Source organism: Dermacentor andersoni, chromosome 7, assembly GCF_023375885.2.
Source record: "Dermacentor andersoni chromosome 7, qqDerAnde1_hic_scaffold, whole genome shotgun sequence".
Taxonomy (NCBI): Eukaryota; Metazoa; Arthropoda; class Arachnida; order Ixodida; family Ixodidae; genus Dermacentor; species Dermacentor andersoni.
In genome coordinates this window covers 29,499,955-29,753,872 of record NC_092820.1, presented here as the reverse complement: position 1 = coordinate 29,753,872, position 253,918 = coordinate 29,499,955, and the positions used below count along the sequence as shown (strand labels likewise).

General features: G+C 45.6%; 4 protein-coding genes across 7 annotated transcripts; 2 read left to right on the top strand and 2 right to left on the bottom strand.

Annotated features, from left to right (window-relative positions):
* Positions 1-24,173: 24,173 nt before the first annotated feature.
* LOC126535427 (uncharacterized) lies at positions 24,174-25,697 on the bottom strand. Its single transcript, XM_050182308.3, has one exon. The coding sequence runs from the start codon at positions 25,359-25,361 to the stop codon at positions 24,174-24,176; it is 1,188 nt and encodes a 395-aa protein (XP_050038265.1). The 5' UTR covers positions 25,362-25,697.
* Positions 25,698-34,074: 8,377 nt separating this feature from the next.
* Adck1 (aarF domain containing kinase 1) lies at positions 34,075-153,737 on the bottom strand. 3 transcript variants are annotated; one of them, XM_055073115.2, is made up of 12 exons: positions 153,303-153,737; positions 147,129-147,259; positions 137,143-137,283; positions 125,517-125,600; positions 109,402-109,605; positions 77,425-77,586; positions 73,131-73,289; positions 69,306-69,422; positions 60,722-60,865; positions 50,996-51,196; positions 40,134-40,263; positions 34,075-38,298 (listed from the first exon to the last, which is right to left on the bottom strand). In XM_055073115.2, exons 3-12 carry the CDS (start codon positions 137,269-137,271, stop codon positions 38,078-38,080), a joined length of 1,551 nt encoding a protein of 516 aa, XP_054929090.1. In that variant the 5' UTR covers positions 137,272-137,283; positions 147,129-147,259; positions 153,303-153,737; the 3' UTR covers positions 34,075-38,077. The 3 variants fall into 3 exon arrangements, with proteins under 3 accessions (XP_054929090.1, XP_054929091.1, XP_050038188.1); XM_055073116.2 differs by lacking the exon at positions 147,129-147,259 and having other exon boundaries at positions 153,619-153,737; XM_050182231.3 differs by lacking the exon at positions 147,129-147,259 and having other exon boundaries at positions 153,303-153,736.
* A 184-nt stretch (positions 153,738-153,921) lies between these two features.
* LOC126535344 (uncharacterized) lies at positions 153,922-172,103 on the top strand. 2 transcript variants are annotated; one of them, XM_050182234.3, is made up of 3 exons: positions 153,922-154,163; positions 166,541-166,637; positions 167,841-172,103. In XM_050182234.3, the coding sequence occupies exons 1-3, from the start codon at positions 154,157-154,159 to the stop codon at positions 169,084-169,086; spliced, it is 1,350 nt and encodes a 449-aa protein (XP_050038191.1). In that variant the 5' UTR covers positions 153,922-154,156; the 3' UTR covers positions 169,087-172,103. The 2 variants fall into 2 exon arrangements, with proteins under 2 accessions (XP_050038191.1, XP_054929092.1); XM_055073117.2 differs by having other exon boundaries at positions 166,505-166,637.
* An 18,189-nt stretch (positions 172,104-190,292) lies between these two features.
* Positions 190,293-244,394, top strand: LOC126535346 (epoxide hydrolase 4-like). Its single transcript, XM_050182236.3, has 6 exons — positions 190,293-190,573; positions 199,125-199,249; positions 207,081-207,193; positions 211,619-211,787; positions 218,945-219,081; positions 239,953-244,394. Exons 1-6 carry the CDS (start codon positions 190,370-190,372, stop codon positions 240,228-240,230), a joined length of 1,026 nt encoding a protein of 341 aa, XP_050038193.1. The 5' UTR covers positions 190,293-190,369; the 3' UTR covers positions 240,231-244,394.
* Positions 244,395-253,918: the final 9,524 nt, after the last annotated feature.

The following is a 253,918-nucleotide window of genomic DNA, read 5'->3' as shown; positions in this document are numbered from 1 at the left end:
GCCTTCAACTTGCTCGTTTTCAACAACGTGGCGACAGTGGATGCAGTTATAAAAAATTGGCTGAAGGCTTAGCTTGGTTAAGCCTGGAAGATTGCGAAAGCAATACCCTTGGCTGCGCCTTGGTTCGGCTGATGGTGTGGACATGGTTGCCCTTTGTTAAACTTATGGCTATACATCATCCGACATAGCGCAAGGCAGCGCGCCTACCACTGCGAGGAGGCGAGCTGTAGCCCCATTTATCCTCCTAGCGTGACGTCACACCAGCGAGCGCCCTCTCTCGGTAGCGCCGCAGCAGCGGCGCGCAAGGCTTCGCCTCCACCATCGATGCCGCGAGCTGGGGCCCCGTCTCTCGGTCTGGCGTGACGTCACACGGTCACGTGACGCGCAACTGTGTAAGGAGGCGCCACGACCACCGATGGGCCGAAAGTGCGAATAGTATTGCTTTCGCAATAAAAGAGTGCCGCCGCCTGGAACTCCGACGTATCGACCAGCAGTTTGCCCGTCTGCACACACCCCAGCGACCTCTTCCTGTGCCGACGCTCCTCGTCCCAACAACACTGGCGATGTTACCAGAATCGTCCGGCGTGAGATCGAGGCCGCCTATCCGGCTGCCTTCGACTCCAGCCCCTCCAACGCACCTGCAGTCACGGTTTCCCTGATCCAGGCAGTTGTCCGTCAGGAGTTCGCAAGCATGGGTCTACACACCATCTGCTCGGCCCATCGCCCTGATATTCACCCGGCTTCTTCGATTCCACCCCGTCCCGCATCTTCTTAACTTCCACGTTTCCGCAACCCGTTTGAATGGAGCACTGCTGACGACAAGCCCATTTGTTTTCACTGCCATCGAATCGGGCACATTTCTCGGCACTGTCGCAGTCGCTGGAGTTCCCCGAACCGGTCTACTTATACTGCCTACTCTCGCCCTCCAGGTGGCCCTTCTCGTCCCTATGCCGCCCGCTCCGATAATGCCGCCACAGATTCTCCTGCGCCGAACCGCCCCAATTCTCGTTCGCCTTCACCACAACGACGACAATCTCGCTCCCCCCAGCGCCGTCGCTCCTATTCGCCGACTCCCTTCGGACGCTGCTCCCAGCCGGAAAACTAGACGATGCAGCGCCTCGAGGTGACGCTGCATTGCTCCCTAGGCCGCCAAATCCTCCACTGACGTTGCCCACTCATCCGAACCGTCTTGACGTGCAAGTCGACGGTGTTTCTGTATCTGCTCTTATAGACACTGGGGCGCATTTGTCGGTAATGAGCGCTGACCTTCGTAACCGGCTGAGGAAAATAATCACGCCTGCGACGATGCCTGTTGTCCGTGTCGCCAATGGCGGAACAGCCCCCGTAATTGATATGTGTGCCGCCCGCGTCTCCTTCGCCGATCGCTCCGCTATAGTGCTATTCACAGTCATCGCACACTGTCCCCACGACATCATCCTCGGCTTAGACTTCCTCTCCGCACATTCGGCTCTCATCGATTGTTCTGCCAGTACTCTCCGCCTTGACCTGCCTGTTCTGGATCCCGCTGAACCACACCCCAGTCGCCTCAGTTCCGTCGACTTCGTCCGCTTGCCACCTTCGACACTGACTTACGTTGACTTCATGTCATCCCCACCAGTCCCCGACAGTAACTACATCACGGCTCCTATGCAAGACGCCCTCCCTACACACGGGATCGCAGTACCTCATACAGTTTTATCTATTACGGCATATTGCGTCTGCCTGCCAGTGGTATATTTTGGCTTGACGACACAAGTACTGCCACGCGCGATGTCTCTGGCCCAACTTTGCTCATTCGAGGATCACTCTGTAGCATCTATTGCAGTAGACGACAGTTCATGCGATCCTCCTCTACCACCGCAGTCGGCAACTTGTACCATCGCCGACTTACAGAAAATGATTGCGCCCGACATGCCGTCCGAGCACGCTCGTGAGATCTACCGCGTTCTGTTTTCCTACCACGATATTTTTTACTTTAACGATCGTCCTTTGGCCCAAACTACAGCTGTTAAACGTCGCATTAATACCGGCGACACCCCTCCTATTCATCGCTGCCCGTATCGAGTGTCACCAGCTGAGCGTCAAGTTATTCACGCCGAAGTTCGCGAAATGCTTGCCAAGAACATTATTGAACTGTCATGTAGTCCATGGGCGTCTCCTGTTGTACTGGTCAAAAAGAAAGATGGCTCATGGCGCTTTTGCGTGGATTATCGGCACCTTAACAGGGTTACCAAAAAGGACGTGTATCCCCTACCTCGCATTGATGACGCCCTTGACTGCCTCCACGATGCTCGCTATTTCTCCTCATTGACCTTCACTCCGGCTACTGGCAGATTGCCGTGGACGATCTCGACCGCGAGAAGACTGCTTTTGTCACACCCGGCGGTCTTTATCAATTCAAAGTGATGCCGTTCGGTCTATGTAACGCTCCTGCCACTTTTGAACGCATGATGGACTCCCTTCTTCACGGTTTCAAATGGTCCACGTGCCTGTGCTACTTGGACGACGTTATAGTATTCTCCCCAACATTCGCTACGCACCGCGAGCGCCTCTCAGCAGTCCTGGACGTTTTTCATCGAGCCGGTCTGCAACTCAACGCATCGAAGTGCCAATTCGGCCTTCGCCAGATTACCGTCCTTGGACATCTCGTTGACGCGAACGGAGTGCAACCGGACCCAGGCAAGATCCATGCTGTTACGCACTTCCCTGTTCCAAAGTGTGTCAAGGATGTGCGCAGCTTCATCGGCCTTTGCTCGTACTTCCGCCGTTTCGTGAAAAATTTCGCGGCCATAGCACGACCACTAACCGAGCTTTTGAAAAGATACACCCCTTTCCAGTGGGGCGATAACGAGACCTCTGTATTCTCGCTTCTAATTGACCTTCTCACAACGCTTCCCATTCTGGTCCATTTCGATCCTTCTGCGCCTACCGAAGTCCGTACTGACGCCAGCGGTTACGGAATTGGCGCAGTACTGGCACAACGCCAGCGCGGCCACGACCAGGTTATCACTTACGCCAGTAGGCTCCTCTCGCCCGCGTAGCTCAACTATTCCATCACTGAGCTTGATGTCTTGCCCTAGTTTGGGCGGTTGCGAAGTTCCGCCCATGCTTGTATGGCCGACCCTTTTTCGTTGTCACAGACCATCACGCGCTTTCCTGGTTATGCTCACTGAAAGATCCTACGGGCAGACTTTGTTGCTGGGCCTTACGCCTCCAAGAATATTCGTACTCTGTCACCTACAAATCTGGCCGACTACACAAGGACGCTGACTGCCTGTCTCGCTACACGGTAGACGAGCCTGACGACGCCGACAGTAGTACCACCAACGGCATTTCCTCTGTGTCTGCCTTCGCTAACATCGCCGATGAGCAGTACCGAGACCTATGGCTGCGAGCACTCATCGAGCGTCTGCGCTCTACACGTACCGACGCATCCGTTCGCCGATATGTCCTCCATGGCGGCATTCTGTACCGAAGCAACTTCTTCCCTGACGGATCTGATCTTCTTGTCGTGCCAAAACATCTACGACGGACTGTGCTCTTTGAGATGCATGACGCACCCACGGCAGGAAATCTTGGGGTAACCCGCACGTACGACCGCGTCCGCCGCCGCTTGTATTGGCCTGGTCTCGCTCGCTCCTTCCGACGATATGTTGCTGCCTGCGATCCCTGCCAGCGTCGGAAAACACCTCAGGTGCTTCCTGCCGGTAATCTCCAGCCGATCACCGTCCCTCTGGAACCGTTCTTTCGTGTTGGCTTAGACTTCCTCAGTCCCTTTCCCACGTCATCCTCTGGGAACAAATGGGTAGCCGTCGCAACTAATTGCGCCACCCGATACGCTATCACGCGGGCTCTCCCTACCAGTGGCGCCACTGACGTCGCGGACTTCCTCTTGCGTGACATTCTCTTGCTTCATGGCGCCTCGCGACAGCTGCTTACTGACCGTGGTCGTAAATTCCTCTCGAAAGTTAACGCCAACATTGTGCGTTCCTCCTCCATTCAACACAAGCTGAGTAGCTCATACCATCCTCAAACCAATGACCTGACAAAGCCGACTCTTACCGATATGCTGTCCAAGTACGTTTCCAAGGACCACCACGACTGGGACATTGCCCTTCCTTACGTCACATTTGCATAAAATTCTTCCCGGCATGACACCGCCGGATTTTCTCTATTTTATTTACTGTACGGTCGCGAACCGACGTTGCCCCTTCACACGGCACTTCCTCCTGCTGCGATCTCAACAAGCGAGTATGCGCGCGACGCCATCGCCCTCGCCGAACATGCACGCCAGCTTGCCCGTACTCGACTGACGGCCTCGCAAACCACTCAGCAGCGTCAGTACATCGCCCGCAACCTTGACGTAGTTTTCGCCTGGTGCGCTCATGCTCCTGTGGTCGCCCTCTCCTCACGTCGGACTTTCCGAGAAGCTCCTTTCGCGATACACAGGGCCCTACCGCGTGCTGCGCCAGGTGACGCCTGTGACGTACGAAATTGCTCCTGTGCGTTCAACCTCGTCCTCTACTCTAGCATCTAGCGATGATGTGCACGTCAGTAGGTGTCGCGATCCACCCGGGTTCGTGAAGGAAGGGCTCGAGGCACCCTCCGATAGACGGACGCTCCGCAGCGTGGTGGTGCTGAACGATGACTGACCGCCGAGCAGCCGTGTTCGTCAGTGTTTATTGCGGTGCGGTGACCAATGTTGCCTGTAGAGTTTAGCAGGCCACCGAGCCTGGCGGCGAACGAACATTATGCCTGAGGGGGCGTTACATGCTTGCTACACCCCCTTACCCCCAGTTTGTTCGTTAAATAGCAGAAACAAACATCTATGTTCAAATTACCCGGCTCTGCCTCCACCTTAGCTGGCTGTATGGTGCCTGCTATCCAGGCGAGTAACGGTCCGGCGGCCTCCGCCGTCGAGTACTCCGCCTGGGCACCGGTGTTGATGGGTCTGGTGTGGCAACGCTGGGTGCTGCCTGAGCCAGCCTCGCTCCATCCTGAGGGTCCTTAGTGGTCGGCCTTGTGAGTGGTGACGGGCTCGACACCGGTCCAACGAGTGCCGCACCACAGACAATGGTTGCCGCCTCCGAGGTGGGTGGTGCTCCACTGGAAGCGACTGGTGCTGCCGCTAGTCCTCCTGCGGGCTGGAACTCAGTGGCAGTCGAGGGTGCTGGCCAGGTCCCGAGGCGAGGCCCGACATGATCGGCGTGTCTCTGCCACATGGCCCCGTCTGGCATGCGGACGAGCAGCGATGAGGCGCCGGCAGAAGACACCACCTGTCCGGCGGACCAGGACGGAAGTTCCTGGCGAAAACTGGAGCTCCCGACTCTGGCAAAGGCCCGGGACGGCACCCTTGGTCAGCAGCTAGCTTCTGCTTCAGCTGCTTCAAAAGCACTGTGGATTTGAGGTCCGGATGCAAGACGTCCAAGGGTGTCTTGACCATCCGACCCAGCAGGAGCTCACAGGGGGCATGGCCAGTGACATCGTGGGGCATGGTCCAGTACTGAAACAGTATCCGGGCATTCTGCGTCCGGAAATCCCCAGTCTGGCTTTTCTTGAGCTTGTCTTTGATGGTTTGCACCACCCGCTCGGCTGCACCATTCGAAGCAGGGTGGTACGGCGGAACCATCATCCGGCGGATTCCGTTTTTCGTCAGCCAGGCCAGGTACTCTGCGCTGGCGAAAGCAGGACCATTGTCGGACACGATGACATCCGGCAACCCCGGGTGGCGAAGACCTGTCGTAGCGCTGCAATTGTCGCGCCTGCTGATGGAGTGGTGACAGGTAGAACATGCACCCACTTTGAGAAGGCGTCCACCACCACCAGGAAGTAATGGTCCTTGAAGGGTCCCCTAAAATCCACATGTAGGCGGGACCAGGATCTCCGTGGGAACGGCCAGGGGGTGATTTCCACACGACGTGAGGCTCGCTGATGCTCCTGGCAGATTTGGCAGCTCTGCACCAAGTGAGCAATGTCCTGGTCCAGTCCAGGCCACCAAACATGGGACCGGGCCACCATCATGGTCTTTTCTACGCCAGAGTGACCCGCGTGCAGCAACTGCAGGACCCTGGACAGGAGACTGAGGGATCACCACCCTAGAACCCCACAGCAGGCAGCCCTGCTGCAAGCTCAGCTCCATGGCCTTGTGGCTATAAGCCTGCTGCACCGATTCCTCTCCACGGGACATCGCCTTGACCACCTGAGACAGGACTGGGTCCCGGCTGGTCGTTGAGATACCGCAGATCTGGAGAGCACCTCCGGGTATGCGTGTTCCAGCATGAACACTTCAGCAGGTTCTGGAACAGACTCAGGCACCTCTGGCAGGGGCAGGCGACTCAGGGCATCAGCACGTCCCAGGTCCTTTCCTGGACGGTAAACCAGCTGGTAACTGCAATCTACCAGCCTCAAGGTCCAGCGTACCACTGGAGGTGATTCTTGCACAGGAACTGCCTTGTGAGGCCCCAGCAGCCCCAACAGCGGCTTGTGGTCCGTGACCGCCTCGAACTTCCGGCCCCACAGGCCAAACCTTCCTTGTCCAGCTGGCTGTAACGTTGTTCTGCAGCATGAAGCCGTCGAGAAGCAAACCACACAGGGCGTTCCTGGCCATCTTTGTCCCGGTGTGTCAGGACGGCTCCCACACCATACGGCGACGCATCTCCGGTAAGGACAACAGGCTTAGCAGGATCGAAGCGCACCAGCACTGGAGCCTTGGTGATTAGCTCCTTGCTGCACTGGAAGGCCTGGTCCTGCTCCTTCTTCCAGATCCATTGTTGACCATCTCGAAGCAGAAGATGGAGCGGCTGTAGATGCTGCGACAAGTTCGGCAGAAAACTCCTGTAGAAGTTGATGAGGCCCAGGTAGCTCTGAAGCTCCTTCTTGTTCTGGGGCTTAGGTGCCTTGAGCACCGCATCAACTTTGCGGGGAGCCGGGGCTAGGCCTGCCTGGGAAATGACATGTCCCAAGTACTCAACACTGGGGGCTTGGAAAACACACTTTTCCAGCTTGAGCTTGAGGCCGGCGTCCTGTAGTCGTGCCAAGACGTCGTGCAGATTCTGCAGGTGGTCCCCGTCGTCGCTGCCAGTAACCAGGATGTCGTCCAAGTACACCGCCACGTGCCTCATGCCCCTGAAGAGGTTGTCCATCTCCCTCTGGAATATGGCTGGGGCCGCGGCCACGCCAAACGGTAAGCGCGTGTACTGAAAGAGCCCCAAAGTTGTCGATATTGTGACATACTTCCGGGAGGCATCCTGGAGCACCAGCTGTTGGTAAGCATCTCTGAGGTCGAGCTTGGTAAACTTCTGTCCATCGGACAATGGTGACCAGAGATCTTCAATACGGGGCAGCGGGTACTTCTCGACGGTTGCGACAGGGTTGATGGTAACCTTGAAATCCCCGCAGATCCTGACGCTGCCGTCTCGCTTGAGGACTGGTACGATGGGAGCGGCCCATTCAGATGTCTTGACAGGTACCAGGATGCCCTCTCGCTGTAAGCGCTGCAGCTCCTGGGTGACCCCGTCCTTCAGGGCGAACGGCAGTGGGCGAGGCTTGAAACAACGTGGCCGGGTTCCCTCAGGTACATAGATGCCAGCCGTCGTGCCGGCACATGTGCCCACCCCTGGCTGGAACTGAACTTGAACTGGGTCAGGAGACTGGGGACGTCTTGCACCACATGCAGGCTGGCTTCCTGGTACTCTGGCAGACGAACGCCCAGTGCATGAATCCAGTTTCGGCCCAGCAGCGTCGGCGACGACCCCTTCGCCAAGTAAACGGGAAAGGTTGTCTCCCTGTCGCCAAAGCGAACGCTGACCTGTGCCTGACCATGGACCTGGGAGAGTTGCCCGGAGTAGCTGCGCAGCGTCACGTCCGAAGCCTAGACGGACACGCAGGGGAAAGTACGCTTGAAGAGTTTCCCGGCCATTACTGACACGCTGGCCCCTGTGTCCAGCTCCATGGAAATGGGGTGTCCGCAGATTTCGACGGTCAGCATGTATGGCGGCACAGACGACGGTAGAAAGCCTGTGTGCCACGTGTCGAAAATCAGCGGGTCCTCGGCCACGACGTGGAGCCTGGCCGCGGAAGAACATGAGCTTGCTGCCGCACGCCTCCGCCGCGTACCCTTGCGACGGCTACTCTGGCCGCGGGCTTGTGTGGTACCTGGGCTTGAATCAGGCTGCAGCTGCTGTTTGCTGTTCGTCCTCCCCCTTCGGCATACACGTGCCAGGTGCCCAGTTTTCCGGCACGTAAAGCATCGTGCTTGAGAGAACTGGCACTGTGAGGAGGAGTGGGCACCACCACAGCGACCGCAGGTACTGCCCTTTGTCGCCAACTTGTTGACCGCCGCTTCCGCCGACGGTGAGCCAGTCGCACGGGAAATCTCGCCGGCGTCCTTGGCGGCAGCTTCCATTGCCAGCGCTGCCTTCACGGCGTCCTCCAGCGAGGGGTCGGGAAGCTCCAGGAGTCGCGTCTGCATGGCGGGGTTGTTGATGCCGCAGACGAAACGGTCCCGGAGTAGCGAGTCCAGCTGATCCCCGAAAACGCAGGCACTTGCTAACCCTCGTAGCGCAGCAACGAACTACCCGAGGGTCTCTCCTTCCCGGCGGCTCCGGTTGTTGAAGCGGAAACGCTCCATTAGTGTGGACGGTGCTGGGTTAAAATGCGAGCGCAGTATGGCGAGCAGCTCACCCAGCGTCTTAATGTGCGGCGTGGCTGGCTTGAGAAGGTCGAGCAAGAGGCTGAAGACGCGGGTCCCGCAGCTGTCCAGGAAAACGTCCCGCTGTTTGGCCTCGGGTGTGTCGTTTACCCGGAAGAACACGTGGACTTGCTCCTCGTAAATTTGCCAGGCGGACCCATCTCCCTCGAACGGCTCGAGCCTTCCGTACAGCAGCATGGCGGCAGCAACGGGAGGCGGTATTTCGCCGCTCGCGGCGGCGTGGCACGATCCGCGGGTACTCGTCGCCATCCTCGTCGCCAGTGTCACGATCCACCCGGGTTCGTGAACAAGGGAGGGCTCGAGGCACCCTCCGATAGACGGACGCTCCGCAGCGTGGTGGTAAGGATATATATAGTGTAAGCATTATTCTTACACTTCATATATATTGTAAGGAAGATAACGAACGTGCGCACTGGGTCAGCAGCATCGGCAGCATCAAGGGCGCAGCAGAAGCTCGAACTCGGGAACTGCTCGGTGCATCGTAGAACCGGCGGTCGCTACGAACCCCAATAGATCTCCTTTACAATATATATATATATATATATATATTGTAAAGAAGATTTATTATTTATATATATTTTTTATTATTTATATATATATATATATATATATATATATATATATATATATATATATTTAGTGTAAGCATTATTCTTACACTTCATATTCTCATCTGTATGTACTCATCATCACCGTGTTTTGGGGCCTGGTGGTGGGGCTCTCACTCGGAAGAATACAGAGTTTGCCTAAACCTTGTCTGACAAGCGGTTCATTCGTCCTTTTGCTCCCAGTCTCTCTCCAGCTTCACCTACACTACATTCGCGGAGCTCCACTCGGGTCGCTGCCTCTATCAACGGCACTCCACCATGTCCCAAGACTAGCAGGCCAGTACCGCGACATCCACCTTGCCTGCTCCTGCGGGAACTGTAACGTATGGTAGTTCGAGCATTGAGACTGATTATGGCCGATTCTGTTGGGAACGCACACACATTTATTTCAACGAAACTGCAGCCATCTTGGAAGCCCCTTGAACCCCAGGGTTGCCTTCCTTCATTCCAAAGAGTGCTATACATGGACACTACATCATCCCCTCAGGGAAGGAAAAATCAGTTTTGCTTAAACACGAAGTCTTTCAGGTGCCTAGGTCGTTGCCTGGATCGTTGGGGGTACCGCTGTGAGACGGTCTTGGAGCTGCTGATATGGCTTGGCTAGGAGTAGCTATGCTGGGGGTTGGAAGGTCACTGTTACTCGGCACAGCTTCATCATCCAGATATGGCATGTTGGTCGGGTCCTGATGTCGTTCCACTTGAACTGTGCTTGCATCTTTGAAGAAACTTGACTTGCGACAAATCGACACTCCATCTCTGGACGCTGTGATTCTGGAGCCATTGACTTTGGTGATTGTGTATGGGTGTGGGTCATAGTAAGGCGAAAACTTGTTTGACCTGTCCTGTTTGCAGAGGACTTGTTGTCCCACACACAGCTGGTTGTTACTCGTATGCCTCCGAGTGTCGACGTACCACTTGTTGTATGCTTTTCTTTTAGTGTCATTCTGTCTGGCCTCATAGTGAGCCGAGTTGTGAGTACCAGCGACAAGTGTCGGTAGAAGATTCTTCATGGGTCTCCCAAACAGAAGTTCAAACGGAGATTTTCCTGTGGAACTATGGGGTGTGGACCTATAAGCCAGCAGGAACGACTGAAGCTCATTAGTCCAATCCAAGTGGCTGACACAACTTGCGAGTATAGACTTCTTGAGGGTGCGCATGAATCTTTCGGCTTCCCCATTAGCCTCTGGCCACCGTGGAATGATGCGGTGATGCTTGAACCCGAGCTCGCTGGCGAACTCTGCAAAACTCTCACTCTGGAATGGTGAGCCATTGTCTGACTTTACAACTTCTGGACAGCCGAACTGAGCGAAAACAGTGCGCAGTTGCTTGATGACTGTAGGTGCTGCAAGAGTGTGTAGGATGCTAACAACTGGGTACTTGGAGAAATCATCCACCACTGCCATGGCATACTTGCCATCAGGGAAGGGGCCAGCAAAATCTAACGACAGTTCAGTCCACGGGCCTCGAGGCAGCTCCTGGATTGGCAAGGGATCTCGATGGTGTGCTGGTGTGCTCGCTTGGCATGCCAGGCAACTCTTAACTGTCTGGTCCACTAAAGAGTCTATCCCTGGAAACCACACTTTCTCACGCAACAGCTGTTTTGTCTTGACAATGCCTTGGTGTCCTCGATGTGCAAGATGCACCGCCTTAGTGTGAAGTTCTGCTGGCAGTACTATCCGCGTGCCTCTTAACACAAGGCCTTCTTTGGAGACTGACAGTTCTGTCGAAACGCGAAAGAAGGGCATCAGAGTTGTGGTCTTCCAATCTTTGCCTAGCTGGGGTTGCTTTAGGCTTTCTTGAGCGAATTCATCACCGGGTCAGCGAGCGTTGCTTCGGTTACCTCCTCTCTGGTCATGGCACGAGGCAGGCTATGAGACACAATGAAGTTCACGTACTGTTCGGCGACAGACTCCATGCACCGAAATGGTGACGTGGAGTTTACTGGGTGTCGGGACAAGTAGTCAGATGGCTTACTTGGACCACTAGTGTGTTGCACTTCATAGATGTATTGTTGAATTCGAAGTGCCAAACGCTCCAGCCGTGCTGAAGGCAGGGAGCGAGGGTTGCTGAGAATGCTGACCAATGGCTTGTGGTCTGTCAGTAGGCAGAATGCTGTCCCATACAGGTAGATGTGAAAATGATCAATTCCCCACACCACGGCCAGCATTTCCCGTTCAATTTGAGAGTAGCGTGCCTCCACAGGAGAAAGCACGACTCCTATATGCTACGACTCTGGTTTCGCTTCCGGATGTCTGCGTGAGAATGGCACCAAGGCCATGAGGAGCAGCATCTACAATGAGTGTGATGTTCTTTTCTGGATCGAAGTAGGCGAGAGCTGTGGCCTCGGAAAGCTTTCTCTTCAGTTCGTCCAGGGCGTCTTGCTGTATGTCTGTCCAACACCAGTCATCTCCTTTGGCCGTGAGTTTCCTGAGTGGTTGGGTGAGGTGGGCCAAGTTGGGTATGAACCGACCACAGTAGTTAACGAGCCCGAGGAGACTCTTCACTTCAGTGGCGCTGGAAGGTGGTGATGCACCCAAGATCGCAGACACCTTAGTGGGGTCCGGTTGCACACCATTGCTGGAGAACACATGCCCGAAAAATGTAAGTTCCCGTTGGTAGAACCTGCATTTCGTGACGTTCAGTGTGAGACCACTTGCAAGTATGCATTCCAGTGTGGCCTTCAAAGCCTTATCATGCTCTTTCTCAGTCTTTCCATACACCAATATGTCATCGCTTACGTTGAGCACGTTGGGGATGTTAGTTAGAACCTGACGGATGGTGTCCTGAAACACTTCGGCTGCTGAGTTTATTCCGAAGTTGAGTCTCTTGTATCGGAAGAGCCCAGCATGTGTGGAGAAAGTGGTGATCACACGGGATGATGCGTCAAGTTCTAGTTGGTGGTACCCATCTTTCAGATCGAGTTTAGAGAATAAGATGGAGCCGTTCAAAGCAACAAAGATGTCGTCCACTGTGGGTGTGACATGTCTCTCACGCTGGATAGCTTGGTTGGCACAGCGCATGTCAACACACATTCGAATGTGCTCGGGGTCATGTGGCTTCGGTACTGCCACAATTGGTGATACCAGGCGGTTGGTCCTTCAGTCTTTTCGATTATGCCAAGGGACTGCAGCCTTTCGAGCTCTTCTTCCAGTGGCTTTCGCATAGAGAAGGGAATGCGTCTGTGAGGTTTGGCTACTGGTTGAACACTGGGGTCGACATGGAGGTGCACCTGGAAGTCCTTTCGACAGCCCACTCCCTTGAAGAGGTCTGGGTAGGCCATCCTCGGATCCAGTCTGTTGGTAACCTCTCCCACACTATACGTGATCTGGACTAGTCCTAGACGGGAAGCTGCAGAGAAACTGAGCAGTGGTGCACAGTCTCCAGACACAACGTAGAGAGTTTCATGGCTGCTGCTCTCCTTGTAGGTCATGACAACATCAAGCTTTCTAAGTAGCGGTAAAGGAGAATTTGCCCCATAAGCAAATACTTTCTTAGATGTCTTGGACAGCGTTTCCTTGCTTAAACGATTTTTTAAGCTGTTCGAACCGACGACAGACACGGTAGCGCCAGTATCAATTGTAAAACGGACGTCCTCGCCATCAAGTTTGACGTCCACCTGTGGAGATCCCGTGACTGCGTGACAGTGAGAGGAGGTCATGAAAACGTGTTCGTCACTGTCAGGGCTGCTGTCCCGCACGACTGCGTGTACGGCTTTGTGTGCTGACCGACACACGCTAGCAAAGTGTCCAGTTTTGTGACACGCAGTACACCGTTTGCCGAGAGCGGGGCAACTAGAGCGTCCCTTACTGTGAGGCCATGGTTTTCCGCAGTTGTAGCATGTCGCGTTTGCCCGTTGATGGCGCGGAGGCTCACGAGTGCGTGACGGCTCTTTCCCATGGTGCTTCGGCTGATGAGGTCGCGAGGTGCGCTCGGAGTTTACTGCAAGTGTAGACGCTGACGCCGAGTTTTCCTTACACTGCCGGCTTTCTTGCTCGATCACAGATATGTCGTGCTCGACCTCTTCAAATAACCTGCCTTGTTTGAGAATTCCTTGCAAGTCGAGGTCATGCTGCATGGCATACCGGCGTAGACGTGTCGACGTTGTAGACAGCAATATTTGATTCTTGATTTCGGTGTCGCCATCGACGAAAGCACAGTGCCTAACAAGCTGTCGTAGCCTGGCGTAAAATGCGTCGAGCGACTCATTTCCATTTGCTTGGCTTGACGGAAGCGGTAAACCTCGAAGGTAGTATTTACTCGGGGTGCGAAATAGTCATCGAGCTTCCTACGCGCTGCAGTGTAGAGAGGAGTTGCGTTACTGGAGCCACCGGTGCTTGAAACGGTAGACGCAGCTGCGGCTGCGGGAGGATCGGGTAGTGCACAGTATATGTCATACACTTCTTCCCCCACGTAGTGTAGCAGTACGGCCGTCTTCCGGGCATCGGCTGTGATACCGCAGGCTGCGATGAAGTTTTCGAAGCGTTTCACCCACTTCAACCACTCGGTGCCGACGTTGTTGGCGTCAGTGGCACGCGCGTCGAAGAAAGGGAACGATGGAAGCATGTTGTGCGCCATACCGCAAAGTAGAAGTTTCGACAGAAGTGTGTTGGTATCTTCGTTCTGCTTAAAATCGTTGCTTGGCAGCCTTCACAAAGTTCAGGCGCATCCTCGTCGCCATTGTAACGTATGGTAGTTCGAGCATTGAGACTGATTATGGCCGATTCTGTTGGGAACGCACACACATTTATTTCAACGAAACTGCAGCCATCTTGGAAGCCTCTTGAACCCCAGGCTTGCCTTCCTTCATTCCAAAGAGTGCTATACATGGACACTACAGGAACCCCTTCTTGGGTGGTCACCACCCCTCAGAAGGATGCACCAGTGTTTGCTGGGCTTCCAGGTGACGACGTTGAAGACTGGTTGGAGCTATACGAGCGTGTGAGTGACTTTAAACACTGGAGCGAATCTGCAAAACCTGCTCACATCGCCTTCTCCCTAACCGGCGTTGCAAAAACTGGGTTTTACAATCATGAGCTAGATTTCATCAACTGGAGCACCTTTAAACACCACCTACACCAGATTTTCGCTAACTCGTCTGTTCGCTCTGATGTCGCCAAGAAGCTTGCTGAGCTTGTTCGGCATGCACTCAGGCGAGTCGTACACTTCATACATAGAGGACATCCTCGCCCTCTGCCGCCGCGTGAACACCTCGATGGCAGAAAGTGACCGTGTATGCAACCTGCTCAAGGGTATTGGGACTGTGGCATTCAATGCTCTTGTAGTGCTGAACTTCACTACCGTCGCAGATATCATCAGTACGTGTCAGTGCCTCGATGAGCTTCATATGATCCGCTTACACCCTGACACATCTGATTTCAAAGTGTCCAACTATAGCGAGCTACGTGCTTTGATTCGCTCCATCTTCCGTGAGGAACTGCATGCCAAAGCTTCGTCAACCCCTCCCGAGCTCAATATGACGGCTCCTGGTGGCAGCCTACGCCATATAGTGAGCGAAAAGATAGCTGCCGTGACCTGCCCACAAGTCTCGAGCCCGCACCATATCCCTATGCCAACTTACGCTCAGGTTGCCTCTATAGTGCCGCCTTCCCAGCAGCCGCCACAACAGACACCAGCACTGCACGGGTCCCTGAATGCTATAACTACAAGACCACCACACCTTTCATCTTACAATGTATAGGGCCCACCTCGACCGGTTTGCTACTATAGAGACACCCGTGACCCCATTTCAAGGTTTTGCCGATTCCATCACCAAGATGAAAGGCGTGACTATGACGGGTTTGAAAGGGATGAGTTTTCTGGTCCTATACCAGAATGTCGGCATTCTTACTGCGATTATCCACGACGGTCTCCACCTCCACAGGAATTCCACACTGCTGGTTCATTGCGTTTTCCGCGTCGTCGCTCTGCACCACCGATGCAGCGCTCCTCTTCCCTTCTTCAACCGGCTACTTCGTCCTCCGATCACCGGTCGGAAAACTAAATGGTGCAGCTTTGGGAGGGAAAACTGCATCCTTTGGACAATGTGAAACTTCCTCAGAATGCCCGTCAAATGTACTTTTGGTGTGTGTTGAAGGTGTCCCCACTGAAGCCATGGTTGACACAGGAGCATCGCTTTCAGTTATTAGTACTGGCTTGAGTTCTCGATTGCGAAGTGAAGACACCGTATAATCGCCCTCCCCTTCGTTGCGCTAATGTAGTTCTTGTTCAGCCCTCCAGTGTTTGCACTGCACGTTTTCATTGATGGCATCCTTCACTGCATTCAGTTTTTCGTGCTATCTTCGCGTACCTACGCGATGATTTTGGGATGAGACTTCCTGTCCTCCGCCTCTGCTTTCATCTCTTGCCGCCAGCAAACTATTTATATGATGGACACTGAATCTTTGTCAGCTGTCGATGCTCACAGCCTACGTTTCATCATGTCTATGGACTGTTTTACTCCCACGGGCAATGAGCATATTCTAACACTGACTTCCAACACTATTCTTAATAGTGATGTGTTCCTTGCGCCGAGCGGTCCCTGCATTTCTGGTGGGCTTAGCATTACTCCTAGCCTGGTGTGGTTTCAGGACGGTAGAGCATTCGTCGCTGGTCGTAACCCTACTTCTTCGCTTGTTGTGCTCTCCCAGGTAACCACTGTGTCTTGCTTTACTGACACCAAACCTCTTTCGCTGGTAGCGCTTCACACCAGATGACCACCTTTGTCTACCACACCTGATTATCATGCTGCTGCCGCTGCTTTAATGGCCACAATAAATCCCGATCTGAATGCTGCGCAGAAAGAAGACCTAGCTCTTGGCACTACTGCAAAGAACAGCACCTTATTTGACATTTACTCCAAGCTTCTGGGGCGCACTTCAATCGCAGAGCATTGCATCTAAACAGAAGGCAGTTGGATAGCACGCTGCCGCCCGTATCGCGTGTCTTCTGCACAATAGAAAATCATTGCGGATAACGATGATGACATGCTCAAAAGAGACATCGTTCCGCCATCGTCCAATTCTTGGTCGTCTCCTGTTGTGTTGGTCTGCAAGAGAGACAGCTCTGTACGATTTTGCGTCAATTACCGAGCACTTAATAAGATCACGCGCAAAGACGTATATCCGATGCCAAGAATTGACGATGCCATTGACTCCCTCCAGGGTGCAGATTATTTCTCAGGTCTAGACCTCCGATCAGGGTACTGGCAAATACCCATGCACGAAGCGGACAAGGACAAGACAGCCTTTGCAACACCAGACAGACTTTATGAGTTCAACGTCATGGCCTTCGGTTTATGTAACACTCCTGCAACATTTGAATGCACGATCGACACAATTTTACGTGGCCTTAAGTGGAAGACCTACCTGTGTTATTTAGATGACATCATTATTTTGTTCTACAACTTTTCACCAGCACCTTGAGCCTTTGGACGAAGTTTTCACATGCATTTCCAACGCTGGACTCCAACTCAACACAAAGAAATGCCATTTTGTCAGAAAGAACATCAGTGTTGGGCCACCTTATCAGTAAAGATGGCGTTCGACCAGATCCCGACCTTGTCTCACTATATATATATATATATATGGGGTTTATACCATTCTGAGAGGCATCCAATGTTATCTTCATAATCCTTCTAGGATCGAAGATCGCCAGTACAGGATCTTCGCTCGGACTGTCGCAAATTCTTCAGCGCGGTTCTCTGTCCACTCAAAGACGCGATCTTTCTTTATCAAGTCGTGAAGCAGTAGCGTTCGGTCTGTAATTGATGCAAGAACTTCGCAAAACAGCTTACGACACTGAGCATGCGCTTTATTGCTTGCTTGTCACCCGGCAGAGGTGTACTTAGCAGGCCGGGAGGGTGGGGTTCAGGCGTATGCCATCTTCCGATATAACGTTGCCAAGAAAAAAGAATCTTGCGCGCACCAATGATGCATTTCTGTGGATTATTTGTTAGGCCAGCTTTCTGTGCCACTTCCAGTATCACTCGCAACCTTTCATTGTGCTTGTGTCTTGTGGCGCCCCACACGATGACATCAACGTACACTGGTACTCCTGGCAGTGTCTCGAAGATTTCACAAAGAGTCTTCTGAAACACTTCTGGGGCAGATGCTATGCCAAAGGGCAGCCCAAGAAAGCGGTAACGACCAAAGTGATTTGAGAAAGTGCATATTTTTGATGTTTCATCATGCAGCGGTATCTGTGTAACCCTGAATTACACGTCAAGGCGTGTAAAGAAACGTGGCCCCGCTAGTTCATATTTAATGTCATCGCGACGTGGCATCTCGTAATGCTCGTGCTTCGACTGTCGTTAATTTTTCTCGCATTCATGCACAATCTTAGTTTGCTGTCCTTTTTTTTAACAATCACCAGAGGACTCACCCAATCCGTGGGCTGGTCTTCGCACAGAGGCAACAGCAAGGAAAGAGGCACATGGCAGGCTATCTGGACGACTGGCACAGCTTCTTCTTGAAGAACCATGCCGTATGGGCACTGAATACACCCAGTCACAGAGAAAAGTTGTCAAAAATTCTTGAACCACTTCATCGCCGCAGCCCATTTCCACATTGTTCACGGTGCGTGAGAAGAGATCAGGCATTTCGCTCGCTCGCAGTCCAAGTATGGCCGGTCGGTCCTTCACGAAAAAGAGATTGATCTCTGCCTTCTCGCTCCTGACAGTTACTGTGGTAATATATGACACCCAGATGCTTGACGACTCCTCCGTTGTAATTAAGCTTGTAGGATACTGTTGTAAGCTTGTAGGATACTAAGCATGCCGTAGTGGGGGAATCCTGGATAATTTGCACCACCTGGGTTCTTTAACGTGCACCTAAATCTAAGTACATGGTTGCTTTGGCATTTCGTCACTATCTAAATGCGGCCACCGTCACCGAAATTTGATCCCGCGACCTCGTGCTTAGCAGACCAACACCATAACCACGAAGCAACCACCACGGGTGGCGAAGTGTTTGTCACAACAAAGCAAGCATGCTTAAGACGTCAAACTCAAAGTAAGTTAACAAATCCTTACCTTATGCCACTTAAGTGGGCAAATACAGCCGTAGATGTTTTTCAGCTGTCATTTGTAGCTGCATTACTTAGAGCGTGCCTTGCACCTCACAGTTTTAGAGGTTTTGGTGAATTGGCAAGTACGTGTTTTTTTCTCTATTGACAAAGTGCCTCGAGCATATTCTAGTATTGTAATTCGGGCTCGAATGTGAGAGGTCATCACTCCTGAAACATAATATAGAGCAATCAGCTAAGACTAAACAATGCGAAGACTGAACAAATGTGCACTAGCGTGCGCGAGAGAACTGATAATTTGCTAAAACTCGACGTGTGCTGCGGTGCACTTAACCTTAGTTCTGTTACATTAAGCGCAAGAAAACATCGGCATGAATGAGCCCGGTTCCAGCAGTCACGTCTTGATCTTGGCGCAGAAAGAAGCTGCACGTTGACGTATTAATGCACAACAAAAAGCACAGTGCGTACAAAGCTCCAGCACGGAGCGCTTACGAAGCTTGATTTGACACGTAACAAATATTGCGTGTTGGTCTTGGAGTGAGACGAGCTAAACGACTATTAAACTTATTTACAACACCGAGAATCAGTTCACGCGTTTTTATGCAGGTGTCGCTTTATTGTGCATTTTTACCATGGCCACTGCTGGTTCTTTATTTTTTGCTGCTTTTTGCATTTACGTCTTACTTCGTTTAACAGGAATTCGCAAGAGCGACACGAACCGCGATGATCCACTTCAGCCGCCGGGTGGCTTCCCACGGTTTTGAAGGGAAGTGATACAATTTGATGCTAGCATCACCTTAGCGGTTGTGACAATGCTCAATGCAGTAGCATCTGCGCTCGTTCTTTTTGCTCACACTTCCCACAGAGGAGCTGTCGAGAGGCCGCGGTGAATCCTTTGCGAAATTGGAAAAGAAAGCTTTCAGGCGGGCCTGAGCACAGTATGGACAATGGTGAAATGGCAGTGAGGGCCTACTCCCGGGTGCTTACTGCTGCTGCTAGGTTGCGCGACATGTACAGCCAAACTTCATTGCAGGGTGCCTATAGACATGACAGTGGCTGCGGGGAAACTGGTTGAAATTAAGGTACGGTGACATGACACCCTCACCCCCCTTCGGACCGCCACTAGCCTTCGCCTTGCTTTCACATTCGAGCATTCCCTTTCATCCATGCCACTCTTTTGGAGCCCAACTCCTTGAAGCTTTCTGTTCCGTGGGAAAAGGGCGGGGGGGGGGGTAGTCAGAAAATTCTGGGGTTGGTATCGACCCCCCCCCCCCCACTCTGGCAACACCAATGCTGGATGGATTGTGCTGCCATTTCCATACAATACCTAGTACAGGGTTGCTGTTTGAGTGCCGAAGAGACTGGTGCGTGTGTGTATGTTGGGATCCATCTAAGGTAGTATGTATGGTTTGGGGTAGGAGTTTGTCTGCAGGCGATGTTGCTGACTGGGTCCTGGGGGGCGGAAGTTTCTGTCTTTCCAGTCTTTGGTGTTGGAGGAATTTCGGTGTATGTAAGAAGCAGGTCCATACGCATAGCTGAGGGAGGGTGCGATATGTCAGAGTCGGTATTCTCAGGCCAAGGCGCGAGCGAGCTCGTTGCCTTTTAACTCCGCAGCGGTCTGGTATCCACACAGTTCTCACGCGGATGCACGCGAAGCGGCTGGCAGGATCTTGTGGCGCACTGCACCAACTCGTGCAGCATGGTTAAAGTGTTCCAGAACACTCTGGCATGGTAATGGAGGCAGATACGAACTCGCATTGGCAAACATTTCACACCGTCTAGGCATCGCTCGTTAAGAGGAACTTAGCAACGCAACTGTCATGATCGATTATTCTGCATGGAAAAATCCGTCCAGAAGGCAGAATTTTGATAGTTATGTTTTTTTTCTCGTAGCCGTAATGCATAAGTTGACACTGTTAAAGGGGAAATGACACCTAATTTTAACGCGAGAGCGTTAAGGAGCTCGTGTCGCAGAAACGCCGGTGTCGTCGGAGTCTGTGTCGGCGGCGTTGGCCGTCAGCGATAAATCCCGGGAGGCACTTCATGAATAAAAAAACAACTTGCAAGATGGGTTGGGTGGAAATCGAACCAGGGTCCCCGGAGTGCGAGACGGAGACGCTACCACTCAGCCACGAGTTTTTTTTTTCTTTATTCACAAAATGACATACATACATAAAAGCCCGTTGGGCTACTTGGACCAACGTGACAAGCTAAAATTTCTTGAAATTCACTAATTCATCAAGAATACCCAACCAGTCAGGCGGATCTGCCTGTACACGATATATCTCGCGTATGAAGATAATGCTTTCAACAAAGTTTTCTCGTGCTGAGCGCGCATTCACATCGGCGTGCGTTACCGCCATCCGTGTCTTCCAAAGACTATGGAGGCCCAGGAGCATTATCATGTCGTACGGAAAGCCCTGATGGCTGTCTACCGGCAGGAAACGTATACCCTGTGCTGTTATCGGCAGTTCCTTTTTAAGAGTTCTTTGCAAGACGTCCCAATAAAAAATTGCATCCCAGCACTCAATGAAAGCGTGCTCAATGGTCTCCGGCTTGTTGCATAGCGCACAGTTTGTCGTCCATGGTACAAATATTCCTTTGTCGGCTATCCATGTTTTGACCGGAAGGGTAGATGTATGCAATTTAAAGAAGAACGACTTTACGCTTGCTCTCACTGGCATCCTTTTAACTCTTTTTAAAACATCTTGTCCTGGGCCTCCATAGTAATTCATTCGGTACAATGGCACTGGCATCATAACTTCAACTAAATCCTTGTAAAGTTTCTTTCTTGTTACTGTGCTCAGGTACTGAAGGGAAAACCAAGCTTTTAATGTTCGAAGGGAGTCGACTACCTCTCGCAAGTAGCCTTTAAGCCGATAGTGTACAGGCTGTGCACTAGACACAATAAATTCAGGCAAAACGCTTTTCAAACGGATCTGGATCATCGTACGCAAGAATGAATCACTTTGATCTCGTAAGAAGACAAAACGAGAAACAATCTGTCGTAAGAACAAATGCGACAATCCAAGACCACCATCTCGAACAGGACGAAACAAGTTGGTACGGCTGACCCTTTCCCAAGTGGAACCCCAGATAAAAACAGCAAATACTCTGTGTATTTTCTGTACATTCACACGGGTCATCGACAAAAATTGGAGAACATACCACACTTTGGCAATTAAAAACAAATTACAAACCGTTGCCCTTGCAAACATTGACAAATCACGACCCTGCCATCCTCCGGTTTTCTCTTTTACGCGCGACGTCTCTTCCTCCCAGTACTGCGCGGCACTCTCGTAGTGCTCAAGCGGTACCCCCAAATATTTCGTAGGAGACACGGACCATTGTAAATTGGCAAAGACAGACGGTGTGTTGTCCCAACTTCCGTGCCAAAATCCGATGCTCTTGTCCCAATTGATCTCGCATCCGGTTTGCCTGCAATATCTTTTAGCATCGCTTATCGTCTCTAGTACACTTTGGCGATCTGTACAAAAGATTGCGACGTCATCAGCATATGCAAGCACTTTAACATGGGACGATTCAAGCTTATAACCATTGATTTTTTCGTTACTTATTAGAGATAAACAGAAAGGTTCTAAATAAATTGCAGAGAGCAGCGGTGACAATGGACAACCTTGCCTCACTGATGATCTGAGTTTAATGTTCTCAGTTAATGTCTTATTCAGCACGATATTTACTATGCAGTCATTGTATATCATTTTTAGACCATCGAGTATAACTGTGCCTATGTTAACGTGTTCAAGGATACAAAAAAGAGCTTCATGTGACACACGATCAAATGCCTTTGCTAAGTCCAGCTGCAACATAGCGACCCGTCCGCCAAAAATGTCACAGCACTCAAGAATACTACGGGCTACATGCACATTTGTAGAGATAGAGCGACCTTTTATGCCACATGTCTGGTGTGGTCCGACTAGAAATGTGATGACGCTCTGCAGTCGTTTTGCCAGCACTTTCGTATAAACTTTGTAGTCGGTGTTCGTGAGCGTTATCGGACGGTACGCGCCCACAGTTAGCAGCGTAGCATGGTCGTCGGTTTTAGGAATCAGCACCACGTGAGCAGCACGGAAAGAGAGCGGCATTTCTCCCGTTTCGTACGCCTCCGTGATGACTGCGTGTAAAATGGGCGCCAGTTCATCGGCATAAGCTTTGTAGAATGCGGCACCGAGGCCGTCTGGCCCAGGTGTCTTCCCCAGCGGTAGTTCAGTTATTGCCTGTTTTATTTCGTCTACGCTAATGGGTTTCTCCAAAAGGGCTCGAGTATCACCATCTAACCGTGGCATTAAATCAAGGGTATCCTGTGTCAACGGAATGCTCCCACTTCTTTTTACACCTATTAAGTTCTCGTAGTGCTCGACAAATGCACGTTTAATTTCTTCAATGTCGCTGGTAATAGTGTTCTGATACGTAATTTCTCTGATTTCATTTTGTGTTGCGTATCTCCTTTCGTCACACAATGCGCGCTTATTAGGAGTTTCCCCCAACCAGATCTTCTCAGCTCGCGCTCTTATTACTGCTGATCGATACTTTTCGACGTCCATAGCCTCGAGCTCACCCTTAACTTCACAGATGTCTTTACCGTATATCCCGGGATTTGAGGTTTCCATGCTGATCATAAAATCAAGCTGGCATTGCAATTCCTTGGTTTTTTCCCTTTCTTTATGACGGAGCAGTGTCCCCCTTTCGATAGCTATCAATTTGACTTCGTTCTTGAATTGGTCCCATTCAGCCGCACGCGACTTTGCTGCAATGCCGGCCACGCTTTCTATTTTTTTCTTTACTTTTTCGTTAAATATCTCGTCACCCAGTAATTTAACATTAAACTTCCATAACTGCCAATTGAATTGCGTTTTCTTTTTCTTGCCCCCAACCGTCACCATTACAAGACTGTGATCACTAAAAGAGACATGCTTTACTTCATACTTAGTGCACATGCTCACAAAGTCAACCGTGGCGTACACTCTATCGAGCCGCGCACTGCTGCCACGCTGGAAGTGTGTGAAAACGGGTCGATTTCCATTTGAAAGCAGCCAGCCCAGGTCCTCCAAATCATTCTCTTGGATTAGTGCATCTAGTACCTTTGCACTTTTGTCGCGGCAAAGTACAACTTTAGCTCTGTCCTCTGCCATCAGCACACAATTGAAATCACCAAGCATAACAATACGTTTCGAACACTGCAGGTAACACTCGATTCTTTCGAAGAAGGTTACGCGCTCAGTCGCGCTATTCGGTGCATAAACACAGATCACTCGCCAGGGGTGACCAGAAAATAAAAAGTCTATAATAAGCAAGCGTCCTGCTTCCGAGATAACAATGCTCACATCAGAGATGCCTATGTTATTACGAATGAATATCGCGCAACCACCAGATGTGCCCACAGCATGACAAATACAAACATTGTAGCGCGTTCGAAAGGTTTCCACCATGCGGGCCGTCTGATCCTCACTCTCGATTTTAGTTTCTTGCACTGCGACTAGATCTAAGTCATTTTCCAAAAACAGGCGGCTCACTTGGTACTGCCTTCTCCGGGCCGCTAAGCCCCTGACATTCAGTGTGGCTACTCGCATTGGCTTTTCAGTTTCACCGTGCATATTATGTGAGGAGCAAACGGGTCGCACAGCGCTCACCTCTGTACATGACCGCACAGCATTCGTATCATTGCAGACGGCCATTCCTTGCAGTGTCATGTCTGGCACATCTGAACCCTCTTCGACGGACGGTTGCCGGCGCGACAATCCATTGCCGTCCGTGCACTTGAAAATCTTGCGCGACATCTTGTACAGGCACCCGTGAAGTGCAGACCCCAGCGCCTACTTCGGCGCCGCGTCCGCCTTGCGTTTATCTGGGGGAACGCTGGGCTTCAGCCCGGATGGTGAGCGTCGTACCGGTGCCGCTTTCGCAGGCGGCTCCTCGGCGTTCAGGCCACCACCCGGGTCGTCGCCTTTCACCGTCTCGATGTGTGCCCGCTTATTCGACGATGAAGTCACGTCGGTCTCCATTGCGCTCGGCGCGTTGGGATCCGTCGATGTTGCTGAGTCTTCCTTGGCTTTTTTCGACCGGTGCAGCGCGTCATTTGACAGGTCAGGCTGCCTTTCTTGCAGTGGCTGCTGTTTGCTAGGCACCGAAGTAACGGCTCGGTGCAAGGGGGCGGGGACCGTTGCCGGGGGCGTTGGTTGTGGTTCCAACTTCGCGTTTTCCACTGCCGCCGTTTCCTCAGCTTCTGCCTCGTCCATGACGAGCTCAGAAGAGCCAGTACTCCTTATGGGCCCTGTGACGTTCGCGTATGTAGGCGCACACTGACTTTCGTCATGACCGAAACGTTTGCAGCGCGAGCATCGTGGCACCCGGCACTCTCTGCGAACGTGACCTTTTCCCTGGCAGCGCAAACAAAGCGGCGGCCTTCCAGGCACCACTAATAAAGCAGGCTCTCCGGCAACACGCAGCTGGTGCGGGATATCATCACTTTTAACGCCAGGCTTCAACTTGAGATTCACCAGACGCGTAGTGGAGCCCTTGTCTGTCACGCCCTGTGCGCGCCAGCGCTCTCGTGAGACTTCCGTAACTTCGCCGTACGGCGCTAAGGCCTCACGTACATCTTCATCGCTGACGTTATGGAGGACCCAGTGCATTTTAAGACGTAGGTCTTGGTTGTTGGGATCAACCACCAGGCATCGCCGGCCCTTGACAGTAATTGTTGCAGCTGTCAGCAGTTTGTTGACGGCTTCCGAGCTCTTCATTGTTACGGCCCACACGTGGTTCATTTGAAAAGCTCCCAAGGCGACGACCTCGGGGAGCACTTTCAAGCTGGCCAGGGCGTCACGGTAGTCCTCAACTCTGTACGGCCGAGCACGGATATCGCCATGCAAAAACACAGTATTAAAAACAATCCGACCTTTCGGCAGTTGGGGCAGCATCACTTGGTAATCCTGGCTGTCTTCATCAACATTCCTGTTTCCGCGGCCAAGATGGGCCGCTGATACCGCTCCTTCGGAGCACATGATAGCACGTCCTGCCCCTTCGGTAGCCAAGACGCGTCCCTCAGCCACGAGTTCGATGCTTCAAAGCGGTACAAAAGCGCCTCTAGTGAATGCGATGTTGCCTTAGAAACGAGCCGTAGAAAGTTATATTGACCCGCCGTGTTTGCTCAGTGGCTATGGTGTTAGGCTGCTGAGCACGAGGTCGCGGGATCGAATCCCGGCCACGGCGGCCGCATTTCGATGGGGGTGAAATGCGAAAACACCCGTGTACTTAGATTTAGGTGCACGTTAAAGAACCCCAGGTGGTCGAAATTTCCGGAGTCCCCCACTACGGCATGCCTCATAATCAGAAAGTGGTTTTGGCACGTAAAAACCCATAATTTAAAAAAAAAGTTATACTGTGCTGTATATCGGTAATTATGACCATGTAACTTACAGAAGTCGCAGTTACACGAGTAGCGAAGTGCGTTTCCGCTTCATTTCTTCTGCGCTTTCCGCACACGCAGAGCCATCTTGCGGCAAACACAGAAGACCCCCTCCTCTCAATGTACGGCGCTGCCTCGACAGGTGGCGCGCCACGCACGCATTGGTCGTGGCTCACGGACGCTCCTGTGGACGAGGCTTCAGCGACTTCGTTCGTAGCTAAGTACTCTTTTATCTTTATTAGCTAGTGTTTTGAAGTGTTTTCTTTTGCATGGAGTAGGGGCGCAAATTTTGAATTTTTGGTAGGAGTAGGAAACGTACCGGCTTTGTCTAGGTCTAGTCTAGTCTTTGTCTAGTCTAGGTCTGGCGGCTCCCTCGTTAGGCCTAGGGGGTATTTCTTTCAGCTAGCTCTTCGGATTCTTACATGGAGTAGGGAGTGATAATTCTTCGTTTTTGTTTGGGATAGCGGTCGAGGTCGGGTTTGCGTGAGTGATTTGGCGAACTTGCTCGTTGGGCCTAGGGACGTAGGCCTAGCGATGAAATCGAAAAACGTGAAGGCAGCGGGGGACGGGGAGCAAGTGCAGTGCGACGAGTGCCTGCGCTGGTGCTTCCTCGACGAGACTAAATCCCAGAATTTAGCAGACGCGGTGGGGTCTAGCTTCACGTGCAGGTCGTGCGAGGGCGTCAGGGAAGCCGTCCAAAAACTGGAAGGGAATTGGGCGGCTAAGTTTGAAGAGCTTAAGGCAAACCTGAGGGAGGAGCAGGAGAAGCGGGTAGCACTGCAGGCGAAGGTTGAAAATTTCGTCAAGGTGGAGGCGGCCCAGGCGGCGCAGTTGGTGAGGACTGTGGCCGAGCTTGGGGAGGCGAAAGAAAGGAACGCCGAACTGCAAAGGCGGCTCGACGCTCTTGAGACTCGGGCAGCGGATAATGTCGGGTCAGGACACCAAAGCGAGGGCGAAGTGGGAGGCAGGGAGCCAAAGCAAGCGGTCGCCAGCTCGCCGCCGGTGAATCGGCGTAGCTATAGCGAAGCAGCGCAACACGCCCCGAGTGAGGCGACGCTGCAGCCACAGGAAGCCGGGAAGCAGGGAGAGGTAGGAGAGAGTGAAAGGGTGATTATCGCTGGCGACTCAAACATGGCTGGGTGCTCAAAAGCAATTGTGGAGAGGGTGAAAGGCGACAAAAGAGCGGCGGTAGGGACATTTCCAGGGCAGACACTGGGTTCTGTCATGGAGCGAGCAAAAGAAAAGCTCACGGAAAATGCCCACGTGCGCAACGTTGTCGTAGTAGCAGGTGGGCTAAATGACGTCCTGAACAGGAAAGGGCCAGGACTAGCCCAGCGCTTGGCGAAGGGGGTGGACGACTTGCGCGAGCTATCCCCTCAGGTGCAGATCGTGGTTTGCACGGTGCCGGAGGTGCCTGTGCGTGACAGTCACGTACAAAGAGCCGTAATGGCTGCCAATGAGGCAATATGGAAAATAAGCCGAGAGAAAGGCTTTGAGGTTGTCGAAGTAAACAGGGAAGTGAGAAGTTGTGGTGGTTTTATACGAGATGGGATCCACTTCAATTACAGGCTAGCACGAGGAGTGGGCTGGCGACTTGGGGGTCGCGCTGTTGCTTTTTTAGGGGGCCCGCGGTCGCTCAGGAGGTCAGAGTAGGTAGTAATAAAGAAGGTCCCCTAGGGGAACATCAGAAGAGCATGGCCGTCGATAACAGAAAAAGGAGGAAAGCAAGAACAAGAGCTCGCCATGCAATAGGCTACATAAACATGCAGGGCGGCAGAAGAAAGGAAAAGTGGGCAGAGATTGAGGAGCAGTTACATAGAGAACAAATAGGGGTGTATGCGGTTACAGAAACGCACCTTAGAGACTCAGAAGAGCCGCCAGTTATTGAGAATTATGTATGGGAAGGGTGCAACAGAACTAAGTCGGAAAGAAAGGGAGGGGGAGTCGGAATGCTCATCCATCAGGGAGCCAAATGGAAAAGAGTAAATTCACAATGTCAAGAGCATCTTTGGTTATCAGGTACAATGAGTGGGAAAGAAACTTGGCTTGGAGTTACGTATTTGTGGACCGGAAAAAATTGCACAGAGAAGAATAAAGAGTTAGTGGAATGCATAAGCGCTGATATTAGGGGTTTCGGGAATGGTGCTGAGATAGTCCTATTAGGTGACATGAATGCCCACATACAGGATTTAGATGGCTATACCGACAATAACGGGAAGTCAATGCTAGACCTTTGCGAGCAACATAACCTCGTGATCGTGAATACAGGGCCTAAGTGTGAAGGACAGATCACGTGGGAAGTGGGAAACCGGCAATCGACCATTGATTACTGTCTGATGACAGAAGGAATTCATGATAAGTTGAGAGAAATGGTCATCGATGAGGAAGGGTTTAGCAGCATAGGGAGTGACCATAAACGCATCATTTTGAAAATGGGATATGTAGTTGGGAAAGAGAGCAACGAAAGCAAAATGGCCAGCCCAAATTTGAACGCTGAACAAATAGCAAATATAGTCACTAGAATGGAGGAAGAAATTGGCAAGTCGCCAAGTAAGGGGTGGGAATATGGTGAGCTTCTAAGTGTAGTAACGACTGAAATACGGAAAGAGAAACATGTTCATTGGAAAGGAAAAAAGAAACCGAAAAGCTGGTGGAACAAGGAGATACGAGAAGCCATCGCCGAACGACAGAAAGCATCTCGAGAGCACAGGCAGGCAAAGAAGGCGCAGTTGCCACAGGATGAAGTAACCAGTAAATGGGAAATATACCGGGAGAAAAAGTCTATGGTTCAAATACTGGTGCAAGCAAAATTAAAAGGTGAAAGTGAACGTTGGTTGTCAGAAATACGTGAGAAAAAGAAGGCCGCACCTAGAATATTTTGGAATCACATAAAATTATTAGGCAGGAAGGCAACAACAATACAACAACATATCCTAGACGAAGATGAAAACAGACTGGAAGGAGAAGCAGCAATAAATTACATCCAAAAAGTAACAGCCGAATCTTTCCAAGGCAAGGACAAGGTTGTATTTGAAGAAAAAAAGAGCATGAAAGAGACCCAAGGGGGAAAGGAGCTAGTGCTTACAAATTTAAACTGGAAGAAAGCGGAAGAGAAAATTCCTAAGCGCACAGCCACAGGGCTAGACGAGGTTCCCGTTAGGCTGATAAATGAACTGGGACCAAAAAGTAAGGAAGCTCTCGTGAAAGCAGTTGAAAAAACTTTAAAAGATAGACGAATACCAGACAGTTGGCGACAAAGTAGAATGAATTTAATTTATAAAGGTAAGGGGGAGAAAGACAGAATTCACTCGTATAGACCGTTGGCCATTACATCGGTAATATACAGGCTAGCAATGCAGGCAATCAAATTAAAGCTTCAAGCATGGGCAGAAAATAATGACATTTTGGGAGAGCTTCAGAATGGCTTTAGAATAGGTAGGCGTTTGGATGATAACTTGTTTGTTCTTACACAGTGTATTGAAATATCAAAAGCAGAAAGCAGACCGTTGTATGTGGCCTTTTTGGACATTACAGGAGCATACGACAACGTAGACCGCAGCATTTTGTGGTATATTCTGGAAGGGGAAGGCTTAGGTAACGATTATATACAGCTTTTGAGAGAGATTTACCTAGAAAATACTGTTTGCGTTGAATGGGAAGGGATGAGGAGCGCGGAGAAAGTTCATATCAACAAGGGACTGAGGCAGGGGTGCCCTTTATCCCCGCTGCTGTTTATGATGTACATGGTGAGGATGGAGAGGGCGCTAGAAGGAAGTAATATCGGGTTTAATCTCTCATACAAACAGGCAGGTACAGTAATAGAGCAGCAACTCCCAGGTTTATTTTATGCGGACGACATTGTGTTGCTCGCAAACAAGCAAAGTGATTTGCAACGTCTGGCTAATATCTGTGGACAGGAAGGCAACAATTTAGGTTTGAAATTTAGTGTTAGAAAATCAGGTGTTATTGTATTCAATGAAAACAGTGAACAGACAGTGGAGATACAGGGCCAAGAAATACCTCGGGTAACAGAATATAAATACCTTGGTATATGGATAAACGAAGGCAACGGATATATGGAAACACAGGAAAAAACTATAACAGTCAAGGGGAAGAGAAATGCAGCCATAATGAAGCACAGAGCGCTATGGGGATACAATAGGTACGAGGTCCTCCGAGGTATGTGGAAAGGGGTAATGGTACCAGGACTTACTTTTGGAAATGCGGTTGTTTGCTTTAAATCAGGGGTACAATCAGGACTCGACGGGAACCAAAGGTCAGTGGGTCGCCTCGCATTGGGCGCGCACGGGAAGACTACAAATGAAGCTGTGCAAGGGGATATGGGCTGGACTAGTTTTGAAGTGAGGGAAGCTCGCAGTAAAATTGAGTATGAAGAACGGCTGAGGAATATGGAGGAAAGTTAATGGGCTGGGAGAGTGTTCAGGTACCTGTACAGGCAAAACATTGATTCACAGTGGAGGAAAAGAACTAGGAAGCTTACCAGCAAGTATGTGGCCTGTGGGGTGGGTAACACAGCAACAAAGGTCAAGCGGAAAGTCAGAGAGGCTGAATTAATCTCTTGGGTGGCGGCAATGGAAAAGAAACCTGCCATGAGTAACTACTTAAGAGGAAAAAACGAAATCAGGAAAGAAACCATTTATGATAACTCAAAGGGAAGCTCATTACCTTTCGAAGCGAGATCGGGATGCCTTAGAACACGCACCTATAAAGCGAGATATAAGAAGGAAGAAGAAGCATGTGCTTGCTGCGGTAAAGCTAGGGAAACGACGGAGCATATTTTATTAGAATGTGAAGACGTCTATCCAGCGGTCGATTTAGGCACTGGCCTCCTTGAAGCCCTTGGGTTCAGCGGGAGCAGTGGTAAAGCAAACAGGTCCGCAATAGACATCAGTAAGAGGCGATTGGAGGATTGGTGGAAGAAAAGTAGGGAAACGACAAAAGACGGAGACGTACAAAAGCACAGTTCGCAATAGGGTATCAGAAAATTTGGACGTGGTAGTTCATAGTGGGGTTTTTTTGTTTTTTCATTGGTTAACCTAGGTAGGATATTAAGCAGCATAGTAGCAAGAGCTTGGTGGCGCAAGCCACCGCCCTGTTCCAAAGGGGACGCTCATAACATCCATCCATCCATCGGGGCGGATGCGGACGAAATTGTGTTGCTCGCTAACAAGCAAAACGATTTGCAACGTCTGGCTAATATCTGTGGACAGGAAGGCAACAAATTAGGTTTGAAATTTAGTGTTAGAAAATCAGGTGTTATGGTATTCAATGAAAACAGTGAACAGACAGCGGAGATACAGGGCCAAGAAATACCTCGGGTAACAGAATATAAATACCTTGGTATATGGATAAACGAAGGCAATGGATATATGGAAACACAGGAAAAAACCATAACAGTCAAGGGGAAGAGAAATGCAGCCATAATGAAGCACAGAGCGCTATGGGGATACAATAGGTACGAGGTCCTCCGAGGTATGTGGAAAGGGGTAATGGTTCCAGGACTTACTTTTGGAAATGCGGTTGTTTGCTTTAAATCAGGGGTACAATCAGGACTCGACGGGAACCAAAGGTCAGTGGGTCGCCTCGCATTGGGCGCTCACGGGAAGACTACAAATGAAGCTGTGCAGGGGGATATGGGCTGGACTAGTTTTGAAGTGAGGGAAGCTCGCAGTAAAATTGAGTATGAAGAACGGCTGAGGAATATGGAAGAAAGTTAATGGGCTGGGAGAGTGTTCAGGTATCTGTACAGGCAAAACATTGATTCACAGTGGAGGAAAAGAACTAGGAAGCTTACCAGCAAGTATGCGACCTGTGGGGTGGGCAACACAGCAACAAGGAAGGTCAAGCGGAAAGTCAGAGAGGCTGAATTAACCTCATGGGTGGCGGCAATGGCAAATAAACCTGCCATGAGTAACTACTTAAGAGGAAAAAACGAAATCAGGAAAGAAACCATTTATGATAACTCAAAGGGAAGCTCATTACCTTTCGAAGCGAGATCGGGATGCCTTAGAACACGCACCTATAAAGCGAGATATAAGAAGGAAGAAGATGTGCTTGGTGCGGTAAAGCTAGGGAAACGACGGAGCATAATTTATTAGAATGTGAAGACGTCTACCCAGCGGTCGATTTAGGCACCACTGGCCTCCTTGAAGCCCTTGGGTTCAGCAGGAGCTGTGGTAAAGCAAACAGGTCCGCAATAGACATTAGTAAGAGGCGATTGGAGGATTGGTGGAAGTAAGGAAACGACAAAAGACGGAGACGTACAAAAGCACAGTTCGCAATAGGGGATCAGAAAGTTTGGACGTGGTAGTTCATAGTGTTTTTTTTTTTCATTGGTTAACCTAGGTAGGATATTAGGCGGCATAGTAGCAAGAGATTGGTGGCGCAACCCACCGCCCCGTTCAAAAGGGGACGCTCATAACATCCATCCATCCATCAATCGCGGCTGTGCGGGGACCGGTGCGAGGCGCGTCGCGGCCCGACTCCCTCTCCCCTGACGACGCTTCGCCGTGCTGCCTCGCGGGTTGCAGAATTAAGCGTCCTTCCTTTCTTTAGATCAATATCTGTCTATCTCTCTGCCCATGCCGATCACGACGTTTGGCTGACGTAGATCGTTTTCCCCTCTGAGACACCGAGTTCTTTGGTTCGTTCCGCTTGCTCAGGCGCACGTTTCGTTGCCGCACCGAACGCTGCGTTGCTCGACGCTCACCGCGTGATTGGTGGGTGAAAAGTCCGATGCGGGGCGCCTCGTATCGCTGCGCCGTAGCGCATTGTCTTTACCCACGGAGGGAGGAAACTCAGGAGAGACCCTGACGTCACTCTTTGTGAAGCTAAAGTGAAGCCGGAAGCTGGCGTTGCTGCTGGCGTTGCTCCGCCTATCGGGCCAGCTCTCCTCTCTTGTTTACATTTCTCGCGAAACCACGCCGCGCTGCGCGCAACCGTGCTGCTCGGACCCGCGCGCTCCGCAGCAATACTAAACAATCGTTAGCACGTTAGCATGATTCCGCCAAAGAGGACAAAATTTCCCGCGGATATTCCTTCGTCCGTTGCCATTGCCGTGGCGCGGTACATTGCGTACAGCGTTGCATGCGCGTTCATTTCACGAACTTTAGTTCCTCCTGTCCCACCTGGCCACAGCAACATCCGGTAGAGCACGGTCCAGATAACGCAGTGCAACAAAACACGGAGACCAACGCAAACCTGCCCGCACGGCGCCTTTGCCACGGTACGAAACCTACGGAGTAACACGTGTGAGCGCACAGAACCAAAACAGAGCCGCCATTGTGGCCCGAAAGGCGTGGCCGCTACAGCAAAGAAATAAAAAATCAGCAAAAAGGAGGAGAACGTACTACGTCACCTCCTCCACACTTTTCTCCTAGCGCGCGGAGGGGGTAGGGCCTCTCAGTTTCCTTCCTCCATGTCTTACACCCCTTGGCGGGTCGACGGGAACGCTGTCACGTTCCACTCTTGAAGGCGAAGCTTAAGCGTCCTACAATTTTTCTATCAATCTGTATTGTGTGAGGTAATCTTTGTGCGTTCAAGAATGCGTTGACACTTTAGCGCATTTCAGCCAGCACATCATATATAATTGATTTATGTTATATTACACTCGAATGGCATAGCAGTGGAGGAACACTGGCATGCTCGCGAGCCGTGACATCACAGGCTGCGTGCTTGCCTAGCGAGCACATATATTCCAGCGAAGAATCAGTGTGTCAGCTCTGTGCGCGTGCAGGAAACTTCTGTTTTGTTCAGCTTGCCATGGGAATTGTTCAACTTGCAGTGGCTGAAACAATGCCACCGCGGCGCCTATGTACCGCTGTGGGGTGCCAGAGCAAACGGAGCAAGGAGTGCTTTGTATCGTTGTTGTTCCCCAAGGAACCCGTCAAGCTAGCGTAAGGCTTGGAAGATGAATGTGGGCAGGAAGGAGTGGTGCTTATCTCAAGTTTTTGTTTTGTTCTTAGAACACTTCACGCCATCTGCAGACAGCTATAACGACAATTTGCACCTGCTCGCCGAGCTTGGCAAACCTGTGAAAAAAGTGAGGCAGTGGCCAGACGCGATGCCGACCATGTTCGTGCATTGACCAATGTGGTAGGCAGTGCACCAGCCAAACGTGAGCCTTGCAATTTCTTTTAATCTATATTGGGTGCAAGAAATCAAGTAAAGATTCAGCCAAAGCATACATTGTACAAAATCACTGCGCTACGGACGCATGTGCACGGGCACTTGTTTACATATGCCACATGCAATTACAGAGGGGAAAAAGAAAACTGGTGGGAACGTGCAGCAGCTTAACAAAATCGTAGTTTTATTGAGTATGGATCTGAGAGGCATGCATGCATGGAATGCATGCGAGCAAACAATCTACGGACATAACAATTTGCATTATGTTAAGTAGCGCCAGACTTCGATCATCTCCCATGAACGGCTGGCTAAGCAGCGCGTATACGATATGAAATAAAGCTATCACAAGAGTGCCGAGGGGCATCAGCAGCATTTCGTGCAACACCAATGTCTCCATCTATGTTCACCACGTCAAAATGCGCAGCGTATACAATGCTATGGCTGCTTTTGCTGCTCAAACATTCGTTGCTCACTCCTTCACTCGAGGTTGGCAATGTCAAAGACATGGCCCGCGATATTTCGAGCAAATACGGCAACAAACAGCAGCAATGCTCCGACCTCACATAGTGGAGTGGCTGTTTCTGTAGCAGACGGTGGCTCGGTTACGGTGGACTAGAAAGGGACAGTGTAGAGCGCGGAGGCAGCGACGCATAGGGGCATCTAACGCCGCCGGTGGTGAATGGAGCGGCAGTGCTGCAATTGCTCACTCTTACATGCAGTTGCCTGTTGTGTGGCTAGAAAGCGCCTATTAGGTGGTGTTTCGCCAGCTTTTTATGAATGTATGCTGCCTTTCAATTCGTGAACGTTTTAACTCTTGTCAGCAGCAACGAGTTCGGATGATTCTGTGCAACATTATTCGTTTGTGCAGTTTTTTTTTATTGCGATAGCAATTATATGGAGACTCCAATGCATTTCTGTTGTTGGCGTCGCCGTGCGCGTTAAGCTCTATGTGTGAGTGAAAGCGTGCACAGGAAGCCGAAAATCAGGGTTCAATTTCGCCTGTGCGAAACAGACAAAAGTGGGGAGGAAGCGTGCCGTCTTCAGTTGCGTGCAAGGCATCGAGGGGATGAGAGGCAGGTGGGGCAGCATTTTACTCTGGCTGCAACTTCACGTCTGGAGAGCTGCGCGTGTTTGCGCGACCAGATCTTCAGAGCAATCTGCGCTGGGGACAGAGTCCAGGTGCATCGGCGACTCGTGGCTTTGTGCGTGCTGTGTGTTCTCTGTGCTCACATTGCGTTGAAGCGATAGACAGCACGAATGTCACTTCATTCGCTCCTGCTGCTGCATTTCCTCACGCTAGTGTTTTGACCGTGAGTTACCGCGGTCATCAAGTGATGTATTCATGTTTGGTTGTGCGTGCGACACCATGCTTGTTAATTCAGTTAGTATGCCTATGTCCACAAGTTTATACAGCCAATAAAACTACTATTCTTATTTCATATAGATGTCCACTAATTTGCTATCACAATCGATGCTTCACCATTCAGGCAAGACTGCGACTTTTTCTTTAAGGGCGTAGCATAGCTAATGCGCTGTTGAAAGGTGTGCCAAAAGGAGAACGATCGAGCGTACAATGTAACTCCTAATTTAAACTTAGTTTCGTTGTTACGGGGCTAGGATTTGCTGAAGCAATGCAAGCAGTGGCACTCCTGTATTGTACTTCATTTGCTCTTGTACCCATTACCACAGCAATGCTGTCATAGCATTAGTGTGGAAAACTTTTCCAGATATCGATGTTCTACGCCTTATACCACCTCCTGTGTGCGTTTCCATACTCTGCGATGCCTGCATAGTGAGCATTTAGTTATATATTGCACAGATCATGAGCTTGTGCCCTTTTTGTGAAATGCTGTACTCTGTTAACCTGCTCACCAAAGCATGGTCGCCATAAATAAAGCAAGTATAGCTGCTTTGTCATTTTCGCGAAGCTGGCATTTGGCTTCCGGCATCACTGTTGTGCTAGTGCTTTCCATCTGCTCATTCGTGTTTATTCTGCAGGCATGACATGATTTCTGCAGTTTAATTTCAGTGTCCTTTCCAGAATAAATGACTTCCGCGTATGTGACTACTTTCACACATGCATGCACATTTTCTCGGCTGCTTTTCAATTCGTGAGCACTTCAACTAGCTTCAGCAGCAATGAGTCCAGCTGATTCTGCTCTATGTTACTCCTTTGTGGAGTTCTTTTTCTTCGAGAGCACCATTTTATGTGCTGTTAAAAGGTGTGCCAAGGTGAGAATGGGCATACAATGTAACTGCTTAAATTATATTTACTTTCAATGTTGCAAGGACTAGCTATGTTTAATTCCCTTGTCGTGTACGCAGCCACTCGGTTGCAATTATGTACGATAAAAATGTGCCCACTTGCGATCGTATAGACTGCCATTCGCCCTCAAGCTCTGTAAGCTAAACAAACTCGATCCTGATTGCTGAATGTGTAGAAGTGATAATTTTCTACCATGTTGAAAAAGTTCACCTGGATGATACTCAATTGCGCTTGAAAATGCCCGTGTTCTCGAGAGCGTGGCTAGATTCTTGCAGCGAGGACAGACGCGCTGTAGCTATTTCAGAGACCATTTTTGCATCTGTGGCAAATAAACAACACACATTTTATTTTCTCATCATAAGCAGATAATAGAGACTAAGCAAATGAAGTGCTTATGTGTAAAAATCTGAACCAAATCTCCTGCGCGTGCCAAACATATATGTGCGTTGCAGTGGATGTCACCGTTTTCTCTGCTTCTTTTCAAGAGTGGGTGATTGCAGCGCCGCTGCTACTGGCGACACTGCCAGAGCGACATGGAGAGTGCCGCCCACTGCACTGCCCCTTCTAGTACACTGTGGCTTAGTTGCATGCAGCACATGATGTCACACATGGCATGGAAATATGGCAGTTGGCCCCGGAGGGCAGGGCTTAGAGCGGGCGAGTTCTAGCTTATATTTTCGACAGAAATGGGCTTTTACTATGCAGCATTTACACGTGTATAGCCATAATAGACCCTCTACTACAATTTCTCATGGAGAACCGCAATTGCTGGCTGACCGTGTCATGCCTCATTTAGGTCTACTCATTGTTATGACCAACATATTGTTATATGTGGTATTGTTATAAACGGACTGCATTGTACATAACTTCCAGTGTGATTCCGTTTTCTGATATGTTCACTCTCAATCAAGCCATAAAACATACACGGAGTAAAGGTAGTTTGAGGACTGTATTTTCATAGCATTTCAATAGTCTAGAGCTTCTAGCACCAAAAAAAAGGGTGAAGGCACTTAAATCTATGTTGGCATGGAGATACTTGTAAACAGCACAGTAAAAAAAATATCAAGTCCCAGGGTTACTTCCTTGAGCCTTATGTCTCAGCCAACTAACCCTGAACGAAACTAGTAAAACACACATATTTTGTATACGCTCTTTTTCCTGTAGTGTGAAGCAACACTGCCTGAAATTAAATTGAAAGCTAGTTCAAGAAAATGTAAAAGAAAAAGCAACAGTTAGCGACAAGAGGACAATGGTATCAGACAAGAAGATGACAAGTGCACATTTTTCTTCGTGTGACAAACACTTCTTGCCTGAGAACAGCAGCCCTCTGCAACATGAGCATGCAGGCCTTGCGATGTCTTTGCAAAGCCACTCCAGAAAGTTCAAACCTAGTGCTTTAGAGCCATGCAACCAAGGCACTAAAGTAAATGTGTTTCACACATTGTTGCGACCCAGCGCAAACTGTGACAAGAGTTCAGTACACTAAATACAGAAAAAGAGGTGAATGAACCTCCTGACATTTTGATACAAAGCACAATAGTGTTCCCTGTTTTGAGCTTTCCCATTCCAGTGCACCGCTTTTGAGTCGAACGTGTGATTTCACTAACAGTCTTAAGCACGTCCACACTCCTTGCATTTCTTAGCAAGTCTCTGCTTCATACCAGCACCAACCACAGTAACAACAGATGTGACGAGATTCTTGAACAGAAAATATATCATGTTTCTAGGTGTCCTATGATAAGTGCACGGGCCTCAGGGTCCAAATACCCAAGTTCTTGATGTTTTCCCAGGGGACACACATTCTTCCTTGTTCTCAGTTTCTCATGCTGACCCTGGAAAATCCAGACCAAACTGGTCAGGCCGGCAGTCGCAGAACTCGCACGTGCTCCACTCGAGCCTCACACCAAGTCCCTCGACCTGAACAGCCTCCCAACGAGCGGTCTAGTCCTGAGCCAAAGGTACGTCTGGTACATGGTGATGGCCGACTGTGCGAAGCAGGCACGTACCACCACCACCATTCTGCTCCACCAGTTGGCACAGTGCTTGAGCTGGTCCTCGTAGACAGCACGCACACAGCACCGAGACATGGTGATGAATGACCGTGCTGCTCCTCGTGTCCCTGAAAGACACCAAAGACAGCACCACTGGAAGTTGAGCTTGTCGCTATGCCTTTACGACAGCAAAACAGAACAAAAGATGAGACACCAGTGAGCGGACATTAAGTGGTGCTGTGTCCTGCACCCTTATTCATTTCGCACCTTTCATTTTGTTTTACCACCAATGTCAAGACAGGCAGAGAGGTAAGACATCTAGCTATAATAAAATGTTCACCCTGACTAGCTAAACAAAAAAACAAATAATGGGACATCTTTGCAGTGAACTATGATAGGAAGGGTAACCAGCCACACACTTTTATTTTTGAAGGTGGCTCCAGAGAGTGCCACAAAGATATGCAATCTGGAAGGCAAGCGGGCACCAGCGATTGCCCTGGAACAATTGATGAGTCATGTATAAAAAACTATGCGCTTCACCCGCAGAGAGCCCGTCCACGTCTCATGCCACAACAATTCTTGCCGAGTAGGCACATAAAAACTTTCCGTCAAAATGCACGCCCGAAGAAGCTTCTGACCTGGGCCAAATTCAAAGAGTGTAAACATAAGCTTGCCGAAGCTGCAAGAACAACAATGCGCATCTCTGGCCGCTCGGACACCACCAGGTTGGCGTGCATCAGTGTCTCGTGCTGCAACCCTTCGGGCCTTGCATCACATTTTGATGTCAATTACAGTTGAGTCTGCCTAATTATTCAGTTAGTTATTCAGTTAATTATTCAGTTAATTATTCAAAATTATTTTCCTATTAGTGCGTTTTTCTAGCGCATTTAGGACATATGAACGAGGTTCTACTGTATATCACTACCATTGCCTGGGGCACATTGTCTTGCAGCCACAAGTTTCCCATTAAGCCAATTTCACTTTTGACATTTTGATGTGTCTGCATATGTGTTGATGCCACATGTCGGTATGGCTAAACCCTCTGAAGGAAAACCATTGCTCTGACTGCAAAAGCAATATACTTTTTGACTAGATAGTTGGTGCTTAACATCTGGTAATTTCACAAATACCTAATAGGTTCTTTAACACAAATTCACAGCTTCTGTACAGCTGCTTCAGAGCGTTTAATGTCAGCGTACATAAGCAATCAGAGACTAAACAGAGATCTTGGAACTGTTACCTTTTAGAGAAATTCAGCACAACAAAGCTATCTTCAAGAGAAATCTACTGCCTCAAGGATTCAGATTTAGAGCAAAACATCCGAGAAATTACTGCCCCGATTGCAGCTTTCCTTACCTTTCTTTTCCTATCGCAACACATGGAAGCGTAAATCCAAACAAGACAGAGGTTGACAGGAATATGGAGAATCAAAGGAATTAACTGTGGTCGAGCGAGGAGTGTTGCTGAAGCCAACGTTTCAACTAAAGGCCTTCCATCCACGTGCCACCACTGCTTTTGCTAAGTAGCACCAATCTTTGATGTGCACCACTGATCCATGACTTTACCCTCACAGCAGTTCTGCCTCCACAATATCCACTCCCTGGGTTTCCATTTACCGTATTTCTGCTTCCGGGATTTATGGTTCCTGAATTTTCGCTTGTTGCATGCTTGCTCCTCTACACCGCTGCAGTAGCAGATGGCAGCGACGTTGCTTCTGCATGGAACCAGAAGCTGATACTATGTAGGTTCTGCCTGAAATCGGAATCTGAGGAGATGAGCGGTGGAGGAGGAGGGTAAGGTGGTGGTACTTAACTCCTTCAGCGGAAATGTGCATAACGGGTTCATACAAGGGGACTTGTCTTTGTCACAGCAAAGAAATGTTCCCTCGTTGAAATGAGGCTCTAGCGACACTCCTTATTCTACCACGCCTGATACAAGTTAACTGAGTAGCAAGGCCACCGACCAAGGCTGGTCTCGATGCCTCTCAGCAGGTCGTTGGTCTTGAAGATGAGCAGCATCTGCCGAGGGACCATTCCCAGGATCTGGGAGATAAGTGGGAAGTGCTGGCTCGCAAACTCCTTGATTTCAGAACCCTGCGTATGAGGACAGGGTCGTGGGACAGAGACAGACGAAAGCACGCCATTGGTCCACTGGCCAGAAGAACACTGAAACAGCAGCAGACTATGTTCAACATGACGCCCAACAAATGCAGACACACAATAGTTGATTCATGCTGACCATGCAGCACCGAGGAAATTGTGTTTTTCGCACTTGTGCTTCCATTTCAACAATTAGTGCTTTGCTCCGACCTATGTCAAGACTACGCCGGTACAAGGGAGTTTTTCAACTATGGCAGTTTTCACTAACCACACTCAAGACAGGCCAGGGTTGTTTGTTGCTGTAAAAATTCAGGTTAGCTGAAAGCCTCGAGCTGACATGTTCGCATAACTAAATTCTTTTTAATGTTTCAACTATGAAACAACAATCAAGCACTTACATATTTCAGCTTACTCAACAGTTGGCTTAACTATGGTCAGCTTGCAAGAAATTACTGTACTGATACCACAGTTTGTTTTTTTAACTTCTGTCACTTTTGGGTGCCTGCTTTATTTTTTTATGGGTTCTACTCACCAACATCCATCTATATTCATCTGTAGGGAACCCTTGTGAACATGCCCAACACCAAAAAGCTGTTTACTGCATTTGGCACAAATTTTGAAATTGTCGCATTTAAAAGAGTATATACGTAATGGACCCAGTTGATCATTGTAGAGTTAGCTTTCCCACCAGACAGTCTACCAAGCTAATGGCGGCGTAGCCATTTTTTCCAATCGGCACGCACGAGCACAGTTTTCGTGTCAGACGACATGAAGACATGCCTCTCATAGTAAAACTATGCGACAAGCCCCAATACCTGCAACTAGCACAGGGTCTTTGGTTGAACCATGATCACTGCAGCCATTATTTGGACAAATGAGCAATGCGGAGAAGCGTGCTTACAAATTGGGAAAATGGTTGTTTTGTGGATTCGAGAAATTTTGATGCTTTTGAAATTTTGAAAAAAACAAAAATGCAGGATACAGTATCGTAGACTTCAGTTAATTTGACTCCAGCTAATTCAATTTTTCAATTATTTCGACCCCGACTGAAAGTCCTGCCGGCGCCCATAGATTTCTATGGGCCCAAAGTTTTGTTATTTCAATTCTAAAATTGGCTTTCCGTGGATAATTCTTCAAACTTGACTGGTCAACACACATGCACCGGACCCAAATCGTGAGCTCTTTAGTGGTAGCATGTGCCTAAGCTGTGCTTAGGAGACAGTGAATGCATCAAAATCCGTCATCCTCTGTCGAAAATGCCTGCTTTCTGTCTTCGGCTTCGTTCACACTTGGGAAGCAGAACGTGGGCGGAAAGGCCAAAGCGGGCGGAAAGCCTTTTCTGGACAATCTTTTCGCTGCCTGGTTTTCCGCCCGTTTTGCCGCCTAGGCGAGCGGATTTTGTCAAGTTTTTTCCACTTCCACCTTCTCCGAGGCCAAGTGTAAATGCATCTTTCCCTAGTAAGATTTTCAAATGAAAACACTAGCTCTCAATGAATGATTACGGTCCTTTACTTACTTGATTCTAACTCACACCTTTTTTCTTCCCAAGAAAATTATCCTGCAAGTTGCCTGTGCGGTGAAATCAGACACAAAACCAAAATCTGTTCGCAGCCGTCTTAACAACCAAACATCAGAGCCAGCCTAGTGAGCATTATCGCCAACACAAGCTGGCGACACTAGTTCTCGCGTAATAGGCATGTGGCGTCACTATGATGAGCTACCTACAGTATTTGACTATGAAAGCTCATTCTAAAAATAAGTCACTTTACATGCTAAACTAACAGCGACAAGTACGTGACTTGTTTTTGGAATTCAAGAAAATTGCATGCATCCCAGAATTAACTATGGATGTGGCCAGTGTAAGCAAGGGCCACCATCCCATTTGCGACTGTTCCAGAGTCGTTTGATAAATGCAGAATATCAAACGTCCAAGAAACCGTACAGAAGACTTGTTGTGGTTCACAGACATAGATAAAGTGCTATCTCAGGGTTACGACGATGAAGATTAAGCGTAAATAAATTTCTGCTCTCAGAAGTTTGGTGGTTTCATTTATTTCTTATTGCCAGAGTTGGAGGCATGCTACATTTCTCATGCTAAAAAATTGAGTGTCTGTTAGCTTTCTACTTTGTTTAGAAGCTCCAGTGTAATTTCTACATTATTTCTCTACTCTAAACACATAGAAAGTGAGTGCACGTTCGATTCCGGGGCGTGTTAACACTTTCCTGTCCGCAGGAAAATAGGCAGTTGTTGGGTAGTCTAGTAAGCGATTTTTTTAGTGCTACAGCAAATACTTGATATTACAAAAAAAGTATGGTATCAATATGTAGAAGAAGGAATGTGCTTTCTAATCATATTGCTACACGCGTGGGGTATTTGATTGTTTGAACGAAACGAGGCACGTGGGTGCCATCACTCGAGAAAAGAGCAACAAACTGGGCTCGCGCTGTGAATCTAACCAGTCAGCGCTGCAACTGCTCCTGTAAATACAACCTGTAAATAGTTGCTCGTCTTACTGACTTGTCCTTACGTCTTACTGACTTGCACAACAATATTATTTTCAACCAAGCGTTTATTAACACTTCTTTAATAATAAACTTTGCTACGAAAACAAACAAGCTCTCTAGAAACATTGATGCTGCTTTGCACCAAGAGAACACTAAAAAATTCCGAAACATACATTTTGAACAGAAAGGCTATATACAACATTCCTGCAAATATAAGCTATAAATCTGTAGAAGTTCTATATATACATAGAAAAATTGTAGCCCTAGTGGCTATCGTGCTCGTGTGGCGGCTCTTACGAACTGCCGCACAGCACTGCGAAGCACAATAATTGCGCATTGCCGAGGTCCACTCCTGGCCACCTTCTTGCGCAAAACTACACCCTTTGTGCCATCCCTGCCAAGTAGTCCTGCTTAAATGACTTTGACACCCATATAAGAACTGTAACCATTAGAACACACTGGATATTTTTAGATCCGAGTGCGGCAGCAACGAAACGGTTCGGAGTAGACAGCAAAAACCTGCCAGCGGACACCCGTTGACGTACCGGGGCTATTTGACTCACTTTTGCAGTCCTTGCTAATGTCCAATGAATCAAACTCGTCCTCCGAGTTTGTGCTGCTACGACCATCAAAAACTTATGATGCAGACTCATTGGAATCCGTTGAGCTTCGCCATTTCCGAAAGGCATCTGTGAACGACGTGGACGCCATGTCGGAAGTTACGAGCGGTCGTCACGCCCGACTAGAAGGTGCTTTAAAAATCTCCCACAGTGAAAAAAAGAAACACGAAAGCAAAAGTAGAAAAATAGTTTTTATTTTATGCGCTGGATGATGCTAGCTGTCCAAAAGCAGCCCAAGTGCTGCAAGATATGAGGTTGAAACCATCGATAACAGGCTATCGATGGGTGTACGCACAGACAGGAAAGTCAGGTGAATACTGCCACATGAACGGGTGGTATGCTTCAGCATGTTTTCTACCTCTTGCAGAAGTATGCAACACTGGGCTAGTTGTTTAAGAATGATGAAAAATAGTAAAAACAGTGCAAATGCGACAAAACGCAGAAGAAGCACACCACAGGTCCTGACTGACAACTGATGGGTTATTACGGTGGAGCAATAGAAGAAAAAGCACAGGGGGGGGGGGGGGGACCGACATGCCATCGGTAAGTCATTGTGGCATGGTTTAAGGGGGGAAGCAGCCTTTGAAAACCGAAATATTGCGAAAAAGTCTACTTTTGGGAAATCTTATATTCGGACAGTATGTCTTATAAACTACCATTTCTGTAAATATCAACGTCCAAATCATCGCGAAACTATTTCCAATAAAGTTTATGAAAAAAAAAATGAAATTATGGGGTTTTACGTGCCAAAACCACTTTCTGATTATGAGGCACGCCGTAGTGGGGAACTCCGGAAATTTCGACCTCCTGGGGTTCTTTAACGTGCACCTAAATCTAAGTACACGGGTGTTTTCGCATTTCGCCCCCATCGAAATGAGGCCGCCGTGGCCGGGATTCGATCCCGCGACCTCGTGCTCAGCAGCTTAACACCATAGCCACTGAGCAACCACGGCGGGTAATAAAGTTTATAATGAGCCATGGCAGCACTCGAGCGGCGAGCGAGCGCTCAAAGTACCCTTACTTGGCGCGAACGGCATTTCTCCACCGTTCCTCCGAGCGCCGCCATTTTGGTGTTGTTTGGTTCGTGCATTCTTGTGCTTTTTTTTCTTCCGCCACTTGTGGCAGCGGCGTAAATCACTCATGATTGGAGGGCTCGCGAGAGCTTTCAAGTTTTCCGCGGCTGAGACGCGAAGCTGAGATTGGGCGAAGTGTGCGCTCCTCAAGGATGCAGGGGAGCCCGCGACTCCCATTGGCTGCTGCGTGCGATGATGTAGTGGTCTCCTGCATAACGCATCCGGGCGTCGTCTGCTTCGGCTCCTCCATCGCCGGCGCCCTTTGTGTGTTCCGCTTGTCATCGTCTATCTTTGCAACCATTCGCATATTCTCCAAGTTTCTACAGTCTTTAAGAGCCGATTTTCAACCGTCTTTACGAGACCATTGTTGCGTTTAGCCTGCCAATTGTTGTGCGGTCGGCCACGATGTGCCCAAAGAAACTCAAGACGCTACACGCTTCCTTGCACCGATACAAGAAAGCGTTCTATGAAGCTCGCCCGCATGGCGAAGCTTGCTGCTCGCCGACGATGATCGCACCAATGGTTCCTGTGGAGCAGCTTCTGCTTCATCTACGCAAGAGCGTGGTTGCGTCGACGCTTCTAGCAACGTGACTCCTGCTCAACCGGTGAAACGGTGAAAGAATTTGTCGTGACAGGTGTGCCTGGTGTCTCGTGCTCATGGACAGCTGCTTCCACATCCTCTCTTTCATCTGCCTCGGACAGTGCGATCGCGTCGTCCACTGTGCACTTGAAAACACGTTTCCCGACGTTTGAGGAGAAAGAGGCGGCGGATAAAAAACGCGCTGCTATGCAACGAGGACTTGGCGCTATGTCAGCGATGGTGCGAAAATTTCAAACAATGGAACGTGATCCTGATGCTGCCCCCGCTACAAGTGAAGGCGAAAAATTTCTCCTTGTACACATGGATACCCTAGGCGACCTGCTATCCGGGACCCCGTGCATGCAGTGGTGCTTCGCGACTGGGATGAAGGTTCAAGGAGGCACCCAACTTGGACTTAAAACTTGAGCTGCTATGAACGTGTCCCATCAGGGCCTGCATCATCAGACTTTTCAGAAGCACTTGAAGAAATTCAGAGAACTGCAGACACACTGCGTAGACAAGCTCTATGCAGAATCTGCTTCTGCTGTGAAAACCACCTACAAGGAAATGGATCCATAGTTCAGCAAGGATATCACAGTAAACTTTCATGGAACGTGGCATAAGCGTGGCCACACATCCCATATTGGAATTGGTACAATAATTGAATATCATACGGGTCTCATCTTGGATGCCATTGTTTTATCGAACCAGTGCCTTGGTTGTCAAGTATGACCAACGCCTGGAGACCCAGGTTACACAAGCTGGCAGGAGGATCATGTGTGCCAGAAAAACACTGACTCTAAGACTGGGAGGATGGAGGTTGAGGCAGCTGTCATCCTTTTCTCATGTTTGGTGCCAAAGTACAACCTCTGTTACACAACGCTCGTGTCTTACAGAGGTAGTGCCACCTTCTCTGCCCTTGTGCAAGAAAATGTTTATGGACTGGTCCCATTTCGAAAGAGGAATGCCTGAACCACGTCCAGAAGAGGATGGGGACAGCACTGCGGAACCTTGTGCAGGAAAGTGACAAGGCTTTAGGAGGAAAGCGCAGGCTAACAAAGGCCCTCATCGACAAGTTGACTCACTATTATGGCTAGGCCATACGGAACAATTCCAACAATGTGGCTGCAATGTAGTGTGCAGTGATGGCATCGTACCACCACGTGACATCGACGGACGAGGATCCTCACCCCGACTTGCGCCCTGAGGGTGCAGACTCGTGGTGTCGTCATAATGCCAGCAAGAGTGATGGTGTGCCACTTCCAAAGCATCGGTACAATCTTCCAGGCTATGTTGCAGAAGCACTGCTACCTGTTTATAAGCGCCTCTCACAGGCTTCTCTTCTGCAACGCTACCGGGGAGCAAAGACAGAATGCATCAGAATCATTTGACTCTGTGCTGTGGTCCCCGATGCCCAAAGAGCAGCATGCGTCGCTGATTGCTGTGGAGACAGCACTGCATGAGGCAGTTTTAAGATATAATGCTGGCTGCCACAGGGCCACCCAAGAGCTATGTTCATTAGTGGGGCTAACACCTGGCCATTCAACAGGCAGCCGAGAAAGATTCTCTGCACTTGAAAAAGGCCAAGAAGCGATCGCAAGAGAAGGTGGAAAGGCAGCAAAAGAAGAGAGTGCCTAAGGACATCTCCAGTTACGCTGCAGGGTCATTTTAGACCAATATATGTGCTCAAACTTTCAAAGCTCATTTTCTCAAAATGACTTTTTTAGCTGGTGAGGCTGCTTGTTCCAGCCATATCTCTAACGCTCATCACATTTCCACAAGTTTTTTTTTTATTGTGTATCTGAATAAATTTCTGAGGGCAAGACAAGCCCATTTTTTATATATATTGTGTCTGTGATTTGTGATATTTAACCAAAATTTGATTGATAAAATCTTAATCACCAACACTAAATGCAGTAGTCTGCTAAAATTTTTCAGCAAGGAAATTTAAAGAGGGCTCTGTCTTGCCCTGAGGTATCCATCTGGGAATGATCATAGTGAATTTCACAGTTGCAGCACCCTCTGAAAATTCTCCAGGCCTGGAATGGGAGAACCACGTATACCATTCTTACATATTGATGTAACTTCAGAACCAGTGAACATAACTGCATGAAATTTTGTAGTTTTACTAATGCTTTTGCTATGAGTCTGTCCTGAAAATTTCATTAAGATATCTCAATAAACAAAAAAGTTGGTATCCGAGGGTAGCCTCCCCCTTAAACAGGTGGGGTGAAAGAGCAATCAAACTAAATAAACTAAAAGAAAATCTCAAAGAAACATGCTCAGAAACATGTGCACTGAATTTGCATGCACTTTCAAGGTACCTAACCTCTTTTTCACTGAGCGTTAAGGAAGGGGCGCTTACACAAGCTTCACCTCTTTGGCTAATCGCAAAGGCATCAGCTATCAGGCGGCCATGAGCACCTTTATGGCATCCTATGTCCTGGCACTTTTCAAAGTCTGGAATGCGCCCACATACGCTGCAGCGAAGTGCCACGTTGCTACCTTGTTTTTGTCAATGATATTGTAATGCTCGCCGAGTCGCCGGCTTAAACAACGACCTGTTCGTCCAATGTAGGTCTTCTTACAGGAGAGTGGAACTTCATAGACGACATTGGCCATACAATTAATAAAAGGCCTCGAGTGCTTTGTGGTAGACGTAGACTTCTTGGGCCCTTCAACATGGACGCGTCTACATAGTTGACCGAGCTTGTTGGGGGCAGAAAACATTACTTCCAGACCCGATTTTGGGGCAACTTTCTTGCGCGAAATGCCATCAATGTACAGAATGACGCTCATCCAACAGAATAAGGCTCATCGCATTCCTGTTGTCTACCTCTTGTTTAATTCAACCGGCAGGATAATTTGGACAATTTGGACAGGCCCGTCATGACTGAGTTAACGAAATTCGACTGTATTTCTTTAAAGGGAGACGTGGCTTTTGAAATCAACTTCACTATTCCTTCGTGGATTTCGATGAAAATTGGCAGAGATAGTGGTAATGTTTCTGTAATGTTACAGAAATTTAAAAGTTTTATCTCAACAACATTTTTATTTACAAACTTTTTCTCTTTTTAGGCTTGTCCCACGTCTGAGTGATTTACAAAATGTGATAGAAGACTCATTCGAAACACCTCGAGTTTCAGAATGAATGGCTGAGGGTGCAATCTTTTTCAATTTTGTTGTATTCATATCGTCATTCTTTAAATTTTAATTTTATTGCGATAGCAATTATATGGACACTCCAGGGGGGGGGGGGTATTCTGTAAGAGTCCATCTAGTGGACTGTCCATTTCGGCCGCTGGTGACTCGATGCAGCTGTACGAGAGAGGAGGAGACGAGCGGCCCTAGCCAATCATCGGTGGCCGAAATGGACAGTCTACTAGGTGGACACTCACAGTATACTCCCCCAGGTGCATTTCTAACATCGGCGTTGCTGTGATGTTCCGTATAAAGACTAAGAGTGTATAAAGACTAAGGGTGGCACGCTGTACGCTGTAAGTACTAGCAAGAGCTTTCGAGGGCATGGTGGCTAAATCTCGAGCGTGCCACCTTCTGAGCCGCACAAGTCACCGGGAGGAGGGGAGGGAGGGCGCTTTCTACTCCTGCAGCTGTTGCGTATGGGGCGGCCGAGCGGGCCCCACCTTGAAAGCGATTTGTGATGAGGACACAGTGCACCGAGGGCTCATAGCTTCGCGTGCCTCTTCGCTCTCGCCGCTTGGTTCATGTTGAAGCGAGAAGCAGCATGAAGGTCAAGTTGCTCGGTGCTGCTGCCATGCTTCCTCACTCCAGCATTCTGACAGCAAGTTTATGTGTTCATCGAGTGAGACGTGTTCATGTTTGCTTGTGCACTTCTGATACCATGCTTGTTAATTTAGTTAGTAAGCAAATGCTTACAATCTCATATGGCTGATAAAACTACTAACCTACTTCATATAGCGGCTATCTGAATCGATGCTACGCCTTTCGGGCGAAACTGCGACGTTTTATATGGGGCGACTGCACAACAGGCATCTAGACTGTGAACAATTAGTCGAATCATTAATTCAGAAAATGTGGTACTAGAAAAGCAAGAATGTCACACCCTGGACTGCACTTCAATGAACATAGTAAAAAAAAATGAAATTTTAATAGACCTGCAGTCGCAAGGAAATCAGTGGAACAAGCTGAGCAGGAGGCGTGAAAAACAGTTTTGAGAAAATGAGCTTCGAAGTTGTACCTTAGATTTTACTTTATCAAAGAGCACCAGGATTGTACTTGTATATCCTATCAAATGCGAGATGCTTCTAGAGCATATTGCCTTATGTCTGAAGTACCTTGCTTGCCTTTTTCCCCTCAAAACCTCTTCCTGCACTGTCCTGTGAAGAGCATGTTGGCCAAGTTGCATACCAAATGTTGAACAATATCCCACAAAAGCACAGCGTGCCTCCCAAATGTATTTGCATGCTGCCTTTTCATGGCTGTCTCTGGTGGAGCAGGGAGGCTTACCGGTCAGCATGCCTCACATAATGTCTCTGTCGCATTCAATAGCATGTTTCTTTGTCTTTTTTTGTAGCAGCGACCAGATAGTTAAATGAAGGCTTCCAGTAGCATTTTGATTTTTTTTTTTCCTAGGCTGACGAGCTAGCTGCACATACGAAAGGCACTGGTACAAAGGCAGCAATGCAGCTCAAACATGCATGCCTTGCAAGCCAGCACTTATGTGGAGGTTTACCCTGTGCTTTTTGTGGCCTGGTGTTTGCACCAGCTACCTTACTTTATGAGAACATTGTAGTGTACCAACTTCTTTCTCTTCCAAACCCTGTGAGGGCCTGAAGAGCTTAAGGAATGCAATGGAAGATTGCTTAAATATTGTGAGCATAGCTAAATGCGACATTCTAGGTCCCCCACACCCTACTTTTTTTTTCTCTAAGCATTAAAACTCACATTTGAACTTTTAATTTTTTTGGCACCTTCACATCAGACAAACACTTTGGGTGTGAAATTGAAATAATGAGGAAGAATATATAAACAAATAAATAAAATAAATGAAATAAAATCAAAGCCCGACTTGAGTGCGCGATGTGCTTGGCCGTGAATCTCGAGGGGCCGATGTGAGAAATGCCTAGCGGTGGGTCCGAGGAGTTGGGTGCGATGTGCTTGAATGCCAAGTCAAGGCTTGAATGCCAAGTCAAAGCTCCAATGCACAAAATGCCTAGCTTTAGGCCCAAAGAGTGCGCATGCAATGTGCACTGTCACGGGTGCGAGGATTGCATGGGCAGTGTGCTTGGGCATGAAGTCCGACACACTGATGCTCAAAAGGCTCCGCATGTACGAAGATTCCACATGGGAAGTGCTCGGTCAGAAAGTCCGCGTTGACGATGCTCAGAATGTTTAGTCACGGGTCTGAGAAGTCCAGAAATGAAGGGATCGGACCCGCTTCTGCGACGTTTGCGTCACGCCCGTTTCCACACTCTGAGTTTACGGTGGTCGAGATGTTAAGAGCACATGAGGACGTGCAAAGAGCACACGGTGCCCCTAAGGAGCAAGCGCCAAACGAATGGAAAAAGGCACTGGAGTCACATGGAGGATGTGGCCAATCGAAGACTCTAAAACAACCTTCCATCTTTTGCTTTTCGTACGCTTGTGTCTGTATGGAGGAGATAGCTGAAGCAGCAAATTTGAAGATGGAGAAATGCACTTTCTGACAAAAAATTTGTTAGAGCAATTCAACGTAGTTTTCAGAGAAGATATCTTGAAATCAGATAGGAAAATGAGTTATAGAAACTGAATATGTGATTTTCAAAAAATCAGACTGTTGACCATTTTTCACTATGTGAAAGCCACGTCCCACCTTAAAAAGTGCGATAAAAAATTTTCATGCCAGTGCTCTTTAATGTTCTCACATCTGCCCTGCAACACCGTGTAGAACCCGCATGTCCTGGCCAAACATCCCCGGCCCACGTTACCTCTGCCTGGGTCTGTTTCTGGCGGTCGATGCCCTGAGTGATGGACTTCCACGAGCGGCCCGACACAATGCACGACAAGATCTTGTAAAGCTCGCCAGAGACGCCCAGCTGGTTGCCCCAGTGCTTCAGTGACTCAAGGTCCCGCCGGATCAGGGATAGCCACAGGTTGGCATACTGCAGCCGAAACTGGTCCGTCAACTCCTGCATAGCACATCCAGACGGCAAGAGATGAATAGACAATGGTAAGGCAGGGCGGATCAGATTCCATGTCATGTTCCAAGTATGCTGAGCTTTAAAGCGCGCACTAGCGAAACATTGGCTTAGCTCCTCCACTCAGTCTTTGTTCCAGATTATCTTATAGCACTCACTGTTGTGCCACTTCAGGCGCTAGCCAAAATTCTTTAGCTCACACCAACCAGAAAAGTAGATTTTTTCTATTACACAATACCAGGGTGTCTACCAAGTTAGACATTTCCAAATTCCCTGAGTGACACAGAACTTTGTTTTACGTCAAGGCAGGCTGACACCATGTCGCCCGATGCTGTCACTCTGTAGTAAGCATGTTAAAAAATAAAAAAAAACGACTTAATCCAGTTTTTATGATAAGAAGTAGCGCTTATTTTGTTCAATAAGAAAACAGGAAGGGCTAGTGGCTAGTGAAATGCTCAGCAAATAATATACGTGCGAAAAAAATGGTAAAACCAATTGCGAATCGAGTCGACCATTCTCAAATAGGAATAAAAAGGAGATGCGTACAGAAACAAATATTTTCGAATATGAGCTATTTGTATCAATTGATTACAAGCTCATTGGTATGACGTCCGAACTTTGTAACAAGTGAGATTCTCTCCCAACAGCTGTTAAGTTACCCTCAGCTGACCACACATACCCTCAGCCTGTGCACAACACCTCAGTGTAGTGTTTCATTGCTTGAAAGAGTTTATTTTGGTTTGAATGAGAGACACCTGCATCTCAGCATCAGCCAATACATTTTTTTAAAAATCTCAAGCTTCTTAATACAAGCAGCAGCATGACGCTTCCTTTCCTGTTCATTTCTCAATGCGTCAGTCCTTTATGTTCTCGTCCTCCTTCCGATGCACGTTCGCTTCACAAACCATTTGAACCATCCTTTTCGTCAGTTGTACAGTGAACGTACGATTTTTAGTATTTCCTAGGGGCCGCGAAAACATCCGGAAAATCAGGCAGTTCGACAAAATAAATGCATGTCTTATACTGCCCTTAAGGGCTCAAATCGCCATAAGCACAGGCGAAAAAGCTCTGTATGCATGCCAGTATACTTATTAGGCATGTCTGTGCTCGTACTGTGACAGGAGATGGCGAGTGTACGCATGTGTAGTTAAGTAAGAAATACTGTGTCCCATAACAACTGACCCTTCCGATGCTTGTTATGCTTCACCGCAATACTTTTGCGTATGCTTCACTATGTAACAATGCTGTACTAAGGCGAAGATAATATTCAGGAACCTGCCTCATGCAACGCGCCGTGCTTTCCGAGCTTCGAAGGTAATAGCGAGGACCACAAAGACGGAGTCGCATTGCTGACAGTGGCGAATTCTTTCAATGAAAAACAGGGCACCGAATGGCAAGAAGCTTAGCAGCGAACGTCAAAGTAGCTGGGAACGACAGAAAGCTGAGCTAGTTGGTAAGGATTCGTTATGCAAAAATGAAGTGAGGCGTGCAGACAGGACACAAGAGTAGAGAAGTGGACAACACGAACGCCGACTATCAACTGAAGGGACCACTGAGGCGAAAAAAGAAAGAAGACACAAAATTCATCTGCGCATGCTCAGGAATGGTAACACCACGTGTCAGTCGGGTACACGTGCCGGTCTACGTGAGAGATAACTGTTAAGGCACCTAATCTCTTCCTTATGTAAAGTAATCGAAGGCTGACTCACGCACGCACTTCCACCATTATAGATATGCCATGCCTCTACCATAAGACGCGTATCTTCATTCTTATGCCTGTACAATATCACACATTCATCTAACTCTGGCGTGCAGTTACAATCTCGGCAATGTAGCAAAAGATTAGAAGGCGATCCACCAGTTAACAACCTTTTATGTTCCATTAGCCTCCGATTCATACACCGTCCCGTTTGCCCTACGTAGAACTGGCCACAGCTAAGGGGAATTTTATAAACCACATCCATACGACAGTCAGTAAAACTGTTGTTCTTATTGTGCTGCACTGGACAAATATCTGTTTGTTTTTTGCCTTTTACCCGCTCCCTTTTTCTCTGTACGGCAGCGCATATCTTACCTAGCTTATTGGGAGCAGGGAAAGCAACATTAACATCATATATACTTGCAACTTTTTTAAGCCTGTGCGAAAGTGAATGAATGAATATACGGAATAGCCACTACTCTTTTTTTGCTATTACTGCTTTCTCTAATCACGTCCGTCCCTCTCGAAACCGACTTCTTTAGGCGCTCAGCCACAGTGGCCACTGCTACACTAGGATAACCTGCTTCTAATAGGCGCCGGACCTGCGCATTAAAACTGGCGCTCATTTTGTGCACGCAGGATCTGGTGAGGGAAGACTTAAGGCACGACATGGCAATTCCGTTTTTTACTACTTTGGAATGCTTGGATTGAAAGTTTAGCAATGGCTTCGAAGATCTTGGGGAGTACTGCCAACAAACATGATTTTGTTCGAAGATCAAGGAAATGTCATGAAACTGAATTACGCGTCGCTGGGGAAATTCCTTGGTAAACTTTAATCCTCCCCCATAAAGTTTAAATTGCTCACTTACTGAGGTAGCAGCGGAATCGAATTCTTCCCTATCGCAGAAGATCAGGTAATCATCAGCCTAGCGGAATATCTTGATAACGCTATCATCTAAGGCTTTCTCTAAGCAGTTGTCAACCTTACTCAGGTAAATGTTGCTAAGAATAGGGGCAACCTTTGAGCCAATACAAGTGCCTGATTTCTGCAGAAAAACGCCATCTCTCCACCCAATCAGCGTCGACTTCAAGTACATTGAAAGAATTTCTAGAAAAGCTCCCGTGGAAACACCGCATCTGTCAATAAAAGCCGACTCTTGCACTTGTTCTTTAATGCACTCATTTACGGAATTTAGCAACCCGTCACGCGGCAAAGAATAATAAAGGTCTTCGATATCCATACTAAAAGCTGTACAATCACCAGGATTTTCCTCTCTCAAATACTGAATATAGTGCCTGAGAATTACGTAAGCTAATGGGGTCTGAAAAAACTGGTGAAGCTAAGCAGTTCTGTAGGTAACTATAGCGACACAGACTTGACACGTCCCTTTCTCTGACACTATAGCACGAAAAGGAATTTCTTGTTTATGGGTCTTGGCCGAGAAAAACAGTTCTAAGGTGAGGGATTTAGCTTTCTTGACATTACAGATAACCCTATCAAGATTATGTCTTGACAAGAGGTCAACCACACGTTGCTTAACTACCGAAGGCTTGAGTTTTACTGGCTGTAAATTCTTTTCTATGGCTGAAATTGCTTTTTCTGAAAACATGTCATCTGGCATAATTACGAAATGACCTTCCTTGTCAGATATTACTGGTCTAAGTTTATGCTCCACAAGGTAATCAACTAACGGTCGGACAGGGTCAGACGTCTTAAAATGAGAATTTGATTGTTTAATGCTAGCAATGCAATCCGAAATACAGCGTGAGCATTCTTCTTCTGGGACGAACCTGGTTATGCAGCGCGGTATGCTTAACACGTCAACGGGTTTTATGTTAGGCTTAAAACAGTGCTTAGGACCTAAAGCAAGGGTTCTTCTATGGTTATCACTTACGATGGCGTCTTCAAAAACCAGTACATTATTTGACGGTGACTTATTAGAAAGGTGTTTCCTCTTACTTTGTTGAAGCTCCGGAAGTTTCATCCTCCATAGGAAGTCCGCGTGTTTCACGGCTAACTTATTCCAATCGACGTAGGGGCGGTTCCAATGGCGACCGTCTCCCAGGGCCACACAACGGACACTTAGACACTCCTGGTAGAACCTAACTTGGCACCATGATTCAGCGGAAAGAATAGCTCCAATCCTCCTGGCATGCCCAGTTGATGGTTGAAGGAAGCCACACATCATTTGAACTTCCAATGGGACGACACGATTACGACTAAACCACGACATGACTCTAGCGCGTAACATACATATCGCAATTAAAGAAGCTAAAGAAGCAGGATTGTGCAGATAAGTAGGGGAACATGGAAAACGGCTCAGAGTACTAGAAATGAAGCTTAGAACGACAGAAAGCTGAGCTAGTTGGTAAGGATTCATTATGCAAAAAAGAAGTGAGGCGTGCAGACAGGACACAAGACACAACGGTGCCCCCTTCAGTTGATAGTTGGCGTTCGTGTTGTCCACTTCTCTACTCTTGTGTCCTGTCTGCACGCCTCACTTCTTTTTTGCATAATGAAGTAGCTGGGCCTAGTGCTGCCACGATGGCGGCTACGGCTGCAAGTGGATCTGCGTGCAAGAGCGCCGTTCGAGGCGGTAAAGTAATCAAAATGGTGGCGGTGGTGGCTCTGTTTGATTAATGCCGTTTTGGACCTGCAGTCACGACAAAATGTGCGGAAAATTGGACGGCGAAGGGTTCTCGCGTCCAAAATTTCAGACGTTGACTCTATGGGGGATGTGGTGGCGCCGCGAAGCTGTCAGAATTATCGAGCGTCCAGAAAGTCTGTCGTTGACTGTAGACTGGCACCTCCTCCAGCCGACGACATGGCGTCAAAGTAGATTAGTTATGATTCCTCTTTGTTACTTGAGCCAGCATTACCACGACTTTCGTTCCCTTTCAATAAAATTACAGCTAATTTTCCCTGATAGAATCACAAATTCCCAGAGTTTTCCCTGAGTATTTCCTGACTATTAAAAATCCCCGACAATTCTCGGTTTTCCCAGTTGGTAGACACCCTGAATACTGTTGTTGACTTTCATTACATTATTTACTTCTGCATTTTCTATCCCTATTGGTAATGAAGATATGTATGTCTAAATAAATAAACAAACAATAAGTTGATTTCCTAAGACAAACTTAGGCGTTGGTTTGGTGTGTGTATTTCTGCATTATTTCATACTAGTTTTGATGTATACCTTTGTATACATCTGTACACATAGTAGATGTATACATTTATCGTCCACATAGCGATATACCGTACAGCAACCTCTCATTCCCGACGCCATTGATTGATGCACAATCGAGCAACTCTTATGGATTTACACGGCGGGCACGAAAGCGTCATGGCCAGTTGTATGCATTTGTGCAGATGGGGAATGAATAAAAGGGGTAGGGGAGTGGAGAGCGAGTGTTGCGCGAACTTACCGTGACCCTCTAGATTTCAGAATCCGACAGGTGGCAAATGCCAAACATGACAATGGAATGGTGCATACGACGCCTGCTCTTTACAGTCGGCACTGGCTACGCACGGAGTGGTGATTTGATTCACATGATGTGCAATCCTTTCGTTTGTCACGCAGATTGGCCTTACGATAACTCACCTGCCATAAAGTTCAGCTAGCCCTCTCCATTTTAGAGAAATACCAGAAAGCGGAACTTTCTATGCAGCAAGTAGAACACTGCTATAAAACACAGGTCCGTTATTAAACTGAGAACCTCATCGGTATTCAGCACAACGGAGCATCTCTAACTAATCAGTTTCAGAGGGAAAAAAAACAACACTTGATTATATGCAACAGAAATTCTATTCATATAAAGAATAGTTACTTTCCAGATGTACACATACTAGAACTGAACAGTAATCAGTGCTGACATACTAATTTGGAGTTTCCTTTAAAATGAATAGACTGTGCTGTATATCTTTATCTATATGTACACAAGTTACTGATAGCTTGCTACATTCTTGTTATGCAATGCTAGGAGTCTCCGAGTGTTTGCAGCACCTTGTTTTCTTGCTCAATATTAGTAAGCGTCAAATTCTGTGAAAGTTTTCTGAATATTCAATTCAATATTAGATTCAAAATCTACTATTCAGTACTCGCACAACCCTGCTTCCATTTCCTCTAAAACTAATAAATTAGTGATGTTATGTTGTACTGAATACCTGTGAGGTTCTAAGTTTACGAATGCACGTGTGTTTTTCATCAATTTATAATTCATTGCATAGAAAGCCTTTCTTTTCAGTTTTTATTTGAAATACAGAAGGGCTGTCCCAGCTTCCCAATCCCAGTTGGCTTTTTGTAAGGTCCATGTGCGCAACAGACAAAAGGACCGCATGTCACATGACTCAATTACCACTACACGTCTAGGAGGTGCCAACAATAAAGAGCAGGCGTTGTATGTGGTATTTCATTGTTGTGTTCGGCATGATTTGCTAGATGTCAAAGAATCTGAAATCTGGCGGATCACAATAAGTTCACACGATGCTGCCATTTACATTGAAAGAATAAACTTCACTTTATTATTTCCATACTTTGTTTTGCGCCGTGTTTTGTCTGCAATTAGTCTTGTTTTTTAGTAATCAGTGTAGTGTAACTCCTCAGATTTCAAAGACCAACTCGCCCCTCTACAGGCCTGCTCTAAGGTCATGGTCTACAGGTCAGGTCTACAGGTCATGCCCTAAAGCTATGCCAAGACTATAATGATAACCACAGTGCAGAGAGAGAGCTGTATTCATCTCTACAGCAATACCTTTTATAATGCAAAGAAATTGCAGTGTAAGAGTAAGGACAGCCGCACACTAAAATTTGATTTTTGCCCCTGTTTAACATGCTTTGAGGTACTTTGTACACAACTATATGAAGTCAGCATCAAAAGTTTGCAAATTGCGCAATGTAAAAAAAAAAAGATAAATATTTCTGCATCCAGCTATTTGTATTTTTGGCTTTTACAAGCCCACAACGTAGAGCTGTATAGTTTTACTGGCTATGATAACAAACTGCTCTGAGATTAAAGGTTTTCTTGGATTGTCAGAAGTGGGTCCATACAGTTATCGTAGAAATAAGCGTCTTTCTGAAATGAGTGCGGCAGAGAAGCTGCCGGTAGAGCCTAACTAAGCTTGCAACGATATGACCTTGCATTAGGGAGTTTTTGTAAATGTCTGCCTCAAATCTGCATGGTAATGTGTTTACTGTAGCAATGTGCAAATGACTTTCAAGCTGCATCGAACACGACAGGTTTCCTGTGAGCTTTTTTCTTGCCCACATATCCCCCCAAAACTTATTAAATAAGGCGCAACACTGAATTTGCTTCCTTACTTCAAGGTTAACAATGCATTAGTTCTATGAATTAGTGTTGGGCACTTAAAAGCACTTCGACAAACCGGAAATTCTGTGACGTCAAATTTGATTAGAGGTTTGACAGTGCAAGCAAGCCTGTTTTCACATCTAAAATTTCTTATTTATTTTTACACATAGAGTGCTGCAACAACTGTTTGATCTTTTGGCGCAGTATCAAATGTATATCTGTACACCATGTGATCACAATTTCAATTGAATTCATAAATGAGTATAATGAAGCTGGCTTTGAACACATCAATGCAGCATCCAGGATAAGAAGGAGCGAACAAGTTTCATTAATTTTTTACAGAATGGCCGTGCCTGCACATATAATGCAGCATAAAGACGCTTCTAAACCATTAATACTTGCAGCAGGTGTTTGCATGTTCGCCGCATTTCGAGCACACAAAAAAGCATTACAAAACAAGGGCATGAGAGGAAGACCGCGCGCTATAGAATGTGCCCCTCCAAATTAAATTTACAATCAGAACGGTCACAGGTTTCTTTACTCCTAATGTGCGAAATCTCTCCTGCATGACTGCACGTTGGAACAAAAGAACGCAGTCCAAACTACAACTATGGGATCTGCTGTTCTGATCAATGAGGGTTGCAAGGAAGGTGCCCACTAATGGCAAATTATGTGCCAACAGTTCAGCACATATATTACAGGGCAATTCTAATGTGTCACAGTGGCACTTTCAACAACCATGCTAAATATTGTGAGAATGGACATTGTCTGAACTCATTTTTCATTCAACAGCCTCCTTGAGAAAGCTCCAGCCCACACTGAACTGCAGCACAAACAACAAGAGCGCAAAGCGAGGATACGAGGGAACCTCCACCAGATAGAAATGCAACAAAAGACCAAGAGCAGCAAATGGGGGACCAGCAGCATCTGTTTATCCATGGCTATGGCCTTTCCGCTGACCTCTTGGATAATGACGATAGTGCGCTTTAAGTTTTGCTTTGTTTTACTAGCTAGGCAGCATGAATGGAATGACGCTTTCGTTCTTATGCTTTTTAGATGGAGGCTAGTCACAACTTTCCACTAAAATGCCCTTTCGGGGCACGATAGTGCAAGGGGTTGCTTTTGGTGCAATTGCCACAGCTGTTAAACCACTGCATATCCATTTGAACCTCGCAATAACAATATCGGCAGGTAATGCGAAAAAATTCACCTTCGTGAGAATTTCGTTGTTGTGAAATGAGACAGCACATATACGTAATGCATCGGAGAACGAAACATTACTGTCAAATTCCGTTAGCCTACTTTGGCAAGCTTTACTCGAGGCTATAGCACCGCATTGCCGACAGTACAAAGTGTGCTGTATGCGTCGATGAGCACTGGCAGCACTGCCATGGACTCTCGGTCATTTGCTTTCGGAGATACGATCACTTTTGCAAGATTTTTGGTAACTCTGCACTGGAAGCAGAGCAACAGCACTCCATGAATGCAGCAGCATTTCTCCAGCACACGCTGTTGCCTGTAGGCACCAATGCGTCTGGTGCTGAGTGCGAAAGTGATCGTATCTGGTGCACCCGAAGGTAGCCAATAAAGATTACGGCCCCTTTGTGCAAATCTACGTCCGGCAGTGAATCCGCATGCGATGTCTTGTTAGGTGGCACCAAAACCACCGTTCTCAGGAGTGCGTATTCCCAGGACGACGGCTCAATCATGGCTCGATGTGCGGCACTCGCTGCTGCGACCGCATCTCAAGTGCCATAAAGAATTCCACGTTGGTGGGACATGGATTTCCTCATTTCTTGCTGCATTTTTCTCGCCGAGGCGCACATTACACACTGCATTTGATGTGCATAAACTGTCGTCACATGTCGGTAACAGCATGTTGCCACTTCAAATGGGCGATAAACAAACAACATGGCGGCCATGACGTGTTTCCGGCACGATCGCTGCTGGCACTTGGTTGCTTTTTAAACAAAAATGGCGGTGCCCACGCCATTTTTGTAAGTGTAATGAGGTGGTTTTTCCGCAATTTTAGTGCAGAGCAATTGCACTTGAGCACATTTTGGAGCCTGCTAGCCTTGCATGAGTACGAAATATTCGGGGTTTCGTTCCGGCAAATTTATGTGGGACTGTAGTATAGCGACATTTCGTTGTCGAGAGATGCGAAATGCATTGAATTCTATGGGGATACAAAAATATTTCGTTGTCGCAAGAATTTTGTTGTTGCAGGTTTTGACTGTAGCAGCCTATACAGGGCTGTTTCAGGACTAGTTTTACAGAAACAAGAACAAAGAAAGGAAGAAGAGAAAAAGCCTGCCTCAAACCTGCTATGACTCCTAAACTGTACTGTTAGTGCAATATCAATTGGTACTGTTAGCATTACAATACTGACAGTATGAGTACTGTCAGCCTACAACAATGGGAGTACCAATTCTGCCAGTATTACAATGCTGGCAGTGCCAATGCTGCTAGCCCCTGTAGCAATTGACGGTGGGAGTGAGCCCTGCACCCACCGTGTACAGCCCGTGATCCAGCAGCACCAGCATTGGTCCTGTGTCGCCCTGTCGCACCAGCAAGTTTCCCGGGTGGGGGTCACAGTGCACGTAGCCTTGCACAAAGATCATTTCACTGTACAGCTGACCCAGCCGGTTGGACACCTGGGAAGGAGGAAGGAAGTGATGCCTAAAGAGCAACAAGTTTCACTGTGAACATCGGCTATGAACTAGAAAATGAGTGACTCATGCTCGTTTGCAGATCAACATCTTGGTTCAGGCATGGAAAAATATAATCTAGTCGACAACTGATAATTCGGACTCCACAGGGAACATAAATGAGGCTGAAATATTGAATGTCCTAAAGAAATATTTTTTGTTGACACTTTAGGGTGCATGTGCAAAAAAAAGAAAGAAGTGCTTAAACCATTGCCGCATGCACTTCCTCTTGCATGCAACCAAGCACGTCTGTATTTCTGCCAGTGCCATTTTATCACTACTCCAGGACTTGAAAGGCTCGAGTCAGATCCACCTGTGATGGCTATGCAGCACGTGGCCCACCACCATCCAAGCCAGAGTCACTGTTTGACAACGAGAGCACTCGTTCAACTATTTCGTCATTGTCCATTTCGGCACAGGTCGTCCATGATGTCTGCATTCGAGCTTGTTATAATAGGTGGCAGTTCAGGTTCGTGGGCTGAGTCTTTGGGCTCGGCACCGAAAGCAAATCTTGTGTGATGGAAATAATTACTGAGGTTGTTCTGCTGAACTGCTTTTCATGTATCGGCAAGAATGCTCACGGACGACAAGTCCACACTGCTCTTCATGAGACTGTCCAAGCACAGTAAATATGACTCAGAAGGGTTTGGGTGCAAGCTAGTTGGTACGGATCATTCATATTTAAAACAGCGCCAAAAAACACGGACAAGGGAGGACACAGGACACAGCGCTCGTCCTGTGTCCTCCCTTGTCAGTGTTTTTTGGCGCTTTTTTAAATATGAATGAACAGTAAATATCATGAGGGGCAGCAGGTGAGAACAATAGAGCACTTTTAAAAGGACCCTGAAACGATTTTGACGATTTTCTACAAATGTACTGAGTCGTTAGCGTAGGTCCTTCTGATCATTATTTGACGCATCTAAGTGCTCCGCGTAAAGCGTGTAATTTATTATAAGGTTTTAAAAATGCACATCGCTGCCGATCGCAGCACACTGCGCAGCGGAACTTTAAGCCGCCCCTACCCATATGACGCACATCACCCATATGGCGTCAGTGGGGCGAGCTATCTCATTGGCTGACCTGGACGCATGATCGATAATTTTTCCGAGTCTATGGTAAACAAATGATGTTCGTAATAGAATGTTAGTTAATTTGTTTTTATAAAAAGAAAGTAACATAAAGAGAATGCACAAGAACAATTTTTCAGTACAATTAAGCATTTCCGGCACACAGCAAGTGTCGTCTGCTTGTGCTACAACGTGCTCAGTCTTTGACGAGAGCTCCGCCGTCAGTGTCGGTCTGTCTTTTCCCGAGCGCTATGATTCGACTTCGCTGCGTTGTGGACTGCAAGCGTAGCGACTGGCAATATGTCAAGCTGCGACATCGTGTCCCTCTGCAAGCCAGTAGACGAGCGGGCTGGCTGCAGTGCATCGGACTGCCGCTATCCAATCGGCACCAGGATTTGTGCGATTGCGGCCGTCACTTTACACCGGAAGCAACTAATGCAATAGCGTTTCACGAGTCCGGTATTAGGGTAAACGCCAGCGCAAAGGGGACAGGGCCTGGCTGTGTCCCCTTGCGTGTCGTTTCATGGGATGAACAGAAGCGCAAACGTGAATCGTCTGCACGGTGCAGCCACCTGGTGGCATAGAGCTCAACCAGACACAGTAGCAGTAACAAAATGTATTCTTCAATTCTTCTTTGCTGCTGATGTAAATTTTTCGCAGGAGTAATCATTAACACATTGTTTTTTTTAATGTTTAAAATGTTTTACACTTGGTTAGCGCAATATTACCTCTTTCTGTGGCTGGTTAAGCACTGCGCCAACGGGTGGCTGGACCGTGGAGACCAATCAAGCAGCTCACGTACGTCTACACTAAAGTTCCTTCATCAGCTTTAGTTTATGCTTCCACCGTTCCGTCGAAACGTTCCGCTGGTGTGTGGTTAACAGAATACCAGACATGTTCGGCCCTGCGACAGAATGCTCGCAACGCACGCTGCTTCGATAGCTCTCGCTTGGGGTCGACAGCCAAGCGGCTAGCGGAGAGGTTTCGCGCGGGCGGGGGCGGGCTCCAAAACAACCGGAAGTGGACGATGTGACGTCGCATCGTGACGCAGAACCAGTGAAGGCGGAGCTTAGCCGCAATAACTCGGCGAACGAGTTGAGGAGGAAAAGCATGGCTAGGGAGGAGGGTAACTTGTAATAGCTTGTAGCTCCATTAATACGTAACGCCTCACTTAAATTGTGGTGCGAATGTTCTACTTAAGCTGTACCCTACGCATCTACAAAATTTGTCCGAACCGTTTTAGGGGCCCTTTAAATTTTTGATAACACCCTGATCCAACTGCTGGAAAATGCTGGTTTTATTCAGCGGCGGGAATTAGATTTCGATCGCTTTACGATTGCTGAGCAGGCGTGGGCACTGTAGTTGTCAATGAACAGCAAGGCTTTGAGCTACTGAGACTCAAACTTTCAGCCTAACTTGTGTATGTATACTTCAAAGAAACAAGAACCGTTGCATGATATATGCCTTAGCGGGCCTCTTTGATTAACAGTCCCCGACAGTCCCGAACTGCTTCTTCGGAAGCCCCGCCCACCAGTCCCAGAGCTGCCAGAATCGCGTTTATTTTTCACGGACCGGAAGTCACTGACTGTCTGCGGAGTCTCAGAGCTGTCGGCGGATATTTGCTTGAACTTATGCAAGCAGCTAGCAGACGACTGCTGTCTTAAAAAGATGTGCATGGCATTTGACGCCATGCTGTGAAGGACGCTGTGTGGTTCTTCGTACTTTGCGCATTCTAGGCACCAATATCGTGCACTCAGCTATTGCTTACATTACATCAGTGCTTCCTGTGCCATCATGCAAGTTTTTACGAGGTGTCTAATTGCTGCAGCTTTAGTGTTTGTGTTTTTTATGAGAAGAGCACAGCAATCACGTGCACACATTTACTTTCCTTGATGTGTTTGACAAAATCTGTCATGCTAATTGCCATATGTGCAGTAAACAGGTACATTTTGCTGTTCAGGTGAGTGAAACTGGTGGGTGAAGAAGCATATCCTATTGCATGTGGTTATTTCATGCCAGTAGCTGGGGTCGAATATAATCAAACCTTTGCCCATTGCTGTTGACATACAATTGAACCTCGATATAACGAAGGCAGTAAAATCAACAATTTGCTTCGTTATATCAAAATTTCGTTCTATTGAAATTAGACTCTTATGCAAATAAGTACAGTCACCGATCAATTTTTCTTACACAAAAAGGGGCTGTTCATGTCCGCGGTAGCAATAATAGGTCACCCTCAGCAAAGAGTCTCTGTTGCAGGATATCTCGTAGTCTGCACATGAACCGGTCACACAACGTAATGTCCAAGGGAAGCATTGTTGCGTTGGCAGGTGATGCTATTGACGTTGTCTGCTCTCCAGCATCTGCTGGTGCACTAACCATTGTAAGTAGAGTCCCGAAGTTGCAGTCGGCGGCCAGGGTTTTCAGCGCCACGACCTAGGCTCTTACCGTCTCTCCCTCCAACTGGTCACGTTATTGGAAGCGAGCTCGGCTGAAGACCTAGCATGGTCGCAAGTCGTGTTTCTGAAGCACTGCAACAATGTCGTCGTAAGCCACTTCAGCTGGGCTGCTTGGCTGCTCCAGGGCACAGACGCTGTCATATGTCTGCTCACTGCATAGCGTCAGCATGTGTGCCCTCTTCTTGTTGGGGTCCGTGATGCTGTTAGCTTCAAAGTAAAACTGGAGACATCCAAAACACTATGTCCATGATGCATCATTGAACTCCGGTAGTCGGCCCAGTGCGTGTGTTGCCATTGCATAGCACAGATGCAGGTCAATGTGAGCTTGAAGTTCACTGCCTCGTCGTCAATGTTATGTCCTCGGTAGCTGTAATAAAGACGTTCAAAACATGAAATGTAGTTCATTTCACAGGGACTTGCGCACGGCACAGTCTGAAGTCATCTCCAGTTGCTCTCTGTCTGGCGCCTGCTCTTTGTGTCTCTCCAAGAACCGCCAACAGGGAGAAAGTCTGGAGACGGGGAGAGCATGTGCCATTGGCCGCTGGTCAAAGCGGAAGAAGAGGATCTCGTAGATGTAGCAGGGGCTACAGAATTTTCCAAATGTCAGGCAATCGAGAAAAGCAAATTTGAATGAGAAAACAATTCACTTTGATAAATTTGGGAGTCGGCGGCAAATGATACGGTTTCATGGCACGTACATCACAGTACCTTCTCGGCGGCATGAATTACCGCATTTACTCAATTGTAACAACGAAACCTTTTTTCATGATTTTTGTTGCCTGAACTCGACCGTCGCGTTAAGTTTGAATAACGGCAAAATTTACAATTTTAAATCAAGTATTCTAAATTCTACGGATTTCAACGTTATGTCGACAACCCATACATTTACGTCTCGACTCAATTCATAAAGTCAACTGAAATCAAAACTTTTTTCGAATATGCACCATTCCGGCTATGCTTGTACAAGACTGGTGTTACGGTTACGGTTGCTGCATTACCCTGTGGCCTTTTGAGATTTGACTACGTCAATTCACAACATCATCGCTTCGAGAGAAAAGTAAGTTTAGTGGCCGAGGGCCTGGGAAACTCTGCTGCGGCTCGGCGGCTTGACGTCAATGAGTCAACAATTCTCGGATGGTGGCCACAATGGGAGGCCCTTTGTGGGCCCGGTCAGAATGGCCTCATAGTGGCCTGGTACTGTCCCCAAATGAAATGGTTTGCCGTCTTTTAAGAAGTACTTAATCTCAGACAATCTCGACGGCATGAATGGCTTGATTCTTGGGCAATCACTTTCGGAAATTGTTTCGCTTTCACGAGACTTGACTCGTTTCGACACTGAACTCCACGATCTATATGGCCGACAGCACTCTTGGCACTGATAACGAGCTTGGCACAGAGCCAGAAACACTTGTCCGGAACGCCTTCGGTGCTGAGTCACGCAAATTTTCGTGAAAGTAAAACTATTTCCCAATGTGATCGCCCGGGAATACCACCCAAGGAAATTTTCGTCCCCCTCTCAGATGACGATGACAAGTGAAGAGAACTCGTGTCCAAATCAAAACTTGAAAAAAAAAAAAAAAAGAGGTACCATTTGTCTTTCCGTTCATCTCGTGTTGCATTCGCAGTTTTATTTCTTTCTATTTTGCGGACTGAAAAGTCGACCCTTGCGTTACAATCATGGTTACGTTACATTCGAGCAAATACAGTAAGTGAAGCCAGCCACGCTTTTGCGTGCACTCCGCCCCCATGGCTGACAGCGTCGCTTGCACTGGGACGACGCTATCAGGAAAAGTGCCAGCCGCGGGGAGTGAATGCTTCATCTGCCTCTCGCTTTAATTGGTCACTGAAACTTGAGATTACACAACCTCCAATACTAAATGTATGGTAAGACAGCTTACATGGTGCCATGCCGTGTCGGCATGCCCACTCCTTGCATACACGGCAGATTACCTCTAAAGCAGGGTGCGTGGCTGCGTACGCACTCAGCCGCGCTTACAGCCATGGTCGAGATGTGCACCAACATCCCCCTGCCTCCTGCGCCCCCTCGCATGTGCTTGATTGCGATAGCACGAGCTCGCTTCCCTACTGCTCTTTCCTACTGCTTACGCAGGAAGGCGGCACTTATGAAGCCACAACATTTCTTTTCTCACCCTTGCACACAGTGCACAGGGCATGATACGATGTTATCGCACTTGGACTTTATACAGAGGATGGTGCGGCTCCACTTCGGCAGTTGCTCTTGTCGCGCGGCGCATGATTTCATAAGTGCATTTGCAACCAGCTGCTTGTAAATCAATCATTTGACCAATTGTGTCCGCGGAAGTTTCCGTTTATTATCTTGGCATTCCTTTGCAGCAGCAGTGAAATTTTGTTGTATTGAAATGGCACACAAACACACTTTGTTATACATGACGTTTTATAGACAAGAGGTTATGAAAAGTTAAATACTTTGTTATATCGAGAAATTCATTATATTGAAGTTCATTATATCGATGTTTAACTGTATATGTTCATCCCTTCTGTTGCAAAGTTCGAGTGTTTCCTTTTTGACGTGCAGGATTAGTAGATGGTGTACACGTGCTCTGTCCTACATACATGTCGGGCCTTGCGAGACCGTCCCGGTCTCGCAAGCTTTGAGGATGTCGACGGGTGCTTTCTGCGTGAACAGCGATGTGGCTGAGCAGCGGTTTAGCTTGTGTCCGTGTGGGAATTCCGCTGAAGTTTCACTGCCAATGAGCTAACATAAACACAGCGGTTAAGTTGCACGAACAGCAAGAGCATGACATAAACTGTGCTTAGCGAACACGTTCGATGTGTTCAGGCTGCGATCCCAGTATGCAACCTTTATGGTTGTGTCGGCGACATGGCCGCTGAGACTGCACCACTTTGGAGACCACGTTAATGAATTCGCTGGGTAAGGGACTATCCACAAGTAGCTAAGCAAACGACGGCAGCAAGGAGAGTGACTTCCGGTCAGGGTGCTTTCCAACAAAACCGCACACAGCCCCCAACAGCTGGATCACGTGACTTTGACGTGCTCTTCTGTCAGGGCTAGTCAGATGGAAGCCACAAACAGTTTGCGGACAGTCTGGGACTGCATAATCAAAATTAAATTATGGGGTTTTACGTGCCAAAACCACTTTCTGATTATGAGGCATGCCGTAGTGGGGTACTCCGGAAATTTCGACCACCTGGGGTTCTTTAACTTGCACCTAAATCTAAGTACACGGGTGTTTTCACATTTCGCCCCCATCGAAATGTGGCCGCCGGGACTGCATAATCGAAAAAGCCCAGTCTAAGCTTCATAATACATGGGCACATACCTTTCTTCTAGGGGTGTGCGAATACTGAATAGTAGATTCCAAATCGAATATTGAATCAAATAAGAAAAAAAAAAGCCGAATATTGAATCGAATATCAGAAAATTTAACACAAACTTTTATGCTTCCAAATTTTGCACAAAGAACAAAGTGCTGCACATGCTCAAGAGGCTAATCACATTACTTAAAAAGAATCTTGCTAGCTATCAGCAACTTAGGTACCTATGAAACGAGATGCATGATATGCTCTTACTCTTATTAAAGGGAACACCAAAATTATAGTATGCTAGCGCTGCTAACAACTCAGTTGATATATGAAGTTTGGAAAAAAATTTTTTATCTATAGAATGTCTGTCAAATAGTATTAAGTGCTTTCTTCTCTCTGAAGCTAGCTGAAGAAATAGTGAAGTTGAGCATAATGGCAATCTTCTATTGCTTAGAAAAGATTGCTCTCCAATTTTCTTCCAAAAGATAGGAGGGTTTTTCCATCTTTATGGCTGGTGTTATCCCCCAGGTTATCGTTATCTCATTAAGGCCAATCTGTGCAACAGACAAAAGCGGGGAATGCACATCACGTCACTTGGCACTGCTCCATGCGGTGATCAGCACCACACGCGTCGACTACATTTAGCGTCGACAGTAAAAAGCTCTCAAATCGAGAGGCCCATGGGCTAGTTCTCACAACATCTCTCCCCCCTCCATTTTTTTTGTCCGCTTCCATTTGCCGTCTATGTAAATGCATCTGCAGCTGCAGATTAGCGTTCTGTCACATTATATTTTTGAGTCCTCCATGTAAACCCAAACCTACTCTTCTGAGGGGTCACTCAAGGCTACGAAAAGAGACCATTGTGTGCCTACAAATGGTGTTTGGAACGAGGGGCGACTGTGCTATGTTGGCGGGTAACTGTATGGTATTTCACAAATATGGCGGCCAGGAACATGCAATGGTCATCCCGTGCAGTTGCTTTCATATTGCGAGGCAGTTTGTCGGCTTTCTGAAGGTCATGCGACCGCTGTGGATAGATCGGCGTTGATTTGGTCATTGATACCCAATGACGTAGCTTTGATTGGACCTAATGACCCAGACAGCGTGGCCAATGGTGCGGTTGTGACAAAAATTTGCTGCCGGCCAGTGTGATAAGGGGCGCAAACCTTCGTAGACAGTTTGTCGCTAACAGGTTCCTACGAGTGGCTCATCAGTGATCGGTCACGTGATCATGTATACAGGTTAGGTTGATGGCCATTGAAGCGCTGTCTGGGTCCACAGTCAACTAGCCAGCAACAACTGCGGGCATGTGTGCAAAAGTTTGTCTGCGTTCTCGCACGTGGGTAGAAAGCTTCGAACTCCATATGTGAACAGTGAACCCGCCTATTCGTTTCAAACAGTATGCCTTCCAGTGGCTGATCGCCGGAAGGCGTTTAATCCGTAACTATGGTGTCTCTGACAGCCCACAGATTGCTTTAGGGCTTTAAACCACACGCCGCATCTTGCTCCCATTTCTAGAGCTACACTGAGATTCAACATGTCAAACCAGCCAACCTCCATAGGCGATATGCCATTTTTCTCCATGTAGGCCTTGTCGTTGACCTGGCCACCCTCGCAGAACTGCATGGTCATAACACGCCTCGTAGTCAGGTCCCAGTGGATTTCGGGCACCTGCAGTCACCAAGAAAGTGCACAGCACATTGCATCGCTTTGCGCCGTGTGGCACATCGAAACAAAAAATGGTGTAAAATTCTAAATTCAATGTTGCCACGTTGTAGTCACAGCAAAGAATTCAACACTGCCAAAACTGTGACAGGGAGGAAATGGCTTGTCTGCCAGACATACTGCTTGCCACAGAAAAGAGGCATTTTGTACACAAATACTTTCACGCAATTCACAAACCATGGTCCATGCTGCTCTTTGCAGCTGCATGTCTTATGAACTTATAAACTTTTTTTTAGTCTGCATAGGGCAAAAAAAAATAAGCTACTTTAACATTGTCACGTTCCATCAGCCTTTTCAAGTTATGCGAGATTTTCTGCAAGTATGGTATGACAGCTTTTCTATTCCATTCATTGTATTTGTGTGCCGGTTTCAAACATTTGTTCAAAGTTAGCACTCGTGTTGCCATTCTCCTCCTTTGTCCCTGTTTTTCCAAATGCTTCGTGCCTGTTCCAAGGCTGTAAGTGAAGAATTTAAAAGGTATACTATAGAGAACAGCAAGTTGAGCTGCATTAAAGGGCCCTGAAATATTAAAGGGGCCCTGAAATGCTTCTTGAACACAGTACGAAAACATTGCTGATCTGTAGAAGAGGCTCCATTGAACGTGTGAGCCAAATATCTTTGCGTTGCATGTAGTAGAGAATTTACAATCTCATGTCAAAAGCAATAAAAAAATCACTTGCTCTCACCTCCGCAATATCATGCAGGGTCATGATATGAAGCATCATCACATGCAGCTGGACCCACCAACAGCTGATTTCGTGATCGTGCAAAGATTCCCAGCAATACTGTTAGTGCTAATGTTGAGTTAAATAAATGAAAAATGCATACGTCTACAATATCAAATGGTGAGAAAAATTATTTCATCTTTGCACTGCCAGTCTACCCATTAAAGTTGCAAGTAGCTGGATTTTCTGTGCCTGGCCTCCGAGATAGCAGCGGCACGCTGCATAGCGTAGTCTACCGTGGCCGCCAGAGGGGTGCCGCGATGAGCCCTCTCGCCGGCGAGACACTCGACTTTTGGGCGGGGCTTTGCCCCATTGGCTTCTCCCCTGTGCAGCTTCCAGCAAGCTAGCGATGGTGAAATCGGAGAGAAAGCCTCTCATCGGTGCGATAACTACGTCTAACTCTGCCAATACTTGAAGGATTCGAAAAATTCTTCTTGCAGGAGTTTCATGAGGAGACATACTTTTGAGGACACTCTGTGATTAGTTAGAAAAATTTTTCAGGGCCCTTTTAATAATGAACTGCCCTTCTCAAATGACGTTCGTCAATACTTCGTCTTTTAAAAGCAGGAGTATGTCCTGTGTTGACAGATGTGGTCTGAAGCCAAACATGGTGTCAGGCATTAAGTTGTTTTCTTCAAGATGACGTTGGAGTCTAGTGTTTACTAATCTTTCGAACACCTTTCCTAGACATGATGTAAGAGAGATGGGCCTAAGGTTTTCTAAAGTAAATTTCTTCCCTGGTTTTGGAATCATGATTATCACAGCTTTTCTCCTTTGCTTTGGACCGACTCGAGCTTGTTTATGAGGTACGACTGATGCAGGCTCCAAATAAAAGATGCTTAATGCATTTTCGAACAAACCAGTGTCGTATAGGCTAATGATTTAGTGGACTTGTTTCCCGAGTAAAGGCTAAGCCTAATGTAGCCAATGGTTTTACATGCACTACTAGTACTTTGATGTGTTGATTCCATGAAATGTTTGAAGATAAATGAATTCCCAAGTATTTTATTGTGTGTGCATGTGCAATACTAATGCCGTTCATCAAGCAATGGGTAAGCCTCGGGTTATACAGCCTTAGTTTTTGAAACATTTATGTATTTGCATTTGCCACTGCTTACACAAGTCAGTAATTTTCGTGAGGTCAGATTGCAAAGTGTCAGTGTCGTCTATAAATTGTGCAATCATCTGCAAATAGTCTTACTGCAGCTTTTATATTAATGCTGATGTCATTGACATATAGCAGGAATAAAATTGGTCCCAATACAGAGCCCTGTGGTACCCCAGATTTTACTAAAGATCGCAGAGAAGAAAATTCATTAGTAGTTACAAATTGGTACTGGTTAGTTAAAAAGTTACTAATCCAATTCATAGGCCTACTATTTATATCAAAATAGCGAAGTTTCATTAATACACGGTTATCAGCCACCTTGTCAAAAGCCTTGCAAAATCAATAAGTACGGTGTCTATTTATGATGAGTTGCTAATAGCTTGGTACAGGTTAGAGACTAGCTCAAAAGAGTGACCCAGTTGGAGCCCATGTTGGTTAATGAAGAGAAGATTGTGCTCTGTTAGGTATTTCATAATTGCTGATGACATAAACTGTTCTAATAGTTTACATGGAATACTGGTGAGTGAAATAGGTCTGTAGTTAGAGACAGATGATGGGTCACCGGACTTAATGATTGGAATTATTTTAGCTATTTTCCATCCGTCAAATATTGTTTTGGCTTGCTGGGAACACTTATCGGGAATAAAATTTTCGGTTCCATGGAGTTTAAATATTCCTACACGACATATAAAAAACATACAAAACAAAAATATCAAACAGACATGCATGTTTGATCTTTCGCGGAATTACCCAGTAATAGGTTTGTCGCTCGAACAGAATATTTAGATTAAAGTTCCATTTTCTGAATTTCATATGAAAACTTCATTGCCAATAGATCAGTTTGATGTCACGGATATTAAACAATTTTTTTCATGTATGGACAGCTGTGGCCGAGTAAATGTTTTTAAAACTTGCCAAGTTTAGCCTTTTGATGTCAAGTTGTGATGTCGAGCTGAGCTGGTGAAGGAAGCTGCACTGGTGAAGGCTTCACTCATCTATCATTTTTGCCTCTTTTCTGGTTCACGCTCGTTCTGGTTTCTAAGCTTCTCCTCGTGGTAAGAGCTTTCCCTCTCCTTTCTTTCTTTTTGTATTGTAAAAGGGTAATCTACTAGTGGCACCCCAAATAATTTTTTGTCTTTAGTGTCCCTTAAGGTTATTTTTTGAATTGTGAAAGCATTGAATTGAGAGTGAAAAGTGTAAAGTCAGATTCTATTTAACTGGTCACTTAAAGGGCAACTCCGGCGACTTTTCGATGTCCACTGATCTTAATAAAATTTTGAATATATCTTCTCTTTTGCACTCTGATTATCTATGCCAAACTATATGGCTCCAAGTCATTTAGTTTTCCTGAGTCAGGAAATTGTCATTTAAGCAATGACCCTAAGATTGCCACAATTGCCACTAAGATCGTTGCTTGAATTGCCACTGTCTAGTTTGAAAACTCTGTAAAGCTCCCTGTGTCATCAGGAGACAGCATCAGCTTCACTTCTTTGGCGTTAGCACCGAGTGTACTGCACGTTTACATTATGGTAGTGTAGGATCTGATGTCATCGATTCATCTTGACGTCACGTGAAGCCACTACCAATCTCGGTTTTCTTATCTCGTTTAGTGGTTATCTAAAATTATTGATGAATTTCCAAGCAAATTGAATCACCTTACCAGTGACAGGACTGTCAATGCCATTTGAAAATGACAATATCTTAATATGGTAAAAAAACGCCGGAGTTGCCCTTTAACCCTGAAGAGGTGTTTGTTGAACCAAGTTTGGAAACTCCTGCTCTCGGCGTTAGCACTTTGGCCACCAAAGGTCGGAGACCTACCTCGAGCCAGGGGAAGTGGGCGAACATGCGATGAACTCGCTCCGTGTTGTGTGCCTCATTGACAAAGTCCAGCTCCAGTGGAAGGTTACGCTTGGTCTCCTCTGCCAGCCACATGAGCGAGAACTCTGGGAAGATCTTGGCCACAATGTTCACCAGCAGCTGTGAGAGAACAAGAGAAAGACAAGATGCACACGACTGTCTCACACTAACAGAAAATTCGGCTAAAGATTCCTATGCATATCTGCGAACTATTATCAAGCTGCATGTTTTTTTGCACTTCTGCCATGATTCTTTCAACTTGTTCTCAAAGTATTAGTTTCTAAAAGCTAGTTTCTAAAAACTTACAAAGAAGCTTGAGAACAATTTAACGACCGCACAAAGAGCGATGGAACAAAGAATGTTAGGTGTAATGTTAAGAGACAGAAAGAGAACAGTGTGAATCAGAGAGCAAACGGGGATAGCCAATATTCCAATACAGTAAAACCTCGTTAAACCGTACCCGCTTAAACAGTAGTTTCGTTTTAAAGGTAGTAAAGTATAATCCCCGACTCGGCGACTATTGAACATAATGTGTCTTGTATCCGCACAAACCGTACCAGCTCATTGCGTACGCATCGGTTAAAACGTAGCGTTTCCACTTTTCGGCGCGCAAACACGGCGGCGTGTCGTCTCCATTGGACGGCCCGGCAAAACAACAAGCCTCAGAGATCGAAACAATGGCCTCCAAGAGCCCTGTGCGTTTACGCGTGAAGCCACATCAACATCAACATTATTTCAACGCCGTGCCAGAGAGCGCCAGTAGGTTCTTTATTCTATGGAGCGCTGTGGAGTCATGCAAGCGAGGACTCGCGTAATGCAGAAGCTCGGATAAAAAAGACGCCGGGTGCTCAGCATAGAAGAAAAATTAGACATCTTCCATGCTATCAAACATGACACAAAGTTGGCGCTGGCACGCGACAGGGATCTGCTGTTGACTACAGTGTGTGGCATTTGGAATGCGAAGAAGTTGCTCAGCAGCGCTGCTGCGACCGCGAAGAGATGTCGACTACGAGGTTCGACTTTTCGCCATCATTGCATCTGTTGTTGCCGAAATGTCGACTAGCGACACTGATGAGGACGACACAGAAAGCGACAGCACGGGCGATTCAGGCCCAACAGTGGCAGAAGCTGCGCATCACGTCAGCCTCATGAATGCAATCCTCGCGACGAGAACAGGGGCGCGATAACGCAACTATTCCAAACGAAAAGTATTCCGAACTCCGGCACCTGGCAATGAAAAAGGTGCCCCGGGACTTCTGCAGCACTACTGCCCGTGTGCACAGAGAACACGTAACGCCAACGAGGAATCTGCCATGCGAGTGTTTGCCGAGAAGAGGGGGCTGGCTGAGAAACTGGCACGCAGCTTCAGTAGGTTTGAGGCCACTGTCGTCATGCTAGGCCGTCGCGGCATAAAACGAAAATAACACTTTTGTCGCGCGAAGTGAATAAATACTGCATGTTTTTTTCCCTTTCATCGCACTCTCTCTGAGTTCCGTTTTCGACAGGTAAGTGGGCGATCTCATGCTATTTCGGTTAAACAGTACTACCGTTTAGTATGTACTTTTTCCGAGCTCCGGCCAACTACGGTTTAACGAGGTTTCACTGTACACAGTAAGAGAAAGAAATGGAGCTAGGCAGGTCATGTAATGCGTAGGTTAGATAACCGGTGGACCATCGGGGTTACAAAATGGGTGCCAAGAGAAGGGAAGTGCAGATGAGGTGGGGTGATGAAATTAGGAAATTCACGGGCACCAGTTGGAATTGGTTGGTACAGGACTGGGGTAATTGAAGATCGCAGGGAGAGGCCTTCATCCTGCAGTGGTCATGAAATAGGATGATGATGATGAAGAAAAGCTTTCTGCTTGGCCACTAACATACAACAAATGTAGTAACGCAGTAAAGCCTAACAGAAAGAAATACAATTGAGCGGGTTGATAACCCATACTTTCGATAGAGCAGCTGACTCAATCAGAAGACATACAGTCATTGTCGCCTCGTTTGTATTGGTCTTTGGATCATGTGCAAGCTGAAAGTTTAGTAGGTTCACTGGAATTCATCAGGCACAGACATGAGCCTCCACGATCTCTGGCATGGAGCAATAAGCCATAATGAGGATCTCGTAGATGATTTGGCTAGCTAGCTAATGGCTGCGAGACCGATCTATAGGTGGCAGCACTGTCGCCACGTTAGTATAGATAGGCAGGTGCCAGCATGGATGGAAATGTAAATGGTGCCGTTTTGCTATTAGCAAAACTAATAAACGAGCTGACTGCAGTGAACTGATAATATGCTGTGGTCTAATGCCACATTCTGCCTGAAAAGTGCAGAACGTTTCTATTATATATGAAAGAAATGCAAACTGTCATTCAACTAAGGACTGTCACATAGGAACACAGCCTGTGTTTCGGAACTTCCTTGATCCTTATGCGAGTATTAGTCTTGTGTTCTGCCTACTAAACAAGGTATGTCACTGCCTGTGACAGCATGGTTGCAGAATCGCCGTGGTGGTACAAACATTATTTTCACCACAGTAACATGGTGGTATACCAAATGTACCATTTTTACTCGAATATAGGTGGAACACGAATATAGGTTGATCCCTATATGTTAAACTCACCAAGAAATAAAAAAAATATAATTTGAAGATAAGTCGACCAACATATTTTTAGAAAAATGTGAGCTTTGCTACTAAATCTCACTAGTCAATGCCACCAGCTGCATCCTCGTCGGAACTAACGGAGAAGTCGTCCTCATCAAACGCTTCGCAAGTGTCCTCAGCACCTCGAACAACCTCACCCTCCAGGCCGTCGAGTGTGTTAGATATGCATCATTTCTTAAAGCCAGTCTCGATAATCCCCAGACTGACCTTACAGGAAAAACGACAAAGAAACTCTATTAGCTCGGTGCTATTGCTAGCTTTGTTCTTGGAACACAGTCGACGTCAGGTAATTCAACCCTGATGGGACCTTCGAAATCAATGGAATTATCTGGCAAGTCAAATTAAACAAGATGTAGAGAAAACGTCAGAGCACACCATTGATTGATTTGGCAGTATTTGCCTGATTCTAACTTGCCCCACAATCAAACACTCACCTGATTTTTATGTGTCAAATGCAGAAAACTAACCTAGAGATAACTTTAAAGCTCCCAAACAAATTAGCAATCTAACATGCACCCAATTTTATAGCGAGAAAAATGGGCAAGGGTCTTATATGTGTTGCACCATGGCGACTGGTTTCCTTCCGTCATGTTCACCTCAATATATCCATTATGTGGTAAAGCATAGAAATGCCATGAAAGCAGTCTTGGGTTTTATAGATGGCAATTTGGTGCCCAATTTTCTTGAAAGAAAAAAAAAGAGAAGAGAGAGAGGCTTGCATTAGAATCAGGTAAATGTAATCACACATGGTGAGCTACGGTTATTGCTTGAAAATATTTCCAGGGCAGGCTGGAAATAGGCGTTTTTGACAAGAAATATGCATGTTCATAGTCCTCTGAGCTGCGCCGAGACAGATGCTACTGCCAAAGGGGCCGCTATGGCGGTCACCACAGGGGTCAGAAGCATGCATGCTGTTTCATCAAGTTTGAATTATCGGGCGAAGGTCATTTTTAAGACTGAAATAACGCAAGTTCTGGCTCATAGAAATGCATGAACACAAGCCAGGACCTTCGTTCAGGATTGTATTAATTGGAGTTGAATTAACAGAAATGTGCTATATGGGTCAATAGCTCATTTTGGTTAACAGTCTCGAAAAAAAAGGTCGACATATATTTAAATAAATATAGCCATTTACATTTTGGGGCTGTGGTCCTTTACAATTATTTTGGTCGACTTGCATTTAAGAAATGTCTTTTTTTTTTCTTTTTCTGACCTTCCATACTTGAGGGCTTGGCTTAGAATCGTTCAGCGAAATTAAAGTAAATACGGTAGCACAGTTTCTCATACTGAACATACCACAGCTCACTGACCATCTCCAACTACGTTGTACTTGATTTTTCCTTATACAGTACATGTTGTCTGTATTTACATGCGTGTATATATGTGTACATATGTAGGTGTTAATGTGTGTGTATAAATGTGTGCATATACCTGAATATGTATACTATGTATGTGTACATATATGCACGTTTATGTTACTTGAACGAGTGTAAATTCGAATCTTGTACCCACCCCTTATGTAATACCCCTGAAACTGGGGGTCTTTAAGGAAAATAAACTGAACTGAACTGAACACATGTTTGTAGGCATACCCACCTCCATGGTGGCCATATCGACGAGGGAGTTTCCCAGCACAGAAGGGTGTTGCACTTTGACAGCCACCGTCTCACCAGACGAACGCAGGGTGGCTTGGTGGACCTGAGCCAGGGATGCAGCCCCGATGGGCTGCTCCGAGAAAGTGGAGAACACTTCCTCCGGCTGTCTTACAGTCCACGATAGAGCAAGAACAAGGGGGGGAGGGGAGGGGGGCCACAGTTAGAGGACGGAATAGCACTATGCACAGTGCAGGAGATGATAGAAAAAAATCAAGGCCCCTATTTACAAAAACCCCATTAGAGCATTCCCTTACTGAAAGGCTTTTCCCGTGCCAATCATGATAGCGATAGGTGTGATAACGAGACCACTTGGCAATGGCCAGTCTTGGACATCATGTGCTTAAACAAAAGCTTTTTGTATATTGTCGCAACACAAAAAAAAAGAACAGGGTTGTTGAGCACTATTCAGGAGGCACAGCGGCAGGCTACTTTCTTAATACTAGGCGCGACCATGACTTTTTCTTCATTGCGCCTCGACAAAAACGCTCATGCACACTCACATTGTCCTCTTTTTCATCGGAGTATAGGTGCAGCATTTGCGTCTTTCCGAAGAAAGCATCATTCCAATGTGTAACTTAAGCGTATGAGGGCAGTGTACAACAGCACAGAGCACACAACAGCAAACGAAAAAAAAAAGTTCGACAGGTAAGCCTTTATCCGTACCACATGCGCTACTTCAGGTAAGTGCTTACGGTGACTGGAGCTATTGTCACTGTCAGGAATGACCTCGCAATTCACATCGCTCAGGTGGTGGATGACTGTGGACGGCCCAAAGTACCGTCTTAGCAGTTTTTCGTAAAGTCCACAACGGTGTATCGGTATCCAGCCCCATACTTTGTCACCGGGAGTGTACAAAACCGATCTGGTCGAGGATTCATCTTAAAACTTTTTGTGCACAAACAAACAGGGATGAAGAATAGGAGCAACACAAGGACGAGCGCTTTCTAACAACTGGTTTTATTTTTGAAGAACCACCTGCTTAAATACCCACAGATCTGCGCGATCTAGTCAAAAGAGCACGTCTATAGAACATATAACACTTGTGATAAAAAAACGTGGACCAAAGCCACCCGGTCAACATGAAAACAGTAAGGTGCATGAAACAACCACTTACAATAAATGCATTTGCAAATGCATATTATTGTAAGTGATTGTTTCATGCACCTTACTGTGCCAGCGGGTAGATGTCTTTCTTTGTGACCTGGTTTAATTTCCGGTAATCGATGCAGAATCACAAACTGCCATCTTTCTTTTTGACTAAGACCACAGGTGATGCTCAGGGACTTTTCAAAGGCTGTATCACATCATCCTCGAGTGTTTTCTTCACTTCCTTTTGAATCTTTACGTTCCTTTGGAGCGTACATGACAAGGACTTTGCCGAATCGGCCATGTAGCATCATCTGTGATCATACAGTGCTTGGTCAGTGGTGTTCATTTGACCTTTGACATAGTCAAAAAGCAACCTTCGAACTGGTGTAGCAGCTCCAATAGGTGCTGCCGCTCGTGGGGCTGACATCAACAAACAAAGGTATCAAGGGCATGAGAGTCATTTCTTGTAGAGTGAAACAATGTTTTACTTGGGTGACGTATGCAATTAACGCTGCCCTTTTGTATGTGACGGTGTTTGTTGCTGAAGTTTGTGAGAAGGACTTCTGCATTCCCATGAGTCATGTCGAGTACGCCTTTAGCAATGGAAACGCCTTGATGAGCAACAGTGCAACAACTTGCTCCACGATCACATCCCCGTGATAGGGTTTCTTGCATGATACAGGTACAAGGCGGCAGGATCATGGCTGAATGGTCGCATCGTCGGCAATTCACAAACAGTCGCATTGCCCATCATTCATTGTGTCGGCATATGGGCTGGGAGAAAACGTTACTATACGTTTCAGAATGTTTATCTATTTATTTATTTATTTATTTATATTTATTTATTTATCATACCCTCAGGGCCAGAGGCATTATAGAGGGGAGTGGTACAAAAGAAAATGTGGAACATAGAAAGTAAACAAAATGCAGAGATTAATATGAATAAAACACAATGCTAGAATACAAGACTTTTTTTCTATATAATGTTAGCTGCTCTGTCACAAAAAAGAAGTTCCTGGTTGCAGGGAACTCGAAGAGTGATCTTAAGGTCAGCGGATATATTAAAACGTATAAATACCTCGGCATAACCTTTTCGACTACCCTAAATTGGTCACATCATGTCATTAACTTAGCCAATGCTGCGAATTGAACCCTCGGTTTTCTCCGCCGGAATCTAAGACTTGCTCCCCCATCAGTAAAATTGTTAGCTTATGTTACATATGTCCGCCCTAAGTTAGAATATGCATGCTCTGTCTGGGATCCTCATCAACATAACCTATCTAATACACTGGAATTAATTCAAAACCGTGCAGCCCGGTTTATCTACTCTGAATATTCTTATCATGCAAGCGTGTCTGAACTAAAATCCCGTGCCGGTCTTACTAATCTAGAATCGCGACGTCTTATTTCTAGACTGTGTCTTTTTCACAAATTCTATCATTCACCACTCCACATTTCAGCTATATTACCAGCTCATCGTCAGTCCAGCCGCATTAACCACAACAAAGCTGTGTATCCTCCCCCGGCGCAGACTACCTCTCATCTATGATCATTTTTTGTGAAAACCGCCAGGGACTGGAACGGTCTGTCTGCCGACATCACGCACCACTCCGACACTCATCACTTCAAGTCTGCTCTCGAATCACTGTTTTGTTAAAGCCCATCCCTCATGTAATACCCCATCTGTGGGGCCTTTGAGGTATAATAAATAAATAAATAAATAAATAAAACCAACAGAGCCGAGGTGGCTAAGGAATCGGCCATTGCTCTCGCAATGGCTTCCACACTGGCCATGATAATAGTCAGTGATTCTAAAACCGCAATTTTAAATTACGCATCTTCAACTTCAACTTTATTAATTCTTCTAGCATACATTAGAAATGTCCTCCTTGGCTGAAAACTGCCATAAGCAGCTTGACTGGACCCAAGAGGCGTTGTTGTACATGGCAGGGCGATAACAGGGAGTACTTTGTAACATCAAACAGTTCAAAAGCAGTTCAACCCCCACAATAACAATTGTAACATTTTCAAATATAAGCCTCTTGAAAGGATAACTGTCTTGCGATACCGAAACAGACAACATTCAAACATATATGATAAGATTAAGAAAAAAAAAACCATCAAAGGGCACCACACAATTAGAATTGTTATACATGAAATATATATGTTTACATGTGAACAAAATACATCTTCAATTCCCTGCAAGAAAAATTAGTAGTGTAAGCATAATTATTAAGGATTTTTTTTCGTAAATTGTGTTTAATGGATTGTAATTTGTATTCAGTGCGAAAACGTGGTACATACCAAGGATCAGCGTTTCTTAGATGTGCTGGTATTTTATGGTGCTGCAAGGCCACTATGGGTGTAAGCCAATTCCTTAACTCTTCTTTTGCGAAATAAAACATATGTAAAACGTGATATTCGTAATGGCGGTCTACCCATATAACTACGTATTTTTCTGACAAACTTTTTGTCGTCGATAAGGGATTGGTACTGGCAATGTGCCGGAGGAGCACCTTCTGTAATATAATGATTTCATTCATGTTTGTTTGTGTTGTGGTCCCCCATACTAAGCTACTATAATTAAATTGGGTGGTAACCAATGCATGATAAATTTATAGCTTGGTTTTTATCGGCATGAAGAGCTCTACAGCGAGCCAGCACCCCGGCTACTGTGGAAAATTTACTGTGAAGTTGATTAAAATGAGCATCCCAATTTAGATGACAAGGAAAAGTTATACCAAGTATTTTATGTTCGTTAACTAGCTGAATAATTTTATCTAAATAAGCTATTGAATCTTCCAGTTTAAAAATTTTATTTCTTGCTCTAAAAAGAACAGCTTTCATCTTAGCAGGATTAATTCAGATTCCATTTAACTTTGACCATTCAGACGGATTACGTAGCAGTGCATTACACCTAATAATTAGTTTGTTTGCATTATTTCTAGTAAAGACTAAAGTGCTATCTGCATATACAAAGAAATCAACTGTAGCATCAATATTTACTAAGTCATTAATTTATAAGTCAAAATAGTGGGCCCAAAACACTCCTTTCAGGCACCCCATTTTTAATTGACAAGAAAGAAGATTGGACATTATCGATACATACATATTGAGTCCTATTTTTCAAGTATGGCTTCATCAAGGTGAGGGGACCGCCGCAAACTCCATACATAGAAACTTTAGATATAAGAATGTCATGATTTAGGCAATCAAACGCCTTGCTGAAGTCAATGAAAATCCTGAGGGCGAAATTCCCCATCGTCTATAGCTAACACAATACTTTCTTTCAAGGATAAAAGAGCTGTTTCCGTAGACCTTCCCTTTCTAAGCCAAATTACGAATTTCTTATAACGTCATGTTTGTCTACAAATTTTTTTAGGCATGTAGAAATAATTTTTTCTAGTGCTTTGGAAAAAATTGGTGGTACAGATACTAGCCGGTCATTGGAGACTTTATTTACATCACCATGTTTGAATAACACCAATATTCTAGCTCGTCTCATACGATCTGGGAAAGTAGCCAACTCTATTGCTAAATTGAATATGTTCACCAATGCATGAGCGAAGGGCAAGTGTTCCATAACGTATTTTATTGGCTTGATTTGTAAATTATTGATACCTAATGCTTTGCTGTTATTTAAATTTATTATTGTTGTAAACACCTCATGTTCATTTGTTGGTTCCATAATTATAGTATTAGTAATACTATTATTCAGTGAATAAGTGACTCGGGGGTCATGGCTGTACGCTATGCTTGTGTTCACAAAATGAGTATTAAAGTGGTCAGCCAGTGCTTTACCGCTAAGTTCACAATTATCAGTTATCGATTTGGGTACTTTGCTTTTAGTTTCACGACCTAAGATGCTATTTATTACTTTCCAAACCGCATCCGGACACTTCTTGTTAATTTCATAAAAAGCACGTTGATAGTAATCTATTTTTGCTTACCTCGGTATTTTATTCAATCTATTTCTTTCTCTCTTATATTCCGCAAGTTTAATTTCTGATCTCGAGTGCAGGAAAGCATGATAAAGGCAGTTTTTGCTTTTTATCAGCTTGACATGCTTGTTTGTGATTCGCAGTTTTCATATCTTTTTTTGAACATCTGACCTGTCCGAATGAAAAATGTGCAATGTAAATGCATACAAAAGCTTCAAGAAACTTATTATATGCTTCCTTTACGTTCTTTTTTCTTAACACGAAATTCCAGTCGTGCGTGATTACAGCCTCACTAAATAAATCCAGTGTGTCATTAGAAATGTGTTGATAAGTAAGTAATTCATTGTGTTGTTTGTTACTCATAGAATACACTACAATAACTGGACAATGATCACTAATATCATAGGAAATTGTACCCGTAGTACATACAGGTGTACTATTTGTAATGAGAAGGTCGAGGGCACATGAAGTGGAAGGAGTAACCCTGGTTGGTGTAGTAATCAGATTAGTAAAGACAAATGAAAGTAGTAGGCTGTTTATATCGTGTACATACTTATTATCCTCCAAAATATTTATGTTGAAATCACCTCCCGAGACAAAATGGACATTTTCGACTAAGCAGAATTCCAAAAGTTTACTAAAACAACATAAAGATTCTCGATACTGCTATTCAGAGGGCGGTACATTACTGACAACACCCTCTTGGTGTTATTTACAGTTAGCATTTCATAGTCATGATTTATGAATGAAAATTCTGGCACCATTTCATTATCACAATTATTTTTAGCATGAAGGGTGACACCGCCTCCTCGACTATTCTGACGGTTCATGTAAATGAGGTATAGCCTTCCAGTTGAACAACATCGTAGCTGCTTTGAAACCAAGTTTCAGATATCATTATTACATCAAAATGAAACAAAAATTCATTGAGAAACAAGTAATGCTGTCGCGCTTGCCAACAGCAGAACGGGAATTGAAATGCAAAACAAAGGAAAAAGCACAAAAGCAACAAAAGCGCCACTGCTTCAAACTCTTTGCGCCCAGTCGCGGCCTCCGTGCCAAAAGAGAAAGGGAGAAATCGCGCGACTGCGCGCTGTTCTTTTTCGCAGCCGTCGGTGGGGCGGCGTTCATATTGAGGCGAAAGCCTTATGCTCGCAGTCGCGTCCGTCCGTGCGCTGGAATCGTGCCAACTGCGGCTTCTCCTCCACGCAGCGGCACAACCTCCTCCCCCCCCCCCCTTAGCAACCGGCGCGCCAGTGGGGGGCGCAGCTGCGCATAGCAACCGTGACGTCACACAGTAGCGGTAGAACGAGCGCACGCGCGTCGGCGGTGCAGCTGCACCGCCACTGCCGGCGCTCTTTCACCGACGTCTCGTTGCAGTCGAGTGAGACGCATGGCTCCGAAGCGGCCCAGTGATTCCGCGCCAAGCGGTTCGGGGAAGCGGCAGCGGACGCCGGATTCCCCCAACACCAAACGCCAGAAGAACAAGGACCGAATGCGCATGCGACGACTGAACATGTCACCAGATGCGAAAGCAAGGGAGGCAGAACAGAAGCGCCAACAGCGACTGATTAGATCACCGGGTACCAAAGGCAGGGAAGCAGAACGAAGGCGGCAGCAACGACAGGCGATATCGCCAAACACCAAAGCGAATGAATTGGATTGCAGACGGCAGCACCGACTGGCTATTTCACCGCACAGCAAAGCCAGGGAAGCGGAGCGTAGACGGCAACAGCGTCTGGCTTTCGCCAAGCACACTTTAGAATTTAGATTGTGGGGTTTTACGTGCCAAAACCACTTTCTGATTATGAGGCACGCCGTAGTGGGGGACTCCGGAAATTTCGACCACCAGGGGTTCTTTAACGTGCACTTAATTCTAAGTACACGGGTGTTTTCGCATTTCGCCCCCATCACTTTAGAATTTCCAGTGTCTTCGGTAATTTTCGTATCAACCGACGCGGGTCGAAAATTGATTCGTAACAACCGTTCGCTAGCACGTTGCAAAGTAGGGAGCTCGGCCGGGAGCACAGAAAAATTCGTATCATCCTGTAATTCGTATTAGCCGTGATCGTATCATCAAGATTCCACTGTAAAACCATTAACTGTAACAAACTAAGTGCGGTTAGGTAGAAAGAGCTTAATCACCATTGGAAGGTTAGGATCTAGATTTAGTTTATTTTATTTGTACATGAAAAGTCTGTGGCAAACCTTGTCAAACGGTTTAGGGAAATCTAAGAAGATGTAGTCGGCAAAAGAAGAGCGATCTAAAATTTGATGTAGCTCATGAGGGACTGAAGCCAGTTGTGTTTCACATGAGAAAGTTTTGCAAAATCTGTGCTGAGCTGGGGTGCAAAATGAATTATACTCAAGGAATTTAACAAGTTTAGAAAAAATTATAAGTTCAAGTAGTTTACAACATGTACTATTCAATGAAATGGGACGGTAGTTACTTGGTGAATTTTTGTTACCCGACTTATTTAGGGGAATCACCTTCACGATAGTCTTTAGGTAGTGTGGACGTATCTATGGTCTGCTGAAAAATCTTTGTAAGAATAAGTGAACAGCCTTAGTACTTTTAAGGAATTGTGTTAATTGAGTCATAGCCGAGAGAAGAGTTAATACCGAGGGAATTAATTAGTTTTAGGTCACCAGACATTTCAACAATAATTGGAGGCATTTGTATATAGTTGTATTCAAGTGTGGTAGGTAGAACACTTTTACACTTGGTGGAAAAGTTTTTGATGAAGGTATCGTTTAAGAGAGTAGCACATTGCTTGCGTGGAAGATGGGAACCCGAAGGGTCGTCCAAGGCGATGTGGTCACTAGATGGAGGATTGATAGTTTTTCAAAATTTTTTAACGTCATTTGTTAGCATTGATGGAAGAGTGGTAGACAAAAATTTATGCATAGCAACCTTTATTGCATTTAAGTAAGTATCAAACGCTAATTTGTAAGTAGCCCACCTCGATTCGGTGGGTGAGCTGCCAAGCGAAAAAAAAAAAAAACATTTCTTTCGGTTGGCAAGGTGCCTGATATAGGGACCATACCAGGGCGCTTGTGGATTTAGAAAAGTTTTGAAAGTTGGTATATGCTTGTTGGTTAGTTCGTTTACTTTAGCAACGAAGAAGTTCCAGTTAGTTTGGACTGAACAGCTATCAAAATCAAAAAGGAAGTCGTCTAGAAATGAGGTTAATTCTCTGTTAATTGCGCCAAAGTCGGCCTTTTTGTAATCGTGTATCATCTTCCATTGTTTAGTGGTTTTGCAACTAGTTGAGTTGAAAATGAAATGAAGAAGACAATGATCGCTTATGCCAGGTAAATGTGTGATTGAAGACACTCGCACGTGTACTTGTTTATCTTTATCGGACGACCATGTTTCACTGCCTAACAAATGTTATCGCACAGCACAGGACAACATGCCGGTGCAAGAAACAACCCAAATCCCACCGTTCAAGCTGGTTTATGGCAGGAACCCGACGACAACTCTCAACGCCATGCTGCTGCACGTCACCGATGAAGAGAATCTCGATGTCACCGCCTATCTCCAGGGCACCAAAGAAGCCCGACAGCTCGCCTGACTATGGATCAAGAACTAGCAGTGTACCAACAGCCGACACTACAACCCCTGACGACGCTACGTCGAGTACCAGCCCGGCGACCATATTTGAGTATGGACCCCGATACACCGATGAGGACTCAGTGAGAAACTATTGCGACACTATTTCTACAAGATTACAAGACATATTGGCGAACTGGACTATGAGGTTGTGCCAGACGGCATTTCGCATGCACAGCGAAATGCCGTCTGGCACAGCGCCGCCCATGATCTAAAGTGGTCTATGTGATGAGTCTTAAGCCCTTTTACACACGCTGACGAACTTCCTTATTTTGTTGTTTCTTTGCTACGGGTGTTTTTGTTTATTACTTTTGTTTGTTTGCAGCATCGGGTTGATGCTTTTTAAGAGTGGGGTATTGACATGTGTACTTGTTTTTTTTATCTTTACCGGGTGACCACGTTTCACCACCTAACAAATGTTATCGCATAGCGCAGGACGCACCTGCATGTATCAAAAGTTTCTGGAATGTTATCGACGGTTCCATCCACTGTCTGTCATTGAACCTTGCGTAATCTGAATGCATGTATGTGCGACGTGGAACTTTGTGGAACTTTGTGGAAGACACGTGGGTCCCAGTGATTACTCTGGAACATTCAACGACTGACATAAAAGCCCGACACGCTTGACCCGCTGATCAGATTTCCAATGATTGCCGACTGTGTTCGCCGCTATCGTTGCGCTTTAAGTGTAACTTGCTTTTGAGGGCACAAGCTTGCCCAATAAAAATTTAGTTTCGCCATTTACAGTTTTGATACTGTGTTCATCACAGTCACTACCACGTGACACTGTCAAGTCAGGGTGAGAGGTTAGAATTAAGTGTATTTGCTACCTTAGCAGAGGATCATGTAGGATCCCTAACGAGTTATGAAAGCAAAAACACAGAACAAGCGTATAAAAACTCCTTAGCCTGTTGTGAAAAGGGCGACAGCGAGGGTTGGTCAATGTTCCCCGTAATGTTTGGAAAGTTGAAGTCGCCGAGGACTACTATGGGAGACGAAGGAAAGTGATTGCATACATGGTAAACAGTGTAATGGAATTCATTGGCAAGACGACGTAGAGGGTGGGCGGCAGAACACACCTATTATTACGGCTTGATGATCAAGAGTAATGGAAGCCCAGACAGTTTCCAGGGCCCTGATAATACTGATGGGAGATGAAGGTATGTCTTCTGATATGGCCGAGAGAACACCGCCACCTCTGTGCACAGTGTGATCGCAATGGTATAAGATGTAGCCCTGTGCGCAATGAAAAAAGTTCAACGTCACTGACATGAGGTGGCAATCATGTTTCGGTTGAAGGGCCCCTGAAACGGTTTGGACAAATTTTGTAAATGCGTAGGGTGCAGCCAACTTTATTCATTCGCACCACAATTTGTGTGAAACATTTCATATTGTCGTCAAACCTTGTGTTATCTGATTTCATTGCGTGACGCAAATGGTGTAGAACATTGTGGAAGGCATGCAGGTCCCAACGATTAGTCTGGAACATTCGACGACTGCTGTATAAAAGCCGACGTGCTTGACCCGCTGATCAAATTTTCGATGATCGCAGAGTGTGTTCGCCGCTAATGTTGTTCTTTGAGTACAGCCTGCTTCGCCGGATCATCGTCGTCTTCGCCGGAAATTTCAACGATCACCTTAGGCGGCTTGCAACAGTACTAGAGGCCATCAGGTCATCAGGGCTTACTCTGAAGCTGGGAAAGTGCTGCTTCGCTTACGAGGATCTTCTGTTTCTAGGCCAAGTCATCAGCAAATCTGGAGTCCGCCCTGACCCGCAGAAGACAGCTGCCATCACAAAGTTCCCACAGCCCATCGACAAGAAGGCAGTATGTAGATTCCTTGGCATGTGTGCCTACTGGCATGTGTGCATGTGTGCCTACTGACCTTTTCAGCAGATCGGGATGGACTTGCTGGGACCGTTTCCGACATCAACTTCCTGAAATAAGTGGTTCGTCGTGGCGACGGACTATCTCACCCGCTTCGCTGAAACTAAAGCTCTACCGAAAGGCAGTGAAGCCGAAGTGGCGAAATTTTTCGTCAAGAACATCCTGCTGCGACATGGTGCTCCAGAAGTCCTCATCACCGACAGAGGAATGGCTTTTACAGCAGAGCTCACCCAAGAAGCCATTCTGCAATACAGCCAGACAAGCCACAGGAGGACAACTACCTACCATCCGCAGACGAATGGTCTCATGTAGCGCCTGAACAAGACCCTCGCCGACATGCTAGCAATGTACGTCGACTTCGAGCACGAGACGTGGGATGCAGTCCTGCCGTACGTAACATTCACTTACAACACGGCGCTACAAGAAACAACACAGATCCCGCCATTTAAGCTAGCTTACGGCAGGAACCCGCCAACGACGCTCGACGCCATGCTGCCGCACGTCAATGACGAGGAGAATCTTGACGTCGCCACCTTTCTCCAGCACGCCGAAGAAGCCCGACAGCTCGCCCACCTGCGGATCAACAACCAGCAGCGTACCGACCGCCGACACTACAACCTCCGACGACGCTTCGCCGAGTATCAGCCCGGTGACCAAGTTTGGGTTTGGACCCTGATACGCCGACGAGGACTCAGTGAGAAACTACTGCGACGCTATTTTGGACCCTACAAGGTCATCCGACGTATTGGCGCACTGGACTATGAGGTCGTGCCAGACGGCATTTCGCATTCACAGCGGTGCCGCACACGATCTGAAGTGGTCCACGTGGTGCGCCTTAAACGCTTTTATGGACGCTGACGATCTTCCTTATTTTGTTGTTTTCTTTGCTGCGTGTGTTTTTCTTTATTCCTTTCGTTTGTTTGCAGCATCGGGTTGATGCTTTTTAAGAGGGGGGTATTGACACATGCACTTATCTTTATCGGGCGACCACGTTGCACCGCCTAACAAATGTTATCGCACAGCGCGGGACGTGCCTGCATGTATCCGAAGTTTCTGGAAAGGTATCGATGCTTCTATCCGCTGTCTGTTGTCGCCGAACCTTGTGCTATCTGATTTCATTGCGTGACGCGAATGGTGTAGAACTTTGTGGAAGGCATGCAGGTCCCAACGATTAGTCTGGAACATTCGACGACTGCTGTATAAAAGCCGACGCGCTTGACCCGCTGATCAGATTTTCGACGATCGCCGAGTGTGTTCGCTGCTACCGTTGTTCTTTGAGTATAGCCTACTTTTGAGGGCACAAGTTCGCCCAATAAAACGCCAGTTTCCATAATCACAGTTTGGCTGCCTTCTTCACCGTCACTACTACGTGACAATATTAAGAGAGCTATGGACGATTACAAGTTACCCTCCTCCATAGTGATACACTTTCTCCTCAAGTTGTTCACCGAGTGACCAGGGCTAAGCTCCGCCTTCACTGGCTATGCGTCATAATGGCACGTCGTGTCGTCGACTTCTGGTTCCCTAGGAGTGCGCGTGCAAAACCTCTCCAAACTCTCCGCCAGCTGCTTGGCAGTCGACACCAAACAAGAGCTATCGAAGCAGCAGGCGTTGCAAGCATTCTGTCACAGCGCCGAACGTGTCTGGTATTCCGGTAACCACAGGCGTTTCAACGGAATGGTGGAGGCATAAACTCAAACTGATGAAGGAACTTTAGCGTAGACATACGTGAGCTGCCCGATTGATCTCCATGGTTTAGCCACCCGTTGGTGTAGAGCTTAACCAGCCAAACAAAGAGCTAATACTGCTCTAACAAAGTATAAAACATTTTAAACATTTACAAAGACAACACGTTAACGATTACACTCCTGCGAAAAATTTATGCAAGCAGCAAAGAATACATTTCATTACTGCTACTATGTGTGGTTGAACTCTGTGCCACCAGGTGGCTGCACTGTGCAGACCATTCACGTTTGTGCTTCTGCTCATCCCGTGAAATGACACGCAAGGGGACATGGCCAGGCCCTGTCCCCTTGCACTTGCGTTTACCCTAATACCCGACTCGCGAAAGGCTATTGCCTTAGTAATCTTCGGGTGTAAAGTGACGGCCACAAAAGCGCAAACCCTGGTGCCAATCGGATAGGGGCAGTCCGATGCGTTGCAGCCAGTCTGCTCGTCTGCTGTCGTGCAGAGGGACACGATGTCGCACCTTGACATATTGCCAGTCGCTACGTTTGCAGTCCACAAAGCAACAAAGTCGAATCATAGTGCTTGCAAAAAGACTGAGACCGACTCTGACCACGAAGCTCTTGTCAAAATGTAGCACATTGTAACATAAGCAGACGACGCTTGCTGTGTGTCGGAAGTGCTTAAGTGTAGTGAGAAATTGTTCATGTGCATGTCCTTTCTGTTACTTTCTTTTATAGAAACAAATTGACTAACATTCCAACTATTACGAACATGATTTGTTCACCGTAAAGGTGGAAAAATTAATGATGACGCATCCTGAGCAGCCAATCGGATAGCTTGCTCTAGTGACGTCAATTGGGTGATTTACATCATATGGGTAGGGGCGGCTGAAAATTCAGCTGAGCAGTGTGCTGCGATCAGCAGTGATGTACATCTTTAAAACCTTATAATAAATTACACGCTTTACGTGGAACACTTAGATGCGTCAATTAATGATCAGAAGAACCTACTCTAATGACTCAGTACATTTGTACAAAATCGTCAAAATCGTTTCAGGGTCCCTTTAAGGCAACAATTTGGGTGTCACATGAGTCTATCGCGGATGATAAGGGGTCGTATTTATTAAGAATGCTGCAAACGTTGGTAAACAGGACTGATGTCGCATGACGTGATGACAATGAACAACCACTACCCCTCGTGTTTTCCTGCGATGATGCAAGTGTCATATGTGGTAAATGATTGTCAGTGTTGATTGTGTTGTCACAATGTGTCACGAATTCTTGAACGGAGGCAGCAGTAGCATTAAAGGAATGGCACTTTCCATTCAGATACAGCTTGTCATGACGAAGCTTGAGAGGTTCAGAGAAAGCCTGGCTTTTACCAAAATGGGAAAGCTTCTTTCTAGCGATGCGTGTAGCAGGCAAAAAGTCTTCGCTTATAGTCATGCCTTTTTGTTTAAACAGGTTCAGCAGAGAAAGAAGCCTGCAATGACTGCACTATGACTGCACCGTGATCTCGCAGAAAATCCATCCACAAGACAAGGCCTTTGCAGCAGTCGAGAAGAATGACAAAAGTGGCAACGAAGCTGGAACCACAGATGTGGATCCGGGCGGTGAATGTTCCTGTTGGTGTCATAGCTAACTTGCGGCACTTGTTATGTGAGGCCCTGTGCACGGCCTCTTCACTTTCCTAATGCGGTTGGCGAGCTCTTGCCGCATAATCGAGAAGTCTGTGCCAGTGTGAGCAAGTGCAGTGACATGATGTCCATCCACCAGAATGCCAAGATCGGCAAGGGCAACGTCGTCGGCGTGAGCATTCACCGTCATCATATTCTCTTTGCGGTGAGCGTGGGGGGTATTTTCGGCATTTCAACAAAGGACAACCTGCCCCCCGGAGTCTAGGCACGGACTAGGCGAACGACCATCCCTGCCAACATCAATGGTGAAACTCTGGTGGTTTGGGAAAGTGTAATGCTCAGGTGACAGGGACTGCCAGCGACAATGTGGTGAAGCTGCTTGGTTGGGTGACAGCTGATCACTGTTGGGGGTACGACGGTTGTTGAAGTGCAGAGAAGCGGCAGGGTGAAAAGCAGCTGACTCCAGCATCTGGATGGGGCCAGTAACAGTCAATGTGGCCTGGTTCCCCGCAGTGGTCGAAGCAGAGTGGTCAACGGTTGGCTGCGCACCACAAATTGGCATGGTGAACTGGAGGTCGTCTCATGCACTCCTTTGGCACCATGGCACGGGAACAAGCCGTGGCTGAAATGGCACTACCGGCAGTGAATGGGGAGGACATTTGACCATGTTGGCATAGGTCAGCGGACGTGCCTCTGGACATGGGGTTGGTGAGGAGAAGGCTTGCTGCAACTACTGGCGCATGACTTCGGCAACAGAAATGACTGGCAACTCTGTAGGAGGAATGCCGAGGGCTCGCAGCTCTTCACACAGGATGTCTCGAATCATGTTCCATAAAGAAGTCTGGTCAACAATATGAGCTGCGGAGTTTAATGGTGTGTTGTTGGGCTGGCAGTCAAAGTGGCAGTAACGTTCCTGAAGTGCCCCCTCAATGACAGTCACTTCTTTGATGAATTTGTTGACCGCTGTTGGCAGGTTTCGTACAAGGCCGGCAAACAGCACCTTAATTCCTCGCATAAGATGACGCACTTTCTTTGCCTCGGTGATATTGGGGTCAGTTTAGCAAAACAGACAGGCCATATCTTCTGCATACATGGGGACCGTTTCGTTGCGTTTCTGTACCTTAGCCTCAATAAGTTGTTGCGCATAATCTCGCAAAGAAAATCAGAAACTGACAACGAAAACTGCTTCACGTTGGGAAGATCGCTTCCCTGTTTGCGTACCATGCACGAGTGCTGTTTTCTAGTACGAAATATGCATGGGTGAGTTTTTGTTGTTCGTTCAAGCGATTTACCAGAGCAACACGTTCGTACTGGTGAAGCCAGTCCTCGACATCTTCAAAAGCATCACTGTGGAAGATTTTGGGGACACGAGGGTGTTCAGCTGGGAAAAGGCTAGTCGCTGTCTGTAAAGGAGGGAGAAGCGCCGATGGTGTAGCCTTGCTGGTGGGAGCCGCAACAGGAGGGAAGTCCAGGCTCAGGCCGAGCAGACACAGACTGAAACGGTGGAGTGGAGTTGTTACAAGAGGTGGAGCTTCGGGACTGGGTGTTTGGGTCCGGATAAGGGTTACCCACATGAGGTTGCAGGCTGCAGCACCTCCACCAGTGTCGCAACGTCAAAAAAACGTGGCTCATAAGGCACTGTTCAGGAGGCACAGCGGCAGGTCACCTTTTTAATACTGAGCGCAATTGCGACTTCTTCTTCACTGCGCCTTGAAAAAACGCTCATGCATACTCGCATTGTCTTCTTTTCCGCCGATGTACAGGTGCGACAATATGGACAGTGAGGATCATCAAACAAGTGCTGACTGTCAACTGAAAAGTCATGGATGTGAAATTGTGCTGTGTAGGTTTAATAGTATAAACGCAAGATGATGCGTAAACTAACAACTGTTCGATGACCTTCAGAAGGCAAACTGTACACATGTCCACAAAGAACAAGCAAAAAAGAAAACATGTGAAACACGCCTGCTTGTTCATAGTCAGTGCCACTTGCTTTGTCTCGATTTAGCAATGTGATTTTCTTGTCCCTCAGGGCAATAAAAAGATTTGCCACTTATTTCTGCTATTTTTGCTGACCAACACTGTAGCCTGTTCTAACAATGCTGTACTACCATATCTTGTGCAATGCATGGGAACGTTCCCTGTTGACAGTAGTTACTTGCACACATTATTGTGTTTTTTTTGGCACTCACTGACATATGGCAAAAGCCAAAATGGCACTTTTCAGGTTTTAAAGTTAGACCAGCTGAGCGTATTGCTTCGAAGACCATCTTTAGTCTCCGTAAGTGTTCCTCGAACGTTACGGAGAAAACAATCACGTCGTTGAGGTAGACCAGACAGGTTTGCCATTTGAGGCCTGAGAGTACAGTGTCCATTAGTCGTTGAAACGTTGCCGGCGCAGAACACAAACCGAAGGGGAGCACCTGAAATTCATAAAGTCCGTCGGGCGTAACAAAAGCGATCTTCTCATGGTCTCTCTCATCAACTTCTATTTGCCAGTAGCCGCTTTTCAAATCCATCGACGAAAAGTAACGTGCGTTTCGTAGCCTGTCCAGTGAATCGTCAATACGCGGTAGCGGATAAACGTCTTTCTTTGTGATCAGGTTGAGTTTTCGGTAGTCGACGCAGAAGCACAGGCTACCATCCTTCTTTTTCACCAATACGACAGGCGATGCCCAAGGACTCTTAGATGGCCGAATAACGCCGTCGTCAAGCATCGTCTTCACTTGTGTCTGGATTGCCTCGCGCTCTTTCGGTGCTACACGATAAGGATTCTGCCGAATTGGTCTGGCGTCGGCTTCGGTGACAATACGGTGCTTAGTGAGCGGCGTCTGGCTAACTCGTGACGTGGATGAGAAGCAGCTCTTAAACTCATCGATGAGCTCAAGAAGGCTGCTGCGTTCGACGGGCGATAAGGTGGGACTGATATCGACCACAGGGGCAGGCATAGCCCCAGTGAACGTCGCGTGCTCCACTGAGAGGCAGTCCTGTATTGATGTAAATTCGTCGAAGCAAGCAACAGCCGTGCCTTTAACAATGTGTCGACGTTCCCTGGTAAAATTCGTCAGCAGGAGTTCAGCACGTCCGTCGTGTACGTTAATTACGGCCCTGGCGATAGAAACGCCTTGACTCAGTACCAGTGCATCGATGTGTTCAGCGACGCCAGTCCCAGTGTTCAAGTTGTCGCAGATTACAGGCACGAGGGAACAGCTTCGCGGCGGAAGCATGACGTCGTCGTCGGCGATACGTAAGCGGGGTCGCTGGTGTTCCGCGGGGTCAACGTTGTCTGAACTCGTAGAAAATGTGACAACGAGGTCACGGACATTAATCACTGCACCATACTCTCTCAAAAAATCCATCCCCAATATAAGTTCTTTACAACACTCAAAGGGAATGACGAGGGTGGCGACGAAGGTTGCACCGGCGATTACTATTCTGGCTGTGCATTTTCCAATCGGCGTCATCAACTGGCCACCGGCAGTTCTGATGTTGGGCCCGGTCCACGGCGTCTTCACTTTTCGCAGCCTGTCGGCCAGCTTGTGACTGATTATCGAAAAATGCAAACCAGTATTGACGAGAGCGGCCACTTGGTGGCCATCAATGCAAACGACAAGATCGGCGCTGACGGCGTCGGTTACAGGAGGTGTGGTTGGAGTCGTCGGAGTTGTAGAGTCGTCGATTGTCGGAGATGGGGGCTCTTGGGTAGCTAGCCGGTTTGCAACCTCACCCCCAGAGGTCGCTGCGTCTAGTTTCCCCGGCGCGGGCTAGGGGACCTGCCCCTAAAGGCGTCAGAAAAATCACGACGGGTCGGTGGGGTGTAACGAGCCGGAGATGGGGAATGCGATCGAGGCATCGTTGAACCTTCTGGCCGAAAGTTTGTAGAATTTCCGTCGCGGCTATGTGCAGCATCAGACACAGGGTAACTGCAGCTGGAAAATTTTGGATACCCAGCCGCGCGGTAGTGGCACACGCGGTAAACATGTCCTGCTTCGCCGCAATGAAAGCATAGCGGCCGGCGGTCAGCGGTGCGCCACAAATTGGTCTTTCGAAGCGGGTAGCCGGCAGAGGATTCACTGTAGAAACGAGGCGCAGCGATCGACTGGCGGCAATACGGCATAGTTGGCGGCGGCTGTGACTGTCGAAAATAGGGCGTCGGGGGTGGCGGTGATGGCTGCGTCGTAGTGGTCGACGGTGTCAGCAGCATCGAAGTGGCAGGAGGTGGACGGCAGACAGCTTCCGCGTAGGTCAATCGTCGCGGCACCGCCTGCCAGTCAGGCGACAAAAAGGCCTCTCGAACTTCCTCCCGAACGATATCAGCGACAGAAGCCACCGCTGGTGCCATGGGAGAGATCCCGAGCTGCCGGATCTCCTCTCGCACAATCTCTCGGATGACTTCACGTAGAGACGTGCTGCAGCTCTCAGGTAGAATGGAAGCATTCACCGGCGAGCTCTTGCGATCATATTGGCGGTACCGTTGCTGTACTGCCCGTTCTATAGAGGTAGCCTCCTTGGTAAATTCGGCCACTGTCGTCGGTGGGTTCCTCACGAGCCCGGCAAACAGTTCCTCCTTCACTCAGCGCAAGAGATAGCGCAACTTCTTTTCTTCGGCCATCTCAGGGTCTGCTCTGTGGAAAACGCGGGCCATATCTTCTGCAAACATGGCAACGCTCTCGTTTGGTTTTTGAATACGGGATTCAAGTAGGTGCTGCGCGTTGTCTCTTCTGTCACTACTAGTGAACGTGTCTAGCAGCTGGGTGCGGAAGGCATCCCACGTGGTCAAATTTCTCTCCCGGTTCACAAACCACGTCCGCGCACTGTCTTGAAGCGCAAAATAGACATTAGACAGCTTTTGCTGGGAGCCCCAGCCATTATAACTGGCGACACGCTCAAATTGGTCAAGTCAATCTTGGACATCCTCAAAAGCGTCGCCGTGGAAACTTTCTGGTATCTTAGGATTCTGCAGCGTCACCAGCGATGGAGTTGCAGTAGCCATGGCGGAAGTAGGTTGACGCGTTCCAGCAGGGTCCTGCAAAGGGTTGAACTCGAGCGTCAGGCCTAGCAGGCGGCGACTGTACCGGTGAACAGGAGTTTCGATGAATGAAGGTGATTCCACTTTCGAGGTATGGCTCCGCGAAGGGGTGCCGAGCATGAGGCAATCCTACCCAGCACCTCCACAAGTGTTGCAGCCTATTAGGAGACTGGAAAGCCGGCGTAAAGGACATGTAAAAGCACTTTTATGGGAGCAGTCAACGCGACGTCGTTGTCGTCTCCGTTTCTTCCACTCGCGCGCCACTTCAGCGTCGTTCTCATCGCCTGGCACATACCCCTGGCGACCATATAGGATATGGCAATATTGACAAGCTTTCCTAATGTATGAAGCACCAAGGAAGAACACATTTTACGGACAATGCGGAAGTACCAAAGGGAGCAGGAAATAATTGAGAATTTCAGCATGTTATCCAGTAATTTTAGTCACTGACAATCAATGAAGCAGTGCTCATTAGGCTTAGTGGGTTAGACAGTGTGCCCTTGGCAAAACTTTAGCACTGGCTAATGTGATAATGTGCTGCAAGCTGTTTCAAAGAGCGCACCATATCCGTACGAGTGGCTCATCAGTGATTGGTCCCAAGGTCATGTGTACTGGTTAGACTGGCGCCTGGTTAGACTGATGGCCATTAGGCAATGTTCAGGCTCATGGGTGAACAGCCAGGCAACTATCACGGGAAGGTGCAACACGTTCGCCTGTGTATTTAAAGAGCCCCTCACCAGGCTCTACTGCGAATTTTGGTTATACATTTGGAATTGTAAAATGCCATTTAGGGATCAATTTAACGAAACAATTTTTCAGATTGGTTCGTTATTAAAGGAGATAAAAGAAATTGAATGCACCGCTACCACACCCACCACACGGCGAGCATGACTGCCAACAGAGACACTCTCTCCCTTTACCTCGAGTGGCATCCGCAAGAAACACTCCTTCCCCGCCTTCTCACACACAGGAGCCAAGGGACCGCATCAGGTCCCCAAGATGAGCCCTGCCACCTTTCATTTTCTTCTCCTCCTCCTACAGTGCTCAGTACACCATAAATATGGTCGCTTGGCGCAAACAACGAAGAACGGGAGGGAACAAGGGGAGGGCCAACTTTCGACTGTTTATGTTATATTGTATACCATCCAATATATACACGCAAGCGAATGCGCAACATATGAAACAGCTTGAACCGCGCAACAGCCTAATCACAGCCAGCTATCAAAAAACCTTCTTTCTGCATGAAGAAGTGGCACTGATGTGTCGCTAATACAAGATGATGATGATGATCATCATCATCAGCCTGGTTACACACACTGCAAGGCAAAGGCCTCTCCCATACTTCTCCAACTACCCCGGTCATGTACTAATTGCGTCCATGTTGTCCCTGCAAACTTCTTAATCCAATCCGCCCAACTAACTTTCTGCCATCCCCTGCTACACTTCCCTTCCCTTGGAATCCAGTCCGTAACCCTTAATGACCAACGGTTATCTTCCCTCCTCATTACATGTCCTGCCCATGCCCATTTTTTTTTCTTGATTTCAACTAAGATGCCAATAACTCGCGTTTGTTGCCTCACCCAATGTGCTCTTTTCTTATCCCTCAATGTTACACCCATCATTCTTCTTTTCCGTCATCCTCAATTTAAGTAGAACCCTTTTCGTAAGCCTCCAGGTTTCTTCCCTGTACGTGAGTACTGGTAAGACACAGCTGTTTTACACTTTTCTCTTGAGGGATAATGGCAACCTGCTGTTCATGATCCGGGAATGCCTCCAAAATGCACCCCAGCCCACTCTTATTCTTCTGATTATTTCAGTCTCATGATCTGAATCCGCGGTCACTACCTGTCCTAAGTAGATGTATTTGCTTACCACTTCCAGTGCCTCGCTATCTATCGTAGTGTTTATTGGCGCAAGAGCCAATCGCTATCTATCTATCGTAAACTGCTATTCTCTTCCGAGACTGTTAAACATTAGTTTAGTTTTCTGTAGATTGTTAGACCCACCCTTCTGCTTTGCCTCTCCAGGTCAGTGAGCATGCATTGCAATTGTTCCCCTGAGTAACTGAGCAAGGCAATATCATCAGCGTATCGCAAGTTACTAAGGTATTCTCCATTAACTCTATCCCCAATTCTTCCCAATCCAGGTCTCTGAATACCTCCTGTAAACACGCTGTGAATAGCATTGAAGAGATCGTACCTCCCTGCCTGACGCCTTTCTTTATTGGGATTTTGTTGCTTTCTTTATGGAGGACTACAGTGGCTCTGGAGCCGCTATAAATACCTTTCATTATTTTTACATACGGCTCGTCTACACCATGATTCCGTAATGCCTCCGTGACTGCTGAGGTTTCGACTGAATCAAACCCTTTCTCCTAATCAATGAAAGCTATATACAAGGGTTGGTTATATTCCGCACATTTCTCTATCACCTGATTGATAGTGTGAATATGGTCTATTGTTGAGTAGCCTTTACAGAATCCTGCCTGGTCCTTTGGTTGACAGAAGTCTAAGGTGTTCCTGATTCTATTTGCGATTACCTTAGCAAATACTTTGTAGGCAACTGACAGTAAGCTGATCGGTCTATAATTTTTTCAAGTCGTTGGCGTTCCCTTTCTTATGAATTAGGATTATGTTAGCGTTCTTCCAAGATTCCGGTACGCCCAAAGTCATGAGGCATTGCGTATAGAGGGTGCCCAGTTTTTCTAGAACAATCTTCCCACCATCCTTCAACAAATCTGCTGTTACCTGATCCTCCCTAGCTGCCTTCCCCCTTTGCATAGCTCCCAAGGCTTTCTTTACTTCTTCCAGCGTTACTTGTGGGATTTCAAATTCCTCTAGAATATTCTCTCTTCCATTATCATCGTGGGTGCCCCTGCTTCTGTATAGATCTCTATAGAACTCCTCAGCCACTTGAACTATCTTATTCATATTAGTAATGATATTGCCGGCTTTGTCTCTTAATGTAACATCTGATTCTTGCCTATTCCTAGTTTCTTCTTCACTGCTTTTAGGCTTCCTCCATTCCTGAGAGCATGTTCAATTCTATCCATATTATATTTCCTTATGCCAGCTGTCTTACGCTTGTTATTTAACTTGGAAAGTTCTGCCAGTTCTACTCTAGCTGTAGGGTTACAGGCTTTCATACATTGGCGTTTCTTGATCAGATCTTTCGTCTGCTGCGATAGCTTACTGGCATCCTGTCTAACGGAGTTACCACCGACTTCTATTGCACACTCTTTAATGATGCCCATAAGATTGTCGTTCATATCTTCAACACTAAGGTCCTCTTCCTGAGTTAAAGCAGAATAGCTTTTCTATAGCTTGATCTGGAATTCCTCTATTTTCCCTCTTACCGCTAACTCATTGATTGGCTTCTTATGCACCAGTTTCTTCCGTTCCCTACTCAAGTCTAGGCGAATTCGAGTTCTTACCATCTTATGGTCACTGCAGCGCACCTTGCCGAGCACGTCCACATCCTGTATGATGCCAGGGTTAGCGCAGAGTATAAAGTCGATTTCATTTCTAGTCTCGCCATTCGGGCTCCTCCACATCCACTTTCGGCTATCCCGCTTGCAGAAGAAGGTATTCATTATCCGCATATTATTCTGTTCTGAAAACTCTACAAATAACTCTCCCCTGCTATTCCTAGAGCCTATGCCATATTCCCCCACTGACTTGTCTCCAGCTTGCTTCTTGCCTACCTTGGCATTAAAGTCGCCCATTAGTATAGTGTATTTTGTTTTCACTCTACCCATCGCCGATTCCACGTCTTCATAGAAGCTTTCGACTTCCTGATCATCATGACTGGATGTAGGCGCGTAGACCTGTACGACCTTCAATTTGTACCTCTTATTAAGTTTCACAACAAGACCTGCCACCCTTCCGTTAATGCTATAGAATTCCTGTATGCTCCCAGCTATATCCTTATTGATCAGGAATCCGACTCTTAGTTCTTGTTTCTCTGCTAAGCCCCGGTAGCACAGGACATGCCCACTTTTTAGCACTGTATGTGCTTCTTTTGTCCTCCTAACTTCACTGAGCGTTATTGTTGCCCTCTAATTCCTCCAATAGCACTGCTAGATTCGCCTCACTATATAACATTCCAGTGTTAAATGTTGCCAGGTTCAAATTCCAATGGCGGCCTGTCCAGAACCAGGGATTCTTAGCACCCTCTGCTGTGTTGCAGGTCTGACCGCTGCCGTGGTCAGTAGCTTCACAGCTGCTGGGGACTGAGGGCCCGGGTTTGACTGTTGTATTCATATACAAGGTTGTGGCCAAGTACTGCACCCGGGTGGCCAATCCTGCTCTGGTGAGGAAGTGCGTTACCGGTTCTGGTCACCGAGATCAGGCCGAACTCCAGGCCTGTTTATACAATTTTATCAGCACGCGAATTTTTCTTTTTTTAATCCAGTAGAAAATTGCGTGGCACCGGGATTCGAACCACGGTCCTCTGCTGCGCGAGGCGGATGCTCTACCTCTACACCGCCACGATGCTCGCTCTTTAATATGAAACACCTCTAACAATTCACGTGCCGTGGTCTACCTGATCTGTCACTAATACATGATAATCCTGGCTCTTTAAATGAAATGCCTCTGACAATTCACATGCCGTGGTGTCCCTGCTTTTTCGAAGAACCTTGTTCCCTCCCATCCTTTCTTGTTTGCACCATGTGACCATATTTATGGCCTACTCAGCAATATGTACTTCTAGAATGTACAGTGGCAGCATTGTGTGTTCGGCATTGGGGGATTTACCAAAGTCACATTTCATTGTGAGTGATGTAGCTAGGAGTACGTTTTACATCACAGCATTTGAGCGTGTGACCTTGGTTATCTAGCTGGGAGTGGAACTTTCGCGAATGGGAGGACATGCAGAGTTTGGTTTCAAATTTCAGCAGTTTTCTAGGTGCGCAGCGCTGTAATGTTTTGCAGACACAATCATCAATGCCTGATGTATTTGCTGTGCTTCTGTTAAAAAGGGCCCTTTATGCTCACGTATGGACAGAAAGCTACGAAATGCCCAAATTTGCATGTAGGAGCACGTGTACCCGACACTGTGTGCCTTCTCATGGCTGAACAGCCTGACCTTTGCACATACGTTTGCATTTTTTAAAAGCACCCCTTTTGTCACAGTTCCCTCCATCTGCTTTGTGTTAATCATTTTGATCAGTCATGTAAACGTGGATGAACCTTGTACCGACAGAGCTTGCGCCGACTTACAGCTCACTGTAACCGCTTGCCATGGGAAGGATGTGCGCATTAAGGCACCGACCCAGGCCGGATCATTCAAAGAATATACCTAATACAGTCGACAATAGATAATTCGCACAAGCTCAATTATTTGGACAGCTTCACAGGATTGCCATTGACCCCACAGACTTAATGTATAAGGACAAGTAAAATTTTGGACACCTTACAATGCCGCCGTTCTATAATTCAAACTACGCCTGCACAAATCGAGCAGAAATAGAAATTTTTGGTGGAGATGTGCACAACCCTAGTTATCGCAGTGCAGTACACATTTAAATGGCAGTGTGTGAACACCAAATAGTACATTGAGAGTCTAATAAAAAAATAAAAAACAAATATTGAATCGAACATTGAAAATCTGAAAAATGTTCACAAACTTGTATGCTTATTAATTCTGGGCAAGAAAATATGGTGCTGCCCATGCTCGAGAGTCTTCTAGCATTGCATAGCAAGAATGTAGCAAATTATCAGTAAAACAGGCACACAGAAATCAAGATATACAGTACTGTCTACACTTATTAAAGAGAACACTGAATTAGTATGCCAGCACTGATTAGAGCTAAGTTTTATTATATGAAAGCCTAGAAAAGATCTTTTTATTATAAATAGAACTTCTGTTGAATAGAATCAAGTGCTTTGTTTCTTCTGAAACTAATGAATTAGTGATGTGCTATTGTACAGAATACTAATGAGGGTTTTAGTTTAAAGGGACAATAAAGGCAAAAAATATGTCAATCTAAAGTGCGAGAATCTCAAAGGCTTCAATATTATCATTAACAGAACCTTAATAATCCAGAAATTGAGGTAAATGCAGGACACAATTAGAGACTCCACTGGGATATTCAAGTATCTGTCTGATGAAAAAGGCACTCCTCATTTAATTTCTGTTGCTAGGACTCAACCACTCGTTATAAAAACATCATTGTATTGCATTATAAGCCAAAAGTAAGGGTTACTTATCCAGTTCCATTTCACTTTTAGAAAAAAAAGAACTCACTGACATTAGACTTGACAATGCGGGTGGTTGAAAGGTTTCGTTTCCACTCATCTCTGCACCGCTCTCGCTTTCGGGTTTCAGTAGTTTCATCATCGCGTAACGTTGCGCTGGTTTTGCTGACTCACGAAACTTGCACAAACTGCAAGTAGCAGAGAATTCCAGTTTCATGTGATGTTGCGGGATGCTTGAACGGTCTACACCACTTGACCAAAAGCAGCTGCAGCAGTGAATCCGCCACTCTGTCTTGGCTTGGCTTCTCCATGGCCGCGTGTTTGAATTTTGTGTGAAACACCAAACCACTGTCTGTCGGGCACTGTTTTACTCGCCGATGGCAGCAAAGGGCGGTGATGGCATACACATCACTATTCCTCGGTTGGGTGGCGGGAGATTTGAATTTTGAAAAAGGTATTGGGACCTTCAGATGTGAATTTTCTAGTAAACTAAGTCTTTTCTTGGCACGAAACAAGTGTTGCAAGGTTTCTGGAATGGTATTTCAACAGTCTGCGTCAACTTAGTACTTGCCTTTAGTGTCCCTTTAATAGCAGACCAGTGCTTTGTGGCAATCGTTTATTTATTCCATAGAAAGTCTTGCTTTCCATTTTTTGTCCAAAATGCAGAATGACTATCTCAACTTTACCGCAGGTGCGATGGGCCAATATGCATGACAGATGAAAGGACCGCTGATAATGTAGCTCTATTAGCCAGTACAGACAGTAAAGAGCAGGCACCATACGTTTCGTTTCACTGTCAGGTTCGCCATGATTTGCCACCTGTCAAAGATTTTAAACCTGCAGGGTCACAGCAAGTTCCCACAACACTCCCGCCTTGTTTATTTGCCATCCACACCAATACATGCAACCAAAAGATGACACTCCCGTGCCTGCCCTGTAAATCCAAAGCTAATCTTCTGATGAGCTGCTTGAAGATACAAACACAAAAGATAGTGACAGCGACAACACTTCACTTCGTGAACGTGGGTTACGCGCAAGCGTATGGACACCGTGACGTGCATAGCGAGCACCGCGGTGTTAAAAGACAAATGGAAAGGGCGCAAACACGGTCATGCCCGTTGATCTCGACGGTGCAATGCCTCGTGTGCCACAGGGAATGTGGAAGCGCTACACATGCAAAGAAGAGACACTGTGAACATGCACCGCGAGCACCGCTGAAGCACGTTAAAGCGTAAATGGAAAGGGCGCAAACGTGGCGATTCTCTTCTCTGCCTCCAGGCGCCTTCCTCCTTTGGCTTCTTGCTTCCCTCGTGGCTTCAAACATAATCTTGTGGATTCCGATTACGCTTATGCGCAAAAAAAAAGAAAAAAGAAAGAAGAAAAAAAAAGCCGATGTGTGTATGCAAATTGCATTGGTAACAGGAGACCGCCATTCCAAGTGTCGTACAGGTCTGCATAAATTAGGCACCAAACCATAACTTTAGTCGATGACGCCCGATGCAGAAACACTGATCAGGCCTAATGGGCAAGACAGGCCGTCCGTGAATAAAATTTGTTGCCAGCCGATGTGGTAACAGGTTGCAAGCCACCGCAGAATGGTTGCTGCTAGTATGGTTGCCGCTAGTATGTGTGGGTTAGATTGATGGCTGCTGAAGCAGCATGAAGTTCAATCTGCATGCCTATAGGCGGCTAATCGGCTAAATCTATACACTTTATGAAACAGGCACTGCTTCTATTGCTGTTCCCTCTTCCCATGCTGCATTATAAGTTTGATTGGTCCTGTCAACCTGGACGAACCTTGCACCTATAAAGGCGGCCCCGGCCAACGCAGTGCTGTTCTGCAAATTGTGGCGTTCAGCCGCTGTGTGCACGATCCCTGTATCGGGCCGACATCGGGCCAACATTGGGGGAGCACCCAGAGTGACAAATTCCACTACTGTGTCAGCCGGGGCAGCCTGTCCACAGCACCTTCAGTGCTCATGTCGCGCCGAAAACAAAGCGAAACGCTCACTTCGGCAGGATCAAGCAGGAGGGGCTCAGCGGTGCTTGTGACATGTCGTACTGTGCGAGTCTCTACAGTGAATGTACCGAATACTCGAGAAATCAAACAGTAGTTATAAGATACTCAAATCAAATTTTTCGAACATTCACTATTCGATTTTATTCGGTGATGTTCAATATTCACGCACCTCGACTTACAATGGCGCTACGCACTATGCCACAGGCACTGCTGAGCAGATAGTTGAAGATATTTATCGTGACAGGGTTAGCCAAGATATCATGGTTGCACGCCTTTCAGTGGTTATACTCTTTGCCGAGCCTGCCACCACACTTCCGTGCATTTTCAATGCTTATCTGTATATGCACAACCGCAATGGCGCTGAGGCCGGAATCATTGGTAGACCCATCTCTGCGCTTTCAGAGAAAGTGAAAGATAGTGTCACCTGGTAGTGACGGTGAAAAAAGCAAAATGGTGAATGGCGAAACTAGCGTTTTCTTGCGTGAACTTGTGCCCACAAAAGCAAGTTACACTCAAAGGACAGCAATAGCGGCGAACATGACCGGCGGTCGTCGAAATCTGGTTAGCGGGTCAAGCGTGTCGGGCTTTTATATGTCAGTCGTTGAATGTTCCAGAGTAAACACTGGGACCCACGTGTCTTCCACAAAGTTCTACATTATTCCCGTCGCACATACATGCAATCAGATTACGCAAGGTTCAATGACAGACAGTGGATGGAACTGTCAATAACTTTCGAGAAACTTCCAATACATTGCAGGCGCATCCTGCACTGTGTGATAACATTTGTTAGATGGTGAAGCGTGGTTGCCCAATAAAGATAAACAAGTACACGTGTCAATAGTTTGCGGCACAGTATGGGAAATTTATTTTTACTGCTTGTGGAATAAGTAACTTGTTTTCTGGAGAATCCACTATTCCAGACTCCTGATTATTCTGACTTTTAAGCAGTGCCTGTTGAGTCGAATTACAGATGGATGACTGCACTGTATGTAGTAATTTACTACCAAATCAAATTAGTCGAACATTCACTATTCAGTTTGTAGTCATATATTCCAACTATTCACACACCTCATCCCCAGCTCCTGGCATCTAATAAAGAGGCCCAGCATACAAAAGTCCAAATCTCATTGGTGAAGCAGTCAATTAAGTTCAGTCACTCAGATACCATAGTACTATTGCCATGACACGACTCTCATCTTTCCCCTTACAAGACATGGCAAACCAGTGTGACTCTGGTGATTTGAAGGACCAGCTGCTACTTAAGCATATGCTCGTTGTACAGGCCTTTAACATGGCTGTGAGAGCACCTGCTTGTCGAAGAAGCCTCACCCATCTTCAACAAGGCAGCGAAAATCATCAACTATGCCAAATGCATAGTGTCCACTACAAAAATGCATAAGTTCAGAGAGCTTGTACAGCTTAACACCGCTGCACTTTGTCAGCGTTCCAGGGAGTCCTCTGACACGTTGCAAGTCTTCACACCTCCTCCCAGCACGCAAGCCTCACTGGCAAAGCATGTCTCCATTGAGCATCCAGAACACTGCCACATGATCATCGCACACATTAGCTAGCTCTTTCAACTGTGACTATGAATATGCTTCAAGCCACAATAGCACAGCACACAAGACCTACTTTGAGAACTCCAAGTGGGGATAATCTACCGGGTAACATGTAGTCCTTTCTTACACTTGCCACGTCGCAAGCAAATCGCCAAACAGGTGTCCCAGGTTCTTTCAATTGCTTTAGTCACCTTGTGATGGATCAATGGTTGAGGAAGTCAGCCAGTTGCAACTGGCTCTACTACTACCAATAATTTATGCCGATGTTGAAGCAAGTTATGCAAAGAGTCGGAAAAAAAGTGAGAGGGGGTGTAGCTGCTCCATTTTCTCCCTCTCTCCACTCGGAAGGACACAGTTGACTACTGTTTGACAAGGTAGTATATCAAGCGTCAGCTTTTTGTGCAACCCATTTTTAGCCTGTTCAAATGGAGGTTGATGAATAAGCCAAAGAAAATATCAATATTTTTCATGACAATGAGCAAGGATGATGTCCAAATTCATCAAATGTTGCATGTAAAGGATGAAAAATGTGGGCTCGAGTGGGTCCATCGCTTTTTGAGAAGACTGTTAAGACCTCAAGGACTGAATAATCAGAACACCCCTTTACCGAGTGCGAAAAATGAAAGCACTGATTATGTGTGCTGTGTTGTGCTATGTGACCACCAAATGACTGCTAAAATGGTATTGATGAGTTTGGGAATGTAATTCGTTCACCAGATTTTGACTGAAAATCTAGAAATTAAAAAGGTTTGCATCAAGGTGGTGCCAAAACAACTGACTCCGGAGCAGAAGTGTGCCAAAAAAAATGTTGCACTACACTCGAACCCGACTATATCGAACCAGCTTACATCGAATTATTCTATATATCGAACAATTTCTGAACAGGGTCTAGTTACAACAACTATATATAGCAAAAATTACGCTTACAATGAACAAAAATAGCAGCGACTCCCGATATATCGAACTTAAAGCGGTGAAAAAGTGCCCCCAGAAGTTGGCTTTCCCTCATGGTGGTGAGTAAACCTGGTGGCGCGGCTCCATCCAGGCACTCTCCCTAGCGTGACCGCGCTGCCTCGGGTGAGCCATCGACACTCCCCAGCAAAAAATGATCCTGGCCCGCCCGCAGCGCTTGCTCAGACAGCCAATCAGAGGCTCTTGTGCCCTCGTCATGCAAGATGGCGCAAGTGCGAGTTGTCTTGCTGCTTTTCTGGTTCATTGTGTTTGTGCCTTGTGGGCCTTCTCCCGCAACGTTGCCGTGATGAAGCAGAATTCGCCTTTCGTTATGAAGCTCGAAATCATAAATCGGGTCGGACACGGTGAGAAGTCGTATGTCCCCGCAGTGTGCACGATTCCGAGGAGCACTCTCAGCACAATCTTGAAGAATAGGGGGGAGATTAGGGCTAAAGGGGCCAAACTCGCACGGTGCCCGACGTGTACGCACGGCCGTGTACAAGTGGTTCATCCGAAATAGCTTCAGACATGCTGGCTTCCGCGTGCTCGGTGATGACTGTAAATTCTGATAATGCGACGAAGCTGTTGCCGGTGTTGCCGAAGTTTGGAGCAAGCTGTCAGAATTTCCGGAAGCTGTTGACATATCAATGGTCGACAAGTTTGTGAGCGCAGACGACGGTGTCGTAACCACGGGAGGACCGGGAAACGAAGACTACATTGCTGACAGCGTACCGAGCACAAGTGAAAGTGGGCACAATGAGCAAAGCAACGACGGTCCTTTGCCCACATCCTCTGAGGTGATTGGTGCACTCACACTAGTCCAGTGCGTCTGCGCGAATGAGGAAGGTTGCGGCCTCAGCTGCTCCAACTCCTTAGACAATGTGGGGAAGTGCATGTGTTGCAGGCAGCGAAACTGCCCAAGCAGAAGGAAATACAGGACTATTTCATAGGAAACTACGCTAGTTTCATCAATAAAGACATTTTATAAATGGTATGTGCTTTTATGACATCCGATTCTTTAGCAGGCTTATATCGAAATATGCTCTATATCGAACTGTTAGGCATTTTTTTGCAAATTTGATATGGCAAGGTTGGACTGTAATTGTAAAACTTGTCACCAGCAACATCGAGCTGAAGTTGCAGACCAAGAAGTGGAAAAAGAAAGTTGAGCTGAAGCCAAAAATGTGCAGAAGAACAAAGCAAAAAGCAGTCCTGTTGATTGTGTTTGTTGACTGCCATGAAATTTTGCACCATAAATTTGTACCCGAAGGTCAAAGTGTCAATGCAGCTTTCTACATGGAGGTCCTGAAGTAGTGAAAGATCATACGTGCCACGTGAGACCAAATTTTCCTAAAGAAGAGCACTGGGTTCCGCACAACGATAATGCCCCTGCAAACTCTGCATTGATAGTTCTTGGCAAGCAATTCCATCACTGTGCTCGAAAGCCCTCCCTACTCACCAGATTTAGCCTCCTGGGACTTTTTATTTTTGTTCCCTAAATGTAAACTGGTGCTCTGGGAACAGCACTTCAGGGATATGATGACCGTTCCAAAGGAAATGACATTGAATTGATGCTGAAGCAGTTGACAGAAGAAGATTTACAAGGGGACTTCTAGCAATAAAAGAGGTGGAACCAGTGTATTGTGTCTAACCAGGAATAATTTGAAGGTGACCGCATTGATGTATCTTAAAGTTTGCAAAATTACTTTTTTTTTTTTCAAACGTACTGCACGAACTATTGGGACAGAGCTTGTATACTATGCTCCTCAGTTTCCACTCTGTCAGAAGGCCTGTTCTGGTAGTGCTTTGCTAAGCCAATATAGCTAAGCAACCTGAATAATAACCCTTCTCTGAAACTGTTGAGAGACTGTTCGAGCACCCTTATTCGCCTCTTTGGTTGCTTTCAAGTTCTTTGTTGTGACTGCTGATATTCATTGTCAAATATAACAAAATAGTTTTCTTCACAGATGTAATTTTGTATTATCAACTTGAACTATACAGCAATATCTCACAGCTCAATGGCAAATTACAATAATTTCCGACTTCTCTTAGAAAAAGAGTTGGGTGTCTTCTACAGAGGCACGGTCTTCCCTGCGACCCAGCCTCCAGATCTGCTCTGAACTCTTTACTTCTAGTCCTATTGCCCTGGTAACACATTTCACCACTCTATCAGCTGGCCACAGCTCGGCTAATGGCATTAGCCACTCTAGTAGACCACCCATTACCTGCTCGGCGCATTACATGACCTGCCCAACCCCCTTTCACGAAATGTGCACGAGTGGTGAGAAGACGGTGTCCTCACGTCTTGCCCGAGGTCCTCGCGGAGAACCTGGAGGATGCTGTGGAGTGGAGAGGCTGGTGCCTTGCTGTGCAGCACCCTCAGGGTGCGGACGTACTCCTCCGGCAGCAGGTAGTCCAGGGCGCCCACGTGCTGGCCTACCTTGACAAAGGCACCGCCGTTGATGCAGCAAAGCCGCAGAAGCCGCTCTGCTGACCGCTGGTGCACCTGCAACCAATGTGTCAATTGAGGCACGGACCAAGGGAGCACTCAGCTCCTCGACCAAAGCAACGGGAGTTTCGGCCGTTTCCAAACAATTGCGAGCTGGAGTTTTTTTCTTTTTTTTTTTCCGAAGTGCAACAAATTTAGTTTCTGTCTAAGTAGCACATTAGCAGGCTTGAAATTCAAATGGGGATGTGTGTCTGACAATTTACAAAGATTTTAATTTGAAATTTCAAACAACACTAGAACTTGCACTGAATGTGAACAATTAGTGTTCCTCGGCAACACGGTCTCTCCCTCACTGTCATCCTTTAACCCTCCGAGCGTTAAAGACGTAAATATACAGCACTGCAAACAAGTCCCAAGTGATTGACGCTGTACATTTATAACGCCATCGGTATGTTTAAAGAGTGCATCAATTTTTCAACTCTCTGTTGCCCAGAAAGTGCTGTGCCACCCCGTGCGGATACCAGAAATCTTTATTCTTTTCTTGCCCTGTAGTCTTTTAGTTTTAATTCCACAGCTTGTTTACACCGGTGCCTTGGCAACCACTCGTGCATCTGCAAGTGCGCGGGTGCGTGGCAGTTAGCCTTGGTTACATTTTGCAGGCAGTTTCGGTGTGTTGTGCTCGCAAGAACTGATGTCTGTCTGGTTTCTAATCTCTCAAAGGGTCACCGTTATATGCTCGCTCCTTTATTGCTCACAGGGTGCAATTACATATGTTTACAGGCAGGCACTGGTATTACAAACAATGCCACCGTACATGAATGATGCTGCCATGCCTGCGTTTCTTTTCTTGAGACTTGCAAGAACTGATCGCCCCTCGTTAGCGAAGGAATGAATGGTTACTACAAGCTTCTGACTGGTTTGGTTTTTCTGACGGGGGCACAACCATTGGGTTTTCTTGCGTGCATTCACACAACTCGATTACAGTATGGTCATGTGCATTGGTTGCTCTTCTACAAGCGAGTCAAGCGGCGATTCCTTCGATGCAGACTATTGCCTAAGTGCCGGATCGGAATACATATCCATTCCAGTGTATCTACTTTTATATCCTTATTATAACTATTTATGCAAGCCCATCTCCATTCATGAAGTGAGTGCCATAGCAGTCCTGCTACATGGAAAATAAATGTGGCATGCGTGTGATCTGAGGCATAGATTAAAAGATCAGTGCTTCAAATTTTTTAAAACAGGGTATCGGTGGCTTCAGCATGATTCAAGACAAGAAATCCACTAATCACTTTGCTCTGTCTACTTTAGAAGTTGCAAGACCTTATAGTTTACATTTGGAAGAGCATTTTTCTTGAAACCTTCTTCAAAGCTTCCCAACTCTGTTCCTAGGGTGGACAGAGAAAATACTTTGGTCTAATTGGATTCCTTGAATCATATTGAAGTCACTGAATGAATTATGGGGTTTTACGTGCCAAAACCACTTTCTGATTATCAGGCACGCCGTAGTGGAGGACTCCGGAAATTTCGACTACCTGGGGTTCTTTAACGTGCACCTAAATCTAAGTACACGGGTGTTTTCGCATTTCGCCCCCATCGAAATGCGGCCGCCGTGGCCGGGAGTCGATCCCGCGACCTCGTGCTCAGCAGCCCAACACCATAGCCATATATTGAAGTCACTGATACCCTGTTTAGTGAATGACAGGAATTGATCTTTTGCAAACTTTTCCATAAAATCTGGTACATAATGCCACTTATGTACCCCCATCTGTTAGAGAGAAAGCAAATTTTTAATTGTGGAAAGATGGAAGAGAGGTTGGTCTGGGTGAAGTTCCTCCGGCCTGCTACTCCACGCTGGGCAAGGAGATAGAATGTGAACAGCAAGGAGGGTGGTGGTATGGCAAACACAATGATGAGAACTGCACAGCATATTGTTTCTGTGAATCATGTACTTGCACACTTCACAGCACAGCACAGTCATCTTCGCGAACAGAGGTAGGTTACTTCAGAGTAGTAAGGAGACTGTCTATAGCTTGCGTAATTTTTGCAGCTGTTAGCGCCACTGGCGTACTTAAACCAGACAGTAGCAGCTGCAGGGCATCAATTAGTCGTTGCAGGATGGCTTTGATGACAGAGTCAGATGGAGATTTCTCGGTACACTGTCATTGACTGAACTGATAGTTAAAGGCCCGTGTGCCTGGTGGCAACTCTGGCCATACACTCAATTCTGGGCTTGCACTGCTCGCTTGAAGCAATGGCTCGGAGAGATCCATCTATGCCAATTTGGCTACCGTCTGCTGGACCTGCAGCATTGGAGCGAGTGAGCTCTCGTTTGGACTTACAGCTTGTCCAAGTCGGTGACTCAATCGCCTTGTCCGGTGCTGCACTGATGCTGTCACCTTTTTGTGACACTTGTCCTGCTTATTTGGTTGAGTATTTTCCCCTCCATTTTCTGTTTGGGACAATCCCTGGAATTTGCCTCGTGTGGGCCATTGCAATTCAAGCACTTCATTTCTTTTAGTGTGCATAAAGATATGTGATGACTGCCTGCCCAGTGGAGGCATGCCATCTGGCCTGTGTAGACAGTGCTGACATGGCCTAGCTTTACACTTGCGACACTACAACAATCGGGGCATATAAGGACATACCAAGTGTCTCACGTAGCCCACCTTGACATGATCAGGTAGCGTGCCACCCTCAAAAAGAAGCTGGACGATCGTCAAGCGGCCTAAGCAATGAAAGTCTATGACTGTCACTGTTGAAGACTGAAGCCGTTGGAACCCTTCACTACTGATGTCAATCACAACATCAGAAATAATGCCTGTCCCAGTGCAACCACTGTGCACAATTAACAACCCGACTTCTACATGTCCTAGTGTGTGCACGGTTTTCAGTTTTTTAGGACGGCCTGTGTTGCTACTTCCACTATGACGTTTTTCTTGGTGTTGAAACACACTTTGTTAGTTCCTTTTTGGAACCACATTAACAAGGTGGGTGTTTGAGAATCTGCCTGTGTATGGAATTGAAACTCTTAAACATGTCAAGAGGCACAAAAGTAATCCTGTAAGTTGGAGTAGGCGGTCCGTCAGGGCCCTGCTCAATCGTGTCTTTAGTTGTCCTGCAGTATCTCCTCTTCAGTCGCTTGCCCTCCTCCACCACGGTGGAGTCGTCGTCGGAGTCCGCAGGCTAGCTGTTAGACAACCAGAGACCAGACCTCTCCATGTGGACGTGACGAGCCTTACACAACATCACTAGGGGGACAAAGTGCAAAGAGGCATGCTCAACGCAAGCGATCATGCGTAGTCTGTCATTGCCTCGAACGGCTTCTCATCCAAGAAGCACAATTAAGCTTCCACTGTATCAAAACTATTGTAGCAAGGTAAGAGGCTATGATTGCTCAGTTCACTCTGTGCGGCACATGGGGATACAGGAAAGCAAACGTGAATGCATGCACGGTCAGCTATTGAGCATTGGACAGTGATGCCGGAGGGAAGGTACAGACTCCGAAATGAGGCTGGAATGGCACATCCCCAGGGATCACGTGAGCGAATGGCCCAAGTCACACGCGAACCAGAGATGGGTGGTCTAAGGGGTTACCACACTGTGAAGCCCGCAGAAGGAGTTTTCCCACATTGTTCAGTGGTTCCGGGAGAAGAGACACCGGAAACATCATGAATGATTTTGGACATTCACAATCCAGTAAGAGCCATAAAATATCGAAATCCTTAGCAACCCGATGGAAGTCAGTGGAACTTTATGAAGCTTCCATGCAACCAAGGAAAGGACAAACAGGCGAGCACTGAGATTTCATATGGAAAGAAGGTGTGCCCAGGACATGTGTTAACCACTTTCCTGCAACCAAACATGTGCTTGTAAGACAAATTGCAATATTGTAGCCTATGGGCATCTTTTTTCATCTCATTATCCTCTTGTTGCCTATTCAAGGGTACACACAGTGCAATAAGTTGCGAGCTGCCAATGTGCCCTTAGTAAACTACAGCAGTTAGCAGTCAGCAGTTGTCCTCATCCTGTCTATCTCTATCCTCTGCCTTGCATTTGTGTTTTACAGAAACAACATAGCCTTAAAGGGGCCTTCAACCACTTTTTATCGTAGTGAAGAAAGGCATCTGAAGTGAAAATAGACTACATCAGAAGTACTTCGCCGCAAAAATTATTTCAATGCGTTCAGCAGAAGCGGAGTTATTGCCAGTCAAACACGGCCTCCGCTGTGCTCCAATTCCTTCTTTAATGTATTGCACTGTGAAGGCTATGGCGGAGTGGGGCATGCCCACAACACTCAGCCTTCTAAATATTGCCATGGTGTGCAGTTCAAATTTCACTTTGGATGTTAACGTAGATTCCACGGCTCCTGATTTTGGTGCCTATGATGTGCTAAGTGTAAGCCAATGCATTTGTCCTCAGCAAGTCCCAGTGCACTTAGCTAGTGAACTCGTGGTGGCACCCCGTGGCCGCCGCAGTATGTACGCTCCGTAGCAGATCGCAGCTGCATATGGGAATCCGCTTTATTATGAAATAAAGTGTCCAGAAGAGAGTGAGGAGCAGGCTTCTGGTTGAAAAGAGAGCGTTTCAGAGAAAGGTGACTTCGCACTCTGCTTGCGAGTTCCACACACCGTGTATGACAGCAAAACTTGGCTGAGATGTTCACAGCAGCATACGCTACCAGCAGATTATGTTATTTCACCAAGCCCAAGGGATAGTTCAGGACCCCTTTAAACGACTAGCAAAATGTACCCAAAAGCAAGTTGGAGTCGCCTGCAGAGCTGTGGTAAGATTAACTACAATTTCCAACGTGTACTTGCAACAGTGCAAAGCGTGTAACCGCTTCAGGCAAAAAGTTAAGCAACTTCAACCGGAAGCCACTGGGCCTCTGAATAACTCTTACACGACGTTTTAAGCAAGCTGGTTGCTGGCATTGCCTCTGCAGCGTGACATGCTCGGGACGAGCACACAAACAATCACATCACGCCTGAACACTGTTGGCTTCTCTCGTGCTCTTGGGACAAAGGAACGACAACACACTAGTGCAAACAATCACAAGGGCATTTATTCCACCTTTCATAGATCAATGCCTACTAGCCGAGTTGCTATCCACAAAACATGCCGATGGGCGTGCGACAAATCTGGAAAGTCCGATTCACCGCGACCGGATAACGAGCGAATATGTTCGCCCCATGCTGGATCCCAACGCCTGGTCGTTCGCGCGTACGGTCACGCGAACGGTGGCGCGTTCGAAGGTGGCCACACGAGACGGTCTCGCAGAAGCATGGATCGGCGCACGCGCGGGACGTCCGCCGCGCTCGCCGTCCTGAACCCAAGAGGCAGCGTCTTGTCTTTCCTGTACCCAAGTAACCCTGCCGTGAGGCGGCGCTAGCAGCGCAACACTCATGCCATCTCTCGCACTGCGCTTCAACCACTCCGACCGCCATGGGCACCAGGCCACGCGGCGAAGCCGCACTGCAGGAGACGGGAGCTATGCGGGAAAACAAGATATCAGGGGACGCGTGAGAGTCACGCATCCCCACAACACACACATACAAAGGTGAAATGACAAACGGAAACCAGAAGCACTGCAACTACTGCTGAACTGCTGCAATTTCTTGCAGGGACAACTGACAATGACGATAACCAAGCAGTGCTTTTTTTCTATTTATTTATTTATTGCTTCAGCTTAAACAAAAAATTGCTTTTCCTAAGAAAGACCTTTTCTTAAAAAAAAAAAAAAACTAAATCTAACGGCAAACCAGAATGCATGACTTTCAATTGTGGAGGCAGGTATATTGCGGAGGCAAACCTGGCAGCCTTTACTGCTGTTGCTCAGATAACATACCCATATGATTAGTACAGTATTTACTTCAGCTAAAAACTTTAAGACTGTTTTAAAATGAAAAGAATGCCTGGTGAAGAGGGATGTACTCATTACATGCAGGATAAAAGTACTTTTTATGCTGGGCTTCTATTTCAGGACACTGGCCAAGAACATTGAGGACAGTAAGAACGTCGCCACACCTATCACATGTCGGAGGATCACTTCAAGTAAGGAGGTAGGAGTGTGTTCCATAGGTATATCCTATCCTCAACCTGCACAGATGCACTTCCTTGTGCCTTGTCGTTTTCTCAGAGATCCATTTCCCTATTCTTGGTTTGATCATATGTAGTTTACTTGACACTTCAGTATCCCGCTGCCTTTGCCAATATTTCCGCAACTCCATGTGCAGGAAAAGCTTTAGGTCTGTGGGAGGGATAGCTATCTATGTTTGTGTCTGTATATACAAAAATTAATGATGTGGCACTTTCGTCTGCAGCTACATTGTCTTTTATGTCTCTGTGTCCGGGTGCCCAGCATACTATGATGACTTGCTAGCCCATATAAGCTGAGCATAGCAAGTCGTACAGTTTGTTAAAAACTAGATTCTTGTGTTTTCGTAGATTCATTAGGGCTCTAACGATGCTCAATGAGTCTCTGAACACAATTGCTTTTGCTAGATTCATTAGCTGTATGTGCTTAACTGCCAAGAGGATTACGTATGCTTCGGCTGTGAAAATACTTGTACGCGGATTTAGTGCACCGGATACTGAACAGGGGGTCCCAAAGCTGCGCAAGCAACGCCAGTAAGAGATCTAGACGCGTCCATGTAAAATTCTGCACATGAATACTTCGCTGAAGTTCGAGGAAGCACAAACGTATACGAGTCTCAGGTACAGGCTTGCAAATCTCAATAAAAGAGACATCGCACTCAACAGACTGCCCCTCCCAAGGCGGTGGAAGCAGACTGGGAGCCACTACTCTTGAGGTACCATGCCTGTTTCTTCAGCTGACGCTTCTAAATGCAGGGACAAAGGAGTCGATAAAGCCTGGCAGCCGATATGCTGCTCATAGCGGAATGGGATAGGTGTCCTATGTCAGCTTTTAGTTTTAAGGAGTAAGATAAACTTGAATATGTTCTTTGGAGATGCGGGGACCGTTCATCTGACTCGACATACAGGCTTTCCACCGGGCTAGCCTTGAAGGCACCTGTAGCAATCAAGATACCCAGATAGTGAAATGGGTCTAACATCTTTAAAGCACTAGGTGTTGCAGAGTTCTAAACTATGGCTCTGTAGTCAAGGCATAAAAGCAGTGTGTCGGAGCAGAACAAAAGCCAAAATGAAAACTGAGAAAAAGAAAGGATATTTTTGTCCAGAACGAGAACGCAACCAAAACATTATTTATTATTTTGTTTCGGAGTGAAACCGAAATATCTTTGATCGGTTTTCGATTCAAGGAGAAAGTTGGCAATCCAAAACAACCGGCTTCAGGAAACTTCAGAACTAGTGCATATATCTCAGGCAGGGATAGTGCGAGTGGTCGAGTGCTCCGCAGTAGTAAGCCTGCCACTTGGTGCACTAGGAGATCGGCGTTGTAGGAAAACCCAGGGCTTGCACACTGAAAAGCTCATCGTTTCATCTTCTACAGGTACAATTCTTGGTTACTGAAGTTTTATGGTTCGTTTAAGTTTCCTTTATCGGAACAGTGGTCTCGCATTTCAGCGAGTACATTTGATGACGTGCTGCTTCTGAGATCATGTTCAGAATTCAGAATTCACTTATTGACATATTTTGATTCCGTTCTTTTTTTTCCATGTTCCTTGGGCTACAGTGCAGGTCGTGACATTCTCACTTTCTTATCTTGACCCTTTGTAAGTTTACGATATGGCTATTTATCTACCCCGAAAGTGTGGTTGATGCAAAGGTAACATAAAAAATGGCACTCCAAAAAATTTGTGTTGCGAAAAAAAAAAGCAAGAATGTCACAACCTTCAGCAGGCATTTAGCTATGCAATCGATACTTAACAAGCCCTCTATCACATTTTATAAGTTTCCCAGGCTCTCCAGAAACTTAGAGGGAAAAAAATTCTTCTTAATAAAATTCAATAAAATGTTCTCAAGATGTTGCTCTGAAACTTTTGTGGAAGCATCAGGGAGACATTCTAAACACTTGTACCAATTTTCATCAAAATCCATGAAAAAATAAGAAAGTTGATTTTCAAAGCCACGTCCCCCCTTAAGTTTCTTTTATCAGAACAGTGGTCTTGCATTTCAGCGAGTACATGCGATGACGTGCTGCTACTGAGATCACGCTCAGAATTTATGATTCACTTATTGAGAAAAATAAATAGTTTTTAATGTTACTTTGCTTCAAAAATTTTGACATGCAAACCAAAACAGTTATAAACTGCTACGGATCATTTTTCAATGGAACAAACCTTAAAGGGACCTTAAAGGCAAATAGTAAGTCAAGCTAAAGTGATAGATTAGTGCTAGAGAATTCCTAAGGTGTCAATATTATTGTGAACAGAGCCTCAGTAATCAAGAAATTGAGATAAATGCAGAACCTGGTTAGAGTCTCCCCCAGGACTTTCAAGTACTTGCCCGATAACGAAGGCACTCCTACTTTATATTCTGTCACTAGTGCTCAACCACTCGTTATAAAAACACTGTTGTATTGAATTATAAGGCGAAAGAAAATGTTGCTTGTCCAGTTCTATTCCATTTTTCGAAACAAAAAACTCATTGGCTTTACCTTTGACAATGACACGGGCGATCGAAAGGTTTCGTTTTCGCTCGACTCTGCGCCGTCCACACTTTCATGTTTCAGTAGTTTGGTCATTGCATAATGCTGCCTGTTTTGCTGGCTCACGAAACTCACACAAACTGCAAGTAGCAGATAATTCCACTTCCATGTGATGTTGCGGGATGCCTGAACAGTCCAAGCCCACTTGAGCAAAAGCAGCTTCAGTGGCGAATCCGCCGCTCTGTCTTGGCTCAGTATCGCCACAGCCGTGCGTTTGCGTTTTGAGCACAAAACCGTACCGCCATCTGTCGGGCGCCGTTTTACTCACCGATAGCAGCAACGGGCAATGATGGCTTATGCAACGTCACCACTCCCCGGTTGGGTGGCAGGATATTTCAATTGCGATAAAGGTATTGAGAGCCTTCACATGTAATTTACTCATAAACTAAGTCTTTTGTTGGCTCAAAACAAGCATAGCGAGGTACCTGTAATAGTATTTAAACAGTACACGTGGACTTTGTCTTTGACTTTAGTCTCTTTAAACCATAACAAAAAACATTTGGTTCTGACACCCTGCGTATAAGGCTTTTGTATAAGCTAAGGAGGCATCTCCTGTCACACTTCCTCATGATGTGCTTGACAAGAGCTTCAGCAAATTCACAGCCTTCAGGCGCTTCGTTTTCAGATACTCCAGGTGCGAGACAAAATTTAACTTCCAGTCTAAAATGATAACCAAAAATTTATGTTCACGGCTAACATTTATTCATTCTTCCTTGAGATCCATCACAGAGGGCGCACAAGCTTTTTTTGTGGGTTTAGTCTAAATCCATTCTCGTCCCTCCATTTGGAAATCTGGTTGAGGCCAAGCTACACCTGTCGCCCGCAGATAGCAAGATTACAAGGTTTGAAACTGATTTGCACATCATCCACATACACAGAACAGAACATTGTGCACGGTATGACAGTACCGAGAGAGCTTATTTTTATAACAAATAAAGCACAGCACCGTACACCACCTTGTAGTACACCAGTCTCCTGCATAAATGGACGAGAAAGGACGCTGCCAACTCTAACACAGAATGTGCGATAAGGAAGATAACTACGAATCACCTCAGCAAGTTACCTCGCACACCCACTTCAGCCTGATCACGAAGGACTCCAAAACGCCAAGTGGTGTCATAAGCTTTCTCCATGTCTAAAAATACCGATAAGAAAAACTCTTTATGGACAAAGGCATCACGGATATTGATGTGGACAAGGTGATCTGTTATGGATCTACCTTCCCTGAAACAGGACTGTTGGGGATCTAGTGTTTTGCTGCTTTCAAGAAAATGGGCCAGGCATCGGCTAGTCATTTTCTCAGAGTTTTCATAGGCAAATTGTTAAGGCTATAGGCCTATAACTGCTGGCTCAAGTCGGGTCTTTGAGATTAGGAATTATTATTGCCCCTTTCCAGACAGCCGGGATGCACCCACCACAGAAAATCAAGTTAAAAAGGAATAGCAGTAGGGTTTCACATTTTAAGTGTTCGATCATGTCGTAAGCTATTCTGTCTCTTCTTGGCACCGACTTGTTACAACTCAGTGGGGCCTGAAACTCGGCCATGTTGAATGGAGGGATGTATGATTCATTCTTTGTTATTTTCTTATCCAGGGACGATTGCTCTGCTTGCCACTGGTATTGTAGAAATGCATCTGCGTATTGAGGGGAACTGGAAATATACTAAAAGTTAGTACCTAGAAAATCATTGTGGTCTTCAAGAGTATTTCTATGAATGTTTACTAATGGTAGAGGATGGGTTTACTGGCTGCTTAATTTGTTAACTCTGTTCCAGGCTTTTCTTTCATTTGTATAAGAGCGTATGCCTAATATGTATTTTTGCCAGCTTTCCCTTTTGGCACAGTGGCGCGTTCCTCTACCCGCAGTGTCGGTTTCCTTGAAGTTATTAGATTTTTTGCGATTGGAGTCATGAAGGTGACCCTCAAGCCTTATTTTGCGTTCTTTGCGTTTCCCTACAATCATCATTCCACCAGGAAACACGCCCTTTAGAATGCGATCCTTGTGTTCCTGGGATGCACTACATTCACAACAAATGCTGTGAAGTATGCCACTGCATCGTTGATGTTGGGTGTACAGATGTCATTCCAGGTTAAGTGCGAGAGCTCTCTGTATCGTTTCCAGTCGGAAGAATCAATTTTCCACTGGGGAATTTGGGGAGAGGTTTTACCACATTTTGTTAATGTTAAAACGATCAGGAAGTGGTCACTCCCTTAAGGGCTTTTGATGATGTTCCACTCCAGAGATGGCATGAGTGAACTTGATGTGATACTTAAATCTATAGGTGAGTATGTTTTGTGTGCCACGATGTAGAATCTTGGCACTTTTCTTCTGTTTAGCAATTACGCACCTGTGGAGAAGAGCAAGTTTTTAAGTAGGCGCCCTCTCATGTCATGAGTCACCCCACAGAGTGCTATGTGCATTTAGATTTTCAAAACAATATACGGTTCAGGAAGTTCAGTGATAAAGCTTGGAAAGCCTGTTCTGGAAAGTTGATAATTTGGGGGATGTATGGAGAGCATATGGTGACCAAGTTCTCAAAAATCACCACTCAGGCTGCGACTGCCTCAAGGGGAGTTCAGAGAACTAACTGCTGACAAGCAACACCTTTGTCCACTATGATTGCAACACCACCCGACAAGGCAAGTGCATTGTCACGGTCTTTCCAGAAAATGGCGTATTGCCTGAAAAAGTTTCTTTGTGTTGGTTTTAGGTGTCTCTCCTAAACGCATTGCACCTTTGGATTGTATATGTGTATAAGTGCTTTAATGTAATCGAGGTTGTGGATAAGACCTCTCAAATGCTAACACAAAACTTGTGTATCCATATCGTTAGTGTTTTTGTGCTGTGTGTCAAGGAGGAGTCACGTTGGCTCACAAAGCCTTTCCAGGTTCCGTAATCCACGGTTTGTTTGTCTTGCAGCGGTTGCGAGAAACGTGCCGCTCCCAAAGCACTGTCTGCGCCGTCTGCCTTGGAGTTGTGTCTATCGACTACTGGGAGCCGCTGGACTTCCGCTCGTTAGAGCAGGGTGTTTTCGGGCTAGGCCTTGCCTCAAAAAGAAGGGCCTTGGAGGCCACCAACTCGGAGGTCGATGGGCCCTCCTTCAGAGACGCGAAGCAGAACTGGCTGCTGTCACCCGGGAGCTGGTGGCATTGCTGTGATCACACTCTTTGTGGGCCAAGCAGATGCCAGAGTCTGCTGCGGCACTGCCCCCTTACGTGTCACATCAGCATTCCCTGCGGTATGGAGAAAGGATATGCGCTTGCACGCTTCTTGAAAAGAAATTTTTTTTTTTTTTCATTTTGATAGTAATAACATCTTTCTTGTTCTTCGACGTAGGACATGATCGTGAATATGCTGCATGGCCACTGTTGCAGTCTGTACTAGTGCAGACTACATTATTCAGAAGCGTGTTCACGGTGATCGCATTTTGCACACATCAGCCATGGCAGCTTTGAGAACCATGAACAAATCTTTGGCACTTGAAACATCTCCAAGGGTACAGGATGTACAGTCTTACTCTTATCTTTGTGTATCCAGTTTAAAGGGATTGTGACTGCTTGCTCATCGCAAAGGTCAAGATAAACCACTTTGTAGGGATTTCTTTATTGGCGCGCTTAATCTTTATTCTTATGTGCTTGAGTGACATTCTGTTCTTTCCAGCCCTCTAGGAACTCTCCTTCGCTAAGATTCAATAGGTCATTATCAGAGCTCACTCCTTAGCTTGTGTTCACTGACCTAAGAGAGTGTCACAGTGATTGCCGAATGCCACCAGATCTGAGAGCTCATCATGTTGGTCCTGGTTGCAAACCTCAAGGAGGAAGTCGCCATTGGCCATTTAGTCACTTTGTAACCTGGACCCCATGTGTTGTTGAGACATTTAGAAATGCAGAAAGTCAAAATTGTCCTAACAGTCGTTTCGGGGTTCAGACTAAATCACGTTGTGGAGTTGTTCGACTGTTGTGCATCCCCTTATGTTGTTTTTCCCACATGGCTCTCATGTCTCCTGTAATCAGGCTTCTCCCTGTAGCTAAGTGCCGGCGACGATGGTGTGGTTACAGCATATTATGAGAGATGGCATGAGTGTTGCGCTGCTAACGCGACCTAACGGTGAGGTTCGTCGGGCGCGACAGGGAGTAGGCTCTTCCTCTTAGGCTTGGGGTCAGTGAGTGGCATGGACGCTCCACGCCTGCGCCCATCTATGCTTCGCGGGACTGTCCCGAGAAAAGCTTAGGAGCACGACACCTGAATGGACCAACACAATCATTCGAACGCGCCATTGTTTGCATGAACATACATGCGAACAATTAGACATTCGTGTTCAGCATGCGGGCAAACATATTCGCTTGCTATCCGGTCGCTGTGAGTAGGACTTGCTCGATTTGTGGAAAGCCCATTAGCATGTTCTGTGGATAGTAATTTGGTTAGCAGGCATTAGTGTAGAAAGGTGCACAATAAATGCCATCATAATTGTTTGCACTACTGTGTTGTCGTTCCTTTGTCGCAAGAGCACGTGCGAGATCCCACAATAAAAAAACATGGGATTCTTTGTATTTGAAAAAAAATTGCAAGTTTTCTTTGGTGCACCCTTTTTTCATAAGAGGACTATCTTTGAGTCGGGGGAATGATGAAGGCATCAAGTGTACTGGTTTTGGAAGCAATGCCAGCCGCCCACCCCAAAGTCCAACAAAGGGGATGTGACAAGATTTCTGTATAAACAAAGCCTTCCATCACCAGCTGTACACAGCCACTACAACCCAATAGGCACAACCAAGGTTGGTTATAGCACACAAGGTTAATCCTTGATGCCTAGAAGATCGGAAGCAAGTAGAAGAGGAGAAGACTGGAAAGACTGAAAGTGCGAGGAGAGATGAAGATTACAGAGGATGAAAAAAAATAAAAAATCACTGCCCAAGCACTCCGTACAGATGGTTAACCAGCAAAGCTGAAACATGCGACCCCAGTGTTTATCACCGGGTTGATCCTGACGGTTCCCTAAACGACGGCTTGGTAGGCTGCTGGATCTTCGGTATGCAGTTGCTGATTGCACTCGGCTGCACGAGCCTGTTCTTGTGCTCGAGCTGCAGCATTAGTACGGCCTAGACGAGCTCGTTCCCGGTTCTGCTCACGGCTTTGCTGGCACCAAACGCCTGCTGATGCAGACACCCCTGTGATGGATGAAAACAACTTTATAGAGAACCCGGCAACGTTTAACGACCCGGGCTCAGGTCTTCAATGGGGGGACTTCGAGGCCTTGCCTCGTCGCCACTTCTCAGGCTCTCTGGACTGCCCACTCCTGTGTCTTGAGCTTGGAGCTGCACAGAGCGGCAGCCCACTTCTACGCAAGAGCCTCCAGAGCTACTTCTACTTTAGCTGCTATCAGAGGATACTCCCACAACAAGTATGAGAGCATCGCTCTAGTTGCCTGACGAAACTTGCAAAGAGCAATTGGGTATTGCGCAGGGAAAATGCGCCGCATTTGCACCGGACTGGAGAAAGTGTGTGTTTGCAGTTGTCGTAAGACGACTGTCTGACAACGTTTCAGTTTGGGGTGAGGTGGGGACAATATTCGCCTGCCTATGTGGTAGTGCTTGGTGATGTTGTATCTGACAGCTTTCCCACGTGTTTCATACCAGGACATCCGAACTTTAAGAGAGGGTCTCCGACTATGCGCAGCAGGTCATTCCTCATGCAGAGCTGTGTGCTACCTTGTTCAAGTTAGGGGGGCCCTTGTCAGTGGGGGTGGTGACGTGCGCTGGGAACCACAAGGTCGCAGTGCTATTGAAGTGCTGTCAACCAGCTTTTCTTAGGATTTGGAGAACTTCGGAGCAAATGCGCCTCTTTGCGTAGTTACGGACTGCGGATTGTGAGCCACTAAGAACGACCTCGCAATGGGGGTCGGTAAGCACAAGCGCAATCGCAACCTCTTCCACTGTTTCTAAGTATTACGTGCTAACACTACATGCGTGTGCAAGCTGAGATTCAACGTCTACGACTACCGCTGTGAACCGGTGTTCTTTTGTGTATTCTGCCACGTCTATGAAGCGTGTAGTCCTCTTCCCACCAAAGAAGCACAGCAGTGCCTTGGCACAGGCCTGGTTTTGGCCCCCAATATGTCCGCGTTGCATGTTTCGAGGGATAGAGGCGACGGTGAGCATGTCGCTGATGTCGGGTGGAATGACCGCGTTGGATGGGGTAATTGAAGCAGAGTTTCTGCAGGATGTACCGACCCGTGGCTGTCAGGGACATGCGTTCGAGTTGCGATACTCTTGGTGCATCCACGATTTCCTCACGCGTGTTGTACACCCCCAGCTGCAGCAGACGAGCAGTGCTCGTGGACTCCAGTAGGCCAAGGGGGATGTTGTAAGTCTTGCATATAAGGGTGTTCAGTTTCTCCCTTTCAGTGACATTCCAGTTGTGACACTGCCTTAGAGCGTTTCCACACCTTTAGGATGTGACCACTCACCAGCATTTGCTGACGTATGCCGTAAGAGCGGTGATCGAGGTATCATCGAGGTTTCGTAGAGTCTTGTTCATAATCTTGTCGGGACCAGGTGGTGATTTGCCATTAAGGTCGTGGAGTCTGCGCAGATCTCAGACTCGTGGAATTCTTCATCGAGCATTGCATTTGTATCGCCGGTGTAATCTCCGTGTTGAACATAGGGTCGTCGAGGAAAGTACTTGTCTAGCAGGTGTGTCATGCCCCTGTGAGAATTCAGCCATGTAACTGTAGTTGGTGGTGTAACTGTAGTTTGTCTCTCGTCCCTTTTCGTGCGCTAAAAACGTAAAAGTTATTGTACAGAATGCTTAGCTTGTCACCAAGCATACACTAAACACTCCAGCCATAGCGTACATATTTCTGTACACAGTCAGTGCTGTTAAGTGCTGGTAAGGGAAGACACATGGATATAAAGCGTCGGATAAATTGAACCCGTGCCATACTCAAGGTAGCTTCATTTCCCTTTATTGTGCACAGCCATGCCACATGCAACCACTTTAATGAAGACACTAACACGTTCAGTATGGCACCTTCTGTTTGTAATGGTGCAATAAAAGTTCTTTTTCCTGAAAATGCTTGCAGCCAATAATTAACTTGTGCGTCTGCTTCAAATCAATGATTCTCTTTATGAAAAGACACAACACAGCTGAATTTACAATCGGCTGATATTTAATCACTAAATGAGCGTCCATCCAAAAAACCAGAAAGCATCATATTACCACTTTGACTTGTCTTCAATGGTGTCTCAAACAACATTGTACAATAAAATTTTGCAACATTGACAGATTCATCGACAGGTTATCACAATCCAAGATGCCAGGGGATAAGAATGCTCACCTCAGAGCGTGCCTTGGCGTATTCCTCAGAGTCCTGGTCCATTCCCAGGGTGGCCATCTTGTAGTCGTATGCTATCCTGGACACCTACGTAAAAGGGATGAGGTGTCATGACAGTGTTTGCAACCTAAGCCCCAAGTTTTGGCTCAGCTCAGACAATAGAGCACTCGGCAAATAAGACAGAGTAAATGTGGAATACTAGATGGTGACACAAATCTTGTGACCATAACCAGGCAAATACTACAATACTGCAAAGTCATAATAAGTTAAACTCACATTAAAGAAGCAAATTCTTGACCAACTATTTTATTTATGCTACTCGCACTCATGACAGCCGACATTCTAGCCGAGATGACAAGGAAAAAATGGAGTTGGGCAGGCCACATATTTAATGCGTAGGGCAGATAGCCAACGGTACATTAGTTATAGCATGGGTGCCAAGGGAAGGGTGAAAGTTAGATAATGCAACAAAATGATATAATTTGCAGCTGGCGCAAAACAGCCGTGGTGGCGAAATGGTAGAGCATCCGCTTCATATGCGGGAGGGCACCAGGTTTAAATTCTAGTGCCACCAGAAACCCACCAGTTCTTTTTTTCTAGTGGGTAGAGATGTACTATGACCTGGTGCTCGGTTGTTTATATGGGTTCTCATCTCGAAAGTGGGCCCTATAGAGATTTGAGAAGGTCTCCCAGCACCCCTTGTCCCCACCAGAGCTTTGGTGAAATAATCGAGCATCCCTCTCACTTTTTACACTTTTGAAAGCGGGCGCTGTTGGCTGCATGCTGAAAAATCCAACATGACAACAGCAGAGACAAAATTTTTCTTTGTGAATGCATTAGCCACATAAGTAATGCTTTTCTTTATTATGCATTCCCTATTAGCGCAGTGAGGATTGTCTTTCGTGCCTCGCCGAAAAAAATGGTAGCAGATGATAAACGGGGTGCGCGATACACGCTGACATTGCAGAGAAGGCTGGCGGCAGTTCCCACCATAACAAACTTCACATTGTACTTCTTGCATCATGCCCAGTTCATTGGGACCGCATAATCATACTTGAAAACACAAAATTAGCTTCCTTTATTTAACCTAAGGGTGAGGGATTCTAAAGTACTATAATTAACCGTGCCTAACGATGGCATGCCTTATGGCATGAAATTGTTGGATTATGAAATACTAAAACTATTGAATATATTGCTCCCTATAACAATATATATGATGGGATCATTTTTAAGTTTTATGGAATTAAAAAAAATCACCTGCAGCAGATAGTATAATTTTTGTCCTTGAGCTGGATTAAGTGAAGAGGCAGACGTTACTAGTATGAGAAATCGAAGCACATATCTAACAGAACTTCACTATTGAACATAATAATTAATTACTTTACAGCAGATAATGCAATTTACTAATTTACTAATGAATTTCCAGGAGGACACCAGTTTCTGAGATATTTCTTCGCAAAATGTGAGACGAAATGCATAGGCATTTCAGTTGCTTTTGTGCTCCATCACATAAACGAGTGTTTTGTTAAAAAAAGCAAGACGAACAACAGTGCATTTTTATGGCTAGTTTGAGGACGCATATCCCCAAACTGGTGCAATTCTGGAAATTCATTCCAGGTGGATCTTACACCTTGCAAGCTCACTGTCTACAATTCCTAAATTGCAAAATGTGCCGTAAAGTAATTAATCAAAAAGTTAATTTGTGACTATTTGTTAACTAGTTAAATATGTGTCGATTTCTTTTTAATTTAATTTTACGTAATTTCCACCTCTTTGAACAACCCAGCTAAAGGACTAGAGTTCTGTTATGTGCCACAGAGAATTTGTAAAAATTCTGAAAAACTAAAAAATGATTGCCTATTATAGGAAGGCGCAGCTATCATTAGGCAAGCTATGCAAGGAAAAAAGTTATTAAAAAAGGCACAGTGCAGGATACACTCTTAAGAGTTACAACATTCAGTCTTCAGAACTCTGACAACCGAACACAGACGGTTTTAAAAATTGGATCTTACACAGTGTTTTATAAATCTTATTTTTTTTCCTCGAGGCTTGGCTAACATTAGTGGGAACACACGGCACATGTCCAGAAGCTGTCGAATTTTATCATGAAATCACCACTTATCCTATATACGTTGGTGCAAACAACCTTCAGGAATGTCAGCAGTTGGCCGAGCTGGTGACCACTCATTTTGGTAGTGGTTGTCCGGAGCAGTCGTTCTGCTTTTAAGGCGAAAGCCTTTCTAGGCTCATGGTGAAGTTTGTGCCAGCAAACATGATGACTGGAGTGTCCGCCGATGCGTCATCACGCCATATGAAGACAGATTAAAGAATAAAAAATAATTGATAGTGACAGTTAGTGAATGATAATGTTGTAATAGAGATAGGTGGAGGTTAACAGTGACTAGTGATAAGTAATAATGACAACTACAAGTCGTAATGACTACTAATGACTCCAAAATGACCAATATGTCTAATGATGGCTTGTAATGACCACAATTGGTTAGAAATGATTAGAAATGTATAGTAAAGACTAAAATAACTACTGACTACGAAATGACCAATATGTCTAACGGCGGTTTGTAATGACCACAATTGATTACAAATGACTATGAAATGACCAATATGTCTAATGATGGCTTGTAATGACCACAATTGGTTAGAAATGATTAGAAATGTATAGTAAAGACTAAAATAACTACTGCCTACGAAATGACCAATATGTCTAACGGCGGTTTGTAATGACCACAATTGATTACAAATGACTATGAAATGACCAATATGTCTAACGACAACTTGTAATGACTACAACTGATAAGAAATGACTAAAAATGCTTAGTAATGAACAGTAATGACTAATGACTGAAATTACTTGTAATGACTACTAATGACTGCAAAATGACCAACGACAAAATGTAATGATTACAATTGCTTAGAAATGACTAAAAAAGCTTACTAATGACAAGTAATGACCAATAATGATTAATAATAGCTGAAATGACTTGCAATGACTACTGATGACTACGATAAGACCAACATGTCTAACTATTGCTTGTAATGACCACAATTGATTACAAATGACTAAATATGCTTAGTAGTGAGCAGTATAGACTAATAATGACCGAAATGACTTGTAATGACTAGTAATGACTACGAAATGACCAATATGTCTAATGACAACTTGTAACGACAATACATTAGAAATTATAAAAAATGCTTAGTAATGGCCAGTAATGACTTGTAATAACTACTAATGACCATGACGACCAATATGTCTAACAACGACTTGTAATAACCCCAGTTGATTACAAATGACTAAATATGCTTACTAGTGAGCAGTATGACTAAAAGAAAGAAGAGAAAAAGAGGCAAAGAGAAAGAGGCAAATGATCAGAGGAGGAAGACTAGGCTTTTGACGTTCACCTCTTAAGAGAGATCTCAAGAGACCCTGTAATTTCTTGTGTTGTGATTTCGTTTCGCGCTTCAAGCATTGAAAACAATACTATTGAACATAGAGGGCCATTACAATACCATCACAACACTGCCTTAAATGTTTTCTATCGGCATGTATCACTTCTGACGTTGTCTGTCCATCTTATTTTTAGGCTCTTTCAACGTAACGAGTTACACTAGCTCACACTCCCTAGCAGGAGCAAAAAAGGCGAGACTTAATCGATAGGTTTAAAATAGGGGTCCCAAAAGTTTGGGGCCCCAAAGACCTTTGCGCAGGTATTAGCGTTAGGCCACGCGTGAGTGAAGAGTTTTAGAATAGGGCTTTGCATTTGTGGATAGCACTTCGCACTACCAGCGCCACTCTGGCACCAAAGAAAAGCTACTCATCTTCATCATCATCGTCAGCCTGTTTTATGTCCACTGCAGGATGAAGGCCTCTCCCGGCGATCTCCCATTATCCCTGTCCTGCGCCAACCGATTCCACCTAGCGCCCGCAAATTTCCTAATTTCATCGCTCCACCTAGTCTTCTGCCGTCCTCGACTGTGTTTCCCTTCTCTTGGTATCCATTCTGTAACCCTAACGGTCCAACAGTTATCTAACCGGCGCATTACATGACCTGCCCATCTCCGTTTCTTTCTCTTGATGTCAATTAGAATATTGTCTATACCCATTTGCTCTCTTATCCAAACCGCTCTTTTTCTGTCTCTTAACGTTATGCCTAGCAATCTTCATTCTATTGCTCTTTGTGCGGTCCTTAACTTGTTCTGAAGCTTCTTTGTCAGTCTCCAAGTCTCTGGCCAATATGTCAGCACTGGTAAAATGCACTGATTGTACACCTTCCTTTTCAATGATAATGGTAAACTTCCAGTGAAGAGCTGACAATGTCTGCCATATGCGATCCAACCTATTTTTATTCTTCTATGAATTTCCTTCTCAGGATCAGGGTTCCCTGTGATTAATTGACCTAGGTAAACCACTCCTTCACAGACTCTAGAGGCTGCCTTGTGATCTTGAACTATTGTTCCCTTGCCTGGTTATTTATCAATATCTTTGTCTTCTGCATATTAATCTTCAACCCCACTCTTACACTCTCTCTGTGGAGAGTGTAAGTTACTGAACAGGGAGAGTGAAATAATTACTGAACCCTTGTGTGTCCCCTATTTTTATTCGTCATACGAGGTTCAAAGCTTGTTTCTTCGGTATCTTCGGTGAACTAAACAGGGCACCTTGTTCATATTTGGGGAAAGTTAGAGGCACGATATGTGTAAGGTGTAGGCAACTTTCCAAATAGGTGGGTTAAGTCCACCTTTTTACGATAGGCTACGGATGTAGGTGGACCAGACAATTATTATATGGTGTTCTACGAGCAAACTCATACTGCTGCCTTGGTATATGTAGTTTTGAAGAACTTGTTGTTGGGCAAGTTGGTTTACCTTAGCAAACACTTTCTGTATGAACTGACAACCACAGAGAGAAGTCGTTGTTTCATGCTCGCTCTGTGGTCGTCAGACTGCACAGTTAAAGAAATGTTGGCATTGGCATAATTACAACTCAGGTCAGATTTTGTGAACAAAGGGGGAATGCTATATCAAAGTTTATATGCGATGTTAAATGCATGTTGATCAAATACAGCTGTTGAAAAAAAAAATTTTCTTAAATTAAAAAAATTTTAAGCAAGCGTTCGAAAGTGCCAAGCTGCCGTTATCAGGTACGTTTCCCAAATTCCCAAGAGTACTCTGCATTCCATAAACTTTATATGTAGATGGAATGGACAGAACATAAATGGAATGTGTTGCGAATTTTTAATGTTTATGGCTTACTAGAATGTTACGAATAACTACTGCTGCCTCATTCTAGGGGGGTTTTTAATTCGAGATACATATATTGGGTTCGCCTGGTGTCCTCAGTAACTTAAATGAGGCAGCTTCTTTATGTTTGGCAATAGTAAGGACAGGGTAATGGGTGATGTCTAGGCAGCTCAAAGTAGGTGGGTAATTCAGGCTGTGGTAATAAATCACGTATGTGTGTGCACTACAGCGTCATGAGTGTGTCTAATGAACGGGACAGAATGTAGCCCATTGCTCTAGCAGAACTACAAATGCCACCGAGATGAAATTTTAGTGAAAATGAGTGGAATGCTATACAAAATCTATGAGCGGAGTTACATGAGTGGGTTCAAACACAGTTACTTAAAAAAATAAAATACCTTATTCAAGTTCTAGAACGTGTGATATGGCCGCTATCAGCTATGCTTCTCATTGTCCCGACATAGCTGTAGGTTACATGTTTATATTTCGTGGTAATGGGAGGGGTGATGACGGTAAGTGCCATGTCTGACAAAATTTTTACGTTCCTGGTCCAGCTGGAAATAATTACTGAACCCTCGTTTCATTCTTCCTATTTCCATGCACCAAAACACGCTCATAGTTCATTTCTGCGAGGTCCTTGGTGAATTTGTCAACACACCTTGGTCATAATTGGCAAAAATAAGGGGCATGATATGCGTAACATGTAGGCTAAGTGCAAAGTGAGTGGACAAATGATGACATTGCAGTAAATTACGCATGCAGGTGCTCTGGAATTTTATCAATGTGTTTTACGAACAGAGCAGAATTTATCTCACTGCTCTGAGAGAACTGGGAATGAAACCAAGATCAAATCTAGCAAAAATTCAGGAGGATGCTTGGTTAATGATCTGGTGAAGTAAAATGTGTGTTCATGAATTACTGGCTTTCAAAAATTCCTAATAAGTGCTTGAAAGCATTGCATGCAGGTAAGGTTTCAAACGGAACCGTCATATGCGAGTGTAATCACAGGAAACCAAAACTCTTTTCAACTGCTCGAAATAAACAGCTTTGCTGGAAATTGTTTTGTAATTTTGCAAGGTCACAAACATCTGCTGATGTTTTCTTTTGTTTCCTCTTTGTGAATATTTAAGTCTTTTATCTTGGCTGTACCATGTTATGCATAACCTCGACAATACTATTGCTTTGACTAGCAATAAATTTGTAGTGTTTACTTGTACACAAACAGCATCATAAGGTGAATCATTAAAATTGGAGCAAATGTCCATCTTTTATATAGTATGCTGTGCTGCTAATTGACATCAAGAGAAAAAAATGGAGCTGGGAAGGTGATGTAATGCACCGGATAGATAACTGTTAGACCATTAGGGTTACAGAATGGGTACCAAGAGAAGGGAAGTGCAGTCGAGGACGGCAGAAGACTAGGTGGAGCGATGAAATTAGGAAATTCGCAAGTGCTAGTTGGAATCAGTTGGCGCAGGATAGGGGTAATTAGAGATTGCAGGGAGAGGCCTTCGTCCTGCAGTGGACATAAAACAGGCTGATAATGATGATGATGATGATATACAGTATAAAGAGGGTTGTATAGTTTGTGTTTTGTCACCACCTGCTTTAGAGCCACGTTTACGCCGCAACTACTAACAGCTGCAGAGGGAAGGCCTACTCGGTATGACGATGCGCTCAACTCTGTCAGCAGCACTGAAAAATATGCAGCAGAGCTGCCCGTGTCCAACACATTGCATCATCACAATGAGCAACACCAATTACCCTTTGCCGCAACTGCTTCCACAGCCACAGTCAATCGAAGCATGACCTGAGCTGACGTTAGAATGCACAGAATACTTTGTGTCCTCCCACATTCCACAGCAAATCAATGCATGAGGCAATCAACGCAATCAATCTTTGCTGACATTGGGACAATTGCATCTTGGTATACTTATGCAACTTTCAATTAATTGTTTGGGAGCAGTCGAACAGTATTAAAAGCTCCTGTAAAATATTGTTCAAGATGTATTACAAGCAGAAACAGGCTAAAATAGTGATTATATAACTTCATTATCACCGTTAGAGCATACTCATGCTTATAGTAACACTTTGTTGCTGTCCTGCATGACCTTCAAAACTCTGCCAGAAGAGTCTAAAACAACTTGTCAATGGTGCTTTGAATTTTGAACCTACATCATCCTTGGCAAGTGGATATGTAGCAGCGAAATGTCACATACACGAGTCATTATTCGTTAAAAGGTGTTCTGCTTATTGCTGCCACGTTGTAGTGGCAGTAATCAAACACGGCCGAAACTGAGAGATAACAATATAAGTCTTTATCGGGTGAAGATGTCCCCAGAAATACAACCAACCTTGGTATCAAACCGATTGTGCTCAAGTACATGCAAGAATGAACAGCAGTGTATATTTGCACACCATCTGACTAGAAAGGACTCTCTCACAATAAGAATCACCCACAACATTGCGAAAATTTCAGATGCAGTAGGCACATCTTGTACTAGGTGATAACTCTATACCAGCAATAATCCAGCAAAAAACAGCCATTGGCTCACTCACTTAGTCTGCAATCGACTGCAAAGACTCAATTATTAACCCTTTGAGGGTCGATTTTTTTCGCCATATGCAACCGCCCAGGGTCGATTTTTTTGAGTGCGGATCCCAATTCTTCATTGGGACTTAGTTCGAAAAAAATTTTCCGCAATTTTTCTAGGGTGACCCTAAAGTGAGAAAAAAATATTTTGTGTTGGTATATATGTACTCTTCATTCATGAATAACAACAATAAAAAAGGAAATAAACTTATAAGAATAAAAAATTTGATGCATCTTTATACACATAGTTCAAGGCCTTGAAAATGCACACACGAGAATATTTTGCAAGTCTCAAATGTTCCTGCTCTTACACTAATATGTGCGTCCATAGCGTAATCAAACTGCGAAGGTGCACGCACTCAAGAAAACTGTGTGGTTGTGTGCTCATCAAAAAATCAAAAGTGTGATAAACTTCCACTAATCTTCACCTTATCACCAACAAGAGTCAATAAGTTTTTGCGAGTGTCAAAAAAAAAAAAGAAGCAACGGAAACGTATGCACAGTGGCATCCTTCTTATGCTCACCTCTGTGAGCAATAAACGAACGTGACAGAGGCGATCGCACTCTGAGCGATTAGTGACGAGATAGCCATCAGTTAAATGCGAAAACACCCGTGTACTTAGATTTAGGTGTACGTTAAAGATCCCCAGGTGGTCGAAATTTCCGGAGTCCTCCACTACGGCGTGCCTCATAATCAGAAAGTGGTTTTGGCATGTTAAACCCCATAATTTAAAAAAAAAAACATAGCCATCAGTTTTGCAAGTGCAAGAAGCCGAAACCGCGCGCGGAACCAAACCCGAACCGCCGCCCGCCCGCCCACGTGCCAATGCGCGAGCGGTAGTGTATAGACGCGCAGGAGCAAACTAGCGCTAAAACAAACCATGGAACGAAAACCGAGAGAGGGAGGTGCGCGAAAAAAATTCCCTGTATTCCCACATAGTGGCAGCACATGACAGAAAAGAAAAAGTTAGGAAATTGGCACGCTTTTTAAACGTACACACGGCACCGTAAATATATGGCATCGACCATTCTTGGACTTGTTCGCGACGTCCTATATTTACGTCATTGACCCTCGAAGGGTTAACACAACGCTGCTCCCATACCTTAGACAAATGTGCTGGCTAAATATCACATGTGCATTGTGGGCAATTGCACATGACGCGTGTGTGATAACTGTGGTTGAATGGTCAAGCCACATCTGCCACCTTGGCTGTGAACAGTGCTGGCCAACACTCACAGGGTTAATATTCCAGACATGCACAAATGCCCAAGAATGCGTACGGCAGGACTGTTGCTTCGGTAGCTTAATAGGTAGAGTTCTGAATGCGTAATGTGGAAGATGTCGGCTCAGTCCCCCTGCAGCAAGCTGACTTTTCATCCAGTTTCATTTCCCTTCTCCTTGTTATTTCGACACATCAAGAAAACATAACATTTAATTTTCCCCTATGCTTTCCCTGACTAGCTCATGTTTAATATAAATGATAAAAATTCACGCATTGCAGGATCCAGGACAAAATCCTTAATTGCCACGAAAGCAGAGCACATGGCATAGGGTCTGCAGTCCACAATATCACCTATGCAAGCACCGTATCAGTCCAGTCTTTTACAGCCCACATATACTAACTGCGCTGAAATTCTGCCTTTGCAGCGAGCAGCAGTTGCTGCGACGCCTAGCTTATCAGTCCTGTGCGCACCTCGAGAACCCTCTCTCCTTCACACCTATGTGCAACACCAGTAAGGCCACTCCTACTGTGAAAGGCGGCTCGGTGGGAGACAAAAGATGCAAGAACAAAAGGCTTACGGTGATGCCACCTTGAAGTTGCAGCAGTAGCTTAACGCAACACCACGGTTTCTAACGCAGCATTCTCGGACCCAGCAAGTTTTTTATCATTAAAAATGGACTGCATTTCATTCTAAATGAGATTAAGACTGCTCTTAGCAAGCTTCAAGGACTTCTAGCAGGCCACAATGACCCAAATATTTAAAAAACACTTTGTCATCTGTGACATCTCACTGATGTACTGGCTCAGGGGCTGTGGCACAAGGCTTGAAAATTGAACTCCGTTTTTACTTTTAGATATGAGCCCATAACCAAGACATTAACTAGAATAGAGCTTTGAAACAAAGCTCTATCGGTCTAAATTGATTCAGTATTTCTCTTGAGTGTCCCTTTGAAAAAGAAAGTGCAGTACAGTCCCCAACCTTCACTGCATCATGCCACTGCACCCAAGAGGCCCATAAACCAGAAAGCTGGTGAAACAGGTTAAGCAATGCCACCAGATGTTCACTCTCTCCTATATCTAGCTGCAGGAATTTGCACAGAACTCCCCAAGCTTATTTTGCAGAGCCCACTGAAATTCATTAAGTATTACCTGGCGGGAAATCTGGCACCACCGTCTATGCAAGTTTCCTAACTGACAATGTGCCTACATGGGACTACTAGGTTGTGGGTGTGCCAGGCATATTATGGAACATGGCCTGGTTCAAAAGAAGCTCATGCCTGCATAAAGAAGGCTCTCTCGAAATGAAATTTCCATAAATGTTTTTGGCTCACCTATACCACATCTTTCAGTGCAGTTTACTCCCATTTAGTACAAGCAAGAAAACAAAACACACAATTACAACTGACAGGCTGTGAGTGCAGACCTTGTCATCTTTCTTCAGACTATGGCGGCCCACTGTTACCGTTCATGTCTGATAAAACTGTACAACTAAGCAGAAGTCTGCATGTTCCATTAACACTTTTCTCACATAATATTTCACAAAATAGAAAATAAAGAACAACATTCTACATGTGGTTTTAGAACGAATTCAATCTTTGTGAAAGACAGAACACTGTTCACCAGACAAATCTTTAAGGTGTGCTGGCACTCCAAGAAACATGACAATTTGAAAGTATACTACTTCTCGGCATTCCACCATTTCTCAGCATTTTATTTTTCTCTCAACACAACAACAGAACAGTGCCGGTTTTATCCCCTAGATAATGATCAGAAACTCTATGGTAGCACCCATGTCTTTTTTTGATGGTGACAGCACATTCGTGAGGTTCAAACAATTCATCCTGAACAGAGTGTCAACACCCATCTTGGAAGAATACAGAATGTCGCAGGAAAGAACAACAGCAATGACATATAACTGCACAAGTACTAACACTCCCTTCGCTGTATTTTGTCCCACCATGTACTGTCATCATAGAAGATAAACTCTGACCAGCTTCACCAAACAGGAGCCCATTTTTACGTCCAATGCGGCACGACGACCTCGCCCAGCGATTCTCCAGTGGCCCCTGCCATACACCAGCCAACGCCCTCCTGTGCGTGTAAACTTGTCCCACCACAGTAAACCAGTGGCCCTAGCCACTGGTTTACTGTGGTTTACCACTGGTTTAAGCCAGTGGTTTCGACCCTAGCCGCAGTGGCCGCATTTCAATGGGGTCAAAATGCAAAAATACTTAAGCACTAAGACTTAGTTGCACATTAAAGAACTCCAAGAGGTCAAAATGGGCTTCAAGTCTCCACTACAGTTTGCCTTATAACCAGATCATCGTTTCGGCACATAAAATCCCAGACTTCAAGTAAATTTATTTAAATTTATGTATTTCCTCACACCGCCGATTCCTCTGCCTTCCTCGACTGCGACTCTCTTCCAGTAGTCCACATTCTGCAGCTACAACAGAACACTGGTTATCTGCCGCACGCATCACATGACCGGCTTACAATAGCACTATACCCTCAAAGCTATGTAAGCTTCCTGGCCCATGACAAGTCCACTCACCGTGGCTGCAGCGCGTCCAAAGCGCACAATGCCGATGTTGGAGACATCCCACTGGTTGTTGCGCAGTGCCAGATAGGTGGCACCAGTGGTGCCAGCCAGGGCACCCACTTGAAAGAACCGACGCAACATGGCTGGACGCAGCTGGACCCCAAGAAGCAGCCACAAAAGAAAAAGGTAAGAATTAAGTGTCAGGGTAAACTCTTGCAAAACATTGCGACAGCCTACGGCAACGCAGCAAGCAGTGGAATGTGATAGGCACATCGTTAAAGAGGTACTGACACAAAAATATTATGTTCCGCTCTCTTTTTTGTTTGCTTTTGATGCAGTTGTGAACTCCATAATCATGGTACGAAGCCTCAAATCCTTAAGAGAGCTAGAAATAATTACAGCGCCCTTGTGAAACTCAATCAAAACATGCACAAAGTGCAGCATGGCTTCAGATGTTAAAAAGACTATTCACGTCAATGAAAAATGGAGGTGGTAACACAAACTCTTGAGCTCGCCTGTCAGCCCAATGTAATGGTTGAAGCCCAGACAGTGACTGTGTTGCCAAAAGCTGCCTCCTTTCAATTGTGCGCGTGTCGGAAATGCAGGGGAGCCTGCTCTCCCGTCTTGTCCTGTGTAGTGTGGAATGGCACTGGTCTTTAGCAGCAAGGTCATAGTGTGTGTGCATGTGTATATAAGCATCAGTGGTACATGGCAACCCAAGACCACCACATAATTTTGGTGATGTGAATAGTCTCCTTCTTTTACACCACGAAGCCAGACTGCACTTAGTGTCCATTTTGAGCTGGTCATACTGAAAGGTGGCATAATTAATGGTTGCACTCTCAAGGAATTGAGATGCCCTAGTGTAGTTACTGGGTCGACAGTGTTACAAAAAGTCAGGTATAAAATAGCGCAAAAGACAGGGCAGAGTGCAAGATAGGCAAACACCATTGCTAACTTGAGAATAAACGTATACACTGTGAATGTTCCCAGCATCCACGCTATTTTATTGCCCTTGACAATGCACACTTCCGAGGTTAGATGGAGAGATGGCACCACCATTGCTTGGGATTCTTCAAGCTGGCCAAGCGCTTCTGAATCCTTTGCTTCCTCTGTCTCTGCAACACTAGTCATGTTGTATCTGGCCCTCCCTGCTCCCCCCCTCCAGACTCCAGTGTCAACACACTCTGCATTTTGTTCCGACTGGCGTGTAACACCCTGTGCAAAAAGGTTGATCGAAAGACCACGCCTAATCGAAACGGAGCATGGATCCCTAATTTGCTATGGGTGTCTTGAGTGGTTGCCAGTCTGGCGGGTGCCCCACAGTGAATACGGGCTCCTTTGTGTGTGTGCATGACAAGAGGGAGGGCCGCCTTCCACGAACTGTGCGACTCAAGGGGAGACTCCTTTCCGCGAACCAAACTGGACCCACGGGTTGCCACCAGTAGAGGCAAGCACGTACAACGTCACCTAGGAGAGAGGGAGCAGCCACCCATCACCCACCGGACTCAGTACATGTCACGTGACATGAACAAAATCTCGCCTACGATGTAAGCGGCCCCAGAATGCATTTTTATTATTATTCTCTTCTTTTATATCCTTCACCAAACGTCGAATAAACAGTGCAAGTTTCGCACTAGAAATCCTCTCGCCCCTGCCTGGTCACCATGGTCTACCGGATGCCTGCAGCATGCCGACAACGCCACACTACCCAGCAGTAACGCCGGTCAAGGTTTGACTAACTGGTGTCGTAACAAATGGTTGGCAGTGGGGGGATACACTACACTGAAGGCCCCCACTTTGGATGATACCTAAGAGATCGTCTCCTCTTTGTCCTGGTGACAACTTCGGAAGGAAGGTGTCAGGATTCATGACTGCATATGGTGAGTGCACGGCTTTTCTTCACTGAGATATCACTTAGCTTTACATATTTTTTGGGGAAGTACAAGGCAGTGATTTTTCTTTTTCGTTGACGGAAGTTTTGAGTACGTCGAGGTTGTTATAGAGTGAAGAGTTGGCAGCACTAAGGGCAGCCATGAACTTGAAAGCACTAAAGAAGCCGGAGTTGTTTAATTTGGCCAGAGTTTGGCCTCCGAATTGCCGAACCGAAGAGAAAGCTGGAGATTATAGAGGCGATCGAAGCGATCGGGGCAGACGACGACAAACTGAAGGAATGCCTACAGAGCACTGCACATAAGGAGGAAGAGTGTAAGCGCCTAGAAGAAAAAGAAGAGCACGAGCAGGCAGCACGTGAGGCCAAAGAAGAGCGCGACCGTGTTGCACACGACACACTCGAAATGAGGTGCCTAGATATTGAGCTTCTGAAGGCTCAAAATACTGAAATACCTAGCACAGGGGCACGAGAAAGCGAGCACAGAATGACAGACTTGATGGCATCCTGTGCAGTAGGAGGGGACATAGGTCTTTTTCTGGTGCAGTTTGAGCGCGCATGTGAGAAGGCAAAATTTGCGAGAAACAAGTGGCTGCAACGGTTGCTTACGTTGCTGCCACATGAGGTAGTTGATATCATTGCCCACATGGGGAAAGAAGAAGCAGAGGACTTCGATAAAGTCGAAGTGAGTCTGCTTAAAAAGTATATATTATCAGCAGAAGCATTCAGGCGAAAATTCAGGGAGGTCAAGAAGACCAAGAGTGAGTCATACTCAGATTTCGCATACACCTTGGAGGTAAACCTGAAAGAATGGCTCAGAGAAGAGGGTGCACTCGGCGATGCCGAAAAGACAATGCAATGCATTGCATTAGAACAGTTCTTCTGCCAGAAAACATCAAGTATTGGGTTCAAGATCGGCCAGGCGTGGACACTATCACGAGAGCGGCCGATCTCGCTGAGGAGTATGTAACTCGCCATGCGTTTGAAGGCAAAGATGCTCCTAAGAAGGAGATGAATAAATACAGACCTGACAAGCCAGAGCGATGGTCAAAGTCGAGTTAGTATAAATCCAAGGAAAGGTCAGATTCAATGAAAAATAGGGACGAGAACAGCAAGAGAAAGGAGGAGTCACCCGTACAGAGGGCAGAAAGGCAAAAGAAAAAAGCTTTCAAGGCAAAGAAACCAGTAGTTTGCTACAACTGCCAGCAAACGGGGCATATCCCCGTGGGGTGCAAAAATAGCAAAATAGTGTTGATGTCACTAAGTAGTAACGAGGAAAATCTGAAATTGCTAGAACCATACATTCGAGACCTCATGGTAAAAGGCAAACCGTGTCAGGTGCTTCGCGACTCGGCAGTCACAGGGTAGAGGAAGGCCAGTTGACGGGAGAATGTGCTTGGATAAGGCAAGCCGTGGAAACCTTCAGTGTTAGTCTCCCTGTGGCAAAGATTCGCGTCGAAGGCCCTTTTGGAGTACTGGACACTGAAGCCGCCGTCTCCGCACCTCTCCCACCGCAGTATCGATATTTTTTTTCTAACAAATCCGAGGATTTGCTGCGACGCAGGGGTATCGGGTTTAGTGAGGTGAAGGGCGCTCGCGGTCAAGGCAGAGTATGAATGTCCAGTGGTGGAGGAAACAGGTTTGATGGAGGATTCGTCAACCAGCACCAAACAGGACAGCCCTATAGAGGATATTGCAGAAAGTACACTAACTAATGAAGAGGTCAGGAAAGCGCCGCAGCCTGAAATGCCTTGAGAGGAAGAATGCAGAAGTTATTGAAGGTAAGCCCTGCCACATTTATTGCGGAACAGGAAAAAGATTCCACCTTGCAGAACCTAATGCCAGACGCAAAAGGTGTGGCCAAGCAGAACATAAAGTTCCTCAAGAGGGGAGCCATCCTCTATAGAAAGTACGCCAGTCGAAAGGGGGTGCAATTCGACCAACTCGTGGTGCCGTATCCCAATCGTAAGCAGCTCCTGCATCTGGTCCACGGGGGCTTTTGGACAGGACAACTGGGCACTCGGAAAACAAAGGACCGCTTACTGCAGGAATTTTACTGGCCCGGCTGCTTTCGGGAAGTGGAAGCATTCGTGAGAAGCTGTGACACATGTCAGCGCATAGACAAGCCTGGAGATAAGGCTAAAGCGCCAATGAGACTTGTTCCCATTATTATGGAGCCGTTTCACAGGCTCATAATAAACACAGTAGGACCACTTCCTGCAACGCAGCCCGGCTATCGGCTTATTCTCACTGTACTATGCCCTGCAATGAAATTCCCAGAGGCAGTGCCCCTCAAAGAACTAAGCTCGGTGGAGATCATCAATGCGCTTCTGCCTATCTTCGCGCGAGTGGGGTTTCCCGCAGAAATCCAGTCAGATCAAGGATCCGTCTCTACGAGTGCACTGACCTCGACGTTTCTCGAAATGTGTGGCATTAAAATTATTCATAGCTCAGTGTACCACCTGCAGTCAAACATGGTACAGAAAGTCCACTCAGTCATGAAACGGCTTTTGCGAGCCCTTTGTTATGAGCACAAACCCGATTGGGAGGTTTGCTTCCCTGCAGCAATGTTCTCGCTTCGAACTGCACTGCACGAGCCAACAGGTTTTTCACCTTCGGAGCTCGTTTACGGCCGCTGCCTTCGGTCCTCTCTTCGCATTGTTCGAGAAGTCTGGGAAGGCCGGGCAAGCAAAACCTTCGGTTGTGGCATACATGCTAGAGCTGTTAGACCGACTGCACACATTTCAAGAATTGGCAGGGCAGGAAAGGTGCAAGGCCCAAAGCAATGCTAAGCATTATTATTACAGGACAGCTCGAATGCAACGCTTTGAAGTTGGGGAAAAGGTAATGATTCTGAAACCTTCATTGAAAAACAAACTACAGGTTCAATGGGAAGGACCGTTTGACATAATTAAGAAATTATCTTATACAAACTACCTACTCATGGTACCGGGAAAACGAAGGACACCACAAGTGTACCACAGCAATCTAGTTAAACCCTACGAGCAGAGGGAGGCCATTGTGAACATGTCCGTTAACCAACCTGAGGAGACGCCTGTCGACTTTCCGGAGTTAACATCAATAACGGGGGCAAAACACATTCACGAGACCATTGACAAGCTAGTAGAGCAAGCGGGGTTGAATTCCAATCAAAGGGCTGAACTGAGGGAACTCGTGTTTGGATTTAAAGGCGTATTTTCGGACACACCAGACAGGACTACTGCGATCGTTCACGATATCGAGTTAACTTCATCGAACCCAGTACGTTCCAAAGCTTATCAAGTTTCACCTTTTCAACGTGAAGTCATGGCCGCTGAAATAAACAAGATGTTAGAGCTGGGTGTAATCGAGCCAGGAGAGAGTGATTATACTTCACCTCTTATCTTGGCCGAGGTACCTAGAAAGGAGCCAAGACCGTGTATCGACTACCGCAGGCTCAATTTAATCACGAAGGACCAGACATATCCCATACCGCACATTGAGGAAAGGCTTGAGAGAGTGAGCAGTGCTAATTTCATCTCTACACTCGATTTAGTCAGAGGGTACTGACAGGTTCCGTTGACCGAGAGGGCAAGCTGGCTTGCGGCGTTTATTTCCCCAATGGGAACCTTTTGGCCGTAAGTCCCGAGCTTTGGTTTCAAGAATGCTCCCTATTGTTTCTCTAGCCTTATGGACCATGTGCTACGAGGAATGGAGGACTTTGCACTTCAGTATCTCGATGACACAGCAATCTTTTTTTCATCATGGGCGGACCATATGCAACACCTGCGAACCGTGTTTTGTCGTCACGAGAGGCCAACTTAACTACAGGTTCCCTAGTGCCAATTGAGGCTCGCGGAGGTAGCTTATCTAGGTTATGTAATAGGGCAAGGCCATTGTCGGCCTTCAGAGGTGAAACTGCCTGCAACAGACAACTTCCCACAACCACGCACCAAGCGGGACATCAGGTCATTTCTTGGTTTGGAAGGTTATCACCAAAGATATGTCCCGCGTTATTCTGAGATTGCAAGTTCTTTAACAGATGCTCTCAGAAAAACAGAAGCACAAACAGTAAAGTGGGATGACGCAAAAGAAAAGGCTTTTAGTATGCTGAAGAAAGCACTAACGAGTCGGTCAGTGTTGAACGCACCCGACTACTCTAAGCCATTCATTCTTCAATGTGATGCCAGCGACCGGGGTATGGGGGTGGTGTTTTGTCAAAAAAGAGAGGACGAAAATTAACACCCCGTACCGTACGCCAGTGGAAAGCTTTCAGTTCGTGAGGAAGCATACAGTGCAGAAGCTAGCTTGCTGGTTGCTAGATTGCTGGTTCAAGGTTTACCATAGAGACGGACCACTGTCCCCTCCCATGGCTGCAGTCCATGTCTACAAAAAATGGCCATCTTTTCCACTGGAGCTTGGCTCTTCAAAAGTACACCTTCGATATTCACTACAAGAAGGGTAAACTTAATGGCAATGCCGACGGTCTGAGTCATTGCCCCTAGAGTAGCGAAAGCCTCATGCTCACTCTGGTTTCCGTATCATTTTTACGTTGGTATTTTTTTTTCATACATATTTTTTTTATTATTGCGAAGTTGTAGTTTATTGTTAGCTGATTTTAGTAACCACGTCTTAACCCTTTCAAGAAATGGCTGTTTTTAGTGTTTAGGAGGGAAGGACATGCGAAAGGGATGGGAAAGCAGTAGCGGGTTTTCTTTCTTTTTTTTTGTAAAGCCTGGTGTGTTTTGGGGAAGGGTGGCCTTGTGCTCGCTTGCTTTGTGGTTGTGGGTGCAGCACTGTTCTGGAGTGATTGCTTGCCCAAACAGGAGATGAAAAGTTGCGAGACCAGTTTGCAAGTCCCGTTTCACCGGATTGGACCAGGGAGAAAAGGCATACAAGAGCGCCACGAGGACTGATGAACGACTTCAGGGAATCTACAGGCTACGAACCAAGGGTTCGTCACCGCGGAGGGAAATTCCGCTGCTGAAACGCCGATCTCTCGCCCAGTGGCTGCTGGGCCCTACGCATCGGGATCTTCCTCCCCCGCCGGAGATGCTGTTCCGATTGGCGTGTAACACCCTGTGCAACAAGGATGATCGAAAGACCATGCCTAATCAAAACGGAGCATGGATCCCTAATTTGCTATGGATGTCTCGAGTGGTTGCCAGTCTGGCGGGCGCCCCACAGTGAATACGGGCCGCTTTGTGTGTGTGCATGACAAGAGGGAGGGCCGCCTTCCACAAACTGTGCGACTCAAGGGGAGACTCCTTTCCACGAACCAAACTGGACACACGGGTTGCCGCCAGTGGAGGCAAGCACGTGCAACGTCGCCTAGGAAAGAGGGAGCAGCCGCCCATCACCCACCGGACTCAGTACATGTCACGAGACGTTGATGTGAATAAAATCTCGCCTACGATGTAAGCGGCCCCGGAATGCATTTTTATTATTATTCTCTTCTTTTATATCCTTCACCAAACACGGAATAAACAGTGCAAGTTTCGCACTAGAAATCCTCTCGCCCCTGCCTGGTCACCATGGTCTACCGCATGCCTGCAGCCTGCCGACAATGCCACGCTACCCAGCAGTAACGCCGGTCAAGGTTTGAGTAACCAGCCTCGCAACAATTCCTATATCACCATGTAGCGACAACTGTTCCTATACCCCAGTGCTTAACAAATCCAATTTAACCCTGTTTAACGAATGTTCCATCAGCCGTTAAACAAGGCATAACAAAACAGACAGCTATAAAGTAAATAAATTAAAGTGAGACAAAGATTTTCAGTCAGTACTTCTTTAAGGCAGGAAGACAGCAGTATGAAAACATGCGTGGAAACAATGCCAAAAAAAAAAAAAATGTTGCAAAACGTTCTTCAATGTTGTACTTACACATTTCCTGTCACTTTTTTTGTGCTGGGAGAAACTCCGAACCCTCTAAACCATAGAAAAGGTACTGGCAAATGTCACACTAAACAACTTGCTGCGACACCCATTTCCGAGATCCCATTTCATCTTCCGTACCCATCAGGTGCCATTGTAATCGCTGCAGAAGCCACGTGTGCACAGCCCTGAACAAGCGTGCGCAGCAGTCTTCTTTTCCATTTTTTTTAATGAGCAACATGATCATATCTAGCCTTAGTGCAAGACGATGAAAGCCAATTTTGCTCCGTGTCATGATGTCACAATAATGTCGATGTCAGGTATGACGTTACAAGATAAAATTTAGTATGCACCAGACTAAAGCATCTCATGTTTCCCAACGCACACACGAAGAGAAAGCTGTAGCTCGCAAGCTCCTATCTAAATGAGAGGGAAACAAGAAAATTGATTTTCTGGACAACCACTGTACCTATACTGGGGTTTGTTGCATTTAAAAGGAAAAGTTAAGACTCTAGTAATTGTAGAAATTTCATTTTCAATTTGTGCCATATATACTTTATAGAAAACTTCTTGAAAATTTCAAACTTTCAGAAAACTCAAGTATCAAATTTACAAATCTGAAACTCAACAATAAAAACCGACATCAGAATTCTGTAATCTCCACCTAACTGTACAAAAAGGCAGATGAAATCCATGCATTATATACCTATTCAAAGTATAACTCTAATTTGTCATACTTTTGCAAAACCCTCGTAAACATTGGAACCATATCACGCAAGCTGTCAATCAACGTATCACATTAGTGTACTTTGCATGCTCTAACAGATGCAGAATGGTGAAAGCTCTTTTCGCTCAGAGTACTTGTATTTTTTTCTCAACATCAATTTTCAGGCATTTTCATATAACAATTGAAGTTTTAAGTCTAAGTTCTGGTTCCTAGATTTGCTAATAGCTAGCTTCCTCTCTCAAATTCAAAGCAGTTCAGCAGTCATCTCATTAAAGATTTCTGCGTTTACACGTGTTTGTTTGAATGGGAAAATTGGAGTTAGCCCTAAAACTTCCTTTTAAGTGTCCTCCCTCCATGTACAAGAAACGTGTAATCTTGTTGTTACAACTTGGATAATATGTGCCACAATTCCTTTAATAAAGGACACCTTGCAGACCATTCACAAAAGGTTTTTGGACAGTCAGCTTTCAGTGATTCCAAACTGGGATGACTTCAAGTTCCAGTTCATCCAAGGATATCATGAAAGTTTGGCTGGCTGGACACATTTTCAATGCATCTTCAAGCCACCCAGTGCAGACAATGCTTTGACAGCTGATTTGGTAAATTAATAATTTCTGGTTTATTGGGGTAGTGCAGGCAAAAATAGCTGGCAGGAGGCCATCCAAGACGACTGAGTACTAATGTGAACGTACTCATGCAGTGAACTTGGGCCACATTGGAGCCACATTGCCAAAGCCAGCGATTTGCAGTGTGGGAGGTATTGTTAGTTTAAAAGGCCATTCGTGGATGCAGAGGAAGTCAATATACGCTGGACAAGGTTAACAATAATGTTACGTGTGGCTGATGCACAAGGCTATTTACAATATATTTACACGCAGGCAAACAACAGTGGCCAAGATGGTGGCCCTATATCAATTGGGGCCCCATAGTCTTCCTCCCCTTCAGTCCAGCCACACTGTGGCGGCTGTTCTGTATCATCACCCCCGGCAGCACCTTCCCAGTACTTAAGCCACACATCCGTGTTGAAAGGTGTGTGGTAGAGCTTTAGTCTCGCTATGTGAACGATGTCAATTGTTGCTGACAGTGATGAGGGGTCGGCGAGGATTTCATATGCGACATCGCTCACTTGTTGCACCACATGATATGGACCAGTGTAACACGACAGCAGCTTGTCAGCAAGACCCACACGGTGGATGGGTGACTACAGAAGCACCAGAGAACCCGGAGAAAAGTGCACGTCACGATGGTGGCAATCATAGAGGCGTCTCTGATGTGCCTGTGAGGCCTCCAGATGGGTGCGGGCGAGCTGTCGCGTGTGGTTCACGCGAGCAATCGCGTCGTGGGCATATTCAGTGTGCAGAATGTGCGGGTAAGGGCAGCAAGGTGTCCAAAGGCAATGCGGGTTCTCGGCTGTATAGGAGTTAGAATGGTGAATAGCCCGCGGTGTCGTGATGCAATGATATATATGCAAACGTCACATATGGTAAATAAAAATCCCAGTGGTGCTGGTCAGCCACAACGTACTTCGAAAGCATGCCAGTGATGGCCCTGTTGAGGCACTCCGTGAGGCCGTTGGTCTGTGGGTGGTATGATGTGCTGAATTTGTGCTTTGTCGAGCAGGAGTGGAGGATGTCTTCGACGACTGCTGAGAGAAGCTACGGCCACGGTCAGTTAGTAATGGGCATGAAGGTATAATGCACAAGGCTATTTAGAATATATTTACACGTAGGCCTACAGTGGCCAAGGTGGCCACCCTATACCAATTGGGACCAGGTCGTCTTCCTCCTCTTCAATCCAGCCACACTGTGCTGGCTGTTCTGTATCAATATTCAGTTTCAGTTTATTATTTACATACAATGAATGGGAAAGAGACAATATACAGACGAGGGTCCCAAAGTCAAGGACTGCAACGGGACCCTCAGTTAATAATAATAGAGAGACATATGAAAGGTGAGCAAGCTAGGTAAAAAAAACACAATCATGAAAATACATCGAAAAATTAAATAAACGAAAACAATTGTCAATATGCAAGCCTATAGCGCATAAAAAAACTGTCAATACATACAAATGGCAAATGTAGTGTAATGAATGATGTAAACTGATATATATGTAAAAGGGCTTAAGGGCATGACTGAATGCATCAAAGGATGAAGATTTAATGGTGTTGGGTAAACCATTCTACAGTTTTCTAGCAGTGAATGATGGTGCCATTTTTTCATAGCTGGAACCATGATCAGTAGAAAATTGGGGTTACATGCAAACCAGGTAGTATTATTATTGATGAGGTACCTGGAATCAATGAATTCATATGAAAGCTGTTCAGTAAGTAGGTAACTTATAAAACATAATTATTAGATGATAGTTGAACAGGTTCATTACAACAAGAATGTTATTTTCACGAAGTAATAGAGCAGCACTCGTGAAAAACCCACTGTTAGTGATAATGCGTATTGCTTGGTTTTGTAAGTGCTCAATAGATGAGATATGACAGTAATATGCGTTTCCCCAGGAAACAATGCTGTAATTAATGTGACTGTGAATCAAAGCAAACTATAATGCTAACAACGCATCTTTGGAAAAATATGCTCTTGATTTGATTAATGCTCTAATACCGATGGTACACTTTTGCTTACTGAAGGCAATGTGTTGAGAAAACTTAAGATTAGAATCTAATTTGATGCCCAAAAATGATACACAGTCGGAGGCGGGAATGTGATAACTATCTAGAGTTATCTCAGGCATGCCAGGTAGTATTCTTTGGTTAGAACGGAAAATCACGAATTGAGTTTGGTACGATTGATAATTAAATAATTGGAAGAACACCATGCAACAATATGTTCAAGCTCATAGTTTAGTTTAAGGATTAAGGTTGTTAAAAATTAGTCACAACAAGGAGATAGTAGTATCGTCTGCATAAGTACACAATGTGCAGATTTATGACACGTGGGTAAATCACTAATATAAATGGAGAATTGTAAGGGACCCAGTATGGAGCCTTGTGGTACACCTTGATTAATAACTTTAGTATCGAAATAAGTACTTCCAGAAAAAACAGTTCTCCATCATGCAGGTAACTTTTCAGGAGCTTCAGTACTGGACCGGTAATTCCCAGGGCCTCTAGCTTCGTAAAAAAGTATGTTAAGACTAATCGTATCAAAAGCTTTAGTGAAGTCCAAAAATACCGAGCCAATGGAGTCACCCGTATCAATCGAGTGACGAATGTAGTCGGTTAGGGATAGTATAGCTAAGTTCGTCAAACTGCCAGCGTGAAAACCAAATGGAGAAGATTGCAACAAAGTAAATTTGTTAAAGTAAATATTTAGGCGCTGACAAAATAACTTCACAACTTTACTAACTGACGAGAGAATAGAAATAAGAGGATAGTTAAACACCTCTGTTTTATCACCTTTTTTATGTACAGGAATAATCTTAGCCCTTTCAAGCAAAGTGTGAAAAATACCACATCTAAAAATATTAATTATAATGCAATGTGTATCAGCAATAAGTGGTGCAACAAGTTTTAGATGAAATACAGAACTGTTATCTGAGCCAGGGTTAGTATTCTTTAGAGCTAATACCACAGAGCTAACCTCATCTACTGTTACGGGAAAGAGTAAAAAATAATGATTGCAGCAATAAATGGTATAAGTAGTGGTCATACGACGACTGCTGTATATGCTATAGAAGTATATCACTGAAACTATTTGCTATGCTAGAAGAATCAGTAATTACTGTTGTTCATGAGTGTGTTGAGAAGTTGCCATTGTTTTTTGGGATTGTTGTGTTTTGCAAATTCATTTTCATAATAGTACCGTCATTTAGACTTCTTTAGCAAGTTATTAAGAATGTTACAACAATTTTTATGATGTGCCACCAAGTGTACATTAAAAGGTTTCCTTTTAGTCTTTTTGTATAGGTTTTCTTTTCTCATCGTAGTCGGCAAACCTTTTGTCACCCAAGGATTACTAGGAAACAAAATGTTTCCTGCATCTAACTGTAGTTTTGTTAGCACGAATGGTTTCTAGAAAGATGGAACAAAAATTTTTAAGAGCTTGAACGGGATCATGCAGGGAGTTAATTACAGACCAATAAGTATTTGTTATAGTGTTCACTATCTCGGTCAAAATTGGTGGGAAGGTAGCAAGGCTCTGACGGAGGTATTTCGGCCTGAAAAGAGATGAATATTGGAAAATGGTCTGTGATCTGAGTATGACACCAGAGTTTGGAGTTGGTACGATGTTAGAGCATGGTCAAGAAGCTTGTTGTTACCATGAGTAGAACACATAGTAATATATCATCAATATACTGCACTATGTGTTCACTTCAGAGAAGGTTTGATTTTTTTAATGTTTAGTTGATATTTGTAGAACGTTAGTGCACACATTCTGACACTTTTGTGCCTTGAGGCAGTGTTGTAGGTGCATTTGCAATGTCAGCTGCACCGAACCTATGGAAATAAAATGTCACAGCAATGCAAAATATGCAGTGCAAAAATTTTTTTTAAAGAAAGAAATGACAGCAGGTGAAAGTGTTGGTGTGAAAAGTGCTCTGCTGCTCTCAAAATGCCCGAGTGCTACAAGATTTTCCACACAAAAATGAGTGAATTCTTAATTGTAAATGAAACTGACATGTTCACATTTCATTTATTACTGTAAGCACTATAAATGAATGTGTAGAAGTTTGCATAGCACCTGTATGTGGCAAATAAAATCGAAATGGAGGGCCACACGGCGCATACAGTTTTTGGTAGCCAATGGATTAAAGGCCAAATGCAACGAAATGTTTGGACTTCATGAAAAGCCCAGTTTCATGGAGCGACCAAATAAAGCAGTCTCCATGTAAAATTTTACGTTTGAAATACAAATGGATGCGTAACAAAAAGTTAGCAAAAGCAACCATTTTTGATACTGAGATGAGCACAGCGAGATGGAGACACCCTCCCAAGCACTGACTTCTAACTAAACTTTATTTTCACGAAACACACATATATACAAACGCTAATGTGGTACCGAAACTGAATGCATGGCTCTTCGACATGGCACCCGAGATTGCGAAATGAACGTTGGGGTGTTTGCGACTGTGTGCACTGATAATGTGGACCTCATCTGTTTAAAACCATCATGATTTCAGAACCACTGCTCCAGAATATAAATCTTGCTGCACATCTGCCTGCAAGACAACAAAGTGAAGATGGCAACAGAACACCGTTAGATCAGTTACCATGAAGAAAAAGAAATCTGCCAATTCTCATGCTTTTCTTTCCGTGGTAGCTGCATGATTCGACTTCCGCTGCCACGTTCCCTTCAGTGGCTTGCAGGCGCATGCACAGTAGAATGTTCATATTAAACTCAATTTCAGAATAAATATTCAGTTGAGTTGCTCACTTTCACCAACACAGTGTTAGCTTTAACCACATTGACAGCTTGGTTGGATCGCGACAGGAAAGATGAACTAAATTTACACTAGGCTACAAAGCCTTACCTAGGCCAGAAGAGTCAGTTCCTTTCAGGCAAAATAGCCATCAATGTGCATCTCCAAGCTGGGTTGTAGCATAGGCAGGTGAGGGCACGAGCACAGCACAATAGGTTAAAGACAAAAACCTGCGCTTAAACTGCTATCTGAAACGTAAACTTGCCCTCTGTTTGTTGTACTGCATTGAAAATAAACACTGACAGCCTCAGAGGGAGCAGAAGCCAAAGGTGCACAGCCTGCAATGGTCTAGCTCACTACAACGTGGAACCAATGCTTAGCATAGTCTGCTCTCACAGGAAACCACTGTCCGAAACACACCAAATGTTTCAAACATGCCATGACAACATGTCAGTCAAGCCAAATTTGTCATCAACAGTATAATGCAGTATCTGGTTCAGCTGAGAGCTTAGAATAAATGACAGTGCAATTCGCAGCCTTGACATAGCCCTACTTTTTTTTTTTTTTCCATAGACAGTGAAAAAATTGTAGGGCAACGTCAGATGAAGCACATGAAAGAGACAGAAAATTACAGTGGTGTCATTTCTTTCTTTTTGTGCTTTGCCCAGTTCAACGGGTCGCTTCCTTTTTTTAAAACACGTCTGGTCTCATTCTTCAATGCATGTTAATGTTGGTTTGATGCACTGTCACCCCAAGAAAATATGCTTCTTAAAATGAGTCTGCTCGTACATGCAGATGTGAAGCTTTATTCAAAGTGTAGCAGTTTTACAGTACACTTTAGGAGAAAGGCAAAATACCTGAGTCGTAGCATTTGACAGAAATCAGTCGTAGCATTTGACAGAAAGCAGCAAGGACACCCCACAACACAGCGAACATCAGTTTCACATTGGGAAAACAAGCACTGAATAACAATGTGTAACACTTATACCTACATGACACTTGCACTGAATACGTATACTACTTTTTACTACATTGCAACCACTCTCTTTGCAAGCCCTAAAAGAAGTGCTCTGGTAGATATGATCTTCAATGTTTGTTAGTGTTAAGAAAACGTATAAGTGAAATTCAAGCCTTAGTTCGTTCTTATCTGTGGTGTTCTTTGAGAGACACACCTCAACTTTTAATTGGTTTGTGTGTGTGATTTTCAGTTTGAAACAATTTTGCCTTTATTATAGCTGCATGACATGACTCTATTGCATATCGAACGGCTATTAGTGTTATATTCATTATACATAGAGAATTAAAATGTGTGGCAGTGCTCTCGGAATACGGTATGTAATTGGCGACAGTGCTTATTGCACTCTTTTGAAGGATAAAGAGTGAATTCAAGTTTGTGTCACTCTAATGAGCCCAGGCCCACAAAGAGCAATGTAAATGAGATTAAATGAGCGTAAAGCTGTTTTTTTAGCCATAGAGGAAGGAGACACTTAAATTTTTTATTATCGCGACAGGTCGAGAAATTTTTGAGTGGCTATTTCTAACGTGTTCGGTCCATGAAAGTTGTTCACAGATAGTGACACCAAGGAATTCGGCCGATGAGACACGTTCAATTACGTTGCCCGAGATAGTGACGTCGAGATTATTGCTAACGTGTTGTTTTTGTTTTTAGGCATGAAGAACATACACTTTGTCTTCCTAACACTTAGTTGCAGCCTATTTGCACCGAGCCACATTTCCAATTCATTTAACCATGCATTCCCTTTTTGTTATAAGATTCGCACTGTACCCGGTAAAATATACGTTGGCTTCGTCTGCGTATAATACAATTCTGGCGTATTCGGAATGTTCATTAGATCGTTTATGAACAAAAGAAACAGTGCGGGCCCCAAGATTGCGCCCTGCCATACACCAACGTAGACGGATTTGAAATGTGAAGAAAAACATTTAATTGTGTGCACTGCAATCTGGAGGTTAAGTAATTATAGTGAATAGCGACTGTGGTGTTCCTCTGGATTCTGGAATTACGCTGTTTGCTTTGCCGGCTGGGTGCAAAGAGCTTGAAATTGTGCAGAAAGGCCCGGCGCGACAAGTGATGTTACTCGGGTAAATTAATTTAGATATACACTAAATGAAATATATGTATTAAATGCTTTTCAGCCGCTGAACGAAAGGTTCCTATGAAACACCGAACTCACATGCAGTAGCGCGATTCGCGCAACGCGAGAGCCGATCACGCGGTTTTTCGTTTTCTCAGTGGAATATAATCAAAACAGCGCGCTTGTCGACTGCTGTATATCTCGCAGGCTCGAGGAATGCAAGCACACTTACAGAAAAAAAATCCGACGAGCGAGTCCTTGTTATCCACCAAGCAGGAGAGTTCAGCAACCAACAACGCGGCTTCGGCGACACGTACAGTACTTAGCGCTCCTCGGCTGATCCCAGGGGATGCAGCTGACACTCCATCATCACTCGTGTCCAAGTTTCGGAATTCGCACCACGCCGACAGAGCGACGAACTAACGTGAGTCGGAAACACCCGGCGTACTAAGCGAAAGCAGGAAAACTAGTTTTGCGACTAGCCGAAACACCAGCGGGTAATTTGCATGAGCTAGAACTGTATAAGAGGAAAAGGCGAACTACTGTACCGACGCACACTCCAAATGCGGCTGTCCGCGACATCGCAACAACTCCGGGAAACTTCTCGATGCTCTACGCCATCGCCGCGGGCAACTGCGGGCACGGATGCACAGAACACCTACGGATGGCCGCGGGCAGCGAAGACGACTGAAGAAGAACTGAAGTTTAGGTAGTTTCGAGTGTTACCGAAGAAAATAAAAGAAAATAAATTATTGGAATATTTCTCTGCATTTATTTAAAAAAATACTAAATTCATGTGGAAAAAAGCATTTATGCTGTAAGTTCTGGTGGCACAAGTCTGTGGTAGAACCAATGGTACTGTAGAACTCCGTGTAGCATCGCCCCATTGGCGCGATAACCACGTGTGCATCTACGCGCCCGCATTTAAACCGTTACAAAGGCACAGAAGTTTGCATAGGTGTTCTGTGGGCATAGAGCGTGGGGCCATTGCGGCGACGGGTCTGTGCCGCGCTTCTACACGGTTCTGCTGAGTTCGTGCTGTTGGCGTTTCCTGAGGCGTACGGGCTCGAGCGAGGTGTGCAAGCCATGGCGAGTAAGTGTTGTCGTTCACGAACATGATCGATGGTTCTCGTCGTTTCATTCAACAAGTTGTGTGGATGTTGTTGTTGTTGTTGTTATTGTTCTCCTGAGTGGCCGTGGCACATACCCACGGTGGGGGATTGGCCATGAGTTGGGTGGTTAAATTCGGTTATATTGATCATCAATGTCATCGCATTTTTCTTCTTCTTTTACGCACAAACGTAAGGCTACGTTCACACGTCTCGAAGCAGGCGAATGTGGCAAAAACCTTTAAAAAAACCGCCGGCCTAGGCGGCAAACCAGGCGGCGAGCCCGATCGGCCTCATACCGATTTTTTCGCCAAGGCGAAGCGGAACGTTTCGCCACAGAACACCTCTATAAACTGGTTTCGCTTCACCGGAAGCTGCTCTAACATGTAAACATCATCATCAGCCTAATTCATATTCACTGCAGGACGAGGGCCTCTCCCTGCGATCTCCAATCACGCCTGTCCTGTCCTACGCCAACCGATTCCAGCTAGCGCCTGCGAATTTCTTAATTTCATCACCCCACCCAGTCTTCTGCCGTCCTCGACTGCGCTTCCCTTCTCTTAACACCCATTCTGTAACCCGAATGGTCCACCGGTTATCTAAGCTACGCATTACATCACCTGCCCAGCTCCATTTCTTTCTCCTTTAGGTCAGGTGCTCCTATCTATGTGCAAGGAGAATTCGTTTTGCTCGGCACCCACTGCACCAAATTTTGCGAGGTTTGTTGGATTTAGATGAGAAACTTGGGGAAATCTAGTGACTCTTGGTTTCGAATTTTTGATTTAGGTCGTCAGTTCTATATAAAAAATTGGCGAAAATCAAAAGTTTTTAGTAACCGAAACTATCAAGTTAACAACTCAACAATGAAAAGTGATATCACAATTATGTTCGTTGCATCTAACGGTACATCTAAAGCGGACAAAATTGATATGTTACACGTGAATCTCAAAAAATTTAGCAATACGGGAATACAGCTTTTGCAGAACCCTTGCACACAACGTAACAAATTCATGTAAGATATAAACTGACGTATTGGATTTGTCCGCTTTGAATGATCTAATAGATATTGCTTACAGAACAGGGATATTTGTTCTTGATGCAGAGCTATGAACTTGTAAACTTCGTGCTTCTATTTTTTTCAAACTTCCAAATTTTTAAAGATCGTTTTAACAAAATTCAAGCCCTAAATCAAAAATCGACTTCAAACACTCACTAGAATTTAACTTTCTCTCTCAAATGCAACAAATTTCATTAAAATTAGTCCAGGGGTTATTTCAGAAAAAACATTATTTCGTTTTACATGTATTTGAATAGGCCGCGTTGGAGTTGGGCCCGAGCTAAAGCTACCTCTTACTGTCAATTAGAATATCGACTATCCCCGTTCGCTTTCTGATCCATACCGCTCTCTTCCTGTCCCTTAACGTTATACCTAACATACTTTGTTCCATCGCTCCTTGCGTGGTCCCTAAATTGTTCTCGAGCTTCTTTGTCAGTCTCCAAGTTTCCGCCCCATATGTCAGCACCGGCAGAATGCATTGATTGTACACTTTTCTTTTTAGTGATAATGGTAAGCATCCAGTCACGATCTGACAATGTCTGCCAAATGCGCTCCAACCCATTTTTATTGTTCTGTAAATTTCATTCTCGTGATCAGGGTCCCCTGTGAGTAATTTACCTAGGTAAACGTACTCCTTCACAGACTCTAGAGGCTGACCGGTGATTCTGAACTCTTGTTCCTTTGCCCAGCTAATCATCATTATCTTTTTCTTCTGCATATTAATCTTCAACTCCACCCTTGTACTCTCTGTTAAGGGCCTCAATCATTTGTTGTAACTCGTCCCCAGTGTTGCTGCACAGGACAATGTCACCTGCAAATCGAAGATTGCAGAGGTATTCGCCATTTATCCTTACTCCTAAGCCTTCCCAGTTTAATAGCTTGAATACTTCTTCCAAGCATGCAGTGAATAGCATAGGAGAGATTGTCTCCTTGTCTGACCCCTTTCTTTAGAGGTATCTTCCTACTTGTCGAAAATGCTCAGTGGCTATGGTGTTGGGCTGCTGAGCACGAGGTCGCAGGATCGAATCTCAGCCACGGCAGCCACATTTCGTTCAAGGCGAAATGCAAAAACACCCGTGTACTCAGATTTACATGCACGTTAAAGAACGCCAGGTGGTCAAAATTTCCCGAGTCCTGCACAATGGTGTGCCTCATAATCAGAACGTGGTTTTGGCACGTAAAACCCCATAATTTAATTTTACTTGTGGAGAATTAAGGCAGCTGTGGAATCTCTGTAGATACTTTCCAAAACATTTACGTAAGTGCCCTTTACTTCTTGATTACGTAATGCCTCTATGACTGCTGGTATCTCTACTGAATCAAATGCCTTTTCATAATCTACAAAAGCCATATAGAGAAGTTGATTGTACTTTGCGGATTTCTCGGTTACCTGATTGATGACATGGCCTATAATTTTTCAATTCTTTAACGTCTCCCTTTCTGTGGATTACTATAATGTTTGCATTCTTCCAGTTTTTCTGCGCCCCATGTAGAGAGCCGCCAGTTTTCAAACATTATGTCTCTTCCATCTTTGATTAAATCTACTGTTATTCCATCTTCTGCTGCTCTTCCCCGTTTCATTTCTTGCAAGGCCCTTCTGATCTCATCGCTAGTTATTGGAGGAGTTTCTGTATCCTGTTCATTACTGTTTCGAATGAAGTTATCCTGAGACCTCTGGGTACTGTACAGGTCAGTGTAGGATTCTTTCGCTGCTTTTACTGTACCTTCAAGATTGCTGATGATATTACCCTGCTTATCTTTCAGTGTATAGTATACTGTAGTAATGGGTGACTTCAATGCAAAATTTGGGAAAAGCAGCCTGATGAACAAGCAATTGGCAACTATGGCATGGATTCTAGGAACACTGGAAGAGAGATGTTGGTAGAATTTGCAGAAAGGAATAAGCTGCAAATAATGAACACCTTCTTCAGGAAGCGTTGGAACAAAAAGTGGACCTGAAAAAGTGAAACAAGAAATGAAATTGATTTCATGCTTTCTGCCGAGCTCAGCATAGTGCAAGATGTAGAAGCTCTAGGCAGAGTAAAGTGCAGCGATCATAGGTTAGTCAAGGCTAGGATTCGCCTCAATTTGAAGAGAAAGAGTAAAATTGGTCAAGAAGAAACAGGCCAACCTAGACGCAGTAAGGGTAAAAGCAGACCAATTCAGGTTGGCACTTGCAAACAAATATGCAGCCTTAGAACAGAGAGATGAATATGACATGGAGGCAATGAATCAAACCCTAACTAGGCTGGCTTCAGAAGCAGCAATTGAAGTGGGAGCCAAGGCACCAAGGAAACCAGAGGTAAGCTCTCCCAAGTAACAAGGGACCTAATAAACTACAAAGAATGAAAGTGTCCAACTCAAGAGATCAGATAGAATTGTGGAACTGCCAAACTAATCAACAAAGCAAAAGTCAGCGATATTCGAACTTATAACGTGAGAAAGACTGAAGAAGCCGCAAAAAATGGATGCAGACGTAAATCAGTGAGAAGGAAACTTGGCATAGGACAAAGCAAGATATATGCACTGAAACATAAGCAGGTTGGTTACCATAGAAACCATAGCAGCCTCTTTACAGCAGAAGCATACGGTATTCTGATAACTGTTGAGCATATAGTACAGCACAAAATACAAAAGTCTATAATATACACAGATTCTTCAAGCGTTGTCACAGCCCTGTCCTGTGGCAAAGCAAGCCGAAACCCTGTATTAAACATGCTCCTTAAACACATTCACGTAGCGTATAAACAAAACCTTGCTCTTGTTGTATGCTGGGTGCCAGGCCACTCTGGGATCACAGGCAATGAAATGGCGGACAAAAATGCTGGACAAGCGGCTCATCGGCATACAATTGATGTAAGCTGGGTACCTGGTGTGGATATGAAACCTGCGGTATGAAAGGCGCTCCGTAATCATTGGCAAGCTGAATGGGCCAAGGAAGTTGAAAATAAGCTGCACCTGCTTAAACCGCAGTTAACCAAATATTTTCCACTGAAGCTTGATAGACACACCGAAGTCACCCTGGCACGACTCGGAATAGGACACACTTATGGCACACACAAATACCTTTTGACTGCAACTGACCCACCGACATGAACACGCTGCGGTGAGAACTTAACCGTCCTACATGTCCTCATTCAATGTCCTCAACTTCACCGACACCGATTGGCTCATTTTAGAGAACTCTACTCGCACCATATACCCCCCCATTCCTCGATGTTCTTATCAGAGGATGCACTTTTTAACTTTAAAAGAGTGCTTAATTATCTTGCTCAAGTTAACTTTCTAGACATCATCTCATTCCATCCTAACCTTCAGATTGTGCCTCACAGGTGAGGTACAATCTGATGCACAAAAGTATGTCTGAGCTCTCGCACTTCTTGCGTAAGCAAGAATTGTAAAGCAAGGGACTCGGACAACCCAGAATAATTTAACATGTGTGCCTGTAGCGAATTCATTTAAGGCCTTATATCTATTTTAGTAATTATCTTAGAATTGATGTACTAGTATTTATAGATCTAGCTTACGTGTAGGCCTTTATGCAGCCTTTGTTTTAGGTCATAGTCTAAACTTACAATCTTGATAAATCGAAACACATGTCGTGGTGCTCTTTGTGCCTTAGATGCCCTTGCACCAATAAACTTCAATCATCATCATCTTTTTTAGCGTTAACTGAATTTTTAGAATGCTTTTCTGGCATATACATGTAGCACAAATGTACTCATTAAGCAGGATTACTCGAAGAGGCGTACATTAATTACACTGAAAATCCAAATGCATAACTGGCTAACAAAACTTCAGTAATAAATCTTTTAACTAGTATTACTTTAGCACATGTATTGCAATACACGAATTGAAGCCAGTAATTTCACAAGGCACATCCACTTGAAATAAATTTTCAAAGTAGCACCACTTTGCAGGTAAGCGCAGTCAATTGTGGTAAAAATGCAGTGCTGTTCCACTTACTTTTTTAACAAGATGTGTTTTTATGCATGGAAGATAAAAATTTACTGGAACACCAATGCACTTCAAGAACTGTTGGAATGCATATCTGAAAACTAGTGTCCTCCTCAGCCTTTGTTCCAAGTGGATATGACTTTTGAAGTCACCTGCCACAAATGGCAAATTGCAGTATGTCCCGATGATCATCATCAGCCTATTTTTATGCCCACTGCAAGACAAAGGCCTCTCCCTGTTGTCTAATTAAAATGTTTCCCAAATTAACTTTTGAACTAATTTATGGCACATATTGCAATGGAGAGAAATTTGCAGTATGTGCCATAAAGTAATTAGTTTAAAAGTTAATTCAAGAAATATTTCAATTGGAAGAATATTTATTTTGCGTCAGAGGGTGCGGGCATCTTGGATATAACCAAGGATATTGGATATATTGGAATTGGATATAGCCACGGCAGTGGAGTGGATGGCATGGCTTTGCTTTGTACTGCTAATGTAAAGATAACGACACAGCATGAAATGGTGTCTTTGGTTGCAGACTCTAAAATTCAAGAATATTGTCTTTGCAAGAAATTGTATGCAAGAAAAATCCATCAGCAGCGGTACTTACTTGCATAAAAGGTGCAATTTTAGTTTAACAAAATTTTGATCTAATGATGTAAAATGTGGATATTACCGACTTCGTTTACAGAATCAGAATATTTATTAGGTTCATTGAAAAGTTACAACAAGGTAGTGCAATAACAAATGGACGAGTGTGCCGTAACTCAATGACACTAACGGGACCCTTAATAAGTTTATTGCTTAAAAGTGGTTACAAGTTTTGATAGATATGAAATACAAAAGGGGGTGCCTTAGTTAAACACTATATTGGGGCCTCCAGTCAAGGTTAAGTGGAGAGAGGAATTACGATATGGCAGCAAAATAAAGCAATATCATGACATTGACATACATTCAAAAAGTATAACAAATATAAGAGAACAAGTTGAGCAGAAATACACAAAGATCATAAATAACACTGAAAAAAGGACAAGTGTGCAAGTATATACAAATTCATATCAAACATGAACTACATGCAAATGACAAGCATAACAGAAAAAAAAACACATAAGTGTATTCCAATCCAAAGGCACCTCAATTGCATAATTGAGGTGCTTGAGAGCAATCGAGGTCCGGGAGACATTGAGAGCAATCCAGGTCCTGATCTAGCGCAAATCGTAAAGCAGTTGAAGGAAGTTGCAGCCGATATCAAGGAAATTAAAGAAGGACGGCTTGCCAGTATAGATAAAAAACTAGATGCTCTGTCATGCCTGGAGTCGACGATAACCTCATGCGTAAGCCAAATACAAGACATTCATGAGAGTGCAAGGAAAATGGAAAAACGAATGGACGACTTGGAAAACCAGAGTAGACGGTCAAACCTAATAGTATACGGCCTGACGGAAGCAGAAGGCGAAAACAGTGAAAAGCTTGAACAAACCGTAAATAACACCATTATACAGGACACGCTTGGCTTGCAGCCTATTGCTATAGAGCGAATTCATCGTCTCGGTAAACCAGCGCATAACAAGATAAGACCAGTAATCTTTAAGCTTCTGGATTCTAGACAGAAATCTATAATATTAGGAAAAGGGCGCAAGCTAAAAAACACAGGTTTCTCTATCGGGGAAGACTTCTGTAAAAGAACTCGAGAAATCAGGAAACTGCTGTGGAATAGCGCCAAGGAAAACCGAGAAAACCATGACAGGGTTTCTTTGTCATTAGACAAGCTTTACATTAATGACCAAGTTTTCGCTTGGGACGAGGACAAGGGGGAGAGAGTTTTACTTAAAAAAAACGTAGGAGCAAAGCGTCCAATCACGCGAAGCCAAGCGCAGTCAAAGAACTGACGTTATTGAACGTAAACGCGAGAAGCATTTTAAATAAGACTGACGCGCTTGAAAATCTACTCTTTGAACATAATCCAGACATAGTAGCGATAACTGAAACGTGGCTTCCCTCGGCTGTTTTAAATCACGAATTTGTGCCTCCCGATTACTCCGCCATTCGAAAAGACAGACAGACACGTGGTGGTGGCGTGGCACTGCTAATAAAGAAATCCCTCCCATACGAACCGTTGCCAAATGTGAGTGATGCTGAGGCCGTGTTCTGCAGAATTACCTGCAACAACACTGCCATAATTGTAGGCTGCGTTTACCGAAGTCCTGACTCGGACGAAAGCGTCATAAAGAACATACATGAGTTTCTGCAGTGCCACGCTCACAGCCTAAGAATTATCATCATGGGGGACTTTAACCTTCCAGAAATTAACTGGAAGAAAATGCAATACTCATCACGTACTTCAGAAGCACTAATTGATTTAATGCTCAACTTCAACCTACAACAAGTAGTTGATCAACCAACACGCTCACGCGGTACTGCAAGTAATATACTCGATCTAATACTACTCTCTGATCACTTCTTTGTAAACAAAATACACACTAGTATTGTTGAAGGTATATCCGACCACGATATTCCAATATGTCACCTACCTCTGTCGTTTAGCATACAAAAAAGGTCTTTAGAAAGCACCGTTATCGACTTTGCGAAGTCGGACGACGCCAGTATTTTGACGTACATGGCACATGAATTCACGGATTTTGCGGAAATGGCTTGCAAACCTTCGGCAGACGCAAATTCCCTCTGGATTAAGTTTAAGACAGTAATACATGACTGCATTGAACAATTTATATCGTTAAAAACAAGAAAACCGCGCAAATACAACCCATGGGTAACGCGTGAGGTAATTCATGCCAAACGAAAAGTGAAAAGGTTACGTCGGTCTTTGAAGAAGACTAAAAATCAATCACTTGAGACATCAAAATTGATTACTGCCAAGGCAGAACTTAAAGTCAAACTAAGCCACTCCAGAAAAGAATATTTTAATACTACCCTGCCTAACTTCGTAAAAAGTAATCCCCACAGATTTTGGAATCACTTCCGTGCACGCAAAGTAATCACGCCAGAACGACCCCACGATGAGAAAGTTTCTCAAGCTAATGCATACAACAAGTACTTCCAATCGGTATTTACTGCAGATAACGGGTTTGTCCCCCCAATAATTCCTACACGTTTCGCCATCGGCTCACTAAACATAACTGACTCAGGAATCTTTAACCTCCTACTCGGATTAGACACGAAAAAATCTAGTGGCCCTGACGACGTCCCGAACGAATTCTTAAAGCGATACGCAGAATGGTGCAGCAGGTATCTTGGCATTATCTATCGCATATCACTTTCAACCGGACGTGTGCCAGATGACTGGAAAAAAGCAAAGATAATACCAATCCATAAATCAGGTGACACAAGCTCTCCTTCCAACTACAGACCGATATCACTAACTAGTACATCGTGCAAGATACTAGAGCATATAATTTTAAAACACCTAACAACATATTTTGAAGAGAATGGCATACTAACAGCCAACCAGCATGGATTTCGGCACGGGATGTCAACAGTAACACAATTGACTGAAGTTATACATGACCTAGCACAGACTATTGACAACCGCGGTCAAACAGATATAATATTTCTAGATTTTAGCAAAGCATTCGACTGTGTGTGTCACAACAAGCTAATTGCAAAATTGGAGTCAATTATTGGAAATGGAAGCATTACAGCCTGGACTAGGGATTTTTTATCACAACGCTCACAGTTCGTTTTCCATGATGAAGCATCATCTGATACAGTTCCTGTCACATCTGGCGTTCCCCAGGGGTCGGTCTTGGGGCCCTTACTATTTTTAATTTACATCAATGATATCGTCAATAACATAGCATGCAGCATAAAGCTTTTTGCAGATGATTGCATTATATATAAAGAAATAAGAAGTTATGAAGATCACCTTACTTTGAACAGATGCCTTAACGAGATAAATGCCTGGTGTGAACAATGGCAAATGTCAATCAACATCAAGAAATCAGTGACAATGGTAGTAACAACAAAGAAGATTAAGCCAGGATTCACCTACCTTCTCAATGGTACACCCCTAACTAATGTTCAGCAACACAAGTATCTAGGACTGACTCTAGCATCAGACTTGAAGTGGAATAAGCACATTGCCAACATCACTTCAGCAGCCACCCGTAAGCTTTTCTTCCTTAAAAGGTCCCTGAAATCTGCGCCCAGTCATATCAAACTGCTATGCTATAAAACCTTTGTGCGGCCAGTACTAGAATACGCCAACACGGTTTGGTTTCCTCACACAAAGACAAACATAGCCGAAGTGGAAAAAGTTCAAAGGAAAGCAATACGGTTTATTCACAACAAGTACAAAACCACTGACTCGCCCACAGAACTCCTGGCTTCATCCGGAATGGACACACTGGTAAACAGAGCACAGCAAGCTCGGCTAAAATTCATACACAACCTGTTGCACAACCGCTTTAACATAAATTCTTCAAAATACATCACTTTCTCTACGTCCCGTATTTCACGTCATAAGCATAATAAAATGTTAGTTGAGTACCCTTGTAAAACGGACACATTTAGATACTCTTTTTCCCTACTGCTGTTAGGGAGTGGAACCACCTCGACTCAGCAATAGCTGATATAGACTCGCCTTCAATTTTTAGTAACATGATAGAAAAGAATAAGGAATGACTGCTAGAAATATTTTAGTCTTATGCAAATTTGTTTTTTACATTGTTTAGATCTATCTCTTATGTTATGTTATGTTAGATTGTATTAAGTTATGCACTGTTAGGTTGTAAATGGTTGTGTTGCATTTATATTTCATGAGATTGTATTGAATGACAATTTATTGTATTTATAACATGTTTTATTGTTATAGCTGACTTCACTAATTACATGCATGAAACGATGTCTTTTTTTTGCATTTTGTATTTTTCCAGACTGTACTGTGTAGCTACATGTAGCGTATCGAGTTTATTGTACTTCGTATTCACATGTTCTATGAATAATGTTGTATCAACGCTTACATTGTAACAATATGCCCACCTGCTATGGTCTCGATAAAGAGACTGGCAGTATTGAAATAAATAAATAAATAATAATATATGTATATATAAGCAAAATATGTAAAAATAAGCTACGGTGCCTAGAAGAAAAATCTCAAAAGTTATATCGAGGTTCAGTGATTTAGCACTCACATTGGCATATTGTATTTGTATGCCATAAACAATGATACTGTTGAACATGTAGACAATTTTAAATAGCAAGGGTGTCTGCCTCTTTCCATAGCTTTCCTGGTGATTTCATATTGGCAGCATCTTCACTGAAACATACAAAACACTGTTATATAAAATGCTGTTTTATTTGTTGCACGTTACGTCATGCTGACCAGAACACAAAGCTTCTCACCTATACTCGCCTATGCGCTCAAAACTTGAGTATGCCTCATGCATTTGGAGTCCCCACCAATCCCACTTGATTAATAGGTTAATCTCTCTCTAGACCAAGGTGGCTCATTTCATTGCAAAATATTATTGATCTCGTTCAAGTATTTTCGTTATAAAAGAGCCTTGGGCAAAAATTTTCCGCCTCACATTTTTCCACAAACTCTCTTATAATCCAACCAACTACACAGCTGATCTAATTACTTCTGAAAAACATGTATTTGCCTGCATTGATCATGGCAACAAAGTTGAAGAGCTTTTTGCTGAAACTGTATGCCGTTCTCATTTCTTCGTTCAACAGCCAGCGAATGGAACAGATTTCCAGGGCATATTGCAGACTATGACACCTTTGTAACTGTGCTCTTAGATGGCGTTTTATTCATCCCTATGCAATTCCCTGAAAGAGTAATTACATAGGGGTATTATTTGAGGCTAATTAACTACAAAAAACCTATAGTTTGAAGTTTGTGTTTATATTTATTTTACTCTTTTGTATCCTTTTCCACTTGTGTGCTGTAGTCTCACACTATGGTGGCCTAATGGATTTGGTGTTATGATGCCACGTCGAAGGGGGCAGGATGAAATCCAGGCCACGGTAGGCACATTTTAATGGGGGAAAAATCCAAAAGCGCTTGTTCATTGGGCGCCTATTAAAGAACCTGTTGACACACATACACTGTCAGCAATTCGTGGACACAGGTTTGCACAGAGACGCGACATATTTTGGAGTATTCACACCCCTGCCTTTTTAGTAAGCTTCTCGATGCATGGGCGAGGCAGAGAATACACAGGGGTTCCTACAAAAAGCTGTCGGGCCATCACGGTCGTGCTGGTGACACACGGATTCCTACAAAAAGCTGTCGGGGTGCCACAGTCGCGCCGACTACAAGACAATAATCTCTAAACCTGCCTTCGACTTCTTTCGGCTACTTGCCCGAGCGGCCGGCAATAACTGTCTTGCTCGCCAGTCCATATTTCCACAACCTTTTGGCACCCGTTGATCGGTGCTTCGCCAAATCGAATAATGCCGCACCGTGACAAGGACATTTGGGAACTTTCATTCTGTTCACAGCTGCTTTTTGCATCTTGGTAAAAGCTTCATAGCGAAAAAGAAACACATATATGCACATACTTACATATCCCCCACAAACACCCAAGGAAGGATGCCCTCTTTCACAAGTGCACTTGTGTGAAGAAAAGGGGGCCCTGCCTTAGGTGTTTGTGTGAGCAGATGCATGTCGGTATGTTTTCTTGTGCTTTGAAGCTCTTCCCAACATTGATTGCCAGCTAGCCCAGCTGCAAGTTCTTTTACGATATATGCTTCTGAAAACAAGTTCTTCTTTGGCAGCGTCAGATTGATTAAGGGTTTGTGGAATCTGGCCGCTACTCTCTGACCACTTTCATGAAACTAAGGCGTTTGAGGCTTTGAAGCGCATGTAGCACAATGAAAAAGGCTTCAAAATGACGCTCTGAATGAAAAAGACGCAGCAAGCTAGCTATGTACGGAGCAGTAATTGGTGTAAAATGATCGAAAAGGAGTCCAGATGCATTCATTCAAACTGCACACACCTAAAACCGGAAGTGTGGCTCTACTCAGTGAAACACATGGGCTGATCCCAGAGCAAATGCGGTCCAAAAAACAAGGCACATGGCACACTAATGCGCCCAAGCAGACCTTTCTTCGATATCGGCTGCTGTTTGCTCGCTTTTCTTATATGTGTGAAAGACGGATTGCAGAACATTTTTGCCCTAAGGGCTTCCCACAAATTATTCGGAAGAAGCATTCTCAACTTTTGAAAAAAGCTTATTTGTGTCAAGGTCTTACCATCCAGTCCTGCATATTGTGAATTGTTATGTGCCTGCTAGCTAGTCCAATGCCTCTTTCTTTTTTTCTCTCCCTCTTTTCAAAACTTAGTGGTACCAATAAAGTTTCATAAACAAAAAAATATAGGTGCTGACTACAGCTACAGTGATGACCAGGAAAGCGTCAGTTCCGGCTCACGTGTGGAGGCAACAAAAAGCAGTTCTCCAAAGAAACAAAAGTACAAGTAAGTGTTTGTGGATGTTCTGTTGCCATCTTAGTGGGTTTTTCGCTAAATATAAATTTTAATGTCTTGGTGTGGCACAGTCACAATTTGAGGAAATTTCAAGTGTACTTGCAAATTATATAGGCCAGAATTACTTTACTATCTTGCAGCCGCATTTCAAGTGAGCATACTACTTAATCTCGAGCCCTGTCACCATCTACATGCCTGACCCGCACAGGCACTGCAAGCCTGATGATGGGGCATCTGAAAAGCGAATGATGGCAGCAAGCATGCGAGACATTTACAAGAAAGAAGTGCCACGCTTCTGCAACTTAATTTTGGTCCAGGCTCTATGCTATAGGTGCTATTTCATCATTGTAAATGCCACTGCATAAAATGTTAGTTACTTTTATGGATCAATGCATAAAACAATGTTTTGTTAAGAAAGTAACTGGAACACCAATGCATTTCTCCACAAAGTTCAGGAATTAATATCTCGAAACAGGTGTCCTCCTGAGAATTCGTTCCAAGTGGATCTGCCCTGCGAACTCCAGGGCTAGAATTTGTTAATTGCAATATGGGCCATGAGGTAATTAGTTATAAACTTATTGATCTTTTTTTTGTTAATTACTCGATTACAGATTTCAATTTTTTCTGCAAGGAATGTCCCCCTCTTCGTGTAGACCAGCACATGAACTAGAATTGAGCTATCTGCCACAGGCAACCTTCAAACATTTTTTAAAGTGTTCGCTGAAACACCCTGTATATAGAACAAAAGGCACTTGCATGTCGTCATTTGTATTACTGCAGACTCATTACACCAGCAGATAAGTAGAATATTGTTATAGTCACTGCAATAATAGCTGCGTGTCTTGTTTCGTTAGTCTGTGCCACCAACCCAGTTGCTCAGATTTATGCACTCGGTAACGCAGTATTCCATGCACGGTAATTGTGTTACAATGGGGGTGTTTGCCTAGCATTTGCTGTTGTTTTGCAGCAGTAGATCGAAACAAGTCGGTCGGTGCTATCGCGAAGCGGGCAAGGAAGCGCTTCTCGTTCTCTTTGCATATGGACAAGCTAAACCTTTGTCTATCGATCACTTGTCTTCGTGTGGAGCTGTTGTTCCCTTTTTGTTGTCTTCTTTAACCTTGGTCTCGTCGCGTAAAGCTTTTTTTTGGCCAAACTTATTTGCCAGAAGCCTCCTGAAGACAACTTCCGTTGCAGGTGCCCCCTGTGCCCCAAGGCATTGGGCACAGCCCGAGACCTGGAGATCCACGTGCGCCGTCACGAGCAGTGCAAGCCGTACGCCTGCACGGATTGCGACAAGGCCTTCTGCACGCCATTCGAGCTGGACCAGCACGCCCGCTCGCACACGCTGGAGCAGCCCTACAAGTGCCACTTGTGCTCGTGCACGTTTGCGACGGCGGCCACGCTGCGCAATCACGCCGCCACACATCGCACGGCAGACTCGGTGACGTACCGCTGCCGCGCGAGCCCCACGTGCCCCGCAACTTTCCGGCGCGTCGCCACACGCAGTGCACACGAGCGAACGCATCGCACCGACTGCGTGTACCGATGCGAGACGTGTGAACGCACCTTTCCGCAGAAGTATAACTTGCAACGCCATCTGAGGCTGCACGACGGCAACGAGCTCCACTGCTGTCCCACGTGCAAACGCCTGTTTTACAACAAGGAGCGCCTGGACATGCACGCCAAGAGCTGTGGCGACTTCTGCAGGTGCAGTGTTTGCGGGAAGAGATTTCGAGAGGAGGCACAGCTGGCGGCACATGTCGCCAGCCAACACGATGGCTCGGCGCCTGAGCTGTCGGAAGAAAACCGGGATGCCGTGGCCCATGTGTCCAAGTGGTCATCCGAGAAGGAACGGGTGGATGGCTGGTCGAGCAGCGAAGGTGAAAGCACCGATTCAACTGCCCGGCCCAGCACTGCCCCAAAAAGAATGAGGAATGACTGGCGTGTTCACCTGCGATCACGTGGAAACAAGAATGCCTCCAACAGTCGTGGGAGGCCCCGCCGGCGTAGCTGCGAGAATGGCTCGTCGCCTTCACAACAGCCACGACACAGTGACGCGCGGGATTCTCCTTCGCCACCACCCAAGCACACCACTGGGGAACGACGCGCAGACGAGGCGAGCGTGGGCACTGGCGAAGCTACAGACGTCTATAAGAGAAGCAGCCCAGTCTATCGGTGCCCAAGTTGCGATGAACCATTTCTCAAGTGGGATGTCTTGAAGACCCATGCAATGCTTGAACACGAGCTGGTTCTCTCGTGGTTGACGTTCCAGTTTGTATGCCACATCTGTGGCAAGGCCTTCAAGCAAAACAGCAACTTGAAGACCCACTTGAAGTCGCACGACCGCGTGGTCATGTTTGTGTGCGACATCTGCGGCCTGGGTTTCACCTTGAAGCATCACTACAAACGGCACAGGGCAAACAAGCACTACGAAGACTAAGTGTGACACCAATCAACTGGGCATGCGAGGCTGTCACAGCGCAAGTCAGTGTTTTTAGAAAGCTTGTAGTACTGAAGCTTTAATTTTAACTTGTTAAATGATTTTAACTATTTAACTTGTACCATATACTATAAATTATTTGTTTGACTGAATATAAACTTCGGCACTGTGTTCCTGCAACAATGTTTCGTTGAAAGGTGGGGGGAAAGGACTCTTGGAAATTAGTCATCTGGAACATTGTACAATCCTGCCTCATCCCGATCCAAGCGTACCCGCCAAAGTTGATCAGTCGCTGCTGAGCTTGAAGTCGAGGGTACAATCCTTGCCACAGCAGCGCCATTTCGATGGGGAGCAAAAAATGCTCATGTGCATAGATGATGTGCATTCCAGGTGGCCAAAATTAATCTGTAGACCCCACTATGCTGTGCTTCATATTTTGCACGTCAGAACATAGAATTTAATTATATTGTTTTATTTTTAATGTAAGCGTATGTGTCGAACAAGGCATGGATTGAATTTTCAGAAGCAGCACTTGAAGTGAGAGGTAATGCACCAAGGCAACCAATAGGTAAGCCCTCCCAAGCGACGAAGGACCTAATAAAGAAACGACAAAGAATGAAAGTGTCCAACTCAAGAAATCAGATAGAATATGCAGAACTGTAAAAACTGATCCTGTCACGATCCACCCCGGGTCGTGAACAAGGGAGGGCTTCTCAGCGTGGTGGTGCTGAAAGATTACTGACCGGCGAGCTGCCGTGCTCGTCGGTGTTTATTGTGGTGCGGGTGACCACTGTTGCCTGCCGAGCTATAGCAGGCCGCCGAGCTTGGCGGGTGAACCAAGATTATGTCCGAGGGGGCGTCACCTACTTGCTACAGATCCACAAGGAGAAAATAAGGAGTATTTGAAATTATAATGTAAGAAAGACTGAGGAAGCAGTAAAATAATGGGCGCAGCACGAAAGCAGTGAAAAGAAAACATGGCATAGGACAAGCCAAGATGTATTCACTGTAAGATAAGCAGGGTAATATCAATTTTGTAGAAATAGTAAAAGCAGCGCAAGAATTTTATAATGACCTGTACAATACCCAGAGCAGTCAAGATACCTCCACTCGAAGCAGTAATGAACAGGTTACAGGGGCTCATTCTATAACTAGCGAGGAAGTTAAAAAGGCTTTACAAGACATGAAATGGGGAAAAGCGGCAGGAGAAAATGGAATAACAGTCCAATTAATCAAAGATTCAGGAGACGTGCTTGAAAAGCTGGCAGCCTTTTAACAAACTGTTTTATAATTTCAAGGGTCCCAGAGAATTGGAAGAATGCCAATAATATACTAATCCACAAAAAGGGAGACATTAAAGAATTTAACAATTATAGGCCCATTAGCTTACTTCTAGTATTGCATAAAATATTCAATATAATTTCCAATAGAATAAGGGAAACCTTGGAATTCAGTCAACTAAGAGAACAGTCCGGCTTCATGAAGGGATACTTTACAATGGATAACATCCGTGTCATTAATCGGGTAATCGAGAAATCTGCAGAGTACAATCAGCCTCTCTATATAGCATTCATAAATTATGAAAATGCATTTGATTCAGTAGAAATACCAGCAGTCATAGAGGAATTGTAGTTGAGTACATGAGGCTAAAGTAAACACCTTGAAAAATATCTGCAGAGATTCCACAGCTGCCTCAATTCTCCACAAGAAAAGTAGAAAGATTCATATAAAGAAGAGGGTCAGACAAGGAGACGCAATCTTTCCGATGCTATTCACTGCATGCTTGGAAGAAGTATTCAAGCTATTCAACTTGTAAGGCTTACGAGTGAGGATCAGCGGCGATTATCTCAGTCACCTTCGATTTGCAGATGGCATTGACCTGTTCAGCAATACTGGGGACGAGTTACAACAAATGATTGAGGACCTTAACAGACAGAGTGCAAGAGTGGGGTTTAAGATTATTATGCAGAAAACAAAGATACTGATCAACAGCCGGGCAAGGTAACAAGAGTTCAGGATCGCCAGTCAGCCTCTAGAGCAAGATTGATCCAAATAGGTCACGAAGCTTCAGGCAAAAAGCAGTTCAGGACAAATTTATTTATTTATTTATTTATTTATTTATTTATTTGGGATACCCTCAAGGTACATAATTGTACATTGCAGAGGGGAGGGGTGAGAATACATTCGAAGAGTAAAAAATGCAGGATTAGTTCAAGGAATTTCCAAGGAACAAAAGCATTATGAAAAATGTAGTAATCCATTCATAATAAATAACAGAGACTTACATAACATGAAAATACAGAAAGAATACACTTTAGCAAGCAGACAATGTTCACAAATAAGTACATAATTATGCCATTTGCCACCATACATTATTTTATGTTGATTAGTGCATTCTTAAAACGAGTGGGGTCACTGATGCTTACTAATGATGTAGGTAGATTATTCCAGTCGACTGAAGTCCTAGGAAGGAATGATTGTGAGCACGCGACGGTGTTATGACGGGGTACGTTAACTTTATGTAAGTGGTCACGACGAGTCGAATAATAAGGCGCAGTTTGGATCCAAAGAGGGCGAAGAGATGCGTTGTGGTAGTAGATTTTATGAAAAAGGGAAATGCGCAATTCTTTTCTGCGAAGAGATAATAATGGAATTTGAAGGGTACTCTTCATTAATGTAACATTGGCAGTGCGATGGTAGTTAGCTAAGATGAAACGAACCGAACGATTTTGCACCGATTCAATTTTGTTAATTAATGTGATCTGATGAGGATCCCAAACGGATGAGGCATATTCTAATTGTCACTGATATCAGCAAGGGTGGTTATGGGAGTAGCGATCGAAGCGCGACTATGTCTGAATGCAACAAACATTGGGAAAGAAAATGGCGTTTTTTAATTAAAGCAAGACACACTCATTCAACGAAAATAAAATTCCTAATCAGTTTTATATATGCGTGACGAGTAAAGAAAAGACAACTCTATTTTATTATTATCAATAAATACCTTTTTCACTGCCCATCGTATGAGAGGGGCTTTGACGCCATTGTGCCGCTATCGCTTGCAGTGCAATGCAGCTCTTGAAGTGTGCAGAAAGGTGCACTCGTTAAGTTCGCCTGTTACAATACGCTCCCCTAAAACTTTGTGCTGTTTTTCTGTGGTGACGCGGGTAGCTTTGTTGTTGCTTAACCTGTTCAGTCAGAAGTTGTGAGTTACGGCTGCCAGATAGTTGTTTACTTTAGTTGTTTTCGTGCAACTTCGCTGACCGACGGGCTTTGCATTCCGCGATATGACCAGCACTCTACACTTAAAGCTTTCGTTGGCCTCCAAAGAAAGTATGTTTTGTGCATGAGTGCGATTTCGAAACCCGTACGGCTGGCTTCTTCCTGCATCGCTTCCCGCACTGAGTGCTCGAAACGCCCATCAAGTTGAATGGCGGGGCATTTGAATATACAGCTCTAATGGCAGGCCGCCAAAACAAATTGCGTGCCTTCAAGAACAAAATGACGTCACTCCTGTTTTTGACGGATATGGCATCACATTATTTTTTCTTTCCGCCGGAAGTGTTCTCTTGTCACACACATGGCGCTAAGCCCTATAAACTGCCGTTCAACCGCCATGTTTTGAATGTATGTGTTTCTATGGAAGCTTCGCTACCAGGTATATTTACCTTGTCTAGAGTCTGTGAAGGAGTACGTTTACCTAGGTCATTTACTCACAAGGGAACCTGATTATGAGAAGGAAATTTACAGAAGAATAAAAATGGGTTGGAGCACATACAGCAAACATTGTCAGATCCTGACTGGTACGACTATCATTGAAAAGAAAGGTATGCAATTAATGCATTTTATAGGTGCTGACATATGGGGCGGAAACTTGGAGACTGACAAAGAAGTTCGAGAACAAGTTGAGGACTGCGCAAAGAGCGATGGAACGAAAAATGTTAGGCGTAATGTTAAGAGACAGGAATAGAGCGGTGTGGATCGGAGGGCAAACGGAGATGGGCGATATTCTAATTCATATTAAGAGAAAAAAATGTAGCTGGGCAGGTCATGTAGTGCGTAGGTTAGATAACCGGCGGACCATTAGGGTTACAGAATGGGTGCTAAGAAGGGAAGCACAGTCGAGGACGGCAGAAGACTAGGTGGGGCTATGAAATTGAGAAATTCGCGGACCCTAGTTGGAATCAGTTGTAGCAAGACGGGGGTAATTGGTGATCGCAGGGAGAGGCCTTCATCCTGCAGTGGACATAAAATAGGATGATATTGAGCAAGCCATCCTTCCATGGCTCTTGTTCCTCAACTGACAATTAGCGCTAACCAGCATGTGCTCTTCATACATTCCACTTATTGGTTCCAAAGATGAAAAACTGCATCTTTGTATTTAGGTCGTCGTTCTTTCCATGTACTGAAGGGTAGTGTAATGCTTTGCATCACATCATTTTCTTCCATGTTTAGCAGTTTTGTGGCAGTTCTGTGCAGTCTCCAGAGATACTCTGATTATAAAAAGTACTTTGTTGGCAGCCTTGCAGGCATATTTTGTTCTTACAGATCGGTCGATACATGCTGCACTCGTAAAGTACACTTTCATTATTTAAATTTGCCTCTTTGCATTATTGCCGTTACAAACCCAAATGAGCTCGGAGGATGATTTATGATTACCTGGGTAAGCAAGTTTCTTTTTCTGAAGCCTTCCTTGGCTCAAGCCATGCCCAATATAACATCATTGCAGGATGTCGCAAATACTACACTGTTCTTGCAGAATTGAATGCCTCACAGAAAAAAAATGTGACAATTGCTGCGAGGTTATATGGTGGAAATCTGGGCATGTTTTAGTCGGACCTCATTATGACTTATTTGACACACACACAAAGAAAACCTATTCAATATTTGTTAAAAGCATATGTTTGTTAAATGCTGGTGTTTGCAAAATACATTTTAGATTTACCTTGTTATGCCTTGTAATAAAACTGCACTTAGCAGCTTCACAACACAGACTCCATTTTGTTCTATCGCACTTCTTTCTCTTCTCTCCCCTTGTCTTGTTTCAACTTCTTCTATTTGCAGGCTGTCGTAGGATTGCTTCATTCCCCCCGCATTGTTTGCATCCCTCCTGGGATGATACTTGAATATATTCCCAAAAGCAGTGGATTCCATGGTGTAATTGGGACCAATGTACCATATGGTCTTTAAGTGTCCTTCTTGGCTTGCAGTCTTGATCACATGAAATGGTCCGTTATAGGCCGCGTTCAGGCCTGGCCCTCTTTTTAGCAACACGAAGTTATCGACGTCGAGTGTTGGTAACATTGTATTTTGACTCTTGCCGAAATTTCTCTTCATTCTTTCACGATACCTTGATCTACTATCTTCAGTGCTTGCTGATTCTGGGAGCTTTATGTTCTTGTCAATGCTGAGGCCTATATCCGAGGTCAGATAAGGTGGTCTGCCAGTTGCAGCGAACAGAGGAGTGCATCTCGGGCCACTTGTATACGAGCGGTTGTGGTAAGCTGCTGCCGCTTCCAGACAACATTTCCAACCACCTGGGTATGCTGGATACAGCTAATGTATTCTTTGATGTCCCTGGTAGCCCTTTCAGCTAGCCCATTTGTCGCAGGATGATAGGGTGCTGTGGATCGTAACTTGACGTTATGCTTTTCAGCCTATTCCTGTAGCCGACGACTTCGGAAACCAGGTTGATTGTCGCAGACAGTTACTTTTGTATTGTCAAAAATTTTCCTGTTCAAAAGAGGAAATTACACTGTTAGCATCTTCTTTACCTGGTCTTGCTGCTATCATCCTGGTGCACTCTTCAATACACAACAGGAAGGCTTGTCTTCTTAACTCCTTCAGACTTTTTTCGTAGTTCCACGAAACCTACATGAATAACCTCAAATGGGGTTTAGGATATTGTGGTATAACCATTTTTTGTGTCGGTTGTTTAAATTTTACTTTGTTAATCTGGCATTTATGACATAATACACATTCTTTTGTTTCTTGCTTTATACAAGGCCATAAGAACCTTTTTGTCAATTTCATGTAGGCTCTCCAAAAGCCACCATGGCCTCCTGATTCGGGGCTATCATGATACAGTTCCAATATTTTTGGAACCAAGTAGGAACGGCAACTCGTCCATTTTTAGTATGTTGCAAAACCTTGATTCCTTCCCATATCCTTGCAACATTTGCCTCTTCATAATTGTCTGGAAGCATAATGGCTGATCGCAACATTGCATCCCCGTCCTCCATAGAAGCTCCTGCGCAATGAGCTACTTCAGAATCAAATTGCTGAAGTTCACCTACCCAATGAGCTATTTTTCCTTTCAGTTCGGCCATCTTCAATATGTACATTAGTGCTTCATGGTTTTTGTATAGCTTGAACTTTGCACCTTGCAAATATGAAAGGAAGTAGCGGCCATTCTTAAATTGCCGAGAGCTTCTTTTTCTGTCGTGGTAGAGTTCAATTCAGTTTTGTTGAATGTGCAGCTGTAGTACAGCCGAACCTCGATATATCGAACAGCGCGGTGATCGCAAAATAGTTCGATATAGCCAGCATTCGACATATAAAATCACGTAAAAAACGTATAAAACATGCGTAAAAAACTTGTGCAAATCAATCAATGAACCAAGGGCACGATCGGGGATCATTGTTCAGAGTGCGCATTCGGTTGCGCCGCACACAATTGGTCTAAGCATCGCCGACTTTGTCAGCCGTGAGCGCGCGGTCGATTGCGAAGCATACAATTAGCCTAGGCAGCGCGAACTTCATCAGCTGCGCAAAGTCGGGGCAGCCTCGACAAAATTCATGCTCCGAACAACGATCCCCGATCGTGCTCCAATCGTGGTGTAGGTAATACGCGCCTGAAGCTTCACACAAAGTATTTATTTATTTGGCTGAAAGTACTGCAGCAGTGTAGCCTGCTTCTTATTGGCAGCTGCATGCTTAAACACGGAGTCCTCTACATAATCTAAACGATCCACAAGTGATAGGCCAGTGCCACAGTAGCGGCATAGAAGGGCCAAAGCAGCTACAGCACCAGTTGAAATCAGGAGTGGGCTAACATCAGCACTTGTGAGATCAACCTCGGCAGCGTCTTCGTTTGGCTGCTACTTCTGCTGCGATCTCCAAGTCCGTCAATCAAACCATTTTGAAACACTGTCAATAACACAGTATTAAGTAGCGACTGCCAAGGCGTCTGTGAGTGAGCCCAGTGAGCGCGCACTGTCGCACGTCTTTGTGGATGCAAACCGCCAGTCCTCACAAGGTGCAGCAGGCGCAAAGCGCGACACCTAGGAGGAGTCAGTGTGGCAAATGTAATGCGTCGTTGATGTTGTCCAGAAGAAGCGTTGTGTTGTCGAACTAGCCAAGCTGCTGCGTGCGCACGCCGCTACGTTCAAATGGCACCCTCGGCACGATCGCAACAGTTGGGAACACCAATCATGCTATTGCTATGTTTGAGGGTGTTGCGGGAAAGCTCGCCACCTGTCAACAGAGCACACATGGTCTGGGGTGGCAGAGTTCAATATATACATATTACGTCCGACCCCGTTCGAAATAAACAAATAAAAATGCGTGCGATTTTTCAGGTGATATAGAAAGTGTTCAATATAGGCAATAATTCAATATATAGAGGTTTCATTGCTTCCAACTACATGAAACTGTTGGTTTGGTGGTCATGATGAGTCTTTCTGATACAAGACTGCTCCCGTGCCATAGTGAGATGTATCGGTATTCACTTCGAAGGGCACTGCAAAGTCTGGTAAGCGCAACGCAGGATCAGAAAAAAATTATTCGGACCAACAATTCTCTGTAGGTGTCGTCACATTCTTCTGTCCAACAAAAGGGAACATCCTTGTGAGACAGCTACCTTTGAGAGCATAATCTTGAATGAATGCTGTGAAATGGCCCGCCAAGCCTAGAAACACGCGAAGTGAGTGTACATCGTATGGCTTTACTAGTTTTGTTGTGCAAGCTACCAATTCTGCTTTGGTATTCTTCGTTGTTCTGTCCAAAACTCTGCCAAGAAATGTCACCTTAGCTTTGAAGAACTCGGTCTTCTTGAAATTAACTTTTAGCTTAGCTTCAGGTAACACTGCCAGAATATGACCCAGGTGTTCTTCATGCAACTTTTCACTTTTAGAGTACATGATAATGTCGTCCACGTAGACATTGCAGAAGCATCCAACGTAGGAATTCAAAACTGTGTTCATCTTTTGAAACCATCTAGGTGAGTTTTTCCGTCCAAATGGAAGGTGGTTATGTTCGTTTATGCCAAATGAAGTCTTAAATGCAGTATATTGCTTGGTGTCTTCCTGCAGTGGCACCTGCCAGAAGCCCTCGCACAAGTGTGCGAGAAAAGCATGTACAGCCTCCGGTTTCATCGATGATGATGTCAATCCTTGGCATTGAAAAAGATGTCAACAGGGTTTGGTTATTTACTGCTCTGTAATCTACGTAGCCGCCAGCTGCCGTCTTGCTCTGAAGCAATGGTGATGGTGAAGCAAAGGGAGACATCCACGGGCGAATTACATTAGCATCTAACATCTTTTGTAGCTCTTCTTTTAGCCATATTTTCTTTTCTCTCGTCAAGTTATATATAGTATTTTTCTCACAACTGTTTTGTTGGACAGGTGAAATGGAACCTCGAACTTTGTTGTCGCTAGTGCATATCCTCCCAGGCATACCAGTTACGGGTAGAGCTGAGGAATTTCAGTCTTTCTTCAGCATCCATAGGTGGTCTTCTTTTTGTCTCGACTCCGTTTGGTCAGCCTCTTGATCAACAGACACCCTATTGTCCCAATAAATATTCAGTCTCGACAACTTCATATCCGGACGAGATAGGAGAAAGTCGTTCTCCACAGTGTCTAAAACTAATGCAACCTCTTCTGCCTCTTTAGATTGGTACCTTACTTTCAGGCCTGCCGACTCACAATACTCTATCTTGCTTCCATCGTACCCACACAGAAGCACTGATCTCCCTCGGAATATATCTTGTGAGTTTGCGTTGGTTTTCTTAAGAATGGATACAGAAACTCCGCTATCTATAAGTGCTCTTATACGTTGTCCAATAACCTCAATTTATATATGTAACAAACTCGCAGAAATCAAACAAACAGTCTCGTTTGTCATAGGGTCAGACTGAGAACCCTCATTTATTAGTTTTTTTCCAGTCTGGGCAAACTGCATTTCTCAGGCAATGACTCTCTTTCCGTGGTATCCAACGACCTATGGTGACGTGCGTTTTGGTAACCATTCTTTGATAACCATTCATGAAACTCTCCTTGGACATCCCAACGTGGCTTTGTCGTTCTCTCCATCCAATGGCAGGCGATCTCTTGAAGTGACCACAGCAAAGCCTCCATAGTTTCTGGTGCTGCAGCTTGAATTTGTCGTTGAACTTCCCAAGGTAGGCTATGTATTATGAGAGTTATAAGAGATATTAGTGGAAGTTCTGGCTATGGAAGTTGAAGTAGTCGACGCTTTTCGAAGAAATGCTCGAGCACTGCTCCAGACTTGTAGCGATAAAATATAGCTTGTTCCCATCGCCCAAGCAGGCTGCTACGGAATGACGAGATGAAGCTCTCCTTCCACATGCTCCATGCATCACATTGATGTCCCGCGATACACAGCTCGTACCATTTTCTTGCGATGCCATTTAGAAAAGGGAGCATATGCTTCACTCTTTCATCTGTGTCCCAGCCATTCTGTCGACAGGCGTATTCAAAGAACACAATCCAAGCTTCTGGATTCCCCATCAACGTCTTCAACGTCTCCATTAAAGTCTTCCCCATCCCCATCAACGTCTCCATCAATGGGTTCAGGTTCCGCAAACTCTCTAGGAATGCTTTCTTCGAGGCTCAGAGCCGAGATAAGCGTCTGAATAATTTCATTTTGTTGTGAAACTTGCTTTTGTTGAAGTTGAATTGCCTGAAGGATAACGGAAAGATCTGAATGGTAAGTTGGCTCCCTCTACTTGCGATAGCACAAGACGTTTGAAAAGGGAGACTTGAAGATTTATCTTCACGGACCCTTTTTCTAAGAGTTCGTCCAAAGACATAGATGCCTTCTGCAGAACAATAGACACGAGCTCGCCTGTCATCACATCGACAGGAAGATCGAGTGGTAGGTCTCCAGGGAGCGTGCACTCGTGAAGACGAGGCCAGACTTGTTTTTGGCTGGCTGGACGAAGATTACCCATACGAATTGTATAAAGCCGACAGCACCAAAATATGTAATAAAACTGCACTTTGCAGCTTCACAACACAGACTCCATTTTGTTATATCGCACTTCTTTATTCCCTTCTCTCCCCCTACCCCTTGTCTTGTTTCAACTTCTATTTGCAGGCCGTCGTAGGATCGCTTCATATGTTATAATTAGCTTATCTGAAAGATTTGACTGTACATGATCTTCAGCTATTTGTAGCGCCGAGCAAACTTTTACTGCAGTGGCCATATAGTACCAGGTTTTTCTTTTCCTAGCCCGTGCAAGATTTTTAAAATTGCCTGTTGCAGCACAATTGTAATCCTTGGCTGGATTGATCGAAGAGGCGAGCGTTGCTTGAACGAGAAATGAAATAGCAAAATTGACCAACAAGTTTATGTTAATTTTCTAACTAATTACCTTATGGCACGTATTGCTATTTCAAGATTGTAGCCAGTGAAATTACAAGGCATATCTACTTGGAACAAATTCTGACGATGGCACTGGTTTTGGGATATGTGCTATTAAAATTGTGGTGAATATGCACTGTTGTTCCACTTTGTTTTTAGCACAGTGCCACAAAAGTAATGAACGAAAATAAATTTGGTGCACACCTTTAAGGTGAATTTCACAAAACTGGTGTCATATTGAGAATTCCAAATGGATAAGCCTTGAGAATTCATCTGCTACAATTTGTAAGTTGGAATATGTACTATACAATAATTAAATTTTGTTAATTTGTCAATTATGCACCATTTGATTTTTCGTGCAAGTAAAATTGTGCTGGACAGAACGACAGAGTAAGAAGTGCTCAACTCTCAGATGAAGTGTTTACTGATGCAGTGAGATAGAAATGGGCACGAAATGGACTTGACATAATGATATCTAGCAAGGAGGGACAATGAAGCCGGAGAGAGTACTGGAGAAACTAACTACTGTAGAAATAATAATGAAAACGGAAACTAAAGTAGATGAAAAAATAACTTGCAGCAGGTAGGGGCCACAATCTGTCTTTTTGCTTCATATAGTTAGAATGAAAAAAAAAATTTAGCCCCTTAGTTCCTCTTGATTGTACATGTGACAGGAGCTGTGTTTGGTCATTCAGTGCAGCCAGACTCGAGAACGCAGAGACTGTGCTTTGTTGTGACGCAAACCAATTTACATTCAGCTAACATTGTTCCTCTTGTTTACAAATGTGATTTGCTTTGACAACTTGTCGGGAGATCCAGATTTCCGAAATCAGATTTCATCGGTGCCGTAGAGTTACACATATCTGGATGGGTGTCATATACAGGAGGAGGTCCCATAGTCGGAGACTGTACAGGGCCTTCTACGATGTTAAACTTAGTAGAAGGAATCGCAACAAAACATACAGTTAAACCTCGATACTATAACTAATGCCTCCATAACACGACATGTGTAATGTCATTCACAGTAAATTACATTCATACCGAATGTCATTGCAGTCTTGCGTTTCCTGTCTACACGGGTATACAAAATGGCATTTGCAATTCATGGCAATGTTTATCGGCACCTTGTGCACGCAAGCACTTGGCAATCAACATGTATACTTTCAGGTTGCGCTTCGCCCTGCGCAAATCAGTGGGGTGGTCTTCCCACACTATCAGCAGTGTGCCCATCTCGTCGGTCCAGTGCGCTCTATGCTTCCCATTCTCCTCTGATGAAGCCACAGAGTTGGCTTCCGTGGTTGCCAGATAGGCTTTAGTGCGACACCACCTTGAAAACAATATGCAGAAATGTAAAAAAACAGACGAGCGTTTGTAAACATGACCGACAAGAGTCGGAGACTGAGAACAAGAATGTAACTGAACAAACTACTTCAACTACTGTGCTGTACATCATAAAATGATCAAAAATTTCATAACAGCAATTATGACAACCTTTACTCTGATTACATTTCGTTGAAACTGATCGATTTTGTAATTTTTTGCCGAGCCCCTGTCGTCAAGATTACACAAGTCACGCTTGCATGAGTTTGGGAAACTCATTCAATGGGCAAATGCCATTAGCTGTGAATGTCATTCGCTATGCCCGTCTAAAAGCAACAAAAATGGCATTAAGACATAATCTCATTCACTGCGAATGACATTACACGTGCCGTGTAATAGGGGTATAAGGCGGTATGCACCTACGATTGTGAAAAATGTTGCGCAGGCTGATGATGTGCGAATAACAGATTATCTGGATTCTTGTCTTTCTGAATTTTGCCAGAATGACGTTCTGCAGCTTCGAGAAAAGATTAAAGCAATGTGTTTATTCTGCATTCATCAGTTTATACCTAACAAGCTTAAAAAGCCAGCTAAACATACACCATGGATAAATAGACGCACTATTCAATTAAAACGTAAAGCCAAATGCCTAAGAAGGAAAAGCCCAGCTACTGACAATTTACCCAGTGTTTGTGTTGCCCTTTCAGAGGCCATTGCAGAAGCAAAAAATTTTTATTTCAGCAACACTTTACTAAATTTTATTAAAGAAGATCCCCAGAAGTCCTGGAACATTATTAAGGAATGGAATAAATCCATAACGAACATTATCCACGATAGCATTCCAATAACTGATCCCAAGGCTGTTGCTAACCTTTTAAATGACCACTTCCACAGTGTCTTCTCCCCACCAACTAAACCCTCTTTCCAAACTTCACCGTCCTGCTCTTCTGACGTTAACATTTCTCATGAAGGTGTACTTAACATGCTCCTCCGGTTGCAAGTAAAATCATCTGTTGGTCCAGACGGCATACTTAACACCTTCCTTCGGCGTTATGCGGAACATTTAAGTAAATTCCTTATAGTAATCTCTCAGGCCTCTACATTCCGCGGTACTTCCGCTCGATTGGAAAGTAGCACGTGTTGTCCCTATATTAAAAAAAGGCGACCCAAGCTCAGTCTTGAATTACCGACCGATTTCCATATTATCCTCTTCTTGTAAATGAATTGCTCACATTGTTGCTGACTACATTAATGATTTCTTGAATAAGCGTAACATTTTATCTCCTTTCTAACATGGCTTCAGGAAGGGGCTCTCGACAGTCACCCAATTAAGCACAGTCATTCACTCGTTTGCTTCTGTTCTTGACAAGGCTGGCCAAGTAGATGTGATACTTTTGGATTTTTAAAATGCATTTGATGTAGTTCCTCATGACAAATTAATTTGTAAATTAGAATTCCTTGGTCTTCCTGCCTTTATCCTGTCCTGGGTTTCTGCTTACTTGACACGTCGAAAACAGTACGTAGTAATTGATGGGCAAGAGTCCGATTCTCTTTCAGTAACCTCTGGCGTGCTTCAAGGCAGCGTGCTTGGCCCACTACTATTTCTTATTTATTGTAACTACATGGTTGATGTAATAGAGGCCCCTGTCAATAGTCGTCTGTTCGCAGATGACTGTACCAGTTTTAATTATATTAATACAGTTAATGATCAACTATCTTTCCATATAGCCTTAAACAACATTCTTGAGTAGAGCAACAAGTGGGGAATGAAACTTAACTCACATAAATCTGTGCTTCTACGTATAACAAACAAAAGCTACCCCTGAAGTTATGTTATTCTATTGGCCAAGATCCCTTGGCCGAAGTGAGTGAGTACAAGTATCTTGGAATTACAATTACTAACAACATAAATTGGAATAGCCACATTGCTGCTACCGCCTCTTCTGCTTTCAGAAAGCTATTTGTACTTTGCCATAAGCTTAAACATGCATCCCATGAAGTAAAATCATTAGCTTATACCACATTTATTCGACCCAAATTGGAATACTCGTGCGTTATTTGGGACCTGTTTACCAAAATCAACATTAACGCCCTTGAAAGGATACAGAGAAGAGCCATACGTTTTATTTTTTCCAAATACAGCCAAGAAGAGTCTATAACTGAATTACTGCGGACAAATGGTTTTCGCACCTTTCAAACGAAGTGAAAAATAATACCCCTGAAGTTCCTTTACTCCTTCATAAACTGTAAGTTTTCTTTAGATCCTAGTCCATACATAACTCTTTCTGCATCCAGGAAAACCTGTCATTCCCACCCCTTCGCTCTCTCCCCTTACGTTGCCAGGACAAACCTCTTTAAATTTTGTTTCTTTCCTCGAACTATAGAAGAATGGAACCTCATCCCTTTCCATCATCTGAACTCCCCTGAATCAATTCAAACTCATATTACTAGTATTTCCTAAGTAACATTGCTGCTTCGTGCTATATTGTTTCATTTCTTAAATTTCATATTTTTGCAATTCTGCCTTTTCTACACGTATTTTTTATTTTGTTACCCTGCCCCTCCTGCTTGGGCCACATGGCCTGCAGTATGATGTAAAATAAAATTTAAAAAAAATAAAATCGGCAATTCGCTTTGTTATATCTAAATTTCGTTCTATTGAAATTCGACCATTTATACAGATAAGTATAGTCGCCAATCTATTTTTCTTACATGGAAAGGGGCTGCAGAATTTTCCGAATAATCGGGCAATTGAAGATGCAAATTTGAATGAGAAAACAATTTATTTTGACGAATTTGGGAGTCGCCGACGAATGATACGGTTTCATGCCACGTCAACAACATCTTCACATTGACAGTACGAATTAACCGAAGCCAGCCACGCTTTCGTGTGCACTCTGCCTCCACGACTGATAGTGTCGCCCACACTGGGACAACGCTATCACGAAAAGTGCCAGCAGTGGGGAGCGAATCGTCTGCCTCTCGCTCCAACGGGTCACCGAAACTCGAGATTACATACGCAACCTTCAATGCTAAATGTATGGGAAGACAGCTCACATGATGCCATGCCATCTCCCCACGCCAACTCTTTGCATACGGGGCGGATTACCTCTAAAAGAGGGTGCGCAGCTGCATATGCGCTCAGTCACGCTTACAGCCATGCGCAACCACAGCCAAGGCGCGCTTGAGCACGTTGCTGCGAGTTCGCTTCCCTCCCCCCTCTTTCCCTTTGCTCGCGCAGGAAGGTAGCACTCATGAAGCGACCATGAATAAAGGGAAAATCAGACATCCACCCGTTCGTAGCAAACGCTACAAAGGAAACCCATACGGGTTCCTCGAAAGAAAAGCCTCATAGTTGAAGAAAAGTTCGTCCTGGTCCGGGACTCGAACCCGGGACCACCACCTTTCCGGGGCAGCCGCTCTACCATCTGAGCTAACCAGGCGGCTAGCAGATGGCAGGGCGAAGTCGAATTTGTCGACAACACACGAGGCAAAGGCAAGGTTTGACGTAGTAGTTCTGCAGAAACCCGCAAGGTGGAGAGAAGTAATGAATAAAGGGAAAATCAGACATCCACCCGTTCGTAGCAATTGCTACAAAGGAAACCCATACGGGTTCCTCGAAACAAAAACCTCATAGTTGAAGAAAAATTCGTCCTGGTCCGGGACTCGAACCCGGGACCACCACCTTTCCGGGGCAGCCGCTCTACCATCTGAGCTAACCAGGCGGCTAGCAGATGGCAGGGCGAAGTCGAATTTGTCGACAACACACGAGGCAAAGGCAAGGTTTGACGTAGTAGCTCTGCGGAAACCCGCAAGGTGGAGAGAAGTAATGAATAAAGGGAAAATCAGACATCCACCCATTCGTAGCAAACGCTACAAAGGAAACCCGTACGGGTTCCTCGAAAGAAAAGCCTCATAGTTGAAGAAAAATTCGTCCTGGTCCGGGACTCGAACCCGGGACCACCACCTTTCCGGGGCAGCCGCTCTACCATCTGAGCTAACCAGGCGGCTAGCAGATGGCAGGGCGAAGTCGAATTTGTCGACAACACACGAGGCAAAGGCAAGGTTTGACGTAGTAGTTCTGCGGAAACCCGCAAGGTGGAGAGAAGTAATGAATAAAGGGAAAATCAGACATCCACCCGTTCGTAGCAATTGCTACAAAGGAAACCCATACGGGTTCCTCGAAACAAAAACCTCATAGTTGAAGAAAAATTCGTCCTGGTCCGGGACTCGAACCCGGGACCACCACCTTTCCGGGGCAGCCGCTCTACCATCTGAGCTAACCAGGCGGCTAGCAGATGGCAGGGCAAAGTCGAATTTGTCGACAACACACGAGGCAAAGGCAAGGTTTGACGTAGTAGTTCTGCGGAAACCCGCAAGGTGGAGAGAAGTAATGAATAAAGGGAAAATCAGACATCCACCCGTTCGTAGCAAACGCTACAAAGGAAACCCATACGGGTTCCTCGAAAGAAAAGCCTCATAGTTGAAGAAAAATTCGTCCTGGTCCGGGACTCGAACCCGGGACCACCGCCTTTCCGGGGCAGCCGCTCTACCATCTGAGCTAACCAGGCGGCTAGCAGATGGCAGGGCGAAGTCGAATTTGTCGACAACACACGAGGCAAAGGCAAGGTTTGACGTAGTAGTTCTGCGACCATCTTTTTTTTCTCACTCTTGCACACCTTCAGCACAAAGTGCGTGGGGTGCGATAGGATCTTATTGCACTTGGACTTTATACGGAACACAATGTGGCTCCACTTTGGCGGTCGCTCTTGTCGTGCCGAGAGGTGCATTTGCAAGCAACCGTTTTTAATTAAACCATTTGACCATCTGCATCCATGCAAGTTTCCATTTATTGTCTCGGCATTCCTTTGTGGCGGCAGTGAAATTTTGTCATATTGAAATGGCACACAAACACACTGGTTAGCATACCATGGTTAGTTCATATTTTCAGAGGAAAGAAGCTATTTGCTGAAGCAAACATCATCATCATCATCAGCCTGGTTACGCCCACTGCAGGGCAAAGGCCTCTCCCATACTTCTCCAACTGCCCCGGTCATGTGCTAATTGTGGCCATGTTGACCCTCCAAACTTCCTAATCTCATCTGCCCACCTAACTTTCTGTCGCCCCCTGCTACGCTTCCCTTCCCTCGGAATCCAGTCCGTAACCCTTAATGACCATCGGTTATCTTCCCTCCTCATTACATGTCCTGCCCATGCCCATTTCTTTTTCTTGATTTCAACTAAGATGTCATTAACGTGCGTTTGTTCCCTCACCCAATCTGCTCTTTTCTTATCCCTTAATGTTACACCTATCATTCTTCTTTCCATAGCTTGTTGCGTCGTCCTCAATTTAAGTAGAACCCTTTTCGTAAGCCTCCAGATTCTGCCCCGTACGTGAGTACTGGTAAGACACAGCTGTTATAAACTTTTCTCTTGAGGGATAATGGCAACCTGCTGTTCATGATCTCAGAATGCCTGCCAAACGCACCCCAGTCCATTCTTATTCTTCCGATTATTTCACTCTCATGATCCGGATCAGCAGTCACTACCTGTCCTAAGTAGATGTATTCCCTTACCACTTCCAGTGCCTCGCTACCTATCGTAAACTGCTGTTCCCTTCCGAGACTGTTAAACATTACTTAGTTTTTTGCAGATTAATCTTTAGTCCCACCCTTCTGCTCTGCCTCTCCAGGTCAGTGAGCATGCATTGTAGTTGGTCCCCTGAGTTACTAAGCAAGGCAATATCATCAGCGAAGCGCAAGTTACTAAGGTATTCTCCATTTACTCTTATCCCCAATTCTTCCCAATCCAGGTCTCTGATACCTCCTGTAAACATGCTGTGAATAGCATTGGAGAGATCGTATCTCCCTGCCTGACGCCTTTCTTTATAGGGATTTTGTTGCTTTCTTTATGGAGGACTACAGTGGCTGTGGAGCCGCTATAGGTATCTTTCAGTATTTTTACGTACGGCTCGTCTACACCCTGATTCCGCAATGCCTCCATGACTGCTGAGGTTTCGACTGAATCAAACGCTTTCTCATAATCAATGAAAGCTACATATAATGGTTGGTTATATTCCGCACATTTCTCTATCACCTGATTGATAGTGTGAATATGATCTATTGTTGAGTAGCCTTTACGGAATCCTGCCTGGTCCTTTGGTTGAAGGAAGTCTAAGGTGTTCCTGATTCTATTTGCAATTACCTTAGTAAATACTTTGTAGGCAACGGACAGTAAGCTGATCGGTCTATAATTTTTCAAGTCTTTGGCGTCATAGCAAACATAGTATCGTCATTATTGACAAGATGTACTGCTGGGATTCACACTATTGGAGTTCCATTCTTGAGAACAAAATCATACCAAGGCTGTAACTAAGTTGCATATTGACTGAAAATGTTATTGTCATGAAGTAGTGTTGTAATTAATACGGAATGGACCTTGATGTAAGCAACCTTATAGCCTAATTTTGCAACATTTGATCAGTGGTGAAGTGAATGCGCTTGCCCAGCATGATACTGTAATTAATGTAATAGTGAATAAATAAGTAATACTATAGATAAGTATGGCATGGTTAAAAAGGGGACAAGTTTTTGATAATCTGGATACCATATGCTATGCTCTTCTTTTATTCTAGAAAGGCGATGGCAGTTTTTGGCAAGGACTAAGAGAGTACAAATTTGGTTCTCGAAGGATTAATCTGTAGCCTGTCTTTACGGCACCAGTTGCTTACGTTTATTCGGTAAGTATTTAGTTTAGTGATTAACGACTTCAGAGGCTTATCAGAGGTAAATATGGTTGCATTGTCTGCATGTCATATATATACAGACAATGCAACTATAAGATATGATATTCATGACTGCATGCTATGTTAGTGCTCATGAAGAGAGGCGAGCAAACTGCACATTTTCCAATGCAAGGCTAGATTATTGGAGAGTGCACTTCTGGTGATTGTGCTGTGCTCTCTTAGCCTCAAGTTAACCTATCGTCCAGTTTATCCTACTTCAAACAAGTTCATGGGAAGATGGAGGCTAGAGGTAATGGAGAGTGATTGAGCAGGGAATGCCGCCATTTAGACTTGGGGCACCAACTGCTTTGCTTAGCAGTGTTCATGTAGCTCAGACTTTCTACTCATTGGTGGGGGGGGGGAATAAGCTGGTACGTATAGAATGGTGAGTCAAATCAGAGTGTTCAAAGAAAGAATAGTGGCAGGACAGTGCTATAGAGAGGTCGGGGTAATGCTGCTCGTTTTTCATTTGTCCTAGTATACATTTTTTTTAGTGCCTGTTTTCTGGGATGACTGGGCCTGCCACATCGACATGTCCTGGCTGCACGTGTGGATTTGTTTTTGTTACCCTGGCTTCTCGGAGGAACCAACAGCAGCAACCCTACCTGTTCCCTCCCTAATAAACACTGCCGATATACCCCTCCCCTTTTTCTTCAATGCTTTGACTTTCCTTGCCATACTCTGCACACCAGCTTATTTGGGAAAGTGAGCAACAAAAAATGCTGCCAAGGAAAGCAGTTGTTTCTCCGACGAAGACAAGTCCCCTTGTTGAAACGTGGGCTGAAGTGGCATTCCTGTTTCTACCGTTGTTTTTGTCTTGTCCTATGTGAAGTTATACAACAGGACGAGGAAATCTTACACACATCACTGTCATCATAATTAACCCACTTTTATGCCCACTGCAGAGGAAGAAGGCCTCGTGCCTGCAAGTTTCCTAGGTTCATCACGCCACCTAATTTTCTGCCAGCCTCAACTAGGCTTCTCTTCGCTTGGCGCCCATTCTACGACTCTGATGCACCACTGGTTATCTGTCCCACGCAGTGTATGGCCTGTCCAGCTCATTTTTTTCCCTCTTAATGTCAACTAGAATGTCGGCTAGCTCCGTTTGCTCCCTTATCAACACCGCAACCTTCCCGTCTCTTAACACTACGCTTAAAATTTTTTAGCTCGATCGCTAGTTGTGCAGTCCTTATTAATGCCACTATTATATGGAACACAATTTTATGCGTGTTTTATGTCGCACTTGTCACTCGCTGCCTTGCAGCAACCTGCAGCAGTCTCCCTGTGCAACAAGCTCTCAAACTACCACAGCCATACTTAACTCCTATGTCACCTAAACACGAGATAATCAATTAGACATAATTTCTTAGTTCCGAAAATTGGCTGTTATGAAGGTTGATGTACAGTAATACCTCATGTGATATTGTTTTCAATAGAACGATACTTTAATTGTAACCAGCAGAGTTTTACACAATAGGGCACTGTATAGAGCTACTGGATAAAGTTCGAATATAGCAAAAAGAACAGGGACGGCAATATAGCTTCCACTGTAGCGATGCACAATTATTCGATCCCTAATTAAAACCCGTTATGTATCATTAGCATTATGTTTCGCTCACTTGGCAATGATGCTATGCAACATATATATATATATATATATATATATATATATATATTGCATAGTATTTTCCACGTCTTCAAAATTTCTGGAATCTTGACATCTCTACTGGGGCGTCCACTACCCCTCTCCTGTGCTGGTTTTACAGCAGTCGGTGTAAAGATTACTTAGCAACTGCCTTTCACTAAGGCTAAAAATATTTTTTTTTTTCTTCGAAGTTGTGATTCACGCAAGCCAAAAAAGCAATGCGAATGAACACGGTGTCGCCATAGGCGCTGCTGTTTCCACCTACATCACGGCGATGCCACAGCAGTACGAGTAGTAAATATCCTCCAAGCACCAGTAGCTGTCAAGCCGTCTGCCGTACGGAAGATCCAAGCAACATACACATTTTGTGGTGTGCAGAGCATTTGCCAAACGTTGTCGCAAGATTGGCGCGCACAACTCAAAAGCCCCAAACCAAACAAACTAGCATTTCGACAATCGGCCTCATATCTCAGCGCTGTTCATTGTCAAACGTATTTAGACTTGCCTCTCCCACACTTAATCTTTAACTATCTGCAAGCAAAATGTGCAGCTTAAACTCAATCTTTTATATTGGCTGTTCAACGCACAGTTTGCGTCGATGGCGCGTACAAAAAATTTATGGGCGCCGCCATTTTTAAAACGAGCGGAAGTGGCATCTTGTTCAACTTTTCTCATTTCTTTTGCCGACATCAATACACACTAAGTGTTTTACCGCCGAGTGAAACAATGTTTTTATGCGGTGAGAACAAATAACATTTGTCGGCGCAGTAATTTCTTTCGCGCACGCGCAGACCGCGTTCTGCGCTCCACGTGAGTCGCCGAGCTGCGCGCCGGTGCATTTCCAACGGGTGACGCGAGTGTTGCGGCGAAGCGCAACCAGCAGGCATCGCAGGCAACCCATCCCAAGACAGGGCGCATCGAGCGCAGCGATGGCGTTCAAGACGTTGCGACGGGCGTTAAGTCAGATCTTGCTGGTGACGATCGGCACCTGCTTGGGACTCTGGGTGTGTCTCAGGATCGGCTTACAGGTGCTGTTTAAAGGGAAGTCCATACTGACGCCCAAGCAGCGTCCCGAAGAGCCGGCGTGTCTCCGCGACCCGGCTCTGGGATCCCACGAATTCGTCACTTTGCAGGTGTGTGATGTCATCTACGATCGCTTTGCTCCGGCTGCCTCGCTTCGACTCATTCGCGTATGAATGACCTAAGCGCGTTTTGCATCAACTTGTGTAGTGGTCTTGTTACTAATGGGCCGCTGTATTGCTTGTGTCAGCCTAATTATTCCGGGGCTTGTCTCGCATCACCGTGCATGCGAGTCAAATCTGAAGCTGCTCCCACCATGCCTTGTCAATCACTTGTGGACACTTCGTTCGAGGTTTGTTTCGATTTGCAAGCTGCTCATGCCGGCGAGCGTGGTATCGTTATCGAAAGCGACGCGCTCGGCCGCCGCCACTGACGTTTGTTTCATTACGTAACGCCGTGGGAGAACGCGTCGCCCTTCACGTAGGCGGGCGGCCTAGAAGGGTCTCGAGCGAAGCGGTATTTTTCAGGGGTGCACGGCGGTTATCACAAAGCTCCGCTATCGCCGCAGTCTGGGCAACTTCTGTGCGCCCAGACGTCCCCTGCTGATTGGCGGTGTGCGTGTCCCCTCTGACGGCGCAGTTGTTTTTCAGTGATGCGAGCCGACGCCCCTAGTAATTCGACCGCCCTGCAGCTGTCACCGCACTGACGAGGCATGTCCGATGAAGTTGTTGATGCGCTGCCGGTTCGGAGCCAGCAGACCTCCTGTTCCCCATCAGCCGCCTGTCACAGTTTTGTTTCTTGTTGCGATCGCATTCGCTCCGGTGGTACCGACAAGCCCTCCCCGAACTTGACGGGCGGCGCGCGGCTACAGGCGAATTCAAGCAACCACAAAAGGAGCTTTCAGCTACAAAAATGAAACTGCTACCGCAAACTGGATCCACTGCTTTTTGCGGAGCTGTTGCTTTATGTTATTTTCTCTCGCTCGCATCTCGGCTGTTTGTTGTACGTCTGTATGCGTTTGCCCGCTTTCGAGGCGTCGACGTGCGCGTTTGAGCGCCCCACTCGCGACCTGTCACGCCGTGCTTCATTCATTCAGTCGCGGCATCGACGCCTCCCATCGGGCGCGTATTTTGCTTCCTCTGCGTCCGCACCGCGCGACCGGAGATGGCGGACGCGCTTTTTGAGCGAGGACGTGTGCGCTCGCGGGAAACTTGAGCTCGAGTGTGCAGGCGTGGGCGAGGAGGTTCGCGCGAATCCTCGCTCCGTGGCGTCTGGCCGCTTTCGGGAGCACTGGAAGGCAATTAAACGAAAACGGGGCGCTTAACTTACGTAACTGCACCCATTTCGTCTTCCCGGCTAACTTCGATTCGGGCCATGTTGTATAAACACTGGAGCAGGTTGTAGGCGCATATGTGTGTGTTAGAGAATAAAAGACCCCATTTTATGTAAATGCAAACAGTTACCTCCTGTCGCAAGAAAAACTTACAGAAATTCTAAGAATTGTCCACTAATGCGTAACCATTGTTTGGCTTGGCTGTGACTTCGTTATTGTGTAGTTTTGATTACTTGCTTTTCCTAGCTATGCGCTTGCCTACCGATGGCATTTGCGGTGGCAATTGAATGCTTACGCTTTAGAATTGTCAGGTTTTATTGCCACATCCAACCCCTTCAATGCGATAGTACCAATTGAGCCGGAACGGCAGGCACGAGCATGCCTCGCAGAGCGGTCTAAAGGGAGCACCAGCTGCCGTATTAGCGCATGAAGCATAGCGTGAGGAGAGAGTGCATCGCCATGGTAACATGTCACCCTCGCTGTTGCTCTTGCAAGCCTGTGTTATGCGTCCTTTCCTATCCGTGCAAGCTATCGCCTGCGTTCTGACTGCGCCTTTAAGGCCCAATGGAAACGCACCAAGCGTCTCGCGTGCCCGCTTGCCGTCAAGGTGTTCCTAACTCGAAGGCCACTCAGCAAATCGGGCCACCCCAAAATTTCAAGTTGGCCCACCATTTAAGTTGACTCACCCCCCAATTTAAGTTGGCCCGCCTCTAAATTTCAATTTGGCCCTCCCCCAAACTTCAGTTGGTCGTCCCCCAGATTTCAAGTTGACCCATCCCAAAACTTAAGTTCGCCCACTCTCAAATTTAAGTTGGGCCACTCTCAACTTTCATGTTGGCCCACCCCCAAATTTCAGTTGGCAGACCTCCAAATTTCATTTGGCCCACCCCTACTATAAACTTCCCCATTCATTTTCTCAAAAATCCTATGTATGTTTATGGGTATTTTCTTTCTTCTTTTTTTGCTTTTCCTTATCGCTTAAAGGCTACAATTAAATGTCTTAACTTTGCAAATTACGCATTTTTGTGCAGAAATAAGGCATTACACTTTTCGTGTCACAGGGCTGGGGAGCTCGCCAAAGAATGCTTACACACTAATAATGGAGCCTTCGATTGTAAAAAAAAAAAAAAAGAAGAAATGAAGAGTCCAGTCTGCTGACCTTGGCACTTTATTTTAATCTGAGGACAGCTGTGTGCGCTGCCATTTGTTGCTATTGTCTGCTGACAACCGCCATGTGACATGATAGCTTGAACACAGGTGTTCTTTGTGTGTTCCTTTCTTTTCTTTCATTCGTTCTTCCCCATGACACATTGTAGCACCGAACATGCTATCGACCCTTTTCATGGAGCAGTTTGCTTCAGAGGAACAAGATGGCACTCTTGGCGGCATGCTGCACATTGCCTCAGTGAAAGCCCAATAATAAGAAACCATTACAATTTCCGCCCTGCTTCTGTGCAATGAGCTGTCAGAAATGCAACTGGGTGTGCGCTAACACACTGCGCTCCATTCATGCTGCAGAATGTGGAACAGTGCAGGGAAAACGTGTGCAGTTGTTGACTGCAAAAGTTGTGACTGGCTAATTGAGAAAGGGAATGAATCTGTGTGATCAAGTTCACGGACCGCTGATACATGAGGACTGCCTGTGTTGCTGGCCCTTTGCAATGCACAGCGTTTCCTGAGGACAAAAAAAACATATTAGCTCATCCACCACCGTTGCATCGCTAACCTCCAAGAAAAAGGAGGAAGTGTATTTCATTGCACACCTCGCATATTTCTAAACAGTTGTCACCCAGTGAATTAATTCCAAGTGAATACGCCTTGTGAACCCCCTGGATACAATTAATAAATTGCAGTATGTACTGTATTCAATTAAGAAGGCAATTTCTGCAATTATGCTAATTATTCAGCTAGCCATTTTGATTTCTCGAAGTAATGTTGGCCTCATCAAGTAATTTAGTTCAAGGGTCAGAACTCTGCTATCTGCCACAGACGGTATATAAAATTTGGCGCAGGAAAAAAAAAGAAGAAAACTGATATATGTACTCGGAATCAAAACTAACACTGAATTATCAAGCATGCAATTTCATTCGTCTGTTGTTTTTTGGAAGCAAGCAATGTCTGCAACAATTCGTGGCCAAAAAAAAGAAGCTTTCCAACTCATGTGGTTGTGAAGTGGCACCAGACGGAACTTCCTTTTTTCTTTTTTCACTCCATAGGTACCCTATTTCGTTCTCTTTTTATGGCACTGTCAAAGGTCTAACAGGATGGGGATAGAGGCTTCTTAAACCATCAACTACATGTCTCGTGTAACTACAGCAAGTGAACACGCTCATATTGCACTGTAACTGCACTAGCCGTGTCATTGTCACATAGCATACATACTGCCAGAAACACTTGAATTCCAACCATGTGACGAGGCATTGCTGATTCTGGAGCTGAATGCCACTCCACATTTTGCTTATCATCAATTTTACTTTGAGCATGCTCTATCGTTTGCAGATGCATGCGACCTTGCTGTCATTTTAGAAAAGGCAGCACCATTAATGAAGTTTTTTAATGAGGAGCCATCGGGAGGCAAGGAAGTTGGTGATTTTACTGTGAGCGGTGGTAACATTCAAATGTGAGTTGGGAGAGTTGCCCATCGCTTTTGATACCACGGTTATGTGCAATGAAATAATGCATCGCTTTGAAGCTGCACCTCCAAACTGTGCTTTCCTTAGAACTGAGGTGAAACAGCGCGAAAAAGACGAGGACACAAGGAAACAAATACCACAGACAAGCGCTGACTGCCAACTGGAAGTTTATTTGAAATTCACCGGCCATTTATACCTTCTTCAGCATAGGCGTGCGCACATCAGTTGCAAAAAACATCTGCAAATCAACATTTTAATCTTTCTTCCAAAAATGTGATTTCTTTTCCTGACAAGGCAAGGGAAGGAGTGCTTACACATTTATCGCCTTCCTTTGTTATATGAAAGGCCTCTACTATTTCCCTTTCCTTCTTACCCTTTCCTCTCCCTATGAATTTTGTCTTTTTAAATATGGGGGTGCATTGACACTTGTTACAGTGTCCAGCTAAATGACTGCCATAGCCATTCTTTCATCTCGGCCATAAATGAAGACCAGGGAACCGCACTAACCGCATTTTCAGTAGATGTAGAGGACTTATATTATTCTGTGCCGCGAGATGGTTTGATGTGCGCTGTGCGCGATAGGATAGAAGATTTCGGGGAAGTTAATTTTCAGAATTCTGTATGTGTCAACAGCAACAATTTTTTACCGCTTTTAGACTTTTATCTTCATTCAACTGCTGTTAATTATGATGGCCAATTCTACATACAACGCACTGGCATCTGTATAGGATCAGCCATCGCCCCCATTTTATGTGACATTTTTTATCCTCGGTTGACAATGTAATTTCTGCTAAGTTGGTAGACATGCCTGTAACGCGAGTGTGTAGATATGTTGACGACTACTTAATTGTTATGAAGAAAGATCCCTGTATGCATTTTCATGACACGGTCGAAGAAATTTTGAACTTGTTCATCAACTCATCGGGAGGACTTAAGTTCACGTATGAATTGCCAATTAACAACCGTATTCAGTTTCTAGATATTAACCTCTGTTTTTCTTTGGACGAGCACGTATGCTGGGGATATCATCCCAGATCTAAGAAAGCCTTGTTGCGTTACGACAGCGCACACTCTAAATTGATTAAGAGAGGCATAGCAACAACGTGCATTAAGGCAGCACTTAGTAAGTCATGTGAGCATGAGTGCAATCATAGTTTTTTAAATAAGATATCGCGACTGCAGAACGCAGGCTTTCCCAGTTCTGTGATCACTTCAGTATGCGAAGCCATTTTGCAGAAAGAGAAAAGAAGTTCCGATGCTTCCCAAGAAGAAAACAAAAGACAAGCGCACGTGGTGCCATACCTACACAAGTTGTCTCACAATCTGAAGAAAGTTTCCAATAGACATAATATTAATTTGGTTTTTAGTGCCCCGTATAAGTTTTCCTCTATATGCAATCGCATGAACAAGCTCGAAAGGCACCTGTGCACCACTAATCATAAAACTCGTTTCACTGAGTGCAGGTGCAATGTCATCTATCAAATACTGCTCAGCTGTGGGAAATCTTATATAGGTCAAACGGGACAGTGCTTCAATGAAAGAGCTCGTCAGCACAGCACTAACCTGAAGAATGGCTATGGGAGTCATTTAGCTGGACACTGTAACAAGTGTCAATGCACCCCCATATTTGAAAAGACAAAATTCGTAGGGAAAGGAAATAGTAAGAAGGAAAGGGAAATAGTAGAGGCCTTTCATATAAGAAAGGAAGGCGATAAATGTGTAAGCACTCCTTCCCTTGCCTTGTCAGGAAAAGAAATCGCATTTTTGGAAGAAAGATTAAAATGTTGATTTGCAGATGTTTTTTGCGACTGATGTGCGCATGCCTATGCTGAAGAAGGTATAAATGGCCGGTGAATTTCAAATAAGCTTCCAGTTGGCAGTCAGCGCTTGTCTGTGGTATTTGTTTCCTTGTGTCCTCGTCTTTTTCGCGCTGTTTCACCTCAGTTCTAAGTATGAACCAACTAGCCCTCATCAAGATCTTACTAGTGCTTTCCTTGTCTCTTAATCTTTCTTGTCTTTTTTCTTCTCTTTTTCTGTTGCAGCTTGCATGGAAACAGCATACATAATTTTTCTTTCATCTTTGCAGCCATCCAATACAACTTTTCTAGTGCAAATTTATCCTGTGTAAGGCAGTCATTCTTCACCAACCTCATTACTACTGTTAAAGAAATGGCACCTGTTACATTTCGTGTGCTGTTGTTTTCATCTGTAGAAGTGGCATTCACGGTGGTCTCTCTGATGCCATGTGAGCCTTCAGTACAGACCTTTGCATACAATTTCTTGACTGTTACATGCTTTGAGGACTTGGTAGGAAAGATCAAGCATGCCTCCACTGCATCAGGTTCAACATGACTCACACAAGCTTGTTTAAGCACGAAGGCTCAGTGTTCAGACTCAGACTTGCCAGTGTGCTCTGTTTGCATTGTTCCCCGAGGACTTGCAACGTGTTGTGTGTGATTGCAGTGGTTAACATAGAGTACTTCTAAGATTACGAAATCCAAGAAAAAACTGCGCAAAAAAAGGGACAAGACAAAGAAAGAACCACACGACACGGGCGCAGACTAACAACTGGTTTAATGCACCATCGCCTCTTTCCCACCAACAACAGAACGCATGCGCACCGGCCACAAAGACAAAAGCAGCTGTCAGGTGGTCAAGCCTAGAAACGCCAACTCCTTGCGGTACAAATGTATGGAAGCTTCGCTAACACATTTATCAGGCCCTAATCTCGCGATTTCAAAGGCTTCGATTATTTCGCGCTCTTTCTTATCCCTTGCGCGTCCGACAATCTTAGTCCTGCCGAAAAGTGGGGTACAAGCATTCCCGTCATGCCTGCAGGTCTTGCAATGCTTCGGAAGATGCTGTCCTCTAGAATCATCTAGGGAATTAGCGTGTTCTAACAATCTAATATTAATGCAGCGCCCTGTTTGCCCAACATACACGTTGCCACAACTCAGCGGAATCTCATAAATGACATTCGCTCTACAGGGCACAAACTTGTTCCTGTGGTTAGTGCAGCACTCAATTTTCTTTTTTCTATCAGGTCTAACTAAATTGCACAGACTAGACAGCTTATAAGGTGCCGAAAAGAGAACCTGAATGCCGAATTTACCCGCGACTCTCTTCAGGCCATGCGAGACCCTGTGGACATAGGGCATAACTTCATACTTCCTCCTCTCCTGTGTGTCCACCCCGCGAGGCTTTGAACTTAATCGGAAGGACTTCAACAGGGACTCGGCAACAGCCCGAAGAAGGGCCAGCGGAAAACCGGCCGACCGAAGGCGATCAGCTTGGGCATCAAAACTGGACTGAACCTTATGAGGGCAGGACTTCACCAACGAAGCCCTGAGGCACGTTGACGCAATCCCCCTCTTGACCAGCTTCGAATGGCTCGAGTTGAAGGGTAGAGGTGCTTTTTTCGACCTAGGCATGTAAGCCCAGCAGAGGTGGGCAGGGTCATTAAAAAATAATTTTAAGTGTAAGAATTGCAGGCAAGAATTTTCAGGAAGTTCAACAGTAAAATTAAAGCTGGCAAAAGCAGACTTGAAGGATGCTAAAACCTCCGATGCCACCTGTGTCAAGTCGTCGTTGTGGTCTAAATTTAAAAGAATCAAAAAATCATCAACGTACCGGAACACACGAATGATGCCCTTTTTTTGCGCAGTGTTTTCTTGGATTTCGTAATGCTATACCAACTAGCCCCTCACCGTACGCTTCTATACTTCTAAGAACTGTGCTAGCTCTCACTGCAACTACAGCCTGGCAGTGCGAGCATTCTAGGCCCCCTAGAGAAGCACCTAGCATGTGTTGCGTGTGCAGAAAGTGCTTTTCATTCTTGCGAGTCAACAGACCTAAGCGCGACTTTGTGAGTAGATTTATTTTTTGAGTGTTTGTTTGGGTATATGGGCAATTTGTGCTGTCATGGTGTGCTTCACCTCATTTCTTCTCCAACACCTCATGCATGAAATGAAATTGACAGACACACAAGATAATGAAACAGCAGTGCGACGCAAGCTTCGACACCACAAGTTAGCGTATGAGGGTTTATTGGCCAGTTATTTTCTTTTAAGTTCCTTTGCAAGGTGATGTCTGCGATGGACAGGGCACTCTACATCCGCCACTGCCACTACATCCACCATGGTGGATGTAGTGGGGGTGCTGGCTAACGCTACCATGCCTGGAGCTCGCAGGCATACATAAATATCCAAGAAAGTAGGTGGGAAAATGGTGCCGCCATAAGAGTATCACACATGTGATGCCGAGGATGTAGGTTCGGTTCCCACCAGTGGCCAGCTGCGTTCTTTTTGTATTTTTGTTCGCTTTCATTTTTCTTCTACAATAAAAAACAACAGCAACAAAAAACAAGTAATTCACCCTATACTTTCCTTGGTTTCATTGTCTGTTGTTGTCACAGGATATATGTAAGTGTTATATTTCACTAAAATCAGTTGAATTCTGCACTCACGTTTTGTTGATCCTGTGTCCTTTTCAATTTCGCACTGCCTCCTACCATGGAATCGTACCAAATAGCCAATGGAATTATCTGCAGTAGCATGGCCAGCCTGTCAGCCTGGATTCTGTCTGAAGTCTGCACCTGTGCCTTTTGTTTATGCGAGCCACAGCTGAGTGGCACCAAAGAGTTGCTGTACGCCACCCAGCTGAAGCCGCCGCTGCCTCCCTTGTCGCTCTGCACTGCAGGATGTGACGCTGCACTACGTGTCAGCCGGAAGTCACGACAACCCGCTGATGGTGTTTGTGCATGGTTTCCTGGACACGTGGTACACCTGGGAGAAGCAGATACGGCACTTCCAAAAGGACCACTGGTGAGTGAAACTGTTTGGCATGGAAGGGGAGTGGGCATTATGGGCACCTCCCTTTTGTACTTGCATAATGAACCCACTTTTTTTCCTGAGAAGTTGATAGCAATATGGGGGCAAAATGTAGGGGGGGAAAATGCAAGGAAAATGTTCTGCCAAATTTTTCTTGTATCAGTTAACCCTTTCGGGGTAGATTTTTTTCGCCGTATGCGACCACCCAGGGTCGATTTTTTTTATTGCAGATTCCAATTCTTCTTAGAAACTTACTCTTCGAAAAAATTTACCGTAATTTTTCTAGGGTGCCGTAAAGTGAGAAAAAAACATTTTGCATTGGTACATATGTACTCTTCATTTATGAACAACAACAATAAAAAAGGAAATAAACTTATTAGAAATAAAAATTTGATGCATTGCTATAGTTCAAGGCTTAGAATATGCGCACACGACAGTATTTCACAAGTCTCAAATGTTCCTGCTCTTACACTAATGTTTACGTGCATAGCCTAATCGAACTGGGTAGGTGAGCGCACCCACGAAAACTGTGTGTGGTTGTGTGCCCATCAAAAAAGCAAAACGTGTGGCAGACTTCCGCTAATCTTCATCTTATCGCCAACCAGAGGCAATTAGATATCACGAGTCTGCCAAAAAAATGAAAAGGAGACGCATGCATGGTGGCATCCTTCCTATGCTCACCCCTGTGAGCACTAAACAAGCGAGAAGCAGGTGGCCGCCCTTTGAGCGATTAGTAACGAGGTAGCCATCAGTTTTGCGAGTGCAAGAAGCTGAAACTGCCCGTGGAACAAAACCAAAACCACTGCCCGTCCGCACACGCCATTGCGTGAGCGGTAGCATATAGACTCGCCGGAGCAAACTAGCTCTAAAACAAACCATGCAACGAAAAGCGAGAGACGGAGGCGCGAGAAAAAAATTCCCTGTATTCCCACATAGTCGCAGCACATGCCAGGAAAGAAAAAAATTTGGAAATTGGTGGGCTTTTTAAACATACAGACAGCGCCATAAATATACGGCATTGACCATTTTGGACTTGTTCGCAGCACCGTATGTCATTGACCCTGAAAGGGTTAAGCTTTAAGAGTCGGAGCACAGCACCCAAGTAACACTGCAAAAGTAGTGAAGAAATGGGGAACGCCTGAATGGCATCAACAAAAGTACACGGTCAATATTGACACGTGTACTTATCTTTATCGGGCGACCACGTTTCGCCGCTTAACAACTGTAATCGCACAGCGACGGACGCGCCTGCATGTATCCGACATTTCTGGAATGTTATCGATGCTTCTACCCGGCTGTCTGTTGTCGCCGAACCTTGTGTTATCTGATTTCATCGCGTAACGCGAATGGTGTAGAACTTTGTGGAAGGCACGCGGGTCCAAACGATTAGTCTGGAACATTCGACGACTGCTCTATAAAAGCTGACGCACTTTACCCGCTGATCAGATTTTCGACGATCGCCGACTGGGTTCGCCGCTTTCGTTGTGCTATAAGTGTAGCCTGTTTTGTGGGCACAGGTTCGCCCAATAAAATCTAGTTTTGCCTTTCACAGTATTGCCACTGTGTTCTTAACGTCACCACCACGTGACAATATGTTGCGAACACTCGTGTTGCGACTCTTAAGCATTCTTCACTGCAAGAGATGTTTGCTGTACCATGACACTATCTGACAATTTTGGGATCAAATCAAATCTTTGTTTGACATGGTTGGTGCACGTCAGGAGCATAGACAAAATAACTGAACAAAAATAGCTTCACTGGACCTGTGCTCCCTACCACATATGTGCGTAGTCACAAGAAAAAAGGCAGTACAGCCAATGGCGCCATCCAGTCACTTGTACACAAAGCAGACTGACGTTGACCTCTGACCCTGGAAGTCAGGCGCATGTTTTTTACATGAGGTAAAAATAAAAACTTATATCTCAAGGACCAAAGTAGGGCAAAGGGGGAGTTATTATGTAAGTGGGTTCGTTATGCAAGTTTGTAGGTTATCTATGGGGAAGTATACTAGGTTATGAATTTTACACTTTATGCATGAGTGAATGCATTATGAAAAGCTAGCGTACGTTTTTGGAACTGAAACTCTGAAAAAGAAGATCAATATCGCTTGCTGAAAATCGTGCGAAACTTGCTATGTAGCAACCGTGGTGCAATGAAAATGCAGGGGGCATGTGGTAGGACTTGTGTCAAATCCACTAAACACCATTAGCAAACATTGCCTGCTTAGGTGCTATTCAAAGGCTATTATTAAGAAAATTATGCAATTATGTTGCAATGATTGTTTCAGTAGGATATATGCTACTTGTACGTATATCCACTTGTGCATTGCCACACAGGCGCACTGCAACATGTCTCGAAAACGACAATAAACCTGCATTGTGGAACGGTAGAGAGATGCAGGAAGCTTAAAGGGGCCCTCAACCACGCATCGGGCTTGGTGAAGAAACATGGTCGACAGAGAACATACCCTGCTGTGTACATCTCAGCCAACCGACCGGAACTACCTCTGGTTGACCTCCCTGCCTTTCTATGCAGCATTTCTCTCTCTCTCAGCCAAGTTCTGCAGTCGTGCGCAGCACGTGCAACTCGCAAGCGGAGCACAAAGTCACCTTTCTCTTAAATGCTCTCTTTTCAACAGAAGCTTGCTCCTCGCTCTTTCCTGGATGCTTTATTTCATAACAGTATATGCAGATTCCCTTACTTGGTCAGTAGCTGACATCAACAGAGAAGGGTGGTTGGATCAGTGTGCTTCTTCCTACTGCAACTGTGTATATATTTATTGACGAAGTTTAATAAACAGTCTGAAGTAAGCAAAAACCTGCTTTCAAATTGCGATAATAATTAGGCACTTCCAGAAGAAGCTGACTGTCGTCTGCTCACACTCGGCCTTGCCTGCCCTCGTATGAATGAGAGTTTGGCCACCCTGCTTGTCGATGTCGTAGTCGTTAGGTGTCATTAATTCCGACTAGTCTTGAACACTCAACTAGCCTCGAACCATGCGAAACTTAAGGTCAGACCACACACACACGCCAGCACGTGCTCAGTCCTGGCCGCTCCTGGTTAGACGCCTTGGCAGACTTCGCTTCGTATTGAGCTATTGATAGCGTTTCAAAAATGCTTAAGTTGGATGTGGCTACCATCCGTCTGTCAAGCTGGTGAAGGACAAAGCCGGTCCACACCACGCAACACGATCCGGTGGGAGAGCGCGAGTGCGCACGCAAGCCCGGTCGTGCACAAAGCAAACGCCGTGCAGCCGCACCACGGTGGCATGCATGCATGCATGCATGATACCACGGCCGTCGCGGGGTGTCACAACGAGTCCACTGGCCGCTTGCCGAGGACAGTTGCATTTGGCTTACATTTGGCGTGTCATAGGCACCAAAATCAGAAGTAGTGACATCTACTGTAATATCCAAAGTCAAATTTGAACGGCACGCCACTCTGACGTTCAGTAGGCGAAGCGTTGTAGTCACGCCCCGCTCTGCTGTAGCCTTCGCAGTGCAAGGTATTGAAGAAGGAGTGGGAGCACTGTGAAGGGCGTGTTTGCCAATAACTCTGCTTCTGCTAAATGCATTGAAGTACTTTTTGCAGCAAAGTATTTCTGAAATAGCCTATTTCATCTTCCACTGGATTTCTACACTTTGATAGAAAGTGGTTCAGGCCCCTTTAAAGTTATGCTCAGGAGGCAGATTGTTCTTTGTGGAGCATTAAAAAAAACTGTAGGCATCATCTGTGCTGTATTGTAGGTTAATGTAACTCTTCAAGCACCTGTTGTTCATTGAATTCCTTTAATGGTGAAATAAGTAGAATGATATGTCATGTGGAATGAAAGAGACCAGTGCGTGAGCACTCCCTCTGTCTGGATACAAATAAATCTGGATTTCGTGACTGAACGAATGTATGATACAAGTTATTTTCTTTCATTCGCTTACGAAGTGCGGAATTCATCCAGGGCTTTCAGTACTTGTTGGTCTTATGGTTATGTGCCTGCTGTAAGGGGGAAGCTTCATTATTTTTCTTTAATAACTAAAAATAACTCGTAAGCTTTATCTGCATTTTTTTCATTATAAACAATTTTCCAATCAATTTTATTTACAACTTCAAAGAATGTTTTTCATGTGGTTTCATAGATGTGTCATTTAAAGCGTATATTGTTAAATGGTAGTACAATATTGGTAATATTGGTATATTGGTAAAATATTAGTAAATGGTCGCTTATATCGTGTCTGAAAATCCCACTCTTTAAATCCTTTTTGTTTTGATTTGAGATGCAGATGTCGATCTGTGTAGTGCTAGTTGTAGTTATTCTAGTGGGCGAGTTAATGGGGGGGGGGGTGATTTGTGCAACCATAGGCAGACAATAGCATCACCATTTCTCTGGCGCATGAATCACTGGACATCATGTCTATGTTAATGTCACGCATAATTAAAAGCATATAGCTTGGCGAAAAACTCGACAGTAGATTCTCCAAGAAACATATAAAATGACTTTCTCTTCCCTTAGCCGGTCTATAAATGACTGCAGTAATTGTTTTTTTTTTTTTTTTTTCAGTTTGCAGTGCTGGGTATTCAGCATCATCATCATTAATAACACAGTAATCTTCTAGCATCTCGTGAGAAAATGTTTCTTTGAAATAAATTGCAACTCCGCCTCCTTTCTTATTGACGCGATATAAATCTTTAGAATTGTAGCCTTATAGATGAGGCAGTTCATCATTTTTGGTGATCCATGTCTCGGAGAACAACAACACATCAAAGTCAGCAGATAATGACTCAAGAAAAGTAGTTATGTCATCTACCTTGCTTTTTATGCTTCTTGTGTTCATGTGCAATGCAGCAAACGTTTTACCAGCAGTAGAAAATTTTGAATTGAAGTCAGTGGTGGTAAAGTAATCGGTACTGTTATTTGAAACATGATGAATTCTCAATAAAGCTTTATCTCTCAAGATTCTACTGTGATATGGTTAAGATCTCTCTCATCTGCAATGCGGACTACACGCGACTTCTCATTTCTGCGTGCCAACACCCATCCGCTGGAAGTCCAAACATGCTTACACCTAGCTTCCTTCTTTTTTTTTCTTTTATTGTGGCTGAGAGCAATGCCTTATTGCACTGTGTAAGGTGTTTCTTTACATAGATTGGCTTTCCTTCCCGCTGACCAAGGACAGTGGTGTCCAGCCTTTTTTTCCTGCATTTTGTGAAGGCATTGCGCATGTCTCTTCCTACAAAATGAACGATAATATTTTGGATGCCAGGCTTCGGGGTGCGAATCCAATGACATGTGTCGATGTCTGTAGTGTCAGTCTTTTCACCAACACTTTCGCCTGTCTTCTGTATGACCATTACTGGGTCGGCTCCAGAAGGTGCTCCTTTAAGAGGAAGCTTTAGCTAGGGTGCTCCTATCTATATACATGTAAAAGGAGAATTCGTTTTTCTCGGCAACCACTGCACCAAATTTGACGGGGTTTGCTGCATTTAAAAGAAAAGCTTAAAATCTAGTGACTGTTGGTTTCGAATTTTCGATTTAGGTCGTCAAATTTTTATGAAAATTTGGCAAAAATCGAAAATTTTCAGAAAACGAAACTATCAAGTTTACAACTCCGTAACTCTGCAAGAAAAAATGATATCGCAATTCTGTGAATTGTACCTGATAGCACATCTAAAGCGGACAAAATTGATATGTTACACATGAACCTCAAAAAATGGAGTAATGTGTAATTACAACTTTTGCAGAACCTTCGTAAACAACGTAACAAATTCACGTAAGATGTAAATTGACATATCAAATTTGTCCGCTTTGAATGGTCTAATGGATGCCGTTTACAGAATCGCGATATCTATTCTTGATGCAGAGCTATTAGCTTTTAAAGTTCATGCTTCTATTTTTTTCAAACGTCTGAATTTTTGAAAATCCTTTTAACAAAATTAAAACCCTAAATCAAAATTCCGCTTCCAACAGTCACTAGAATTTAACTTTCTCTCTCAAATGCAACAAATTTCATTAAAATCGGTCCAGGGGTCATCTCAGAAAAACGTTTTTGCGTTTTTACATGTATTTGAATAGGCCGCGTCGGAGTTGGGCCCGAGCTAAAGCTTCCTCTTAACTTCCAAGTTATTTAGGTGCATGTATTGCTCCATATCTTTGCATCGTTGCGAAAGCTGTCTACTTCCTTCCTTTAATTCCATGTTCTTTTTTGTGAGTTCCTTCGTTGCTGCTCTCAGTTGCTTGATTTCATCCGCCAAATCTTTGACGTCTCAACCCACTTCGTCATGTAGTAGATGTAATCCGTATGCGCCACCATTCCCTGCTGCAGGTGGTGCAAAGTGAGGGTCATGTTTCACCCTGGTGGCATTGTTTTCAAGCAATGTCCACCAGCTCGATTTCGCTTCAGTTTTCCGTCGCAGTCTTAACCCTTTGAGGGTCGATTTTTTTCGCCATATGCGACCGCCCAGGGTAGATTTTTTTTATTGCAGATTCCAATTCTTCTTAGGGACTTATTTCGAAAAAAAATTACCGCAATTTTTCTAGGGGGACCGTAAAGTGAGAAAAATATATTTTGTGTTGGCATGTATGTACTCTTCATTCGTGAATAGCAACAATAAAAAAGGCAATAAACTTATAAGAATTAAAAATTTGATGCATTTTTATACACATAGTTCAAGGCCCTAAAAATGCTCACACGAGAATATTTCGCAAGACTTGAATGTTTCTGCTCTTACACTGATATCTTATATAACATCCATAGCATAATCGAACTGCGTAGGTGCGCACGCTCAGGAAAAGTTTGTAGTTGTGTGCCCGTCAAAAAAGCATGTGTGACAAACTTCTGCTAATCTTCATCTTATCGCCAACCAGAAATTATTAGTTTTCGTGAGTGTCAAAAAAAAAAAGGAGGAAGCAACAGAAACGCATGTATGGCGGCATCCTTCCTATGCGCACCCCTGTGAGCACTAAACGAGCGAGAAAGAGGCGGTCGCTCTTTGAGCGATTAGTAATAAGATAGCCATCAGTTTTGCAAGCGAAAGAAGCCCAAACAACCCACGGAACAAAATGTAAAGAGCCGCCCACCCGCGCGCGTGCCAATGCGCGGGCCAATGCGCGAGCGGTAGTATATGGACACGCAGGAGCAAAGTAGCTCTAAAACAAACCATGCAACGAAAACCGAGAGGGGGAGGCGCGCGAAAAAAATTCCTTGTATTCCCACATAGTGGCAGCACATGACAGAAAAGAAAAAGTTAGGAAAATGGCACGCTTTTTAAACGTACAGACAGCACTGTAAATATACGGTATCGACCATTTTGGGACTTGTTTGCGGCACCGTATATTTATGTCATTGACCCTCAAAGGGTTAAAACACTGCAATAGGAAAACAACCACGTGTGTCTCAGGGCCGCTTAGGATCCAGCACTGGCACGTGTCAGCATCTGCTGCCGCAACGACTCGTGTAACACTTCTCCGTTATGTAGATGTGAACTATAGTTGAGTCTGCCGATAATTTACTAACTTCGGAATGTAAATTTTTCTCAAAAGTCTTTTTATCTTTTTCTTCTTTTTTTTAAGATACGTATGAAAAACGTTCATCTGTATATACATTTTAGGCATCTATACAGCCTGTAGTTTTTAGGCCTGCATAAAGCCACATTATGTCACTGACATTCTTCCCAATTCATGTCATATTAAGACGAAGCATATTAAGAACATTGTACTGGCACTCTACACCTTGCTCTTGCACCAATAAACAACACACAAGAAATAATGAGAAAAAGTGAACGATAGAAATGTGATGTCTCATCTTCTCGTGTCCTGCCTGGCTCTGCATTGCAGGGTGGTCGCTGTGGACCTGCGCGGCTGTGGCCTGTCCAGCAAGGCACAGCAAGTGGAGGACTACCTCATGTCACGTACAGTGGACGATATCAGGAGACTCATTTTGTCATTGGGTGAGTTTCACGGTTGGTAAACCAACTGTCGAACCAAAATGAGGTCTCAGGGGTGATATGTCGGCACAGGCCGTGTGTTGTTGGCGTTCGCTAATTGAACTCGAGTGCAAGCATTAAGAAGGTGTTGTCTGGCTTTGAGACGGCACCGGGAGAGCTTTCCGGGGGAGTCAACTGAACAGTTCCAGGCAATTCGAAGTTCCGAGTCTAGGGGAATTGATGGAGTGCACCCGTAAACCAAAAAAAGTCTCAGTGGCCTGCATCGTTTCTTGCTTGGCCTTGTTGGCTGCGAGGACTGCACCTGGCAGGAAACAGTCCTGTTTAATGTGGGAAGCGTTGGTGTGGGAAATGTTGACAATTTCTGCCACTTCGATGGGACAACTGTAATGTCACACTCTGGAGCTGGAGGGTGTAATGTCACACTCTGGAGCATGCCAATTTTGAAGTCAAGTATTGTTTTGAATGAAGCCAGACAAATGCATTGTTGTCGGTAACTACCATGAAGTCCAGACAAATATGGGTGAAACTTCTGGACAGTCCAGATGAGTGCAATGTAGATGAAAATGTAGCGGATGTGTCACACAGGTGAACACTACTTTATTACAACTGACATTCTTTCTTCTTGCACTTTGTCTCCCTCATTGTCTCCTATTCGTGCACAGCCTCTCCGTAGCGCAGTTTCCCATTTAGCCCTTAACAATATATATAGGGATCGACCTATATTCGTGTTAAACCTTAACTCAAATAAATGCGGTGCTTTTCAAGAATAGCAGCTTGCCAACGATGCGTTGGTAGAGGCTGTGTGATCTTTAACAAGAAGACGTTTTGTGTGTCTGTGTGTGTCTGTATGAACAACTGGCTTTTGTGCAAGCAGGCTTTCCCTCTGTCAAGGGGATAAGTATCGCAATGGTTTAGGTTAGCCATTGGATATGAAGGCCATGTGACACAGGAGCAACTGCTTGAGCAAATGCTGGTTGTTCACACATACTTCTGTACGTGTATTCACACATACACATATGTATGTATGTGCATGTGTGAATACATATATAGTATGTGTATGTGTGTATTCACACATGCACATACTTTGTATGTTCACACATACAAACACACATGCACAGTTTGTCAAAAGATAGTCATCTAGACAACAATAAGGAGGCACCGTCGGTGAAGTTGCGTGCAGCTGCTGCTCATTTCGGAGAATATGTCGCTGACGTAGAGGGCTGCCGTCAGAAATTTCCACGCTGTGGCTGCAATGCTGGTTGTCTCAGGTGCTGTGATTGTGGAACAGTGATCAACGGTACGGCCGGGGCCTCATTTTTGACATCATAGTTTACCATATTGGTGCCTCAAATGCAGTCTATAATAGTTCAAGTGTGTTTGCAGCAACTGGAGGGTCAAAACGGATTGTGTTTTGCACGTAGCAGTTAAAAAAATTCGCACTGGTGCGTTCAGGCTATTACTGCTGTTGTAATGTGTGGTTAATTCGCCTTTGGTAACTATAACAAGGTGTGGCAAATGTGAAAGCTGGAAGGTGTTCTCTTTTTACAGAAGTGAGCATTTTACTTGCCAAAAATTACTCATGAGGATATTCTGTTTAATGTTACAGTATCCTTAGTGAGGCAAGCTTGCACCTCTGCATAAGCTAAATGCAAACTAATTTTACAACTTGAAGAGGAGTTCCCCGCAATTTTTATTTTCATCACACAAGTGCTCTGACTGACGTAAATATTCATACCCAGAAGCTTTTGCACCTTGTTTGTTGTCTGTGTGGCTTGAGGACCAGAAAAAATAAAAACAAACATTTAAGCAGCTCAAAAAAAGGCTTTGTTACTCGTGCACTTTCTGGAGGATGGTTGAATGACAGTCAACACAGCTCAACATAAAGCACAAGTTGGCAGCATCGAGGGGATTTAAAATACTTGGAAAGAATGCACAAACTGGCACAAACGGTCACCACCACGACTGCTGGGATGACTGTGAAAACTGGCAGAAGCGTGTTGCATGGCAGGAGGTAGTCTACATCGGTGGCGCCATCTCAGTGTAAACCACTAGTAGGCGAGTAGGAGAAGTGACGGCTGCTCAAACAATGCTTGGCAGGCACAGAAATTATTTAGGAGGCTCTGGTCAAACACCAAGTAGGCATTACCAGTAATCGATTGTAATGTAAGTTTTTATTTATTTTTTTTTTTCATTGCTTGAACTCGACCCTCACGTTACATTCAAATAATGGCAAAATTTACGATTACCTTGAGAGACGAGTAATTTTGATGGCCGAATAGCTGGGAACTTCTCTGCGGCTCGACATCAATGAGTCGACGATTCACGGATGGTAGCACCAATGGGAGGCCCTTTGTAAATGTGGGGCCGGTCAGAAGGACCTCATAATGACCTGGTACTGTGCCTGAATGAAACGATTGTGCAGTCTTTTAACCCTTTCGCTGTCGGACGTTTCTGGCCGTGACGCACCCCCAGTGTCGGCTTGGTTTCAGGGAACGAGCATAACAGGGAATGAACATAGCAATTTATTTTTGATTATGATTGGTATACAAATAACATAGTCAATGCAATATGCACATTTCAGTGTTCTGCAGCTGTTGTTAGTAAACATCATCATCATCATCAGCCTGACTATAACATCCGTTCAACATCCGAATCTGACGATGCGGAACCCTCTTCCTCTCATGCGACTTTGTCAGAGTCCGAATCCGAGCTCGGCTCGTATTCTGAATCGGAATTCAGCCACCGCTCCCATGAGCAGACGAAGGTCCCGCGCGCCGAGCCATCCGAAAGTAACCGCGCGCAGGGAGGATGCGCGAACGGAGAGAAGTGTGACGTTGCGTGATCAAGAAGACAGAGGGAGATGGAAAAAGGCCAAACAAAGTTCGAAGGGCTTTACGTTTACTGCTGCAAGTCGGAAGCGAGGGAGCGGCGAGAGAGCGAAAGCAGCAATCGAGTCACCCTTCTTGGAGAGGCAACGGCACGTGCGCCTGAACTTGACGCGCCGTAGCAGGCACACCAACAGAAGAAAAATAAAAACCTTCAAACCAGCGGAGATTACAGAACAACCCTTGAACCCATAACCACACGCGCGCGACGCATGATCCAGCGAACGCGGAGCCACCGCGCCACTGAGCAAGGAGAAAGTGGGGAGTGGCAGTCGCACCGTACTCTTCAATACATGGACTAACACAGGTCGGAGCGAATATACGAACTTGTAGAAAGAGTCAACAGATGGCATGGCCAATCCAGGAGCGCCTGCTTTGCGCTCAGGCGCGAAATTTTGAACACACGATAGAGAACGTACCGGTACGTCAGTGACACCGTGGGGGGGAAGCGCGATGACGTACCGGTACGTCGGTGACAGCGAAAGGGTTAAGAAGTACCTAACCTCAAACAAGCTCGATGGCACGGATGACAATTCTCTGGCAGTCACTTTCAGAAATAGTTTCACTTTCGCGAGACTTGGCCCGTTTCAGCACCAAACCTCTCAAAGTATACGACCAGCAACACTCTTGGCACTGATAACAAGCTTGATGCAGTGCCAGAAACACTTTTTGGGAATGCTTACTGTGCTGAGTCGCGCAAAATTTCGCAAAAGGGAAACTGTCTCCCAAAGTGATCTCCTGAGAATACCGCCTAGTACTGTCTACTTGTCAGACGACGATAAGTGAAGAGAACTTGTTTCTGAATTGATTTCTTGAATAAAGGTAGTATTTTTCTTTCCGTTCATCTTGTGTTACATTTGATGCTTTATTTTTATTTTTTCGCACACTGGAATGTCGACACTCGTGTTTCAATCGCGGTCGCCTTACATTTGAGTAAATACAGTACATTGTAGCCATCTTGCCATTCTCAAACACTTTGCAACCCCTTTAAGCAAGGTGCCAGAGGGGCCACAACTATACAGGGTGTTTCACTTAACTTGAGCCAAACCTTAAAAATATGCAAATGCTACATAGCTTGACAGAACAAAGGTAATGTTGTTTGCCATCACTTGGAGATACTCTGATTATTTTTTTGCATTGATCATTTTTTTAATACCTGTAAAGCGCCTCGAGTGACCAGTCACCCGGCAATTTTGCGTATATTCATGGGCTTCTTTCATGCTCGGAAAAACACTTTTATGTAGCACGTATTGAGCAACAGAAAGCTGTATTGGGAGTTCTTCGTGTTGCTATGCAATTTTCTCATTGACACTTTTCATCTAATTATAATAATTGAGAAGTTGATTAATTAAGACTGATGCAATTAGGTGAAATGCAAAAAATAATCCGAGTATCTATAAGCAACGGCAAACGACATTACCTTGATTCTGACAAGCAACATAGCAGTTGCATATTTCTAAAGTTTGGCTCTAGTCGTGTGAAACACACTGTGTATATTTGTTCCTTCAGTGCAGTTGGTCACATTAGCTGCGTCGTGTTGCAGGCCGGAGGAAGGCGATTCTGGTGGGCCACGGCCTGGGCGGCATGGTGGCCTGGATTCTGGCCACCAAGCACGAGGACATGGTCGACCGCCTGGTGGTTGTCAATGGCCCCCATCCGTTGGCTTTCCACTACCAGCTTGAAAACAGCTTTGCACAGATGCTCAAGTCGTGGTCAGTGGTGCTCGTAGTCCTCTCAGTGAGAGCATGGAACTTCCCTAGGCATTGCTCAGGTGCACGTGCATTTAGTATTCTGGCTGCCCGACAGTGCAGCTTGGTCATCCAGTTGTGAATGTCATTTGTGAACTGGCTCAACTCGGCTGCATCAGTGAACTTCATCCCAAAGCTGTAGGAGATAAAAGTCAACGTCAAAAGAGATTGGCACAAGTAATTATCAACTGCTGTGGCGAAGTCACAGCATATAATAAAATTGACAAGCACTCCTATTAGAAATTGGCAGCCCATTTCCACTTTATACCGTTATAAGTACAATTAAACCTCTATATAATGAAGCAAGTAAAATAGGCAATTTTCTTCATTTTATGTAAACTTCATTATATTGAAATCTTAGCTTTTGTACAAATAAGTACAGTTGCCAATCAATTTTTCTAACACTGAAAGGGGCCGCAGTATTTTCCGAAGTATTGGGCACTCGAAAAAAGCAAATTTGAATGACAAAACAATTCCTTTGATGAATTTGGGGGTCGGCGACGAATTATGTGGTTTCATGCCACGTCAACGATATCTTCACATCGGCGGTACGGATTGAGCGAAGCCAGCCACGTTTTCGTGTGCACTTCGCCTCCACAGCTGATAGCGTTGCCCGCACTGAGACGACGCTGTCATGAAAAACGCCAGCAGAGAGAGTCAATGTCCGTCTGCCTCTTGCTACAACGGGTCACCGAAAGTCAAGATTACGTACGCAACCTAGAATGCTAAACACATGGGAAGACAGCTTACATGATGCCACGCCGTTGTGGCACGCCCACTCTTTGCATGCGCAGCAGATTACCTCTAAAGCAGGGTGCGCCACTGTGTATGCACACAGCCGCGCTTACAGCCATGCGCAACCACGGCCGAGACATACGCCATAAATCACTATGCCCCCCCCCGCCCCTTGCATGCGCTTGGTCGCATTATCGCAAGCTTGTTCCTGTCCCCCTCTTTCCCTTTGCTCGCACGGTAAGGTGGCACTCGTGAAGGCACCATCTTTCGCACCTAAGTACACAGTGTGTGCGGAGCGCAATAGGATCTTATCGCACTTGGACTTTATACAAAACATGATGCGGCTTTACTTCGACGGTCGCTCTTGTCACGCCACCCGCTTGATTTGACAGGTGCGTTTGCAAGCAGCCACTTTCAATTCAATCATTTGACCATCTGCGCCTTCGGAAGTTTCCATTTATTGTCTCGGCATTCCTTTGCTGCGGAAGCGAAATTTCATTATATTGAAATCGCATACAAACACAGTTTGTTATATTGAGGTTCTTAATACATGGTGTATGGACAAGAGGGTATGAAAAGGTAAATACAGTGAAACCTCGCTAAACTGTAGTCGGCCAGAGCTCGGAAAAAGTACATACTAAACGGTAGTACTGCTTAACCGAAATAGCATGAGATCGCCCAATTACCTGTCAAAAACGCAACTCAGAGCAAGTGCGATGAAAAGGAAAAAAAATACATGCAGTATTTGTTCACTTCGGGTGATAAAAGTGTTAGTTTCGTTTGATGCCGTGGCAGCCTAACAGAGACGACCACGGCCTCAGACTCGGCAAAACATGCATGTCATATTCCTCATTGGCATCGCATATTCTCTGTGCACGGGTGCAGTAGCGCTGCAGAAGTCGTGGGGCTTCTTTTTCATTGTGGGGTGCTGTTCCCGTCGCGACGATTGCATTCACGAGGCTGATGTAACATGCAGCTTGATATGTTATTATGATATTTTATTCTTTGCATATTGGATATAACGATTGAAATTTTGCCTTCTGGACGGCATTTTCGGTGCAAAATAATCGTGAAATTTGTGTTGCCAACTTCCCCTTAACCAAGATGGGGTGAAAAGGTTGCCTATGCGTGTTCATATCTGCCGCCATTACCGCGCAGCGTGTCACGCCTGCGCACCGATTGCGAAAACCACAGAGAGCATTGCATGTTGGTGCAGTGTGCCGCAAGATGCCAGCTGTTTAAGAGAGAAAGAGAAAAAAAAAGTGAGAAGTAAGTGGTGTCTGTGCTCCCTTTCTACAACTGTGTTGCTTGAGACGAAGCTGCAAATTTTACAAGACACAAAGAAGTGTACAAGCTCGTGCAGTAGATGATGTAGACGATTCTCAAAACCAAAGTGCTGCGATCATGAAGGCTAGAAATAGTGGCATTGCCGATCAATGGAAAAGGTGAGCTTTGTGCCCCAGGGTGAAACTTCCCATGGGTGAAACCAACACTGTGGAAGCCGCTGACATTACCAAACTCTGGGAGCTTGTCGCTACTGATGATGAAATAGATCGTGCTTCGACGGAGGAGCTTCTCAGTGCAGATAGTGCTGCCTCATTCTGTGAAGAGATCTCCGATGGGGTGATCATTGTCGTGACGACAGCAGCGGCAGTGACGGCTAAATTGACACCGACGCCGATAGAGTGCACGTCGCTGATCGAGTCGATTATTGATTTCGTGCACGCTAAATTATTGCCACCAGTGTTCGCGCAGCAGCTAGATGTGGTGCACACCGCGATTGTGAACCTGTAACTCCCACGAAAGCGAGTGCAGATTTCTATTTCGGCGTACCTAATGCTTGACATGCTGTTTAGAGAAATAAATGAGTCTTTTATTTTTCACAGCCTACGTTCTACAACAAAGCGATTTTTTTATTGCAAGTGGCAAATTTGGTTTCAGAGCTACAAAGTTATGTTCGGCAGCTATTTTTTACGGTAGTCTCGATATAGCAATGATTGGTTATAACAGTACATTTTTCTTTCTTGATATCATTATAAGTGAACTGCGCTGTACTAGAACTGTGCTGTAATTGGTGCTGGCATACTAATTTGGCATTCCCTTCGGCAAAAGTAGAGCATACTTCATATCTTAATTTCCATTGTCAAGAACCTGTGAGTTGCAGCGGAGCACCAGCACTGTGCGTGCCGTGCTTGCGCATTAAGTATGCGCCACCCAGCTTTATTTTTCTCTTCTTTCTCAGCCGGCAACAAGATGCTCGCCAAGAGCACCAACCTTCGTGTTGCCGCGTTGCGGCGTCGGTGGGCGCTACGGGGACCCCCGCCCAAATGGAACAGCGAAATGTACATGACTCACTACGGTGGTCTGGCTTGGGAGTGCAGCAGTGGATAAGGTTTTAGTGGCGGTAGCTTGAGAAATATGGCCCCAACGATTGCTGCACCATGGAGGGCACAGTGGTGATGCCATTCGTGCTCTAAGCTGCAGATGCTGCACGATAGGTGTGCATGGATGGTCGACTTCAGAGTGGTGCGAGGAATGCGGCGGCCTCAATGAAATCGCCTTAATTTGGGCTGGTCAAGGGATGGAGGTCACGGTGGGGACCTTGGAGCTTCCGAGGCGCCTGACAGCAGTATCGAATCGGGCGCCTCCTGATGTTGCGAATGAGGTGACAAGCTCATGAAAATGGGACCGGGCTTGCTCGATTGTGGTTAGCAGGTTGCCATCGTCTAAAGGTTAGTCAAACCTGTGAGCAAAAGTTTGGTGTTGGTGTCGGGCACTTTCGAAGTATGTGATAGCAGCATCTGGCCTGGCACCTGTGGAAAATGGGGTGGATGTAGCGACGAAAGGTAGGGAAGCAGTGGTGCTGTTGGCTGCACTGGGCACAAGTTTTCTGATGCTGAGTACCGTAAGTCAAGGAGGCATCTTTGCAAGCAAACATCAAGGCAGTGTCTTTTGGGCATGCAAGCCGAGACACTGCATGTGCACTGCGAGTGGGGCCAGGAGAAAAGGGTGCTACGGAAAGCACACTGATGTATCTAGGAAGTGCAGTGCACGTGATAGCTGGCAGAACAGGCTGCGTCTCGCCAGCCGCCAAGGCACAGCTCGTAGCTGTGTCATCTTCACGGCTTGGACTGGAGACCTCTTGTAGCTTGGGCGCAGTGCATGCCGACGCTTTAGTACGCTCGGGCGTGGGTACAAGGTGGTCGTTGCTGGGAAGTAGTGGGCTCCACGGTTGTGTAATTGATGGGGCGAACAGCGAGGCGGGAGGTTGGTAGTGATCCTGGAATGAACAAGACGCGGGAGGTGCAGTTGTCATATTGTCTCCCCACAGTGGCTCCTGTGGGTGGAAGGTTTGCGAGCAGTGGAGCCGGTCTCACCACGCGTCAATGCCAAAGTGAACGACATAGTTTGAGCCACTCCTTCAGAAGTATCAGTTGTTGAAGAAGACTCTAACATGCTGTGTAGTTGCCAGGGAAGTAGCTTGCCAAAGTGTTTAAAGAAAGTTATCTTAAGGCTTTCGTACATGTTCTGGTCTGGTGGTCGAAGGTCAAGACAAGAGAAGACGTCGGTGTGAATTTTTCACTTGAGGAGCAGGTGCTGCCATAGCTGCAATAACATGCCATTTACGTACAGCTGTGTGTCTACCTGCGCGAACCACACAATAGGGCTGTGCGGACGGTAGGGCTGCAGTTGCAAATGCCCAGAGCCGTTGAGCTTTGGTGGGCGCCAGCTCTTCTTCCAGCTGGTTCAGGGTTACAGGCAGGGCTTTGTAGATGGCGCTGCTGAACCGGTCCTTGTTAGTGCTCTGATTATTACGTTCGGGTCACCACCTTTGGGAACTGAGGGGTCGCAATGGAACGCCAGAACAAAGACCAACGTAGTGGGCTTCTAGAACCGAACTGCACGTGCCGTGCTTGTGTATCGAGCACATGCTGCCCAACTTTATTTTTCTCCTCTTTCCCATCTGGCACCAAGACACCAGCTGACAGCACCGACCTGAACGACACCGTATTGCGGTGTCTGTGAGCGCAACACTGATTACTGATACCTTCCTAGATTCTTGTTATGCAATGCCAGTGGACTTATGAGCATGTGCAGCACAGTATTTTCTGAAGTTTGTAAGTATTAAATTTTCTAATATTTGTGTTGATATTTGATGATGATGACTGCAGCAGACTGGAACGACCTACCCAACGACATTGCAGCCATCACGTGCTCATCCAACTTTGCCAATAACGTTACCAGTCATATTTCGTTGTGTTAACACTTGCTCACCAAAATATATGTACCCACCCCTTATGTAATACCCCTCGTGGGTCTTTAAGGTAATAAAATGAAATGAAATTAGGATTTTTTTCTTGATTTTATTCAAAATCTACTATTCGGTATTCACGCACCCCTACTAATAAAGGAGAAAATTAATTTTGCAAGAAATTCCCATGGCGGAATTTCCATATAAGGGAAAGCTGCTTTCAGGTTGTAACTCGCCATTTGATACATAGGAGGCAATATTATGAAAGCTAGAGAGAATGCTTTCTACTGCTGTCATCACCAGCAAAGAAATAGTAGGTCACTTAAGAAAAGAAGATATAGGTTCGTGTCATGCTTTTCTACTTGACATTAAGTCTCGTACATTTATGACAAAATATGATGTAAGGACGTGCTTGTTACTTGGAAGGTATTGCAGATTTTAACCTATTTGCCACTGAACGGGCTAAGTAACTCATTTCTATGACAGGCGGCCACAGTGCAGTGCTTGCACTCCTGCCAAAAGCATGGTACGTCGCATACTGGAAGGACAAGGCTGCATTATGTGGGATTTGACATAAACCTACGTCTACAAGTTGCAGTTGTCATACATGAAGCAGTTATTCTTTAGGAAATAGGGGTGTGTGAATATTGAATGTAATCGAATTGAACAGTGAACTTTTCGATAATTCATTTTGCAAATCAAATATCTAGATTTTTTTTTTTTTCTTTAGAATACCTATTCTATATATTCGGTGTAGAGACCCATACAGTGCCACATGTTGTGCCCCTCGTGTTCGCTGCCTGTGCGAGTCACGTCATGCTACACGGAGGTGTGAAAAATTAGACGTCTGTTCGATTTGCCTGCACCATCCGAACCAGTTTATGAGGTGTTGCACCCTAGCATTATTTCAGCAGTGTAGCAATGGCACCCACTGAACGATGCCGTTCACTTGAAAAGGTTCACGAAAGGTGCAGGGTGGGTTCACGATTTTGCTGCATCATCTCTGTTGTCGGTGGTGACTTGGTGCAGGCGTACAGGTGCAAAGGTGCAGCGCAGCAGACGACGCAGCACGCAGGTGCAAGCGCTGTCAACTCCCCACTTATGCACATCTGATGTGTCTGTGCGAGTGTTGGCTGTATTTACTCCTCAGATGCTGATCATGCCTGCAGTTCGAGACTGTCACACCTGCGCACTCGGTGTACGTTAGTCGTCCAAAACATAACAGCTGCACTGCATCTGCACCTTGGCATTCATTTCGAGTGTTGCATTGTGCTTGCATCACAGAAATCAAGCTGCATAATGTCCCAATTTCTCGTGCACCGCGATGAACTCGTTCAGAGTGGTGCAGGCAAATCAAACGGACCTTAGTGCGTTCACTTCACTAGTGCATTCACTAGTGCATTCAGTGGTTTTGGCATGTAAAACTCCAGAATTCAATTCAATTGTACACCCCAATGGGGATATATTGCAGTAAATGGCAAATGTACACAACGAAGTAATGAAAGCTCCCCCTTGAACTTAGTTATAATGACGTTTGAGTGTGTTTATTCCTTCAGAACTCTGTTTTTGTTAATTTTGTTGATTAATGTAAAAGAAAATGGCGGTCAAGGTTAGAATATTTATTTCGCACCAGAACCCCATTGCTGGTGCATCAGTGCTATGTCACGAATATTGAAGTGCCTTTTTGTATTTGCACTGTTGTAGATCAGTAAATGTTCTAAAGACTTGGCTATGTTGAGTCTTTGACTTCTGTAAAATGCAGTCTTTACTGATTAAAAATTAACTGGGCCCGAGCAGGTGTCATCAAAATCAATGATGTCACTGAAAGCTGGTTTGGGAACTTGCCAGCTATCTTTCGTTTTTGACTTTTCTGCCTTTTCAAGCTTGCTCTCACAATGAGAGTTTTGCTATTGCAGGGGCATAATTTACATTACGGTAATATACCTTGTACAACGGCCAGTGTCCATTTCAAAGTTGGGAGTGTAATTTCACACTACACAGTGAATACGTGGTGAGCTCTTCAATCACTTATTAGCCCATTCATGACCAGCATCCATCTCTGGGCGAGGCACTGTTGTTGGTCCTCCAGGGAAACGCCCAACCTTTGGTCCACCTGCTCTGTTCTTTCTTTCAGGTACATGGTGACCTTCCAGAGCCCCAAACTGCCCGAAGCCGTGCTCAAGGCAAACGACTTCGAGCTCATCGACAAAGCTCTTGGGCCATCGCAGGTGGACGTCAAGGAGGTTGCGAAGTATTCCCTCTCACGGCCAGGTACAGCACGCTCAGTCATCGTTGATATTTTCCTTTCTCAACTAAGACTCTGCAGCACAGTGAAAAAATGTAACTGCAATGTTTCAATGATTCGAGAATATCCTGCGGAGTTTCATTACTCTGTATCATATCATTTCTACATTTCAGTTAAAACCTAAGGTAATTTTTCATATACTTTCCTTGCCTTTATTATCTTTTAGCTTTATAAATGGTTGTGACTAATGAAAATCGGGCACCTGGGTTCACCTTCCGTTCATTTCATAGTGGGCTCCTCTACTCCAGGAGGTTTTGTGCCTTCAAGTAGCATGCAGTGGTTCATTGGCCACTTGCCCGTCCCTAATTTCATACATACTGTTAAACCTAGATATAACGAAGTTGATAAAATCAGCACTTTGCCTTCTTATACCAAAATTTCTTTATATTGAAATTTATTTCTTTATGCAGACAAGTACATTTTCTGATAGATAGAGGAAGAGGCCATAAAAATTTCTGGATAATTGGGCAGTCAGGAAAAGGAAACTTCAGTGACAAAAAAAAAAATCACTTTGTTGAATTTGTAAGTTGGTGACGAAAGATACGGTTTCATGCCATTTCGACGATATCTTCACATTAGCGGTACCAAGTAAAGCCTGCAAAGCTTTCATGTCTACTCCGTCGCCAAGGCTTGTAGTGTTGCCCATAGCGGGACGGCGCTATCAACTGACTGATCTCCACATAGTCTGACCAATGCATCATCAAAACCGGTTAGGCACCACAAAGAACGTTTCGCTTTAAGATCGCATGAAATCAAGACGAGTCACAACTTGTTGCTCCTGGCCCGTGTTCCGTTCTAAATTTGCAACATTCTGCATGTGTGTCATGTCTGAGAAATCAAGCAAGATCTGGCTTGGTGTTCGAAATTACATTAGCTGGTATGCATTGTTTACTATAGTGTTTGTTCCATGAGTAAAAAATTCGGCAGCACATTACACACCTGTAACACGTGAAGGCAAATGCACGCCTGTAACACATGAAGGCAAAAGCATGCTGCACACTTGTAATGCGCCATCTCGCATCATCGCGTTCCTGCTTTCACAGTTCGGCTTCTTCGGCTCGTTATCGACGCTTAGCTGCGGCATCGCATCGTATAGCGGACCACACTCAGGCCGACGACGTTTCTCTTCGAGTTTACATTGCATCTGTCAGCAGGGGATTGAAACAGGCTGTTCTGTGTGCTGTGTAGGTGATTTCAGTGAATGTAAGCACCGTTCGCTTTAGTTTACAGAGCGCTTATAGCCTCAGCCTTATGGGGGTATGAGCCATTGCATTTCTTGTTTGCTTACGGGGGTATGAGCCATTGAGATCACTTTTGTTTTGTACCATTCGACTAGACGGCACGTTTCTGTACGTTGTATGCATTATTCCAGTGAATGTAAACACTGTACGCTTAACCTTGATGAGTGCTTGTTGCCTCTGCATAATAAGAGGGATGAGCCATTTCATTTTTTGCTTGCTTAGGGAGGTATGAGTGGTTGCTGACGACGATAATTTTTTGTACCACTGGACTGGACAATGCACTTTTTTAAGGGTTGTCGGAGGTATGCGCCACTTAAGGCTTTCGCTTAAATGTCTGTTTTGCTTGAAAGGCATAGCATTGATAATAACAGCAAAGTATTAGACAACTACTGAATATTTGTAGTAGTATTGTCACGTGGGGGTGACGTTAAGAACATAGTAGCAATACTGTGAAAGGCAAAACTAGATTTTATTGGGCGAACCTGTGCCCACAAAACAGGCTACACTTATAGCACAACGAAAGCGGCGAACACAGTCGGCGATCGTCGGAAATCTGATTAGAGGGTCAAGCGCGTCGGCTTTTATACTGCAGTCGTCGAATGTTCCAGACTAATCATTGGGACCCGCGTGCCTTCCACAAAGTTCTACACCATTCGCGTCACGCGATGAAATCTGATAACACAAGGTTAGGCGACAACAGACAGCCGGGTAGAAGCATCGATAACTTTCCAGAAACTTCGGATGCATGCAGGCGCGTCCCGCGCTGTGCGATAACACTTGTTAGGCGGCCAAACGTGTCGCCCGATAACGACAAGTATACGTGTCAATACCCCCCTCTTAAAAAGCATTGACCCGATGCTGCATACAAACGAAAGTATAAAGAAAACACCCGTAGCAAAGAAAACAAAATAAGGAAGTTCGTCAGCGCGCGTAAAAGGGTTTCAGACGCACCACGTGAACCACTTCAGATCGTGCGCGGCGCCGCTGTGAATGCGAAATTCCGTCTGGCACGACCTCATAGTCCAGTGCGCCAATACGTCGAATGACCTTGTAGGGTCCGAAATAGCGGCGCAATAGTTTCTCACTCAGACCTCGTCGGCGTATCGGTGTCCAAACCCAAACACGATCGCCGGGCTGGTACTCGACGAAGCGTCGTCGGAGGTTGTAGTGTCGGCTGTCGGTCCTCTGTTGGTTTTTGATCCGTAGGCGGGCGAGCTGTCGGGCTTCTTCGGCGCGCTGCAGATAGCTAGCGACATCAACATTGTCTTCGTCAGTGACGTGGGGCAGCATGGCGTCGAGCGTCGTCGTCGGGTTCCTGCCGTAAACCAGCTTAAACGGCGTGATCTCTGTTGTTTCTTGCACCGCCGTGTTGTAAGCAAAGGTTACATACGGCAGGACCGCGTCCCACGTCTTGTGCTCGACGTCGACGTACATTGCTAGCATGTCGGCGAGGGTCTTATTCAGGCGTTCCGTGAGACCATTGGTCTGCGGATGGTAGGCAGTTGTCCTCCTGTGGCTTGTCTGGCTGTACTGCAGAATGGCTTGGACGAGTTCTGCTGTAAAAGCCGTTCCTCTGTCGGTGATGAGGACTTCTGGGGCACCATGTCGCAGCAGGATGTTCTCGACGAAAAATTTCGCCACTTCGGCTGCGCTGCCTTTTGGTAGAGCTTTAGTTTCAGCAAAGCGGGTGAGATAGTCCGTCGCCACAACGATCCACTTATTCCCGGATGTTGACATCGGAAACGGTCCCAACAAATCTATCCCCATCTGCTGGAATGGTCGGCGAGGAGGTTCGATCGGCTGTAGTAATCCTGCTGGCCTTGTCGGTGGTGTCTTGCGTCGCTGACACTCTCGGCATGTCTTGACGTAATGGGCGACGTCGGCGGTCAGACGCGGCCAGTAATACCTTTCCTGTATTCTCGACAGCGTCCGGGAGAATCCGAGGTGCCCAGCAGTTGGATCGTCGTGTAGGGCGTGCAGTATTTCTGGACGCAGCGCTGACGGTACAACAAGAAGGTAGCTGGCGCGGACTGGTGAGAAGTTCTTTTTCACGAGCAGGTTGTTTTGTAGCGTGAACGAAGACAATCCACGCTTAAATGCCCTAGGGACAACGTCGGTGTGTCCTTCCAAATACTCGACTAGGGCTTTTACCTCCGCGTCTCCTCGTTGTTGTTGGGCGAAGTCTGCCGCGCTTATTATTCCAAGGAAGGCGTCGTCATCCTCGTCATCTTGCGGCGGCGGGTCAATGGGGGCACGTTATAGGCAATCAGCATCTGAGTGTTTTCGTCCAGACTTGTATGTTACAGTGATGTCGTATTCTTGTAGTCTGAGGCTCCACCGTGCCAGCCGTCCTGAAGGGTCCTTTAAGTTAGCTAGCCAACACAACGCGTGATGGTCGCTGACCACTTTGAATGGCCTGCCATATAGGTAAGGGCGAAATTTCGCTGTAGCCCAAACGATGGCGAGGCATTCCTTTTCAGTTGTAGAATAATTGCCTTCCGCTTTTGACAACGACCGGCTAGCGTAAGCTATCACGGGTTCATGTCCATCTTTTCTCTGGACTAGGACGGCACCGAGGCCTAGGCTACTGGCGTCAGTGTGGATTTCGGTATCGGCGTGCTCGTCGAAGTGCGCAAGTACGGGCGGCGACTGCATGTGTCGTTTTAGTTCTTGAAATGCGTCGGCCTGCGGCGTTTCCCATTTGAACTCGACGTCACATTTAGTTAGCTGTGTCAGCGGCTCAGCGATGCGTGAAAAGTCCTTGACAAATCGCCTGTAGTAGGCACACATGCCAAGAAATCTACGCACTGCCTTCTTGTCGGTGGGCTGCGGGAACTTCGTGATGGCAGCTGTCTTCTGCGGGTCAGGGCAAACTCCAGACTTGCTGATGACGTGACCTAGGAACAGAAGCTCATCGTAAGCGAAGCGGCACTTTTCTGGTTTCAGAGTGAGCCCTGATGACTTGATGGCCTCTAGTACTGTGGCAAGCCGCCTAAGGTGATCGTTGAAATTGCTGGCGAATACAACGACGTCATCCAAGTAAACGAGACATGTCTGCCACTTCAGTCCTGCTAAAACCGTGTCCATCACGCGCTGGAACGTTGCAGGCGCCGAGCACAGTCCAAATGGCATAACCTTGAACTCGTAGAGGCCGTCTGGGGTGATGAAGGCGGTCTTTTCACGATCTCTTTCGTCGACTTCTGTTTGCCAATAGCCAGACTTGAGGTCCATCGAGGAGAAGTATTTAGCGTTGCAGAGCCGATCCTATGCGTCGTCTATCCATGGGAGGGGGTATACGTCCTTCTTCGTGATCTTGTTCAGACGACGATAATCGACGCAGAAACGTAGGGTTCCGTCCTTTTTCTTCACCAGTACAACAGGGGGTGCCCACGGGCTTTTCGACGGCTGGATGATGTCGTCGCGCAGCATTTCGTCGACTTGTTCTCTTATAGCTTCTCGTTCTCGCGGCGAAACTCGGTAAGGGCTCTGGCGGAGTGGTCGAGCGTACTCCTCGGTGATTATGCGATGCTTGGCGACTGGTGTATGTCGAATCCTCGATGACGTCGAAAAGCAGCCTTTGTATCGTCGGAGCAGACTTCTGAGCTGCTGTTGCTTAATCACGGGGAGACTTGGCTTAATGTCGTAGTCTGGTTCGGGAATTATGGTCATCGGGGTAGATGCGGCGGAATCCGAGAGGACAAACGCATTACTGGTTTCCAGAATTTCCTCGATGTACGCGATCGTCGTGCCCTTGTTGATGTGCTTGAACTCCTCGCTGAAGTTTGTCAGCAACACTTCAGTTTTCCCTCGATGCATTCGAGCGATCCCTCTTGCGACGCAAATTTCACGGTCTAGCAGTAGATGCTGGTCGCCTTCGATGACACCTTCTACGTCAGCGGGTATTTCGGTGCCGACCGAAATAACAATGCTGGAGCGAGGCGGGATATTTACTTGATCTTCGAGCACACTCAAGGCGTGGTGACTACGAGGGCTCTCCGGCGGTATCGCTTTATCTTCCGACAGCGTTATTGACTTCGACTTCAGGTCGATGATTTCGCCGTGTTGGTTCAGGAAGTCCATACCGAGAATGACGTCTCGTGAACACTGTTGGAGGATAACGAAGGTGGCAGGGTAAGTCCGGTCATGAATGGTTATTCTTGCCGTGCAGATTCCAGTCGGCGTAATCAGGTGTCCTCCAGCGGTGCGAATTTGAGGGCCTTCCCATGCAGTCTTAACCTTCTTCAACTGGTCGGCGATGTGTCCACTCATGCCGGAGTAATCAGCACCTGTGTCCACTAAGGCGGTAACAGCGTGGCCGTCGAGAAGCACGTCGAGGTCGGTGGTTCTTTGTCTGGCGTTGCAGTTAGGCCTTGGCGTCGGATCACGGCTGCGTTGTGTTGAACTGAAGCTGGAACGTCGCGTCGTCAAGTCGTCTTTCGTCGGTATAGTCTTGGCTTCCTGACTTCGTCGGGACGGCGGCGGGTCCTTATTATGTCGTTGAGGTGGTCTCTTCGTCGTTTTCGTCGGTGGCGGAGGATCTTCGTCAGTTCGACGAACAGCAACTGCACCTCCATCGGTTGCTGCTTCTAGTTTTCCGGATATGAACTCGTAGAGCGGCCCCGGGCTTGGCCGGTGTATGGTCGGCGCTGCGGGGACAGGTAGCGGCCTGGTGACGGCGAACGGTATGGCCGTCGAGGGCTCCACTGAGTAGTGGCGAGGTAATCGGCGATGTCACGTGGGCGCTCGCCAAGCTGTGGACGCGGCGCGTTGACGGCGAACCCTCTCAGTCCCAAGTCGCGGTATGGGCATCGGCGGTACACATGGCCGGCTTCTCCGCAGTGATAGCAGAGCGGGCGGTGGTCGGGGGCTCGCCAAATGTCCGTCTTCCTCGCATAGGTGCGGTGGGCGACGGGTGGTCGTGCTGGTGGCGGCGGCGGCGGACGACGGAATTGCGGTGTTACAGGGCCCTGGCGCTGGCGCGGAGGGGGGCCTTGACGGCGTGCGATGGCGGCGTAGGTCATTGCTTCTGGCTTGGGCTGTGGTGATTCTGGTTGCACCTCAGGAACTCCAAGCGATCGGTGCACCTCTTCTTTCACGATGTCGGCGATTGAGGCCACTTGAGGCTGCGATGAAGGCAAGACCTTGCGCAGTTCTTCGCGCACAATGGCCCTGATGGTCTCGCGCAGATCGTCCGTGGCCAGTGATTGAATTCCTGCGTAGTGGGTAGAGCTTGTACGGCGGTTGAATTGCCGGTTCCGCATTTCGAGTGTCTTCTCGATGCTGGTGGCCTCGCGAAGGAACTCTTCTACGGTCTTCGGTGGGCTTCGTATCATTGCGCCGAAAAGTTCTTCCTTCACACCACGCATGAGAAGGCGGACTTTCTTCTCCTCGGGCATATCCGGGTCGGCGTGGCGGAACAGACGGTTCATTTCTTCCGTGAAGATGGCAACGTTCTCGTTAGGTAGCTGTACTCGGGCGTCCAGCATGGCTTCGGCCCTTTCCTTGCGCACGACGCTCGTAAAGGTGCGCAGGAAGCCGCTACGGAAGAGGTCCCATGTCGTCAAGGTCGACTCCCGGTTCTCAAACCACGTTCTGGCGGCATCTTCTAAGGCAAAGTATACATGCCGCAGCTTGTCGTCGGAGTCCCAGTTAAAAGTCGTGATTCGCTCGTAGGTCTCCAGCCAGGATTCTGGGTCTTCAGTCGCTGCTCCATGGAAGGTCGGTGGGTCCCGAGGCTGTTGTAGGATAACGGGGGACGCTGGGGCAGCCATTGGGGTTGTTTTGACCACGATCTTCTTTGTCGACTCAGGTAGAGTCCGTGCTCTGGGGGCAGTCCTTGCAGTCTGCGGCTAGCATGCTGGTCTTGGGCGATGTTGGTTTTGTCCTCAGGCTTCGGGCTTGGATCGCGGCTTTGCGGGGGCGTTCGGTACATGAACGCACTAGCACCTCCACCAGATGTCACGTGGGGGTGACGTTAAGAACACAGTAGCAATACTGTGAAAGGCAAAACTAGATTTTACTGGGCGAACCTGTGCCCACAAAACAGGCTACACTTATAGCACAACGAAAGCGGCGAACACAGTCGGCGATCGTCGGAAATCTGATTAGAGGGTCAAGCGCGTCGGCTTTTATACTGCAGTCGTCGAATGTTCCAGACTAATCATTGGGACCCGCGTGCCTTCCACAAAGTTCTACACCATTCGCGTCACGCGATGAAATCTGATAACACAAGGTTAGGCGACAACAGACAGCCGGGTAGAAGCATCGATAACTTTCCAGAAACTTCGGATGCATGCAGGCGCGTCCCGCGCTGTGCGATAACATTTGTTAGGCGGCCAAACGTGTCGCCCGATAAAGACAAGTATACGTGTCAGTATTATCGGCCGTGTAAATTGGTGCAAACATTCACTTAAGGGGGTACACGGGTCTTGGAGACGAAAAAATCACTAAAAAGTCGATTTTTCAGTTTTGTTATTTTCGCAATATAGACGTCATCACGCGCTTGTCGACAAAAAATTTACGCGAAATAACGCGTCTTTGGGCAAAGGAACGCCCTATTTATCACGCGAGACGCTCATTTTCATCTGCAAGACGCACCGAAAACGCCCCATCTTGCGCCGCTCACAGTTTCGAAACCGATCAACGGAGCGCCGCCATTTTGGTCTCGTTCGAAAGCGTGTGCTTCCCGCTCCCTTTCCCGCTGAAAACGGGCATTCAAGGTTGCTTCAGGAGGGAGCAACCAGGCAACAACGAGAGAGACAATCCCGCCATCCTGTTGGTCCGCGACCATCACGTGACTAAATAGCGCCTTCTGATTGGAGCGCGGGAACGCCGGGCGTCCGCGCCGGCGACGCCATTTTGCCTGAACCAGTTTGTTCTTTATTCTATGCCTGAACTATCGCTCAGCGTGAACGTGATCAGTCAAGATGCCAAACCGTGCACGGAAATTCCGTACAGTGCATAAATTTGGGAAGCGTAGAAGAAAGCGCGCGGTGCAGCAAAAAGATGCACCGGAACTTCCAGTGACGTCTGACGACCTTATCGGACCGGCGGACTCGCAGACGCCGCGGAACAGCGGTGCAACTGAGGAGTTGGGTGCAGCACAACGGGAAGAGGCGATCGTGACGGCTGACGGCGTTGGCGCTCGGCATGTGCTACGGAAAACGTCGGTGCCGCTCGCGATGTCGACGGCAGACCGTGAACATACAGCGGACACCCCTGATTGCGGAGTGGCGGTCGTCACGGGCGCGTGTGCTACGGAGATGCGCACTCGGCCCGACCGCGCGAGAATTGACACGGCGTATCTCACGGCGGTGGAGCGAGATCAGATCGAGCAACAAGCACTGGAAAAAATAGCGGAACTCTCCTCAGTTTCAGCGACGGAGCGCAAGGTGAAGTGCCTAACAAGCGAGCCTCGTCTGGAAAGTGCGTCGACAAAAACGTACACCATCGTCGACCTCGACATGGTGAACTGTTTACTAAAAGTCGCTGGTTGCCGAGTGTGCCGCGGAGCGGTGACTATCGAGCGGGACTCGCGGGAGTACGGCATTGCCGTGAAGCTGAAAGTTCTGTGCAGCAACTGCGGCGAAATTGACACGAAATGGAGCTCGCAACGAGTTGGTGGCACTGCCAACTGCAATCCTTTTGAGATCAATGTTCTCGCGGCGCGTGCCGTACAGAACACGGGAAACGGGCAGACGGTGCTTAACGATATTTTTGCCGCTATCGGGGTTTCGCACAGAGGCCTTCACAACAAGACCTATCAGCACTATTTGAAATCAAAACTAAATCCAGCTGCAACAAGTGCCTGCACTGAGAATATGGCTAAGTGTGCTACTTCGGTGAAGAATGTATACCGAAGCGTGAATTTTGGAAATGCAGGTAATATTGCAGTTTCTTTTGATGGCACTTGGCACACTCGGGGACATTCATCTCGCATAGGAGTGGCCACTGTGATAGAGCTTTTTTCAGGCTATGTTTTGGACTATGTTGTCCTTTCGAATTTCTGCCTTGGCTGTGAGCTTGGCCCGAAACCAGGAACCCCAGATTATGCTCACTGGAAGTCGCAGCATTCATGCCAAAAGAACACGTCTTCCAAGGCAGGCCAGATGGAGGTGGAGGCAGCACTAATTTTATTTCAGCGCTCGCTTTCCCTTCATGGCCTGAGGTACACAACCATGCTCTCCGATGGTGACAGCAGATCATACAGTGCCATTGATGAAGCAAAAGTCTACGGCTTCATACCTGTGGAAAAGGAAGACTGCGCAAACCACGTGCAGAAACGCATGGGAACGGCGATGCGGAATCTTGTGCAGAAGCAGAAAGGGGAAAATGGTGAGCGCATCAGTGGTAAGGGCCGCCTGACGGGAGACCTCATAAATAAGCTGACAAGTTATTATGGTTGGGCGCTCAAATCACATTCGGGAAATGTGGATGAGATGCACACAGCAGTGTGGGCTACATATTACGACGTAACCTCAACGGATGAGAAGCCCAACCATAGCTTTTGTCCCCACGGCCCTTATTCATGGTGCAAATATAATGCAGCCATTGCAAAGAATGAGCCCCCCTCAAAAAGCAGATACAATCTGCCATATGCTGTAAGCGATGCACTGCAGCCAGTGTATGAGCGCCTCTCTGATAAGAAGCTCTTGAAGAGGTGCCAGAGAGTGAAGACGCAAAATGCCAATGAATCGCTGCACTCGATCATTTGGAGCCTGACGCCAAAAGAAAAGAATGCATCACTGTTTGCTGTTGAGGCTGCCGTGGCAGAAGCTGTTATGCGGTTCAACCTCGGAAGCCACCAGTCTAGCTCGCACATACTCAGTGAGCTGCACGTGCAACAAACTTGCGCAGGCAGTAGGCGAGCATCCGAGAAAGACAGCCACCGTGTGGCCAACGCAGACAGAAAGCGCACATCATCGGCAGCATTTCAGGAAGCCATCAAGAAGAGACACAAAGAAAAGCCTGCTTCGGACTATTCTCCAGGAGCATTCTGATTCATTGTAGTGGTGAATTCTATGATTTTGTCCCATAAAATGTATTTTTCACATTGCTAAATGTTTTTTGCGTTTTTCTCAGATCATGATTTTCGCACGCGCGAAGATTTGCGATGTGCACTGTGTCTCTGTTAGTTCTTCGATTTGCACGATTCTTTTTTTTCCTGAATGCTAAACAGTCGGAGAGTGCAAGAAAACTATAATATAGTATGCTAGTGCAATGCAACTTTTTCAAATCTTGCAAGAAGTAACAACAAAAAATTTTCTTCCGAGGTTGCTAATTCAAGTTTTGATAACTTTGGCTAATATGTAGATAGAGATACAAAACTTTATATGTGTACTCTTCAAACATTCAGAAACATACCCAGTTAATTTTAGGTCTCTCAGTACAATAAATTTCTTGAAAGTCACATCCCAAATTTATAATACTAAAGATTGCATATCTTTTTTTCATTAAACATAGAAAAAAACTGATTACATATTTGCAATCAGCTCACTAAACTGAATATAAGCTGTAAGTTTCAACTCTCTAGAGTTAATAACAATAAAGCTCTGCTCGTGCACCAGGTCCCCCCTTAATTAAATTAATGGGCAAGGAGGGGATCAGAACGAACTTTCTTGTTTCTTGGCAAAAAGGGCTGACATTTGGCGCATATACACTGCACATTGCAATAAAGAGACATATCTAAAATTTCATTTAGATATCTTGATTTGTTTTTGTTTCATAATAATTTATAAAATATTCTAAGTTCCTTGCATGCGGAAAGCCTGGCACAGTACCAAACATAGTACGGAACCAGGAATACATTGTTTGATTGCCCAAATGCCTAATCTACTTCAAGACAGGGTTCGACTTTCTTTTTTTTAGTGCCCTAATAATTTTTTGCTCAAAATGAGGTGCATGTGACTATGCTTCACTGCATGGAGCCATGTAGTTACTGTGAAATAATAAAATAATGGAAAGATAAAGAATCATTTTCAGACTCTTGGTGTACAGCACAGTTTATGGATCACAGCAAAACAAACAGGATTAAAATAGGTCCAGCCATTGTTGTGCTATGCTTTCCCCGAGTGAGGTGAATGACAAAGAAGAAACAGATATGAGAAAACAGGCTGCAAAGTTTTGCAAGCATGCAGATTGATTAGAATTCACCAGGGCTGTAATATTTGGCATCATTGCTGTCAGGCATCTTCTTGCACCTTTGCCTCTTCGTTTGTTGGGCTTTGGAAATCTTTCTTGGCCTTGCTGGTTCATCAAATTGAACTTGCATTCAGTTTCGACAACCCACTAAGGGAGTCACAAACGCTGCATGCACGTGCTTCTGTCGTCACCGCTGACATCAAACATGGCTCAAGGTGCGTCTGAATCGTGCGACGTTCAGGCGACGATTCGTCCGGTGAATCTGATTATCACACTGTAACTCGTCAATGGTTGGGGCTTGCTCGCTGGCTGCATGCCTGTCACATGATAAATCGGAAATTGACTACGGCGATGGTGACCTGCAACCCGCATCACCTCCAACAATGCGATCTTGGCTACTGATTCATGCGGCCGTACGCCAAGATGCAGAAGCCTCCGTCAGCGCGTCTTCCGTCGACCGCGCTAGCGCTGTCGACGGCACAGGGTGATTGTTGGCTTCGCTGCTGGAGTCAAACGGTGCAAGGTAGCATGGCATGTTATCAACATGTTCACTCGGGTGCTGTGCTTCTCCTGCTAATCGCCACCTCTTTCTCACTGTAAGAGGCAAGCGCTTCTGTTTTTCGAAGGCTTGCGTCATCCAAAATTTATTCTCAAACAAATGACGATCAATCACTAACCTGAGTGCTCTTAGAAATCTGAATTCTGCGTGCCAAATAAAGACACCGACGTGCCCGGCATCGTTTGCTAAGAAGACAACTGCAGCTGCCTGCTGCCTCCACAGCAACCAATGGGAAACTCCTTTTAGCACGGCAGCCAATTGGAGACCTGCTTTTATTGGAGGGCCCGTGTGACCACATCCATTTGACCCGCACTTCTTTTGTGTGTGTTCGTTTGTTACAAGATGGCAACGACCGAAGAATTCAGAAGCGGAATGGCAAAACTTTTAGCTTTATAATGATACCAAGATGGCGACGCTCGGTGGTGGGAAAGACGAGATACGGCTTGGCAAACTGTAGTGATATTGCGTGATTTAAATGCAGGGGGTTGAACTGAACTCTAACCTAAAACCATGCCTGAACTAATATTTCTAGACGTGCCTGAACTCAAACCGAACCTGAGCTGAAAAAAAATAATAGTGGGTGCCGGTTCAGCATGAAACATTCAAGTATGCATGATGCAAACGGGTGCTATATGTCAGTGGTTCTTCGAAATAATTGCTAGAGCTGTGCGAATATTTGCAACTTTCGAATACCAAAGCGAATAATGTCATATTCGATTCAACCTTCGAATTGAATAAGGCTTTTCGAAGTCTTTGGAACTTTAAGAATATCGGTATGCGTAAGTTTTTTGCAAGTTTGTCTTTCTACATCTACCCTGGGTAGAGCATTTTCATGCCACTTTGCTGACGGAGCCATGACCACTCGAAGGAAACAAGGCCGTGACCATGGCTGGGACAGAGCATACAAATTCACGAACGTGAAGAATATTGATAACGATAACGACGGCTTTTCAGAAGTTTTAAAGAAAGCGTTTACTATTGCATTTTTAGGCACTAAATGTAACGTAACTGTAACATCATCATAATATCTGTAGGTATTTATCTACATAAAAGTAAATATTATACCTTGTAATTGTAAGATATAATATAAACCGCCTTAACATCAACCAATCCTAAAAAAAGTTCGTCTAAGCGGTAGTAGGTGTTCGGTGAAGCAACCGTGTGCTTTCTATAGCTTTTTTTTAGGCTTGCGCTTGCAAATGTGGTTGCCGGATGTGTATGTCGCTTCAAGTTATCAACTTCAGTCACGCTTTAGTTGTTCTCTTTGCTCGATTGCACGCACAGCCAAAGTAGCCAAACCATGGATGGAATCGGCGCAGCGGGTGTTCCGAAGTGCTATCCAGGAGTTCTTTGATCGCGGAGCCAGTGATGCGACATGCCACACGTGCAAGGTGCGCCTTAAGATGCCCACGGGCACTACAACCACCCTCGTCAATCACCTAAAGCATCACCCTGATCCATTCGAGCAGTTCGAGAAGCTCCATGCTGCCGAACGCTCAAAAAAGCCTGCAGGCCCGAAAAAGACGACGGGCACCAACAAGGCGGACGCAAGTGCTGCTAGCTGTAGCTACTTCAAGCCGACGTTGAAAGGTGACAGTCAGCGCGGAAAAATGTTAACCACGAAGGTTGCGCAGTTTCTGGCCACTGGCTTGCACTCTTATTCTATCGTTGAGGAGCCAAGCTTTTTGTCTTTGATGCACACCGCAGTGCCCGAGTACAAGGTCCCATCGAGGAGTAAGTTTTCTCGGAGTGTCATGGCAGAACTTTACGCCAAAGAAAAAGAATGGATCAAAAGCAAGCTGTGCAATCACTTCACCGACAGGACCCCATGCTACTCGGTGACGACCGACGGGTGGATGTCTAGGCCCGGGGATAGCTATGTCTCATTTACATGCCACCTCGTTGATAAAGAATTCCGGCTTCACAATTATCACCTTGCATGCCGGCACATGCCAGAAGGCCATACATCTAACAACTTGAAGTGCCTCCTCCTTGACTTGGCAAAGGAGTGGGGACTGCCTCAAGACCTTCAAGTTTTCATTGTCACTGACAATGCCAGAAACTTCCTGGGTGCCGCATCGCAAACTGGATGGACAAGTATACAATGCTTCGCGCATTACAATTGTGCATCCAGTGTGCGAAGAAGGACACTCAGAATTTTGAGCAGCTGTGTGTCAAGGCCCGAGCAATTGTAGGCACTACAAGGGGAGTTCCCAGGCCAGGAGTCACCTCAAAGAGATTCAAGTTAGCATGGGCTTAGAGCCCCTTGAAGTGATTCAGGATGTTGCGACAAGATGGAACAGTGAATATGAAATGATGTGTCGCCTTTTAAAGCTCCGTGCGCCAATTTCCTTGAACCTGTCAGAACAGGACACATTGGAAAACCTAACTTCAAGTGAATGGCATCTGATGGCATCCATCACATCAGTGCTAAAATGTGTTGACAATTCAATAAGAGAATCTTGCTCCGAAAAGCACCCAACTCTTTCGCAAGTGGTGCCACTGGTGCATTGCATGCAACTTCTGCTCACCCAGCGACAGCAGAGTTGTGGGGAGGTGTCTGCATTTGCAGGAAACCTCCTTCATAGCATGAAGTCCCGGTTTGTGAATACAAAATTGCAGGTGACATATGCCTTGAGCTTGGCATTGGAGCCCCGATTTAAAGCAGTCTGTTACGACACCACAAGTGAGAAACAGTGGCTGATAAATCTACTCTGCTCAGCTGCGGAGAAGAGCCTGCCTCAGGGGAGAGTCCAGTGCACCTGCACAAGCTGTCTCTAGTGATGAGTGGGATGTTTTTGGAGCTTTAGCCTTCACCACCACTTCAAGCACTGCTTCCCAGCGACTGATGGAGGAAGTGGAGGAGTACCTCCATGCACCTGTTCGGCCCCGCTTGGAGCATACTTTCCTGTGGTGGAAAAATTTCAGCGAAGTCAAGTACCCGTCACTGTCCAAGCCAGCTCGGCTATACCTGTCAGTGCCAGCAACCTAAGTGTCAAGTGAGAGGTTGTTCTCGTCAACAGGAGATGTTGTCACTACTAGAAGAGAACACCTTCTCCCCGAGTATGTTGAGCAGTTAGTGTTTATACACAGCAACATGCACTAGGATGAAAGGCTGGGTGAGCAGTGCACAGTGGTCTGAACAAATTGAAAAATAAAAAGGTCTCGTGCCTCATGTCTGTTTCTCATTGCCTCACATTTATAATGGTTCAGAAAATATACCTGATAAAACAGCCAGCAGAAATCATTGTAACAAGATTATATACTTCACTCCATCAATTTTTCTGTTGTGTACTAGGGGTCCCAAATATTCGCTTCGATTCGAAAATATTCGCTTCGCTTCGAAATTATTTGAATTCGATGACTATTCACACATGCCTAGTAATTGATTTTTAGTAGGCGCCCACCACGAGAACATGAATATGGCTCACGAGCTGCATTGTGAGCAAAGATGGGGAAGAACAATAAGGGTGCCCTGATGACTATGTGGCCACCTCAACAAGAGATGCTTGTATTTCTGAACTCGGCCATGCCAGTAGCGTTCTGGAGCCGAAACATTTTATCAAGGTCACTGCAGAGCCACTGTTTCTGTTGAAGCTCCCACTTTGGCCGTGAAACCAGTTTGCTACTATTACCAAATAAACAGCAGAATGTACACACTTGAACTTCATTATAACGAAGTTGAAGTTGAGCCGACATTAGTTTCTTATATACATTATTGTTGTTTACTGCAGTATGTGCCCAATGGTGTGCCGTGGAATTGTTACACGGCCATGCATACGATAAAATTTGTATAAAACAAGAAAAGAATAATGGCCATGTGAAACACGTGACTTAGCACCTAAGACACCTTTAGGTAGCTGCCTTTTGTTCCATTGTGATGATCTTTCGTTTCCTCTTTCCACTTGGCTTCTTTGCGCTTTAGCAGCAAGTGGCACACATCACGGCGCTCCGCTGTGTGATTAAGGAGGCAAGCGAACTTAATGCACCAGTTTGGCACGGCTAGCGTGTGGCCTCCGAGATTTCCCTGGTGCCACTGTGATATCGGAGGCCATGCCCAACTGCTAGCCCACACGGCATGCTATAGGGAGTGGGAGAAATTAATGCATGGCATGGGCGTGACTCTGAGATTGCACGATGGACACCTTTGAGGCAAATCTCAGCCGCGGCTGCCTGCATGGTGTGCCGTACAGAAAGGGAGAAGTGTTCTTTCACACCATCCTGTGTAGCTGCATGGCATGACGCAACTCGCGCATTACCCTTGAGTGAAATTGTGCCGGGGAGATCTCGGAGGCACCGCGTAGTAGAAGATAATACACTAATTTTTCTCACCATCGCGCACTGTTGCGTGACTCATGCAGCCAAGCACCGCGCAAGAGAGAGAGGTAAGTGGGGAGATGTGATAGTGAGCCACTGCTTGTGCGCAGCTATGCTTGGCGGTGAGAAAGACCAGTGTTGCTCGATGACATATTCGACACTGGGACGCGGAAGCTTTGAACTGCTGTGGTGAGCGAGTATGGAACCCTGCGGAAAGCAATGTACTTGGCGTGCAACGGTCAGGTATACTTTGGTTTCGAAGACAGATCTAGCTCGTTATATCTGTCCGCAGGGCAATTTCATTTCATTAAAATGAGCTTTTAAGTATTTAGATCTCTATGGGGATTTCAAGGAGAAATTAATTTACTTACTTCATCATATCTATTGTTTCCTTATAATGAGGTTCGAATGTAGTTCATCAGCTAAGCTTATTGTAACAATAACACTGCAGTCGCTAATGGACACGGTCATCTTAGTCTGTAGTAACGATGGCAGTAAATGGGACAGGAAATTTGCTTTTGTTACGTGTTCACTGTTTGTTCACTGTTCGTTTGGCATCTCCAAGCAGAATATAACATGCTTTTTGATTTCTAAATATCAGACCCGAGAGACAATACGCAATTTGGACAATTTTATCCGCATTTAGTCAGTCAGGCTCCACTCCGCCTGCAACTGTGCAAATAAGATTGCCCTAGCATTTAGCGCGAACTGTCCTTGTTCATCGTTCCGAAGCGCCAATGTCCTCACTTGTTTTTACTTAAAGAAGAGCTGTAAACTGAGGAAAACGTCACTTGCTGGCTTCTTTCCTTGCTACAGACCATAAGTTTAGAGTTGTAGCTCATGTAATACAATATGAATCTGCCCTGTGTCATGTGCCACAGTTTTCTCACCACCAGTCCAGTAATAATTACTTGATGCAAAAGAAAGATTAACTGGCCATACTGCTGTCAAGGCATGAAAGCTAAGCCCATTCTATGCAGACACAGTCATTCTCATAATGAAGTCTAACTCCGTGCACTGTATTCGTAAACGGCACATTGTGGAGAAAAACTTTGTTACTGGTTCTTACCAAGCTGCCCCGGCAGCGTTGCGATAGCTCATTTTTGAAAAAGCCATTAATAAAATGCGGTGACGGCAGTGGATATTCGGAAAGCTTATCCAAGCTGTGCGCATCATGCTTCAAATGAGTATGGAAGCGTGTGGCCACTGTTTGCATTGTCGGCATCTCAATGCCCAGATCTGCGCTACATCATTGTACTCAAATAGGAATGGGTTAGGGAGCCCATTTATTCCACCTCCTGACAAAGCCTGTGCATGCACCATGCATACAAGACAGTAACACTGTGCAACATGTCACCAACGGGCAGAATAAAGCTTACTCTGCCAAACCAGTTTGCCAACCGGTTTAGTCTTGTGAACCGATTCGCAAACCATAATAAATTTTAGAGTGCAGCTTTTAGGCGTCCATTCCTGCGGCGAGCGGCGGCGGCGGCCCTCGGCGTCCCTCATAACTCGGCGAACAAGCACAACGAAAGATGAAAGCAAATGCGGAGCGCAGTGGGTGATGAAAAACACCGACAGCGAAAAGCATGAGGAGGAAAGCGGAGCAGGAGGGTATGGCGAAAGTGTGAGAAGAACGGCGTAGTGCCGCACAAGACGGGCTTAATGGCAATGATGGCTGCAAGGTGGCACCATAATAGGGTGCATTGTCTGTATGGAAACAAAGTGCTGCTTAAGCAGAGGTCTGTCTGCACTGGCTGCTGCGAATTGCGCCCACGTGCTGCTCCGCATGGCAGCGAGGCAGTTGCTCCACACTTTGGTCCGTTTGCAATGTGCTACGCAAGACAGATGGTCCATACCAGCCAATATGCAGTAGAATCTCGATAAATAGAATTCGCTTAAACGAAACTGCTGCTTAAATGGAACACTATCCTCATGGTTGGTTGGTTTTGTATTCATGCAATGCTCTCTGCAATGTCTCTTAGTAAATGTAACTCCTGATAAACAGAAACAGAAGTTCCGTTTAAAAAGAGTCCACTGTATTGCAAAATGAAAACATGTATAGAGCTCCATTGAAATTTCCCATTAAGGAGTATCGTAATTGTCGGTGAATTTGTTAGTTCTCTGAACCGGAATGAAATTGGAGCGCACTGAACTCCATTCAAACTGGTATATTTTGCAATTCAACATGTGCACAGGGAAACGCAAACAGGTCTCGCTCGATGATTGCGAACACTCCCCGTCACAATGCCAGCGTGATGAAGAGTTCAGGCAAAGGGGAACAACTGCTTTGTTGATCTCTTGCTTGCAGGGGTCTCCAAACTCTAGATTACGTGACTTCCAGCACTAAATGTACAGGAAGACAACACATTACCTCTAATCAAGCCACCATCCTTCTCAGCTCACCCTTGCATGCTTTTATTCGCACCCACAGCACATATGGTGCATTATGATCTTATTGCCCTTGAACTTTATGTGCTTCATACATGGTTTGCATGTGACACTTAGCAAATATGAAGGTTGAGAAACATGAGGTGCTATATTAATTTGGTACTAAAGTTTGTCTCAAAATGCTGGACTACGCATTATCAAAATTATCATGATGTCTTGAAGTAGAGAAAAATTTGTTGACATTGTGTAGCAATAAGGCTATATATGATGATGTGGATCCTAAAGAAGTTCACAGGATGGTTATGAGTATGTAACATGAATGTTTAAGTGCTAGGCTGTAGTGCAGACTGGGCGATTTCTTTCCCAGTCTCAAGATCACTAAATTGCTTGAAGGGCTGGAGGTCCTGCTTCCTGCATGACATTTGGGTGTTAGGGATGTTTCTTACCATTCTCATTTCAACTGCTACACTTTTCTGTAATGCTTGAGTGCTTGCTGGCCTTCTAAGCATCACAAGGCGCAGTGGGCATGCAGCAGCACGCCGAGCAAAGCCCTGCTGCCAGCGCTCCCGATGCCGCGATCTTAAACGCCTTCTGGTTGACGCTATGCAGCCGCAAACTGTCGCCTATACGTGAAGGGAAAGGCAAGGAATGACCGCGATATGGCAAAACTTCCACAATAGTGCAGGCATAATCGGTGAGTTTTGTTGTTTGTTATGTGCGGAGGACACTACTGTGCAGTGGTGTTGAAGGGAACCGTGCCTTGCGTTACATAACTGAACGCTCCTCTATCTTTGGTGGAACCATGCGTGACGCCACTCACAGTTCTATCCCTAGAAGCACATTCTGGTGCCTCCCTCCTTTCTTTCACCTCTTCTGTGGCAGACGGCGCAGAACTGGGCAACAAGCTATGATAACATACTACTGTAAATATCAGTGTGCTGTGCTCCTTTCTTCTGGCCATGCTTACGAGTGGTAGCTGCAAGGATAGATCGCAGGAACAGAGCAAGCCAAGCTAGTGTAACATAATGTCACGATACATCTAGCTCCAGGATGCTGAAACCAAAATTGGTTCGTAGAAAGCAGTAGAATTATTCAGGACACTGACTTCGAATATTTTTTTTGGGGGGGGGGGGGAGGGGGCGAGATTGAGAAGGAACAGACCTTAGTACAAACCTTGTAAGGTCCGAACGTACAGTTCTGTATGATCGGACCTTCGTACAGAACTCTTCAAAAGGTTCATGAATTTAAGCTTATTCAGCGATTTCACAAGTTTTGCATCAAGTGTTAGGAAAAATAGGTTCTGTTCACTGAATTCTCGAGGTCTTGAAGGATTGGTTGGCGTAAGGTTGCAAAAGATGCATACATGGAAAAAATTGTGAAGCTACCTGTGGTTCTTTTTTGGGCCAGCACTGGACGCCATGTCTCAGAGGGGTGCTCGCTTTGAGCCAGTTTATTTGGAGAAGTTCCCGACGGAGGTGACATCGGTGACAGCAACGTTTCTAAATGAGTCACTGTGGCCTTAAAGTAATGTGTTGCTTGTCGGTCTTTGCTGATCCAAGTTAGCTGCTGCTTGTGTGCAGCATCTAAAGGTCAGTCATCTTTAATATGTATACTGTTACATCACCCCCTCCCCTTGCCATGCCTGTGGGATTTTTATCAGTTCCAAAGCGTGCCTAAAATGCCGTGTCCATATACTAGTTTAACAACACCACCATAGTTTTGAGAATTTCTCCCCTCCTTGCTTGGGTTTAGTGCTTGATCTGCTGCTTTCTGTGGTCTTAAACAGAGATTTGCAGGAATTGATTACAACTTAGCCACTTCTATGACTGTCACTAAAGCTAGGTTCGCAAGGCTCATGTCTCGGCATTCTGAGTGGTAACATCTCCTCTCTGTCCACAAATGGGTGAGTTGGTATTCTATACTGCTGTAAACATTTTATGTAGACGTTGACAGAGAAAGAAACACATGCAGCTGACTTCGCAAGCTCCTGTAGCACTACAGTGGTCACCTTGGTAAGGCTTCATAACAAAGTCATAACAAAGAAAATGTGATCAGAGTGGGGGCATGTTAGCCAGGAGTCAATATCACATCAGTACTAATTCAAAAACATCAATTCTTTATCGGGCAGGGCAACTGAAGTGGGCGTTTTCATGTACTGCCTCAAATCGCATACTCTTACTCTGGCCCAGGAGCTCTCACGACAGCGTTGAATCACTACCGCGCCCTGTGGCGGAGAGACGAGCGCCTCCGAGACCTGCGCTTCCGCTACCTCAACACGCCAACGCTCATCGTGTGGGGCCAGCGTGACCGCTACCTGACGCTCAAACTCGCCCAGCTCAGCATCCTGCAGGCCTTTGGTCGTGTGGAGTACCTGGCCGACGCGGGACATTGGGGGCACAGGGAGCGGGCCGACCGGGTGAATGACCTCATCCGGCAATTCTTCAAAAGCACCGAGGCCCTCTGCTAGCGCCTGGACAGTGCCCGTGAACGTTTACATGCGAGTGTGTGACTGGAAAAACAGCTGTGCTTTTCTAGTGAAGCAAGAGTTCCAGGACTCGTGAGACTCCCGAACGCTATTGTTGTGCGTGCATGAACGTGGAAATGCAAATGTCCAGCTCTGACTCAACTCAAGCCAAGCCACTCTGCCATTTGAAATGGTGTCTTTAAATAGAGGTGCAATTGTGAATAGTTTGGACCATATCAATGAAAATGGGCCGTACTTGTCGTGGTACTGCATGGGTTGTAGGCCATCATGCACAGCTGAGTTTGACGGTGTGGTGTTTGAGATGTGAGAAGGCTTTTGATGGCTCAGTTCGCCTTCTTCCGTAGGTCTCAGTGAAGCTTTTTCTTCTTGTTAAGCTTCACAGAGTGTAGTACTTTGCTGCGACAAACATGTGGGGAGGCATGTGAGAATGTAAACTAGTGCTGTAATTCTTGGCTGACTTCTGTCAAATTAGTTCTTAGAAGAATCACGAGAATTGTGCTCTGTGCACCATGCATGTGGTGGCATCATGTCACACTGGGGGCGCATTTTATTTATCACTCTTTGATTGTGCAAAGCTTTTGCTTTTCTATTTTTTTTTTTAAGTGCACCGATTCATCTGTATCAAGCAGATAGACACAGTAGCTCCTGTGGTGGTGGACAGCTTTTTAAATCAGTTGTCTTTAACTTTTATGCCATTGAGTCAATTAATTAATGTGTGGTCATGTCATTGTGTTGCAGACAATGATATCACTGATCTTGTTTCTTTTTTTCTTATCTGTTCCCTAACGCATGCAGTAAGGACTGATGGGCATCCACTAGGTGGTGCTTAGCCAGAATGTTTTGATAGAAGAAGAACTTCATTCCGAAGTGTTTTGAGATGAGTCGGCAGAGCGATGGAGGGGCTGAGAGAGCGGGGGCTTGTTAAGTATTGAAAGAAAACTCAAAATTCTCAGATCCTGGGAGGGGAGGCGCTTGCACAGGTGGGGGTGTTTGATTGGTGTTTTACGGTACTTGCAGACAGCTTTTCTTGTTTATGAAGCGAAGGCTGCAGAAACAAAGCGGGGCCTGTTTTACCACTGTTGGAAATAGTCATACAGTTTTGTTCACATTTTCTTAGTAGGAAATGAAAAATAATATATTTTTTATCTTTTAACCGCCGAATTTTAAATAATACATAACATTCACCAGTCAGCTACTGGTATTTTATTGTATTTTTAGTTTGCCCTTTCGAGCTTCCGTGCATCTGAGACCGTCGCATGTTTTACACATTCCTCAAAGGCAAAATGGTGCACACATCTTTTCGTGAGCGTTCGTCACTTGCTGTCCTGCCAATCAACTCTCCTGAGGGCTGTTGAAGAAGTTCAGCAACAAAAGACTGCTAAAGCACACAAAACAAATGCTCACAGCGTCTGCGCTGTTACTAAGCGAACCGCCTCTAGAAATTGCAACCATTGGCATGTACAAACGAGTGAGCAAGCTAGCTGACTGCAGCATTGGCACTTCCAACGCCAGCGTCGGTTGCGCGTTCCAAGTCCCAACCGACGCCGAGGTCAAACGGCCGCTTTGGGGTTCCGGTGCAGGCTGCGTTGCTCGCTGTTCTGAACTGTTCAGAACTGTTCAGAACTCAGTACATATCATATTATATAAACATTTATTGATTCACATCAGGTTGTCTCTTCCTTCATTAATGTAAAAAAACTTGTGCGAAGTTGAAGAAACCAAAACCAGTGCCGAGCTCGCCTGGACTATATACAGATGTACTCCTTTGCAGAAGCTCCGCCCCCGTACCTTTCTCTTCATAGGCAAGAAAAGTTGTCCACAAGTATAGAACGGTGGTCTTTAATGATGCCATTTTGAAACACGAAATGCCACTTTTTCAAGGTTTGAATGCTGCTGCATTGACGTGCAGGTGAGAACAACTTTCAACTATTGCAACTTTTTTTATGCTCCTCTGGAAGCATCGAGACAGCACTGCCTTTTTAACCTTATTTTCATTTAGGCCGTACTTTATAACTTAACTGATTGCATATCATATTGACCGCAAATAAAGACGGGGACAGCAGACGAGAACACATAAACAACACGGGCAGTATTTATTGCAATATTTATTTGCGGTCAATATAATACGCAGTAAACACCAACTAGGCCAAACTGAAGTTCCTCTTAACTGATGGGGTTAGTTGGTGTTGAAACATCTTGTGGGAAAGCACTTTCGCACGAGATATTTCTTTATAGTTGCACAGCATGGCATTGTGGTGGGGGCTTTTGGAGTAGATGAAAAAACAGCGCAGTATAGAAAAAGAGAAAGTTGTGGCTAAAGAATCCATACAACCAGCCTTTTGAGACAGAGTTTAGGGATGGTGCAGCTTTAAACTAGGGCATTAAGAGTTTGGAATCAAATGTTACTGATTTTGCATGCCTGTCATGTGCTCTTCTGAATGTATCTGTCGTAGAGTTGCACAAATTTTGGCAACTGCATCAACAACGATTCCTTCGTTGCATAAAAACGATCAAACTCAATATTTATGCATTTGCAGTAGGGCCCCATTTTTGCTCCCTGCAGGTTTACTCGGGGGGGGGGGGGGGGGGGTTGAGGGTCTGTGTATTCATACTGACTGCATTCCAATATACCTCAATGTAACGAATCATCAGATATAACAAACCTGGCACAAAATTTTGTTGGCAATTACTTATTTCAATTAGTGTTTTACTGCTATAACAAAGCAAAATTTGGTATACACTTCGGCATAGAATATAGCGAAGCAAATTTAGTTCGCACATGTCTCCAAGTACTAGGCACACCAGCAGCTAAAAGCTGCAACCCTCGCAGCTTCGCATGCTCTCCTTTGTGCAGCTAAACCATTATACTGAAAAGATATGTGCTTTGGTTCTTGGTGCTATTAACGAAAAGCAGAGTCCATCTCAGACGAAAGCTTTGGCTTGGCCTGGTTTGGTTTGCATAGTTCTGCAGCTCCAACCATGGATTTGTTAGCAGCAATTTTTGTTTGTTCTTTTACAACGAACTTGTGATACAACGAACAAAATTTTGCTGTGAATGCAAATAATTAAATTGTGGGGTCAACTGCATATACTCTCTGTTGCAGCTGCTGTGAGCCACCTTTAGCCTCCTTTTTTCTTTAGAAGATATTTATCTAGCGCAATGTTTTTATCCTAGAGAGAAACAATATTTAATAGAAGTATGTTCACCTATGTCTATGGTAGACAGAAATGACAAAATTTTAATACTCAACGAGTATACCTTTTCCTTTACAACCATATTTCAAAGTGTACAGGTAACAGAGACATGGTGGTTACAAAAATGCCTTTTTGGCAGCAATAGTGGTAGTTGCGGTCCTTTATTCTTGCTGTAAATTTTCTATGATAGTGCTAGTGCTGCATGGCAAAGCCATCAAAAAGTTGCGCTATGGCAGCTATCCCGTAGTTGTTGATTACACCACTACGACTTACTTTAGCTACACCTAAAACAACTGTACTATAATTGGTAGATGCAGTTTCACAAAGGTTGAAGAAATTAACTAAATGTTACGAAGGTTACAAGTGTGGCTCTTGTGTGTGTTAAAACAATCAAACTTGCAATATGCACGGTTTTGTACAAAAGCGACAAATCCAATTCTCTGCGGGGGGTAGTGACAGTGGTTTTTGTATTGTGGTAATGAGCAGTGTACATGACAATGCAGTGGTCTCGTGACTTTGCTGTGGCTTTGTTTTTTTAACTTTATGGTGTCACGGTACTCATTTTGGGGCATTTTATGATTCCCGCATATGTGAATATGCAAGGAAGTAGTATAATAGTACAGCTCATGCTGAGGCAGTAATGCCATGACAGTGTGGCAGTTGTGATTTAAAACCACTTTTTTCACTGCTTGTTTTATGAGCCAGATCTCTGCTGACACTGTTACAAACACATGTAGCTGTTTGTGCCAAATTGTAGACATGATTCTGTCTGGGCATGGGCACAGTTTGGTATGTTTCCAATCTTGCGGTGTTCACTTTCATTACTATCAGGTGTCAGTAGATGTTTGTAATGTTTGACACTCCTCAGAAATGGGTGTATTTTGATCTGTCAAGAAGGCACATGAAAAGCAGTGATTATCATCGACAATAAATGAATGAAGAGCAAAACAACTGTCTTAGAAGCGAATTTCTTCCTATGCTACATAGCTGAAGCTTAGTAAGCATGCTTTGAAGTAATTTGAATATTATACCGGGTTTTTTTTTTTTTTTGCCATACAGAAATATTAAGAATCGACTTTGGCATGTAGCATAATTTGTCCTTGAGCTGGATTACTCAGACAGATACTACTTGCACATGAAATGCATAATCAACATATGAACAAAAATTGACTAAATAACTTTTCAGTTATTATGTCACAGCACATATTGTAACCTACTAATTGTAGCCGGTGAGTTTCCAAGTGTATCTACTTGAAACAAATTTTCATGACAACGCCAGTTTTTAGGATAGGATAGGATAGGGATAACTTTAATAATGTGCCGGCAAACAACGGTTTAACGCGTCGTGACGCTGGCCAAGCGTTGACTCGGGGTTATACCCTACTCTGCACTAGCCCAGTTGAGCCCATTTGTAGTGGGTCATGAGGCTTGTGCTTTTCGAGTGCACCCCGGGCCTGCTGGACGGCCCATAGCTGCGAGTCCTTGTCTGCAGACTGCAGTACACCTTGAAGTTCGGGCGGATAAGTCCTGGAGGTAGCTTCCTTCGGGAACCTGGCGCAGTCCCACATGATGTGACATTGGTCCGCCAGACCGGCTCATTATCAAAGTCTCATGGTGGTAAACCCGACCCAAGGAACGTCCAAGTTAGGAAAAACCTTTATGGGCATCAGCATAAGAAAAATACATATATCAAGAAAGTAAGCGTTACAAATCCAGTAGCAGAGACCTAACACATGACAGACTATCCACAAAGCGAATTAATTGAAAATGTTGTCTAAGGTCCTTACACAGGACGTGTTATGAAGTTCAAAATATTTACATCAAGTCCATTGATGTAGCCGTATCGCCTAGTTGTCGCTGCTTTCGATGACACATCGTTGGGCCCGCCGATGCGTCGTGGACTCGACGTCGCTGCGTCTGACGTTCGGCCCACAGTTGACCGGGTCAGGGAGTCGGGGCAGTGGGGTGACCGAGGCGCCTAGATCGTCTGGTTAACTCCTCTTAGCCTGCAGATTGTAGCCGCAGGTAGCCCAGGAAACAGCTCCGTCAGCCTGTAGCCATGCGATCTCCGGTACAATGCCTGCTCAGCTCGCGAGTCGCGGCCGCAGCAGCTGAAGAGCAGCTTCCACTGCGTTGTCGCTGCCTCCGCGCTCCACCCGCCCTGTCCGGCCTCCAGCTCCTTCTTCCCTCGCCGTTACAGAGCGTAGCTGGGCCACTGTCTTTGGCTACGTGTCTCTTTTTCCCATTGGCCACGTAGCTCCACGTGCACTTTTGCACTTCTTCTTTCATATACGTATCGTATTCTTTTTATTCGGACGCTCTTATTTTCTAACTTCTTTTTTTTTTCTGTCGACTCCTTGTGTTTTCTTGTCCTCTTCTTATCTGCTGCTTTTTCTTCTTCGTTCTTTATTGGCTCATGACATATGCCCACATTCAAGAGCTTTTTTCCTTGTGAAAAACTACTTCTTTTTCCTTGACTTGGATGTTTCCACTGTCTTCATATGGCGGTCCAACATTAACACTTGATGTCTTTCACCATTTTTTGTCCTTTACACCACTGGGTACCTTCCCCACACCTCACTTCACGTCACTTATTCACTGCACAGTACACATCATCGAGTTCACTATTCCACATAAAAAAGTCATTGTCGAACACTCCTATACCACAACACTGCTAGAGTAAACTGGTATAACACTTGTGACGCCATGTACTTTGAAGTTCTACTCATAAAATCTGCTCCAATATTTTCTCTTCCCTTGATGTATTCTACATGGAAGTTATATTCTTGCAGCATAGGGCTCCATCTCATCACTCTGAAATTAGTCAACTTTGCTTTGTTTAAGAACTCAAGGGGTTGGTGATCTGTCTGCACCCTAAAATATTTTCCATACAGGTATATGTGAAACCGTATTACGGCCCATACAAGCGCTAAACACTCTTTTTCCACAGTTGAGTAGTGCCTTTTCCTTTCGATCAATCGTTTGCTTGCATAGAATAGCGGATGTAATATATTGTCATTTTCTTGCAGCAACACCGCCCCAAGCGCTTTCTCTGATGCATCTGTGCGCAAAACAAACTATCTCTCTAAGTTGGGTGCCATGTCTAAGTTGGGCCATGTGCTGCTTGAGTGTTTCAAGTGCGTCCTCTTGCGCTTTTGTCCATTTCACTGTATTGCTTGCACCTTTCTTTGTTAATTCCACCAGAGGATCAGCTATCTCTAGATAATGTGGAATGAAGTCCCTGTAGAACCCTCTCACTCCCAGAAAGGACTGTACTTCTTTCTTGTTCTTCGGTGGGTTTGCTTCTTGAATCTTCTCTAGTATTTCCTCTTTCGTCAATATGCATCCCATGCCTAACTTGTGTCCCAAAAATGACACCGTGGGAAAACCAAATTCACACTTCGTTGGCTTGATGGTCAGTTTGGCTTCCTGTAATCTATAAAATAATTCTTCTAATGCTTCCAGGTGCTCTTCCCAAGTGTCTGCACCACCAAAATTTCCTCAAAATAATGTTCCACATTTCCCAGACGGTGAAGTACTCTTCTCATGAGTTTCGTAAATACTACAGCGGCTGTCTTTAGTCCAAATGGCATGTACTTGAATTGAAATAGCCCATTTGTACTTGAAAATGCCGTCTCTTCTTTGGATGTCTCCTCCATGGGTATTTGCCAGTGCCCCTTCGCTAAGTCAAGCTTTAAAAAGAACTTTTTTCTTGCCACCTTTATAAAAACAATGTCCACTCTTGGTATTGGCTCAGAATGAGACACTAATATGCTCTTTAACCTCCTGAAGTCTACACGAAGCCTATTAGAGACATCTGGTTTCCTTACAATGACCAGAGGTGTGTTGTACGCTAATGTAGACCTCTCAATGATGCCTTGACATAACATCTCGTCAACTTCCTTCTCAATGGACTCTTGAACTGCGAGTGGCAATGGGTATTGTTTGACGTTCACTGGTGCATCCGTGGTGCATTCTAACTTGCACTCAATAACATTTGTTCTTTCTGGTAGGTTGAAGTATAATTCATCATACTTTTGTAATGATGCTTTTAACTCCGCTGCTGCTTCTTCATCCAGACATAGATTAATGACTGCTTTGTCTAGCCCCATGGTTTTTTTTGTAGTTGTAGGTGTGTACTTCCAAGTCGTCTTTCTCTTCTGTGACTACCATGTTGACAACTTTGGGTTCTTGCGAATTATGTCTCTCTTCATATTTCTTTAACATGTTAATGTGAAATACTTTTTTAGAATCGTTCACCAGGAACTTGTAATCCATCTCATTTTTTTTCTGGGTTACCACAAATGGTCCCTTCCACTGCATCAACAGTTTGTTTCCATCATTGGGTAGAAGGATAAGTACTTTGTGTCCTAGATTGAGGCGTCGTGTCACTGCCTTCTTGTTATAATAGGTTTCATAGCATTTTTTGGCTTCCTCCAAACTCCGATGTGCTAACTTGCATGTTTCTTCCAGCTTCTCTCGAAGTTCCAACACGTAGGTGTATGTTGTTTTGACTTCAGTGTCGAGTCCTTCATTTGCCCATATCTCCTTGAGTATATTTAACAGACCTTTAACTATGCGTCCAGACAGCATCTCGAATGGTGAAAAACTGAGGCTTGCTTGTTGCACTTCTCTGTATGCAAACAATAATGCTGGTAGGTAACGGTCCCAATCTGTAGGTCTTTCTTGACACATCTTTTTTATCATGTTCTTCAACGTGCCATTAAATCTTTCCACAAGGCCGTTCGCCATAGGATGATATGGTGTTGTGAGCAACTGCTTTATCGAGCGCAACCTGTTGAACTCCTTCATTAGGTCAGATGTGAAGTTGGATCCCTGGTCATTAAGAATTTCTCGTGGAAGACCATACCGAGAGATCATCTCTATCAGGGCCTCGGCAACCTGAATTGAATCTATGCCTTTTAAGGTACTGTCTTCTGGGTATCTTGTTGCCATGTTGACCATCATGAGAGCGTAGTGGTTTCCTTTTGCTAATATCGGTTTTATAGGTCCTACAATGTCTTGCTACTCTCGAAATGGCATATCAATGGTTCGCATATTTCCCAGTGGAACTCGATTCACTTGCCCTTCTGGTACCGTCCACTGACAAATGTCACAGGATTTCACATATCTCTTTACTTCTCTTTGTAGTCCTGGCCAGAAAAATTCTGTGATCCTAACCACCGTTATTTTTGAACCTTGGTGTCCAGCCATGATGCTGTTGTGCCCGAAATTCAAGACCGTCTGTCGTAGTGATTTAGGGACGACCAACTGCATCACTTCTCTGCCCGAGGTAAACCTGCATCTTCTGTACAACAATCCATTTTTTCTCTGGAATTGTCCTTCCTCTTTTATTTGTCTCGACTTTCCTTCCTTCCCAAAGCAGGCTTGTATGGAATCATCCTTTCTTTGCATTTCTACAAATTCTGCTGGCGTCACCGAAGGTACTTCGGTTGTTGGTACCCTCAGTTCCCTCAATGTTCGCTGCGTACTGAATCTTGTAGCTACCGCCAACAATACTGCTGAACTATCCCCCGTAGCCTTCATTTTTTGTGTTGCCATGTTAGGATCATGCTCTTGCTGTTTTTCTTGCGCTTTTCCTGTTTCGGTGTGGCTGCTCTTCCATTTCGTATCAGGGTCATCCACACTTATTACCGAAGGTAGATTGCCCAATATTAAATCATATGGTGGCTTGTCTACGCACTTGACTATCAGCCATCCGGAGTAGTAGGGAGTAGAAACTTGAATTCTGGCCTCGGGTAAATGCCTAACCATGCTGTCGACCATGATAACCGCTGCTGTTTTTCCTGTTAGGTCTTGCTTCCGAATCAAACTCCGTCTCACCAAGGCAGTGTTGGTGCCACTATCTCGTAGAACCGAGACTTCTATTCCGTTGATCTCTCCGTCAACTACGGGAAGGCACAGTGATAGTCTTGTCTGCTCGTACATGTCCTTGTTGTCTGAGACCATGGTTTCCGCCGTATCATGTTTATCCTGGGTATCCTTGGCCGCTTCTTGCGATTATGCTGCCCTTCCACCATTCAGGGAAACCACGCCTGCTACCTTTTCTTGGTTCTCTAGCCTGCACTCTTCTGTGCGGTGACCTCATCTCTTGTAGTGCTGACAAATGATTTGCGCCTTTGGTCGGTTCCCTCCTACGTGACAATCTACTGCATGGTGACCGATGCGATTGCACTGGAAACGAGGTCGTGCGCCAAGCTGTGGGCGCGGCGGGTTAACGGCGAACCCCGGAGTCCCATTTCGTGGTATGGGCATCGGCGGTAGATATGTCCGGCTTCCTCGCAGTGGTAGCAGAGCGGGCGGTGGTCAGGAGCGCACCAGACGTCTTTCTTTCTCGGGTAGCTGCGCTGGGCGACGGGAGGGCGTGCTGGCGGCGACGGCGGTGGACGATTGAATTGCGACGTTACAGGGCCCTGGCGCGGTAGCGGAGCGGGACCTTGACGGCGGGCGACGGCGGCGTAGGTCATCACTTCCGGCACGGGAAGCGACGATTCGGGCTGCACTTCGGTAACGCCCAGTGACCGTCGAACGTTGTCCTTGATGATATAAGTGACTGAGGACACCTAGAGCTTGCGGAGTTCTTCCCGCACAATGGCCCTGATGGTCTCTTGGAGATCACCGGAACCCAGTGCTTGTATGGCGCACTGCGGCGTGAGCACTTGGCGGTTATATTGCCTAGTGCGCATTTCGAGAGATTTCTCAATCGTCGTTGTCTCTGTCAAGAACTCAGCTACGGTCTTCGGTTGGTTTTGGATTAGTCCGGCGAAAAGTTCTTGCTTTTCGCCTCGCATCAAGAAACGCACTTTTTTCTCTTCGGACGTACATTTCCGGGTCAGCGTACTGGAAAAGACGGGTCATCTCTTCCGGGAAGATGGCGATGGTCTCATTGGGTAGTTGGCCTCGGGTTTCGAGCAGAACTTCGGCCCTTTCTTTTCGGACAACGGCCGTGAAGGTTCTGAGGAAGTTACCTCGGAACAGCTCCCACGTTCTAAAGGTGGACTCCCAGTTCTCGAACCAAGTCCTGGCGACATCTTGTAAGGAGAAGTATACACATGGCGTAGCTTATCCTCAGAGGTCCAGTTGCTGAAGGTTGAGATCCTTTCGAAGGTTTCAAGCCAAGTTTTCGAATCCTTCGACGAAGTTCCACGGAAGGTAGGGGGCTCCCTGTCTACTATTGCGAACGGACGGTTAACTATCTTGTAGTCCACGCTCATTAAAGTTATCTGTTCAGATGTGTTCTAACATGATAATGCTTGGCAACCAACGTTCTGGTGGAAGTTTACCAGGGACGTAATCTGAAAAAAGTACGTGCCGACTAAGAAAATGAAGGTGTGTTCTTTTTCGTTCTGTAACCAAAGCAGGCTATACCGTGTGCCGGCCACCCCTATAGCTCATATGGGCTCTTCGTGCTTCTACTTTGTACTTTTGTCTCTGCTTTTTCGTTTTGTTTCCCTGCATTTTTGAAAACTGCCGCTCCCTCCTTGCGGAAATGGATGAAGAGATCTCCGAGGATCTTCCTGGTGCGCAGCCGTCAGATCGGATAACGTCCGGAAAACGCGGAAGTGCCTCAAGCGATAGAGACAGCGAGGCCACTGAGTTATGCTCGGACAGCTACGACTCGTCGGACGATGACTTCAAGGTCATGAATAGATCAGCAAAAAAGAAGGCTACTGTAGACATCTTCGTCGCCAAGTGCTTCTACCATGAAGAGTGCATCGCAGCGCTTGCCGCACTGTGTGCGCTTCATGCCCGTGGACCTGGCGACCAATTTGCGGCTCCCAAACACGCAGGTCCTCTCTTTGTTTCTCAAGAGAATCGCACCAAATGAGATTAAAGACGTGAGAATAAGCTCGTGCAAATATGTCCTGGCAGTTGATGTGTTACATCGCAGCGCCATACAAGGCCTACGTATTATAACTGAGATCGACAATGTAAATGTGCGATCAACGATCCCTACAGGCGACAATGGTGCTGCGGGCGTCATTTATGACATCGACATTGCCATCCCTAATGAAGACCTGCCAATACTGATCAAACCAAAGACAAGGAACTTTCATTACGAGCATTTTCAGACTGGGAAGCACACGCTGTGTGAACATTTTGTTTGAAGGAGACAGCCTTCTCACGTCAAAGTAGGACACGTGCGCCATCCAGTACAACCATTCGTACCGAAGCCCTTCCAGCTACTAGTGTTTCAAGCGTTGCAAGATTGGCCACGTAACGGGTGCCTGCGTGAACAACGTCGTGTGCCCACGGTGCTCTGAGTCCCATTCAGAAGACGCCTGCAGCACAGATGTTCTGAAGTGCCCTAACTGCAGTGGTGCTCACAAGGCCTCATCAACGGAGTGCCCACGGGTGCGGGAGGAATTCGCGATCCTCAAACGAATGATGCGGAACATTTCAATGCATCGAGAGGCTGCTGCCGCTTTTCGGCAACGTCGGCATGGACACAGAAAACGTTCACTAAATGCCGCAACTGCAGATAGTGACAAGTCATCTTCTGTCAAGATTGCCGCATCACGCATAGTGCCACCAACGCAGATACAAGAAAAGCAAACAAAGCGGGAAGGCTCACCCGTCCCGAAGAATGGCCTGAGCTACCGAGGGCACAACACCCTGCAAAGTTACCTGAAAACGCACCGACCTCGACGGCTTCGGCAACTGTTGAAGCGACGCTGGCTGATGATCTCCAGGTCATCAACATTCTACGGTCGCTCATGAATGCTATTCGCGTTACACTTAACAACATGAAATCTTCGTCTGCGCAAAGCGGGCTACAGGTGCTGGACACCTCGAGTACAGTACTTGCTGCTCTTGGTTGAAATCATGGTTCTCCAGAAGGCCGTCGTTTTGTAACGAGGTCCTCGAAGTGTCGATATTTCGATGGAACGCCAGAAGTCTTAAGTCACACATGTCGGACTTACGACAGTTTGTGTTCATGAATAATTTCCCCATCATCGTCATCTGCGAGCCCCTATCAGCTAACATCCCAGGTAGCACAAGAGAGATACGTAACGTTTTCGTAGCGTTTATCCAAGACGATAAAAATGGGTTAAAGAAGACACAAATGAGAGAACTTAGGCGGGAAAACGTCGTATATCTGCTAATGTCCGGCTTAATTACTTTCTTGAGACGATCTAGAACAGGTCTGCAAGACGTATTCGAAAAGCTGGTCTAGAAATAGGATTGGGAAAGACACAAGTAATCTCTTTGCCAAAACTATTCGTGACCAATTTCTAAACTTTTTAGGACGTTATCAAAAAGTTGGTCTAGAAGCGGTCTTGAAAGGTTTACGATCATCTGAAGCTAATTTTCGCGGGTGACGGGCGCGATCAGAAATCGTTGTTCAAAACACGCGTTTAGTTTCGCCTCACGCGACTGGCCTATGCCGCGCAGACGTCGTCAGCCGCACCCGTTGGCACGGCCTAGGCCAATCGCGTGAGGTGAAACTGATCGGGCGTTTCGAACAACGATCTCCAATCGCGCCCCAGTTGAGTAGAAGCGTCGGTGTTGACTGTAAGAGCCATGGCGCAGTGCCAACCACTGTTCCCCGCATGGCCGGCGCATCCTCTACCAAGTAGCACGAAAATGAGCCTGTTAGGAATAATTAATCCTTAATACCGCCTCTAGTAAGCTACGATGCTTACAACCACAATGGGAATGACATCCTGCAAAGAACGAATGGCCACGTCTTGGCAGGTGGCCAGACGAAGCCCTTCATGCCAAGAGTGCATGAAATGAGAATATTGTGACAAAGCAAAAACACTTTATTAAAATGTAAAGCTTATGCAAGGTTCGAACAAACTGTGTGAGAAATGCAAATAGAAGTAAAAGTACATCAACAATGACAAAAGTCGCAGAAAGGATTCGTAATGAACTCGAAAGTGAACATTCACTAGCACATAAACAAAATTCCAAGTACACATACAAAAATGAACAGAAAAACCTGGAGTGTACTAAAGTGTTTAATTTATCATAGTAAAGTGCACGTGCTATTAGATGGACTAGAGTTATGCAGAAGTGACATCGGAGCGAATGGAAGAAGTAGACTGAAAAATGCAAGAGTATGAATCGGATGGTAACTGCCTCCAAGCAATGTTACCAATCAGCTAGAAGCTTGAAAAGAGCACAAAAAGAAATACCACCGCATACCATCATAAAACAATCCTGTGACAGAAATAAAAAAAAATGGGAACAATGCAAAATTGGAAATATTGCCTTTAGGATATATCAAAGAAGGTAATGGCGAGAAAAAATAACCATACAATAAAAAAGCAAAAAGTGAAATTAGTACAGAATACTTAAACGGGGGATTCAGTGTAACGAGTGAACACTACTGTAGTACAGCGAACGATGAGACAGTAATGCTGCATCTTGCCACTCCAGAACGTGAGAAATGAATATGCAAGCCTCATATTAGAAACTTGCATAAACATGAAAATAAACTGGAATGC

Coding starts and splice junctions, on each gene's coding strand:
- LOC126535427 (XM_050182308.3), bottom strand. CDS start 25,361: ATGTGCTCCGAAGGAGCGGTATCAGCGGCCCATCTTGGCCGCGGAAAC.
- Adck1 (XM_055073115.2), bottom strand. CDS start 137,271: ATGTTGCGTCGGTTCTTTCAAGTGGGTGCCCTGGCTGGCACCACTGGT. Junction 60,866..69,305: donor ATGGCATATCGCCTATGGAG/GTTGGCTGGTTT, acceptor CCTCCTTCCCAG/GTGTCCAACCGGCTGGGTCA. Junction 38,299..40,133: donor AGGCATCGAGACCAGCCTTG/GTCGGTGGCCTT, acceptor GGTGTCTTTCAG/GGACACGAGGAGCAGCACGG.
- LOC126535344 (XM_055073117.2), top strand. Junction 166,638..167,840: donor CCAAAGAAACAAAAGTACAA/GTAAGTGTTTGT, acceptor CTTCCGTTGCAG/GTGCCCCCTGTGCCCCAAGG.
- LOC126535346 (XM_050182236.3), top strand. CDS start 190,370: ATGGCGTTCAAGACGTTGCGACGGGCGTTAAGTCAGATCTTGCTGGTG. Junction 199,250..207,080: donor CACTTCCAAAAGGACCACTG/GTGAGTGAAACT, acceptor TCTGCATTGCAG/GGTGGTCGCTGTGGACCTGC. Junction 219,082..239,952: donor GTATTCCCTCTCACGGCCAG/GTACAGCACGCT, acceptor ACTCTGGCCCAG/GAGCTCTCACGACAGCGTTG.